This window comes from Molossus molossus, unplaced genomic scaffold (genome assembly GCF_014108415.1).
Source record: "Molossus molossus isolate mMolMol1 unplaced genomic scaffold, mMolMol1.p scaffold_m16_p_12, whole genome shotgun sequence".
Classification (NCBI taxonomy): Eukaryota; Metazoa; Chordata; class Mammalia; order Chiroptera; family Molossidae; genus Molossus; species Molossus molossus.
The window spans coordinates 71,224,241-71,436,453 of record NW_023425347.1 but is presented as its reverse complement, the minus strand read 5'-3'; the positions used below and the strand labels follow the sequence as shown (position 1 = coordinate 71,436,453).

The 212,213-nt window shown below is 43.0% G+C and overlaps 6 protein-coding genes, 1 long non-coding RNA gene, 2 other non-coding genes and 2 pseudogenes across 12 annotated transcripts; 4 read left to right on the top strand and 7 right to left on the bottom strand.

Annotated features, from left to right (window-relative positions):
* Nucleotides 1-270: 270 nt before the first annotated feature.
* On the top strand, nt 271-1,641 carry HPDL (4-hydroxyphenylpyruvate dioxygenase like). Its single transcript, XM_036256914.1, has one exon. The coding sequence runs from the start codon at nt 478-480 to the stop codon at nt 1,588-1,590; it is 1,113 nt and encodes a 370-aa protein (XP_036112807.1). The 5' UTR covers nt 271-477; the 3' UTR covers nt 1,591-1,641.
* Nucleotides 1,642-2,341: 700 nt separating this feature from the next.
* MUTYH (mutY DNA glycosylase) lies at nt 2,342-27,286 on the bottom strand. Of its 3 annotated transcripts, XM_036255285.1 has the most exons (18): nt 27,276-27,286; nt 19,206-19,209; nt 8,270-8,431; nt 7,147-7,267; nt 6,192-6,373; nt 6,066-6,105; nt 5,871-5,944; nt 5,691-5,732; nt 5,536-5,607; nt 5,344-5,457; nt 5,166-5,263; nt 4,939-5,083; nt 4,797-4,860; nt 4,424-4,615; nt 4,184-4,320; nt 3,948-4,100; nt 3,714-3,755; nt 2,342-2,537 (listed from the first exon to the last, which is right to left on the bottom strand). In XM_036255285.1, the coding sequence occupies exons 3-18, from the start codon at nt 8,273-8,275 to the stop codon at nt 2,406-2,408; spliced, it is 1,614 nt and encodes a 537-aa protein (XP_036111178.1). In that variant the 5' UTR covers nt 8,276-8,431; nt 19,206-19,209; nt 27,276-27,286; the 3' UTR covers nt 2,342-2,405. The 3 variants fall into 3 exon arrangements, with proteins under 3 accessions (XP_036111178.1, XP_036111177.1, XP_036111179.1); XM_036255284.1 differs by lacking the exons at nt 8,270-8,431; nt 19,206-19,209; nt 27,276-27,286 and adding an exon at nt 10,368-10,519; XM_036255286.1 differs by lacking the exons at nt 7,147-7,267; nt 8,270-8,431; nt 19,206-19,209; nt 27,276-27,286 and adding an exon at nt 6,687-6,703.
* On the top strand, nt 10,458-14,061 carry TOE1 (target of EGR1, exonuclease). The gene is made up of 8 exons (XM_036255289.1): nt 10,458-10,685; nt 11,400-11,542; nt 11,630-11,670; nt 11,823-11,919; nt 12,035-12,193; nt 12,461-12,720; nt 12,897-13,056; nt 13,138-14,061. The coding sequence occupies exons 1-8, from the start codon at nt 10,634-10,636 to the stop codon at nt 13,756-13,758; spliced, it is 1,533 nt and encodes a 510-aa protein (XP_036111182.1). The 5' UTR covers nt 10,458-10,633; the 3' UTR covers nt 13,759-14,061.
* Nucleotides 13,973-153,868, bottom strand: TESK2 (testis associated actin remodelling kinase 2). 2 transcript variants are annotated; one of them, XM_036255287.1, is made up of 16 exons: nt 153,822-153,868; nt 153,539-153,606; nt 153,171-153,237; nt 152,797-152,976; nt 152,377-152,495; nt 152,001-152,115; nt 119,622-119,932; nt 86,595-86,716; nt 57,915-57,963; nt 25,661-25,807; nt 17,678-17,760; nt 17,367-17,451; nt 17,038-17,121; nt 16,732-16,818; nt 15,903-16,020; nt 13,973-15,636 (listed from the first exon to the last, which is right to left on the bottom strand). In XM_036255287.1, the coding sequence occupies exons 7-16, from the start codon at nt 119,841-119,843 to the stop codon at nt 14,915-14,917; spliced, it is 1,719 nt and encodes a 572-aa protein (XP_036111180.1). In that variant the 5' UTR covers nt 119,844-119,932; nt 152,001-152,115; nt 152,377-152,495; nt 152,797-152,976; nt 153,171-153,237; nt 153,539-153,606; nt 153,822-153,868; the 3' UTR covers nt 13,973-14,914. The 2 variants fall into 2 exon arrangements, with proteins under 2 accessions (XP_036111180.1, XP_036111181.1); XM_036255288.1 differs by lacking the exons at nt 152,001-152,115; nt 152,377-152,495; nt 152,797-152,976; ... (1 more) ...; nt 153,539-153,606; nt 153,822-153,868 and adding an exon at nt 146,131-146,431.
* On the bottom strand, nt 19,995-20,110 carry LOC118627433 (annotated as a pseudogene).
* Nucleotides 42,921-43,027, bottom strand: LOC118627311. The gene has a single exon (XR_004959074.1). It is a non-coding gene; the product is annotated as a U6 spliceosomal RNA (small nuclear RNA).
* Nucleotides 104,809-105,132, bottom strand: LOC118626055 (annotated as a pseudogene).
* A 23-nt stretch (nt 153,869-153,891) lies between the features above and the next one.
* Nucleotides 153,892-154,683, bottom strand: LOC118626056. Its single transcript, XR_004958854.1, has 3 exons — nt 154,365-154,683; nt 154,174-154,254; nt 153,892-154,007 (listed from the first exon to the last, which is right to left on the bottom strand). It is a non-coding gene; the product is annotated as an uncharacterized LOC118626056 (long non-coding RNA).
* Nucleotides 154,684-155,929: 1,246 nt separating this feature from the next.
* Nucleotides 155,930-161,098, top strand: MMACHC (metabolism of cobalamin associated C). Its single transcript, XM_036256613.1, has 4 exons — nt 155,930-156,012; nt 159,084-159,278; nt 159,963-160,115; nt 160,566-161,098. Exons 1-4 carry the CDS (start codon nt 155,932-155,934, stop codon nt 160,980-160,982), a joined length of 846 nt encoding a protein of 281 aa, XP_036112506.1. The 5' UTR covers nt 155,930-155,931; the 3' UTR covers nt 160,983-161,098.
* A 1,779-nt stretch (nt 161,099-162,877) lies between these two features.
* Nucleotides 162,878-174,687, bottom strand: PRDX1 (peroxiredoxin 1). Its single transcript, XM_036255946.1, has 6 exons — nt 174,588-174,687; nt 171,779-171,895; nt 169,886-170,039; nt 169,405-169,527; nt 168,241-168,371; nt 162,878-163,230 (listed from the first exon to the last, which is right to left on the bottom strand). Exons 2-6 carry the CDS (start codon nt 171,882-171,884, stop codon nt 163,145-163,147), a joined length of 600 nt encoding a protein of 199 aa, XP_036111839.1. The 5' UTR covers nt 171,885-171,895; nt 174,588-174,687; the 3' UTR covers nt 162,878-163,144.
* A 21,120-nt stretch (nt 174,688-195,807) lies between these two features.
* Nucleotides 195,808-195,971, top strand: LOC118627381. The gene has a single exon (XR_004959127.1). It is a non-coding gene; the product is annotated as a U1 spliceosomal RNA (small nuclear RNA).
* The last annotated feature ends 16,242 nt before the right edge of the window (nt 195,972-212,213 follow it).

Below are 212,213 nucleotides of genomic sequence, written 5' to 3'. Positions count from 1 at the left end.
AATTTGGGCTCCTCCCCCGACCGATTCCCTTTGCTCTGAGGCTCCTGGCAGCAAGTGAAGGCAGCTATTGTGATTTCCGGAGGGAGGCCAAGGGAGGGATGACTAGGTAGAGGCTCTGGGAGCAGCAGCAGACACTCCAGCGATAGCCTCTGGGCGGAGAGCGGGAGTCGAGAGTCACTGGCCCCGCCCCTTCGCTCATGCTCAGCCCAGCACTGGCTCCGCGTGGTTTTCACCGCTCACCGCAGGCCTGGTAGTCCGGAGGCATCTCTAGGGTGGGGTGGTTCCGTAGAGAGAACTGCAAGCCCCCAAGTGGGTCAGTCTGTGACTTCTCACCGGAACGCGGGAGGAACGCGCTCTGTGGGCAAAATTGGACTCCACCAACTTCCGACGACAAGCTTGGGACAGAGTCCTGGAGTCCTGAACGACAAGTGAGTGGGCCCAAGAGAAGGACAGTCCAGGGTCACCAACCAGATCGCCATGGCCGTGGCCGCCCGCCGTCTGTGCCATATCGCCTTTCACGTGCCCACAGGGCAGCCCCTTGCCCAGGATCTGCAGCGCTTCTTCGGCTTCCAGCCCTTGGCGGTGCGGGAGGCAGACGGCTGGCGGCAGCTGGCCCTGCGCAGCGGCGATGCGGTCTTTTTGGTGAATGAGGGCACGGGCACCCGGGAGCCGCTCTACGGCGTGGACCCGCATCACGCCGTGCCCAGCGCCACCAACCTGTGCTTTGATGTGGCGGACGCGGGCGAAGCTGCCCGGGCGCTGGAGGCGCAGGGCTGCAGCGTGCTGGTATGCCCTGTTAGCGTGCAGGATGCACAGGGTGCCGCCACCTACACCGTGGTCAGCTCGCCAGCCGGCAACCTCAGCCTGACGCTGCTGGAGCGCACCGATTGCCACGGACCCTTCTTGCCCGGTTTCCGGCCCCTGTCCTCCAAAACTGGCCAGGGCTGGATCAGCCACGTGGACCATCTGACCCTGGCCTGCACCCGCGGCAGCTCCCCCACTATGATACGCTGGTTCCACGACTGTCTAGGTTTTCACCACCTGCCACTGAGCCCAGGTGAGGATCCGGAGCTGGGCCTCCAGGTGACAGCAGGGTCCGGGCAAGGGGGGCTGAGGCTCACTGCCCTGCAGACCGGGCCATGCAGTACTGTCCCCACTCTCGTGCTGGCCGAGTCCCTGCCCGGAGCCGCCAGTGGACAGGACCAGGTGGAGCAGTTCCTGGCCCACAACAGAGGGCCAGGCCTACAGCACGTAGGGCTGTACACTCCAAACATCATAGAAGCCACTGATGGGGTGACTATGGCTGGGGGCCGGCTCCTGACTCCCCCTAAGGCCTACTACCAGCAGCCAAGCAAGGAAAGTCAGATCCTAGCTGCAGGGCACGAGCCCAAGCGTCTGGCCCTACAGGGAATCCTGCTAGATGGTGATAGAGGCAAGTTTTTGCTTCAGGTCTTCACCAAGTCCCTCTTTGCAGAGGACACATTCTTCCTGGAGCTGATTCAAAGGCAGGGGGCTACAGGTTTTGGCCAGGGCAACATCCGGGCCCTGTGGCAGTCGGTGGAGCAAGCTGCCAGGGGTCAGGAAGCCTGAGGAAAGCCAGAGCTGACAGCCACCTGTCCTGGAGGTCTGGGAAGTCCAGCACAGGGCCTGGTGGAACCAGAGTAAAAGGCTTTGTCCCTAGGGGCCAGGTGTGGCCTCCATTTCGTCAGTACCTGCCAGAAGTTGAATCTCTCACTGGGGTCCAGAGGTCGGTTTGTTTTCAACTATAAAACGTTTCTTACATAGTCTATATCTTATATGGGAAATATTAAATGTAACTCCCTCAGGAAATAGAACATAACACTTTTGAAGACTTATGTCCTTCTCTGATCACATATTCCCTTCACCCACTCCCAATTTTAGGATTATTAACCCCTTGTTTTTCTGCATTATTTCACTACATATGTAATGTATCCCTAAATAAATGATTTGAGTAGGAATTTCGAACAGAACAAATCTTCCCCTGTGCTTCTCTTCCCCCTAGAGAGCAGCCACAGCAGGGGGTAGGGGCTAAGTCAGGACTGACCCAAACCACCTGCTCCAGAACTGACCAGAGACCTGGCATGAGGGTATGGGGTGTTAGCCACTGGCAGTGGCTTCTTGCAGCTGCCTTTTCCCTCTCTCCTAGGGGTCGAGGGAGGGCAGATTACTCTGGACAGAACAACCCCCCTTTATCTGCCCAGGGCTGGCTGGGAGCTCAGCCAGTAGAAGTCGGGACCAAACAGAACATGACCACTTTCTGGGACCCTCTTCAGAGGTGAAGAGGAAGGGGGCTAGGGAGAAGATGGAAGGTCTCCAAAACAACTATAAAAATAAGCACTTTATTGAACAACAGGATTCTCAAGAGGAGGGAGCTTCCAGAGGTGTCACTGGGCCACACTGTTGAGTTTAGATACATCAGTGGGGGAGTGGGGTCGAAAGAAACTATCCAGGACTTGCTGGCCTGGGCTGGGCTTTTTCCTGCTGGATGGAGTAGACACCTGGGATCTTTTGTGACTCTGTTCAGAAGCCAAAGAAGGCACTAAGGGAGCAGCAAAGAATATTCTCCTTTCACCTCTACCCCTCCTCCACTGATCTAGCTCAGACTCTAGCCTGAATGTAGTAAAGCTTCCAACCTATCTCCAGGATCTATCTCTTCCATCAACTCTCTAAAAGGCAGTCCAAGGTAATCTTTCTCAAATATAAATCTGACTCCTCTCTCCACCTAGAATGCTTCAGTGGCCTGGTGTTCACGGCTCTGCTACCTCCAGCTAAACCAACACTGTGTCAGAGTTCCTCACACAGTACAGACTGCATTGTGCCCACCATTACTTATACTACTCTTGAGCCTGGAGGAACATCCTTATTGCTGATTCCCTTCCCAATCCTGGAGAAAATTATTCATTTCTAGGACCCAGATCACCAGACACTTTTTTCAAGCAGCCTTTCCTTGATCCTTTCCTCCCAGACAGAACTAAGAACTCTCCACCTCATATCTCATAAAACCTAGTACAAACATTTCACACACCTGACACTCCTGTCTCCATTATTTGCTCTTGTCCCTTCTCCACCTGGACCCCAGAGCATAAGGTCTGAGGTCTGCCCTGGCCAGTGTGCTCAGTATACAGAGCATTGGCCTGCACACCAATGGGTCGCAGGTTCAATTCCCAGTCAAGGACACATACCTGGGTTGCAGGTTCGATCACCAGCCTCTGTCAAGTTGCATTTGGAAGGCAACCAATCATTGTGTCTCTCACATCAGTGTTTCCCTTTTTCCCCCTCCCTCCCTCCCTCCCTCTCTCTAGAAATCAATGGAAAAATACCCTCGGGTGAGGATTAACAAAAAAAAAGAACTATTCCTGCCAGGCAAGTGTGGCTCAGTGGATTGAGCATCATCCCATGGACTGAGAGGTCCTGGTTCAATTCCAGGTCAGGGCATGTGCCTGGGCTGCAGGCTCGATCCCAAGTGGAGTACGTGCAGGAGGCAGCCTCTCACATCGATGTTTCTTTCTCTCTCTAAAAAAAAATCAATAAAAACATATTAAAAACAAAAGACTATTCCTCTCCCCTTAGGGAAACTTGGAGCAGACAATGTTCACCCAAGTGTTACTTAACCAATGTGTCACATAACTCACTGAAAACCTGTGGATTCAGGCCTAGGGAGAGGGATGGCTGGGTGAGGGCCAAGGACTCACCTTGTAGGTCCCCGGCTGTTGGCCCTCATACACACGGAACACCTAGCCAAGAAGAGAGGGGGAGAGTGAAGGGCTGGCATCTTCTCCCAAAAAGCCAGAACCCTGTGTTCTGTCCTCAACTTCATGCCCTAGCACTTCTGTTTAATATGTGCCTTTTGCTGTTTTTTTCTATATACATAGTAATAGGTTCACGCAGAACACGTAGAAACACAAAAAAGACAACAAAGATAGTGCCTTTTTCATGGCGGTGGAGACAGCTGCAGTGTGAAACTCTTCCCGGGTCAGCCAACGAGCGCCAGGTGGTGTGACTGTCACAGGGACCTGCCCTTCCAGGGCTAGACCATATACTTGATAGGTCAGCTTGATGTGAGAGAAGGTGTGGACCACCTAGGGAAGGACCAAGGGGCTGAAACAGGCTTGTGGATGTGGCTGAAAAAGCCATCATTCCTGGCCCCTCACTGCTCATTCACCTGCCCAAAGTGCTGCAGGCGGGTGGCTGGGAGGGGCCCAGCCCAATTCTGCAGTTCCTGTAGCAGGGCCTTGCGCTGGTGCTCCCCTGAGGGATCCACAGTCACAGACGGGAACTCCCACAGTCCTGCCAGCAGACCTGAGACAGAGGTCAGTAGGTGTGAGTTAAGCCTTATCTGTTGACTCCTCCATTTCTCTCCTATCGCTCATGCTACTGCCCTCCACTCCCAGGATCCAGGTACCTGACTTGGGCCTCTGCACCAGCAGAATTCGGGCACCCCCAAGGGCCTTGGGCTGCTCCAGAACACAGGTGGCAGAGCACTCCTCCCTGGGGGGCCTACGGCTGGCCTTTCTGGGAAAGTTGGCCACTCCCAGAGTCTGGTCCCAGGGCTGTGTAGGAGGTGCACACAGCCGGCACTGTCCAGTGTTGAGAGCTGGGAACAGAGGTCCCCAAGCCCCACTCAGGCCAGGTGGGCTTAGGTGCCAAGCCCAGACAGCAGGCCTTGGCCCAGCTCTGCAGAATCTTACTCAGGTTGTAGGATGAACTGGAATGAGGCTTCCACAGGCAGCTCCTTGACAGTACAGGGAAGGGCTGGGGCTAGGACGGGAACTCACCACACTCCTCCACGTCAGGACTGCCTGGTAGGCTCTGTGAGGCTACAAGCTGCTCCCACTCTACCTGAGAGACAGAGGGAAGGATGTCATGGGGCAGGGGTCACTCCCTAGGACCCAAATGCCCCTTCCACAGATGGCTCACCCTCTGGCGTGCCCGGCACAGGCTCTGCACGGGGCATTGGCTGCAGAGCGGGTGCTGCGGGGTACACACTGTGGCCCCCAGCTCCATGGCTGCTTGGTTAAAGTCTCCTGGCCGGGCTGGGTCTACCAGCTGCTGGGCTAGGCTCCTATCAGAAGGGAACATTTCTGTGAGCCAAAGACCCTTTGGAGGCACACTTCCCAATATCCCGCATTACCCCCATATCCTACCAGAGCTGCTGGGAGACAAGGGTGCTGCTGGGATCAGCACCAATGCCTCGGACACGGCACAGCACCCGTATTACATTCCCATCCACCACACCGGTCACCTGATACAGAGGAGTCCATGAGTCAGCCTGGTCTGGGACAAAGTGGGCATGAACAAAATGGGGGTGGGCTACGGGCTCACCTGGCCAAAGGCAATGGAAGCAATGGCTCCAGCTGTGTACCGCCCCACGCCAGGTAGGAGCCGCTGCAAGGTCTCTGCGGTACCTGGCACATGGCCCCCTAGCTCCTCCACTACCTGAATGGAGTGGGAAAGGTTCGAAGTTAGGAGACACCTGAGGCCCTGCGGATCCCACCCTCCCTAACACCCCTTTACCTTCCGAGCTCCCTCCTGCAGCCGCCGGCCTCGAGAGTAGTACCCCAGGCCAGCCCAGAGCTGGTTCACTTCCTGTGGGTGAGGTCAGAGGTCAGAGAAATCAGCAGACAGCCCTCTGTTGTCCCCATTTCCCCCTCCCCTAGGGTGGGTCTCACCTCCAGGGAAGCACTGGCCAGATCCTGCAGTGTTGGCCACTTCTACAGCCCGAAGGTAGGCAAAATTAGATGAGGTCAAGGGTAAGGGAAGTAGAAGAAGCCTTCTTTACCCCCACCCCAAAACACAGGCGCTCAGCTGGGGTCTAGCCCATGACCCTCCCCTTCCTCCCCTGAAGTCACCTGCATCCATCTGGTATAATAGTCGATCACCGTGGCAACCTGGGTCTGCTGCAGCATGACCTCTGAGACCCACACTGGGGGAGAGGGGTTGGCATGAGGGTACAGCTGACCTGCCCTGCTCCTAGCCCCTGGTCCCCAGCCCCAGACCTGAAGGCGTACAGGCAAAGCAGCTCTGCTCTCAGGAGATGTACTCACCAGCATATGCCCGCCTGTCCAGGTCCACCTCACCCTCTGCCTGCCAATGCAATACCAGATGAGGAGTTAGTGTGGAGGGTGCTGGCGCTAGCCTCCCACCCCTGTCCCTGTCCCTCGCCAGCCTACCCGCCTTCTCCAGGGTAGGTCCCTCTTCTCTCTGTCGTACCAGCTCAGCAGGCTCTCCCGGAACACTGTGACCTCAGCTGTATCTCTGAATAGATGGTACGGGGAGACAGAGGCCTGCAATACCACCTCCTCCTGCTGCCTGGTCAGGCCTGCTGAGGCCTCAGGAAACTCCAGAGTTGTCCCTGCATAGGGTGTGCACCAGGGACCTGGGACACTGCAGCCTGGTTGCAGTCTGCTTCCACTTAGGGCTTCCCGCATCCCCAACCCCTTGCTTAAGCCTTGGACCTGGAGTCAGACCAGAATTCTCTAGCTGTGTGTAGCCTTAGCCAAGTTTCTAGCTTTAATTTTCCCAGAGTGGTACTGCTGGTTCATTTGTCTCTGGGTCATAATAAAAATCCAACAGTTTCAATCAAGTATAACATATATCTGCACAGAGCTTTCCCATTTACAAAATATTTTCAGGCTGAAAACCTCTTTTTTTTTTTAAATCCTCACCTGAGAACATTTTTGCATTTATCTTCAGATAGAGCGGGAGGGGGAAAGAGAGAGAGAGAAACATCGATGTGAGAGAGACACATTGAGTGGTTGCCACCCACACGACCCCAACCGGGGCCAGGGACAAACTGCAACCGAGATACGTGCCCTTAGCGGGACCCTCTGGTCCGGGGCCGATGCTCTAACCACTGAGCCAAACCAGCCAGGGCCTGATAACCTCTTTTGATCCCGTGAAAGCCACACGAGGAAGAAAACGCACAGACTATAGCTCCATGTCACTGGTAAGAAAGCAGCCACTAAGAGTAATTATCCCAGTCATACTGTAAAGTCAGAATTAGATCCTTAATTAGTCCCTTAATGCCTTTATATATACCATGCTCCCTTCCTAGCCTAAATCTGTCCCCTTTCATAGCCAATAAAACCAGCCTCTGAGTTTTTTTACCAGGTCCAAGCTCCTCACCATCAGGGAGAAAAGGCTTGGTCTGGCTGTTGCTAAGGCCATGTTTCTCCCTTCTCTCCTGGCTGGATGCCTGCTTCCTGCGACGACTTCCCACAGCTGCTCGTAGCTTCTTCATGATGGCCTAGAATACAAAGACCCAGCCAAAGTAGTCAGTCAAAATTAGGCTGAATATTGGGGCCCTAGAGGGAGTGGAGCCACCTCCCTCCCTATACCATTCATATAGCATGTCTAGCTTTTCTCAAGAATCCTCCAGATCCTCATGAGCTTGCTCTTGACTACTGAGGCTGACCAATAGGGCTGGGCTTCTCCAAATGGCCTCAGAGGGACCAGCATTAGGATAGTCCTGGAGACATACACAAAATAAGAGGCCAGGGCTGGGCTGGATCAAGGACCAAAGCCTCCTGTGTGGAAGCAGTTGTGTATCCCTAAAGCTTATCGTGACTATGTGTGTGAACAGAGGTTCTTGAGATGTGTCTAGAAGCATGGGGATGGGTAGGAAGTTTATTTGTTTAGAGATATAGCACATTAACAATGAAATGGTCTTTAACAGTCATCTAGTCCAAACCTTCATTCTATAGAAGAAACCAAGGATCAGAGAGGTGAAAAGATTTGCCAGAGAGCAGATGTCAAGTCAGGGGGTGGGGAGGAGAGACAAGCTATTTTTACTCCTAATCTTTTCCTGATCTAGAAAATCATAGCTAGCTGGCCATTAGAAACAAGAAAGTGCATTTGGCTGATCTTCACTGCTCCCTTACTGTTCTTGTAGCTGCCTTTTTTCTAATACCTACACGTAGCTAACAGTTAGTGAGTACTTACTATATGCCAGACCCTAAGTGCTTTACCAGATTGCTCAGTCTCCTGATGATTCCATGAGGTATGTTCTAGTATTACATCCATGTTAGTTACGAGGAAACTGAGGCTTATAGATTAAGCAACTTGCTCATTCAAACCCAAAAGGTTTGCTTCTAGAATGTACACTCTTGCACTCTGCTCTACTGCAGTCCCTGCTGAACCTCTGGGTCAAACTCTCTCCTCAAAGTTTTGACTTTATCACCTCATTTCATCGAAAGAACTTGCTTCCTTCTTGAGAAAAAAAAAAAAAAGAATAAATGTACAAACGTACCTCCATCTGCCCACTCCTTCTATGAAAGAATGATCCTTCTTCCTCAATTGTCTGAGCTCAGGCCTGCTCCTTCAATCCCCTCAAGACCCACTCTTCTTCCCTTCACAGCCAAACTTCCTTCACCAAACTCACTTACTTCCATAATTCATCCTACAATCCATTCTAAATAGAGTAAAGCAATCTTTTAAGACACGATCGTGTCACTTTCTTACTTAAAACCTTCAATAGCTTCCCATTAATTCACTGAACAAATATTTATGGAATGTCTACTATGTGCCAAGCAGTTTAGGTACTAGAATACTTCATTAAATAAAACATCAGCCCTGGCCAGTTTGGCTCAGCGGTTAGAGCGTCAGCCTGCGGTCCAGGTTTGGTTCCTGTTAAGGGTACATATCTCGGGTGCAGTCTGTCCCCGGTCCTGGTTGGGTCGTGCAGGAGGCGGCCACTCATTGTGTCCCTTTCACGTCGATGCTTCTCTCTCTCTCTCTTCCTCTCTCTCCCTCCCACTCTATCTGAACAAAAAATGGAGGAATGTCCTTGGGTGAGGATTAAAAAAAAGGAAAAAAAGAAAAAGAAAACATCAAAGGTTCCCGCCCTCCCAGGGTTTATATTCTAATGGGGCAGACAGTAAGTAATATACATAACTAAAGTATATGGGATATTAGGTGATAAATACTAGCATAATGAGAAAAGTAGAGCAGGTGAAAGGAATAAGAAATTGGGATGGGGTGGAAGTGGAATGTTGCAATTTTAAAGAACATGGCCATGGTGGGCCTTATTAAAGTGACCAATGACTTAAAGCAGTTGAAGAAGTTAGCCATGTGGATATCTGTGTAAAGGGCACACTAAGAAGGAGCTAGTGCAAAGGCCCTAAGGAGGGTACCTGCTGTGTTTGTAGAACAATAAGGAAACCAGTGTGGTTAAAACAGAATGAGGAGGGAATGGGGAGTAGGAAATAAGGTCAGAGAGCTAAAGAAGATGGGGGACACAGAATCACATAGTACCTCATAGGCCACTGGAGGACTTTGGCTGTCACACCCATTGTTCTTAGAAGCCAATCCTCTTAACATAAGACTTATAGGCTCCAAGGCCCCATCTGCCTCATCCCCTAGATCATTATGCTCCAGCCATGTGCGCCTGAAATAGATGCTTCAATCCACCAGGTGTCTGTACACCTTGAGGCCCCACCCAATCAATTTCCTCTGCTTGGCAGCTTTTCTCCTATGCTTTACCTAACATCTACTCATTCTTCAGGTCTTGACTTAAATGTTCAAATCAGGTCCACCCCCACCCAGTCTTAGTCTCTTGTATACTTCTCCATTGTTGCTCTTACACCAATTGCAATTTCACATTTATTTGTGATTCTCTGATCAGTGTACCTTCCCCAACTTTACTGTAAAGCTCCATGAAAGCAAGTATTGGGTCTCTTGTTTACTGTTGTAACCCCTGAGCTGAGCACAGTGCCAGGTAAATAGTACACAGTAAACACTTAATGGGATGAGAGTTTTCCTTTTTTTTTGAATAGGAGAAATCCAAACAATTCTGAATAATGATGAAAAGGGAGAGAGTAAGGTTGAAAATGAATTAGAAACAATGACTAACCAAGGAGAAAGGGGAGAGTCCTTGGTAGGTGGAAAGGATGGAAACTGGAGGTCTTGGGAAAGGGCTGGTCTCTCTGGTAGGGACACCTCCCTTACCGTAGCAGGAGTCATGTCCAATCACCCTCTTGATCACCTGTACCAACAAGTTGCTTACAATATGTCTCTTTCTCATCGTCCCTACTGGTGGAGCCTTAATTCAAGTCCTTATTACCACCTGCCTGTTTTATATTAAAAGCTTCCCTGCTGTAGGTCTCTCTAACCCCTCTGCAGTCTCGTGGAACGCGGTGAGCTCCATCCTCCCAGGGAACTTGACCTTTCCCAGAACATACATCTTTCCCCCACATTCCCGTCTTTGCCTAACTCCTACGGTTGCTTTAAGCTTAGCTCCGGCAGCGCCACCTCCTCTAGGGACACCCACCCCTACCCCGGAGCAGGGTCCCTGAAGACAGCATAAAGCTCAAGCCCACGTTCCCACCCCGCGGTACACAAAGAATTACCTCCCACGCTGTCCGCCGTCCCGCTTCAGGGGGCGTGGCTCCGGCCAATCGGGCGGCGAGCTGCACCGCGATAGCCAATAGGCTCCCAGAACGCTCGGAACCCACTCCTCCGCTCCAGGCCCGGGAGGTCTGAACGGAACTCCGACCCTTCAGCGACTTCCGGAGGCGAGGGCCTGCCCCAACCCGCGAACGCAGAAGTCGCGCCAGGAGACAAAGCGGAAGTCCCCCATACCAACAGTCTGTTCAGGCGAGGGACGCTCGGTGTCATGGCAGCCGACAGTGACGATGGCGCAGCCTCAGCTCCAGCGATCTCTGACGGTGAGTGGTTTTTCAGGGACCGCCTTAAAAGCCGTGCGTCCCAGTGGACCGGAAGGCCTCAGGCTCACAGTTCTAGAAACCGATCTCAAGTTTCAGGGGACTAGCTTCTTCCTTCTGAACCAGCTATGTGGAGACTACACGTCCCAGTGTGCACCACGGCTCGGGCTGCTAAAACCTGGAGTGTTAGGATAGTTGGGGGCATGTCGGGACATGTAGTCTGAAACTCATTGCTCTGTTATGTGGGACCGGTTGGGAGTTGTGGTCCAAAGGAAGTTGGGCGTATTGGGAGCCTAGGTGCGGGGCGTTATTTATCTCTGGGGCATCGCTATGCTCTGGGGCATACAGGCTACTGGCACTTGTGGCTGCTAGGGAACCATGAGAATAATAGTATGGAGCCGGATAGGATATTAGAGCTGAACTTCTTCAGCCGTAACAAATAGTTCCTGCAGGACATGGGAAAAAGGAACCTCACAGATCACCTGGTTCAAACTTCCTCTTATACAGATACTGATGCCGAGGGAGAAGTGATTTTCCCAAGGTCTCACATAGCAACTGGAAGACCCAGAATTCTCTCCCAAATTTAGGGCACCGTTTACTCCAAGACCTGTGTGTAGAGCATGCCGATACAATGCTTGATATTTCTTGCCATAACGGAAAACGCCCCCAAGCCACGGCCTAGCTTGATCTCTCTCCCCCCATCCTCCTCACTCCCAGGTGGTGTCAGCAAAAGCACAAAACCTGTGGAGGAGCTGGTAGTCCAGGTTCCAGTGGTGGATGTGCAAAGTGACAACTTTAAGGAGATGTGGCCATCCCTTCTGCTGGCCATAAAGACAGCTAACTTTGTGGCTGTGGACACGGTGAGGGTTGGGAAACCGGGAGGGCAGGTGGTTGTGAAAAGGCTGGTGTTGGGGACCTAACTCATCTCTCCCTTTACCCACCCATAGGAACTGAGTGGGCTTGGGGATAGAAAGAGTTTGCTGAACCAGTGAGTATAAGCCATGATCTCTTTAGTTCTGGCTTTGGCTGGGGGAAGTGGGGGCAGACCTTAACACTGGAGTGGAGATCACAGTCTTGGGTGGTTTGGGTCCTTTATGAGGCTAACTCCCAGCCACAGCCACCCCCAAACCCAACCCCAAGGTGCATCGAGGAACGTTATAAGGCCGTGTGTCATGCTGCCAGGACCCGTTCTATCCTCTCCCTGGGCCTTGCCTGCTTCAAGCAGCAGCCAGACAAGGTATGGGCTGATTTCACCCCCTTTCCAGGTTCCTGGCTAGGGGGAGGAGGAGTGTTGAAATCTGGGAAATATCATGTGTGAGGTTTTGATGAAGCAGACCCTCTTTCTCTCCCAGGGTGAACACTTATACCTGACCCAGGTGTTCAATCTGACCCTGCTCTGCATGGAAGAGTATGTCATAGAACCAAAGTCTGTGCAGTTCCTGGTACAGCATGGCTTCAACTTCAACAGACAGTATGCCCAGGGTATCCCATACCATAAAGGCAACGACAAGGTAGGCCTCCAGCCTTGAGACTGCCCCTTCTTTGACTTTATTTTCTTCCTACCCTAGGCTGGATGTGAGGGGAGGATCTGCTTCTCAGGGAGAATGGGGAATCACTAGTGACAGGGCTGAGGAAACAAGAGTAATACATGGGTGAATAGCATTGGGTTAGGCAGGGAGGGAGAGTTTTCCAGGTTGGGGAGCTTGGGATAAATATAATATAAAAGAGGCTCCCTAGGGGACTCTGTCCATCCTGATGACTCCTTTCTTTCCACCCAGGGTGATGAGAGCCAGAGCCAGTCGGTGAGAACACTCTTCTTGGAGCTAATCCGGGCCCGCCGGCCCCTGATACTGCACAATGGTCTCATAGACTTGGTGTTTCTGTACCAGAATTTCTATGCACACCTGCCTGAGAACTTGGGAACCTTCACTGCTGACCTATGTGAAATGTTCCCAGCTGGCATTTATGACACCAAATATGCTGCTGAGTTTCATGCCCGCTTTGTGGCCTCCTACCTAGAATATGCCTTCCGGAAATGGTGAGGGACTGGTTGAAGGAAAGGGGTGGTATAAACATGACTATTTCGTTCATTTAAGATACTGAGTGCCTGCCATGTGCCAGGCACTGTTTTAGGTGATGAGGACTCAGCAGTGAACAAAACAGTGGAGTGGAGTTTATATGCTAGTGGACCAATACCCTCTTATGATTTTACAGTGAGCGGGAAAACGGCAAGCAGCGGGCAGCTGGAAGCCCACACCTTATCTTGGAGTTCTGCAACTATCCCTCTAGCATGAGAGCCCACGTAGACTACCGCTGCTGTATGCCCCCTGCAACCCACCGTCCTCATTCCACCAGCGTCTGTGATAACTTCTCGGTGAGAGTACCCACCTATTTCCTGGGGGAGGGGAGGTTCTGATACCTGGAACTCTTCTTTAAGCCTCTTTCCTACCTCTAGGCCTATGGCTGGTGCCCCCTGGGATCACAGTGTCCTCAATCCCATGATATTGACCTTATCATTGACACTGATGAAGCTGCAATGAAGGACAAGCGGCGAAGGCGACGACGTAAGGAAAAACGACGGAGGGCTTTGTTGGCCCAGCCTGGGAAACAGACCTCTGGGGAAGCTGAGGATGGTCCTCCCACTAAGCAGGTCTGTGGGGATAGCCTCAAGGCTGAGGAAATTGAGCAGGAGGTGGCTGAGGATGAGACTAGCAACCAGCCTGGCTCTGAGCAGGGTCACAAAAATGACTTGGAGATGGGACTTAAAGCAATAAAGCCTGAAACAGCTGACACAGCTTCCTTAGAAGCACCAGGGAGTCAAGCCAGTACTAACCCAGTGCCTGCAGATGGATTGCATCGGGCTGGTTTTGATGCCTTTATGACAGGTTACATAATGGCCTATATGGGAGTGAGCCAAGGACCCCAGCCCTGTAGCTCTGAACCCTGGCTACCTGAATGCCACAACAAGGTATACCTGAGTGGCAAAGCTGTACCCCTCACGGTGGTCAAGAGCCAGTTCTCCCGTTCCTCCAAAGCCCACAACCAGAAGATGAAGCTGGCTTGGGGCAGCAGCTGACCTAACTTGTTTCACCTAGCACCCAGAACCCAAGAAGAGAAGCTGAGGGTGGAACAAAAGGGTCTGGGTCCCTCTAGCCTGTGAATGTCCTACTCTAAACTACTACAGAGTTGGGATGGGGAGGTTCCCGATAGAGATACTGCTGCATTGCTCCTGGACTTTCTTTACCCCAGAGGCCGAAGAACAAGTAAGTACAAGTAAGAAGGCTGATCAGCACCTGTAATAACCAACTTTATTTTTAAATCTGAGAATGTCTTGGGAAAGTTTTACCAAAAAAATCAGCAGAAACAAGTTATGAAAATAAAATGTTTGACCAGCTTCATCTTTGGTTATTTCTTATAGCGGTTCTATAAAGATAGACTGTTCCCATAGCTCCAGCCATAGCAGGAACGGAAGAAAAATCAGTCCATGTATAAACCGTTTAACCAATTGGGTGTATCACACGTTGACAAATACATAGAGCAGGCCCTAGGGCCTACAAAACCAGCCCCACTCCCAACCACAAGGTTGAAAGCTTTATAGGGCAGAACATTAAGACTCCTTCATAAATATGAAAATAGGTTAATCAACTGGAAAAGATCTTTGAATAGGTTAGCTAAGAGCCATGACCACCACGCTGCCTTGCCCTCCCCTTGCATAGAAATGTAGTGACGTGGTCTGACTGTGCAGTAAGTGCAAATAGCAATTATTCAAGTGTCTTAGACAAACTGGCAAGAAGCACCCCAGTCTTCAGGTCTGAGAAATAGTCATGCTCTTTATGGCCTGGTCAGCTCCAGGTTCCATCCAGTAGCTTATATGCCCCAGGAAAGGGTGAGAGACAGACCTGGGGTAATAACTGCCTGCCAGCTCAAACTAGAACTAGAAGTCCTCTGATCCTGTCTGCAGAAGTGGGGGTGGGGTGGGGGTGGGGGCTGGTGGGAGCCAGAGCTCCTTGCAGGATTTCAGACGCTTGGTATGAGCTGTTGGCCCTAACGAGGAAGGCTTCTCATTGCTGTCTCCCTTCTCACAGCTATGGGACATTGGGAATCCCAAAGTTGAGCCTGGCTTGGCCTAGCCTGTCTGTGGGCCCTAGGGAAGAGTCAAGGCTGTGCACCAAGGGGGCCCTGTGGCTTCAGCTGAAGGTCCATCCCCAAGGTAAAGTAGGGATTAACCCCTTTCACCCATCCTGCTCTCCCTGGGTTTTCAGGCCTATGCCTAAGACAGAGAAGGGGACTGGAGCCAAAACTCTTGGCCTTTCTTCTTCCACCTCCATCTCCTCAGAGGCACCTGCAAGGCGTGGACTGATCTCCTGAGGCCTGGGCCCAAAACCATTTTCTTCCTGGGAACTGGAGCAGTCCATGGCTTCATGGGCTGGAGCAGCTGGTAAGGCAGATGCTCGGAATGGTGGGATCTCTCTTACTTTGTACTTGTGACTACTGAGACGTGGTGGGGGCCCGTCAGACAGTGATTCTTCTCGGCCTACAAATGGACAGACCTCTTGATGCAAGAATTCTGGTGAACCAGGCAAGGAACGCCACCGCCGAGCAGGTGGAGCCAGGGGTTCCTGCCAATCAGCCACAGGCAAAGTTCCAGGCCCTGGTGCATCCAGGTCAAATACCAGGGAGATAACAGACTTGCTGGGCAGATCAAAGAACTTGATCTTGCCACCCTTGAGGTCCTGGCGAGCACTGAAAGGGTTGATTTTGGGGGTGCTGGCAGCACCACCTCGTGGCTGGTAGTAGGGGTCCAAGACATTCACTGTACGTGGGGGTTTACGGGAGAAGATGTCTGACTGGCTTCGAGACAGCCAGATAGTACGTCTTGGGCGTGGGGATTTGGGAGGTATCTTCTCATCTAGTGAGCTCAGTCGCTTCACCCTAGGTCCTTTCTCCAGGAGTCCTGAAAAAGAGTACATCAAGTCAGGGTTACTTTACTAGTCATAACAAATAGAAGCACTACACAAAGTATTTTTATTTGGGAAAACAAAGTAGGTACTGTTGTCCCCATTTCACCAGTGAGAAAACAGACTTGAAGGGAGGTGATATACCAAGTCACAACTCTTGGAGATCAGTACTTTTTCCATTGTCCCCCTGCCCCTCCACCTTTCTTTTGGATCCTGCAATCACAGCCCTAGAGGGGGAAACCCCACAACCCTAATCTCTTACCCTTCGCTGTGGGCTGCAGCTTCCTGTCCCTCTCCAGCTCTTCCTCCTGTAGGCGGCTCAGAATTTCCTCTAGGCTCTTCCCAATCTCCACAAAGGATGGGCGCAGTTTGGGGTCCATCTGTAGTCATCCACAGCAGCCATTAGCCCTGCCCGCCTACCTTCCACCCCAAGGATAGCATTTTAGTCTGTTTCTAGTATCTTTTAAGACTTAGATGTGCAGCTAAGAGACCTTTTCTGAAGGCTGCAGACCATGAGGATGATTCCCAGAGCTAAGGTCAGCGAAGATGCTATTGTCTAATACCCTCCCCTATCTCAGCACCCTTTTTGTGTCTTATCTCCTTGTTTGGCACAGAACCCACCAAAAGAGCATGTTCACATTGGTTTGTTCTATTCTTTCTTGAGTGCTGCTGCTAATGTGTTTCTCAAAGCTACCTAGACATAGCCCAGCTACTACTTGGTCATAACAGGTAGGTCCAGTCCCAGAGCTGCATAAAATGAAAGCTAAAAAGAGTCTTTCCCATCAACCTTAGGACCAGCTGGATCCACACCCACTCTAACTAAAACTTGACCAGAGCTCCACCAGCATCCAAAGCAAGGGGTAGTGGGTCTACCCTGCCGGCTGAAGATCAGATATTACAAAGCAATTTTTCTTTCCTTGGTCCAGGGCTCTTAAGAGTCTGGCAGGCCCCAGAGGAGGGGACATGGGCACTGTAATTCATCAGTGAAAATGAGGCCCCTTGTGAGGGTGATTATCAGCCTCTCCCTGCAGTTCTAACCAGGTGAATCCAGCTCCCCCTGACCAAAGCTGGGGGCGAGGGGAGACACTCACATTACAGCAGTTGAAGGTAAGCTGCAAAAAGGCTGGGGGACAGTCTCCCACCATGTGCTGGAAAGCGTCATAATCCAGCCCGAAGTTCTGTGAATGGATATAGTGGGGAGGGAACAGGGAACATGGATAGACAGGTCATTAATCCCTCCATCCATCCTGGCCTGCTCAGAAGGAGAGGCTGGGAATGTCCCCTGAGAAGTAGCCACAAAGACTAAGTTCCAGCAACTCTACTCCAAGAACAAGACAGTTCCACAGCCTTAAAAGCGGCCCCACCCCAGTTCACTGATCCCCATGCCTGAAGCTCACCTCTGTGCGGGGAAGATAGTCTGGATCAGCCTGGATGCGGGCGATGATCTCACAGAGGATGATACCATAAGAGAACACGTCCGCCTGGTAGGTAGTAAGACCTCAGTTTCCCTCTCAGGGGAGGGAAAGTTGAGGTTTCTGCCCCTCATGTCCACCCGCCCAGACCTGGGCCCTACTGCCCATATTTCATTCAATTCATTCACTGGGTAGCTGCCAGGTACCAGCCCCGCTCTTGGTTGTAGATCCTCACCCTGAACATAAAGGGTGATCCAGGACACTGCTAAGAGAGGATTCTAAGGAGAACTGAACCTTGGGGTCCCCAGTCTCACCTTCTCATTATAGGGCTCATCTCGGAGAACTTCAGGTGCCATCCAGAAGGGTGAGCCAACCACAGCCAACTTCTCACTCCCCATGCTGTGAGGGGAGGTTATATGGAAAATGAACTTACCACTGGCTGGTACAATGAGACATCTTAATATTGGTAATTCTTATCCCTCAAGGATGGGCACAGACTAGGACTGACCAAATTTAGGGAGATGAGGTTGAGCTGTGACCAAGTCCTGGCCTCTGGGGAGGAAGCTGGAGTTTTCCTTTTGCCTTTGTCCCATCTGTAACCCCAGCACCCATTAGGGCTACCCACCTGACATCAGGGATCTTCTCAGCCAGGCCAAAGTCAGCTACCACTGCAGAGTAACCATTTTCATCCCTCTTTATCAGGCAGTTCTATGGTTCCCAAAGAAGATAGTGCAGCTCAGAAGTGGGCACAAGGCAGCCATAAATTTACCATCCCTTCCTGTCACCTTGCTCCTTGAAGCCATACTCAGGCTGATCCCAGTGGTTGGACTTGGGGGCTCTGACAGCCACGTGATGAGTTAGGCCTGGATCTTGGGTGGCTGCCCTAGGTTTTATATCATGTTCTAAACACAAATATTTATCTTTGCTTTCTATGTGCTGGGCATGGTTCTAAGTGCAGAGATACCGCAATGAACAGAAACCCTTGTCTTCTTGGAGCTAACAATCTAGTGGAGGAAGACAGACTATCAGGCCCCTGGCCTCCTCCTTCTTTTCCTCAAAATGTAGAGACCAAAGGTCAGGCCTGACCTTGGCAAGAAATGTAAGCACAGAACAAGTAGCCAAGTCTATGCTAACTTTCGCTGCCCAGAGAATCACAAAGTCTATGATCTGCTCAGCTGGTACGGCTCAGTAGACTGAGCATCGTCCCATGGACTGAGAGGTCTGGGTGCGATTCCTGGTCAGGGCACATGAGGCAGCTGGTCAATGTTTCTATCTCTCTCTCCAATCCTCTCTCTCCAAAAAATCAATAAAAACATTTTTTAAAAAGTCTATGATCTGGCTCTAACCAAACTGGCCAACTCCCTACCCCTCTGCCCCTGGTGCCCTATGCACACGTCTCCATCCAAACCTGTCACAGACGTCCTCGTGAAGCTTACCAGGCCCTTCAAGCCTTTGCCTTTGCTTATACTGTTCCCTCCCATTTGGAATGCTCTCCCAATTCTCCTTTGCACCTCAGAAAATTTTATGGGTTTTAAGGCAAGCTACCTTTCCAGCCCTGTCCTCTCCAGCTCTCACCTTTATTTCTCTCTCATCTCAAGTCCTTTAACTCCTCCTCTATGCCACTTCCTCTTACAGTCTAGCAGGCTATCAGCTCCTCAGAAACAAGTTTTGGTTCTTCACAGTACTCAACTCATAAGAGAGGCTCAGGTCATGCTCAAATGCTACTGTCTCCAGAGAAAGGATGAACCCAAACAGCTTGTAAATAAATACAAAACAGCAATGAACTCTCCCAAAATAGCTGCATTCAAAATAGCCACACCACTCTGGCTCAGGAGGTACCTTGCTCTACCCCACTTGAGGCAGCAGAGAGTAGGGATTCTTGGCTCACAGGGACATTTCTGGGGCCAGCAAGGCCCTATCTGACCCAAACCAGCCTCCCTCCTCCTCACCAGCCTTGGCATCCAGTTGCCAAGGCACTGCCAAGTCACCTCCTGCTTACTCCACATCAGGTACAAATCAGTCCCTTACTCTGGCCTGGATGCAATCACACTATTCTCTTTTTCCCTAACTAAAATAAGCTTGTGATTTCATCACATCCTCTCCTACACTGGATCCCAGGTAGACATGCATCGTCTCTGGCTTTTAAGCATGACCATCCTTGTGCCTGTACTGGTGTTAGTCCTCCCATCAGTCCTGCTGGCTCAGCATCCCCAGCTCCTTCCTTGACTTTGAATGTCTTTGGGGCCCTAAGCCAGCTTGACTAATAGATGGCCAAAGCCCAGTCTTAGGGAACTGGCCTATGAATCAGTGGCAGCTCAGGTCTGTCACCTATTTTTCTCCCCTCCTCCTCCTGTTTCACTAACAACTCGGGCTCCTGTCTAAAGTCCTATTTACTATTTACTTTATAGCCCTCAGAAACAACCTTGTTAAATTCAGCTTGGAAGCAGCAAGTGAGGAACAGAGTATGGCCACAGTGCACTCCCTTGTAAAGCTGTTCAGTTTCTGCTCCATCTTCACATACATGGAGACCTGTTCATTCACTGCACCCATTCAGGAATGAGTGACTTTACCGTCTTCTCCGAGTAGCTGACAAATGGCTAAAGCAGGGGTGATCAGAGCCTTATAACATGGGGCAAGGTGGCATCTGCCTCCAATCTGCAGTGTAACCAGAGTCCCTCTTAAAGCTTCTCTATAGCCAATAACAAGGCATTAGAACCGAAGACAAAGATGGGATACTGAAAACCAAAAGAGTCCAACTTTAGGAGTCTGAATCTGAGGTAATAAGGAAAATGAGAAACCAAGACCAGAATTAGTCCCTGTTGGTTTTTCCAACAAACTCCTGAGACTGCCCTTCACAGGGTCCAGGCTAGAGAGGTTTATTTGGCAACACCTGCTGTTTTTACTTCTTTATCTCCCATTCATCCTTTTCTTTTTCCTTCTAAATTCACGACAGGTAATGTGCTAAAGTCTTAACAAGGTTTGTGGGAGGCACATCTCACACAAGAGCATGAACACCCAATGAATCTCCCATTCATTCTTTTTTTTTTTTTTCATTGATTTTAGAGAGAGAGGAAGGGAAATGGAGAGAAATAGAGACATCAATGAGAAAGAACATCGATTGGCCGCCTCCTGCATACCCCTCACTGCGGATCGATCCCACAATCTAGACATATGCCCTGACCTGGAATCGAACTGGCGACCTCTGGGTGCATTCATTGGTCAATACTCAACCACTGAGCCACACCCGGTTGGGCTCCCATTCATTCTTCACTGGCTTCTGCTGGAAGTATTATTATCATGGTGGATCCCAGTAAATTTCATGGCATTAAGTTTAATAGACAGAAATAGCGCTTACATACTTGATCTTTCTGCTGTTAACATTGCTGATTACCTCTGTCAGTGTTTTTAGGTATCATTCAGGAATTGTATTAGTACGAGGAATGCAGAGAATAATCAGTTGGGGTCCTGGAGCTAACAGATTAGCTATTAGAGGCTATCTATCCCTCTCCCACTCTATCTGAAAATAAATGGGGAAAAAATATCCTCCGGTGAGATTTAAAAAAAAAGAAAAAAAGAAACATTGATGAGAGAGAAACATCGATCAGCTGCCTCCTGCACACCCACTACTGGGGGTAGAGTCCAAAACCTGAGTGTGTGTCCTGACCCAGAATCAAACCAGCGAGCTTTTGGTACATGGGACAATGCTTAACCAACTGAGCCACACCAGCTGGGCTGGCTTCTTTTTTTCAAATATGGTTTTATTGATTTTAGGGAGAGAGGGAGAGAGAGAGAGAAACATTGATGTGAAAGAGAACATCAATTGGTTGCCTCCTGCATGCACCTTGACTGGGTCAAGCCCACAATCTGGGCATGTGCCCTGAACAGGAATTGAACCAGTGACCTTTCAGTGCACAGGATGACACTCTGCCAACTGAGCCAAAATGACCAGGGCTCTCCTGGTTTCTATGACAACTACAATTCTGGATTTCCTTCTCTATCTTTGGCTACTCTGCAGACTCCATTGCAGGCTCTTCATCACATGAGGATGATGCTCTCAGGGTTCTATCTTAGGCCTACAGCTCTTGTGCTCTTTTGTGGAGGCTAGTCCACATTTCTTTTCTAATTACCACTTTTGTGCTGATGACTCCAAAATGTATATCCTCAGCCCTGACCTTGATCCTCAAACTGTAGATTTAGACAGGCCATCTATTTCTGGCCATCTCCTGGGTTACTCATATTGAACTCCATACATGCAAACCTAAATTCAACATTTTCTCCCAAGAACTAAAAATCGAGCTATATTTTTTATGTCAGCTGGTACCACCATTTTCCATCCAGTTTGCTAAGCTAGAACCCTAGGATTTATCCTAGATTTTTACTTTCACTCCAACTAATTTTTGCTTCTAAATGTTTTTCAAATCAGTCCCTCCCTTTTCATCCTTACTACTATTGCCCCAGTTCAGGTCTTCTTCATTCCTCCCCTGAATATTGCAATACTCTTCTAACTGGTCTCTGTGGCTTGGTCCAGTCTTGATCTCCATAATCTATCTTCCTCATTCCTGCCAGCACGATCTTCATATCTAATGCAAATCTAACTGTGTTACTTCCCTATTTAAAAGCCAGCAATAGCCCTGGCCGGTTTGGCTCAGCGGTTAGAGCGTTGGCCCGCGGACCGGAGAGTCCCGGGTTCGGTTCCCGCTAAGGGCATGTACCTCGGTTGCAGTTTGTCCCCGGCCCTGGTTGGGGTCGTGTGGGTGGCAGCCACTCGATGTGTCTCTCACATCGATGTTTCTCTCTCTCTCTTCCTCTTTCTCCCTCCCTCTCTATCTGAATAAATGCAAAAATGTCCTCAGGTGAGGATAAAAAAAAAAAATAAAAAAAAAAATAAAAGCCAGCAATAGCCCAGCTGGTGTAGCTCAGTGGACTGAGTGTCATCCCATAGACGGAGAGGTCCCAGTTCAATTTCTGGTCAGGGCACATGCCTGGGTTGCGGGCTCCATCCCTGGTGGGGGGGTGTCTAGGAGGCAGTTAATTGATGTGTCTCTCTCACATCAACGTTTCTATCTCTCTAAAAAAATAAATAAAAACATATTTAAAAAATAAAATAATAAAAGCCAGTAATAACATATTGTATGATTCCCCTCATATGAAATGTCCAGAATAAGTAAATCCATAGAAACTAAAAATAGACTAGTGGTTGCCAAGGGCTGAGGGGAGAAGGGAATAGGATAAAGGGTTTTCTTTTAGGAGTAATGACAAGTTCTGGAATTAGATAGTGGTAATGACTGAATAAACTAAAAACCACTGAAATGTATACTTTTTTTTTTTGGTTAATCCTCACCTGAGGATATTTTTCCATTGATTTTAGATAGAGTGGAAGGGAGGAAGGTAGAGAAGAGAGAGAGAGAGAAACATTGATGAGAGAGAGACACATTATTTGGTTGACTGTAAACTACAAACTATAAACTTTAGGAAAGCAAGGCTATCTTAAGAGGAAAGAGGTCTAGAAAATATTTCCTAGCCCTTTGGCTAAGGGAAAGATTGCCTACTTCTGTCTGTGTGGTACCCTAGAAATTATAAAACATTTTTCACAAACACAATCCCAATGCTTCTTTAAAACAATACTTTCAGGTGGGCATATCTGAAATTTTTACATTTAAGATGAGAAAAGTGAAGCTTTCAACTATAAGTAATTTGTAAAAACCCAGGTCTCCTGATTCTAAAAGGTTCTACCTGATGATTTTGGACTCTCCAGAGGAACAGGCTGAAAAGCTTTCCACGGAGACAGCAAGGCCATTGCAGAAACAATGCATTTTTAAGATAGCAGCAGTACTGGGGCCCACAGAGATGGCAGCACTGTTTTGTGTAGGCAATACAATAAGACCCCTTCGTTTGGGATGCTACCTCCAATGTGGGTTAATCCAAGGGCATCTAGTGTAATGATTGCATTTCTCACTCAACTTGAACATGGCCCCAGACAGACTACAAAATATAAAGCTCAGTCCACTGGGAGGTTCTGAAGAATTACAAAATTAGACTTATCAGCTATCTCTGACAGACTTTCCACTGTTAAAAACAGTACTGCAGTTACCACTGACGTGTGAATCCTGCAAAGGCAATGTTACTTTCAGGAGGCACTCTGATAGGGAACTAGGGATCTTCTTTGCCTCTACTACAGGTTCAAGATCATTTGGAAAAAAAGGCACCTGCTTCTCTGTCCTGGTTTATCCACCTGGAACATGTTCTCAATACTACTTTAAATCCCTCCTATGAGCTCTGGTCTGAATAGTCCAGACTGATGATTCCTGTGAGGTCAAGGATAGAATCTATTTTACAGACTGGGAACTCCAAGGCCCCATAGAGTATTGAAGTCATTCGGAGGGATGTGACAAAACTGGGTCTGGGAGGCCCTGGCCAGGTAACTCAGTTGGTTAGAGTATTGTCCAGATACACCAAGGTTGTGGGTTTGATCTCCAGTCAGGACACATACAAGAAACAACCAATGGATGTATAAATTAGTGGAACAATAAATCAATCTCCTCTCTCTCTCCCTCAATTAAAAAAACAAAAACAAACAAACAAAAAAACTGGGTCTGGGACTCAATGTTAACTCTGGAACAGATGTTTTGGCCTCTGTACTATCAAGAGCATTTTCTGAAAAGGGGCCAGGAAGTCCCTACTCTGACAGGGTCTATGCTAGGTGTGAGACACAACACAATAAAACAAATAATATGAAGTTAACCTTCTATTGTACTTAAGGAAATCAAACTCACACCCAAGGTTGGCAATGAGGAGATAATCTGGAAACCTCAAAGCCCTACTCTATCCCTTTAGCCTTATTTCTCCATTGAGGCTTCTCATTATTATGGTCACTGTCACCACAATAGAGGTCTTCTGGGTGGGGCTGCTCTGGCCTAGGTGTGGACATACAACCTTCTTCCTAATCCCAGCAACACAGTTACAAAGAGGCTGAAACAGTCAGACAAAAGGTCAGAGATGAAGCCCTGGCCGGGTAGCTCAGTTGGTTAGAGTGTTGTCCAGTCCAGATACATCAAGGTTGCAGGCCCAAACTCCGGTCAGGGCACATGCAGCAAGCAACCAGTGAATGCATAAATAAGTGGAATAACAAATGGACATTTCTCTATCTCTAAAATCAATAAAAAATAAATAAAAAAGAGATAATGAAAGGGCAATGAACACAGAGTCTCTCCTACTGGATGATCTGGCTTGTAAAATTCCCCTGGTTTTCTTCAACCTGAGATTACCTAAAATGCACTTCCTAGCCTGTCTCCAGTTTGCAGTTATTATTATTATTTTTTAATCCTCACCGGAGAATATTTTTCCATTGATTTTTAGAGAGAGTGGAAGGGAGGGGAGTAAGGGGGGGCAGAGAGAAATATTGATGTGAGAGAGACTCACTGATTGGTTGCCTCCCACATGTGCCCTGACCAGGCCAGGGATTGAACCTGCAACCCAGGTACACACCCTTGACTAGGAATCAAACCCAAGACTTTTGGTGCATGGGCCAATGCTCTAACCACTGAGCCATGCCAGCCAGGGCCAACTCATGTCTTCTTGACCAATTCTTTGTTTTTCCTTCCAAATATTGTATGCCACACCTGAGAAGAAGAATTTTTAATACCACAGCTAAGAACTTGAACATTCATCTGAAGCTACCTATATGCTTGTTACATGCAGTTGTGCTCTAGGGGTTTAGTCATCCTCTGTGATAAGTTTTGTGGAAAATATTCATCATGACAAACTTCAGTCATATTCAACTACAGGCTCTGTTGCATCTCAAAAAGCCTGGCTGGGCCTGCATGATCTGCATGGCTAGTGGCATGTATGCAACTTCTTCTGTCCGTGGCTGGGTGGGGGAAAAAACCCTCCCTAGATGACATTAAATCGGCTCTTGGACAGAAGTCATTTTAGATGACTTATATACCCCACACCAATGATCAGACAGTATTGTTTATATAAGCCTTGTCCCAGTGGTATCCTGGGCCACTTGGCCCTGAGGTGCCTTCCTGTAGCATGGCCAACTTCCTCTAAAAGCAACTGTTTTCTAACCTGGTCACACAGCAACTTGGACAGCAAGAGAATACTACAGAGACCAGCTGACACAAAAGAAGAACTGGCAGAATGGCAGAAACTCAATCACACAGATAGAAAAATGGGTCATTACATTATGGCTCTCAAAACCTGAACTCAAGTGACTAAAAATCTCTCAACTCCTCCTCTCAGTTAAGAGCTACTTCCTGGAGGCCATGAGAGAGAACAGTAAGACACAGGCTCCCACATTGTCTTGACTGCCATCATCCTATTGGGCAAGAACCTCTTAACCCTCCTTATGCCATCTGCTCCTGCATAAAGTGTGATGGTTTTCAAGATATATGTGTTGCCTGGCTCAACACTGAAAGGTACCTGCTGTAAGCCGAGATGGATTTTCTAAGGACTAGCTATACAAAGGGTTAAGCTGTATCCTCTGTGATTCAATGTTAAATCTGTAAGAGAGCTCCATCATTAATGACTGGTTTCTTAACACAGCTTTCTTGGTAATGGAGGAAGGACAGTGTCTCCAAGAGTGGTATAAGAAAAGCTTTCGTACCTTAGATGTGAGGTCCCGATGGAAAATGCCTTTGAAGTGAAGGTAGCTGAGGCCCACTGCTATATCATAGGCCAGTTTCACCCTCACAGTCCAGGGCAAATGCAGGTTACTGTCTAGCAACTGTTCCAGGTTTCCAGAGTTGATATACTGCAAAACAGAAGGAAAACCCAGCTAGCATTTGTCAGAAATATTAGGCTCGTGGTTAAACCATTAGAAAGTAAACACTTAGCCCTGGCCGGTTTGGCTCAGCGGTTGGAGCATCGGCCTACAGTCTGGAGAGACCCGGGTTTGGTTCCTGCTAAAGGAACAGGGAACATACCTCAGGTGCAATTTGTCCCCCGCCCTGGTTGGGTCGTGTGGGTGGCAACCACTCGATGTGTCCCTTTCATGTCAGTGTTTCTCTCTCTCTCTCTCTCTCTCTCTCTCTCCCCCCCATTCTATCTGAACAAAATATCAAAAAATGTCCTCGGGTTAGGATAAAAAAAAAAGTTAAAAAAAAAAAAGAAAGTAAACACTTAGAAGACAGAGACTGTATGTTTTGTTTGTTGTTGTCGTTTAAGTGACTGAGCGCTTATTCTGCATCTGGACACTACAGTAGGTGCTACATACAAAGATATCTTCCTTTAAGGAGGTCACAATCTATTAAGGGATATGGGAAAATAATATCATTTGGTAAGTGCTAAAATATAGCTTTGTCCATGTACCACAGCACTATGCAGTGTAGAGAATAAAGTTACTAACTCAATCTGAACATGTCAGAGGAAATGTCACAAAGGAAATAGGAAGTCAAAAGAATAACATGGAGGAGCAGAAAAGAAGTCCACACAGAGGGAGTAGCATATGCAAAGATATAGGTTAAGTGCATGGTGCATACAGAAAACTAATGTACTCAATATGGCCAGGAGAGGCAGAGGAGGTTGATATGCTTTGCTAAGATACATAGGCTTTACCTTGTCTATAGGGAACAAAAGAAAAGCTTTTTAAGCAGAAGAGTAACATTTCATATTTGCTTTTTAAAGAAAAGGTTATTTTAGCAATGGTATGATAGATGGATCAGAGTGGAGAATATGGAGAAGGGAAATAGAATATTATTGCAATAATCCTGGTGAAAGAAGGGTGTTTGAGTTAAGGCAATTATGGAGGCAATGGAACAGAGCAAAATTCAAGATGTACTTAGAGCCCTGGCCAGTGTGGCTCAGTTGGTTGAGTGTCCTCCCATGCACCGAAAGGTTACTGATCCGATTCCCAGTCAGTACACATGCCGGACTTGCAGGTTTGATCACTGGTAGGGGGCGTGCAGGAGGCAGCTGCTGATTGATGGCTCCTGTTCACATCAATGTTTCTCCCTCTCCTTTCCTCTCTCTCTAAAAAAATCAATACAAACATTTATTTTTATTTATTTTTATTTTTTTTGGTGCATACCTCTTGCAGGAACCGAACCCAGGACTCTCTGGTCTGCAGACTGATGCTCCAACCACTGAGCCAAACCGGCCAGGGCACAAGTATTTTTTTAAACTTGATGCCTGCCTGGATATGGGGGATGAGGGCAATGAAAAGCTATAAATTGATCCCAAGCTACTGGTCTCTGGATGTCATTATTAAATATCCAGAATACAGGGAGAGAAGCAGGTTTTCAGAATAAGAAGCAATGTTAAAAGATAGGAGTTCTTGCCCTGGCCAGTTTTGCTCAGTGGTTAGAGCATCAGCCCACGGATCGGAGAGTCCTGGGTTTGGTTACCGCTAAGGGCACATACCTCGGTTGCAGTTTGTCCCTGGCCCCAGTTGGGGTCATGTGGGTGGCGACCACTTGATGTGTCTATCTCACATCGATGTTTCTCTCTCTTCCTCCCTCTCTCCCTTCCACTCAATCTCAAGATAAATGAAAAAAAAAAAAATAGTTCAGCTAGGACATACTGAGTTTAAAGGCTTGTGGGACAACCAAGGTTGAGATGTCCTATAAAGAGTTGTTTAAAGTTCAGGAACAAAGTCTGGACTAGAGACTAACATTTATGAGGCAATAACACTGAGCTAAAGTAGTCACTGAGGCCAAGGAATGTATGAAATTGCCCAGGGGTTAAAATGTTAACAGAGGTTAACATTTAAAGGGGCAGGCAGGAAAAGAAGAACCAAGCAAGAATGTCATCACAGAAGTCAAAGAGAATATTCCAAAGAAGGAAATACCAAAAGTATCAAATACTATAGATCAAGTAAGATGAGCATTAAAAATGTCCACCGAATTTGTAACTAGGAAGTCACTGGCAACCATAGCCAGAACACTTGCACTAAAGTGGTTAAAACCAGAGTAAGACCGAAGTGAGCCCTGGCTGGTTTTGCTCAGCGGTTAGAGCGTCGGCCCACGGACCAGAGAGTCCAGGTTCGGTTCCTGCTAAAGGCACGTACCTCGGTTGCAGTCTGTCCCTGGTCCTGGTTGGGACTGTGTGGGTGGCAACCAGTCGATGTGTCTCTCTCAACATCGATCTTTCTCTCTCTCTCTCTCTCTCTCTCTTCCTCCCTCTCTCCCTCCCGGTCTATTGGAAAAAATGTCCTTGGGTGAGGATAAAAAAAAAAAGACCAAAGTGAATTGAAGAGTGAGTAGGAGATAAAGTTATGAAGAAACTACATAAGATGTACTCTTAAAAGAAATTTGGCTATTCATCATTCCTACATACCCATGAAGGGCTGCTTTGCTTTTCATTTTTTAAAGAGCAAATAAGTATATTTATATACAGATGATAATAACAGCAGCTAATATTTATTTATATAGTGCTTACTTTGTGCCACTATTCTAAGAATTTAAAATTATCTCATTTAACCTGCACATAACCCTATGAGGTAAAGTGTGCTATTATCCTCCTTTTACAAAAGGCACTTATAGGTTAAGAAACTTTCTCAAGGCCCTGGCCAGTATTACTCAGTGGTTAGAGCACCACCTGTGCACAGAAGGGTTGCAGGTTAGATTCCTGCAAGTTCGATCCTCGGCCCCATTTGAGGCGCAAGTGTGAGGCAGCCAATCGATGTGTCTCTTTCCCATCAATGTTTCTCTCTTTCCCCTCTCTCTGAAAATCAATTGGAAAAATATCTTTGGGTGAAGATTAACAAAACAAAACAAAAAAAGAAACTTGCTTAAGGATACCTAATTATTAGAGAACAGAACCAGTGTTCAAACCCAAGCAGTCTGGCTCCAGTATCCATGCTCTTTACCACTGCATGACACTGAAGAGTTAGAGGCTGCAGCATCCAAGTCAGAGAGCCTCATGCAGTACAAGAGCTCAAAGTTTTGAATTTATGCAAACCTTACATGATGTAGTATTACCTCCTTCCTCCTTCCAAAGGAGAAAAAGGAGCAAATTCCTCCAAGCCTAAAATTAAGCTCTTAATACCTATTATGGGGGGGTATTATTGAATTTACAAAAGACTAGGGAATCTAATGAGGGAATAGGAGGGAATAGGAGGCAAGAGATCGGAATTTTAGTACAATTCTGCCTCTTAATAGTCATTTAACTTGGACAAATCAACTAATAAGGCTATCCTTCAGTTTTCCCACCTATAAAGTAGGTATGATCATCTATGACCCATATAACTCATAATATTATTATGAGAATCTAATAAAAATAGATGAAAATGCTTAGAAAAATTTTAAGTGCCACATAATCTGAGATTTTCTGATGTGTTAACATTAAGCACCAAAAGAACCAGTTGGGGGCAGCACAATGCAGCACTTCAGATTCTTGGATGAGGCGGATCAGGTTGGTTTGGCAAGAGAGAATGGCTAAAAATACTCCTCAGTTCTCAAAAGGAAAACCTGTCGATCTGCTTCATCCTGCTTGATAATCCATCTTTGGAAATCTCAAAATGAGGCATACTGATGGCATCAGCACAGTGCCTTCATTTCTTCACTCCAGTTGAATCTGTCCACAGATCACATTAGAAATGCTCATTTGCTAAAAAGAAACTTAACCTGCAAACTCCAAGCTACATGGGAGCAATAAAGCTGATAACCTAATCATCCAGACACATGTCTTTAGTTCTCAGAGTCAGAAAGATCTGAAGGGGTCCACTTTTTTGGCATGGTGACAATGTAACAAGGAAGGCCTGACTTTAGGAGCCACACTCAGGTTTCCCAACTGAGACCAGGCAGAAAAGACTGACGAAAAAGCTGCATGTGCACTATTATGTAGACCAGACTAAGCCAGGACTTTTCATTCTCCTTCAGAGAAACATGTTTATTCTGTTTAGCCATGTCTCTGAAGAAATCCACAGACCAAGCTAGAGGGTGGAGATCAGAAAAGAAAGGTGAGACAAAGTGAGAAATCACACTAGCTAGTAGGCTCTGAATTTTCCAGGCAAGATGGAAAAAGTACAAACTAGGACCAGAGAGGGAAACCAAATGAAGTTTATTGTTATGACCAGTCTCTCTTGCGGGCCTTTGGTGAAGACTTTGCTGGGGCTGTTAAGTCTCTGGGCCTTCAGAAACCACAATGTGTCAATGTCCCAAGACCTTTTGCATCTATGAGGAAAGGAAGTTTGAGTTCTGCCAACAAGGAAGATTACTAAGTTGCTACGCACTGTGTGCCCATTAGTTGGAACATTCACTTCCCCATAAGCAACTCCCAGTGCAGACTCAGCTGGTGTGTCCTGAGCAAATCCCTCTGCGGGAAGTAGAGGCAAGACCAAGTGCACAAGCACACTCAGCTTTCTGGGATGAGAATAACAGCTGCTTTGCTGTCTTTTTCTGCCAGACCACTCCCGTGGGCAGCCCTACAAAACACTCTAGGGCACTGGCAATAAATTTACATAACTTACCAGAGAAAAAAGTTTTTCCATTTTCCATTTCTAATTGTTGTTCTATTAAACTTTCAAATTCAGAAAACTATGATATTAAGCAATCAAATGTGCTTTAGATACTTCAATACCCTCAGTGACTGTTCCTCAACTTTACCTACATCAAAACCTGTCTCTTTTCTAATAAAATATATAACAGTTTCTGCTATTTCATTTGTGTTTGATACTAGATTTCATTAAAAGACTCTTTTCCTCGAAGGCACTCAATAGATAAATGTATGTTGGTGACTAAACGTTATATATGCAATAAATCATACGCCAACACCCTGAAAAATCACCAAAGGAACAGCAAGTGGCTACTCAGTTCTCCACTTAGGAATATCAATTCAGGTGATTTCTACATTTATTGAGCACTCCTCCCCTTCCTGCCACACCCATATGAGAATAAGAACATCAACATTATGTTCCCCAGTGACTGAAGAGTGCCTATCATGTAGTAAACCTGGGTATATAAAAATAACACTCAGATTATACTTTAAAGAAGTTCAGTGAAAGACACATAGGTAAGAAAATAATACCAATAGGCCTTTAGCAGAAGTAAATACTAGGGGTATGGAGTAGAAACCGACTCTGCCTGAGGAGTTTGGAAAGTTTCAGAGTGGAAGTAACATCTGAGTTGGATCCTAAAAGACAGGAGTTGTCTAGGCTGAGAGTATGGTTCTTTCCATATACCCCCTATAGGCTCTGATGGTATCAACTCAGGTACAGATAGACACATAAACATGTCCACACAGCATATTCTGTTGCAGCACTAGGCAATACCTACCACTCATGACACCCAGAGCTCCTATCCCCAATTCTTGCTGATTCCATTCAGCTGCAGAAGCCTCACTGGATCATAACCAGTAAGAAGAATAAGACAAAATGGTTGCTTTAAAAAAAAACAAAAAACACCTTTAATTATCGCCCTGGCGGGTTTTGCTCAGTGGTCAGAGTGTCGGCCTGCGGTCCAGAGAGACCCGGGTTCGGTTCCCGCTAAGGGCATGTACCTCGGTTGCAGTTTGTCCCCGGCCCTGGTTGGGTCGTGGGGGTGGCAGCCACTCGATGGGTCCCTTTCACGTCGATGTTTCTCTCTCTCTCTCCTTCCCGCTCTATCTGAACAAAAAAATGTCCTCGAGTGAAGATAAAAATAAAAAATAAAAAATAAATGAATAAATAAAAAACCTTTATTATCAATGTACTGGTATCTGCAACCAAACAAGCTTATCTCTGCACAGTGGTTCAAACCCATATTCTGAGAGGCTCTGAAGAAAATATCAACTGTAATGTTCCTTTTTGAAAAAGCGCTGACCGGACTGGAGCTGGAGCACTTACCCAAGGCAGATAAATGTGCTGCTAGTTAACTAGCAGATCTGTTGCCACCTAATCAGCAGGGTTGTCCTGAGGAAGATCCATCCACCAAACACTAAAAACCCACTATGTGAAAACACAAAAATAAGTGGGGCCACTCTCTGCTCTTAGTTCATAGTCTGGTAGAGGACATATAATCAACTAAGTTTTTTTTCAGAGGGCAACAATACGATCAGATATGCTACACAGAAATATCTTTCTAACAGTAATATAAAAACTGTATAGAAAGGTCTGGAATTGAGGCCTGGAGAATAATTAGGAGGTTTCTGGAATCATCCAGGTGGGAAGTAACAAAAGCAAGAATGGGAAGAAGGTTAATATCTGGAGACATCTTAGAGGTAGAATTGACAGGATGCGATGTTTCATCAAAGGCAGGTAATAATTAAAAGAGATAAGGTATACAAAGTATGTCCAGCACAGTGTTTACCTCATAGTACACAACTCATTCTCCCCGCTATCAATATCTTATCATAATTATTCCTCCCCTGGGTTACTCCATTAGCTTTCTAACTAGTCTTCTGGTCTCCTTTGTACATCTTGAATACACTTAGCCCTTATTCCCATCCTTTTCACATAATACAGCCAAGATAATCCCTCTGACATGCTAACTTGAAGCCACTCTCCTCTTCAAATTATTCAATAGCACCCTATTACTCTTAGGATAAAACCCACAATCAGCGTGGCAAACAAAGTCTTTCACTCCTGCTTATAAAGGTTTCATTCCCTGCTTACCTGCACATTTGCACACATTGCTGATTCCTTTATCTGGATTACCCTTCCCCCGCCTAGGCCTGGCTAATCACTCATTGTTGAGAATTCTTTTCCATTTCATGGATGCTCATATGCAGGGTTGGGAGTAGGGAAGACATTTTATGCAAAAGAAACACAAATATAAAGTGCAGAGATTAATAGTTATTTCTTTTTTATTTTTTTCTGCATAAAGTAGGGGAGAAGGGATGAAGGGAGTGTACTGTAACAGTCCACATGAGAGATGACCAAATGCCTGATTTAAAGTGCTATTTTAGGTATGAAAAAGTGGGCTAGAGTTAGAATATGCAGAGGTAGAATCTAAAGAATTTGGCAACTGAATGGTAGATATGAGAACTGGGGGTGGGGGGTGGGGGTGGCTGAAGGCAACTCAAGAGATTCCAAACTGAGGTGTTCAGAGAAGCAATGGGAAAAGATCCTGTAATTTTATGTGCCATCAGTAAGTCAGAAACCAGTGTCAATGCCAAACAGCCAAATCAGTGGCTTGTTGAACCTCTCTGTTCTTTGGATGGGCCCTCTACAGAAGGGGGCCTGGGCCCTGACCTACTTTTCACTGAAGCCCAACAATGCCATTGTGCTGGCTACTGTATGTTTGTTGGTCCACTCCGAACACAAAGGCTAGCAGACACCCCATCCTGCTGACTTGGTTTAAAGAATAATAGAAAGCTTTGTTACTGCCCTGGGTAATTCCAGGACAGGCATCCCAAGAGCACCCTGTGGGAGGCTTTTGCTCCAAAGGAGCCTCCTGTTCTCAGCTGGAGGTTCCAAGCCACTACAAGCATACATCTGTACATCTGCCCAGGCCCAAGTTTTTGATGGGTTCAGCCTCCACTCCAGGAGGTCCACAGGGCCTGTCTGACTGAGACAGTCAAGCAGTAATAAACTGACTCAAAGACAAAGAGAACCCAAAATGTGTTTCAGAATATTTAAATGTTTCACTCTCTCTGCTTTCATACTTCCCAGAATATTCTTTTTCTGGACAGTATGTTCAGCTACTGCCCAGAATACTCTTCTTCCCCTTCACAGCTTTGCTAACTCTTACTCATCCTTTCACCTAAACCCAGCCCGAGTCTCTTATTTTGGAAAGCATTTCCTAATACCCCAATTCCACACGTTGTGCCCCTTTGGTTCTCCGTGTGTATTTCTACTGTTGCTTATCACATTGAACTATAACCTTGATGGCAGAGACCAGGTGTCCCTCAACTTTGTAAGCCAGTAGAGTGAATAAATTGTTGAATGAACAAATGAACAATTAAGTACATTTAAATAAATAGAGGCAAGTTTTAACTTCCCTCTTACTGGAAGCCCTCCCAATTGAGTCTTTAATGTAATTTAAGATCAAAAAGAGAAATATGCTTTTTTCTGATAAATACCATGCAAAACAAATATTAATAATGCCTAGTATATGACAGATACTATGGTAGCATTGGATATAAAGTGTAATACTAAACAGTGTGTTTGGTCACTCATGATATGAAATTCTGAGAATCCTTTCACCAGCTTTATCAGCTGGATTCCTTCAAGTGATCAGAATCACATGGACTGAAAAAATATAACTGAGATCTTCTTTTGGAAATTACTGACAATATTTCTTTTATCAGCAGCTAAAAGCCAAGTAGAAGAGGATATAAAGATATCTTTCCTCACGTCCCTCACATTTCCCACAGATAGACCGTTACTACGAACCCATCCACCACCCTAAAGAACATAGGTTTGGCCCTGGCCGGTTTGGCTCAGCGGTTAGAGCGTCGGCCTGCAGTCCTGAGAGACCCGGGTTCGGTTACCGCTAAGGGCACGTACTTCGGTTGCAGTTTGTCCCCGGTCCTGGTCGGTTGTGCGGGTGGCAGCCACTCGATGTGTTCCTTTCACATCGATGTTTCTCTCTCTCTCTCTGTTCCTCTCTCTCCCTCCCACTCTACCTGAACAAAAAATGGAAAAATGTCCTCGGGTGAGGATAAAAAAAAAAGAACATAGGTTTGTTTAATGTACTTGAAGCAGTACAAGTGTTTTTCTATGCATGTAAGCTACTACAAACATTAAAACAATTGTTTACTCACAGATTCAAAAAAGTATGATTAAGCTTCCTCATAGATTTTTAACTCTTACATAAAACATCTCATAATCAAAATCAAATTTGTTTAAATAAACATTAAAAAGGTAAATCTGTAGCCCTGGCCAGTGTGCTTAGTGGTTAGAGCAATGACCCATGCACCAAAGGGTCACGGATTTGATTCCCAGTCAAGGACACGTACCTGGGTTGCAGGTTTGATCTTCAGCCCAGAGTGGGTCATGAGTGGGAAGCAACCAATCGATGTGTCTCTCTCACATCAATGTTTCTCTCTCTCTCTCTCTCTCTCTCTTCCCTTCCTCCTTGTCTAAAATCAATATTAATAAAAAAGTCTCACAGAACCAATGTATTAATAAATAATAATAAAAAAGCATTCTTTCCTCCAGCTTGCTACTCACATCTGCTACAACCCCACGCTCTCTAGACCCAGACAGGAACCTTTGACATTCACATGGTGATTAAGCTCAAAGTGAAGGGAGCTCAAAGCAATCTGCTAAGGAAGACAACGCACCCTGCTTCCTCACCAGATCTGAGGAGCAGGGGCTTAACAGTGAACAAAATAAAAGTGGAAACCAAAAGAGATTAAGTTCTAATTAAGGTGATTTATATCAAAGGAAACTCTGTCCTCAAATAAACCAATCATTTCTTCTACCTCTTCTGCCTATATCAGAACAGTGCTAGGCCTCTGGATAAAGAAGTACAAGTTAAAGGAGGCAAACTACAAGCTCAAATGATATCTTCTAGTGGCAAACAGTAGGCAGAGGGATAGAAAGGGAAAAAAGGTTTCAAATATTTTCAATTTGTTTTGTGGAAGACAGCTTCCCAGCCACCCAACAGTCACTCCAAGTGCAGACAGAAATCTCTGAAGGCTAAGGGTCAGATAGGCAACTAAATACCCAGAAATTCACAAAGATTACTTGGAGCTATCAAAGGAAGGGGTGGGAAAGAGGAACCAGCCAGTTCTACTTCTATTGCAGAGAAAAGATTTGAGCTCTGGTGTACAAATTAAATATATACATCTTCAAGGAAAAAGAGAGAGCCTCTGCCCTGGCCGGTTTGGCTCAGCGGTTAGAGCGTCCGCCTGCGGTCCGGAGAGACCCGGGTTCGGTTCCCGCTAAGGGCATGTACCTCGGTTGCAGTCTCTCCCCGGCCCTGGTTGGTCGTGCAGGTGGCAGCCACTCGATGTGTCCCTTTCACATCGATGTTTCCCTCTCTCTCTCTTCCTCTCTCTCCCTCCCACTCTGTCTGTACAAAAATGGAAAATTGTCCTCGGGTGAGGATAAAAAAAAAAAAAAAGAGAGAGAGAGCCTCTTCTTTTCCTTAGTTTCAGACCATCTCAAGTGTCAGAATGATGTATCCTCCCAAATGACAGAGTAAAGGAAAAAAATTAGATGGTTAATCTTGAGTGAAGTAAGTATAGATTTATTTTACCAACTTGTTCAAAATATCTTTCCTCTGTCAGCCACTGGGACTCTCTAGGAAGCATCTAATACTGGTTTAAGGCCAATTCAGTGCTATGGTTATTCTCTGCTCCTACATGCCCCCTACTGGAGATCAAGCCTGCAACCTGGGCATATCCACTGAGCCACACTGGCCGGGCACACCCTTTCCTTTATTATTGTAACACATCTCATAACATATCATTCTTCATTTATTTGAATGTTTCTTTTGTCTCTCTCCCTTACTGTATATCAGTTTTATGAAGACTGGGACCATTATCTGTTTTGTAGTAGGTTACTGAAGAGGTAGGGTTGGGCTTCTTCACACATTGCTTTTTCATCAAGCTTAGGGAAACTAAACTCCAAATTCTTAGATGTTGGGAGGCTGGAATGTTGGCTAGAGGGCACCACAGTTAAGGGTAGTTAGCTTGAGCCCGGCCAGTGTGGTTCAGTGGTTGAGCGTCGACCCATGCACCAAGAGGTCACTGGTTCTATTCCCAGTCAGGGCACATGCCCAGGTTATGGGCCAAATCCCCTTTGGGGGTTATGCAGGAATCGGCCAATCAATGTCCTCTCTCACGGATGTTTCTGTCTCCCTCTCTCCCTCTCCCTTCCTCTCTCTCTAAAATCAATAAAGATAAAAAAAAAAAAAAAAGGAATAACACACTGTTGCATCTTTAAGGCCCTTCTTTGGACAAGACCTTAAGCTCTGAAGACTGAGTTAGCTGATAGGAGCTGATTAATGGAGAGTGGAGAAGGGATTCCTATATGTAAGTTAGGAACATATAATGATTAGGGACAGTTTACTTAATTTATTTAACAAGTATTTATCGAGGGCCTGTTTTACCAGGCACTGTTATAAGTATTGCATTGCACCTGTTCTCAATGAATTCATTTCATGAAATTAATTGTATGTCAAAACCTTCTGAATTCATTTGGAAAGGGATTCAGAATTCAGTGCTATGGTTATTCTCTGCTCCTAATAATTGAGAAACATTTGTTACCATTTATAATCCCCCAAACCCTTCTGAGGATCATCATATCTAGATCTGCTGCTTTGCTTGAGTTGAGAATTGGTCCTGTGTGAGGCTCTGGCATCTGTGCTTTCTAAAAAGCTCCTAAATAATTCTGGTAAGTAACTAAGGTTATAAAACTACACTGCAATCAATGAGGGAATCACTGAAGGAATCACTGAAGGTTTTGAGCCAGAAAATGCCACAGATTTATTCAATCAACAAATGTGGTAAGCAGCTATCATTTGTCAGGCACGGTGCTAGGAACCAGTGGATATGAATATAAAAAAAAACAGTCAAGGAATTTATAATCTGCATAACAGATACAAAGAGTGAATTAAAATCAATAATAAATATTGTGACAAATACTACTGTATTATGGGAGCATACAGGAGACTTACCTAACTAATCTTGGGAGACTTTTTTTTTTTTTAATCTTCATCCAAGGACATTTTTCCATTTTTTATTCAGATAGAGTGGGAGGGAGAGAGAGAGAGAAACATAGATGTGAAAGGGACACATCAAGTGGCTGCTACCAGCACGACCCAAGCAGAGCCAGGGACAAACTGCAACCCAGGTACATGCCCTTAGCGGGAACCGAATCCGGGTCTCTTGGAACCGCAGGCCGATGCTCTAACCGCTGAGCAAAACCGGCCAGGGCTTGGGAGACTATTAAAGACTTCCCAGAGTAAGTGATATCTTACTAAGCCAGGTCCTAAAGGTTAAGTGGGACTTGGCTAAGTCAAAAGGAGATGGAGAGGTTGTGTTCTAGGCAGAGGGAAGAGCTGGTGTAGAGGCCCAAAGGCGGAAAGAGTTATGTCCTATTTGTAGAACTGAAAGAGGTTAAGTACAGCTAAAGTGCTCAGTTGAGACAGGAGCAAAGATCAGATGTTTTGACTTTACCCTGAGGGTAATGAGCAGTCATTAAAAGGGTTTATGCAGGAAGAAACAAAATTAAATTGTATTAAACATTGTGGTGTTGGTATAAAGACAGACAAATAGAACAATGGAGTGGAACAGAATGAATGGGAACTGAACAGAATAGAATTAGAATAGAATTAGAATAGAATAGAATAGAATAGAATAGAATAGAATAGAATAGAATAGAATAGAATAGAATAGAATAGAATAGAATACCCAGAAACAAACCCTTATGTATCAAAAGGGAAAAGTCAGTCTCTGTAACAAATAAGAAATACAAATCAAAACCAAAATGAGATATCACCTCACATCCATTAGGTTGACTACTATAAACACACACACAGAGAGAAATAACAAGTGTTGATGAGGATGTGAAGAAACTGAAACCCTTGTGCACTACTGATGGGATAGTAAAATGGTACAACTGCAACAGAGCACAGTACAGTAGTTCCTCAAAAATTAAAAACAGAACTACCATATCATCCAGCAATCCCACTTTGGGATGGATGGATATATATAAATTGAAAGCAGGGTTTGATGTATATCCATGTATATCCATGTATATCCATGTTCAACCCAATGTCCATCAACAGATGACTAGATAAGTAAAATGTGCTATAAAATTATTCAAGAAGAAAATCTTGTCACATGTTACAACATGAACAAACCTTTAGAACATTATGGAAAGTGAAAAAATCCAGTCACAGAAAGACAAATACGATTTGATTCCACTTCTCTAACTTACCTAGAGCTGTCAAAATCACAGAATAGAATAGTGGTCACCAGGGGCTAGAGGGAGGGGGAAATGGGGAGATTATATAATAGGTATAGAGTTTCAATTCTGCAAGATGAAAAAACTCTAGAGATCTGTTAATTGCACAATGTAAACACATTGAATACTATTAAACTGTATATTTAAAATAGCTAAGATGTTTTAAAAGTAGATATGTATTTTTAAAAGACCACTCTGGCTGGCAATATGGACAATATGGATTTAAGATGAGGAATAAGATGATAGGAAGACTAGTAAGAAGTTTGTGGCAAGAGATGATGATGACAGAAAGAAATGGTAAAAGATGAATAGATTCGAGATAGTAAGGAGGTAAAGTGGACAGGACATGGTGATGAGACAGGCTAGTAATCCGGGACAAGCAGAATAAACTGAAACAGATAGTTGAAACTGAAATAGATAGTTAAAAGGCCAAGCAGTTTATAACCATCTAGTAAATCGAAAAATCCTACCTTCCCTAACCAAGGACACTTAGAGTAAATGGTTTACACTTCTCCCCAACCAGAAGGTAAGTAGCTTGAATCACCCTACTCAGGGAGATAGATAGCAGAGATCCAGTTAGAGTCATTGCCGACCATACCCAAGGACAGATAGCTGAAACTGAAACAGATGAAGTTAAGGGAATAAAACTCAATTTGGCACATCAGCATAAAACTGATGAATATTCTATTGAGATCTCCCCAAGACCTTTCCTAAACCCCCAGCCTTTAAAACCCCTCCAAAATAGGTCCCCAGTCTCACTCTCCCTCCCAGGAGCACTCCTGCAGCTTTCCCGTTCCCTGCTCCTTCCCCCACAGGCATGCATCGGTCCCCATGAGACTTGCAACCAGGAGAGCAATGGGCAGCAGCAGCTCTCCTTGAGCCTGTCTGTCTCCAAGGCCCCCTTTTTCCTCTTTTTCCAGTGAGCCAAAGCCTATGCTCTCCTATTGCTTCTTCTATGCCCTTCCTGTGCCAGTGTCCCCAGCTTTAATAAACATACCCTCAAAGAAGGTCCCCTTTCCCACAGCAGTGATAATATATAAAAAACAGGATAGGTCAGTGTTAGGCCAGCGAGCACCCTGCCATAGGAGTGCCTCTGTAGATATGGTCTTTCATTGTTCACTGTCTATCTGGGACTGGTATGGGAATCTGACCCTTAGCAGTTTCCAATAAGCAACCACTATCTTGTTTGCCTGGTCTTGGTTCCTGTACATGCCCCAAAACACCCACCAAAAAAAAGCCCACCCAAAGCTCCTTTTTATTTTTAAATCCTCACCCGAGGATATTTTTCTATTTATCTTCAGATAAAGTGGGAAGGAGGTTGGGGGTGGGGAGAGAAACATCAATGTGAGAGAGACACATCAACTGGTTGCTTCCTGCACAACACCGACCAGGGCCGGGGATGAACCGCAACTGAGGTACATGCCCTTGACTGGAATCGAACTCATGACTCTTTGCTCCGCAGGGTGATTCTCTAACCGCTGAGCCATACCGGCCAAGGCCCAAAGCTCTTTATAAGCAGCAAGCCCCGGCTAGTTCAGAGCTGACACTATTTTGGACTCAGCCCACCCGCTTTACAGATGTCCTGAATAAAATTCTGTTCGTGCATCACTTTGGCCTCATGTGTTCCTCCCTCAGGGATCTAACAGTCAGGGTGAAGGAAAAGAGAACTATCATTTGTAGGAAGGCTAAGCATTGTACTAATACTTTTTTTGCAAGTTATTAATTACTCTCTTGACACAGTGTCTGCTTAATGAATTTGCTGAGTAGAAAACAGACACAAACAATTACAATAGGAAGGTGAAATGTGCTAAAATGAGAGTGCTAAGGTAAGATCCTTGTGATTCACTTTGAAAATCACTGATCTAAGAATGTACTGTCTAATCAAATAATGGTGACCATGAGTACAAGAAAAGACCAACATAAAGAGCAAGTAAATACACAAAGTACAGTACAGATACTGGTTATGTTATCAGATATAGGAAACCTGAATGTCCTTAAAAGTAGTAAAACTGTGTGAGAGGTATATTGGGAGACCACCCTCCTTTTTTTTTTTTAGAGAGAGAGAGGAAGGGAAAAGGAGAGCTAGAAATACTGATGAGAGAGAAACATCGATTGGCTGCCTCTTGCACACCCCTCACTGATGATCTAGCCTGAAACCCAGGCATGTGCCCTGGCTGGGAATCAAACCAGGACCTCTCAGTCCATGGGATTACGCTCATCAATCCACTGAGCCACACCAGCTGGGCGAGACCACTCTCCTTTTATTGTCCTACTTGCTACTAAATCCAAAGAAGAAACAGCTCTCAAGAGCCAGCACAGACCCAATTCCTGTGAATGACACTATTTTTCAAATTAAGAAAAATAATTTAAAAAAGAGTTGCCCTGGCTGGTGTGGCTCAGCGGTTAGAGTGTCGGCCTATAGTCCCGAGAGACCCAGGTTCGGTTCCTGCTAAGGGCATGTACCTTGGTTGCAGTTTGTCCCCAGCTCTGCAGGTGGCAGCCACTGGATGTGTCCCTTTCACATCGATGTTTCTCTCTCTCTCTCTTCCTCTCTCCCCCTCCCACTCTATCTGAACAAAAAATGGAAAAACATCCTCAGGTGAGGATAAAAAAAAAAAAAGTTCTACGAATTCAACTGCCATACTAGTTTCATAGTCATGGAGAGGATTAGGAGAAATCTGCCGCTTATCACTATCAACACTGTGAAAAAATTCATTAAATGGATGGCCAAAACAACTAATAACCTAAAAATAAAAAGCCTTTCAAAGTGAGAGGTAACATGCATTTATTTGAGATTTAAAAAAAAGAACAGATATTTGGTAAGTACTTAGTTAAGCAGAAGCCCTAATAATGTTCCAATTAGAAAATAAAGGCAAGGGTATTTATGAGAAAGGGAAGGGGAACAATGACATCAATATGAAAAAGGTTATTTCTATTGGTGCACACAAGCTAGCACTGGGATGCTAATTGTTAACAATGCTAATCTTCAATCCAGCAGCCATCAGTTGATAGTCATAATATCTGCTTTCCTGTTATCTCTGCAAACAGTTCTTCAGGACACAAGGTTGCTTTAGGCCCAGTCCAAAGGTTATTTTACCCTCTTTTAACATACCAAAGGCTTGAGGCATAAGAGGTCACAAGGCACTTCCTTTGGGATGGCAGCTCTGAAATGCAGCTCCAGCTCTGTGTGTGTGTGTGTGTGTGTGTGTGTGTGTGTGTGTGTGTGTGTGTTTACACAGCCTTGAAAGAGGCAGATGTCACTGTAGCTAACAGTTTAATTGCTGGAAGCTCAAGTATTGGGAAGCAGTATTCATTTATTCATCCACCAAACAATATTATGCCCTTATGTGCCAGTTATGAAGACTCAGCAGTAACAAAACAGCCAAGCCCAAAGAGCTTCAAGTCTAGTAAACACAATTATAGCCAGCCAGAATTTGATTCAAATCCCAGCTCCACTACTTAACTAAGAGACTTTAGATCATTTCTTTCTGACCTCTCAGATTTCTCATCTGTAAAACAGAAAAAATACCATCTACTTCATCGGACGGTGCAATAATTAAATAATATATGAGGGAGTAGGGAGTTTAGCAGGCTTTGGCATATAGAAAGCATTAGGGAAAAAAAACAACTTATTTTTAACTATTATTACTCAGGAAGTAATACAGCAGCTGAAAATGGCTCCTTCCAAGTAAATGAAATGTTACCTAGTGAAAAAACTGATAAACAGGATCTGAACAAGAAAGGTATCACTCAGTAGTCCTTGGAATGCCAATGCTCTATGAAGTTATCTCCACTTGGATGTCCAATAAATATTTCAAACTAAACCTGTTCAAAACTGATTGCTTGATCATCTCCCATCATGTACCTCCTACAGTCTTCCTCGTCTCTATTAACAGCAATGCTATCTTTCAGGTGTTCAGGCCCAAAATCTCAGAGTTATCCTTGACTTCTTTCATCTTCTTATACCCCACAGTGAATGCATCAGAAAAGCCTGTTTTCTCTATTTTCTAAATAGGTCCAGAACCACCAACTCCACTGTTACCACTCTGGTCCAAGTTACCTTTGTACATCTCTCATCTTTTTTTTTTTTAATATGGACCGCTTCACGAATTTGCCTGTCATCCTTGCGCAGGGGCCATGCTAATCTTCTCTGTATCGTTCCAATTTTAGTGTATGTGCTGCTGAAGCGAGCAGCATCTCTCATCTTTTTTTTTTTCTTTATTGATTTTAGAGAGAGAGGAAGGGACGGAGAGAGAGAGAGAAACGTCAATGAGAGAGAACATCAACTGGCCGCCTCCTGCATGCCCCTGAGTGGAGATTTGGCCCACAACCTGGGCATGTGCCCTGACTGGGAATCAAATGAGCAACCTCTTGGTGCATGGGTTGATGCTCAACCACTGAGCCACACCAGCCAGGCTATCTCTCATCTTTTTTTGCACAGTTTTTTGTTTGTTTGTTTGTTTTTTATCCTCACTTAAGGACATTTTTCCATTTTTTGTTCAGATAGAGTGGGAGGGAGGGAGAGAAGAGAGGGAGAGAAACATCGACGTGAAAGGAACACATCGAGTGGCTGCCACCCGCATGACCAACCAGGGCCGGGGACAAACTGCAACCGAGGTACGTGCCCTTAGTGGGAACTGAACCTGGGTCTCTCTGGACCACAGGCCGACACTCTAACTGCTGAGCCAAACTGGCCAGGGTTGCACAGTTTTTATTTACTGCACAGACTCTATTGAAATAGTCTCTTAACTAATCTTCTGGCTTTCACCCTTGTCTCCTTTTCAGTCTAATTCACCGTAGCCATGGTGATCCTATTAAAAGTTAAGTCACATCACATCATACTTCCACTCAAAAACCTCTAAAAACTTCATAGTTTTTAGTAAAACTATGAGTAAAAGCTGAAGTTCTTACAATGATCCATGAGACACTATGTAATCTGGCCTGTGTTTCCTCTCCGACCCCCATCTATGAACATTCTTTTATTCTCGCCAATGTAGCCACCTCACCCTCCTTGGAGATCTCTGACCACACCAGCCACATATCTTCCCCCATGTCTTTGTATTTGCTGTTCCCATTGCCTAGAACACTTTCCCCAGATATTCACACAGCTAGGTCCCTTATCTTCTTAATTTTTGCCCTTTCTATAAGACTTTCCCTGTCCACATATTTGAAATTGCAAACTCCACAACACTTGAAACTCCACAATACTTGATACTATATGTATGTATGTGTGTGTGTGTGTGTGTGTATGTGTATATATATATATATATATATTTTTTTTTTTTTTTTTTTTTTTCTTATTTACTCTAACTCCTCTGCCTACACCCTACTGATTACAATGTAAATTCCAAGATGGCAGACATTATTATTTGTTCACCATTATATTCTCAGTACCTGGAATAGTACTGGATACACTGTGTGTGGAGCCCAGTAAATGTTTTTTTAATAAATAAATGAGTCAGAAGTAAACTAGAAAGTCAGGGGAAAACTGCTTTAAGAATAAAGTAAACTAAATGAACTCTTCTATTATTTCTGGGTTAAACTGCCAACATCAAAAATTCTTGTTTCTCAAATGTCATAAGGAGTTACTTAAAATAAGAGCAGAAAACATGTACAATTTATTTAGAGTTTTTTTTTTTTTACTAAATGATCAAATCAAAAAACTAAAGCTACTTTTTCAAAAGTAAAGATGTCAACATATATTTATAGGACTACTTTTAGCTATTTTTACAAGTATAAATGAAATAAGCAAACCCCTAATTGTGAAAGGACTTGAATGTGGCATTCACACTATTTTTGACTTCTGGCTCTTTCCACTGGGGCTAATTCAGCTTTCTTTGAACTAGGTCTACACTAAACAATCAACTAAAAACACATCCTAAAATTATACAGTTGACCCTTAAACAATACGAGGGATATGGGAGCCAAATCTGTGCAGTTCAAAATCCATATGTAACTTTTTTTTAAGATATGTTTTTATTGATTTTTAAAGAGACAGAAACATCAATTGGCTATCTCCGGCACACCCCCTACCAGGGATCAAGCCGCAACTCAGGTATGTATCCCAACCAGGATATCAAACCGGTGACCTCTTGGTGCACAGGATGACACTCAACACACTGAGCCACACTGGCCAGGTCATATGTAACTTTTGACTCCCAAAAAACATAACTACTAGTAGCCTACTGTTGACTAGAAGCCTTATGGATAACAAACTGTTGATAAACAAATATATATATATATATTTCTTATCCTCACCCGAGGATATTTTTTTCATTTATCTTCAGATTGAGTGGAAGGGAGATAGAGAGAGGGAGAGAGACACATCGACTGGTTGCGTCCCGCACGACCCCAGCTAGGGCCAGGGATGAACCACAATCAAGGTACCTGCCCTTGACCGGAACTGAACCCAAGACTCATTGGTCTGAGGGCCGACACTCTTTTTTTTTTTTTTTATCCTCACCCGAGGACATTTTTCCATTTTTTACTCAGATAGAGCAGGAAGGAGAGAGAGGAAGAGAGAGAAACATCGATGTGAAAGGGACACATCGAGTGGCCGCCACCCACACGACCCAACCAGGGCCAGGGACAAACTGCAGCCAAGGTACGTGCCCTTAGCGGGAACCGAACCCGGGTCTCTGTGGACCGCAGGCTGACGCTCTAACCGCTGAGCCAAACCGGCCAGGGCCTGAGGGCCGACACTCTTAACTGCTGAGTCAAACTGGCCAGGGTGATTAACATGTATTCTATATGTTATACTGTATTCTTACTATAAAATAAGCTAGAGAAAATAAAACATTATTTAAAAATAAAAAAAGAAGGAAAAATATATTTTACAAATTTATTGAAAAAGCTCTGTATATAAGTAGACTCTCATAGTTCAAATCCATGTTGTTCAAGGGTGAGTTATACTATGGGCACAGCTATACAGGGTATTATTATAGGCCCTGTGTGATTGTAGGTCAGGAATTTGGGAGACTGAGCTTCATTAGAGAAACTGGGATTTGACAAAACTTGGAAAGGGGGAGTGAGAAGAGAAGTAAGAGCATTCTAGGTCGTGGAAGCCACATCTAAGCCCAGCATGTGTAGAAGTCGGCTAAAAGATCCACCGAACTAAAGGGAGGGATTCGCATTCTGAAATCAGATTAGAGAAAGTCTAGAATGTTAAACAGAAGATTTTTTAAAAATATGTTTTTATTGATTTTTAGATAGAGAAGAAGGGAAAGAGAGAGAGACAGAAATATTGATGAGAGAGAAACACTGATTGGCTGCCTCCTACATACCTCCTACTGGGGATCAAGCCCGAAACCTAGGCATGTGCCCTGATTGGGAATCAAACCAGTGACTTCTTGGTGCAAGGGATGACACGGAATTCACTAAGCCACACCGGCAAGGCAAATAAGTTTTTATTTTTTTATCCTCACCCGAGGACATTTTTCCATTTTTTGTTCAGATAGAGTGGGAGGGAGGGAGGGAGAGAGAGAGAGAGAGAGAGAAACATCAACGTGAAAAGGACAAATCGAGTGGCTGCCTCCAGCACAACTCAACCAGGGCCGGGGACAAACTGCAACAGAGGTACGTGCCCTTAGCAGGAACCAAACCCGGGTCTCTCTGGACTGCAGGCCAGCGCTCTAACCACTGAGAAAACCTGGCCAGGGCAAGGCAAAAAAGTTGTTGTTTTTTTTATCCTCACCCAAGGACATTTTTTTGTTTTTGTTCATATAGAGTGGGAGGGAGAGAGAGGAAGAGAGAGAGAGAGAGAGAGAGAGAGAGAGAAACATCGATGTGAAAGGGACACATCAAGTGGTTGCCACCCACATGACCCAACCAGGGCTGGGGACAAACTGCAACCGAGGTACATGCCCTTAGTGGGAACCGAACCCAGGTCTCTCTGGACCGCAGGCCAACGCTCTAACCACTGAACCAAATCGGCCAGGGCAAGGCAAATAAGTTTTTAAACAGAAGTATACATTATCGAATTTAAACAGAAGTAACATATCAAATAGAAGCAAAAAAGACTGGAGACAGGAAAACCAGCCACAAAGTATTTGTACGAATCCAGCCATGGAATAAGACTGTGGCATGAACAGAAAGAAAAAAAATAACCAGATAGCTATAAAAAAGAAAATATTAGGCCCTGGCCGGTATGGATCAGCAGAGAGTCGGCCCTTGGACCTAAGGGTCACAGGTTCGATTCCCAGTCAAGGGCACACCTGGGTTGCAGGTTTGATCCCCAGCCTTGACTCATGTCGATGTCTGTCTGTCTGTTTGTCTGTCTGTTTCTCTCTCTCTCTCTCTCCCCCTCCCTCCCTCCCACTCTATCTGAAAATCAATGGAAAAGTATCCTTGGGTGAAGATTAACAAAAACAAACAAACAAACAAAAAACATTAGGGTGGGATTGTGAAATGATTAAATTCAAGATACGAGAAAAAAATCAAAACTAACTTTCCTTTTTTTTATTAGGCTGAACAAAAATTCTAACAATAGAAAATGGTAAGATTGAAGAGTGACATAACCGAGCTAAGTTGTATTTGAAATAGTGGAAAACAGGAGATGACAGAAATAGAGAATATAAATTATAATGAATAACAACCATTAATATATAGGAGACCTGAGAGTTAACAGCATGGAATAACAACAGCTGAATATTAAAAAACAGTTTCGCTCTGGCTGGTCTGGCTCAGCCCATGGACCAAAGAGTTGCAAGTTAGATTCCCTTTCAAGGGCATGTACCTGGGTTGCAGGTTCGATCCCCAAGGTCATCTGGAAAGCAACCAATTGGTGTGTCTCTCACATCAATGTTTCTCCCCCTCCCCCCAATCTGGGAATCAATGGAAAAAATATCCTCAGATGAGGATTAAAAAAAAAAGTTTCTAAGGAAGGGCACAGTAAGAAATTTCTCATTATCACAGTCACTAAACACCGAGTTCATGAAAGACACTACAGTGGAATAAAAACAGTCTTTGAGATGTAAAATTTAATAATTTACCTTCCCTTGAATCAAAGCTGACCAATAAAATGCAGCTTAAGTGACATTATGGAACTTCCAAAGCTAGGTCACAAGAAGTCCTGCAGCTTCCACTTGGGTGGTTTGTACCTCTCATCAGTCATCGTCCCTCTAACACTATCCTGAAATCACCAAGCTGTGAGAAGCTCAAACCATATGGAGATGACCTAAAGAATGAGATAGCATGCAGTAAAAGAGAGGGACCCACAGTCAGAGAAAGACAAATACCATATGATCTCACTTATATGTGGAATCTAATGAACAAAATAAACTGACAATTGAAACAGAAGCATGGATATAGCAAACAGACTGATAGCTGTCAGAGGGGAGGGGGATGGGAGACTGGATGAAAGAAGGTGAAGGGATTAAGCAAAAAAACACATACACATAACACATAGACACAGACAACAGTGTGTGGTAGCCAGAAGGAAAGGGGGTTGGGAGTAGGTGGAGGTGGCAAAGGGAAGCAAAATGGGAACTGTATAAGAGACTTTGCTTGGAGCAGTGGGTGTATGATGCAGTGTACATTTATTGAGTTGAACACTTGAAATCTGTACCCCAATAAATTCAGTTTTTAAAAAAATAAAGAAAGAGAGGGGCTCAGGAGCACAGGCACCAGACATGTGAATGCAAGAGCCATCCTGGAAGTGGGTCCTCCTGCTCAGCTACCCCAGCTGACACAGGTGGATCAGATTCAGCAAAGCCCTTCCAAATTCCTGACCTATACACTCACAAGCAAAATAAAATGATTGCTTTAAGCCACCAAGTTTTAGGGTAGTTTGTTTTGCAGCAGTAGGTTGCAGCCTTCTTTTTTATCCTGATAAACCCAGAGCCTAGCAGAGCGCCTAGCCTACAGCAGATTCACTTAAAGTGGTATGTATAGTCAATCCCTTTCTTCCCTTGCAGATAGTTCACTTCTTTGTCATTTCCTCACCATTCCTTTTGGAAGTCCTGAGTCACAGAGACAGTCAATGTTAGTACCTTTGGTGTGTCCTCTTAATTGCCATGTGGTAGTAATAGCTTCCCCAAATCCACCCTATGCTTAAAAAGTAGATATGGCTATGCTGCCAAAGTTAACCCAAAACCAGGACGGTTTCACATCTGCCTCAAGGTATATAAATAAGGCCAGGAGGATACTCTGTACTGGGCCACAAAAAATCAAGAAAAGAAGCAGGCACAAGTAATGGCAATATCACAGCACACCAAGAAACTGGAATCGGGGTCTGGCTGCTCAATTTTATAAATAATGTATAAGTTTGGTCACTGAACCCACAGAGTTTCCTTTCATTGTAAGCTCTCTGATTATATAAGGCTTCTTACAGGTCTGACAAAAAACAACAACAACAACTCAGAAACAACACGTATCAACCCACATATGGAATTTCCAAAGTAACTATTCTTTATTAAAGAAAGAAGGTACAGAGTGAGGGTAGAAATGGTGAGTGAGAAAAGGATGAAAGCTATGTAAATAAAAATATTCTCTTCAGTCCCCTTGCAGGGTTGATCCATTCCCTCATGAGCCAAAAGCATTTCTTTCCATACCAAGTATATGCCAGACAGAGAAGACATTGCTGTAAAGAGGCTATATCATTTCACTAGGTCAAGCAATTGCTGTGTTTATACCTGGGTGGTTCTCAGTGGCACAGTAGGAAAAAAAAAAGTTTCTCCATGGCAGAAAAAGCAAGAGACCCCCAAAAATCCTACCTGCCAAGCAATTCTTTTGCTGACTCCTTTGATTCAAGTATTGTTACTTAAGACCCCTACCCCACAACCTTATACCCTACTCATTCTCCAAATTCCCAGTCTTCTAGGCACTGAGAGGATCTGCACAAAGAGGTTTCCCCAACTGTTTAATTACAAAGATATTTCCCTCTTTGTGCCTTTCTTAATAAACTTAAAAAGAATAGTGCTAGCCCGGCTGGTATGGCTCACTGGTTGAGCGTTGACCCATGTACCAAGAGTTTGCTGGTCTGATTCCTGGTCAGGGCACATGCACAGGTTGTGGGTTCAATCCCCATTGGAGGACACGCAGGAGGCATCCAATCGATGTTCTCTCTCATCGATGTTTCTATCTCTCTTTCCCTCTCCGTTCCTCTTTCTCTAAAATCAATAAAGAAAAAAAAAATTTTTTTTAAGGAATAGTGCTATGGCCTGGTCAGGTGGCTCAGTTGGTTGAAGCATCATCCCATACACCAAAAGGTTGTAGGTTCAATTCCTGGTCAGGCCACATACCTAGGTTGTGGGTTTGATCCCTGGTCAGGGCCCATATGGGAAGAAACCAATAGATGTTTCTCTCTCACATCATTGTTTCTATCTCTCTCTCTCTCCCTTCCTCTCACTAAAATAAAAATAGAAAAATCAGTAAGAAAACATATCCTTGGGTGAAAATTTAAAAAAAAATTTTTTTTTAAATCCTCACTTGAGGATATTGTTCCATTGATTTTTTTTTTTTTTTTTAATCCTCACCCGAGGACATTTTTCAACATTTTGTTGAGATAGAGTGGGAGGAAGAGAGAGAGAGAAACATCGATGTGAAAGGGACACATCGAGTGGCTGCCACCCACACGACCCAACCAGGGACAAACTGCAACCGAGGTACATGCCCTTAGCGGGAACCAAACCCGGGTCTCTCCGGACCACAGGCCGATGATCTAACCGCTGAGCCAAACCGGCCAGGGCTCCATTGATTTTTTGATAGAGTGGAAGGGAGGGAGGGAGAGAGAAAGAAACATCAACGTGAGAGAGAGACATCAATTGGTTGCCTCCCACATGACCCCGACCAGGGCCAGGGATTGAACCACAAGCAAGGTACGTGCCCTTGACTGGAATTGAACCCATGACTCTGGTCCTCGGGCCGACACTCTAACCGTGAGCCAAACTAGCCAGGGTTAAAAACAAATTAAAGAGGGGTGGGGGTAGATGGAGGTAGAAGAGGGCATAGAGGGGATAAATGCGTTGGGAAAAAATAAAACAAAAATAACAACACTAAAAAAAGAACAGCATTATGAGTTGACACATAATCTGTCCAAAAGTATCTTTCTCTTCTCTCTTTCTTTGACCCGCATCCTCCATCTTATATATGGAAGAGAAAACATATAGCATGTAAACTGGTGGAAGCTACTTTTTTATTATGAATGACAGTCAACCTTAGGATAAAGTTGACAATGTAAAGACAAAGCAGAGAGAGAAAGAAGTGGGGTCCCCAGATAACATCCATTTAACTGCTGAATCAAACCAACCCTTAACCTAAGAAACTGCTGCAATTACAGTTATTCTTGTTTAAGGCTATTTAACTATATTCTGTTACGTGCATCCAAACATATTCTAACATACCCAATAGCCAGAAAATATCTTTTCCAAATGTATATCTAGTTAGCAAGACTCAAATACACATTCTACATATTCAAGAACCTGTGCTTAGCACTGTGGGGAATACATAAATGAATTAAGGACAGCATGTTGCAATGGAAAGAATATAGCCAGGAAGTCAGATGAACCTGGATCCAAGTCCTCCTTAGGAGCAGTTATTTAATTTCTCTAAGCCTTAGTTTTCTCACCTATAAAATGGAGGAAATTGGACTCCATTTTGTGAGAATTGTGAGAATTATGCTAATATGCAAAAGCACCAAGTAATGCACTTTAACCAATAGTGAGTGTTTAATAATTGGTAATTATGATTTTTTTTTTTTTATCCTCACCTGAGGACATTTTCCCATTTTTTTGTTCAGGTAGAGTGAGAGGGAGAGAGAGGAACAGAGAGAGAGAGAGAAACATCGACGTGAAAGGGACACATCGAGTGGCCGCCACCCGCACGACCAACCAGGGCCGGGGACAAACTGCAACCGAGGTACACGCCCTTAGCAGGAACTGAACCCGGGTCTCTCAGGACCGCAGGTCGACGCTCCAACCGCTGAGCCAAACCGGCCAGGGCAATTATGATTTTTTTAAATGAGAGAAAGTCTTTACCCTCAAGTAGGGTACAAAAGACAAATAACTATGATTTAATAATTGGGATATTTATAGGGTATGGAAGAATGCAGCAATGATTCCAATTCTTCATCCCTTACTGAATCTATGCCCTTTGACATGTAGGCTCACAATGTGGACTCAGGCATGTGACTTGCTTTGTTCAATGGGATACTAGCCAAGCAAATTTGAAGATAAGCAGAATTATGGAAAGCACTTGTGCAAATGGCTGGCATACTTTTGCAATTCTGGTATCATCTTTAAAAGAACATGCCCAGGCTAGCCCACAAGTCCCAGAAGGAAAGATTATAAACAGCTGGAGCAAAGCTGCCCCAGCAAAGCCCAGCCCAGAGCAGACCACCACTGACCTGCTAATGCATGAGTGAGTCCAAGTGAGACCAGCAGATTGCCCAATTGGGCTCAGCTCAGCTCAGCTCAATCCTGCAGACTTATGAGAAATAAGTCTGTTGCTGTATGCTTTTGAGTTAGTTTTGTGGTTGGATGTTATAATAGCAACAGCTAACTGATATATTGGGTTATATTTTCTGTCTTTAAAAACCAAAGATTTCCGATCTGGCCAAGTAGTGATGTTTCTCTTGCTCTTTCTTCCTTCCTTCCTCTCTCTCTTAAAAAGAAAAAAAAAAATCAATAAATAAAATAGGTTTGATGTGGAGGCTAAACCATAACCAACAAAATAATTTCAAAATAAATAAATAAATAAATAAAAACCAAAGATTTCCACTTCCTCGATACTTGTGAAAGACAAGTTCTTCTGAGTCGAAGACATACTTAAGAATTCCTACTCAACACAATATGAATTCTTAATTCAACTAATTAAACTTAAAAAACAGTTCTGTCTGATCTTTTATCAAACTGAGTTCTCTTTAACAAATATGTGTTTGCTTAAAAACTCAGAAGTCTATCCTTACTACAGGCAGTTAAAAACAGCCTGGCTGGTGTGGCTCAGTGGTTGAGGGTCAACCTATGCACCAAGAGGTCGCCCATTCGATTCCTGGCCCAGGTTGTGGGCCAAATCCCCAGTGTGGGGCATGCAGAAGGTGGCCAATCGATGTTTCTCTCATTGATGTTTCTATCTCCTATCTTTCTATCCCTCTCCCTTTCTCTCTCTCTAAATTCAGTAAAGAAAAAATAAATAGCCCACTGGTGTGGCTCAGCAATTGAACATCAACCCACACACCAAGAGGTTGTCAGCTTGATTCCCGGTGAGGGCACATGCCTGGGTTGTGGGCCCGATCCCCAGTGGGGGACATGCAGGAGGCAGCCAATCGATGTTCTCTCTCATTGATGTTTCTATCTCTCTCTCTCAAATCAATAAAGATAAAAATACTTAAAAAAATAAATAAATAAATAGGCTGGCCAGTGTGGCTCAGTGGTTGAGCATCAGCCCATGCACCAAGAGGTCGCTGGTTTGATTCCCAGTCAGGGCACATGCCCGGGTTGTGGGCCCGACCCTACTCAGGGATATGCAGGAGATGGTCAATCCATGTTCTCTCTCATCAAAGTTTCTATCTCTTTCTCCCCCTCCCTTCTTCTCTTCTTAAAATCAATAAAGAAAAAAAAAAATTTAGAGAAAAAAATATATATATAAATAAATAAAACACACCTAAGTGTCTGACTGTTCCAAATGTAACTAATGTCTATAATTCCAATTAAGACTTGTAGAAATGATTCAAGCCCAGAGAGTCCAGATCACTACTGGATGTGGGAAATATTCCTCCTAATAATATCAATACTTTATAGGCATTAACAAAAGCTATGCCTGTCTACTGTAATTATTGACAAACCATTTTAAGAAATATAGGAATGGTGCCCAGTGTGGCTCAGTGGTTGAGCATCGACCCATGCATCAAGAGGTCACCGGTTTGATTCCCAGTCAGGGTACATGCCCAGGTTGGGGGTCCAATCCCCAGTGGGGGGCATGCAGGGGGCGGCCCATCGATGTTCTTTCTCTCTCTCTCTCTTTCTTTCTTTCTTTCTTTCTTTCTTTCTTTCTTTCTTTCTTTCTTTCTTTCTTTCTTCTTTCTTTCTTCTTTCTTTCTCTCTTTCTTTCTTCCCTTCTTTCTTTTTATAAACAGAGCTTTCATTTATTTATTTATTAAAGACAGTTCCTTTTTTTTTTTTTTTAATTTTTTTTCCTTTATAGATTTTAGAGAGGGAGAGATAGAAACATCGCTGAGAGAGAACATCAATTGCCACCTTCTGCATGCCCCCCACTGGGGATCGGGCCCACAGCCTGGGCATATGTCCTGACAGGGAATCAAACCGGTGACCTCTTGGTGCACGGGTCAACACTCAACCACTGAGCCACAATGGCCAGACTTTTTTTTTTTTTTATCCTCACCTGAGGACATTTTTCCATTTTTTGTTCAGGTAGAGTGGGAGGGAGAGAGAGGAACAGAGAGACAGAGAGAGAAACATTGATGTGAAAGGAACACATCGAGTGGCTGCCACCCACACGACAAACTGCAACCGAGGTACATGCCCTTAGCAGGAACCGAACCCGGGTCTCTCAGGACCACAGGCCGACGCTCTAACCGCTGAGCCAAATCGGCCAGGGCTATTTTTTTTATTATTATTTTTTTTTTATCCTCACCTGAGGACATTTTTGCATTTAGCTTCAGATAGAGTGGGAAGGAGAGAGGGAGGAAGAGAGAGAGCAACATCGATGTGAGAGAGACACATCGACTGGTTGCCACCCACACAACCCCAACCGGGGGCCGGGGACAAACTGCAACTGAGGTACATGCCCTTAGCAGGAACTGAACCTGGGTCTCTCTGGTCTGTGGGCTAATGCTCTAATTGCTGAGCCAAACTGGCCAGAGCTCATCAATGTTTCTATCTGTCTCTTCCTCTCCCTTCCTCTCTCTCTAAAATCAATAAAGAAAAAATAAATAAATAAATAAAAAGAAATAGTTACTAAATGTCATCCCAGTTCCAAGTGCTGTGCTAGAAGTTATTAGTAATTTACTTTTATGATCCTTAGTAAAATCAGTAACTGTGCTGCCAAGTCAAAATTATAAGGCAATTAAATATAAGAGTCCCCAGAGACCTATGTTGATCCCCTTCCAAAAATACCCAAGACCTTTGGGATAATTGGACTTCGTGACCATCAGCCTATTAATATCATAATAAAAAGTATTAACATCATAAGCTATATCAATATCTCATTAATGATACTAGAAATACACACTCTCTGACAAAGCACCCCTTGTATGTTGTATGTGCTATAAACAGGTTATAAAAAGCTCTCTGGCTGGCTTGCTCAGTGGTTAGAGCGTCGACCCGTGGATTAGAGAGGCTCAGGTTCAGTTACGTTAAGGGCACGTACCTCGGTTGCAGTTTGTCCCCAGGGTCACGTGGGTGGTAACCATTTCATGTGTCTCTCTCACATCAATGTTTCTCTCTCTCTCTCTTCCTCCCTCTCTTCCTCCCACTCTATCTCAAGATAAATGTCGTTGGGGTGAAGATAAACAAACAAACAAACAAACAAAACAAGTTAAAAAGCAAAAGAAAAGATTATTTAAATGCAACAGGGCCAAGGGAATGTTGTATTAAGATCATTCATTTCTGCCATTTCCATTATTACCCACTTCCAAATTCGCGACATGATCACAAATATTTTTTTTTCAACCCTCACCCGAGGATATTTTTCCATTTATTTTCAAATAAAGTAGGAGGGAGGAAGGGGTAGAGAGAGAGAGAAACATTGATGTGAAAGAGACACATTGACCGGTTGCCTCCCACACGACCCTGACCAAGGTTGGGGACCGAACAGCAACCCAGGTATGTGTCCTTCACGAGAATCAAACCCAAGACTCATTGGTCCATGAGCCAACGCTCTAACTACTGGGCAAACCGGCCAGGGCTTTGATCACAAATATTAAAAAATGTTCTTCTTTGTCAGCAAACCCAATATATAATCCCTTTCACTGAGCTCACATTTCAGAGAACAGTGATATAAGCAGGGAGTAACAAATACTTCTACAATTATTAATGTGTCAGAGTTCTGGGGGATAGAAGGCTGGAGAGAAGAAGACAGTTGTCTTTGAAGAATTTATAGACTCACTTGTGAGAAAAGAAATACACAGAAAATGTTTCTTGATCTGGGATGCTAGTTAAGGGTGTCTTTATTTATAAAAATTTAGTAAGCTGTATATTTTTCATATGTGCTTTTCTTCAAAAAAATTTTTTTTATTTTTATTTATTTATTTATTTTTATCCTTACCCAAGGACATTTTTCCTTGTTTTTTGTTCAGATAGAGTGGGAGGGAGGGAGAGGAAGAGAGAGAGAGAGAGAGAGAGAGAGAGAGAGAAAGAAACATCGACATGAAAGGGACACATTAAGTGGCTGCAACCCGCACAACCAACCAGGGCTGACAAACTGCAACCGAGGTACGTGCCCTTAGCAGGAACCGAACCCGGGTCTCTTGGGACCGCAGGCCGATGCTCTAACCGCTGAACCAAACTGGCCAGGGCCATAAAAAATTTTTAAAAATGTAATGACATTAACAACAGCATAGAATTAAGTACTAAATGAAAAATACTGATATTTCAAGGAGTTTAAGAGGGACTAGTCACTGTTAATAATAAAAGCTATAAGAGTTCAAATGTATTTAGCAATTACTATATACCAGGCATTGTGCTTAATAAGCATTTCACATTTCATCCTCACAGTATCCTTGTGAAGTCATCTTCATCTTAGCAGCAGCGGCATTTGCCACAATTAATTATTCTCTTTTCCTTGAAACTCCTTCTTCCTTTCCATTCTAGGTTTTCTTTCCTAGTTTTCTTCTTACCTCACTAGCCACTCCTTAATCTGCCCTTCTCCCAGACTTTTTTTTTTTTTTGGTTAATCCTCACCCGAGGACATTTTTCCATTTTTTGTTCAGATAGAGTGGGGGGAGGGGGAGAGAAACATCAACGTGAAAGGGACACATTGAGTGGCTACCACCCATACAACCCAACCAGGGCCAGGGACAAACTGCAACTGAGGTACGTACATGCCCTTAGCAGGAACCAAACCCGGGTCTCTCTGGACCGCAGGCTGACGCTCTAACCGCTGAGCCAAACTGGCCAGGGCAGAAACCAATATTCTTGCATATTCTGTTAATTCCTTCCTAAGTTTCTTCATTTTGCATTTTGGTACAAGGAGAAATTGGAATAATCTGGGGAACTTTTAATACATATGGCCGTTATGCAGACCTACTAAACCTAGAAGATTCTAGGAATCTGTGTTTCTAAGAAGTACCCAAGAAAATTCTTAAGCTGATAACTCAGTACCTGAATTTGGGAAACCTCTGTTCTAGAAAAGATTCTCTGGTCCTCAGAGGCTTAGTAATGACTATCACATATTTATCTCCCTAGAAGAGGCAAAAAATGAAATGAGAATGGGGATGTAAACTGATTCCAAGGAGTAATAAGACCAATCAGGAAACTACAGCAGTGACATTGGTATTCTAGATCAAGACAAGAAACATTTCTGGGTAGTCTGGGAATCTGTTGCCATGCCAGAGTCTGCAGCCAAGCAAAGCCATCCCTTAGCTTAGGAGGGGTCATCCAGGCAGCAAGAACCAATTTAATATTTGAGCACTCATACTGTCAGAGTATTTTTTTTTAATTAAATTTTTTGGTTAATTAATCCTTACCCGAGGATATATTTTCCATTGATTTTTAGAGAGAATGGAAGGGAGGGAGGGAGAGAGAGAAAGAAACAATGATGTGAGCGAGAGACATCAACTGGCTGCCTCTCACACACGCCCTGACCAGGATCAAATCTGCAACCGAGGTATGCACCCCTGACTGGGAATCGAACCTGTGACCCTTGGGTGCTCTGGCCAACTCTCCATCCACTAAGCCACATGAGCCAGGGCTTTACCAAGTAGTTTGAGGGAATCCAAGAGTAGTAAGAGATATGGCCATTGTCCTAGGCAACAGAAAAAAGCATTGTTAACCCTGCCATTTTTATATGAACACAAATGCATATACATTTTCCTTACATATGCAAGTAACAATCACTAAGGAAGCATAAATTGCTGAAACTAAGGCAAAGAAGTCACCTTCAGAACATTTATTGAAGTTTGTCTTACCTCTGTAAGTGCATGCAATTGTCCTTGATGTACACACACACCCATGAACCTATAAAACAAAAGTTTTTTTAAACAAATGAAAAGAACATAAATATAACTGCCATATAGAGAAACTAGTTTAGTTTTCTATGCATCAGAATCAACCTAATACCTGTGAAGTCCCCCTGGCTCCTGAACAACCTTATAGCCTCTCAAATTTTGATACCAGGCTGGTAAATTTCTAAGTTTACATGAAACATCTGGTTGTGGCAAGACCTAGTGGTAAAAAGCAATGGTGAACAAGGAAGGGGGTAAGCCTTAAAAATAGCATGATATAGCCCTGGATGGTGTTGCTCAGTGGTTAGAGTGTTGGCCCAAAAACCGAAGGGTCTTGGGTTTAATTACCAGCCAAGGGTATGTACCTGGGTTGCAAGTTCGATTCCAGGCCCAAGACAACCAATCGAAGTGAGAGAAACATTGATGTTTCTCCCCCCCACCCCACCCCCCTGCCCCATTCCCTGTACTCTCCTTTCCACTCTCTCCAAAAATCAATAGAAAAAATATCCTCGGGTGAAGATTAACAAAAAATAAAGTAATGGGTCTCCTAGAGGCTGAAAAGACCTGGTTTTGGTATGATGCACCCCTGCTTCCCCTCCCCCTACACTCATGGTCACTGTGACCAATCAGTCACAGAGGTATCAGACAGCACATTCAGGGAGTCACGGGCTTCATGTGACAGTTTTCTGTTTGCCTTTTTCCACACCCTCTTCTTACATCACCACATCAGAGTGGTGTTGCACAACTCTACTTCTATATGAAGCTTTTCTGACTGACCTCCTCAACCTCATTTCCTTTCCACTACCACCACCACATCCAAAAAGGTGTTACAGAGCCGGCAAGCTGAAACAGGCATTAGCTTTATATTGGAATAAAAGCTTGAGCAGAATTAATCATTCCAGTTGCTATAAATAGAATATACTTTAAAAGGGAAATATTACTCATCCTTAACAAGGAAGTGATATATGCCTACAAAAGCATTTAATATTAACAATAAGTTTTCACTAAAAATTTTATTGCCGTCTGGCCAGTGTGGCTCAGTGGTTGAGTGGCGATCCATGCGCCAAGAGGTCACCAGTTCGATTCCTGGTCAGTATACATGCCCAGGTTGTGGGCCCGATCCCCAGTGGGGGGCATGCAGGAGGCAGCCAGTCGATGTTCTCTCTCATCAATTTTTCTGTCTCTCTCTCCCTCTCCCTTCCTCTCTCTCTAAAATCAATAAAGAAAAATTTTTTTAAAAATTTATTGCTAATTATATCAAACTCTGTGGATAAAACCTCAAATCTTTTTTGGTATGAGACAAGACCTAAAAAAAAAATCACATCCTGAATGATTCCTATTCCCCACTACCACCACCCCAAATCATGTCAGCTAGAATTACTTTTCAAGAAGGAACTACTGTCTTTCTTTTTTTTTTTTTTTTTTTATCCTCACCCGAGGACATTTTTCTATTTTTTGTTCAGATAGAGTGGAGGAGAGAGAGAGAGAGAATCATCGACGTGAAAGGTACACATCGAGGGGCTGCCACCCGCATGACCAACTTGGGCCGGGAACAAACTGCAACCAGGCATGCGCCCTTAGCGGGAACCGAACAAACCCCAGTCTCTCCGGACCGCAGGCTGACGCTCTTAACTGCTGAGCCAAATTGGCCAGGGCAGAACCACTTTCTTAATGCATGTGCTTGAAAGCAGAGTGATTCTTCAACTTTGTTACTTTTAGTTTTATATTATACACATTCATGTTGAGAAATAGGGAGAGTTGCTTTTGTTTTTTAGATCAGTGCTCCATAAATTTTAATGTGGAAATGAATCACTTAAGAATCATGCAAATTGCAGACTCTGATTCTATGGGGGGGGTCTGAGAGTCAGAATCCCTACAAAGCTCCCAGGTGATGCTGATGTTGTTTGGTCCATGGACCATCCATTAAATAGCAAGGCTCAGTCTATACAAAAGACAGCTGATCTCTAATGTTGGTAAGACTATAATAGAAAACTCCCAACTCTGATACCATTAGTCAATTTGACTTTGACCAGAGACTTAATGTGCCTCAGTCTTTCCTATAGCATGATTTACCATTTCCCATAAAGGTCATTACCAGGCTTTTCCACACCTTCACCTTTTCTGAGGCCGTTTCCACTGGCTAGAATGCCCCCCCCCTTCCAAATAGAATCTACCAATCTCCAAAGCCCAGTTCAAATACTTCCTTTCCCATTAAACAAATTTGGCTCCCTTCTGAACTAACATGTTTCTGAACCATCAAGGCACTCCATCTACACCACTCTCCCATAGCATCATCATTTCCTACCTTTGACTATGTTTCATAACATGCCTTATATCTCCACTACTAACCACAAGCTTCTTTTTTTTTTAAAGATATATTATTAATTATTATTATTTTTTATCCTCACCCGAGGACATTTTTCCATTTTTTGTTCAAGTAGAGTGGGAGGGAGAGAGAGGAACAGAGAGAGAGAGAAACATCGATGTGAAAGGGACACATCGAGTGGCTGCCACCTGCCAGGGCCGGAGACAAACTGCAATCGAGGTATGTGCCCTTAGCGGGAACCAAACCTGGGTCTCTCTGGACCACAGGCCAATGCTCTAACCGCTGAGCCAAACTGACCAGGGCTTATTGATTTTTTTAGAGAGAGAGGGAGGGAGAGAGATGGAAACATCAATGTGAGAGAGATACATTGATCGGCTGCCTCCTGCAGGAACCCCACTGGGGATCCAGTTGGCAACTGGGCAAGTGCCTTGACCGGGAATTGAACTGGGGCCCCTCAATCCATGGGACAACACTCAATCCACTAAGCCACACCGGCCAGGCAGGACCATAAGCTTCTAAATAGCATTCTCTTGCTTAGCATATAATAGTATATAAACACTTGCTGGGTAAATTTAAAGCAACTCTGAGCACTCAAAAATTATTCAGTGCCTACTATGTGCCAGGCATTGGTAATGATTATAATAACAACTATCTCTTGCCCTGGCCGTTTTGGCTCAGCAGTTAGCATTGGCCCATGGAGCAAAGAGTCGAGGGTTTGACTCCAGTCAAGGGCACGTACTTCGGTTGTGGTTCTTCCCCAGCCCTGGTCAGTCGTGCGGGAGGCAACCAGTCAATGTGTCTCTCTCACATCGATGTCTCTCTCTCTTTCTCTCTCTCTCCTCCCCTCCCACTCTATCTGAAGATATTTTTAAAAATATCCTCGCCCTGGCTGGTTTAGCTCAGCAGTTAGAGCATCGGCCTGGGGTCCAGAGAGACCCGGGTTCGGTTCCCGCTAAGGGCATGTACCTCGATTGCAGTTTGTCCCCGGCCCTGGTTGGGTCGTGCGGGAGGCAGCCACTCGGTGTGTCCCTTTCACGTTGATGTTTCTCTCTCTCTCTCTCTTCCTCTCTCTCCTTCCCACTCTATCTGAACAAAAAATGGAAAAAAAAGTCCTCGAGTGAGGATAAAAAATAAAATAAAATAAAACATCCTCAGGTGAGGATTAAAAAAAAAACAACAACTATATCTTAAAGGGCACTTCTTATGCAAGCATTATTTTAAGCAGTTTACGTTACATTCATTTAATCCTCACACCAACCCAATGAAGTAGTACTTTTATTATCCCAATTATATTGATAAAGAAACTGGCTGGGTAGCTCAGTTGGTTGGAGCGTTGTCCCAACACACTAAGGTTCTGGGTTCCATATTCAGCCAGGGTACATACAAGAATCAACCAATGATTTTCTCTCTCTCTTTCTCTCTCTCCCTCTTTCTCTCTAAAATCAATAAATTAAAAAAAATTTTTTTTTAAGAAGAAACTGAGGCTCAGAAAAATTAAGTAACTCGCCCACAGTCATATAGCTAATAAGTGACAGAGTCAGAGTCAGAAGTCAAACCTGAACAATGGGTTCCAGTGTCTGTGCTCTTAATCACAGTGTTATATTACCTCTTCTTACAGTTATAAAAGGGATTTAAAAATGAACAAGACAATCCCTTTCCTTAAGAAGCTACTGTTAGTCAAAAACTTTGTGGCAGCTCATAGCTCCTGATCAAAGTCCCAATTCCTTAGCATATTATTCAAGAGTCTGAATGATCTGACTCAAGCCTTTCTTCCTTAGCTTCTATTACATCCACATGCATTCTCTACGGTTTAATTATATAATCTGCCACTCCTAATTATGTTCTGAATTCCAGTTGTTAAAATGAGTCCATTTGGAATTCCTTTTTCAAAGTTCTACCAATCCTTAAAAACTCAGTTCAAGAATATGTCCAAATAATAACAACAGAATCAAATATTTATATACCATTTTTTTCTTTGTTGATTTTAGAGAGAGAAATGAGGGAGAGAGATAAAAACATCAATAAGAGAGAACATTGATTGGCTGCCTCCTGCATGTCCCCGACTAGGGATCTGGCTTACAACCTGGGCATGTGCCTTGACTGGAAATCGAACCAGCAACCTCTTGGTGCATGGGTCAGTGCTCAACCACTGAGCCACAGTGGCTGGGCTATATACCATTTAGTATGCCAGGCACTGCCATGTATTAAGTCATTTAATCTTAAAATGGCCCTTTGAGGAAGGTTAGAATAATTCCTATCTCAGAGACATAATTTCAAGATATCCCTAATCTTTCTAATAAAAATTTTTTCTCTTCCCTCTACAATCATATCACTCCACATAAACCACTGTTGTAACACTTACCAGGCCTGCCTTCTACATCAAGTTTTATCTGTGTCTGTTTCTTCTACTAAATTAAAGGGTGCTTAATGGCAGGGATGTTATGTGTGGAAGAGAATGGCTACGGTTTTTTACTAAACTGCTTCCCTTTTCCTCCTGAAGGAGACTGTTTCCCTGAAGTAGACTACACGTCCTAGTAACAACTGGTGTTACAACTAGTAACACTGAGTTCTGGCCAGAGGTATAGGGGCAGAAGTGATTATGTCATTTCTAAGCCTGTTCCATAAAGACTCAACATTATTCTCCACACTTTATTCTTTCAGCAGATGCAGAAAATCCAGTGGAGGAATATGAGGCCCTGTCCTTTCTATTTTATTTTTTTTGTTAATCCTCACCCAAGGATATTTTTCCATTGATTTTTTTTTTTTTTAGAGAGAGTGGAAGGGAGGTAGGGAGGGAGAGAGAAAGAGAGAGAGACAGAGATATCAATCTGAGATGCATCCATTGGTTGCCTCCTGAACAACCCCAACCAGGGCAGGTCATAGAACCTTCAACTCAGGTGCATGCCCTTGACCAGAATTGAACCCTCGACCCTTCAGTCCACAGGACGATGCTCTAACCACTGAGCCAAACCAGCCAGAGCAGGCCCTGTCCTTTTTAAAAGAGAGATCCCCTTCCACCTCCACCCAACATGTGTTGGACTAGGACATGAATGAGACACAAGCTTTTAAGCTAACAAGAGTTTAAACTGTTTACTACAGTAGCTAGCCCACATGGATTAAATACACCATGTAGTTTTGTGTCTCTAAATCAGTGGTTCTCAACCTTTCTAATGCCGTGACCCTTTAATACAGTTCCTCATGTTGTATGTGGGCGTATCTGCATGTGGACAGACCTGCCTGGAGACGGATAGAGGAGAGTGTCTCGGTTCCTAAGACCATCGGAAATATGTGTTAGGTGAAAGGATCATGCAACCCCCAAAAGGGTCGTGACCCACAGGTTGAGAACCACTGCAAATGTATCTAAAACATTGCCTTGTTCATAGTTAGTGCTCAGTAAATATTTACTGAATTCAATTAAAAGTGAAAAGTCTTATTCCGGGGCAGGACCTTCCCTAGGCCCTGTTGTTAGTCAGCAGTCTCCAAAATGGTAAATGAGCAAGATTATCCATTAAAGTATGGGAAGAAAACCAGAATTTTTACAAATATTATTTTCATATAAAAAAGAAATTGAGTTTTACTAATATTTAATATGGATTACTACTAGCACCTCAGAATATGCTCAAAAATGTTTTCTAGAATGGGACACCATGGTAGGCAGAAGATGTCCAAAGATGTCCATGTCCTAATCCCCAGAACTTTGTGACTATGTTATGTTATATTACAAGGGAATGAATTAAAATTGCAGATGAAATTAAGGCTGCTAATCAGCTGACTAAATTTTTTTTCCTTTTCATTGAATTTATTGGGGTGACAATGGTTAATAAAATTCAAAATTTTACAGATTTCAGGTACACAATTTTATAACACATTATCTGTACACAATATTGTACATTCACCACCCTAAGTCAAGTCTCCATTCATCACTATTTATCTCCCCTATACTCTTTCACTTCCTCCCAACCCCGCCCCATGGCAATCACCACACTGTTGTCCATGTCCATGAGTTTTTTTTTCTTCTTTTTTTGTTCAATCCCTCCACCCGTCCCAACACAGTGCCAGCTGCCCCCTGCCCCACCCACCCAACAGATGTCAGCCTGCTCTCTAACTATAAGTCTGTCTCTATTTTGCTTGTAAGTTCATTTGTTCATTAGATTCGACATATGAGTGAAATTATATGGTACTTGTCTTTCTCTGACTGGCTTATTTCACTTAGCATAATGCTTTCCAGTTCCATCCATGGTGTCACAAAGGGTAAGATTTTCTTTTCTTTTTTTTTTTTATCCTCACCAGAGGACATTTTTTCGTTTTTTTGTTCAGATAGAGTGGGAGGGAAGGAGGGAGAGAGAGAGAGAGAGAGAGAGAAAGAGAAACATCGATGTGAAAGGGACACATCGAGTGGTTGCCACCCACATGACCCAACCAGGGCCAGGGACAAACTGCAACTGAAGTACATGCCCTTAGCGGAAACTGAACCCGGATCTCTCTGAACCTCAGGCCAACGCTCTAACCGCTGAGCAAAACCGGCCAGGGCTCTTATTTTTTATGGCCAAATAATATTCCATTGTGTAAATGTACCTCAGCTTTTTTATTCACTCATCTACTGACAGACACTTGGGCTGCTTCCAAATCTTGGCTATTGTAAATAACACTGCAATGAACATAAGAGTACGTACCTTCTTTCAAATTAGTGTTTCTGGTTTCTTCAGATAAATTTCCAGAAGTGGAATCACTGGGTCATAAGGCAGTTCCATTTTTAATTTTTGAGGTAACTACATACTGCTTTCCATAGTGGCTACACCAATCTGTCTTCCCAATAGAGCGTGAAGGTGCCCTTTTCTCAACATCCTTGCCAACACATGTTTGTTGATTTATTGACAATAGCCATTCTGACAGGTGTGAGGTGATAACATTGTGGTTATAATTTGCATTTCACTGATGATCAGTGACACTGAGTGTCTTTTTTGTTTGTTTGTTTTAGATAGAGTGGGGGTGGGGGGGGAGAGAAACATCAATGTGAGAGAGACACATCAATTGGTTGCGTCCTGCATGCCCAACCAGGGCCAGGGACCGAACCACAACTGAGGTACATGCCCTTGACTGGAATTGAACCCGACTCTTTGGTCCTCGGGCCAATCCTCTACCACTGAGCCAAACTGGCCAAGGCTACATTGAGTATCTTTTCATGTGTCTATTGGCCATCCGTATGTCATCTTTGGAGGTGTCTATTCAGGCCTTTTGCCCATTTTAATTGGATTATTTGGTATTTTGGGGGGGGGGTGTTCAGCTGACTTTAAAATAGGGAGATTATCCTGGATTATCAAGGTGGGTACAATGTAATCAAATGGTCTTTAAAGGTGGAATAGGGAAGCAGAAGAGTCCATGTCAGAGGGATACGATGCAAAAAAAACTGAGTCAGTCATTGTCAGCTTTGAAGATGGAAGAGGGCTATAAGCCAAGGAATGCAAGCAGCCATTAGAAGCTGAAAAAAAGTAAACAGATTCTTCCCTAGGGCCTCCAGACAGGAACACAGCCCTCCCAAACCTTGATTTTAGCCCAGTGAGACCCATGTCAGACTACTGATCTATAAAATTGTATAATAATTTTGTGTTGTTTTAAGCCAGTAGGTTGTGGTAATTTGATATGGAAGCAGCAGAAAACTAGTAATAGATATGTAATAAAACAATGTATGAGTCACTATCCTATGTCATAATATTCACAAATCTTGGATAGACTTTGGGCTTTGACACTTTCTAAACAAGCATAAGGAAAATAATATTATGTTTCTTGGTGGCATTTACATCCAGTCAAATATTTATTGAGCTTACAGTTTGTATAAAGATCAGAGCTAAACATTAAAGTTTAAATGCTGTCCCTCCTTAAAAGTTTATTACCTAGCCCTGGCCGGTTTGGCTCAGCGGTTAGAGCGTCGGCCTGCGGTCCAGAGAGACCCGGGTTCGGTTCCCGCTAAGGGCATGTACTTCAGTTGCAGTTTGTCCCTGGCCCTGGTTGGTCGTGCGGGTGGCAGCCACTCGATGTGTCCCTTCACATCGATGTTTCTCTCTCTCCCTCCCACTCTATCTGTACAAAAAATGGAAAAATATCCTCGGGTGAGGATTAAAAAAAAAAAAGTTTATTACCTAAACAAAAAAGTGAGGGAGAGGTATGACAGCAGTTTAAAACACATCTAGCACCCTGGCTGGTGTGGCTTAGTGGGTTGGATGCGATCCCTGTGCACCCAAGGGTTGCGGTTTGATTCCTGATCAGGGTATATGCCCAGGTTTTGAGCTCAACTCTCAGTTGGGGGTGTGCAGGAGGCAGCAGATCGATGTTTCCCTCTCATATTAATGTTTCTCTCTCTCTCTCTCTCTCCCTCTCCCACTCCAAAAAAAATTTAATAAAAATATATTTTTTTAAATAAATAAAACAACCTATTTTCATTCTGGGAAAAACAAAGCAAAACACTGACACTAGTATTAAACTTGGATCTCCTCGATACTATATAACATGACTGAGAAAGAGTCCTGTGGTCATTATACCAAAGCTGTCAAAAAAATTACTGCTTAATTGCTCACCTACAATATACCTGGAAACTGCTGGGTGTTTTATATATTTTACCCAAAATGAAGTTACGCCCATTTTATCATCTAGGAAAATGAGGTTCAGAGCATTTAAACAACTTCAAGCCCTGGCCAGTTTGGCTCAGCGGTTAGAGCGTCGGCCTGCGGTCCGGAGAGACCCAGGTTCGGTTCCCGCTAAGGGCGCGTACTTCGGTTGCAAATTTGTCCCCGGCCCTGGTTGGTCATGCGGGTGGCAGCCACTCGATGTGTCTCTTCACGTCGATGTTTCTCTCTCTCTCTCTCCCTCCCACTCTATCTGTACAAAAAATGGAAAAATATCCTCGGGTGAGGATAAAAAAATAAATAAATAAACAACTTCAAAAATGTTGGAGAGGGTACTAGAATCTGAATCTGTTTGGCTCCAAAATCCATGCTTTGTTCTCTGACAACAGATAGAGAAGAAAAAAGGCCAGTGGTTCAATAGTAACTTCATTTTTGAGTCATAAAAAAGAACTGCCTATCTGTAAGCCAATGAAACTCTAACTGGTTTGTTTTACAAGCCTTTCTACTGCCAACTTCAAGCAATAAGCACTATACATACATAGTGTAGGAGTTCTTTTGACTTGTACTGATTTTTCCAGAAAAAATGTCTGACTCCAAAGTCATGGTAAAAACAATTAAGAGGCCTGAAATAAACCTATAACAAAATATTAAAATATGGGCATGATTTTCATATTAATATGCTTCTAAAAGGCCTACATCTGAGACCTACTTATAATGGTTTCCTTTTCTTTGAAAAAGTATTTCCAGAAGTTGATATTTTTTTTTATCTGATTCCCTCCTATAATTTTGGAAGGAAAGGTACTATAACACCAGATTCCACTAAGCTTTAACATATGGCACTAAAAGAAAGTGCTTTGTATTTTACTCCCAAATGAAGCAAAGATACCATCACTCTTTTAGACTAGAAAAAAATTACCAATAACCAAAATGAGAATAGAGGGCAATGGCTCAGATCTCAAGTCCCAAAAGAGCCATGAATCTAGACCCATAAAGAAAGCAATAATATCCTTGGGTAAGGCTTGCTGCTGTTGAAATGTGTTTTAGAGATATTACGTCATGGAAAAGTGGTTGTGCTAGGTCCTAGATATGAGGGCTCATAAGGAAAACTCAGCTGCACAAACATTAACTACCTGAGCCTCACTAAACAGGTGACACTAAACAGAGCTGGTTCAGTCTGGCTTTCTCTTTTCTGTCCCTGGTTTTTATGGTCCAATTTTAAGACAGCTAAACATCGCTCAGCAATCACCTGATCATGTCAACAGCACTACACAAGAGGAGGACCAATCAAGCTTGTGGTCTAATTTTATTTTATTTTTTTAAATGAAACAATACAAAAATCTAACAAAATTAGATCTGCTTGTTTATAAATATTAAATCAGTTTAATAAATACAAAAAAGATTTCTGAGAGAAAAATATCCTCTATCTTGAATAACAACTAAAAGTAAACTGAGACTGAGTTCATTCTGTATTTTCTTTATTCACAGAAAATTTTAAACCTACCATGCAAGCAGCAAAATACCAAGACTCCTGACAAAAGCAGAACTATTAATATATATATGCAGTGACTTTAAAAAGTTCTATCCAGGAAGTTTAGAAGAGAACTAATATCCAGAAACTCTAGATTGTCTCCCCAAGCACTGAAAAAGCTTCCTCCTCCTTCCCATTTATCTTTTATTCTAAGATTACTCATAAACTCATACCAAAATAGCAAAATATAAACACAAAGTTCAATTTATGTGGGCACACTTCTGAAACATCATTCTCACAATGATTTATTTCTTCCCCCTCTCCCAAAGTGAGAGAAATGTAATGGGGAAAAAGAACAATTCAATCTAACAAATATGTATCAAGAAATTACCATGTACAAGGTTTGTGCTCTCCATAAATAAACAGAACACTTAAAAATATTGCCCTAGCCAGTTTGGTTCAGCAGTTGGAGCATCGGCCTGCGGTCCAGAGAGACCCGGGTTCGGTTCCCACTGAGGGCACGTACCTCAGTTGCAGTTTGTCCCAGGCCCCGGTTGGAGTTGTACAGGAGGCAGCCACTCAATGTGTCCCTTTCACGTCCATGTTTCTCTCTCTCTCTCTCTCTCTCTCTCTCTCTCTCCCCTTCTCTCTCTCTCCCATCCTCCCTCTCTATCTGAACAAAAATGGAAAAATGTCCTCCAGTGATAAAAAAAAAAAAAAAAAATTACTGCCTGTCACATATATTCTAAGTACAGTGCTATGCAAAGGGTTAAGATTAAGTGGGGGCTATAGAAAATAAACATGAGCCCTGGCCGGTTTGGCTCAGCGGTTAGAGCATTGGCCTGCATTCCCGAGAGACCTGGGTTCGGTTACCGCTAAGGGCCCGTACCTCGGTTGCAGTTTGTCCCCAGCCCTGGTTGGTCGTGCGGGTGGCAGCCACTCGATGTGTCTTTTCAGGTCGATGTTTCTCTCTCTCTCTCTGTCTCTCTCTCTCTCTGTCTCTCTCTCTCTTTCTCTCTTCCTCTCTCTCCCTCCCACTCTACCTGAACAAAAAATGGAAAAATGTCCTCGGGTGAGGATTAAAACAAACAAACAAAAAAAGAAAATAAATATAATGGTCCCTCATTCAAGGAGTTAAAAACGATGATAAATGATGAGTAACATTTCTTGTGCACTGAAAAGGTGTCAGACACTGTTCTAAGTACTTTACACAGATGTACTTCATTTAACCCTTATGAAAACATTATGTGGTAGGTACTATTATTATACCCATTTCACTTTTTTTTTTTAAAAAACAAAGAGAGATTAAATGGCTTGCCCAAGGTCACACAACTAGCAAATGACAGAGACAAGATAGAATCCTTAACTTAAGCTTTATGCTATATAGCCTCAATATGTGATACTTCAGATGATTACGATACTAACAATAAAAATAATAAAGTTAAGATTTAATGCCTTGCACTGTGATAAGTTCCTTATGTACATTCTCATTTAATTCTCCCATCAAGCTGATATGGAATTACTATTATTACTCTCTACTACACAGATGAGAATACTGAAATTATAGAGGTTACATAATTTGTCTAATGCCCCCAACTACTTAAGAGACACAACCATCTTGAACCTCTTGTCTGAATCCCACACTTGTTTATCCAACTGCCAACCTGGTATCTTCTGATCTCCTATCCCCAAAATCTGTCCCCTACACAAGTCTTATCCAGTATAGTTGCCAGCAATTCAATTCTCCCAGTTGTTTAAGTCAAAATTCTAAGAATCATCTTTGACTCCTCCTTCCCTTGTGCTAATATCCCACACCCAATCCATTAGGAAATCCCATTGCCTCTACGTTCAAAAATATCCAGAATCTGCTCTGGCCGGTTTGTATCGGCAGTTAGAGCATCAGCCCTTGGACCAAAAAGTCTCGAGTTTGATTCCGGTTAAGGGCACGTACATACCTCAGTTGTGGTTGGTCCCTGGCCCTGGTCAGGGTTGTGCAGGATGCAACTAGTCAATGTGTCCCTCTCACGTAAAAGTTTCTCTCCCTCTCCCTCCCTCCCACTCTATCTGAAGATAAATAGAAAAATATCTTCAGGTGAGGATTAAAAATAAATAAATAAATAATAAAATATCTAGAATCTAAAAAAAAAACAATAAAAACACGTTTTTTAAAAAAGGCACAAGAGAAGCAAAATTTTCAAAACCTTGCGCATTTCAAATTGCCTTTATTCTACCCTCATGCTGGGCTGGATAGTTTGGCTTGATATAGAATTCCAAGTAGGAAATAATTTTCTCTCAGAGAACACTGTTCCATTGGTCTAACTTCCAGAGCTGGTATTGAGAAGTTAACGGTTTTTAATCCTTTGTATGGTACCTTTGTTTGGGATTTTTCCCCCTCTGTTAGTGTTTAGAATCTTATTTTAATTATCCGTATTTTTTTTTTTTTATCCTCACCCGAGGACATTTTTCCATTTTCTACTCAGATAGAGCGGGAAGGAGAGAGGGGAAGAGAGAGAAATATCGATGTGAAAGGGACACATCGAGCGGCCGCCACCCACACAACCCAACCAGGGCTGGGGACAAACTGCAGCCAAGTTACATGCCCTTAGCGGGAACCGAACCCGGGTCTCTGTGGACCGCAGGCTGACGCTCTAACCGCTGAGCCAAACTGGCCAGGGCTAATTATCTGTATTTTAAAGTTTCATAAAAATATGCTCTGGGATGGGTCTTTTTCATTCATTGTGCTGGGTACTTAATACGCCCTTTCAACCTGGAAGTGCATGACCTTCAGTTCTAGAAAATGCTCTTGTATTAGTCAAAAATAGACTTCTTGGATTGATCATTTGATTTTCTTATCTTTTCTCTCTCATTTTCTGTCTTTGATTTTTCCCTATTGATGGATGGTTTAACTTTATCTGGACCTTCTAAATCAATTGGTTTTATTTATCATATTTTTTAATTTCCAAGAATCTTTGAGAATCTGTGCTTCTCATTATTATTTTATTTTATAGTTTACTATTCTTGTTTCATGGATGCAGTATCTTCTCTTTATCTCCTAGAAGAAAATAATTATAAGGTGTTTTGGTGGTTACTTTTTAAAGTTGGGGGTATTCAATTTCGCTAAATCTACCAAATTCCTGACAGGTGGTGAGGATGAGGGTGGGATGGAGATGATTCCTGCCTGCCTGTCTGAGAGCTGAGTGATAGATGAGGACTAGAAGTATCAAAGGCTTCACTATTCAGTATGCACTCTCTATTTCCCGCTTCTCAGTATAGCACTCCTTCCTTATCTTCTGTCATGTTAGATGCTTACCTAGGATGAAGTACTTCTGGTTGAATTTTTCTCCAAAATTAAAACTCATTGTAAATCATTATATCAGAGTAGATGAGAGTTAACTTATTAGTTGAAATGAATGGGGATGGTGACTTGCAGACCCAGTTTCTCCCTTAAAAGACTTTCCTTCTGGTGGTTGTTGTTAATCCTCACCAAGGGATATTTTTCTATTGATTTTTAGATTAAGTGGAAGGGAAGGAGCGGGAGAGATGAGGAGAAAGAGAGAGAAACATTCATCTGAGAGAGATACATCAATTGGTTGCCTCCCGCACAACCCTGACCAGGATCGAGGATCAAACCTGCAACTCAAGTACATGCCCTTTACCAGGAATCGAAACTGAGACCCTTCGGTCTGCGGGCCAACACTCTAAGCCCTGGGCCAAACTGGCCAAGGGCCCTTAAAATACTTTAATAGCCCTGGCCGATGTGGCTCAGTTGGTTGGAGCATCGCCCATACATGGAAGGTGGTGGGTTTGATTCCTGATCAGGGCACATACCCGGGTTGTGGGTTTGATTCCCAGTGCTTACAGGAGGCAACTGATCTATGTTTCTCTCTCAAATTTCTTTCTCTCATTCTCTCTCTCTCCTTACCTCCCTTCAAAATCAAATTTTTAAAAAGCATATCCTCAGGTGAATTAAAAATAAAAAAGACTTTTAATAGTCCTCCAGTTTTCACCCTAAGCCTGATACAATAGTGAACAAGATAAAGTTCTACCCTCAGGGAGCTCACCCTATAATGAAGGCTACAAACAATAAATAAACACATACGTGAACAAGATATTTTCAGAAATGATATAAGCTATGAAGACAAAGCAAAGGGAAGAGACAAATAATGACATGAATGGCTATTTTAGGCAGGCTAATCAACAAAAGTCTCTTTGAAGAGGGGATATCTCAGCAGAAGAATGCTATATGATTCTGGGATAAAGACATTATAGGAAAAGGAAAAAGTACAAAGATGCTAAAGTGGGAAAGAGCTTGGTGTGTTTGAGAAACAAAAATGCCAGTAAGGGAAGTTACAGGTACTCAATAAATGTTGGCCATTGTTTGTATTGAAAATCATCTTCACCCTGGCCGGTTTGGCTCAGCAGTTAGAGAGCCGGCCTACGTTCCAGAGAGACCTGGGTTCAGTTTCCGCTAAGGGTTGCAGTTTGTTCCTGGCCCTGGTTGGTCATGTGGGTGGCAGCCACTTGATGTGTCCCTTTCATGTCAATGTTTCTCTCTCTCTCTCTCCCTCCCACTCTATCTGAACAAAGAATGGGGGAAGAAAAAGTGTCCTCGGGTGAGGAAAAAAAAAAAATCATATTCTATTACATGTCAATTAAACTTCATTAAAAATATTTTTAAAAAATCATCTACTGCCCTGGTCGGTTTGGCTCAGCAGTTACAGCATCAGCCCACCGACCAGAGAGGCCTGGGTTCGGTTCCCACTAAGGGCATGTACTTTGGTTGTGGTTTGTCCCCGCCCCGGCTGGGGTCACGTGGGTGGTGACCACTCAATGTGTCTCTCTCACTTCAATGTTTCTCTCTCTCTCTTCCTCCCTCTCTATCTCAAGATAAATGCAAAAAATGTCCTCAGGTGAGATTAAAAAAAAATCATCTACTTTCTACTTCACTCCTCACAATGACATAAATATTACTGAAGCTTATTCCACATTTTATTTTACAAAATGTTTCTGGTTATATGAAATTAGAACTTACACTGAAGCCCTAAGTCATTAGACCTTCTACCTTGGAACAGAGAAGAGTAAAAATGTTAATCATGCTCATGTTATAAAATTTGTGTTGAGGTCTATAAGAGACTCTTTCACCGAGTTACTCACTAGGATTCCAATGATAAAACCAGAAAGATCTACTTTAATCCACCTTTCTTGCTTTGAGAAAGAGAGGAGGGAAGGGAAAGGGAGAAACATATCAATGGGCTTCTTCCTGCACAATCAAGCTGGTGACCCAGGCACATGCCCTGACCAGGAATGGAAACTGAAGACCTCTAGGTGTACGGGACAATGCTCAACAAACTGTACCACACAGGCCAGGACAATCCATCAGTTTTAAACACTTCCCATTTATTCTGAAACACATATACCTCTGAGATAATATATATATATATTTTTTTATTTTTTATTTATTTATTTTTTTTGTACAGACAGAGTGGGAGGGAGAGAGAGGAAGAGAGAGAGAGGGAAACATCGATGTGAAAGGGACACATCGAGTGGCTGCCACCCGCACGGCCAACCAGGGCCGGGGACAAACTGCAACCGAGGTACATGCCCTTAGCGGGAACCGAACCCGGGTCTCTCCGGACCGCAGGCGGACGCTCTAACCGCTGAGCCAAACCGGCCAGGGCAAAGAGATAATATATTTTTTAAACCTGATCTTTTAAAAATTATTCAACATTAACTTAATGTGATTTCTAACCACTGATCTGGTCCATTCCCCTAGTTAAAAAGGAGAAACCAAAGTCTAGAGGTCAAATGATTTGTCCAAGAGAACACAATTAATAAATCATGGAATTGTATTAAGCACATAAGAGAAATTAGTGGAAGAAAGGGTGGAAAAACAAATCATACTTTAATTGTGAGTCTAAAAAATTTTTGACTCAATTCTAAAATCAATGGAAATCACAAAAGTCTTTTAAGAAATAAATTTTACAAACAAAATAGAAACAGAAGCACAGATACACAGAACAGACTGATAGCTGGGACAGGCAGGGGGAAAAATGATGAAGAGATTAAACAACAACAACAACAACAAAATATATATATATAACACATAGACACAAACAACAGTTTGGTGATAGCCAGAGGGGAAGGGGGGTAGGAGAAGATGGAAGTGTACAAAGTGAGGATAAATGGGGACAGAAAGAGACTTGACTTTGGGTGGTGAGCACACGATGTAGTATCCAGATGATGTTTTGTTTTTAATCCTCACCTGAGGATATTTTTTCCCCATTTATCTTCAGACAGAGTGGGAGGGAGAGAGAGACAGACAGAGAAAGGAACATCGGTGTGAGAGAGACACATAGATTTGCTGCCACCCGCATGACCCCAACCGAGGCCAGGGACAAACTGCAACCAAGGTTATGTGCCCTTGGCCGGAATCAAACCCGGTACTCCCTGGTCCGCAGGCTGAAGCTCTAACCGCTGAGCAAAACCAGCCAGGGCACAGATGATGTTTTATTAAGTTGTACACTTGAAACCTGTATGGTTTTATTAACCATGTCACCCCAATAAAGTCAATAAAATAATAAATACATAAATAAATAATGTTAACCAAAAATAAATAAATTTAAAAAATAAAGCAGCCCTGGCCAATATTGCTCACTGGTTAGTGCTGGCCTGCGTACCAAAGGGTCATGGATTTGATTTCTGGTAAGGGCTCATACCGGGGTTGTTGGTTCAATCGCCACCAGGTCAGGGCACATTCAGGAGGCAATCAATTGATGTCTCTCTCTCACATCAATGTTTCTCTCTCTCTCCCTCCCTGCCTGCCTTCCATTCTCTCTAACAATCAATGGAAAAAAAATTCCTCAGGTAAGGATTAACAAAAAATATTAAAATAGCCCTGGCCAGTTTGGCTTAGCGGTTGAAGCATCAGCCCATGGACCAGAGAGTCCCAAGTTTGGTTCCCACTAAGGGCACGTACCTCGGTTGCCATTCATCCCTGGCCCCGGTTGGGGTCATGTGGGTGGCAGCCAGTCGATGTGTCTCTCTCACATCAAAGTTTCTCTCTCTCTCTTTTCCTCCTCTCTCCCTCCTGCTCTATCTGAAGATAAATGCAATAATGTCCTCAGGTGAGGATTTAAAAAGATAATAATAATATTAAAATAAAATAAAAATAAGACAGAGGCAGAACTCAGATGAACATCTTTATAGATTTAAAATACTGCCACCTAAGTACAACTACTCTCCCCTAGCCTGAGGCTTGGGCACCATAAAAGGAAATGTACACCATGTGCTCTGAGGCTGAAAAGTGGCCAATGCCCAACGTATTTCACTCACTTCCTATATTTCCTAAAACATGCTGTGGAATATTTTCTAGATCCTCTCCATACTGGAAATAAAATATCTAAATTTTAAAAAAAAGAAAGAAAGAGATTTCCGGTCAAAATGGCAGCATAGGTAAACGCGGTATCATGTCCTCCCACAACCACATCAAAGTTACAACTAAACTACAGAACAACCATCATCCAAAATTACCTGAAATCAAGCTGAATGAAAGTCCTACAACTACGAAATTAAAGAAGAAGCCACCCTGAGACTGGTAGGAGGGGCGGAGGCGCGACAGGATGGTCCCACACCCACGTGTGGCAGATAAAAATCAGGAGGGACACCTCGGCTGGGAAGGTCTTCCCTGAAGGCTGAGGGGTCTTCGTTCCACACCAGGCGCCCAGCTCACCTTTCCAGTACCAGGAGAGAAGTCCCCATCACTTCTGGCTGTAAAAACCAGCAGGAACTGAGGCTGAGGGAGGCTAAGGCTGCTAGAGCCCCAGGCAGCTCCTCTTAAAGGGCCCACACATGGACTTACTCACATTCGCACCCTCCAGGCTCCAGCGTTGGGGAAGCAGCTTGAAATGCACCAGAGACAAACGGGAAATAACTGAGTTGTTTGGCATTGGGGTGAGGGCTGGAGAGGCAGCGTTCCCCTGGACAGGTGTGCTGTCAGAGGCCTTTGTTCCTTTGGTGAGCCCTTCCCTGGGGCGGCAGACAGCCACCATATCTGGGACTCCAGCAACCTGGTTCACACTGTTTCTCTCTCCCTGGTGATTCCCTGAGGCCCTGCCCACCCAACTTTCAGGCCCACCCAAGCTGTTGCCAGTTGCTGTACCATAGGATTGGCCTATCCTGGACCCTACTTAAGTAAGGTTTTCCTAAATTCTTTCAATCAAGCAGCGTCTGGTCTCAGATAGCCCCATACCTCTCGTTAAGTGGCCCCACTAGAAGCAGCCAGACTTGGTTCACAACTTGGCTTTTCCTGGGCACCTCCAAGCCCAGCACAAGAAGCAGCCATCTGCAGATCACTTTGTAGCTTGTGCCAGGTGGCCCCAGGTAGAATATAGGCAGTAGCTGACCTGGCCCCAGAGCCAGCACACCCAGTGGACAGCTTCAGAACACTGTGAAGCACCACCACCCAACCACCTCCACAAGTGACACACTCAAGGAATGGACTCAGTGGGTACCAGAGCCCTGTTGAAGTAAGTCTTTCTCTGTGTGGTGGACCCCTACACAGCTGATCATCCAAGGTAGTCAGAGGTCAGTGGTCAGTGGGCACAGCCAGTCCTTACAGCTGATCAACCTGAGTAAAACCCTCTCATTGATGTGTCAACAGCAATCAAGACTCAATTACAACAGAAGGGTATACAGTCCACATGAGGGGTGCACCTTGAGGGCACAGCTGGGAGATCAGGAGGCTGTGCCACTGGACCCTACAAGACACCTATTACAACAGGCCACCCTAGGAAGCACAGGAGACATAGCAACTCTACCTAATACATAGAAACAAACACAGGGAAGCAGCCGAAATGAGAAGACAAAGAAACAGGACCCAAATGAAAGAAAAGAACAAAACTCCAGGAAAAGAACTAAGCGAAACGGAGGTAAGCAACCTAACAGATGCAGAGTTCAAAACACTGTTTATAAGGATGCTCAATGAACTTAGTGAGAACTTCAGTGAACTCAGTGAGGGCCTCAAGAGCATAAAAAAGGACCAGTCAGAAATGAAGGAGGCACTAACTGAAATAAAGAATAATTTACACAGATTCAAAAGTAGAGTAGGTAAAGCCAAGAAGCAAACCATCGATTTGGAATATAAGGAAGCAAAAAAACACAACAACACCCAATCAGAACAGCAAAAAGAAAAAAGAATAAAAAAAATGAGGATAGTGTAAGGAGCCTCTGGGACAACTTCAAACGTACCAATATTTACATCTTAGGGATGCCAGGAGAAGAGAGAGAACAGGAAATCAAAAACCTATTTGAAACAATAATGACAGAAAACTTCCCTAACTTGGTGAAGGAAACAGACATACAAGTCCAGGAAGCACAGAGAGTCCCAAACAAGATGAACCCCAAGAGGCCCACACCAAGACATATCATCATCAAAATGCAAAAGGTTCAAGACAAAGAGAGAATCTTAAAAGCAGCAAGAGAAAAGCAGTTAGTTACCTACAAGGGAGTTCCCATAAGACCGTCAGCTGATTTCTCAAAAGAAACTTTGCAGGCCAGAAGGGAGTGGCAAGAAATATTCAGAGTGATGAAAAGCAAGAACCTACAACCAAGATTACTCTATCCTGTAAAGCTGTCATTAGAATCGATGGCAATATAAAGTTTCCCAGACAAGAAAAAGCTAAAGGAGTTCATCACCACCAAACCATTATTATATGAAATGTTGAAGGGTCTTCTTAAAGAACAACAAACACATGAACAATAAAATGGCAATAAATACATATCTATTAACAATTGAATCTCAACAAAATGAACAAGCAGAACAGAAACATTCTCATAGAAACAGAGAACATTTTGTTGGTTGCCAGATGGGAGGGTGGTTAGGGGAATGGGTGAAAAAGGTGAAGGGATTAAGAAGTACAAACTGGTTGTCAGACTGACACACCTCAAAGGGAAGGGGAGTGGGGAGTGGGAAGAAATAAACCAAAGAACTTATATGCATATATGCATAACCAATAGACACAGACAACACTGTGGGGAAAGGCAGGAGGGGGGAGGGAGCAGGGAGGAGGGGATCAATAGGGAAAAAAGGAGGAACATCTGTAATCCATTCAACAATAAAGATAAGAGGGAGGAAGGGAGAGAGGGAGGGAGGGAGAAATTTTACAATTAAAGCTGTGTATCAGAAAGAGTAAAAGGTGTAGAGGGGAGAGATAGGGAAAATAACTCCAGGAAAAAGTGAAGAGGGCTAAACTGACAGATATATAAGGGAAGAAATAGATGCAAAAGACTTTAAAGATTTAGAATCAAGAGCTTAATTTCTGATTAGAAGCAAGAAATAAAAGGAATAACTAAAGATAATTTGGGGATTTTCAGAATGGGTAACTGAAAAGATAGCAATCTTTATAACTGAGATTAGGAAAATTCCCTGCCATATTCTCATAGTATTAGCTGATACTAGTCTATTTCCTAGATGTACAGTTTGCTTCCTAAGGAGACTGGCTGGAAGACAACAGCCCTCTACTTCTCTTCTATTCACCATGATATTATTACCAAGCATGGGGCTAGAATGAGTATGAGTAGTTCCAAATAAATATTTGGAAAATTGAAAGCATATTCTCCAGTTTAACAAAATGACAACCATATTGTTGCAAATGGATTTTTTTTTTTTTTCAAATTCTGCCATCTTTGGTCTGTGGAAATCCCTTCAACTTGGCTAAGTCCTTTAGACATAATCCTAGCAGTCTTTTTTTTTTTTTTTCCTCACCCGAGGACATTTTTCCATTTTTTGTTCAGGTAGAGTGGGAGGGAGAGAGAGGAACAGAGAGAGAGAGAGAAACATCGATGCGAAAGGAACACATCGAGTGGCTGCCACCCGCACCACCGACCAGGGCCGGGGACAAACTGCAACCGAGGTACGCGCCCTTAGCGGGAACCGAACCCGGGCCTCTCAGGACCGCAGGTCGACGCTCTAACCGCTGAGCCAAACCGGCCAGGGCGCAAATGGATTTTGATATGAAACAATTCTGAACAAAAGTCAGTAGATAGGAAAATAAATTCAGAATGTAGCCTTAAAAAAAGTAAGCATGAGAATGTGAATAAGGAGTCTAAAAGAAATATTAAATTTCTCATGGAGTAAAGAATAACAAAGAGGCTTGAGAACAAATGTTGGTACAGGTCCTCAGAAAGGCCATTGGGAGTGGAAGTGAGCAGGGCATAGAATTGGGTTACAGATCTTGAGCACAAGACTTCCTGGCATAAACAAACTTATTCACAAGAAGACCAAACAATCAGTCCCTACACTCAACAAAGTACTTTATTGTTCTTTTTTTTAACTGATAACTTAGAGCAACTGATGATAAAACAACCAATCTTAACTGGATCTATGTATTATGAAAATATATACACACAAATAAAATATATAAACCTAATGCTTTTATGACTTATCAGGCCCACTCTTTTCCTTCCAATTAGAAATCTTAGGAGGGAGAAAGATAAAAGGAAAAGAGGAAGTAGTGAGATTGGGGTCAAGAAAAAAGAGAAAAATAAAACTGTGAAAGTTCAGATCACTCATTCCTGCTGGACACAAAATAGCCGTGCCAGCAGAGGACCAAGGCATGCCCAGAGGAGTAGATGCCTTGCATCTGGCTGATCATGCAGATAGCCTTCTTTCTCAAGTAGGATTTTCCAAATCACAAATGTAGTGATTTCCAATTTATTCTGTTTCTAAACAGGAAACCCTTACTTCAAAACTCTTATACAGAAGTTCAATATAAAACAGATAAAAGTACAGCAGCTCTAGCTGGAAAAAGAGAAGGGAACTAAAAGCCTCATCTGCTCAGCAAGCTCCCTCCTTTGGTTGGCCCCGAGGAGGCATGTCTGCGAAAATCCTAAGGTTCAAAGAGATGGATTCTTCCCAATTTAAATCTAATAATCTCAATGTGATCCTCGACAGTTTTGCTCAGTGGTTAGAGCATCAGACCTTGGACGGAAGGGCTGCAGGTTGGATTCCGGTCAAGGGCATGTGCCTGGGTTGCAGGTTTCCCTAGCTCTGACCAGACCTGTGTAGGAGGCAACCAATCAATGTGTCTCTCTCAACATCAATGTTTCTCTCTCTCTCTCTCTCTCTCTCCCTCCCTCCTTTCCACTCTCTCTAAAAAATAAAAAATCAATGAAAAAAATCTAATCTCAATTTAAGGGAAAAGTTTGGTTTATACTTCTGCCTCAGTTTCTGCATCTATAAAAGAGCATTTACAGTATTTATAGCTTAAAAACAGACTATGAGACACACTAACAGTCACAAAAATGTTACATTATAAAAAATAAAGTATTAGTAAATTTCTAAGACAACTAGAAAGTTATTTAGAAAATAAAAATTCTAAGAATTTTGAGACTGAAACATAGTCATGCTTAGATGGATATTTAAGACATCCTAAGGAAGTATAATAAATGTTTCTACTGCTATGGTACTCCTCTGGGTAACAAAAGCCAAAAAGACTCTGCTTGCTTTAGGCTACTGGTAGAATTTATTTTCATTGTATTCAAAATACTCAATAAAAGTGAAGATACAAAGACATAAAAGATATAAACAATTAGAAGCTTCTTTTAAAAAGTAATCCAGCCCTGGCCAGTGTGGCTCAGTGGTTACAATGACAGCCTGCACACTGAAGGGTCCAGGGTTCAATTCCCAGTCAAGAGCATGTACCTGGGGTTGCAGGTTCCATCCCTGGCCCCAGTCAGGGTGCGGTCAGGGAGGCAACCAATATATGTGTCTCTCTCAAATTGATGTTTCTCTCTCTTTCTCTCCCTCCTTCCCCCCTTCCTCTCACTCTAAGAAAAAAAAAAAAAAATCAATGGAAAAAAATATCCTCAGTTTAGGATTAACAAAACAAACAAACACTTTTCCATTCCCAGAAATAACTACTATTCTTATATTTGTCACATAAATTAGTTTTGCCTCTTTTTGAACTTTGTGTAAATGAAATAATATATTCTCTCTCTCTCTCTCCTTTTTTTCCGTCTGGTTTTGCCCAATGTAATACTTCTGCAACTCATCGTGTTGTTGTATGTATCAGTTCATTTTTTTTTACTGCTGTGTACTTATCCACTGTATGACTATACTTCAGTTTGTTTCTTCTCCTTTTGACAGACATTTGGGTTGTTTCTAGTTTTTGGTTTTCAGCAATAAAGCTGCTTTGAACATTCAAAAAACAAACAAACAAACAAACAAACAAAAAAGAAGTAATCTATTCCCAGGCTTCAGTATATTTGAGACAGGTGACTTATGCAGAACAAAATGGCCATTAGAGTGCAAATCCACCATGGCTAACAATTAATTATAATTAATTTTCATGTATAATATACTTACTGTGAACTATAACGGACCCGTAGGTTACAGATCTATAGGTTTTCTATACATTATCTCATTTGTTGGTTTATTGTGAAGATCAAGATAGGGTTAACACTAGTTTTTATATATTAGAGAACTTAGCTGAGAACAGGAATATTACCTCCTGTAAGTTAAAAGGGAGGGTGTGTCATTCTTATGCAATGGAACCAAAAAAACGATAGGCTAAGAAATTAGATCAAGGAGACATCAGAATAGAAATGGTATTGCACCCTGGCCGGTTTGGCTCAGTGGTGGGAGCATCAGCCCACAGATCAAAGAGTCTGGGGTTTGATTCTGGTCAAGGGCACGTACCCGGGTTGCAGTTCGGTCCCTGGCCCTGGTCAGGGTTGTGTGGGAGGCAACCAGTCAATGTGTCTCTCATATTGATGTTTTTCCCTCTCTCTCTCCCACCCTCCCTCCCACGTTATCTGAAGATAAATGGAAAAATATCCTCAGGTCAGGATTTAAAAAAAAAGAAAGAAACAGTATCATTGGCCTCATCACACCACCATGTTTCTAGGCTAGAACACATATTTAGTGAAACAAGAGCAAAGATGTAGATGAACTCTAACCCAGTGTTGTCAAATACAGCAGCCACTAGATTCGTGTGGTAATTTAAATCAAATCAAATAAAAAAGTTAGTGCCTTGTTCACTCCAGCCATATTTCAATGCTCAATGCTCATCTGTGGCTATTTGACAGAGCGATAAAAAATATTTCCATCACTGCAGAAAGTTCTGTTCAACAATATTACTCAAGCAGAAAACCCTTGAATATATTAAAAACAGCAGCAGACACACAACAAATGTTTGGTGAGTGAATGAATGTTAAAAAACAGACAGGCTTCAATGGGCCATGTAAAGAACTAGCCACAGAAAAATAAACTTAATAACAGCTAACATTTACTGGGTACTTAACACAAGCCAGGTACTATTCTATGTGCTTTATATGTGCTAATGTAATTAATGCTCAATAACAACTCTATGAGGTATTTACTGTCATTACTCTCATTTTATAGATAGGAAAATTACAGATTGAAAAGGTTAAGTAATTTCCCCAAAATCCAGAATTTGAATCCAGGCAGCTTGATCTAGAATCTAAAGCCTTTATTTCTTTCTTTTTTTTTTTTATCCTCACCCGAGGACATTTTCTCATTTTTTTGTTCAGGTAGAGTGGGAGGGAGAGAGAGGAACAGAGAGAGAGAGAGAAACATCGACGTGAAAGGAACACATCGAGTGGCTGCCACCGCACGACCGACCAGGGCCGGGGACAAACTGCAACCGAGGTAAGCACCCTTAGCAGGAACTGAACCCGGGTCTCTCAGGACCGCAGGTCGACGTAAAGCCTTCATTTCTTACCGGCCGGTGTGGCTCATTGGATTGAGCATTGTTCCATAGACTGAGAGATTCTAGTCAGGGCACATGCCTGGGGGGTTTGGGGCTCATCCCCAGTAGGGGGCATATGTAGGAGGCATGTTTCTCTCTCACGTTGATGTTTCTCTCTCTCTCTCCCTTCCATTCTCTCTGAAAAATCAACAAAAATATATTTAAAAAATAAATAAATAAAGCCTTCATTTCTTTTTTTTCCTTTTCTTTCTTTTTTATAAATTCTCACCTGAGAATATTTTTTTAATTGACATTACAGAGAGAGAGAAAGGGAGAAGGACAGAGAGAGAGAGAGAGAGAGAGAGAGAGAGAGAAAGAGAGAGAGAGAGAGAGAGAGAGAGAAACATTGATCAGTTGCCTCCCATATGCATCTTGACCAGGAATCAAACCCACAACCTGAGCATGTGCCCTGACTGGAATCAAACCCACAGTCCTTTGGTGCACAGGATGACAATCCAACCAACTGAGCCACACCAGCCTAGGCTAGAGCCTTCATTCCCCCCACACACACACCCCACACACACCCCCGATAGAGCAGGAAGGAGAAAGGGAGGAAGAGAGAGAAACGTTGATGTGAGAGAGACACATCAAGTGACTGCCACCCACATGACCCCAACCAAGGCTGGGGACAAACTGCAACCGAGGTACATGCCCTTAGTGGGAACTGAACCCAGGACTCTCTGGTCCACAGGCCAATGCTCTAACCACTGAGCAAAACTGGCCAGGGTTAAAAATATTATTTTTATTTTATTTTATTTTATATCCTCACCCGAGGACATTTTTCCATTTTTGTTCAGATAGAGTGGGAGGGAGAGAAAGGAAGAGAGAGAGAGAGAGAAACATTGCCGTGAAGGGACACAACGAGTGGCTGCCACCCGCATGACCAACCAGGGCCGGGGACAAACTGCAACTGAGGCACACGCCCCCAGCGGGAACCAAACCCAGGTCTCTCTGTACCGCAGGCCAACGCTCCAACCGCTGAGCCAAACCGGCCAGGGCTAAAAATATTATTTTTTAAGCAAGATGAAAATATGATCAGTTTAAAAAGTCTTAAGCAGACTATCAAATCACACTCTCAAACATTGCAGAGGCCCCCTAACTGCTCTCTTGCCACCAGTCTCCCCAACACTAAACAACCATTTTGAGTTTGTCATCAGTTTCCCTCTGTCATGCTAGTCCTTGCTCAGGCTCCAATACACAGAGCATAAAATATAATCTTGGCTTTATGCAAAATATTTCTGAATAACTTGGCCTAATTCTACATTCCCACTTTTATCTACCAATACTATCCTATCAAATCCCCAGTTCTTCTAGAAGCATGGTAAAAGAGTCCAGGCCTCAAAGTCCCAGCCCTTAGCCAACACATAATCTCATGGCCTCAGTTCCTTCAATGGAGAATAGTTGTGAAGATTAAATCTTTAAATAGGTTAAACATCCATATACAACAGGCCTTCAGTAAGTGATGGTTTCTCATTACTGTTATTTTTAGCCAAATGGGTTTTTAATTCACTGACTCTTCAAAAAGTTTTGCACCTTTACCTCTGCTTTATTTATCAATATTTTGCCCTTTTCAGAGTTCCTTCCCTATCTTCTAAAATCCTATTAAAATTTAAGTTCTAGTTCTAGTAAACCTCCTCCAAGAAAGCTTCCCTGACTCTGCCAATAGCATTATGCAGTGGTTCTCAAATTTCCTAATGCCGTGACCCTTTAATACAGTTCCTCATGTTGTGGTGACCCCCAACCATAAAATTATTTCATTGCTACTTCATAACTATAATTTTGCTATTGTTATGAATCGCCATCGGAAATATGTTTTCCGATGGTCTTAGGCGACCCCTATGAGAGGGCCATTCAACCACCAAAGGGGTCCCGACCCACAGGTTGAGAACCACTGATTTAGAGTTTACCCAAGTGGTAGTGTCCTCACTGATCTTATTAGTTCTCTTTTCATGTATATAAGTCCTAGATCTCCAATTAGAGTGCCAATTCCTTGCTATGAGACATTCCATTTTATGTATACCTTTATACCTTTCTGATATCTGACATATCACCAGGCATATACTAGATGCTTATATAATGTGTTAATCTGATTTTTGGATTGGAAAGAAAGTCATCACAATAAAAATACTGGCTGAACATTTTTGTAGTAGACTAGGAAGCCAGTAAGTCTATATAAAGATAGAAAGTTTCAAGTAAGCAGTATAATCTAATTCCATAATTTATTACCACTGACCAAACATATAAATTATACTTAAGCTATCTGATCTATCACTAGCTCCAATATAAATATTAGCAAAAAATGACCCTAGGTAAATAGCACTTTTAACTTTTCAAAGTATCTTACACATAAGCCCTACTTAAATATATATTGACTTAAATTGTCTTATTTGGTTTTGTAGGGGTTCAGAACAAGTCACCCCAAGATCTGTGATATATAGATCTAAAGGCAACTTAGACCCTGCAGGCTCAAGAGAAACTTCTGCCTGCCCCCCCCCCCCAATTACCTAGAAGAATTTGAATTAGGGAACTTATCCATAATAAGAGGTTATCAGAGATAACCTTTTATGACTTATGTATATGGCAGGACAACTACTGATGACTGAACATCTGTTCTTATGCCCCTGCAATGACCTGAAGCCTCATGGTACCTTACCTCATCCTTAACCAAAATGTCATATACCAAAGTGTCATTGTCTTGTCTGTCTCTGAACCTCTTATGTATGTGGAGGAATATGACTCTCTCATATATATGGAGTTCCCATGAATATGTATGTAATTAAATTTAATTATTTTTCTCTTGTTAATCTGTCTCATGTAGATTTAATTATTAGACCAGCCAAAAGAATGTGGGAGGGTGAAGAAAAGTTTCTTCCTCCCCCAAAGTTCCATTTGGAAATATATTCACCTCACTAAAAATAAATAAATAAACATAATTAGAGTAAGGAAGATTCAGATACTAATTATTAGAAAGTGATGATTATATAACCTTGTTATAAATAAAAATAATTCTCCTTTAAAAAGGTAAACTATGTCACCTCAAATGAGTACTAAAAGTTAAGGATAGATAGCCTGGAGCATAACTTAATTTTTATTTTCATTCACTGATTTAATTACAATGCTTTACAAAGCAATTAAGAAAATTAAATAACTATATAAAGACTAAAATCTTTTCTCTTTGATAAATCACTCATTCAGCAGTGGGAAACAACTGTTCCAATGAGCTGCTAAGAGTAAAACAATCTGAGAGACAGAAGAAGTTGCTTTATTAAATACATTAATTACCAGAAAATTAAGTCTCAATAGGTAGAAAAAGACCGACAGCACAGCTAAACCCCAGCAAGATAGATTCAGCAGGAAATCCTGAATCCCTCTTTTTAGCGGTTAATGGTATTGTAACTAGCTTCCAATAATGTTTCAACTTTCCCACTGACCCCTAGTAAGGAAGACAAAAAAAGGCATTACCTAAGGATGTTGGGATGGGAGAGTCTATTCATAAGCTGCACTTCCTTCAGCATGTTTGCCCGGTTACTGCTCAACGTGTTCATCTTAAGAGCCATCACCTGACCAGAAACTCGGTGGCGCACCTAGAAAATAAAATAGAACAAGAAAAGAGGCTCAAGGACAGCAGGAATATATGCGGTCAAAGTCTCCACATGTAGAACATGCCAAGATGTTTTAGTGACAGTTTAGATAAAATAGACGTACATGATAGGGGACAATTTTATGTAAATTCTGTGATTATATTAGAATCTCAGTTCCACTGATGAAGATGAATTTATTCCACCCAAAACCAAAATTGTTTCACAGAAATTCCTTGAAATGACAATGGCCCAAAAGTTTAGTATATCTATTAATACATCACAGTTTATGTTAGCAGTCAAAAAATGTTTCAGAGTGGCTAGACAGAAAGGGGAGGAAGAAGGAAAACACTCAGAGCCCAGGAACTCTGGTCAGAAAAAATGAGGCAGAACATTAGCTGTCTCTCCCTTCTTCTAGATCACAGTGAGATTTGGAACCCAACTCTCTTCTTAGTACATCAATGACTCTGTTGTCATGTACCTCGTGACTGATAAAAGAGAACTAGCTTTCCTTTTCAGATCCTGCATGGATAAGTTAAATGAGACATTTATATAAAAGAACACACTGACAGTATTTTTCCAACTCTATTTACAGAAGATATCTGAGTTTTGATAAGAGCTCTCTCCTCTGAAAGTCACTCTTTTTTTTTCCATCATCTGGAAACTATCACTCTGAGTTTTTAACAAAATATCTGTTTTTAAGAATGTCTGATCTTAAAATAATGTGTGAAATTCAGGGATAAACAATCTGTGTTTCAAACTAATCAGAAAGAACCCTACTTACTTAAACAAGAGGACAAGATGATGATCATATTCATAACTCATTGTATTTTGTCTTTCGTCTGCACAAAATATTGTTCTAGTCCTCAAATTCTACTTATCTTTCAAGCTACACTCACATATCTTGCTGAAGCCTTCCTTGACTCTCTCTGGAAATTATTTCTGGTTTCTTTCTTTAAACAACTTCAGAACGATCTTCGTAACACCAGTATACCACTCATCACATAGTTCTGTATATAAATGTATGTATCTCCTCATTTGACGCATCTTGAGACCAGGAAGTATAATGTCATTTGTTCTTGTCTTACAGTACCTAGAAGGCCTGGCACATCATAAGGCTACAGTGAAAACAACAGCAACAATAGTTAAATGATACCTCTAATATTAATTTCTAAAGGCCAGTGAATCATTTCTTTTTTTTTTTCTCCTTTTCAATCCTCACCCGAGGACATTTTTCCATTTTTTGTTCAGATACAATGGGAGGAAGGGAGGGATGGAGGAAGGGAGGGAGGAGGGAGGGGGAGAGAGAGAGAGAGAGAGGGAGGGGGGGAGAGAGAGAGAGAGAGAGAGAGAGAGAGAGAGAGAGAGAGAGAGAAACATCGACGTGAAAGAGACACATCGAGTGGCTGCCACCCACAGGACCCACCAGGGCCAGGGACAAACTGCAACCGAGGTACGCGCCCTTAGCGGAAACCAAACCCGGGTCTCTCTGGACTGCAGGCTGATGTGCTAAGCCAAACCGGCCAGAGCCAGTAAATCATTTCTTTATGCAGGTGATTTCTTTGGGGTTGGGCAGCAGAGAAAAGAATGCTTTTACTTCTTTTTCTTTTTTTGGTGGCAGAGGTTGCGGAGAGAATGGAAACAGTAAAGTAGTATAAGATTTGGTCAAAATTTTCTGGATATTACCATCCAGAAAAGGACAAAAAATAAGCTAAATGGCTAGTCAGATAAGAAAGAGAATGAAGAATCAAATATAGACTCTAGCTGGGTGGCTCCGTTGACTGGAGTGTCATTCCATAGACCAAAACGGTTGAGGGTTCAATCCCTGGTCGGAGTACATATGAGAGGCAATGGACTGGTATTTCTCTCTCACATCAATGTTTCTCTTTCTCTCTCTCCCCCTTCCTTCCTCTATAAAATCAATAAAAACATACCCTCAGGTGAGGATTTAAAAAAATAAAATAATACAGTACGAGATATTTATATAGATGTTGACAGAATGAGAACTTAGGGAAAAACCATGGAACTTCAGTGAAATCTCAAAGGATTAATAGATTTGGATAGTTTAATTTTTTATTTTATTTTTTTTTATCCTCACCCGAGGACATTTTTCCATTTTTTGTACAGATAGAGTGGGAGGGAAAGAGAGGAAGAGAGAGAGAGAGAGCAACATCGACGTGAAAGGGACACATCGAGTGGCTGCTACCAGCACGACCAACCAGAGCCGGGGACAAACTGCAACCGAGGTACGTGCCCTTAGCGGGAACTGAACCTGGGTCTCTCCGGACCGCAGGCCGACGCTCTAACCGCTGAGCCAAACCGGCCAGGGCTGGATAGCTTAATTTTTTTAAGTACAGAACAGACTACAGGTGATAAAGGAAGAAAACAGTACCATCAAATATGAGGTATACAAAATATGGAGCACCTGCCTAAATGCTGGAAGATCTTTATTCCAAGTTATCAAAACCACAAAAATTAATTAGCCCTCAAATCTGCTTAATGCTCATAGTAAAAGGAAGGTATAGTTCTGCTTAAGTTTGTCTCTAAACATATATTAGTAAGAAAATTCCCAAGAGATTGATATCTTTTTTTTTTTTTTTTTATCCTCACCCGAGGACATTTTTCCATTTTTTGTTCAGGTAGAGTGGGAGGGAGAGAGAGGAACAGAGAGAGAGAGAGAGAAACATTGATGTGAAAGGAACACATCGAGTGGCTGCCACCCGCACAACCGACCAGGGCCGGGGACAAACTGCAACCGAGGTACGCGCCCTTAGCGGGAACCGAACCCGGGTGTCTCAGGACCGCAGGCCGACGCTCTAACCGCTGAACCAAACCGGCCAGGGCGAGATTGATATCTTTAAATATATTTTAGAGCCCAGCCAGTGTGGCTCAGTGGTTGAGCACTGACCCATGAACCAAGAGGTGGCTGGTTCGATTTCCGGTCAGGGCACATGCCCAAGTTGTGGGCCTAGTCCCCAGCGAGGGGCATGCAGGAGGCTGCCAGTGGCTGTTCTCTCTCATGGATGTTTCTGTCTCCCTCTCTCTTTCCCTTCCTCTCTCTCTAAAATCAATATGAAAAAAAATTTTTAATAAAAAAAATTAAATATATATATATTTACATTTAAGACATTTTTTTATTATCTTGTTCAGATAGAGTGGGATGGAGAAAGAGAGAGAGAAACATCAACGTGAAATGGACACATCGAGTGGAGTGGGAACCGAACCGGGGTCTCTCCAGACCGCAGGCTGGTGCTCTAACCACTGAGAAAAACCAGCCAGGGCTAAATATATTTTAGAATAAAGGTAAGACCTCAAAAAAGTAAAGGTAGAATTGCCATATGATCCAGCGATTTTACCTCTGATATATACACAAAACCCCTAACTCTAGCTTAAATTCTAACTCCATTTTACATAAAAACAAAGTCATCTTGCATGGTTTTATTATTTTTTATTTTTATTTTTTTAGTGAAAGTTTACTTAGAAAGTCCCAATAGTAGAAGTGAGCCAAAGAAGAAGGGAGCCAGCTGGGCTACATGAACTCAGAATACAAGTTACAGAGGCAAAAGAAGCACCCTTGAAGCTTAGGAGAAAGAAAGGCAAAAAGAATGTGCCTGGGGGATGGAGAGGGGGAAATGCATGGGTGTGCTTCAGACAGCATGTCTGGGGAAAGAAGGTGGGGAAAGGTGCCTGTGTGAGAGAGGGAGAGGGAGAGAGGCAGGTGGAGGGGGAGGGAGAAGGAGAGGAGAAGAGGGAGAGGGCTTGCATGGTTTTAATATATACTGAATTTTCTATACCAAATGCAACTACCTTGTAAATTGAGGAAAATTTGCTTTTTTGTTTGTTCAGAACATCATTAAGAACTGGTCAATAGCCTGGTCAGTGTGGCTCAGTGGCTGAGCATTAACCCATGCACCAGGACCTGGTCACCGGTTCGATCCCCGGTTCCATCCTCATTCAGGGCACGTGCCCAGATTGTAGGCCAGATCCCCAGTGGGGAGCATGCAGGAGGCAGTCAGTCGATGTTCTCTCTCATCGATGTTTCGGTCTCTCTCCCTCTCCCTTCCTCTCTCTCTCTAAAAATCAATAAAGGGGGAAAAAAAAGGAATTGGTCAACAGCCCGCCCAGTATGGCTCAGTGGTTGAACATCGACCCATGCACCAAGAGGTCACTGGTTCAATTCCCAGTCAGGGCACATGCCTGGGTTGCTGGCTTGATCCCCAGTGGAGGGCATGCAGGAGGCAGCCAATTGATGTTTCTCTCTCATCAATGTTTCTCTCTCTCTCTCCCTCTCCCTTCCTCTCTCTCTCTAAAAATCAATAAAAACATTAAAAAAAAAAAAAAAAGAATTGGTCAACATTTCAGAAAATTCAACAGCCAATGGAATCCAGCTCCTGGTATCTGAATACCAATTCAACACATATGTATCAGAATCCATTTATAGTTTTTATATTTATGGTGATTTAGCCTTTGTTTCAAAATATCAAGTATAAGTTAAAAGTTTACTTTTTCTCTGCCCACAAATACAGTTCTCAATGCACCTACTCTGCCAACTTTTCCCCTAATGAAACATTCCAGATTAAATGAACATTTTACAAAGAAACACTGATAAAGTTGACAAAGATATATCATACCTCCCTGTTTTCTCTCCCTCATCAATCTGTAATTTGTCTTGGCATACTATTCTTGTTCCAACTAAGTTTACAAATAAGTCTCGTAGGTTATTATACTTTTATTCTAATATTCACTGGTATCTCTAATCTTTAATTTTTTTTTCTTGCATGGAGTGGCTTCTGATTGTTTCCTCTTAAATCTAAAACTAGTATCTGACTACTTTATTATGTCTTCTGGAATGTTCAGGCCCCAAAATGTACATACTGAAATCTCTATTTTTACTAATTTAGTTTTCTTTTACTGTTATCATAGAGTTAGGGTATCATGGTGATGTTTTATACTTAGGAGCAACAGTAACCTTAATTGCCTATTAATTTGATTTCATGGTAGTTGAGTTGTATTTTTAAAAATTGTTCTAGCTTTTCATGAAGATGGCGCCAAAAGCAAAGGAAGCCCCTGTCCCTCCCAAAGCAGAAGTCAAAGCAAAGACTTTCAAGATCAAGAAAGCAAGCCTGAAAAGAGTCCACAGCCACAACATAAAAGATATACATATCACCTACTTTCCCATAGCCCAAAACACAGAGGCTCTGAAGGCAACCCAAATATCCCTGGAAAAGCACCCCCAACTGAAGCAAGCTTGAACACTCTGCCCTCTGACTACTGAGTCAGCCAAGAAAAAGATAGAAGACAACAATACATTTGTGGATGTCAAGGCCAACAAGCACAAGATCAAACAGGCTGTGAAGAAACTATGAAAATAACGTTGCCAAGGTCAAAACCTGATCAGGCCTAGTGGAGAAAAGAAGACATATATTCAACTGTCTTCTACGATGCTTTCGATATTACCAACAAAACTGGGGTCACCTAAACTGAGTCCAGCTGGCTAATTCTAAATATAAAGATTTTTTTCACCATAAAAAAATTGTTATATTAATAATATAGGTAACATAATACTAGGTTCTGCCGTATAACTGCTTTGTATATATTAACTCACTTAATCCTCAAAATAATTCTATGAGGTAGGTATTATTAATATACCCCATTTTACAGCTATGGAAACTGAGAAACAGAGGGATTAAATGACTTTCTCTAGCTCATACAGAGCCAGAATTTGAGCCTAGATTATGCAAAGGACATTGGGGTTAAGAACAACTGATATAAGGAAAAAACACTGTGTGCACACTACATTATAATTACTGTGTCAAGAAATAATAATCATGGTCTTATATGTTTCCAACAGTAAGCAGCCTTCTAAAAAGCCAGGACAAGCAGAATAGGGAAACTGAGACAGATAGTTCAACAGCCAATCAGTTTACAGTCACCTAATAAATCACAAAATCCTATTGTCTGTAACCAAGGACACTTAAGAGTAAATGGTTTACACTTCTCCCCAACTGGAGGGTAAACAGCTTAAATCACCCTACTCAGGGAGATAGATAACAAAAATCCAATTAGTGCCATTTGCAAACCACACCCAAGGACAGATGATGTTAAGGGGATAAATCTTATTTTCGCACATCAGCATAAAACTGATGAATATTCTATTCAGATCCTCCCCTAAGACCTCCCCTAAAACCCCAGCCTTTAAAAACCCTCAAAATGAAAGTCCCACTACTGACTCTCCCTCTTCCTAGAGCACTTCTCTACCTTTCCCTGCCCCCTCTTCTTCCCCCACAGGCATGTATCTCCTAATCTCTAAGGGACCCCAGAAGATTTGCAACCTGGGAGCAATGGGCAGCAGAAGCTATCCTGGGCTAACCCCCTGACCCTATCCCCAAGGACCCCTTTTCTCAGACTTTTTTTTTTTTTTTAATCCTCACCCGAGGTTATTTTTCCATTTTTTGTACAGATAGAGTGGGAGGAAGAGAGAGGAAGGGAGAAAGAGAGAGAAACATCGACGTGAAGGGACACATCGAGTGGCTGCCACCCGCACGACCAACCAGGGCCGGGGACAAACTGCAACTGAAGTACGTGCCCTTAGCGGGAACCGAACCCGGGTCTCTCCGGACCACAGGCCGACGCTCTAACCGCTGAGCCAAACTGGCCAGGGCTGACTTTTTTTTTTAAAGGATAGTTTAGCCCTGCCAGTTTGGTTCATCAGTTACAGCATCGGCCTGTGGACCACAGAGTCTCAGGTTCGGTTCCAGATAAGGGCACATACCTTGGTTACAGTTTGTCCTGGCCCCGGCTGGAGTCATGTGGGTGGCAACCAGTCGATGTGTCTCTCTCACATTAATGTTTCTCTCTCTCTCTCTTCTCCTCTCTCTCCCTCCTGCTCTATCTGAAGATAAATGCAAAAATGCCTTCGGGTGAGGATAAAAAAAAAGAATAAGTTATTGACTTTTAAAGAGAGAGGAATGGAAAGGGAGAGAGAGAAACATCGATGTGAGAGTGAAACATATTGGCTCCCTCCTACACGCCCCTTACAGGGGATCTAGGACCCGGAGCCCTGCCCAAATCTAACCAGCAACACTTCAGTGCACAGGTGATACTCAACCAACTGAGCCACACAGACCAGGGCTTATCTGACTCCTTAGTGAGCCAAAACAGCTCAGTCTAGGTTCATTTCTCCCCCTAGTCTCTCTCCTATTACTTCTTCTATCCTAGGCCCTTCCTTGTTTCACCGTCCCCAGCTTTTTTTTTTTTTTATCCTCACCCGAGGACATTTTTCCATTTTTTGTACAGATAGAGCGGGAGGGAGAGAGAGGAAGGGAGAGAGAGAGAAACATCGATGTGAAGGGACACATCAAGTGGCTGCCACCCGCACGACCAACCAGGGCCGGGGACAAACTGCAACCAAAGTACGTGCCCTTAGCGGGAACCGAACCCGGGTCTCTGCGGACCGCAGGCTGACGCTCTAACCGCTGAGCCAAACTGGCCAGGGCTCACCGTCCCCAGCTTTAATATGTCCTCTGAAAATCACCTGGATTTGTGTTGTGAAATCTTTCCTGCACAAAGTCAAGAATCCACACACTACCCACTGGCACTAGGCAGACCCCCTTTCTAGCAACAGTCATGTATCAAAAAAAGAACAAGGCAAATGACAAATCTGGAATCTTCATGGGATATTTGACCTACTTCTTAGAGAGTAAAAGCTCAAGCAGATAAGAAATGAATATGAATATCATACATATTAATAAAACTGACATACTTGATTTAATGCTGTCCCAACAAAGACAGGTGTTTGTTTTTTTTTCTCAAGTATACATGAACAAATTTACCAAAGTGCACAGGTACTACATCATAAATTAATTCTCAAAAAATTTCTGAAAAGGTTAGTAACATTTCAATGGGTAAAGGTAAAAGCTTGCAAAAGGTGAAAACCATGAAAAATGCGTTGCTTGCATGACCTTTGCTCAGCCTTCTGTTAAGTAAGGATTACTGATTATCCGCAAGACAATGAATCACCCAGCAGATACAAGATGTGATACCAGACCAGTCCAACTGCAAAGTGGACAATGAGCCAGGCAGAGTACCTCAGCAGAAAATGTCAAAAGCTAGGAGTATATAACCCACACTTCAACTGTTATTTGAGGCTGACCCCTCTACGGGCTCAGCCTGTCTGCACCCAGGCACATGCAATAAAATCATTTTGCTCTACATTGGCCTTGCATTGTGGATGTTATCTTCTGCAGACTCAGACCTTTTATTTCAAAGAATTAATGTGGTTCAAAAAACCACATACCTACCTTGGCCAGTTTGGCTCTGGGGTCAGAGCATCGGCCCAGGTTCAATTCTTAGCCTTGGTTGGGTGGTGCGGGAAGCAACCAATTGGTGTGTCTCTTTCACATCGATGTCTCTCTGTCTCTCTCTCTCTGTCCCTGTCTCTCCCTTCCACTCACTTTAAAAAAGAAATCAATATAAAAATACCCTTGGGTGAGGATTAACAAAAACAAAACAAAAAAACCCCACATTTCTAGACCACTATGAAATAAAATTAGAAATCAACAAAAAGATAATTAAAAACAAGAATAGTGGCCCGGCCAGTGTGGCTCAGTGGATTGAGCATTGTCCCATGGGACTGAGAGATCCAGGTTCAATTCCTGGTCAGGGCACATGCCCAGGTCTCAGGCTCGATCCCAAGTAGGGGCATGCAGAAGGCAACCAACTGATGTTTCTCTCTCTCTTCCTTCCTTTCTCTCTAAAAAAATCAATAAAAACACATTTTTTAAAAACATAGTGAACAATACTAATTATTTACCCAACATCTTAGATGGCAATGTTCTCAGTTAAAACATTCAATTTGGCAATATTCCTTGCAGCTAGGGTGCACCAGGTGACTGAGACCTAGTAAGAAGATTAAGCAGAAGTTGCTAGTGGGGATTCTGAGAATGCTACTGTTCTCCTAGTGAAATTGTCCTTTATCCTTCCCCCTTTTTATATACTGGAGCAAAGATGTGTATTGCTTGCATCAAAAGCAGCTATCTTGTAACCAAAAGGACAAAAGCCACACACTACAGACAGAGGAAGCTAGAAGACTGGATTGTTGATGACTTCCTCAAGCAGACAAGAATAGGAATTTCTCAAGATTTCTTAAGAAAAATTAATTTCTTATTTGGATAAGCCACTGTCTTCAGGTTTCTGTAACATACTGCTCAAGACAATTCTAACTGATTTACAAAAGATTAAAAAAATAAATGAGCTTGAGTTTAAAGATGCTAGAAAACAAGAAAGTATAATAAAGATAAAAACAAAAATTAATGAAATAGAAAACAAAGAAACTGTGGACAAATGGGGGCCACAAGCCCATCTGACAAGCTCAGTTTACAAGGGCCTGTGTGACAGCCTTGCAAACTCAAAGACCTAAAGTAACCACAAAGGATGGTCTGAAATTTAAGCTTTTTAACTAAAAGCAGTTTATGGCAGGTAGTCATGTCCTAGGCCAGCATCCTCCCTGACAAAAGTCAATTTTCACCTTAACTGAGCCTACTTGCCTTTTCTTTTTTCCCATCTAAGACAACACACCTTTGGAATACAAGGGAATTTACTTTTTTCCAGACCCTTCAGGACACATATTAAGCATCAGGGCCACAAACCACAAATTTCCTCATTATTATTATCATGTTAATTGTTGACTGCTAACTATCCCATACCCATAGGTGGAAAAAAAGTATGTGTCTATTCCTTTTATTTTTTATCCAATCCCAGAGATTTCCCTGCTTTTCGGTTTCCTGCCTCCCTAATCTATCACCAATGAATTTCATGTAACCCCCTTAGGCCTTCTCCTTTGATTGTAATGTATAAAGTAAGTGCAAAACTGCCATTCTCTGGAGCATTTTCTCAATTCATTAAGATATTGCTTCATGGCCACTGTTGTCAGTTTGGCTCAAATAAACCCATAAATATTCTTACAGGTTTGGACGTTTCTTAATATTGACAGGTTTGTACTGGTGCCCAGCATTATATTCCTTAGCATATTTTCACACATTTAGCAGCTACGTATTAAGCAACTTTGGGCTCTTGCTAAAGGCTCAACTTCAACAAATGCTGTGTTTTAAATACATTTCCTGTCTTCCAGCCTAAGCAAAGGGCTCTTGTAGGGCTGGATTTTATTTATTTCTCTATCCTTAGCATGTAGCTCTAAGTCCTACACCTAATGAGCATTAGCTAAATATCAGCTGAGTAAATAAATATATGATGAAGATAGCAAATAGTCCCAATGTTTACTACATGTTGAAGCAGAAGAATCAGCCAAGTACTATGAGATCACAAAGGGGAAGCAACCACCTCACTCTCCTCACTGAAAAATAATACACTCTAGAATCAGTTTTTTGTAATATTTCACATGACTTCACATATGTATCATTATCTACAGAAATACTTCTACATACTGAGTGAATCCAAGTTGTCCATACAACTTGTGTGCTTCCAGTTTTTTCTTTTCCAACTAGATTATCAATTAAAGGATCTTGGGAGATACTTCTCTATAGCAATAGGCACACAGTAAAATTTGCTACCTGATAAAGTATCCCTAGATGTCACCTAGTGCTGAGCTCAGCCCACAGACACATCTACAAAATTCTTTGCTAATTAGCAGCCCAACTTTCCACATCAGCTCTGGAAGAATTATTAAATGTACTGAATATGGCCAAAAGCTACAATCATACACCGTTGTGTGTGAACCTTAAGTATACATGTAATACAAATACACATTTCACAAACCCCAAAACACTGAACCTCCCCGTCAGAGTTCTCTCTCTCTCTCTGAAAACCCCTGTAACTCAAAGAGTTTGCAAAACCAGTTTAAAGCAACAAGAAAAACAATAGGAAATTTAGCAAGAAGCCATTTTGACAGACAATAAGGATATGCAACAAAGACTATTTCCAAGGCGCAGAGTTCTAAGAAGCATTGGACTGCTACCATCCTATTTCTGCCAGGCTTTTCAATGCTAACTCCTTGAAAAGGGGGGTGGGAGGTGAGGAGAGAAGTTGTTTTTCCTCTTGACCCTTTTTTTCTAAACTTCTAATAAGGTGTCAGCTCCTTGGAATTTGTGTTTGGTAGATGTGGCAGTTTCTCTGGTCTTTAGGAACCTATCTCTAGCTGCTGTTTGTCTCTTTTTTTCCTTCACACTCTCCCCAAATAAAAATACTTCTTAAGGCTCAATCCCTGCTGCTCTAGTCTTCTCGGTCCATAGTCTTTTTTTTTTTTTTTATCCTCACCCGAGGACATTTTTACATTTTTTGTTCAGATAGAGTGGGAGGGAGAGAGAGGAAGGGAGAGAGAGAGAGAAACATCGACGTGAAGGGACACATCGAGTGGCTGCCACCCGCACGACCAACCAGGGACGGGGACAAACTGCAACCGAGGTACGTGCCCTTAGGGGGAACCGAACCCGGGTCTCTCAGGACCGCAGGCCGACGCTCCAACCGCTGAGCCAAACCGGCCAGGGCTCGGTCCATACTCTTTCCATCACTGTTTCTGACATTGAAAACATTTTCCTGATGGTTAAAAATAAGCTCAGTTCTGGTCCTGGTCGGTTTGGCTTAGTGATTAGAGCGTCAGCCTTTGGAGTGAAGGATCTGAGGTTTGATTCCCAGTCAAGGGCACGTACCTGTGTTGCAGGTTCGATCCCCAGCCCCAGTCGGGAGTCATGTGGGAGACAACCAATCAATGTTTCTCACATCAATGTTTCTCTCTCCCTCCCTCCCTCCCTTCCATTCTATCTAAAAATCAATGGAAAAATATCCTTGGGTAAAGATTAACCAAACAAACCAACAAATATGCTCAGTTCCTACATAACACTGCTTTCATACCAGAGTAATACTGTACACTTAAGGGTTTTCTCTATATTTGTTCTTCCTTAATGCCATTCTTGATTTTGTTTTATTTATTTATTTATTTTTATCCTCACCCGAGGATATTTTTCCATTTTTTGTACAGATAGAGTGGGAGGGAGAGAGAGAGAGAAACATCGACGTGAAGGGACACATCGAGTGGCTGCCACCCGCACGACCAACCAGGGCCAGGACAAACTGCAACCGAAGTACGTGCCCTTAGCGGGAACCGAACCTGGGTCTCTCCGGACCGCAGGCTGACGCTCTAACCGCTGAGCCAAACCGGCCAGGGCCATTCTTGATTTTGAGGGTTACCTTAACTCTTTGACTACCTGGAGCAGTTGAATTCTGAAATGGCTGATTTCATATGAGGAGACAGACAAGCAGACAGACACACACATCTTGCTAATGGGTGTTTTGGAGATGGGGTGGTTCAAATTACTCCCAGAATTCACTATTTTGTTTCCTAAATGGCCTTGGTATATAAACTACATCTCAGTCAGAGCAAAAAAAACGGAAAACTAGTATGTCAGAAATGCCTAATAGATTCTCTCCTAAACCTCACCCTCAAAAAAATATGTACTACCTTACATCATCCTCACTGTCAAGTTCTTAGTCCTCTTACAAGAGCTTCCTTATACACTTCCAAGGCATACAGTTTAACTCTTTTCTGACACAGTTGTTATTAAAGCATGTAGGCATTAATTACATCTTGTTAGAAGAGGACCACCTGGTGTTGATGAAAACAATTTACAGTGAGGTCTCAAAGAAGCATAAAGAGACAAACACAACCATGAAGTAAAAACAATCTGAGAAAAATCCATGAGTATTTGTAGATTCAGGCTGCAACATGATCACATTTAAAAGATAAAAGTTTTGCCCGACAAGTATGGCTCAGTGGTTGAGTGTCAACCCATGCACCAAGAGGTCACCAGTTCGATTCCCAGTCAGGGCACATGCCCAGGTTGTGGGCCCGATCCCCAGTGGGGGTGTGCAGGAGGTGGCCAATTGATGCTCTCTCTCATCGATGTTTCTCTCTCTCTCCCTCTCCCTTCCTCTCTCTAATATCAATAAAGAAAAAAAAAATTTTTTTTTAAGAGAAAAGTTTTTGCCAGGCCATTGTGGCTCAGTGGTTGAGTGTTGACCCATGTACCAAGAGGTCACCGGTTCAAGTCCCAGTCAGGGCACATGTCCAGGTTGTGGGCCCAATCCCCAGTGGGGGGCATGCAGGAGGTGGCTAATCAATGTTCTTTCTCATAGATGTTTCTCTCTCTCTCCCTCTCCTTTCTTCTCTAAAATCAATACAGAAAAAAAAAATTTCAGAGAAAAGTTTCACTCTCGCAAATTTCACAAGTTACAGTTTAAAAGGCTAAAAAGTATAATCATTTGGGACACTAAGATCACTGCAGCAACACTAGCATTTTGAGACCCAGGATCTTACTTCTCAAAGCAGACAAGACTACAAGAGAACACAAAATCTTTATCTTCCTGAGCACAAAAATAAAACATCCCAGAACAAAATAACATTCATACTGAAATGTTCCCCTTAACTTTCTTTATACCAAACTGTTAATAATGCTACAGACTTAGAGTTTGCATGACAAGCTCCATGGCACTAAATAATAAATGTATAACTATGAATGTGAATAAATAAATGTTTCAGGACCAAGCAGATGGAAGATATCTGGCTCTTTTGGTTTATAAATTTACTATGTCTTTTAGCCTGGCATTTCCAGACATAGTGCTGTCAATTTAGGAAAATATTACGGGGGGGGGGGGGGGGGAATTTAAGCATATATCTTATATAACTAGTTATATACTTGCCACATAAACTGAATCAGGTTGAACTCTATAAGAAAAAATATATAGCCCTGGCTGTTTTGCCTCAGTGATTAGAGCGTCAGCCCTGGGACCAAAGGATCATGAGTTTGATTTCTGGTCAAGGGCAAGTACCTGGGTTGCAGGTTCAATCCCTGGCCCCAGTGGAGTCATGCAGGAGGCAACTAATCAATATGCCTCCCTCATATTGATGTTTTCTTTCTCTCTCTGTCTCTCTCTCTCTCCCTCCTTCCCTTCGACTTTATCTAAAAATCAATGGGAAAATATCCTAGGGTAAGGATTAACAATACAAAACAAAAAAGAAAGTATACACACACACATTTTGGGGATATCTCCCAAAAAAGTGAATAAAATTATCTATTTCTTTCTTATAAACTGGATCAAAATTAGATGTACTATTCCATTTATCAATTAGGTAGATAGGCCCTGGCTGGTATGGCTCAGTTGACTAGAGCATTATTGTCCATACATCAACAGGTGGTCAGTTCGAGCCCCGGTAAGGGAACATACCCAGGTTGCCAGTTTAATCTCCAATAGGGGCATGTGTGGAAGGCAACCAACCAATCAATGTTTCTCTCTCATATCAATGTCTCTCTCTCTCCCTTCCCATCTAGAAAAATTAATTAAAAAGTTTTTTTTTGTTTAATTAAATCACATCTGAAAAAGATGGCTTCCATAAGATTACAAAAGCTACTATTTGCTTGATGGACTAGGCATTATACAAGGTGCTCTATATATTTCATTTGATCCTTCCAACACTACAAGGCAGGCATCGTTATAAGGGTACAGTTAAAAGAACACAAACTTTGTGCTCTTAGGTTAAAATTTCATCAAGTCTCTCTCTTTCACTCACTAACACAGATACACACACACACACACACACACTGGTTCTCTTACCCCTCTTGCTACTCCTGTTAAGGCTTCTTTGTCAGCTCTTCCTTCCTCTATGCAACCCTTAAAATACTAAAGTTCCTTAATGTTTGTTTCCATGCCTTCCTTTATTGTCTATTTACAGTCTCTGTATAATCTCATTCATATCCATGGCTTTTGTTGCTTCATGTTATTGGTTCTTAAATTGACATCTCAAGGCCCGATCTGTCTTCTGAGCTCCGTATCTCTATACGTAACTGCTTATTGATCATTTCTAGGTATAGGTCTCATAAGCACCTCACACTCTAACCCAAATCTGAAATTATCAAACGTGTTCCTCCTTCAGGGTTCAAACATTCAGCGGCTAGTAACTGAAATCATATTTGATTCCTCCTTCCCCACACAAACACATCCAACCATTCACCAAATGCTACAGATAGTACCTTCTAAATATATCAATTTTTATAAGCATACTTAAGTTGATATATTAAAAAGCATGTCCAGCATTTCAAATCATTTCATTCCTCTCCATCCCCATTGCCATCACACACATTTCCGCTACAAGTCACCATTGCAAACTGAAACTATTCTTACCCTCTAATTAATTTGATAACCTGTAGTCAAAGTAATCTTTTTTTCCAGAAAATCTTATTATTATAATGCATATCAGAACACATTTTATCCTTGTTTAAAAGCGTTTTTTTTATTTATTTTATTTTTGTTACAAATGTTTCTCTTTTTTTATCCCATTGACACCCTCCTCCCCATCCCCCCCGCCCCATCCCCGACTTTGTTGTTCATGTCCACTGGTTATGCATACATGCATATAAGTTCTGTGGTTTATCTCTTCCTTCCCCCCACCACCCCCTCTTCTGAGGGTTGTCAGTCTGTACCCTACTTCCATGTTTCTGGGTCTACCCTATTCCTCAGACTGTTATGTTCATTATATTCCATAAATAAGTGAGATCATGTGGTATTTATCTTTTTCTGCTTGGCTTGTTTTGCTTAGGATAATACTTTCCAGGTCCCTCCATGTCATCTCAAAGGATAAGAGATCTTTCTTTCTTACAGATGCATAGTACTCCATTATGTATATGTACCACAGCTTTGTTATCCATTCGTCTACTAATGGACACTTGGGCTGTTTCCAGATCTCAGCTATTGTAAATAGTGCTGCTATGAACATGGGGGTACATATATTCTTTCTGATTGGTGATTCAGGCTTCTTAGGGTATATTCCTAGAAGTGGGATCACTGGGTCAAATGGAAGTTCAATTGTTAATTTTTTGAGGTAACACCATATTGTTTTCCATAGTGGCTGCATCAGTCTGCATTCCCACCAGCAGTGTACCAGAGTCCCCTTTTCTCCACACCCTCGCCAACACTTGTTGTTTGATGATTTGTTGATGGCGGCCATTCTGACAGGTGTGAGGTGATACCTCATTATTGTTTTAATTTGCATCTCTCTGATGATTAGTGATGTTGACCATTTCTTCATATGTCTCTTAGCCATTTGTATGTCCTGTTTGGAGAGATGTCTATTTAGTTCCTCTGCCCATTTTTTAATTGGGTTCTTTGTTTTCCTTTTGTTGAGTATGTGTGTTTTTTAAATAAAACAATTTCTGGCCCAGCCAGTGTGGCTCAGTGGATTGAGCATCCTCCTACGGACTGAGAGGTCTCAGTTCAATTCCCAGTCAGGGCACATGCCTGGGTTTTGGGCCCAATCCACAGTAGGGGGCACGCAAGAGGCAGCCAATCAATGTCTCTCTCTCACAGTGATGTCTGTCTCTCTCTCTCTCTCTCTCTCTCTTCCCTTCCCCTCTCTCAAAAAAAAAAAAAAAAGAAATCAATAAAAATATTTAAATAAATAAATAAATACATTTCTAGAATGATTATAAAACCAATCTTGTAAATACATTTCTGAAAGTATTATAGCCCTGGCCAGTTTTGCTCAAGTGGTTAGAGTGTCAGCCCTCAGACCAGGAAGTCTTGGGTTTGATTCCCAGTCAAGGGCACATAACTAGGTTGCAGGTTTGATCCCCAGCCCTGGTAGGGGTCATGCATAAGGCAACCAATTGATGTGTCTCTCTCACATCAGTGCTTCTGTCTCTCTCCCTCCCTGCCTTCCACTCTATCTAAAAAAAATAAAAAATAAAAGTATTAATATATATTCCCAAATATACAGTGTGGAAAAATAGAACTATGCTTTAAAACGAATGAATTTAGCTTTCCTTCTACACATATCTTTCTCAGAATATATAAAGTACCAGCTTTTCCATCTGTGTCTCTCTCTCTTTTTCTCTTCTTATAATCAGTATTAATAGTCTCTACTCATAATCAATAATTATGTAGGTAATGAAAGGGAACTTTGTGTTCAAAACTTTCTTTTTTTTTTTTTTTTTTTTATACTCACCCGAGGATATTTTTCCATTTTTTGTACAGATAGAGTGGGAGGGAGAGAGAGGAAGGGAGAGAGAGAGAAACATCGACGTGAAGGGACACATCGAGTGGCTGCCACCCGCACGACCAACCAGGGCCGGGGACAAACTGCAACCGAAGTACGTGCCCTTAGCGGGAACCGAACCCGGGTCTCTCCGGACCGCAGGCCGACGCTCTAACCGCTGAGCCAAACTGGCCAGGGCTGTGTTCAAAACTTTCTACCTCTACCATGATAATCTGTAGAATGATGATAAATTAATTGCAACCTAAAATACATGTTACCCAATAACAATTGAATCATTTTCTGAGGTCCTAAGACATTTATAATCCATAAACATAGTCCAAGTTTAACCAATAAAATTACCAAGTTGATTAATTTTTAAAATGTGTTCTACCTCTGAGGGTCACAATCTAAAGGAGCCCAAGTTCCTTCCAAAACCAAATGCTAGAATGAAAAAAAAATATATATATATATATTTTTTTTTAATCCTCACCTGAGGATATTTTTCCATGTTTTAAAATGTTTTCACACAGAGTGGAAGGGAGAGAGAGAAAGAAAAAGAAACATCGATGTGATAGAGACGCATCGTTTGGTTGCCTCCCATACGACCCCAACCAGGGATGGGGACCAAACCCCAACCAAGGTACCTGCTCTTGACTGGAATCAAACCCTCCACTCTTCGGTCTGTAACTGATGCTCTAACCACTGAACCAAGCCGGCCAGGGATGAAACAGATATTTTTACAGCTATACAAGTAAATAAGATTACTTGAGGTAAGAAAATTTTTTAGCCTTTTAATTGCTTCTTTACTAAAAAAGCTTCATTTTTTTTTTCTTTATTAAAATCAGAGAGAAAGAGGAAGAGAGAAAGAGAGATAGAAACATCGATGAGAGAGAACATCAATTGGCCGCATCCTGCACGCTCCACACTGAAGATCCGGCCTACAACCCGGGCATGTACCCTGACCAGGAATTAAACTGGCAACCTCTTGGTGCATGGGTCAATGCTCAACCACTGAGCCACACCGGCCACGCAAAGCTTCATTTTTTTAAAATTTAACTTTCTAGCTCTGGGCTTGTACCTTCAACACTTTTACAACGGTTTTCTGCTCCTCAATAAGGAAAGCTTACATTTGGCACACATGGATCCACCATAGGCCCTGCTGACATGTGTTTACGTTTTAGACAACCTCATTAGAACTTTAGGTCTCATGATGAGAACTCCACGAAGTCAGCCTGGACACAGGCCTCATGCAGACTTTGGTACTTTCCCAACTTCTTGGTATTAAAGGTAAATCAATTCTATTACCAGGGGTCCAGGACAGCCTAGTTTTGTTAGAGACTGTATTGTAGGACAGCCTCCAACAGTATTTCAAAATCTGGACCATTGTTAATGCCTGAAGTCATCATCCCCGGAAGAGCAAGACAAGACAATTTTTAAAAAATGTTTTCTCTTTCTTTTTTTTTTTTTTAATTGATTTTAGAGAGAGAGGAAGGGAGAGGGAGAGAGAGAGAGAAACATTGATGAGAGAGAACATCGATCGGCCGCCTCCTGCATGCCCCTCACCAGGTTGCGTGCCAATGACCTGGGCATGTGCCCTGACTGGGAATAGAACCGGTGACATGGGTTCATGTTACATGGGTCGATGCTCAACCACTGAGCCACACTGGCCAGGCAACATAAGACAATTTTTTGTGTGTGTGGTACATGCCCCTAGTGGGAACCCAACCCGGGACTCTCTGGTCCGCAGTTTGACGCTCAACCACTGAGCCAAATTGGCCAGGGCAACACAAGACAATTTTTTATAACTTTTGGTAAGGAATATGACAAATTATCTTAATTGTAATCATGGGGCTACTTGACCCACACGGTGTAAAATAAAGATCATGAGGACTTTGCTAACTGTAGTTTTTCATCCTTCATAAAGTATAGCCTAACAGTCTGTAAATTATCTAAAGTCAGGCTTCAGAACTAAATGAAGAATAGTGTAAATTGAACAGATAACATAACTAAGGTATATTTTAAATGATGAATCACCAGAAGGTCCTAAATTCTAAACAAACTTATTTTAAAGAACTACAAATAAGAAACAGCATAAATCCATATTTTTCAATGTAAAGTCATTCATCAACCAGTCTTTCTTTTGCTAAGGCAACTAAAAGTCCTTAAGTTATCTACATAATTTATATCTCCCACATCAGAAGTCAAATATTTCCTTTTATTGCGATGAATATACTTTTTATGTAACCTGACCTTTAAAGCTCTGTAATCATGTGTACTTTGTAATCAAAGATAAAAACTAACCATCACCTAGCTATGCACTATAGTTATTAGACCAGAGGTTGGTTAACTTTCTGTAAAGGGTTTAGATAGTATGTATCTTAGGCTTTGAGGCCCTACAGTCACTGTTACAACTACTCAAAAATCAACCACAGAACATATACTAACAAATGGGTGTGGATGTGTTCCAATAATACTTTATGTACAAAAACAAGTGGCAGCCCTGGCAAGTTTGGCTCAGCAGTTAGGGCATCAGCCCGCAGATCAAAGAATTGAGGGTTCAATTCTGGTCAAGGGCACGTACCTCAGTTGCAGTTCAGTCCCTGGCCCTAGTTAGGGGTCCTATGGGAGGCAACCGGTCAATGTGCCTCTCTCACACATCAAGGTTCCTCTCTCTCTCTCTCTCCCTCTCCCTCCCTCCCACTCTGTCTGAAGATAATGGGGAAAAAATATTCTCAGGTGAGGATTTAAAAAAAAACAAGTGGCGGTCTGGATTTAGTACAAGGGCTATAGTTTACCAAACCTTGTATCAGACTATTACATGTGAGAAGAAATACATAGACCTATTCCTCCTTTCCCAATGATAATGTTCTTACCATAATGTTAAGTAGTTACTTCCTAAAATACCACAAACTACAATTAACTAGCCTTCTCCTATATTGTAAGGGACATTCACAGTGGTATAATGCTAGACTCTATTACCTTAAATTAGGAACAAGAGCCAACTATGATAATCAGGTTCAGGATTGAGATTTGTACTATAAACATTGTACAGAAAGCCTGAGCCAAGAAATAAAAATAAAGCCTTTAAGTTCAGATCTAGAATCTATATGATCCCAGCAGAGGCAAATGTGAGACCACTGTTTTGGGACACATCATCCACAACCTAAAACACAAGAACTCTAAGGAAAAACATTTCCCACTAATGACAGGCTTTCAATAAAAAATGATAAATCACAGGAGAAATGAAAAACCATGAAAAATAACCAGCAGAGCAAATAGCAGCAGGATCCATACTCTTAAGAGTTGCAATATAATCTGAAAGGGATTCTAAACAAACAAAAGTATTTAATGTTCAAAACGTACTCATCTCTATGCAAGTATATTATAAAACCTATAAGAAATATTTTTCTAATAATTTACAAAATAAAATGTCAGAGAAAAATACTACATACTAATAAAAAAATGAAAAAAATAATAATTTACCAAAATTGACTCAGAAGAAATAAAATTCTAAATAAGCCAATTAGCCCTGGCCGGTTTGGCTCGTCAGCCTGCGGACCAGAGAGTCCTGGATTCGGTTCCCGCTAAGGGCACGTACCAAAATCAATAAATACATACATACATACATACATACATACATACATAAAGCCAATTATCCTAGAAGAACAGAAAAAGTTTTCAAGTAATTGACCAGGCATTTCATAAGGGAATTCTATAGATATTAAAGGAATAAATTATTCCAATATTATTTCAACTATTCCAAAGCATAGGGAGGAAAAAAAATCTTCCAAATTATTTTTATGAGGCAAACATAACATTGCTACCAAAACCTAACCATAAAAGCATGAAAGAGAAAACCACATACCACAGCATGGATGGCCCTTATGGGTATTATGTTAAATGAAATAAGCCAGTCAGAAAAAGACAAATACCATATGATTTCACTTATATGTGGAATCTAATTAATAAAATAAACTGACCAACAAAATAGAACCAGAGCCCTGGCTGGTTTGGCTCAGCAGTTAGAGTGTCGGCTTACGGACCAGAGAGAGGCCCAGGTTCAGTTCCCGCTAAGGGCACGTACCTCGGTTGCAGTTTGTCCCCGGCCCAGTTAGGGTCATGTGGGTGGCACCAGTCGATGTGTCTCTCGCATCAATGTTTCTCTCCCTCCCGCTCTATCTAAAGATAAGTGCAAAAATGTCCTCAAGTGAGGATTTAAAAAAAAAAAAAATAGAACCAGAGGCATGGATCCATGGAACAAACTGACAGAAGTCAGAATGGGGTATGGGAAGAGACTAGATGAAAGAAAGTGAAAGAATTAGCCAAAAAATATGTATGCATGCCCTGGCTGGTTTTGCTCAGGGGTTAGAACACCAAAGAGTCCTGGGTTAGATTCCGATTAAGGGCACATATCTCAGTTGCAGTTTGATCCCTGGCCCTGATCAGGGTCGTGTGGGAGGCAATCAATCAATGTGTCTCTCTCACATCGATGTTTCTTTCTCTTTCTCTTTCTCTCTCTCTCTCTCTCTCCCGCCTCCCTCCCATTCTATCTGAAAATCAATGGGAAAATATCCTCAGATGAGGAATAAAAAAAAATGAAAAAAAAGAATATATATGCATAACCTATAGACACAGACAATAGTGTAGTGATGGCCAGAGAAAAGGAGGAGCAGAGGGTGGGTGGAGGTTGGCAAATGGAGGAAAAATGGGGACATCTGTAATAGGGTCAAAAATAAAGTTAAAAAGAAAAGGAAAACCACACACCATTCTCACGAATATCAAGGCAAAAACACCCCAGCAAAAAGAAGTTAGCAGCATGTTAAAGACTAATACACCAGGAATGCAAGGATGGTTCAATATTACAATACCTACTGATATAATTTACTTTACTAAGAGATCAAAAAAGAAAAATACTTGTATCGCCATATGTATTCAAGTCTCCTAGAGAACTAAAACCAAAATGATATATACAAATAGAGATTTATTATAAGAAAATGGCTCATACAATTATGGATGCTGAGAGGTCCCAAGAGCTGCAGTTAGCAAACTGGAGACTCAGGAAGCCAAAGGTGAAGTTCCAGTCTGAGTCCAAAGGCCAGAGAACCAGGAGAGCCAGTGATATAAGTTCCAGTCCAAAAGTTGACAGGCTCAAGGCCCAAGAAGAGCCAATATTTCGGTTCCAAGCAAAAGGCAGGAGAAGACCAATGTCCCTTCTCAAACAATTAGGCAGAAGCTCCCTTTTTTTTTTTTAATCCTCACCCGAGGACATTTTTCCATTCTTTGTTCAGATAGAGTGGGAGGAAGAGAGAGGAACAGAGAGAAAGAGAAACACTGACGTGAAAGGGACGCATCCAGTGGCTGCCACCCACACGACCAACCAGGGCCAGGGACAAACCACAACTGAGGTATGCGCCCTTAGCGAGAACTGAACCCAGGTCTCTCTGGACAGCAGGCCAACGTTCTAACCGCTCAGCCAAACCAGTCAGGGCCAAAAGTTCCCTCTTAATCATAGGAGGGTCAGCCTCTTTGTTCTGTTTAGGCCTTCAAATGATCAGATGAGGGCAACCCACATTAAGGAGGCCAATATGCCCAGCTGGTGTGGCACAATGGATTGAGTGTTATACCATGGACTGACAGGTCCCAGTTCGATTCCCAGTCAGGGCACACGCCTGGGTTGTAGACTCAATCCCCAGTGGGGGGTGTTCAGAAGGCAGCTGAGGGAGGCTGAGGCTGCTGGAGCCCCAGGCAGTACCTCTTAAAGGGGCTGCATACAGACTTACTGGAACTTGCTCCCTCTGGGCTCCAGCACAGGGGAGGTAGCTTGAAAGACACCAGAGACATATATGGAAGAACTGTGCTGTTTTGCAATGGGGCAAGAGCTGGAGGGGCAGCTTTCTCTCAGACAGACATGCTGGTGGAGGCCCTTATTCCTTTGGTGAGCCCTTCCCCCATGCACCCAGCAGATGGGCGCCATATCTGGGACTCCAGCAACCTGGCTCACACTGTTTTGTTTTGTTTTTATCCTCACCCAAGGACATTTTTCCATTTTTTGTTCAGGTAGAGTGGGAGGGAGAGAGAGGAAGGGAGAGAGAGAGAGAAACATCGATGTGAAAGGAACACATCGAGTGGCTGCCACCCGCATGACCAACCAGGGCCGGGGACAAACTGCAACCGAGGTACATGCCCTTAGCGGGAACCGAACCCGGGTGTCTCTGGACCGCAGGCCGACGCTCTAACCGCTGAGCCAAACCCGCCAGGGCATGGCTCACACTGTTTGCCCCACCCTGGTGATTCCTGGAGACCCTGCCTGATCCAACTTTCAGGCTTAACTGCGCCAATGGCTTTACCATAGAAATGGCCTATCTTGTCTCATGCTTCAGATTTTCCTAAAATCTCTCTCAAACAAGCAGCACCTGACCTCAGTGATCCCCACCCCACTTGCTAAGTGGCCCCCAGCCTGGCACTAGCAGCAGCCAGCCTTGGTTCACAGCAGGGCCTCTCCTGGGCACCTGTAAGCCCAGCACAAGAAGCAGCCATCTGCAGATCACTTTGCAGCTTATGTCTGATGGCCCCAGGTAGAACACATGCAGTGGCTGCTCTTGGCCTGTGCATCCTGGGAGGCTCTAGAACTCAATGGCCAGCTTCAGACCACATCGAAGCACCACCACCCAACCACATTCACAAGCAACATACTCAAGAGGTGGACTCAGTGGGTACCAGAGTCTTGTTCTGTGGTGGCCTCTGCACAGCTGATCCTCCAAAGTGATTAGAGGGCAGTGCGCACAACCAGTCCTTGCAGCTGATCAGCCTGAGAAAATCGCACCCATTGATGTGTCAACAGTAATCAAGACTCATTTACAAAAGAAGGGTGCACAGCCTACACAAGGGGTTGTACCTTGAATGCCAAGCTGGGTGATCAGGGAGGCTGTGCCACTGGACCCTACAGAACACCTACTACAAAAGGTCACCTTACAAAGCTTAAGAGACATAGCAACTGTCCCTAATACATGGAAACAAACACAGGGAGGCAAACAAAATGAGGAGACAAACAAACATGTCCCAAATGAAAGAGCAGAACAAAACTCCAGGAAAAGAACTAAACAAAATGGAGATAGCAATCTAACAGATGTATTATAAGGATGCTCTAAGGAACCAGCACACTCATTATAAGGATGCTCAAGGAACCCAGTGAGGACCTCAAAAGCATAAAAAAGGACCAGTCAGAAATGAAGGATGTACTAACTGAAATAAAGAACAACTTACAGCCCTGGCCGGTTTGGCTCAGTAGTTAAAGCATCGGCCCATGGACCAAAGAGTCCCGGGTTCGGTTCCCACTAAGAGCATGTACCTTGGTTGCAGTTTGTCCGCGGCCCCGGTTGGGGTTGTGTGGGTGGCAACCAGTCAATGTGTCTCTTTTACATCGATGTTTCTTTCTCTCTCTCCCTGCCCCTCTCCCTCTTGCTCTATCTGAAGATAAATACAAAAAATGTCCTCAGGTAAGGATTAATAAATAAATAAATAAATACATACATACATAAAAATAACTTACAGGAAACCAACAGTAGAGTAGGTGAAGCCAAGAAGCAAACAAATTGGTTGTTAGACTGACGACCATCAGAGGGAAGTGGGGGTGCAAGAAGAGATAAATCAAAGAACTTGTATGCAAATACGCGTATCCAATGAACACAGAAAATAGTGTGGGGAAGGCAGGGGTGGGGTGGGAGTGTGGAGTAGGGGGTCAATGGGGAAAAAAGGAGGGACATCTGTATTATTTTCAACAATAAAGATAAATTTAAGAAAAACGTTGCTAATAACAAATGAACAGGCATCTAAAAACTGAATTCCAGCCCAGCCAGTGTGGCTCAGTGGATTGAGCGTCATCCCATGAACTGAAAAGTTGCTGGTTCAATTCCCAGTCAGGGCACATGCCCAGGTTGTGGGCTTGATCCCCAGTAGGGGGCATGCAGGAGGCAGCTGATCGATGTTTCTCACATCAATATTTCTCTCTCTCCCTTCCTCTCTCTCTAAAAAAATTCAATAAAAACATATTTCAAAAAAGTAAAATCATAAAAATACTTTTAAAATGGTAATTTTATTTATAATATAGGAGTACAGAGAACCTTTCTAAATAATAAAAGAAATATGTCAGAAATGAAAAGATTAAAACAGTAAACAACAAAATGAACTATTTCTGCATTACAAAAATTGTTACGCCTGGCCAGTTTGGCTCAGCGGTTAGAGCGTCGGCCTGCGGTCCGGAGAGACCCGGGTTCGGTTCCCGCTAAGGGCATGTACCTCGGTTGCAGTTTGTCCCCGGCCCTGGTTGGTCGTGCGGGTGGCAGCCACTCGATGTGTCCCTTCACGTCGATGTTTCTCTCTCTCTCTCCCTTCCTCTCTCTCCCTCCCACTCTATCTGTACACAAAAAAAAAAAAGGAAAAATATCCTCGGGTGAGGATAAAAAAACAAAAATTGTTACAAGTCAGTTTTTAAAATACTGCAAGTACCCTGGCCAGTTTGTTCAGTGGTTAGTGTCAGTCCATGGACCGAAGGGTTGAGGGTTCAATTCCAGGTCAAGGTCACATCCCTGGGTTGCAGGTTGGATCCCCAGCCTCATTCAGGGTTGTTGGGAAAGCAACTGATCAATGTTTCTCTCTCACATTGATGTTTGTCTCTCTCACATTGATGTTTGTCTCTCTCTCCCTCTCTCCCTCCCTCCCTCCCTTCCACTTTCTCTAAAAATCAATGGAAAAATATCCTTGGGTGAGGATTAACAAATAAAAGAAAGAAAAGGGAGAAAAAACAGAAGCAATATTTGAAGCAATAATTCAATAACTGAGAAATTCCCCAAATTAATGTTAGACACGAAACCACCTAGGCATATGAGGCTAGTTCAAGATCTGAAAATCAATTAATATAATCCATCACATGAACAGGCTAAAAAAAACAAAATCACATTATCATATCAACAGTACAGAAAGAGCATTTGACAAAATCCAATACTCATTCATGATAAAAAAGAAAACCTTTTTTTTTTTTTTTTAATTCTTACCCAAGGATATGTTTTTCATTGATTTGAGAGAGAGAGAGAGAGGAAGGGAGAGAAATACTAATTTTGTTGTTTTACTTATTTATGCATTCATTGGTTGATTTTACTTTTATTTTTATTTATTTTTTGTTATTTTTTCTTTATTGATTTTGAGAGAGAGAGGAAATGGAGAGGGAGAGAGAGATGGAAACATTGATAAGAGAGAACATCGATTGGCCACCTCCTGCATGTCCCTCACTGGGGGTCAAGGCCCACAACCTGGGCACATGCCCTGACCAAAAATCGAACCCGTGACCTCTTGGTGCATGGGTTGACGCTCAACCCTTGAGCCATACCAGCTGGTCTCATTGGTTGATTTTAAAATGTCTTGCCCTGGCCGGTTTGGTTCAGCGGTTAGAGCGTCGGCCTGCGGTCCTGAGAGACCCGGGTTCGGTTTCCGCTAAGGGCACGTACCTCGGTTGCAGGTTGTCCCCGGCCCTGGTCGGTTGTGTGGATGGCAGCCACTCGATGTGTTCTTTTCACGTCGATGTTTCTCTCTCTCTCTCTCTGTTCCTCTCTCTCCCTCCCACTCTACCTGAACAAAAAATGGAAAAATGTCCTCGGGTGAGGATAAAAAAAAATAAAAAATAAAAAAATAAAAAATAAAATGTCTTAACTAGGATGAGGGTCAAAGGGAAAAAAAATGCTTTAACCAATTTATTTCCAATACACCTTCCTTTTTTCAAAAGTATAACATGACAAAAAGCTATGCCTACCTAATCAAGTCTATAAGAAACCTCTAAGTAAAAATAATACATCTAAGTAATAAGAATTGTTACAGTTTAAATGGCAACAGGTGCATCTTATAATCAATTGTATCTTAAATTCAATGAAATATGTTATAAAAGCATTAGAAGAAACATAGTACAATATTTTCAAAACCGTGTAGTGGGAAGGCTCTCTTAGACAAAATATAAAATCCACAAGTTATAAATGAAAAGAATGACAGACCTAACTACATAAAACTAAAAAGACAAAAGACAAGCAGAGAGAAAATACCTGCAACACTGTAATAAAGAATTATTATCAGGACTATAAAGAACTATAAAATAATTAACACAATAATAATAAAAATACAGGTAAAATTATAAACATATTACATAAATGACCAACAAAAAAGGACTTCATTGATATTAGGAGCATACAAATTAAAATGAGTTAATAATTTTAGCACATAAGTTAAATTGATTTTTGACAGGGTGCCAAGACCATTCAATGGGGAAAGAACAGTCTTTTCAACAAATGGTGCTAGGATGCTAGGAAAACTATATACCCACATGCAAAAGAATGAAATTAGACCTTATACCATATAAAAAAAAATTAACTTACAGGGATCAAAGACCTAAATGTAACAGCTAAAACTAAAAAAACTCTTAGAACAAAACATTAAGGAAAATATTCATGATATTGAATTTGGCAATGATTTCTTGAATATGACACCATAAAGCACAGGTAACAAAAGAAAAAAATAGAAAGTTAAAAACTTGTGCCCTGGCCAGTTTGGCTCAGCGGTTAGAGCATTAGCCTGCGGTCCGGAAGACCCGGGTTCGGTTCCCGCTAAGGGCATGTAACTTGGTTGCAGTTTGTCCCCAGCCCTGGTTGGGTCGTGCGGGTGGCAACCACTCGATGTGACCCTTTCACGTCGATGTTTCTCTCTCTCTCTCTCCCTCCCACTCTATCTGAACAAAAAATGGAAAAATGTCCTCGGGTGAGGATTAAAAAAAAAAAAACTTGTGTGAATCAAAGGACACTATCAAAAGAGTGAAGACAGCCTATTGAATAGGAGAAAATATTTTCGAATCATATATCTGATAAGAGATATATATCCCTTATATACAAATAAAACCTAATTCAAAAATGGGCAAAGGACTTGGACAGATATTTCTCAGAAAAAGATACACAAAAGGCCAATAAACACATGAAAATTTGCTCATCACGCCCTGGCCGGTTTGGCTCAGCGGTTAGAGCATTGGCCTGCGGTCCTGAGAGACCCGGGTTCGGTTCCCGCTAAGGGCGCGTACCTCGGTTGCAGTTTGTCCCCGGCCCTGGTTGGGTCGTGCGGGTGGCAGCCACTCGATGTGTCCCTTTCACGTCGATGTTTCTCTCTCTCTCTATCCCTCCCACTCTATCTGAACAAAATATCAAAGAATGTCCTCGGCTGAGGATAAAAAAAAGAAGATTTGCTCATCACTAATCATTAGAGAACTATAAGTCAAAGCCACAATGAGATATCAGTTCACACCCTCCAGTATTGCTACTATTTTTTTTTTATCCTCACCTGAGGACATTTTTGCATCTTTATTTTCAGATAGAGTGGGAGGGAGAGAGGAAGAGAGAGAGAGAAACATTGATGTGAAAGAGACACATCGACTGGTTGCCATCCACACGACCCCAATTAGGGCCAGGGATAAACCGCAACCAAGGTACGTGCCTTTAGCGGGAACTGAACCTGGGACTCTCTGGTCTGCAGGCTGACGCTCAAACAGCTGAGCCAAACTAGCCAAGTGGTATTGCTACTATTAAAAGAAAAATTACAAATGTGAACGAGCCCTGACAAGTTTATCTCAGTGGTTAGAGTGTCAGCCTAAGTACCAAAGGGTTACAGGTTTGATTCCCGGTCAAGAGCCCACACCTGGTTTGGTAGAAAGGAGAACCAATGCCCAGCCCTGGTCAGGGTCATGAGGAAGGCAACCAATCAATGTGTGTCTCTCACATTATATTGATGTTTCTCCCTTTCTCTCCCTCCTTTTCACTCTATCTAAAAATCAATGGAAAAATATCCTCTGGTGAGGATAAAACACAATACAAAAAAACAAGTGTTGATGAGAATGTGGAGACATTGGAACTCTTGTGCATTGCTGGTAGCAAGGTAAAATAGTGCAGCCACTGTGGAAAATAGTGTGGTGGTCCCTTAAAAACTTAATCATAGACTAAGTGAAATAGGGCAGTCACAAAAAGACAAATACTACATGATTTCATTTATATAAGATATCCAGAGTAGTCAAACTCAGAAACAGAAAGTAGAATGGTTGTTGCCAGAATCTTGGGGAGGGGGGAAGAGGAGGAATTGTTGTTTAATGGGTATAGAGTTTCAGTTTTGCAAGATGAAAAAGTTCTAGAGATTGGTTACACAACAATGTGAATATACGTAACACTACTTATCTGTACACTTAAAAATGGTTAAGACAGTGCCTTGCCTGGTGTTGCTCAGTGGTTAGAGTGTCAGCCCTCACACTGAAGAGTTGTGGGTTCAATCCCTGGTCCCAGATGGGGTTAATGTGGGAGGCAACTATTAGATGTGTCTCTCTCACATCAGTGTTTCTTTCTCTTTCTCTCCTCCCCTTCCTCCACTCTCTCTAAAAATCAATGGAAAAAATATCCCTGGGTGAGGGTTAAAAAAAAAAAAAAAAAAGTTAAGACAGTAAATTTTATATTATGTATATTTTACCATTAAAAAAAATAATAAACACAGAATTACTATACAACACAAAATTCTACTTATAGGTAAATACTCAAAAGAATTGAAAGCAGGGATTCAAACAGATACTTGTACACCAAAATTCATAGTAGCATTATTCACAATAATAAAAAAGTGGAAACAACCCAAATGTCCATCAACAGATTAATGGATAACCAAAATGTAGTATATACATAGAATGGGTTATTATTCAGCCATAAAAAGGAATGAAATTCTGATATATGCTATAACACAGATGAAACTTGAGGATATTCTGCTAAGTAAAATAAGCCAGACACAAAAGGACAAATATTATATGATTCCACTAATAAGAGGTACCTAAAATAGGCAAATTCATAGAGACAGAAAGTAGAATAGAGTTAACAGGGGTTGGCAATAGGGACAAATAGCGAGTTATTGTTTAATGGATACAAAGTTTCTTTTTGGGATGATGGCATATATAAATGCATTTAATGCCACTAAACTGTACACCCAGTTAAAATGGCAAACTTATGTCATGTATATTTTACCACATTAAAAAGAGAGAGATAGAATAGAAGGAAAGGAAAAGGAAATGGTGAGTGGAGATAACTCTGAGGAGGTGTTTTGGTTCAAAAGAGAACAAGGCAGCCCTGGCTAGTTTTGTTCAGTGGTTAGAGCGTCAGCCTGTGGACCAGAGTGTCCTGGGTTCAGTTCCCGCTTAAGGGCACGTACTTAGGTTGCAGTTTGTCCCTGACCCCAGTTGGGGTTGTGTGGATGGCAACCAGTTTATATGTCTCTCTCACATCACTGTTTCTCTCTCTCTCCCCCTCTTTTCTCCCTCCTGCTGTATCTAAAGATGAATGCAAAAAATGTCCTAGGGTGAGAATTAAAAAAAGAGAGAGAGAGAGAGAACAAGTCATCCCAGCTGGTATGGCTCAGTTGTTGAGCGTCGACCCATGCACCAAGAGGTTTGATTCCCAGTCAGGGCACATGCCCAGGTTGTGGGCCCGATGCCCAGTGGGGAGCATGCAGGAGGTAGCTAATTGATCTTCTCTCTTCGGTGTTTCTATCTCTCTCCCTTTCCCTTTCTCTCTAAAATTAATAAAGGAAAAATATTTTTAAAAAAGAGGGAACAAGACATGAGGGAGTGTAAAGGGATGATTTTCTCCCTTTAAAGAAGATCTTTATAAGTGTGAGAAATAGTAAAATGTTTACATGCCGATGGAAATAATTTAACAGAGAGTGAAATATGTAGGAAAGGGGAGAATTTCTTAGGTAATGTCTTTGAGTAGGCACACGGAAATAGGATATACCAACAGATAGAAATGTGGTTTATATTGCAGCATCGATAGTTCATCCACAGTGACAGGCATAAAGGCCAAGTAAGTGGGTAGACATGTGGGTTAGTAGCCATATGCGGTGATGGGAGGCTGTAGAAGTTCTCTTCAGCTTGCTTCAGTTTTCTCAGTGTCTTAGGAAGCAAAATCATCACTGACAGTGAGCACTAGAGAAATTCTAGGAGTTGGGAGAAAAAAAGTATGAAATCTTCTGGGAGAGTACATAAACTTAGGGAAATATGATTGCTTGGGAGAACTAAAGGCTTACTTTTATTTTTTTTTAATATTTTTTCCTTTATTGACTTTAGAGAGAGAAAGAGAGATAGAAACATCGATGAGAGAGAACACTGATTGGCCGCCTCCTGCATGCCCCCCACTGGGGACCGGACCCACCACCCGGGCATGTGCCCTGACCAGGAATCGAACCAGCAACCTCTTGGTGCATGGGTCAACGCTCAACCACTGAGCCACACCGGCCGGGCAAGTAAGCAAAATGCCCGTCCGGTGTGGTTCAGTAGTTAGAGCAACAGCCCACAGACCAGAGAGACCTGGGTTGGGTTCCCGCTAAGGGCACGTAGCTTGGGTTGCAGTTTGTCCTCGCCCCGGGTGGGGTCGTGTTCTCTCTCTCTCTGCCTCCCTCTTTCCCTCCCGCTCTATCTTAAGATAAATGCAAAAATGTCCTTGGGTAAGGATTTAAAAAAAAAAGAAAGAAAAAAAAGTAAGCAAACTGCCCTGGCCGGTTTGGCTCAGTGGTTAGAGCATCAGCCTGCAGACAGAAGGGTTGCGGGTTCAATTCCATCAAGGGCACATGCCTGGGTTGCAGGTTTGATCCCTGGCCCCGATGGGAGTTATGCAAGAGGCAACTAATCCATGTGTCTCTCTCACATTGATGTTTCTCTCCCTCTCTCCCTTCTACTTAATCTAAAAATCAATGGAAAAATATCCTTGTGTAAGGATTAACAACAACAAAAAATAAAAAATAAAAGTAAGCAAATGCCCTGGCCAGTGTGGCTCAGTTGGTTGGAGCATCAGCCCATATACTGAAAGGCTGCGGGTTCAATTACCAATCAAGACCTATACCTAGGTTGCAGGTTCAATCCCAGTTGAGAATCCAGGTGGTGACTGATCAATGTTTCTCTCTCACATCAATGTGTTTCTCTCTCTCTCTCTCTCTTTTCCTTACTTTCTCTCTAAAATCAGTAAAAACATATCCTCAGGTGAGGATTTTAAATAAATAAATAAATAAATAAATAAATAAATAAATGTAAGCAAACAAACCCTGACCAGTGTGACCCAGCTGGTTAGGCGTTGCCCCATGCACCGAAAGCCTGCCAGTTTGATTCCTGGTCAGGACACCTGCCTGGGTTGTGGGCTTGATCCCCAGTAGAGGTGTGTGCATGCAGGAGGCAGCCAATCAATTTTTCGTCCTCAAATCAATACTTCTCTCTCTTTCTCCCTCTTTCCCTTCCTCTTGCTCTAAAAATCAATTTTAAAAAATCTTTAAATGTGAATTATAATGTATAATATGTATTTTTTTAAAGTAAGCACACAACAACTCTATGTGTGGATATGAATGCATGTGTGTGTGTATATATATATAGTCTTATATGTATATATAAATTTTTATATATGTATATAAGATTGTATATAATATATGCATAAGCAAAGAAAATGATCCACACTAAATTGTTAACAGTGCTTATAATTGTATATCTGCATATATATATGTACATGAGTAGGGGAGGGAGAAGTAGAATGACTCCTATATTATTTGGATTTTGAACAACATGTATTATTTTATAATTAAAATAATAAGATATGTCACAAATTAATAAATAGCTTGAGGGGACAGTTTAGAACACTGTTCGAGATCCACAGCACCTCCCTAGGCAGTGCCTATGTCCCAATTAATTAAACACAACTATCAATTCTGCAGTGAGGATGACCATCAAAAATTCAAAAAAAGATGACCATCAACAAGACAATATGGAAAAGCTGAGGCATCACTCACCTTGAACACTTCAGAGAAGAAGCCAGACCCTATTTTTTCACAGGTGAAGTCATCTAACCGTGTCAGTCTGGAAAAGGCACTTATAAGAGCTCGATATGAAGATGGCCAAACTCTTCCCACCTGGGTCATGTTCCCATCATTTCCTCCACCTCCTTCAAAATCTTCAAGACGCTCCACACGTGGAGGAAATCCTGCAATTGAATTCCGTTTGCTCCGATCCATAATCACAATAATCACTTTTTTCTTCTTTTAAGAAGGAACTCCACACATAATAAATTTTTGTTGAGTTTTACTTCTCTTCCAGTTTGACACTAAATAAGAAATCAAAAAGATACTTCATTAAAACTGTTAATAAATACATACAAACCAATGAACTATCAGTTTAAAAATATTTCTACCCTAACCGGTTTGGCTCAATGGTTGAAGCGCTGGCCCACCCTCCGAAGGGTTGCAGGTTTGATCCCCAGCCCCAGTGGGAGTCATACAGGAGGTGACCAATCAATGTGTTTCTCTCACAATGATATCTCTCTCTCTCCACCTCCCCCCTCCATCCCTCCCTTCCACTGTCTCTAAAAAAAAAAAAAAATCAATGGAAAAAATATCCTCGGGTGGTAATTAAAAAAAAAAATTTCCTTTCCTTCCTGATTTTCAGATCTAAAAAATACTTTATGAATTTACCTTCAAAAACACTGATATATTTAAAGCTCAGATATAGTTAGTTTTCAACATGAGTACAATACAATGAAGAACACATTACATTCTGAAAAACAAAGTAACGATACCTCTCATTTAATTAGCACCCACTATCTAGGAAACATAGCATAAAAGCCCAAAATATGTCCTATCATTTGATTCTCAAATAATCTATCATATAAGGATTATTATGTTCATTTCACAGAGCAATCAAGTAATCTTACAGTTCACTAAATGACAGACTGTCATTAACATTAAAATGCAAGACTGTTTTTCAAAAGCCTGTGCTCTTACCAATGCCCTGCATAGCCTCACACAATTTTCTTTTCATTTGAAAAATGAAAAGAAATATATAAAACAAAGATGACAAAGATTTTATACTATAAAATTACATAATTTTAAAAGAAGAAAACTATATCCAAAATCAACTTTAAATTCAGTGTCGATTGAACAGCACAGTCCAAAAGAAGTGACTATACAAGGATCCACCCTATCTGGTACATAAGTAAGAATAAAAACACAAGCCTACATTTTCTTTTAGCCTGTCTCTCCCTACATGTATTTTTTTCCATGAGAATGAATTTTAAGGGTCTTATACACAATACAACAGTGTGACTCTTCAATAAATGAAATGCGTTCATAAATGTGGTGAATACAAATTGTAAGGCGGCCATCCTTACAATATGACCCTGACTCCCTACCAATAGCCAGAAGTCGGTGCCACTCTACCCAACGTGAACCAATCACAGTTTTTTTCCCTAGCAATTGTAATTAAGATATTCCAGCCTCAGTCTGACTGCTTTCTAAAAAGGAAACCATGTCAACTCAGGAGTGTTGACCATAGCCATTTCGACCATGCAGCCTAGAAGGCAGAAAAAAGCCAAGAGACTGAGGCCAATTAGCCAAAAAAAAAAAAAAAAAAAAAAACAGACAAGAGAGAACTTGATTTCCCTATGTGCACTAGTCCCTGATTCCTGAGACCCAATTGCATCCTGGCCTAAGGCCCAATTGATCCTGGCTTAAAATAATTTTTCAATGAAGATATCTCAGTATCTTCAAAATGAAATTCTGTTTGCTTAAGCTGGTTTCACCACAGCTTTCACAGAAGGAAGAATGATCCAAGTTCCCAGAGAATGAACCACTAAGTACCACTATTGAACCTCTGCCAAAAAGTGGTAACAGATCACCAGATCAAAAATTTAGGATTATAAAACTAAAAAGTTTTTTAGTTTTACAACAAGTGGAGACCATAAAGTTTCAGTCATTCATTTTATACTTGAGGAAAGATAAGGCCAGAAAGTGGAAATAATTTGCCCATAAATATAAGCTATTTACTAGCAAAGCTAGACTTGGAACCAAGCGTAGTGCATTTCTTTTCTTTCTTTCTTTTTATTTTATATTTATTGATTTCAGAGAGAGAAAACATCAACCTGTTCTATCCATTCTTGCACTCACCAGTCACTCCCTGTAATGTGCCCTGACCTGGGATCAAACCCACAACCCTGGTGCATCCCGGACAATGTTCCAACCAACTGATCTCCTTGGCCAGGGTGGTAGTACATTTCTAAAAGTGTGTCTATTGCTCATCTGCTTCAAACATACCCAAGTTTCTTGTTTAAAACACAGATTCTTGGGTCTCAACCTTGACCTCCTGAATCAGAATCTCTTAGAGTGAGACCTGGAAAATTTACCAACCTCCCCAGTGATTCTTACGTACACTGAGAGTCAAAGATCCTCTACTGCAGGGAAGGGAAATATTAATAGCTTTTTTTAAAGGAATTTTATATGCAATTTCTCATTATTCCTCAAAATATACCACCAGAGTGTGATCACCATTTCACAGAAAAAGTAATGTAGGCTCAGGAGGTTAACTTGCCTAATGATATATAGCTGGTAGTAGAACCAGAATTGAAACCAAGGTCCATCCACCACCAAACCTCAAGCATTTCCCACATCATTATTACTTAGTTCAGTGCTTCATCACCATGAGAGTTGTAAAGGAGTTAAGCTAGTCATCCAGGTAGAAAGGAGAACCAAGACTTGAGTGCAGAGGAAGACCAAGCTAACTGTAATTTGGACAGAGATAGAAATGGAGGGAAAAAACCTTAACTTTAGAAAAGTAAAATACAAGACATCAAAGTTAAAATAATATATAAAACATAGTTGCTAAAGTAACTAAACAATTTGACAGGCTTGCCACTTATTAACTATTTTCATTTTTAAAAATAAATTTCACTTAGAATGAAATACATTGTTAACCTTCACAGAGACCTCAAGAATAGAATCTGGCCCTGGCTGGTACCAAACAGTTCAAGCATCAGCCCTTGAACTGAAGGGTTGTGGGTTTGATTCCCAATCAAGAGCATGTACCTAGGTTGCAGGTTTGATCCCCAGTCCAGGTCGAGGCACATGTGATAAACAACCAGTGTATGTGTCTCTCTCACATCAATGTTTTCTTTCTCTCTTTTTTTCTCTCCCTTCCTCCCTCTCTCACTTCGACTATCTAAAAACAACAACAAAAAAAAACTAATGGAAAAAATATCCTTAGGTGAGGATTAACAACAAGAGAAAAGTCTGCTCTGGGGTTGACAGATTGCATTCTCTATTATCTATAATAAGGCTTGGAAGGCAGAATTGTTCACTGTAGCTCAACAGGTTGTGTTTTTACATTCTCAGCTATGTGAGAGGAGGTAAGTAACTACTAAGTCCAACTGAGCTGGTTTAGGTGGAGTCTGAGTTTCACAATAGCACAAAAGATTGAAAATTTGGGTATTTTTATTTTGAAAAATAAATAGCTTTGTATCTTGGTTCACAGCACTTTTCGAGAGAGGGAGAGTATTTTTTAAAAGGTATATGCTTTAAAAAAAATGTCCTGGCCGGTTTGGCTCAGCGATTAAAGCATAGGCCCTCGGACCAAAGAGTCACGGGTTTGATTCCAGTCAGAGGCACGTACATCGGTTGCAGTTCATCTCTGGCCCTGATAGGGGTCATGCGGGAGGCAACCAGTCAATGTGTCCCTCTCTTGTCAATGTTTCTCTTTCTCTCTCTCCCTCTCTTTTCTTCTCTCTCCCTCCTTCCCACTCTATCTGAAGATAAATAAAAAAATATCCTTGCCCTGGCCGGTTTGGCTCAGCGGTTGGAGCGTTGGCCTGCGGTACAGAGAGACCCGGGTTCAGTTCCCGCTAAGGGCACGTACCTCGGTTGCAGTTTGTCCCCGGCCCTGATTGGTCATGTGGGTGGCAGCCACTCGATGTGTCCCTTCGCATCGATGTTTCTCTCTCTCTCTCTTCCTCTCTCTCCCTCCCGCTCTATCTGAACAAAAAGTGGAAAAATGTCCTCGGGTGAGGATAAAAAAAAAATATATCCTTGGGTGAGGATTTAAAAAAAAAAAGATATATACTTGTCCAGCCAATGTGTCTCACTGGATTGAGCATCATCCCATAGACTGAGAGGTCCCAGTTCGATTCCCAATCAGGGCACATGCCTGGGTTGCAGGTTCCATCCCTGGTAAAGGACATGCAGGAGGCAGTTGATCACTGTTTCTATCTTTCTCTCCCTTCCTCTCTCTCTCTATAAAAAAAATTAATAAATAATAACATATTTTTTAGAAAAAGGTATATGCTTGCCCAGCCAGTGGGGCTCAGTGGACTGAGCGTCATCGTATGGACCGTGAGAGGCATGCTGGAGACAGCCGATGGATGCTTCTCTCTCACATTGGTGTTTCTATCTCTCTCCCTTCCTTTCTCTAGAAAAATCAATAAAAACATTTTTTTTAAAAAAGGCATATGTTTGCAGAAACTTTTGCACATAAGCACAGGAGACTTGAATAAGGCTATCCATTTCATTTAAAAAAATGTTTTTTTCCTTTATTGATTTGAGAGAGAGAAGAAGTAAGAGGGAGAGAGAAATAGAAACATCGATGAGCGAGAACATCGATTGGCTGCCTCCCACATCCCCCTCACTGGAGATCGGACCCACAACCTGGGTATGTGTCCTGGCTGGCAATCAAACCTGCGACCTCTTGTTGCATGGGTCAATGTTCAACCAGAACCACACTGGCCGGACTATTCATTTCATTTTAGCATTGTGTATAATAAGGCAGAAAAGAAAACAACCCAAAGTTAGCCAGTAGGCACAATAGATAAATTGTGGCATATGTTTTCAATGAAATATACAGCATTTACAATGAATGAACTATATCTAGCAATGTGGGTGTATTTCAAAAGCATATTGAGAAGGGAGAAGCAGCAAGTTATACTTAGGTGTATCATTAAAATTCAAAAAATATGCAAGACCATAGCTACATTATAATATCATTTTAATATAAAATATATATTTTTAAACATAAAAATAATATATATTATAGAGAGGCAGGATAGCATATTGATTCAAAGTATAGCCTCCGCCAGTGGTTCTCAACCTTCCTAATGACACGACCCTTTAATACAGTTCTTCATGTTGTGGTGACCCCCAACCATAAAATTATTTTCGTTGCTACTTCATAACTGTAATTTTGATACTATTATGTTTTAGGCAACCCCTGTAAAAGAGTCATTCAACCCCCAAAGGGGTCACGACTCACAGGTTGAGAACCGCTGCTAGAGCAATCTGAGTTCCAATTCTTGCTCTCTATAGCTATATGAACTTGGTCAAGTTATTTAAAACCTCTCTACATCTCCAGTTTACAATCTGTAAAATGGAAATGGAAATAGTAACTACATTATAACATTTTATATGTATTAATTTATTTAATCCTTACAACAACCATAGGGTTACTGATTAAAAACAATGTACCGCCCTGGCCACTGCGGCTCAGTTGATTGGAACATTATCCCTCACAAAGAAAGGTCACAGGTTCCATTCCCAGTCAGGGCACATACTAGGTTGCAGGTTCAGTTTCCAAATGAGGCATGTTCAAGAGAGGCAACCAATCAATGTTTCTCTCTATCTCTCTCTCCCCCTTCCTCTCTCTAAAATGAATAAACATATTCTCAGGTGAGGATTAAAAAAAAAAACCTACAGCAAATGACACAAGATGATAACTTTGCTAATTGTTTTTTGCTATTATTTGTTAATTCTGGATAGTATTAATTTGTACTCTTTTATAGATTAAATTTTTTGAAATTAAAAAAAGTTTTAAGTTTTTTTTTAATCCTGACCTGAGGATATTTCTCCATTGCCATTTATTTATTTATTTTTAAACTTTTATTTATTTATTTTTTTATTTTTTTATCCTCACCTGAGGACGTTTTTTCATTTTTTGTTCAGACAGAGTGGGAGGGAGAGAGAGGAAGAGACAGAGAGAGAAACATCGACATAAAAGGGACACATCGGCCCTGGCCAGTTTGGCTCAGCGGTTAGAGCGTCAGCCTGCAGTCCGGAGAGACCCGGGTTCGGTTCCCGCTAAGGGCACATACTTCGGTTGCAGTTTGTCCCCGGCCCTGGTTGGTCGTGCGGGTGGCAGCCACTCGATGTGTCCCTTCACGTAGATGTTTCTCACTCTCTTTCCCTTCCTCTCTCTCCCTCCCACTCTATCTGTACAAAAAATGGAAAAAATATCCTCGGATGAGGATTAAAAAAAAAAAAAGGGACACATCGAGTGGTTGCCACCCATACGACCCAACCAGGGCTGGGGACAAACTGCAACCGAGGTATGTGTCCTTAGCGGGAACCGAACCTGGGTCTCTCCAGACAGCAGGCCAACGCTCTAACCGCTGAGCCAAACCGGCCAGGGCTATTTATTTGTCTTTTTATTTTTATTTTTTTTATCCTCACCTGAGGACATTTCTCCATTTTTTGTTCTGATAGAGTGGGAAGGGGGAGAGAGAGAGAGAGAGAGAGAGAGAGAGAGAGAGGGAAATATCGACACGAAAGGTACACATTTAGTGGCTGCCACCCATACACCCAACCAGGGCCGGGGACAAACTGCCACCAAGATACATGCCTTTAGTGAGAACCAAACCCGGGTCTCTCTAGACCGCAGGCCAACGCTCTAACCACTGATCCAAACCGGTCAGGGCTCCATTGCCTTTTAGATAGAGTGGAAGGGAACAAGGGAGAGAAACAGAGAGAAATATCGATGTGAGAAAGACACATTGACTGGATGCCTCCTACATGATCCCCACCGGGGCCAGGGATCAAACCTGCAACCCAGGTACATGCCCTTGACCAGGAATTGAACCTAAGACGCTTTGGTCGATGGGCCAAGGCTCTAACTGCCAAGCCAAATCAGCCAGGGCTTAACAGTTGTTGTTTTTTTGTTTTTTCTTTTTGTTTTTTTATTTACTCTTAGTTTTTCCTTTATTGATTTTAGAGAAAGAGAAAGTAAGAGGAAGAGAGAGGTAGAAACATCGATGAGAGAGTACATCGACTGGCCGCCTCCTGCATGCCCCATCACTGGGGATTGGGCCCACAACCTGGGCATGTGTCCTGACCGGGAATCGAACTGGCGACCTATTGGTGCAGGGGTCAACATTCAACCACTGAGCCAACCCAGCCAGACTTTTTGGTTTTGTTTTTAAGTCTATTGCCAATACAACAGCCATGCAGTATGCTTAGGCCAAGAAAATTAAAAACAATTTGGCAAATAAATAGCATCCCAATGTGCAAGCCAAGTCTCTAGATTCTCAAACTTTTATTCTGCAACAGTTCCATTATAGTACTGTTCCAAGAAATATTTACATATTAGGCTAAAAACCTAAAAGCCTTAAGTTTTTAACCTCAAGAGAGAATTTTTGGATACCCCAAGTCCACAAACTTTTTTTAAATACATTTTTATTGAGTTTTTAAAAATATTTTTTATGGATTTTTTTTTTTTTTTTTTTTTAGAGAGAGAGAGAGGAAGAGAGTGAGTGATAGAAAATTGATGTGAGAGCGAAACCTTGATCAGCTGCTTCCTGCACAGCCTCTACTAGGGATCAAGCCCACAACCCTGGCATGTGCCCTGACTGGGAATCGAACTGGGACCTCTCAGTCCATGGAACTCTCAGTCCACTGAGCCACACCGGCTGGTTCAATTCTACAAATTTAAAATGTGAAAGCACACATGACAAACAATGATTGATATTAGTTGTAGAGCCCCTATTACATGCTAAAATAATACTGATTACTAACTAGTTGAAATGAGTGGTATAAAGTGCAGTCCCCTCACTGGAGTAAGAGCATTATTTATTAATACACTTCAGAGAAGAGGTAAGCATGGGAAAACTTCAAACCATGCCTTCTGCTCCCTTGGCCAGCATATTAATAGACCACATTTTAAATGAAACCAACCAAGCTATAAACAATTTTCAATTTAATCTGATAAATTTTAATTAGTCATAAAAGGAAGCAATGGTGTGTGCATGAACAGTCTAAAACTACACCCTATTTTTAAATCTAAAAATGATCATATATATATATATATATATATATATATTTTTTTTTTTTTTATCCTCACCGAGGACATTTTTGCATTTATCTTCAGATAGACCAGGAGAGAAGGGGAGAAGAGAGAAACATCGATGTGAGGGAGACCCATCCAGTGGTTGTCACCCATACAACCCCAACTGGGGTGGGAACAAACTGCAACCGAAGAACATGCCCTTAGCAGTAACCAAACCCAGGACTCTCTGATCCGGGGGTCGATGCTCTAACCGCTGAGAAAAACTGGCCAGGGCTAAAAATGATCAGTTTTAAAATCAGAAAATACATTCATTGAAATGTGTGAGATTTATGATGTTTTCAGCCTCTCGATTACCTCTCTTGGTCTTATTTATAGAATATTTATTACTTAAAGTGCCCCTTGAAGTATAAATTTCAGGGTAAATAGAGACAGCTACAATTATTGTCACATTTAACAGAAAGATATAATGATTGAAAAAATTTCAGGTTTCACTCTAAAATAGGCTACCTGAGCCCAGGCCGGTTTAGCTCAGCAGTTAGAGCATTGGCCTGCGGACTGGAGAGTTCCGGGTTTGGTTCCCACTAAGCGCATATACCTCGGTTGCAGTTTGTCTTCCGTCCCAGTTGGGGTCGTGTGTGTGGCAGCCACTCGATGTGTCTCTCTCACGTCAATGTTTCTCTCTCTCTCTTCCTCCCTCTCTCCCTCCTGCTCTATCTAAAGATAAATGCAGAAATGTCCTCGGGTGAGGAAAATAAATAAATAAATAAATAAATAAATAAATAGGCAGGCTACCTGATTCAAGAGACTACACTTTGTTGATCAAGAATGATTCATTTTTGCCCCGGCCAGTTTGGCTCCACAGTTAGAGCGTCGGTGTGCGGACTAGAGAGTTGCGGGTTTGGTTCTGGCTAAGGGCACGTACCTCGATTGCAGTTTGGCCCCCTGCCCTGGTAAGGGTCGTGTGGATAGCAACCGCTCGATGTGTCTCTCTCACATCGATGTTTCTCTTTCTCTGTTTCCCCCTCTCTCCCTCTGCTCTATAAAAAAAGAAGAATGATTCATTTTAGCCCTGGCCAATTTGGCTCATCAGTTAGAGTGTTGGCCCACAGACCGAAGGGTCTCAGGTTCAATTCCTAGTCAAGGGCACATACCTGGGTTGTAGGTTTGATCTCCAGCCCTGGTTAGGATTGTGTGAGAGGCAATTAATCGATGTGAGAGGCATCTTTCTCACATCGATATTTCTCTCTTTCCCCTTCCCCTCCCTTCTACTCTACTTAAAAATACCCCCCCTTTTTTTTTTAATTAACTTTAGAGAGAGAGGTAGGGAGAGAAAGAGAAACATAGAAACATCGATGAGAAAGAACATCAATCAGCTACCTCCTGCATGCCCCCCATTGGGGATTGGGCCCACAACCTGGTATGTGATCTGGCCGGGAATTGAACTGGCGACCTCTTGGTGCATGGGCTGACACTCAACCACTGAGTCACACCGGCTGGACTAAGATTAGTACTGGTTTAAACAGACTGTCTAAAGAATGAATGCCAAGCTAACAGGGAAGATATGCCAATTTTAATAATTCCTTCTTTTCCATTCTAATGTATAATATTCATTGTTTCTAAAGTAGATAAACTTCACAATAGTGTAGCTGCAAATAAAATCCTGCAGTGCACTGAATAGCCATCAACCAACACTAGCAGGACATGGCAAAGTATTAGCCAGCAATCAAACATCTTCAATACCTATCCAAATATGAATCATGTACACAAAGTTGGTAATGAAGTTCCATAAAGTGAGTATAAAGGATTTCTGAGAACTCAGTGGACTTTTACCCATGTGTATTAAGAGTAGGAAAAAAATGCAAACATAATATCCTAATCATATTTTGTTTTCTATAATGATAACAAGTCCCTAATTAATTCAAAATAAAACAAGGATTTGTTATAGATAAGATACAGCCCAGAAAACTGGCCGTGTTCTACAATAAGAATACTAACAAGTATATTAGCTATGGGTATCAAAACCAACCACATGGCAAATCTACATGACAAGTCTGCTCAGCTGCTAATTCTTTCTATGGCCCAACATAGCAAATACAGATACATTTCAGGATGACTGCCTAATCTGAAATATAAGCAATACTGATGAACTTGCCATCCTGCTGTGAAATCATGAGTTGCAATTTCCATTCAAACCAAAGACAATCTAACATAAAATCTGACATCTTTATTTAATTAGCCACGAATATACACAATGGCATATATTAGTGACAGACAGATTAAGGCCAGTTCTTAAAACTGTATTAGCTTTTTTTTTTTTTAAACCATCGATCTGAGAGAGACACACTGACTGGTTGCCTCCCGCACAACCCCAACCAGGGCCAGGGACTGAACCTGAAACCCAGGTTTGTGCCCTTGACCAGGAATCGAACCCGAGACCACTGAGTCTGTGAGCTGATGCTCTCACTGCTCAGCCAAACAGGCCAGGGCTTAAAACTGTACTATCTTTTTTTTTCTTTATTGATTTTAGAGAGAGAGGGAGGGAGGGGCGAGAGAGATAGAAGCATCAATGAGAGAGAACATCAATTGGCCACCTCCTGCATGCCTCCCACTGGGGATCGGGCCCACAACCTGGGCACTGGGTCCACAACCTGGGCTTATGATCTGACAGGGAATCGAACCGGCGACCTCTTGGTGCATACGTCAATGCTCAAACACTGAGCCTCACCGGTCAGACAAAACTATATTATCTTTTATATAAACATCGTATTTGCTGTTATAACCACATCCACCAGGCCCTAAGTCATGACATAAAACAAACTATGTTGAAAGCTATAAAGGCATTTGGAAGTTAACTAGTCCAACCTTTTGGCCAATTCATAAATCCCCTCTATTAATGGAGTCAAATGTTAATTGCATTCCCCCTAGGTACAAGGCATTATGATAGGTGCTATATTTACTGAGCATTTACTATAACCCATACATTTTTCTAAATATTTTATATTTAATATTCATAAAAGCCCTATAAAATAAATACTATTACTACATGTTTTACAAATGTGAAAAAAAAGCATGAAGGAATTAGTTAACTTGTCCAAACTCTTTCAGCCAAGAAGTGGTAGAGCCAGAATTAAAATCTAGACACTGTACTCTTAATCACTATATTAATACAGTACTGCCTCTCTGGGTGAAGGATGTAGAAAATCGAATGAAAAATGACTCTGCCCTTTCAGGAGCTTAGTCTCACAGGGAAGACACATTATGTCTATGAGTACAATTCAGTGTGATAATTGCTAATGACAGATTAGAAGGAAGAAAGGCTTAATTAAGACACTGGCAGTAAGGACAAAGAAGTTGGGAAGTAGATAAGTGACTTTAAAAAGGTGAGTGAAATGATGTAGTAGGTACAAGAAGTACCTAGGATGACACCCAGTTTAACTAGAATGCTTCCCTTGTTTCTGGTTTGGGTGATTGGGAAAAATGACTAGGTAGTCACCAAAAGGAAAAGATTTGTGAAAAGATATAAATTCTTTGCTGATCTTCTGAGTTTGAGGTGCCTGAAGGAAAACCAAGTGACAACACATAGGAAACAGTTGGGAAACACCACACTAAAGCTTAGGAGAGAGGACCAGACTGCTGATGCAGACTTCAAAGCCATTAGCATTTACACATATTCTAAACAGTTTCCCAAAGTAGAGAATATGAGTAATAGATAATATTTACTGAATTGTTACTATGTGCCAAAGCCCAGTCTCCTTTATTGTGTCCTTAGGTGAGATCAGATAAGAGGCCAAGGGAGCCCTGGCCAGTTTGGCTCAGCGGTTAGAGCGTCGACCTGCGGTCCTGAGAGGCCCAGGTTTGGTTCCCGCTAAGGGCACGTACCTCGGTTGCAGTTTGTCCCCGGCCCAGGTCGGTTGTGCAGGTGGCAGCCGCTCGATGTGTCCCTTTCGCGTCGATGTTTCTCTTTCTCTCTCTGTTCCTCTCTCTCCCTCCCACTCTACCTGAACAAAAAAATGGGAAAATGTCCTCCGGTGAGGATAAAAAAAAAAAAAGAGGCCAAGGGAACATCAATATACACAGGACAAAAAAGAAACAACAGAAGTAAGAATAAACCAAAAGAAAGTATGTCACACAAACCAAAGGTAGAAACAACAAATATATCAAATGCCACTGGATTGGACACTACGGAGGTCAGAGACAGTTCAGCCTACCATACCACCACACTTACAACACAACAAAGAGCTCACTACATCCTCCAGCAGCCGTTCTATTATTGGAAAGTGTTTTGTTTTTTTCTTGTTTGTTTTTTTTAAATCCTCACCTGCATCTGAGAATATTTTTCCATTTATCTTCAGATTGGGGGGGGGGGGGCATCGAAGTGAGAGAGACATATTAATTGGTTGTCTCCCTCACAATCTTGACCAGGGCTGGGGACCAAAGAGCAACCGAGGTACATGCCCTTGACCTTGGAATCGAACACGAAACTCTTTGGTCTGCAGGCCAATGCTCTAACTGTTGAGCCAAACCGGCCAGGGCTATTATTGGAAAGTTTTGAATGTTACAAACCATTTTCTTTCCAAGGGAAGAAAAGCATAGAAAAAGCACAGTACTATGTTCCAACTCTGACTGAAGGAGAACTAAGAGTTATAACAACTAAATACAATAAGGATATTTGATTGGATCCTGATTTGAACAAATAGTTATAAAAGACAACTGGGGAGTCCTGGCCAGGTAGCTCCGTTGATTAGAGCAGCATCCCAATATGTCAAGATTGTGGGTTCAATCCCCAGTCAGGATACATATAAGAATCAAGCCCTGGTCGGTTTGGCTCAGCGGTTAGAGCGTCGGCCTGCGGTCCCGAGAGACCCGGGTTCGGTTTCCGCTAAGGGCATGTACCTTGGTTGCAGTTTGTCCCCGGCCCTGGTCGGTCATGCGGGTGGCAGCCACTCGATGTGTCCCTTTCACATCGATGTTTCTCTCTCTCTCTCTTCCTCTCTCTCCCTCCCACTCTACCTGAACAATAAATGTCCTCGGGTGAAGATAAAAAAAAAAAAAAGAATCAACCAATGAATTCATAAATAAGTAAAACAAGTCGATATTTCTCTCTCTCTCTTCCTAAAAAAATTAAAAAATCAATAAAAATTAAAAAAAAAAAAGACAACTGTGGAAATCTTTTTTTTTTTAATGGAATTTTTATTTTCTTTATTGATTTTTTAGAGAGAGAGGAAGAGAGAGGGAGCGAGAGAGATGAAAACATGGATGAGAGAGAACATCAACTGGCCACCTTCTGTATGCCCCCCACTGGGGATTGGGCCCACAACCTGGGCATATGCCCACCAAGAATCAACCTGGTGACCTCTTGGTGCATGGGTCACCATGTTTCCATCTCTCCCTCTCCCTTCATCTCTCTTAAAAAAAAATCAATAAAGAAAAAAAAATTTTTTTAAAGATTAATAACTCATATATGGGTGATGGGTAAATGGGTGTTGGTTACATTTTTCTCATAGTAATAACAAAAGCAAAAAAGGCTTCAGAAAAAAAGATGATGAACTTTTCTCAATAAAAATATTCATGGGGGAGCGGGGAGGAGGTTGTCAATAGGGGAGAAAAGGAGGGGCATCTATAATATTTTCAACAATAAAGAAAAAAATATCCAGCAGTCCTAGCCAGTGTGACTCAGGTATATGAGCATCGTCCCATGCACCAAAAGGTCACTGTTCAATTCCCGGTCAGTGCATGCGCCTGGGTTGTGGGCTCAATCCCCAGAAAGGAGTACGCAGGCAGCAGATCTCTCTCTCTCTTCCCCCCTTTCCCTGAAATTAATAAAAACATATTTTTAAAAAATATCTAGCAGCCCTGGCCAGTTTGGCCTAGCAGTTGGAGCGTCAGCCTGCGGACCAGAGTCCCAGGTTCAGTTTCCACTAGAGGCACAAACCAAAAAAGAAAAAAAAAATCTAGCAGATGAAGACAGCAAAGAGTTCACAAACACCGACACTAGAAATGGAAAAACCAACTGGTCTTATGTCATATAAATGAGTAGTTGTTGCTTAGAATAAAAATTTCTAATGAAGCAGCATATACATATTCAAAAAATTCTGCAAGTCAAACAGCTTAGATGGAAGAGCAGATGGCTAACTATGCTAGATAATTCAAAAAGGATATAGTGATGACAAAGATACTGATACTGAAATAGCATGTAAAGATGCATAAAATTTCATGAAATGAGAGCAGGAAAAAAAGCAATTTTTCTAAATAATATATTGTTATATATTATTTAAAATATGTGACTAAAACAGGACGAGATTTTTTTTTTTTATCCTCACCTGAGGATATTTTGCCATTTTTTGTACAGACAGAGTGGGAGGGAGAAAGAGGAAGGGAGAGAGAGAGAGAGAAACATTGACGTGAAGGGACACATCGAGTGGCTGCCACCCGCACGACCAACCAGGGCCGGGACAAACTGCAACCGAAGTACGTGCCCTTAGCGGGAACCGAACCTGGGTCTCTCCGGACCGCAGGCCGACGCTCTAACCACTGAGCCAAACTGGCCAGGGCAGGATGAGATTTTTAAAATTCTGATTCCAACTTAGTAGCTGAATAATTTTGAGCATGCTATTTAACTTCTCCCCTTATCTATAAAATAGAGATAAATATTAACTGTATCTTACTGTTATTATAAGAATTAAATGACAACATACTAAGGAACGAAAGAATAAAAAGTCATATATAAAGCACAAAACAGGGTGCCTGGCACACAGTAACCATTTAACAAATGAGTTCCTTTTCCTCTCTCTCCCCCACCCTACCCTTAATTCTATTTCTGGATGCTGTAAGTATACAACAAATTAAGTATGGATTTTTTCTTCTTTTAGGTTTCCCATGAAACATGGCACCAAGATCTCCCTGGTTACTGTCATCAAAGTTTAGCCTTAATTGCCCTCCAAACTGTCAAAGCCTCTCTAAAACACAATGACAGAAAATGTACACAATATTACATATATGATCTAACTAGGACAGAACTAAGTGGGGCCATTAGTTCCCATAATCTGGATACAAAAAACATAGTTTGTGACCTTCTAAGTACAAGTACACTAAATGTATCTTTAACTTTGCATGCTGAAACATGAAACTTGACACTAGATAAACTAATATTGGACCTCCTCAAATAAGCCTAGATACAAAGTACTAGGGGATATGAATTTTCAGGATATTTCTTTTTTCTTTTTTTTTTTATCCTCATCCGAGGACATTTTTCCATTTTTTTGTTCAGATAGAGCGGGAGGGAGAGAGGAAGAGAGAGAGAGAGAAACATCGACGTGAAAGGGACACATCGAGTGGCTGCCACCCGCACAACAAACCAGGGCCAGGGACAAACTGCAACCGAGGTACATGCCCTTAGCGGGATCCGAACCTGGGTCTTTCTGGACCGCAGGCCGACGCTCTAACCGCTGAGCCAAACCGGCCAGGGCCAGGATATTTCTTTTAATGAATTTTCCTATTTGATTTCAAGAAGATCTGAACATGATCACTAAGGTTGGATGGGCAACTTACCTCTTTTCTTATATAGTGAGTTAGAAGGCTATTTCAGAGAGTGTGGGAAAGAAAGAAATCAAGAGGAAAGAGGAAGTTAGGTTCCTGGAGTTAGGATAGGCTGCTCTGTAGTTTACATTACAAAGGTCAAAGAAGGAATCTGATAAAAGGGAAAACAAAATTATAACATAAACTTATCAAAAAGTAATCACCGCCCTGGCCAGTTTGGCTCAGAGGTTAGAGCATCAGCCTGCAGACCAGAGAGTCCCAGGTTCGGTTCCCGCTAAGGGCATGTACCTCGGTTGCAGTTTGTCCCCGGCCCTGGTTGGGTTGTGTGGGTGGCAGCCACTCAATGTGTTCCTTTCACATCGATGATTCTCTCTCTCACTCCCACTCTATCTGAACAAAAAATGAAAAAATGTCCTTGGGTGAGGATAAAATAAAAGTAATTACCAAAAACATTTCTCATTCAACCTTGTTTCTTTCTCAAATGTATTATTTTCACTAAAGGGAGTATTTTAAAGCTATTAAAAATGGCAGTTACTATAAGCACACAAAGATATATGCACAAGAATATTAACTTACATGTTGTTAGTAACAGGAAAAAAACTGGAAACAATCCAAAGGTCCATCAATAAGGATAGGTTAAATAAATTTTAGTACATCCATATAATTTAACATTATATAGTCATTAAAGGAGGTAAAATACATATACTAACATGGAAAGATGTCTAAATTTTACTGTTAAGTGACTATAGCAAGTTGCAAAATAGAATGTATAGTGTGATCTTTTTAATACAATAAGAGTAAACATTAGTATATGCTAAAAAATAACACAAAGGAATACATATAGTACTAAGTTATCATCTTGGTGGAGAAGGTGATTATATGAGACATGCATTTTTTATGGAATACATTTTCTGCACAATTGTTTTTTACAATGATAATGTATTGCTTTGTTTAAAAAAATGAAGATTAAGCCCTGGCCGGTTTGGCTCAGCGGTAAGAGCGTCAGCCTGCGGTCCAGAGAGACCTGGGTTCAGTTCCCGCTAAGGGCATGTACCTCGGTTACAGTTTGTCCCTGGCCCTGGTTGGGTCGTGCAGGTGGCAGCCACTCGATGTGTCCCTTTCACGTCAATGTTTCTCTCTCTCTCTCTCTCTCTCTCTCTCTCCCTCCCTCCCTCCCTCCCACTCTATCTGAACAAATGGAAAAATGTCCTCAGGTGAGGATTAAAAAAAAAAAAAATCAATGGAAAAATATCCTTGGGTGAGGATTAAAAAAAAAAAAGTCATTTTCACACAATGCCTAATTTAATGGGTCTTTAATTCATAAATATATTTATTTTCAAATTTTACTCCTATTTAAATACAATTGTCTTGCCCTGGCCAGTTTGGCTCAGCGGTTGAGCGTTGGTCTGCGGACCAGAGAGTCCTGGTTTTGGTTCCCACTAGGGGTACGTACCAAAAAAAATTAAAAATAAAAATAAATAAATAAATAAATACAATTGTCTTTGCCCAGCTAGTGTGGCTCAGTGGATTGAGCGTCATCCTATGGATTGAGAGGTCCTGGTTCGATTCCTGGTCAGGGCACATGCCCAGATTGTGGGCCCAATCCCCAGCAGGAGGTATGCAGGAGGCGGCCAACTGACATTCTCTCTCATTGATGTTTCTATTTCTCTTTCTCTCTCCTTTTCTCTCTCTCTAAAATCAATAAAGAAAGAAAAAATTTTTTTAAGTCTTCGATGACATTTGTTGCATATAAAATTCCTTAGCTTGGCATTCAAAGACTGCTCCATTAAAACTGGCCTAATCATTATCTCCCAGACTTAACCCACATGTCGAGTATAGCTTTCCCTCCTATCTCAGCTTAAGTGATGTTCACCTCATTCCAGTTGTACTCAATATCTTCTCGGTCTTCATATCATCTCCACTCTCATACCTTTTCCAATCTTTTCTCCAAGGTGAGTACACTTTTGAGAACCCTTCATATGTGATACTAAGGCTCTTTCTTTCTTTTTTAATATATTTTTATTGTTTTTTTAGATAGAGAGGAAGGGAAAGGGAGAGATAGAAGCATGGAGAGAAACATCAACTGACTGCTTCCTACATGCCCCATATTGGGGATCAAGCCTGCAACCTGGGCATGTGCCCTGACCAGGAATCAAACCAGCAACCTCTCGCTGAATGGAACAACACTCAATCCGCTGAGCCATACTGGCCAGGCCAAAGACTCTCTTTCTTATCTGGCCCCTACCCACATCTCCAGCCTTATCAATCTGTATTCCTTTACCCACAGATACAATCTACTTCAAACATAGAGAACTTGCAGAGGCTACTTATACTTCAATGTCTATGTATGTAATATTCTTTCTCTCTGAACTATTCTTTTTAAAATGTATTTTCCAATTACAGTTGACATATTAGTTTCAGGTATACAACATAGTAATTAGACATTTATATACTTTATTTTATTTTATTTTATTTTATTTTTTTTAATCCTCACCCGAGGACATTCTTCCATTCTTTGTACAGATAGAGTGGGAGGGAGAGAGAGAGAGAAACATCGACGTGAAGGGACACATCGAGTGGCTGCCACCCGCACGACCAACCAGGGCCGGGGACAAACTGCAACCGAAGTACGTGCCCTTAGCGGGAACCGAACCCGGGTCTCTCCAGACCGCAGGCCAACGCTCTAACCGCTGAGCTAAACCAGCCAGGGCCATTTATATACTTTATGAAGTGATCACCCTGGTTAAGTCTAGTAACCCATCTGGCACCATACTTGTATGTTCTTCCTGACCTCTTCTTTTTTTTTTTTTTTTTTTTTATATCCTCACCCAAGGACATTTTTCCACTTTTTGTTCAGGTAGAGTGGGAGGGAGAGAGAGGAACAGAGAGAGAGAGAGAGAGAGAAACATCGATGTGAAAGGAACACATCGAGTGGCTGCCACCCACACAACCGACCAGGGCTGGGGACAAACTGCAACCGAGGTACGTGCCCTTAGCGGGAACCGAACCCGGGTCTCTCAGGACCGCAGGCCGACGCTCTAACCGCTGAGCCAAACTGGCCAGGGCCTTCCTGACCTCTTCTACATGGTTCTCTTAGTAATCATCTCATGTGGGAAGTGTTCTCTGACCCTTCAGTCTCCTCCTTCTCTGCTTTGGTAATGCTTTGCACAAACACAATATTTTAAATGTTGCTTATCTGTCTCTTTTACTGGACTATGAGCTCCATGAGGGCTTAGACTCGAACTTACCTCCAAATGAAATGTTAACATACAAAGTTTAATACTACTATAGGAATAAAAATTTACAGTGGAGAAAAAAAGAAAATAAATAGGACATTGACATTTCATTCTTTCTATGTAAAAACATATTCATTGTTTAATTCATTCAGTCAACATTTATTTAGCACCTCCTAGGGGCCAGGCACTATGCCAAGCCCTAGCGAATTGGTTATGACAATAAAGACACATACACAAAAAGAATCTGAGAGGATATAATCCAAAATATTAAAATTGGCTATTAACTCTTAGAATCTTGGGAAGAATTGTAAAATTATATCTTCTCTTTTAAAATCATCTCTATTTCCTAATTCTTCCTTAATCAACATGCATTAATTTTATAATCACAAAAAATACATATATAAGGGGACCTCCCAAATTACAAATTTCTACCCATTAGTAGGAATACAATACTCAAATAATGTGCAAATTAGTGGACCATCGCTATTTTGAGAGCAAAACAATTTTTGAGAAATTTTGGTCAGATTCTAATAATACCTAATACAAAGAACAAGACTAAAATATGCAAAAACAATTCAATTTCCATAGTCCCTACTTTTGAAAAAGATCCCATGCAAATTGTCCAAGGAAAACATTGACCAAAAGATCAATACCACCTTTGTTTCCCACATTGAAGAAAGAAAATTATGTCATTTTATTACATTTAATGTAGAAGAAGAGATGACAGCCTCTATACAACTTGTTCAGAAGATAATTAATAAATAACACCATACTACATCTGTATAATGATTTACAGTTTATAGCTGACAAAGCACTTTGACCTTCACAATAATTCAGTTTTCTCACTCCTATTGGATAGATTAAAAAACTAAAGATTCAAATGAAGAAGGCCTTCTATTTATGACTCAAAAGCCAAAAGGTTTAAAGGAAAAGATTGAGAAGTTTGTCTACATAAAAATCTAAAAGTTCTGCATGGGAATGAAATAAAGAAGTCAGAAGACAATATCAAAATAGAAAAAATATTTGCAATACCACAGAAAAAAATTTCTTTTATGTATGATACTTATATATCACATATAAAGAGAACAAGACCTAGAAATCAATAGGAAAGAGACCTATGATACAACAGAAAAATAGGTAAAAAATGTAAACATAGTTTACAGAAAAGAAAAATGAGTGACTCAATCAATATAAAAAGATGGTTAACCTTAACATAATTTTTAAAAACTATTCTGAGGTATCATTTTTCTCCATCAGATTGGCAAAACTTCAAGTTTGATAACAGCAAAGCATAATATTAACAACACTGATCCTGAAATTAAAATTAAGTGCTTAGCCCTGGCCGGTGTGGCTCAGCGGTTGGAGCGTTGGCCTGCAGACCAGAGAGTCCTGGGTTTGGTTCCCACTAAGGGCATGTACCAACAACAACAACAACAAATTAAATGCTTTATTTTCATTTCTGCCACATTAGCTGTGTGATTTGGACAAGTCACTTAAATTCCCCATTCCTCAATTATTCATCTGAAAAATGGAGATTATAATAGTACTTATCTCAAAGGGATGTTATTAAGATTAAGTGAGGTTACGTATATAAATCACTTAGAATAGTATCTGGCACATAGTAAGTACCATATAAGTATTAGCTGTGATACAGCTAATGTTTTTGAGAGAGCAGGCATCCAATATACATCCCTCTGAATGTATATTGGAACAATCACTAAGGAAAACAATGTGGCAATATTTCTCATAGATAGATAGATAGATAGATACTTTGACCTAGAAACCCCACTTTCTGCAAATTTATCCCACAAATATCATTGCACACATGTAAATCAACATCTGTTCAAGGGTCTTCATTATAAAGTTGCTGATAATATCAAAAGACTGGAAGTAACACAAATGTCCAACAATAAGGAAATAGTTAAATTATGATACATCCATTAAACGGAATATTATGCAGGTGTTTTTTTTAAAAAAGCAGAAGCTCTCTATATACTGATCTGGAAAGGTTTCTAAGATATATTATGTGAAAAAGCATTATGGCCCTGGCTGGTTTTGCTCAGCGGTTAGAGCATTAGCCCACAGACCAGAGAGACCCAGGTTCAGTTCTCACTAAGGGCATGTGCCTCAGTTACAGTTTGTCCCCAGCCCCGCTTGGGGTTGTGTGGATGGCAACCAATCGATGTCTCTCTCTCATATCAATTTTTTTCTCTCTCTTCCTCCCTCTCTACATCCAGCTCTATCTAAAGATAAATGCAAAAATGTCCTTGGGTGAGGATGAAAAAAAAAAGGGCAGTATGGGGATGAGGGAGGGAGAAGGTGCAAGAAGAGTGGTGAACCATGGGTTAACTTTTGCATGAAAAGTGGAAAAAAAAAACAAAAAACATAATATGCAAGCATTTGCCTAAAGAAAGTCTAAAAGAATATAAAGACATTAGTAAAAATGGTTGGGAATGGCCATGGAACTAGGTAGATGGGGGCACTTTCACTTTTTACATAAAATATAAATATGAAAATATTTATTTAACCATTTGAATGTGCTACCTAGTCAAAGATTAATTACAAACAAAAACAAATCTAGCCCTGGCTGGTCTGGCTCAGCGGTTAGAGCACTGGCCTGAGGACTAAAGGGTCACAGCTTGATACCTGGCCTCAGTCAGGGAGGCAACCAGTCCATGTGTTTCTCTCCCCACCCTCCCTTCCTCTGTCTAAAAAGATGGATGAGCCCTGGCCAGTTTGGCTCAGCAGTTGAGTGTTGGCCTGTGGACCAGAGTCCTGGGTTCGGTTCCTGCTAGGGGCACATACCACAAAAAAAAAAAAAAAAGATCAATGGTAGGGAGGGCAGGATGGGGAGGAGGGTATGTAGGGGGTAAAAAGAAGAAACATCTGTAACAAAAATAAATCAATAAAAATTGAAAGAAAAATAAAAATAAAAAATCAATGGAAAAATATCCTCCAGTAAGGATTAACAAAAATACAAATAAAAAATAGAATAAATAAAGCTCACAGAGGCCCTGGCCAGTTTGGCTCAGCGGTTGAGCATTGGCCTGCGGACCAGAGAGTCCCGGGTTCAGTTCCTGCTAGGGGCACGTACCACACACACACACAAAAAATCATTCTTCATATGCCCTGGCCGGTTTTGCTCAGTGGTTAGAGCGTCAGCCTGCGGTCCAGAGAGACCCGGGTTCGGTTCCCGCTAAGGGCACGTACCTCAGTTGCAGTTAGTCCCTGGCCTGGGTTGGTAATGCGGGTAGCAGCCACTCAATGTGTCCCTTTCACGTCAATGTTTCTCTCTCTCTTCCTCTCTCTCCCTCCTACTCTATCTGAACAAAAAATGGGAAAAAAAAAGTCCTCGGGTGAGGATTTAAAAAAAAAAAAAAAAAGCTCACAGAGGATAAGAAATTTGCCTGCAATCATATAGCTAACAGGTGTTGATTATAGTTAGGATTTCCATTTCTTTTCCTTGTATGACTCTGCCTTTCTGAAATTTTCAGGAATGGAAGACTTGGAAATTATCACAAGTAGGCTTTTTTTCTGAAACAACCACTCCCTCTGAATGCTCAGCAAAAATAACACTAGTGAGACACACTAAAGTCATCTGCATATGATGACTTGGAAAAGAGTATAATACTTACTTATTGTTGGTCCAAAACATTCACTATCACCCACACTATACAATGTAATGATTGGGCTTTATTTACTGAAAGGAGACAAAATTCTCATAAAAGCCCTTAGCAGAAGTTTCAAATTCCAACACAACATTCATGTGGCAGAACAATACAGTGTACGACACTAAGAATGTGTCTATAAACACTTTCATGAAATGTATGACACTAAGAACATATCTATAAACACTTTCACATAAGGAAAAAGCATTAAAGCAAGTCAGCTTTCTACTCTAAATAAGACAGGAAATTAGTACATGTAAGTATATAATTTTCTGTTTACAATTAACATAAATACAAAATGTTATTGAGGATCCTTGGGTGTGAGTCCCTAGCCTAGCCTAACAAAACATACTTTTAAACAGAATTAAGCAGGCCCATCATATGCCAGATCACAAAGGATATGTGTTTGAGACCATCCCAAATATACATCTGTATAAAAGAATAATACATCCTAAATCCAGGGCACCAAGCATCTGAGAATCTTGACATTAATTCACATACAAACATCTGTACCACCTAATACTACTTTCTAACAAGTGCCAAAGAACCTCCAACTCTATTCCGAATCCCTCAATTCTGAGCAGCCCCACCTATAAGACCCATTATCTTCTCTGTTCCATTTCCTGCTATCATATTGGGTAACTATGACATTCATAATGATGGCATATTCAACATACCTTTAACCTCCCACTACTTCAATAAACTATACTTCCATTCCCCTTCAACAGCACTGAGACAGTTACACCCTGTTTTGTTTTTTTTTTGTTTTTTTTATCCTCACCCGAGGATATTTTTCCATTTTTTGTACAGGTAGAGTGGGAGGGAGAGAGAGGAAGGGAGAGAGAGTGAGAAACATCGACGTGAAGGGACACATCGAGTGGCTGCCACCCGCACGACCAACTAGGGCCGGGGACAAACTGCAACTGAAGTACGTGCCCTTAGCGGGAACCGAACCCGGGTCTCTCCGGACCGCAGTCCGACGCTCTAACCGCTGAGTCAAACTGGCCAGGGCAGTTACACCCTGTTTTTGTTTTTACTTTGAAATACTGAACTCTCAGCTTTCCCATTCTGTATCTCATAGAAAACCTTGTCTTCAACCACATTTCTGTTTGTGTTCTTATTCTCTAAATACACCAGCCCCTCTGAAGGTTTTAACTTCTTATAATCCCAGCTTGGAACCTCAGGGTCCATCATATCTCCCACACTACTGTTAGTGTCAAGTTACTCTACTTTTTTTTTTTTTCCTTGTAAATTCTAATTCTGGATTAACTCAACCATCTTTTTTTGCCCTACTGCTCTTAGGCTGCTGAATAAAGTGTAAAATCCATGCTACTGAGCCCTATTACAAATATATTATTTCTAATTTTAACTGGGCCCAAAATGTGGTCAGCAATCTTTTTGTTTTAACAACTTAATCCATTTCTCTTTCATTTTACATTGATCAAATACTCAAATCATAAACTCACCATAGTTCATTCTGTCCCCAGAGAAAATTGACTTCATAGATAACTGATCACATCAAGAAAATAAGACCATCTGTCAAATTCCCTCACCTTCTTTCCTTTCTATCACATCATTTTCCACCATGACTTCTATCCTTTGGGTGTCAAAGAATGAAATGCCCAACATATTTCCTCGGTAAATTTCCCATAAACTTACAAAGCTCTTTCACCCAAGCTAAAAAGAAAAATACACATGTGCCATAGTGGAAAGAAAACAGGTTTCAGAGCTAGACAGACCTTGTTCAAAATCTTGCCTGTGGTCTTCCCAACTGTAAGATGGGCACTGATTCCTAAGTCATAAGGTTGTTGTGATCTATAAAGCATCTTTATGGTAGCTAGTATATAACATAGTCTCAATAAAGATGTTTCACTACCATCAGCTCCCCTTCACAACCACACTTGTTGTATTTTTACTGGCTGCCTCCCATTTCCTCCTCAATCTACCATGATCTGACTACTTTTATTGCTATTATTATGCTATCTAAAGTGTCTTTCAGCCCTGGCCGGTTTGGCTCAGCAGTTAGAGCATCGGCCTGCGGTCCTGAGAGACCCGGGTTCGGTTCCCGCTAAGGGCGCGTACCTCGGTTGCAGTTTGTCCCCGGCCCTGGTCGGTTGTGCGGGTGGCAGCCACTCGATGTGTCCCTTTCACATCGATGTTTCTCTCTCTCTCTCTCTCTCTGTTCCTCTCTCTCCCTCCCACTCTACCTGAACAAAAAATGGAAAAATGTCCTTGGGTGAGGATAAAAATAAATAAATAAAGTGTCTTTCAAAGGAAACAAGTAATCTCCTAACTGCAAAATTCAGTGGTTTCTTCCTAATTCTCATTCTACTTGACTTCTGGAGCACCTGACAGTGATGGTTACCCGTGCTCTTCTTAAATTCTTTCTTCCTTTGGCTTCTATTATAATGCCATTCTGTTCTAGTTCTTGTCCCATTCATTTAAACTTTCTTTTTCGGTGTCTATTACCCTTCAAACAATAGTGTTCCTTGTGGTCTCCAACCCTTTTCTTCTCTTCTTTCAGTATTACCATCCATACTAAGGCTTCAAATATCATTCATATGTTCTCTGCCGATCCCTCAAATTTACATATTCAATTCTAACCTTTCTCCCAATTTTCAGAACAAAATTTCCAGCTACCCACAGTAGTAATATCTGAGAAACACCTCAAACTGAATTTGTCCAAAACCAAATTCATTACCTTCCCTCAAAATTGTTTATGTTCCGCCCTGGACAGTTTGGCTCAGCAGTTAGAGCATCAGCCCGCAGACCAGAGTCCCAGGTTCAGTTCCCACTAAGGGCATGTACCTCAGTTTCAGTTTGTCCCTGGCCCCAGGTTAGGGTCGTGTGGGTGGCAACCACTCATGTCTCTCTCACGTCGTTGTTTCTCTCTCTCTTCCTCCCCCTCTCCTTTCCTCTTCCTCCTACTCTATATGAAGATAAATGCAGAAATGTCCTTGGGTGAGGGTTAAAAAAAAAATTAAAAATTGTTTATGTTCCCCCACTTCAATTAACACTACCCATCCACCCCATCAGCCAAGTCAGAAACCTCCAGCTAATTGTCAGCTGTTTTGAAACCTCATAGAATTGCATGCCATTCTCCTAATTTTCCTACCATTATTCCAGTTTATTCCTTCTGACCTGGATTAGCACACTAGTCTCCTATCTACCTAGGCTTTCTGCCTCCACCCTGTCTTCACTTTCAATCCTTCCTCCACATTTTCATCAGAGATAATCATACCAAAGTCCTGCTTACAAAACCTGCAATGGCTCCCCATACCTATAGAATAAAGCCCAAACTTTTCAACATAGTTTTATCAGAGGTATAAGTGGAAAGGTTTTAAAATCAGACAAACCCGAGTTTCATTTCTAGCTAAATCTGAATACTGGCTTAGTCCAGTTTTCAAAGTGAAAGGGAAAAGGCAGACGAGGGAAAAGGAGGGATGCGGAGAAGAGGGATGACAGGGGAGAAAAGTGAGGGAGGCAGTAGTGTCTGAGGGGGAGGGAAGTATCTATCTTTCGAGGGTAGAAGTGGATGTTTTCGAGGGAAGAGTATGTTTGAAGGAGAGCACATTTTTGAGGAAAGAGGCTGTAACTGACAGGAGGAGGCTCTCCGTGTGGAGTTGGAGGTCTCAAAGAATTCTCTGAGGAAATGAAGGATTCCTGAGTCTCTGAAGTGAGGAAAGTCCCTGAGAGGAGTCAGGGAACAGGTCCATGATATGAAGGAATTTCTAATGGGTTCCAGGCCTCCGAGGTTGCGGGGGTGAGGGGGTTGGGTGGGGGTTGTCCCGGGACCTCGAGGGAAGTGAAACGGGAAGGCGAAGGGGTTGAGGAGTGTCCCCAACGGCTAAGAGGAGCACCTCTGGGAAGCGAGGAGGTCCTGTGGGTGTCAAGAGACGCAAGCGCCAATGCTCCGGAGCCGAAGCGGTGTATCAGCCGCGCGCGGGCCGAGGTGCCCCGGACCTGAGCCCCACGCGCTCTCTTGGCGTTACCTGAGGCGGGACTGAGCAGCCAGAGGGGTGCCTGCGCGAGCGGGAGGGGGAAGCGGCAGCAAAGAGGGAGCATAGTAGCCCTCACAACTCGGAGGCGGCAGCGGCTCTTAGCCTGCAGAGGCGGTGGGGGTCCCTCGCGCAGAAGCCGGCGATTCCGCGGAGCTAGCAGCGGCGGAGGACGAAGAGTCTACTGCCATGGCCCCGCAGTCAGGGCCGCTCCCCAAGCCTGTTGGCTGGGCCAGACGATCCGGCCTGCGAGCCAGAAAAGGCAGATGGAAGACCTGCTGGACTCCCCAACCGCCTGCGACTGAAACAACTACCCAGCCGGTCCGGGTTGGGGGCGGGGCTTCAACAGGCCACGCCCTTCTCCTCAAGCCCTCCCTCATAGCAGCCAATCAATAGCCAATCCTTAATCAACGACCTGGTGAAACTGCCCAATTAGGGTCAGGAATGCCACGTGGTATGAGGGTGGGCACAATGGACGTCCATAAAAGCCAATTAACAGACCTAGGCGCCAACTCTGGAGGACGAAGGGAACCAATAGGAAGGGAGTGGAGGTAAAAACACAAGAGGCCGTGTGCTGCAAAAGAGGAACCTAGGCGGAGGGAATACACCTGGTGGAATCCCCAGCCCCGGAGCCTCGCAGGAGGAGGGACAGTAAACACAAAATGGACCAATCAAAATTCCAAACATATAAGCGAATGGTAATTGACAAACCCAAAAGAAAAAGGATTCGACTGGCGGGGCTTTTGGGTTGGTGAAGGTATAGCTGAGTAAGACTGTTTAAGTAAGTCATGTGAACACAGAGTTCTTCCGGATTTCAGTATAGTGTGGGGGAAACTGTTACATAAACAATTACTGTGTTAACGACTTGAAATAGTAACGGCAGTGGGTAGGATTAAACAAAACGCTGAGGGACAAATTAATATAAGCTAAGAGATTAATTCTGATGAAGGCTTCGTGGAGGAGGTAAAACTTGAGTCGGCTTGAAAACAGAAGACTTTCAAAGAGCTGGGTAGATAATAAAATTATATTTAGCTGTTCAACAGCACACATTTCTTCATGCTTTCCATATGCCTGGACCTTGGGCACTCGTAATCTTAATGCCTGAGCAGATTGGAACAGGACTAGGGCTTCCAGGGCAAGAGCAGGCAAAGGAACAGTGGGAAATGGGCCTTCCTGCACCAGCATTCCCTGGGTTTAGAGATCCCCTTTCCTACATATTTAAACTTGTCTCTTAGACCTGCTGTTAAGGGTCTTGACAGATGAGTGGAATTTGAATATAGTATCCCTGGTTTCACTTTATGTTGTTTCAGTTACCTGTGGTCAACTGTGGTCTGAAAATATTAAATGAAAAATTCCAGAAATAAACAATTCATAATTTTAAATCGCAGCCATTCTGAATAGTGTGATGAAATCTCCTGTAGTCTCATTACATCCCACCTGGGATGTGAATCATCCCTTTGTCCTGCATTTCCATGCTGCTTATGATACCTACCTGCTGGCTAGTCACTTGGTAGCCATCTAGATGATCAGATCAACTGTCATAGTATCAATGATTGTGTTCAAGTAACCCTTAATAATGTCTAATTCACCTCATTTCATCTCTTCATATAGACATTTTACTATCTCACATCACAAAATGGGTGAGTACAGTACAATAAGATATCTTGAAAGACCATTCACATAACTTTAATTATAATATATTATCATAATTGTTCTATTTTATTAGTTGTTAATCTCTTAATGTGCCTAATTTATAAATTAAACTTTATTATAGGTATATATGTATAGAAAAAATATATAGTATATATAGGGTTTGGTAGTCTCCATGGTTTTAGGCATCCACTTGGTGTCTTGGAACATATTCCCCATGGATAACTACTGTAGTTAGGAGTATAGGTTGTGTGTATTCCTGGTAACAATAAAGTTTTTAGAAGATGTATGGTAGAAGATAAGAATGAATGGAAAGGTAAGAGGTTAGCCTGGCTGATGTGGCTCAGTGGTTGAGCATCAACCCATGTATCAAGAGGTCACTGGTTCCATTCCCAGTCAGAGTACATGCCCAGGTTGTGGGCCAAATCCCCAGTGGGGGGCATGCAGGAGGCGGCTAATTGATGTTCTTTCTCATCAATGTTTCTCTCTCTCTCTCTCCCCCTTCCTCTCTAAAAATCAATAAAAAACAAATTTAAAAAAAAAGAGGTTAAATGCAGGTTGGGCTTCAATGCCAAATTTGTCTTTTTTTTTTATCCTCACCCGAGGACATTCCCCCCCCCCCCATTTTTTGTTCAGATACAGTGGAAGGGAGAAAGAGGAAGAGAGAGAGAAAAACATCGACGTGAAAGGGACACATTGTGTGGCCGCCACTCGCACGACCAACCAAGGCCAGGGACAAACTGCAACCGAGGTGTGCGCCCTTAGTGGGAACCAAACCCAGGTCTCTCTGGATCACAGGCCGAACCGCCGAGCCAAACCAGCCAGGGCTGTCTTTTCTTCTTTTATGCTGTGTATAAAAGAAGAGAAGCCTTAACAGGACAGATTTTAGAAGACTAATTATTAGTTCACAGGATCTCTTAAGGGAGAAGAGAGCACCCTAGGCCAGTCCCCTAGGATACAGCCCAAAGTCATTTCTGTATTCTTCTTCTGGAAATAAGGCATGTACTGCCCCCTGGTGACAGTTCAAATACCATTGTTTCACAATGCTATTAAATGTTTCTGCTGCTAGAGATCTGGCACCCTTGCAAACCTGTCTCCCAGAGCCTGATACAAGGTAGCTGATAAATAAGTAGAGCACAGGTAGCAAGTAGAATTAACTAAATAATGCCATCATACCAGATGTACCACCTGACCAGTAAAAGATTTAAAAACCAGGGGTTCACCCTGGCTGGTTTGGCCCAACGTCAGCGGTTAGAGCGTCGGCCTGCAATCCAGAGACACCCAGGTTGGGTTCCCGCTAAGGGCACGTACCTCGGTTGCAGTTTGTCCCCAGCCCTGGTTGGTAGTGAGGGTGGTAGCCACTCGATGTGTCTCTTTCACATCGATGTTTCTCTCTCTCTCTCTCTTCCTCTCTCTCCCTCCCATTCTATCTGAACAAAAAAATGGAAAAATGTCCTCGGGTGAGGATAAAAACCAGGGGTTCCTTACAAATGGCTCATCAGGAAGATGAGCCTTGATGGGACTTTTAAAAAATTTTTTATCCTCACCTGAGGATATTTTTGCATTTATCTTCAGATACAGCGGGAGGAAGAAAGGAAGAGAGAGAAGCATCGACGTGAGACACATCGATTGTCCCTGCACAACCCCAACAAGGGCAGGGGACAAACTGCAACCGAGTTACATGCCCTTAGCGGGCCTGGAACCCGGGACTCCCCGGTCTGCGGGCTGATGCTCTAACCATTGAGCAACGGCCTGGGCGATGGGACATTTTTTTGTTTTGTTTTTTTGAACAGGTTCTGTTTGACCCAGGCCTGATCTCTACATTCCACTCTCAGCAGTCTCCCAGATGCTGAGGGGTAAAAACCAAGGACTGCCTTATTCAAGTGTCAAAAGGCCACTCTTCATGACATATCTGCTAGTTATGCCAGGGCACTGAATGCACCCCATAAAGGAAGTAGTTCCTGCCATCATCCGTTTTTTGTTGTTGTTCAGATAGAGTGGGAGGGAGAGAGAGGAAGAGAGAGAAACATCGACGTGAAAGGTACACATTGAGCAGCTGCCACCTGTACGACCCAACCAGGGCCAGGGACAAACTGCAACCGAGATACATGCCCTTAGCGGGAACCAAACCCAGGTCTCTCTGGACTGCAGGCCGACGCTCTAACCACTGAGCAAAACCTGCCAGGGCCTTGCCCATCAGCCTTTTATGATGCTTTTATTTCAGATAATTGTCTCCTCTTCCCGACTGTACTAAGCTAAAAGGTAAGACCTTTACATGAACCCACTGTACATCTTAGCTCAGGGTAAATATATACCAGAACTATTATGTATTATGTTCAATAAATATCCACTTGGTGCATGAATGGCATTATCTTTTGGCTATATTTAGCAGTGGAAGAGATCTCATGAGACCTCAGTGAGATGCTGTTGCTACTAAGGAAATCCTGGACTGCACTGTCTAGAATGCAAAATCCAGGTAAGGAGAAAATAATGTTTCCTTTAGTCTACTTAGGAAGATATATTTTCCAGAGAGCAACCAAGAGGTGGAAGGATCAAAACCAATAGCCACACAGCATTTTAAAAAATATAATAAGGCCCTGGCTGGTTTGCCTCAGCGATTAGAGTGTCCACCCGAGGACCAAAGAGTCGCAGGTTTGATTCTGGTCAAGGGCATGTACCTCGGTTGTAGTTCATCCCTGGCCCTGGTGGGGGTTGTGTGGGAGGCAACCAGTTGATGTGTCCCTCTCATATTAATGTTTCTTTCTCTCTCTCCCCCTCTCTTCCTCCCTCCCACTCTTTCTGAAGATAAATAGAAAAATATCCTCAGGTGAGGATTAAAAATATATATATATATTATAATATATTTATAAAATAGGAAATCTCCGAGTGCATCACTCTTAGTAAGCATAAGCACTGAATCATTAAATGTATTTCAGTTAATAAATATATACATTTGTATTTACTAAGCTATAATATAAACTGTTTCTTACCGGAGGTCACAGTAAAAAACAAAATCTGCGCCTGGCCAATATGGCTCAGTGGCTGAGTGTCAACCCATGCACCAAGAAGTCGCCAGTTCGGTTCCCAGTCAGGGCACACACCCAGGTTGTGGGTCAAATCCCCAGTGGGGGACATGCAAGAGGCGGCCAATCGATGTTCTCTTTCATAGATGTTTCTATCTCTCTCTCCCTCTCCCTTCCTCTCTCTCTAAAATCAATAAAGAAAAATACTTTTTTTTTTTTTTTTTTGTACAGATAGAGTGGGAGGGAGAGAGAGGAAGGGAGAGAGAGTGAGAAACATCGACGTGAAGGGACACATCGAGTGGCTGCCACCCGCACGACCAACCAGGGCCGGGGACAAACTGCAACTGAAGTAGGTGCCCTTAGCGGGAACCGAACCCGGGTCTCTCCGGACCGCAGGCCGACGCTCTAACCGCTGAGCCAAACCGGCCAGGGCGAAAAATACTTTTTAATAAATAAAATACATAAATTATTATTTCTTAAATCTGAAATCCACTGGATTAGAGGTAGAAAGACTGAAAGAAGAGAGCAGACTGCTACAGAAGTATAGGCTGGGCTGCTAAGGATGAGCAGGTGTGAAAGGGCTGGAGTGAGCCTCAAGAGCAGAAGATGGAGATAAGAGCCCACCAGAATGTTTCGCCCTCCTCTGCATCCCTACATTAATACTGCCTGAGAGCACTGTCCCACCTTATTCTACCTGCCAGAATGGGAGCTCCTCCACCTTCCTCCAAGTTCCACTGAGCACAGGATCTAAACTCAGAAGGTACAAATATAAATGTCTATGAAACTGGATTTCAGAGAGAGAGAGGTGGCAGAAAGCAGTCATGTTATAGAAGGAAGAAAAGGTACAGTTCAGTCTATCCGATGTAGGGTGCTGATTCACAAAAAACACATCAGGGAGGGTTAAACCATTTTACTGCAGTTGGTGGGCAGGTGGGCAGGCAGTGACAAGCCTCAGTAGGGAGGTCAGATACCAGCTAGATCAAGAGGATAGATGCAGGGAGCCCAAAAACAGGTCCTTGGAGGGGAAAGGGAGCAAAGAAGACTTTATCCTACTACTCTTACAAGTCCTTACAGGTCATTCAGCCCTGGCCAGTTTGGCTCAGTGGTTGAGCGTCAGCCTGTGGACCAGAGAGTCCCGGGTTCGGTTCCCACTAGGGGCATGTACCACCAAAAAAAAAAACAAGTCCTTACAGGTCATTCAGAAGTATCTTGGGGCCATTAAAGGACAGGTCCTTTTGCTCAAAGCTCTAGACCTGGAGCTGAAAGCGGATGGGTTCCAGGTTAGAAAGGGTGTTCTTCTGGAGATCTAAAAGGAGAGAAAGGAAAGACAGAACAAACCATCAGCCAACACTGTGATATACGGAACTAGGCCCTGGGCCTACCTAATGGGGAAGGATATACAGGCCTGACTTGGGATAAGTAGCAACAGAGGTTGATGGATTCACAAAGAAAAACGCAGAGACTCCATTCTATCTAGTGCCAAACAATTAAGCAGGTGGCATTCGAGCACCATTCAGATTCAACCTACCCCAGAACTAGATCCCTGCCCTTACCCTTCCATAGCTACCTTAAAAGTTCCCAGTTACTGTTACTGTCCTGACAACTGACTTCAGAGCTGATGAAGAAAAAAACATGGTGAAGGTGATGGCCAGGGGTAGCTTAGATTGGAGAACATGAATGAAAGTCCTAGAAAGAGAAACAAAATCAGAGGCAGAAATGGTGATGGTGGGTCAAGGGTACCCTTCCAACACAGAACTGTCCTCCTTCCTGAGGCCAGAACTCCCCATTTACCCTCCAAACATACACAGATACCTCAGTGACTCCATATCAAGTAATGCCCAGTAATGCCCTTATGGGCTGCGACCCAGATGTTCATACTGCTCCTATCAGTCCATGTAAAATATAGGATAGCTGTACTTTGGCCCCCAATGCCTGGCTTCTGTAAGACAAATCCCTTTCACTGTCACAGGCACCCACACCCCCTAACCTGAGGAGATCATGCTCCCACCGGGCATCTTGGACCTCTGTCCTGGTAGCCTCCTTGCCCTCCTGCCGCTCTGTAGCCGCTCCGACATCTTCCAGATTATGGTCCCAAGTAAAACCAAACTTCTCCCTCTCCAGGAGATACCCCCTCCTCATAATTGGCCTCTTCAGCACACCTGAAACCCTCAAATGGGAAAGAACAGTTTCTCATGGCCTGGAGCAGAGGGCTTGGGAAGAAGAGATCTGAAGGGAGGTGGAGTCATCACAGGGAAGAGAAAGAGATGGGGAAGAGAGAAAGTATCCAGCCTGCCTGAAGACAGGGAAAGGAAGGGGCCTAAATAAGGAGATATGAAGGGATAGATCCAATCCTGGTCCTACCTTCCAGCTGTGACCTGAGCTTGCCACCCCTCAGTCATCTGTTTCAGCATCAGTTCCTGATGCTGGGCTGCAGATGAGAGAAAATGTAAGAAGGCTGTTCTCCAACTTCTTTCCTTCCTCCTCCCTGCCTTATGCCCAGTCCGGTGCTGAAAACTGAGATAGAAGCATTCTGGTCTAGCTGATAGGAAACTTCCAAGCTGAATCGGGAGAGTAGACTCACACCTTTGGAGGCAAGACAAAATACTTGGCCAGACTACTGAGTAGCTCAAGCTGATAGAGCTATGGCCACTTACTGGCAGAGAGAACAAAAAGGCTTTCCAGAAAAGGGGACAGGTGGACCCATAGCCTCCCCTCAGTCTTTTACTTACTCAGCTGGTCCTGCAGCAACTTCAGTTCCTCCCTCAAAACTTCTGACTCCTCTCACAGCAGTTGCCTCCTGCAGGGTGGACAGCATTGTCATTCTAAAAAGCCAATCAAGGCCTTGGAGAGAAAGGGGACTGACAGGAGTGGGTGGGGAAAGGAAGGGGTGAGAGAGAGGTTGGGAGGGCAGAAATTAATAAATAAATAAATAGCCAATCAAGAAGCCAAGAGGAGGCTACCAGAGTACCTGGAGTTCAAAGGCCTAAAGGAGAGGTCTTGCCCATCACTTACTCATTCTGCAGCTCTTGGTGAAGGCCACTGGTAGCACTGCACTTTTGTGGCACTATTTGTATCTGGGTTTGGGTCTGCTCCTGCACCTGCTTCCAAGGCCCTGTAGTTCCCTTCTCAGCCCATCCAGGTGTTGCTCTAGGACAAGAACCTTCAGCTCTGGGCCCCTCTGCAGCAACCTGAGTGATGCTATAAGACAAGTTGGGGGTTTGGGGGTCAACCCCTCTCAGAGCTTCACACATGAGCCTAGAGACTCCACTTGTGAATCAAGACACAAACTCAACAACAAGTGTGCAACAAAATTGTCTGCACACATATGAGGTCCTGTGTATGAAGAAAAGAACTGGCCAGATACCTTCCAGGGAACAGATTTGGTACTTCTGCTGCTCTTACTCTTCCAACAGGCCTGCACAGCTTGCCTTAATGCCTCAGTCACCTACCCAGGCAGAAAACCACATGAGCTACTGTGTAAGGGACTTCCCCAACACCTGGTATCCTTGTCGCACACAAACACCACACATACACACGTAGGATTCCAAGCCTCACCTGAGCCTGGGATCTAAGAATAGTACCTTATCCCAGAGAGAAGATGTGCTATGGGCCTCAACCCAATTCAGTCTCTCTGGGACAATAGGAGTCTCTAGAGCCCAAGGCTGTTGAACTTGGGCTCTTGATTGGGGAAGCAAGTGATGAGGAGAAATCCAAGTCCCAGTCAGGTCTCCTGCTGAGTAAATAAGGAACAAGTGCAAGACTTGGGGGAGAGGGAGGCGCGGATTAAGAGGACACAGATGTTTGTTCAAGAAAGGATATAGTTGGCCCTGGTCGATTTTGCTCAGCGGTTAGAGTCAGCCTGCAGTCCAGAGAGGCCCGGGTTCGGGTTCCGCTAAGGGAACGTACCTGTACCTCGGTTGCAGTTTGTCCCTGGCCCTGGTTGGGTCGTGCAGGAGGCAGCCACTCAATGTGTCCCTTTCACGTCAATGTCTCTCTCTCTCTCTCTCTCTTCCTCTCTCTCCCTCCCACTCTGTCTGAACAAAAAAATGGGAAAATGTCCTGGTGGGGGAGAGAGAGAGAGAGAGAGAGAGAGAGAAAGAGAGAGAGAGAGAGAGAGAGAGAGAGAGAGAGAGAGAGGGAGAGGAAGGATATAGTTGGACACTTGGAAGGAATAGTGGATGGTACAGGCACTGGTAAAGAAAGATCCTGAAGGGGTAGAAAAAGGGACAATACTTACCAGCAGCAGAGACGCCAAGGTGATCCAACCGCTGCTACAAAAGAAACACGTGCATGTTCAATGAGATCTGTCAGAGTCCTTTAATCCACACTCCTAAACACCGGGCCTTACTTCCCGTACCTTAATCCTGGCCACATTTCTGTCAGTAGCACTGAGAAATGCGTCCCGCTGCTCAGACCAGCTCAGGCCTGCGGCAGGGGGTCTGTCTCCCTGGCGTCTTGTGCCCTTGCTCTCCCAGCAAGGGGCAACCGACGTACAGCCCAGGAAAGACCACAACGTCAGGTTAAAAGAAAGAATACTAAGGGTAGGGGTGCAATATCAGGCCAAAACTGCGCCTCTGGGACTAGTCAGGGAAGAGGCGTTCTTGGGGGACTGGGGGAAAACGAGGATACCCTGATATGCACATATCAGTAAGTAGTTTATGGTGCGAACCTTGGTCGAGACCTCCCCAGACACAGGATATAGGCGCCATCACGCTGATTCTATCCCAGCTACTACTGCCGCTGCAGAGTTCAAAACCTCCGGTAGGCCTGGAAAGTCTAACTTTGGACTGGCTGCCGCAGCGCCACTTGGGAAACTGAGTTCGTTTCCCGCAGAGACAACTCGCGATGGAGGCTACCGAACTACGTTTCCCTGGAGACAATACGTGTATGCACACCCTCACCGTGAAGCTTGCTGGAAAAACGAGTCTTCCTGATTCTGTAGTGGTTGTTTCCAAGGACCAAATGAACTACGTATCCCAGGATGCATGGCGCAGGGTCAACTGTGTCCCGCCACGGGTCCCACAAGTTCTTGGGAAATGGAGTCCAAGCTACCCTGAAAATCAACGGCCCAGGTTATCCGTGAGACTCCATTCCCCAGCAAGCTCAGCGTGTAGCGTGCAGTATGGAGCCGCAAGTCGCAGAGCTGAAGAAGAAGATTGAGGACACGTTGTGCCCTTTTGGCTTCGAGGTTTACCCCTTCCAGGTTGGTTTCTCTCTCCTGTAGTGCTAGGGTGAGGTATATGATTGGCCTCGGTGCTACCGGCGTAGGCTGGAAGCCTTCTGGTCCTTCCAGAGCTCCTCTGGTCCCGTGTCCATATGACCTACCCGGACAGAATGTAACCGGGGCTTGGAAGGGAGGAGCTGTCGCACGTCCGTCCTTTTACCCGCTATGCCAGACTAAGAGACACTATATGATCCAGTAACCTTGTGGTTCTGTCACTTACATAATCTACGGAAAGAAAGGCACCCTTGGGGTCAGAGTCACCTTGGAAGCTTCCTGATGGAGTTAGGAGAGGGCAAGTCCAGGAAGGTTTGCATAACTAGGATTTAGGTCATTTGAGAAGGGAAAGGCATTCCTGGTGTTGAACAAGCAAATAACTTGCTGGTTTGTTCCATCCACCAACAGAAGGATAATTCATAATGTTGTCAATCACCAGCACTGGGCTGGGTATAGAAACTACACCCGACTGACACACAAATCTGGCACCACAGCCTTCCCGTTTACATTAAGTCCATTTACTCCTTATCCAGTGCCCCCTCCACTGAGCTGTATACTTAGACACAAAGCTAAATCAGCTCAGCTGAACCCTTTGCCTGATGTTTAAGAGACAGCCCACTCACCCCTTCCACTGAGTGGCCCACAGCAGTGCTGGGAAAAAATATGGAGGAAGGAGTAGGTTGGGACTAGTTTGAGAGAGAACTTTCCAGAAAAAATGGAGTTGAGGTGTTTTTTGTTTTTTTGTTTTAATTCTCACCTGAGGACATTTTTTTTTTTTTTTTTCATTTTTTGTTTAGATAGAATGGGAGGGAGAGAGGGGAAGAAAGAGAGAGAAACATCGACGTGAAAAGTACCCATCAAGTGGCTGCCACCCGCACAACCCAACCGAGGCCAGGGATAAACTGCAACTGCGATACGTGACCTTAGCAGGAACCGAACCCGGGTCTCTCTGAGTTGAGTTTTATATGAAAAGATAGATTGGAAGAAAGGAGGGTTATATACATCCCAAATATGAGGAACAGCTTGAGTGAAGGAAGTGGTGGATAGCAGGTATGGGGGACAGTAAAGATGCCCATGTGGTAGATCAGGTGGACTTGGGTAGTTGAAGCTGTTGTACTGAAGCCCTGCTAGTCATTCTAGGCTCCTAGTTCACTCACCTCCCCATTGCCCCATCCAGTCAGCCACCAGGACCTGTCTCCTGAATTTCCCAAATCCATTTTCTTCCATCCAACACATCTATGCTCTGGTCCAGGCCATTTCTCATTTGAATTTACTGCAATAGCCTCCTTGCTGTCATTTTGCCTCCAATCCATCCTCCACACTGCAGCCAGATTGATCTTTCTAAAAACTGATCATGTCAGTTTACTCAAGTCTTCAGTAGCCCTGCATTATTACTAAATTAGACCCATCTTCCTTAATTGGTATCCTTTGTTTTTTTATCCTCACCCTAGGACATTTTTCCATTTTTTGTTCAGATAGGGTGGGAGGGAGAGAGAGAGAGAAACATCAGTGTGAAAAGGGCACATGGAGTGTCCGCCTCCCACACAGGGCCGGGGACAAACCGCAACCGAGGCACATGTCCCCAGCGGGAACCATTCTCTCTGGTCCATGGGCTGATGCTCTAACTGCTGAGCCAAACCGGCCAGGGTTTAATTGGTATTCTTGAATACCAGTCACAATCTCACTCACTCCTACTGATCTCTACAGCCTTCTCTCCCTCTGCTGACCCCTATAGATCCTTCATTTCTGTTTTTTGGGGATTTTTTTTGTTGTTTTTTTTGGTGTGTGCCCCTAGCAGGAACTGAACCCAGGACTCTCTGGTACACAGGCTGATGCTCCAACCGCTGAGCCAAACCGGCCATAAACCCTTCATTTCTATCAAACTAGACAATTTGTTATTCTCCAAATATGTACTGTGCTTTTGACCTCACTGTTTATGCTGTCACCTCCGTTTAGAATACACACCAGATTCTCCCTCTCCACATCAACCTGTCACCTTCCCTCCCAGTCTTTTTTTTAATCCTCACCCAAGCACATTTTTCCATTTTTTTTGTTCAGATAGAGTGAGAGGAAGAGAGAGAGAAAAACATCAACGTGAAAGGGACAGCTCTCGCATGACCCAACCAGGGCCAGGGACAAACTGCAACCGAGGTACGTGCCCTTCGCGGGAACCGAACCCAGGTCTCTCTGGATCGCAGGCCGATGCTCTAACCACTGAGAAAAACTGGCCAGGGCCCAAGAAGCCTTTTCTTTTTTTTCACATTATTTTTATTTTATTTTATTTTATTTTTTTATCCTCACCCGAGGATATTTTTCCATTTTTTGTACAGATAGAGTGGGAGGGAGAGAGAGGAAGGGAGAGAGCGAAACATCGATGTGAAGGGACACATCGAGTGGCTGCCACCCGCACGACCAACCAGGGCCGGGGACAAACTGCAACCGAAGTACGTGCCCTTAGCGGGAACCGAACCCGGGTCTCTCCGGACCGCAGGCCGACGCTCTAACTGCTGAGCCAAACTGGCCAGGGCCCAAGAAGCCTTTTCTAATTTTAGGGGACTTTCACCTGGCTCTGTCATTGCACCAATCACAGTTCAATCAATTTCTTTTTGTTCCTAGTTGTTCGTGAAATATCTGCCTCTCTATTCTAAACTCCCTGTCAAATTCAAGCAAGTATCCCCGTAAATACACATAACAGAGCATCAGTAGAAGTTCAGTGGTTGATTCCTGGCCGGTTTGGCCCAGTGGTTACAGCCTCGGGCCATGGATGAAAGAGTCACAGGTTCAATTCCTGGTCAAGGGCATGTACTTGAGTTGCAAGTTCAATCTCCAGCCCTGGTTGGGGTTGTGTGGGAGGCAACCAATTGATGTGTCTCATCGATATTTCTCTCTCCCTCCCTCCCTTCCACTCTATCTGAAAAGAATCAATGGAAATATATCCTCACGTGATTACCAAAAACAAAACAAAAAGGAAATGATTGAGTGAATGAGATGGAGGCTGGAGCAAGATATATGAGGCCTTGAATGCCAAGTTAAGGTATGAATTTTCTCTGTTCCAGGTGGCATGGTACAATGCACTCCTACCTCCAGTCTTCCACCTGCCCCTGCCAGGACCTACCCTGGCCTTCCTGGTACTCAGCACACCTGCTATGTTTGACCGGGCCCTCAAACCCTTCCTGCAGAGCTGCTGCCTCCAACCACTGACTGACCCTGTGGACCAATGTGTAGCCTACCACCTGGGCCGTGTTAGAGAGGTGAGCAATTTTCATATCCTCCCCTAGCTTCAAAATCTGCAACTGCTTCAAGCTCCTCCAAGCTCAATGCAGGATCTAGACCTCTCCATAGGGTTAAGAGTCACTTTCCAGGTAGGATGATATCCTAAAGCCAGCCTTGACATTGTGATCTCTCCCCATTCTGCCTTCTCAGTCCAGGTTTGGCCACCTTCCCCTAGCAGGCCCTCTAGGTCTGAAATCCATCTCACTCACCCTACACCAATGGGTGACTATATGAACCTGAGACTAGATTTCCTTTGACCTCCAAATGAAATAGAAATAAGCCCAATATCTCCAAGGCATCTCTCACCTGTCTTTGCCCTTGGAAGCTTTATGCTGTCTTGGGGCCTTTTGAGGACAAAATATTTCCCCACCACACACTCATATGTACATACTTACATACATTGAGTCTCCCATGTCTTCCTCCACACTGCAACTCTGGAGGGCAGAGTCAAGTTACCCCTCATAATGGAGGTTTCTGAACAAGACCTTCAAACATGGGCCCTCCTGGACAGAATATCATTTTCTTCACACTGGGACACCTCCCCCAGTTTCCCTTCAAACATAACTTCTAAGGACAGGACCTTGTTAATACAAATCAGGGATGTTTAAGGAAAGGTCAGGATTCCTCTTATGCTAAAGCCTCCATCTTGTCCTCCACCCCAGAGCCTCCCAGAGCTGCAGATGGAAGTTATCGCTGACTATGAGGTACACCCCAACCGGCGCCCCAAGATTCTGGCCCAGACGGCAGCACATGTGGCAGGGGCTGCTTACTACTACCAACGACACGATGTAGAGGCTGACCCCTGGGGGACCCAGGTCAGAGGACAAGTATGAATGACTAGACACTAAGAAAATAGTGAAGCCTCATTCTTCCTCTTCCCATGGGTAAAGGAGTTTGTACACAACCCAGGACAAAGGTATTCCCTGCCCAGGGGTCCAGCCCCATGTGCTTTCTGGTCCCACCTGGGGACAGGTCAGAGAACCTAGTCGGTAAAACCGTTACAGAATGGAGGGGACAGAGCAGTGATTAGATCAGTGGTGAGGCTTTGAAGTTGAGGCTCAGCTTAAGAAACCCTCATGGCTAGTGAGCTCATGAAAAGGGCTGTCCAGGTGAAATGAGGGAGCTCAGCTACAAGAGTGACAGAGGCTCACATGTGGAATCAGTATCCATTGAGAATAAGTGAATAAGCCTAGTTGCAGTGATAGTAGTTGAATTTGGTGCCACAATGATGTCTATGACCTTGCTTTTCTTTACCCTCTCCCCAGCATATATCAGGTGTGTGCATACATCCCCGATTTGGGGGCTGGTTTGCCATCCGAGGCGTAGTGCTGCTGCCAGGAATAGAGGTGCCACATCTGCTGCCCACTAAACCCCTCGACTGTGTACCAAGAAGAACTGACCGAATCGCTTTGCTTGAAAGCTTCAACTTTCATTGGCGTGACTGGGCTTACAGGGATGCTGTGATACCTGAGGAACGCTACTCAGAAGAACAGAAGGCCTACTTTTCCAGTCCACCTGCTCAACGCTTGGCCTTGTTGGGCTTGGCCCAACCCTCAGAGGAGCCTAGCTCTGCATCCCCTGAGCTTCTCTTTACCACACTCATACCTAAGCCCCAGAATCTCAGCAGAGTCAAGGGATGGCTAAGCCCCAAGGTCTCACCACCTGCATCCCCTGACCCTTGATACCCTCCTCCCTGTGGGATCCTTATTTATACCAATGGTACCTGCTAAGACTTGGCTTTGGCAAGGCAAGGTTTTATTTTGGGTAAAAGATAATTACTTTTGATAAAAGCATTATAGTAGAGATCTTCAATGAAGACAAGGTTCAGAGAAGTTTGATCAAGACAACAAGAAATTAAAGACCAAGAAATCAGTGTTAGTTAATATTTCTATAGAAAAAAAGACCAAGGCAGATACTGAATTCCCACTTGCCTTGGAATATGGAATCACTGCCTGTTACCATTGCTCTGCAGTGCTGGAAGATGCTACTTGTTACAAGGACAAAGGGGTCTTTATTACCTGTTAGCATTTCTCTACAGTGCTCCAAGATGCTATCTGATATGTACTTTTGATTCTTAAAGTTCTATCTTCTAAATAATGGTATAAATAAATAATGTCTCATAGTGTTGTGTGGACTGAATACACATAAAACATTTCTGAACAGAGCCTCGCACACAGTAAGAAGTGTTTGAGCCTCGCACACAGTAAGAAGTGTACCGGCTGTTCTTTTTGTTTTGTTTTGTTTTTCATCCTCACCTGAGGACATTTTTCCATTTTTTGTACAGATAGAGTGGGAGGGAGAGAGAGAGAGAGAGAAACATCGATGTGAAAGGGACACATCGAGTGACTGCCACCCGCACGACCAACCAGGGCCAGGGACAAACTGCAACCGAGGTACATGCCCTTAGCGGGAACCGAACCCGGGTCTCTCCGGACCACAGGCCGACGCTCTAACCACTGAGCCAAACCGGCCAGGGCGTATCACCTGTTCTTGAAGGCCCTGGGAATTCTGTACTGCTACTCACGTATCTTGCTGTCCGAATACTGGAGGGATAAGTAGGCTGGGGTAGCTGATAAAAGCTAGAACCCAAGGAAGGTGAGAGTGTTCAACCCTGTGCTTTTGATTCTGAAAGTTCTATCTTACAAATACCAGCCTTGTATTTGTCTTCCCTTTTCAGTTACAGAGTCTCTAATGCAAAGTTTACAGACTCAATAGCAGGTTTTCATCAGAAAAAGACAACCTTGTCCAGAGTGGGTGGCCCAGTTGGTTGGAGCATCATCCTATACACCACAAGGTTGAGGGTTTGATTCCCAGTCAGGGCACATACCTAGGCTGCAGGTTTGTTCCCCACTCAGGATGTACAGGGGCAACCAATCAATCTTTCTCACATTAATGACTCCATTCCACTCTCTCTGAAAATCAATAAAAATACATCCTTAGGTAGGGATTAAAAAAAAAAGTCAAGCCCTGGCCGGTTTGGCTCAGCGGTTAGAGCGTTGGCCTGCGGTCCGGAGAGACCAGGGTTCGGTTCCCGCTAAGAGCATGTACTTCGGTTGCAGCTTGTCCCCGGCCCTGGTTGGTCGTGCGGGTGGCAGCCACTCGATGTGTCCCTTTCGTGTCGATGTTTCTCTCTCTCTCTCTCTCTCCCTCCCACTCTGTCTGTACAAAAATTGGAAGAATGCCCTCAGGTGAGGATAAAAAAAAAAAAAGTCAATCCTCCTGGCTGGTTTGGCTCAGTGGTTAGAGTGTCAGCCCGCAGACCAAAGAATCACAGGTTCGATTCTGATCAAGGGCACGTACCTTGGTTGCAGTTTGGTCCCCGGCCCTAGTCGTGCGGGAGGCAACCAGTTGATGTGTCTCACTCACATTGATGTTTCTCTCTCCCACCACCCTAGGATAACATCAGAGAGGTCTTGCTCTTCTTTACAGAATGTTAGCATGTTTGTTCAGTTCCATTCTTCCATTCCCTGTGTCTACTTGCATTTCTCCTCTATGATTTCCTGATTCTGAAGCAGCTCTTCTCATTTTCCCATAAGGAAGGAAAGGAAAGAATAAATCAAAGACTAATGCCCCCTAAAATGAAGAAACAACAAGCTCTCAGTTAAAGTTTAATAGAAACTACTAAAGATCAAAGGTGATGTCCCACTACTGTACACATCAGTTGGCTTGCTCCATAAGTTCAGATTACTTCCTCCAGATGAAGAAAAGCTGACCTCCCAAAACCCTACATAAAAGGCCACACCTAAGCTAAGTCTAAGAGCTCATGTTTTAAGCATGACAATAGTAAAAGAGGTTTTGTTCTTAAGGCTGTACACTGCCTCATAACCCTATAATGGCCCAGTGCTCACTTCTGCTTAGAGAAATATTCTTTGCTCTTCTGGACATCCGGCTTGATGGTATCACTGCCAGGTTTCCAGCCAGCTGGGCACACTGCAAGAGAAAGTTACCATTATTTAATAATTTGCTCAGTGGTGAGTACCTATGGCCCAAAGGACCTGAAACACTCAAACACCAAGAAACCTAACCTACAGTGTAGGATCATTCAGCCTTTTACTGCAAGGCTAAAAATAAACATGCAACTTAATCTTCATCAGAGCCCTATTACTATTATACCTACTTGATTCATTCAGCACCTGAAATTCAATTTTAAATTAAGCAACAGCTTCAACCATGTGTTTTGTTCTGAGAATGTGTCTAAAGCATGTAAGACAAGACTCGTTAACAGTAGGTAGTAGGTAAATGCGTATTCATGTTTTCTATAATTGTATGTACGCTTCAAATACATCTTTTAAAAAATAAGCTTAGCCCTGGCCAGTTTGGCTCAGCGGTTAGAGCATTGGCCTGTGGTCTAGAGACCCAGGTTTGGTTCCCGCTAAGGGCACGTACCTCGGTTGCAGTTTGACCCTGGCCCTGGTTGGGTCGTGCAGGTGGCAACCACTTGATGTGTCCCTTTCACATCCATGTTTCTCTCTCTCTCTCTCTCCCTCCCACTCTATCTGAACAAAAAATGGAAAAATGTCCTCGGGCAAAGATAAAAAATAAATAAATAAATAAATAAGTTTAAATGCTCTTAAAAAAAAAAAAATGGTGCTGGGACAGCTGTACCTCCATAGTAAAAGAATGACACTAGAGCCCTGGCCGGTTTGGCTCAGCGGTTAGAGCGTCGGCCTGCGGTCCGGAGAGACCCGGGTTCGGTTCCCGCTAAGGGCACGTACTTCGGTTGCAGTTTGTCCCCGGTCCTGGTTGGTCGTGCGGGTGGCAGCCACTCGATGTGTCCCTTCACGTCGATGTTTCTCTCTCTCTCTTCCTTCCTCTCTCTCTCCCTCCCACTCTATCTGTACAAAAAAAAAAATGGAAAATATCCTCGGGTGAGGATAAAAAAAAAAAAGAATGACACTAGACCCCTAACTTACAGAAAAATAACTCAAAACAATAAATGACCACCCTGACCAAGTATCTCTGTTGGTTGCAGTGTCATCCCAACATGCCAAGGGTGCAGAGTCAATCCCCGGTCATGGAACACACAAAAATCAACCAATGAATTCAAAAATCAGTGGAAAGCAAATCACCTTTCTCTCCCTCTCTGATGGTCAACCTTTTTTTTTTAAATCCTCACCTGAGGACACTTTTGCCAACTGTGACAACATGAATGGAATTAGAGGGTATTATGCTAAATGAAATCAAGTAAGTCAGAGAAAGACAAATACCATTATGATTTCACTTGTATGTGAACAAAATAAACAAACGAACAAAACTGAAATATTCAGATACAGAGAACAGACTGGTGGTTGCCGAGGGGAGAGGGAATGGGGACTGGGTGAAAAGGGTGAAATGACTAAGAAGTACAAATTGCCTGGCCGGCGGGGCTCAGTATGACTCTAAAATCAATAAAGAAAAATATATATATATATATATATATATTTTCAAAACAGTCATGGGGATGTAAAGCATAGGAAATATAGTCAATAATATTGTAAAAACTGTGTATGGTGCCAGGTGGGTACTGGAAATATTGGGGGAACACTTTGTAAGTTATGAGATTATCTTACTACTATGCAGTACACCTGAAACTAATACAAAACAATATTGAATGTTAACCATAACTGAAAAAATATTTTTCAAAATGTGAAAGTCGCCCTGGCTGGGTAGCTCAGCTGATTAGAGTACTGTCCTGATATGCCAAGGTTGTGGGTTCAGTCCCTGTCAGGACACATACAAAAATCAACCAATGAATGCATGAATAAGTGGAACAACTAATTGATGTATCTTTCTCTCTCTCTACCTCCCTTCCTCTCTCTAAAATCAATAAGGAAAAAAAAAATTGGCTCCGGCCGGTGTGGCTCAGTGGATTGAGCATCGTCCCATGCACTGTTGAGGTCCCAGTTCAATTTCCAGTCAGGGCACATACCCAGGTTAGAGGCTCAATCCCTAGTTGGGGGTCGTGCAGGAGGTAGCTGATCAATGTTTTTCTTTTTTTGTCAGACTCAGCTGCCATTACTCTCCTGAAACCCCCATTTGATTGTTACACAATCACTGTCTTTAATGGCACCAAAGGGTTAAAACACAGGTCCTATTCATAAACAAGCTACAGAGAACAAAGAGCAGCATGAAAGCAAAGACCAGGCCACTGGCAGCCAAAAATTTGGCAGTGGGCTAACAGGACATCAAAAAGATTCTTTTGTCTAGGAAGACAACATAAAGCTTTAGAAGAACAACCCAAATACAATGACACAAAGACAGGAGGAATAATGAACCAGCATAGAGAGACCTTAACATCTTAGTCTCCTTGGCACTAAAGCCTCATGGCACTGAAGGCCATACCAATAAATCAGAAAGATCCACGCTTGGATGTTTCACTCAAATCCAAGTTTTGGTTTTTCAAAATTAATATGGAATCCAGCAGAATTGGTTGAGTACCACATAAACCAGCTTTCAAACACAGCTGGAAGTACCTGACTCTCCAAGGAGAAAATGACACCAATCATGGTAATCTCAGTATGAGAGAACTTCCCCAACATAGAAGAACCCAACACAAAAGGCCCCACACATCACTTTTCAACTTTTTATAATTACCTAAAAAAATGGCTTGGCATTTTTATTCTAATATTTTACTATGTATACTATGTACTGTGTTTAAGTATTGGTTTATTGGTCCTTAAAAACAGGATTGTATCAAAAATAAGGGGAAAAAACCAAACAGGAATGTAGAATATATAAATACAAATCATATCGCACACTTGAAACTGTTATGTCAATTAAATCTCAGGAAAAAACAGGAAGGTAGAGTTATCTGTCAAACAACACATGTGCCCTGGCCAGTTTGGCTCTGCGTTTAGAGCGTCTGCCTGCGGTCCAGAGGAACCCGGGTTTGGTTTCGACTAAGGGTACATACCTCGGTTGCAGTTTGTCCCCAGCCCTGGCTGGGTCATTCGGGTGGCAGCCACTCAATGTGTCCCTTTCATGTCGATGTTTCTCTCTCCCCCTCCCACTCTATCTGAACAAAATATCAAAAAGTGTCCTCGGGTGAGGATTAAAAAAACAACAACAAAAAACAGTCTAGCCTACATGCAAGGTCCTTTCCCAAAATCCAGTAAAGGGCTAATTTTGCCCACCCTCCTGTCTTTATGTTGAACCTCATCCCCCACCAGGGGGCAGTCTCAGTAACTGTCTGCTGCTTCAATCTACCCCCACAGGAACTTCTGCAAATGGTGCCTTCTGATATCAGTGCTCACAGACCCATCTTGGCCTTCCACTAGAGCCAAGTTTCATTTTTGGGTTCCCCAAACAGACGACACTAATCCAAACTAAAACTTCCATCTTCTTTAATCACAGTATCAGAATTGAATGCACCTTAGAAAGCTAGTTTGAAATATTTAACTTCTAGAAAAAATGAAATATAGTAAAAAAAAATTGTCCAAGTCCACCTGTGCACTTGATCCGTTGACAGTAGCACTTAATCACAACTATCTTGTTCTCAACTACATTAAGTTGGGGGTGGGGAGGTTCAAGGTCCTCTTCCCTGCATACCCAGCATGTGCAGACTCAGGAGCCGAGTCCTTAAAACAAACAGTTGGGATAAGGTTATTTCATTCCAGCAACAACTGCACTTGGTGGGGGTTGGGGGAGGGGTAAAAAGGCTACAGCCTTACAAATTTGAAAGCTGGGATCAAGTAGTTCACTACTTGCAATCAGAGTATTTAAGGAGAGAAGTACTAGTGCTGGAGCAATTAAAAAAAAAAAAAGGGCCTATACTCTTAGCAAATGCCAGATTAAAAATCTTAAATTGAATCTGCTCAGCCATGTTTAGATTTTACAATGTCAAACTCACACATGCATCTCTGATCCTGAAAATTCTAAATGAAGAACCTTGATATTTCATTTGAAATCCTCTAACTCTAACCTCTCCTCAAATATACATATATATATATATATATATGTTTTTTTAAAGTAGGCTTTTTTTTTTTTTATCCTCACCTGAGGACATTTTTCCATTTTTTGTTCAGGCAGAGTGGGAAGGAGAGAGAGGAACAGAGAGAGAGAAACATAGATGTGAAAGGGACATATCGAGTGGCTGCCACCCGCATGACCAACCAGGGCCGGGGACAAACTGCAACTGAGGTACGCGCCCTTAGCGGAAACCGAACCCAGGTCTCTCGGGACCGCAGGCCGATGCTCCAACCGCTGAACCAAACTGGCCAGTGCCAAATATATTTTTGAAAGACAGAAATGTATTAGCTGGATCTGCCTATTATTGTCTTTGGTTAAGTTGTCTTAGTCCTTTTATTTTCCAAATCTCAAAACCAGTCATATAGTACCTTTATTTTTTTAAAATCCCAATAAAAGAGCGCTGGTCAGTGTGGCGCTCGTTGGTCAAGTGTCATCCCATGCACCTACAGGTCACTGGCCTGATTCCAGGTCAGGGCACAAGCCAGGGTTTCAGGGTCAATCCCCAGCAGGGGGGTGTGCAGAAAGCAGCCAATGGATGTTTCTCTGTCCCCTTCTCCCTTCCTCTCTCTCTAAAATCAACAAAAACATACTGAAAACCAAAAACAAAACATTAAAACAAATACAGACTACAGGGATTAACTCTTCTCCCAATAAACACTTGTCAAGAAGGGCACACTTTCTCTCTAGATGTGATTCTCAACCTTTCATTTCACCCTTATACACCTATGAGATCCTCTTATACTTCTCTAATTAAATCTGCAGCAGTGAGTAATTCAAAATGAGCAGGGTGGAAGCTGGGAATATGCAGTTGGAATAAAAAGCCTTTATATTCTCCTCCCCCAGCTTTTCTAATACCCCACCCCCACAACCTACTATAATCCAGACTCCTCAATTTCTTGAAGAGACATAATCAACATTCCTCATTTGGTAGACTTTGTTCCTTTCCCACCTGACCACCACTGTGTTGTCTTGCCATCAAGTACAATGAATTACCTTCCCCATGTTTGTCAGTAAACTGGAAAGCCTGAACTAGTCTCAGAGTTTCATCCACAGAGCGGCCAACAGGAAGGTCGTTTACGGTGATCTGGCGGAGGATACCTTTATCATCAATGATAAAAAGGCCCCTGGAAAGAAAAGATTGAAGGTTTGAGGAAGAGGCAACACCGGTTTAAATACTGAGTTGTTAAGCAGTTGGTTAGAGCATTGTCCCAATATGCCAAGATTTCAGGTTTGATACCTGGTCAGGGCACATACAAGGAGCAACCAATAAATGTATAAATAAGTGGAACAACAAATCTCTATTTCTCTCTAAAATCAATCAGTAAATTTTCAAAAATTAAAAACTGGTTTGTTAGAATAAAGAAGCAATGGAGCCCTGGCCAATTTGGCTCAGAGTTAGAGCATCAGCCCGTGGACCAAAGGGTCTTGGGTCCAATTCCCAGTCAAGGACATGTTCCTGGGTTACATGTTTGAACCCTAACCGGGATCATTTGGGAGGCAACCAATAGATGTGTCGCTCACACTGATGTTTCTTCTCTCTCTCTTCCTCTCCCTCCCTCCCTCCCACTCTATCTAAAAATCAGTGGAGCCCTGGCCGGTTTGGCTCAGCAGTTAGAGGTTTAGCTGAGCTAGTTCAGCGGTTAGAGCGTCAGAGAGACCCAGGTTCGGTTCCCGCTTGGGATACGTACCTTGGTTGCAGTTTGTCCCCGGCCCTGGTTGGGTCATGCGGGTGGCAGCCATTCGATGTGTCCCTTTCACATCGATGTTCTCTCTCTCTTTTCTCTCTCTCTCCCACTCTACCTGAACAAAAAATGGAAAAAATGTCCTCGGGTGAGGATAAAAAAATAATAATAAAATAAAATATTTTTAAAAAGAAGTAAAGGAAATGAGGAAATGAGCTCAGACTTGTACAGGCCTTGCCCTTAATGAGAATGCCCCTGCATAAAGAATGAAATAAGACCATCATACTTTATACCTTAAATTTAATACAATGATGTATATCAATTATTTCTTAACAAAACTGATTTAAACTATGAAATGAGAAAGGAGTCTGTACAGATCAGGGCTTTACCTATCTCTGAATGAAAGGTCCTCAGCCAATCATATTGATCCTGATGAATGTCAGCCCCCCAACACCACCCCAGTGCAGGTATATACCTAAATGAGATGCCTTCATCAGCCTTTAAGACCCCATAGTCCTGAGCAATGGTGCGCTTGGGGTCTGATACCAAGGGAATGTTCATGGGTCCCAGTCCTCCTTGTTTCTTGGGTGTGTTGATCCTATAGCAAAAGGCACACATATAAATCACATTCGTTCAAACTCTTGTGTAGCAAACACATTAACTGTATCTATACCCTCCCCCTTTCCAACATTCCTAACCTCACTTCCCCCAAAACTTCAAACTTTTTCCAGCAGTAAAGTGAATGGCTAAGGACAGTTATTTAAGATCACCAGGGTATACTCAGCTGCAATCCAAGCTCCTTCTCCTCTGCTGCCAAGTAATAAGAAAGCAACAAGAGGAAGTCAGGGCCTTTATACTCCTTCCATGAAGAACCTTGAGAAAAATCTATTGCCAAAGCCTTCAAGTCCCAGTTCCTGCTTGAAAAGTCCACATGCCAAATGGACAAACAGATTTACCATGCCAGGTGACAGAAGTGAGAATCCACAGAAGCACCAATTACTTGGCAGTTGAGTTTCTTAAATTCTTCTGCCCTATCACTGAAAGCAATGATCTCCGTGGGGCACACAAAGGTAAAGTCAAGAGGGTAAAAGAAGAACACCACATATTTTCCTGGAAAAAAAATAAGAAAGAGCCCCAAGTTAACCTTTAAAACAGACATCCTTACTTTATACAGAATAGAAAACTAAATGGATATTCCTATGGGAAAAAAAAGCCTTTTTAAGTTGATGCCAGACATAATTGCTAGATGCCAAGATGCTCAAACACAGATGTTTCCTGGCAGCTACTTTCAGAACCTCTTGCAAAAGGACCTGGATGAAAAAAAAGCTCCCTTCAGTCCATGCTTTATTTTTCTGCCTCCATATTAGCTGCCAACTACAGATCAAACACTGTTCAGTCTAATTTCGATCTTTTCTGGGTAGTTAAAATTAGCACAGACGTGTTCTCCAAGGAACAAAAGCAAGAATGCAGTTATGTACTGGATAGCTCAATGCCAATGCTTACAATCAGTACCCAATAAAAAGCTGAAATGCTGAATTATCTGCTGCAGGGTAGTAAGAGACCAACAAGAGGAAATCCAAGCCGTTGTTGCACTTCTTTTACAATGAACCACAATAATGGAACAGGTAAGGTTTAAGTGATCACCTGAAGCATCACAAATATGTTCCTAACAAGCCTCATAAGAAAAATTTTATATGGCAAACATTCCAAAAATCCTAGTAGGAAACAGGACTTTCTGGTTGGAATTTTACTAAAATCACTCAGATTATAGGTTGAGAAGAACTTCCACTGGCCAGGTAGCCTCTCACACCTAATGAGCTGAACTATTAGAACAGTTCCAAATACTAACATACTTCTAGGCAGCAACAATGTTTGAGAGTCAAAAGAAGTTGTTCCTTTGACATTCACTTTGAAAATTAGAATCACTAGAAAATCCTTCAAGAACCTCTCCAGGGGTTTCCCTAAAAAGCACTTTGAAGCCTCAGCAGGTCAAGCCCTAGAAGGCAGAGAGCAGCCCTTCCTAAATGTCCTGCCCTTATCCTTGGGCCAGGGTCACCTCCCTATGATCCTACTTACCTTGTTTGCCAGAAGCTTCCCTTCATAGGGTCCCACTAACCTGCTATCATTCCAATCAACAAATGTGTTAGGAAACCTAATTACATATTCTACCTAAAGCTGACTACAGGAACTGATTACTACTCATCACTAAAAAAGTATATTTGACACGAGTTTGAGGTTTGCATTCAATTGTGCCAGAAGACCCAGCTCCTCCCAACTGTGAGGTAAAGGAGAGTCTTATTAGAACTTGACAAGTGTCTGCATGAAGCTTTACCAGAAAGGAGAGCTGTTCCAACAATGACATCAAATCTCCTCTGAGGGCAAGACAATCAAGGGAATTTGCCTACACCCTCTAACAATAAATACAGTAACTATGACGCATATTTCATAAACTGAATAAGCAGTGTCACAGCTCCAAATACAAGCTCTGAGACTATAAATTGTTGAAGACCTCTTACAGTGAAACAGAGACTGAGATAATAAGACTATCTCCAATAATACAATTGAGGAGTACTGACAAGATAACTGAGTTAATATATTAGTTCAGGCATAATGAAGCATGTGCTTTCTCCAGAATAGTCTGGACCTAGGATAACTACCGTTATAACTGTTGATAATCACCACTTCACTTCAATTTAAAGGCAACAGCCTACCACCCTAAACACCTTGATCTAGGAGACATAAATCATTTTACAGTCAAACATCCGGAGATACAAAAATTGAAGAAGTCATCCCTAGATAGCAAAATAGTTGCATTTCAATGAACCTAAATGAAATGCAACTACTCTTACCTTTGTAGTCAGATAGGCTGATATCTTTGAACTGACCATCTGGCATAACTGCTGTGGCTTTGAAGTTCGGAGCAGGGTGACCAATTTTAGCATGTCCTGAAGACATCTTGCTATTAGCTGGAAAAGATAAAAAAGGAAATAATTTTTTTTTTTTTTTTTAATCCTCACCTGAGGACACTTTTTGCATTCATAGAGCGAGAGGGAGAGAGGGAGGAAGAGAGAAAGAGAAACATCGATGTGAGAGAGACACATCGAGTGGTCGCCACCCACACAACCGCAACTGGGGCCGGGGACAAACTGCAACAGAGGTACGTCCCCTTAGCGAGAACCGAACCCGGGTCTCTCTAGACCGTGAGCCGATGCTTCAACCGCTGAGCCAAACCGGCCAGGGCAGGAAATAAGTTTTTAACAAGTCTTCTTTTCCTAGATAACCAGTACCCTTCATCAACTTAGACTGAGCTGTGGAACAATAAAGGATTTGTCTGGTGGCCCTGTGTACTTTTATATTAGTTAAGAAGCATAAGCTTGCCCTGGCCGGTTTGGCTCAGCGGTTAGAGCATAGGCCTACGGTCCAGAGAGACCTGGGTTCGGTCCCGCTAAGGGCACATACCTTGGTTGCAGTTTCTCCCCCACCCTGGTTGGGTCATGAGGGTGGTAACCACTCGATGTGTCCCTTTCACGTAGATGTTTCTCTCTCTCTCTCCCTCCTACTCTATCTGAACAAAATATGGGAAAAAAAAGTCCTCTGGTGAGGATAAAAAAAGAAGCATAAGCTTATCTTTCTAATTTTTGAAACAAAACCAGGTATCACACATCTCTGAATATCAGCTTTTGTTTTCATTTAAAAATAGCAATTCCTTTATAAATTGAAGTAACCTCTATTACTTTTTCTGAACCATCATTTGTGAAATGGCATTTTCCTCACACAAAAACAAAAGGGGGGGAGGGTTAGAAACTCAAACTCAAACCTAAACGCAAATGCACAATGCCCAGGTGCCCGACTCCTAAAATCGGGTAATGTTATCCTTTCCCTGGACTATGCTTCCATCTGTGTTCATGTGGGAAGCACACTTGATATTCTTCAGGCAGATTTTCCAAGAACACATACACTAAAGCCAATCCAACTTTGTAAGAGGCAAGACCTGGGTTCTGCTCATTTCAAAACTTTAGGTGTTGTGTTTATGCCCTATAAGTCCTTTCAAAAATGGTTTCTGGCCCTGGCCAGTTTGGCTCAGCGGTTAGAGCGTCGGCCTGCGGTCTGGAGAAACCCGGGTTCGGTTCCTGCTAAGGGCACGTACTTCGGTTGCAGTTTGTCCCCGGCCCTGGTTGGTCGTGCGGGTGGCAGCCACTCGATGTGTCCCTTTCACGTCGATGTTTCTCTCTCTCTCTCCCTCCCACTCTATCTGTACAAAAAATGGAAAAATATCCTCTGGTGAGGATTAAAAAAAAAAAAAAAAAAAAAAAAATGGTTTCTGAGCTCGGGGCCAAGATTTTGGGGCAATAAGTACAAGAATCAATTTATTGCTAAAAAGCAATGTTACACTGGATTCACCCAGGTCAATACCAAAGTATTAAGATTTAGATTTAGAGCCCTGGCCAGTTTGGCTCAGTGGTTAGAGTGTCGGCCTGCGGTCCGGAGAGACCAGGGTTCGGTTCCCGCAAAGGGCACGTGCTTCAGTTGCAGTTTGTCCCCGGCCCTGGTTGGTCGTGCGGGTGGCAGCCACTCGATGTGTCCCTTCACGTAGATATTTCTCACTCTCTTTCCCTTCCTCTCTCTCCCTCCCACTCTATCTGTACAAAAAATGGAAAAATATCCTCGGGGGAGGATTAAAAAAAAAAAAAAAGATTTCGATTTAGACCCAGTAAGCCATTGGTTTGAAAGCCCCAAGAAGCTAATTTTCAAGTACCAAAGGTTTGGGGTTCATACTACCACAACCCAATCGAAAGAAACGTTGTTGAGTACTGAGCATCTCAAACTTTTTACTACTTAATACCTTTAATAACCAAAAAAAAAAACAAAAAAACCAGTAAGGGACGTTGCAACTTGGCTACCAAATATAGGGTGTGGCCCTAATATAAATGGCCTCGTCCAAACCTGCTTTTCCAGGTGGCCCCCATGTCCACTAAAGCCTGACCAATCGGGTAAAGCCCGCTGGACTTTTAGCCTGGGTGGAACTCCTCAGATCTGCCCAATAACTTCCTGGCAAAATCACGCCCTCAAACCCCACTTAAGGTACCCCCCCTTTTGCCACTCCCCCCTAGCACTTCGGCACCAGCAAAAAAAGAAGGCTTCACCGAGGACATTTGGGATCACCACAAACCCCACTCTGCAGATAGAAAAATAAAGGCAGGAAGGGAATCTTAATATCCGAAGCTTCACAATTAGTAACGGCCCCGGGCCAGGTACAGCCTTTAAGCCTACCACAAGACAGAGGGGTGGCCTAAGGTCAGTTTCCGGGTCCATTCTAGAAGCTTCTCGAATCGTCCGGCAGGAGACCCATCGAGGGGACCCCCCCCACCACCACCACCAGCCGGTCCCACCAAGCCAATCAGCGCCCTCTGCTCGGGTTGCCGGGGAAAGACGAGATTCGAACTGATGTTAGACCTGGGGTTCACCCAGACCCCAGGACCCACAGGTGGGCCCACGTGAAGGTGCGCGAACCGCCGGACCACTGTTGGGCGGCAGGCCAAGCCCGGACGCCTCCCAAGCCACTGCACTCCCACGCGAGCCCCACGAGCCCCGGGGAGGAGGAGTAAGAAGTGACATGGAGCGCTTCGCTTGCAGAGGCCCCGCTGCCCACACACTCACCAGCACTGAAGCAAATATAGCAAGACCAGTAAATGAGGAAGACGACTCACGAAGCGCCCGCGCGCAATCGCTGCGTTGCCTTTATAGCCTGTAGGGCTCTCGCGAGAGTCAGAGCGGGTCGGGGGTGAGCGAGGGGGAGAAGGGAGAGGGGTCAGGTTGGAGCCCCGCCCAGATCCAACACACCCAGCCGGGATGACTCAGCGCTTTTAGTCCCTAGGGGGCGAGCTCAGGTGCCCAAAGTACCGATTCTCCATACCTGCCACCGACGGTTGGGGTCCGAAAGTGAGGCACACACTCTTGATCTTCTCCAAAACCTAGCGCCTCCATTATCCTGGATCTCTTCGGCAACCGGGGCGTAGAGGGGTGCACGCCTCGCCCTCAAAACCCAAACCAGGGAGGAAGTCCTCGCCGCTACCCCCTCAGAAAGACCTGTGAGCTATCTAACCAAGTATTCCACCCAGGTCCCCATATTCTCTGACTTTGTGCTGACCCTCAGGACCCCTCAGTGCTTAGCCTCCTTCACTGTTATAATTACAGGATTGCTGCTTTCCGTCTCCCATACTTCCTTTCCACTGTGCCTGGTGGGACTTTTGAAATCTGACCGTGTCACTCCTCTGATTTGTGGTTTAAAAAACTGGAGCAATTTCCTGAATTCAAGCTTCTCACTGCCATTTTATGTGTGGCCATCAGGCAAGAGTCCCAATCACTTAGCCTTACTTTTCTTACCTATAAAATGGGAATGTTCTCTCTCTCCCTCTCTCTCCTTCCCACTCTATCTGAACAAAACTGGAAAAATGTCCTCGGGTGAGGATAAGCGAAAAAAAATGAGAATACTATTAATTCTTTTTTGAGATCATCTATTTAGCAGGGTACTCGGTTCTTACTACACATTAGAAATGTTCGCTGTTATTACTATAACTCTTGTTTCTTTTTTTTATCCTCACCCGAGGACACTTTTTTGTTTTTTTGTTCAGATAGAGTGGGGGGGGGAGAGAGAGACAGAAACATCAACGTGAAAGGAACGCATCAAGTGGCTGCCTCCCACACAACCCAACCAGGTCTGGGGACAAACTGCAACCGAGGTACATGCCCTTAGCGGGAACCGAACCCCGGGTCTCTCTGGACCGCAGGCCAACACACACTAACCGCTGAGCCAAAGTGGCCAGGGCTCTTGCTTCTTTTTTGTTGTTTTTGTTTTTTGGTACGCGCTCCTAGCGGGAACCGAACCCGGCGGAAGCTCCAACTGCCAAACTGACCAGGGCGGGCTCTTGCTTCTTGATTGTAACACCCAGAACAGGGTGTAGCTGTTTCAAACCTTCAGGCATTTGCTCAGGCGTGAAGAAATGTTACCAGCACTGGGATTCTTGGGTTCCCTAAGATAGAAATATGGGGGAACCCCCAGAGAAATTTTCAGATTTTTATTAAGCTTATGCCAGAGCACAAGGTGCAGGGATGGGGAACCTTTTTTCTGCCAAGGGCCATTTGGATATTTATAACATCATTCCAGGGCCATACAAAATTATCCACTTAAGCCCTGGCCGGTTTGGTTCAGAGGTTAGAACGTTGACCTGCGGTCCAGAGAGACCCGGGTTCGGTTCCTGCTAAGGGCACATACCACAAAAATAAATAAATAAATAAAAGTTGAACACGTTTTTTTAAATTAGCCTTCTATCCCTGTCTGGTTTGGCTCAGCTGTTAGAGCATTGGCCTGCGGATCAGAGAGTCCCGGTTCGGTTCCCGCTAAGGGCACATACCTCAATTGTGGTTTGTCCCCAGCCCTGGTTGGGGTTGTGTGAGTGGTAACCAGTCAATGTGTCTCTCTCACATCGATATGTCTCTCTCTCTTCCCCCTTCTCTCCCTCCTGTTCTATCTGAAGATAAATGCAAAAATGTCCTCGGGTGAGGATTAAAACAAAAACTAGCCTTCTATATTTGGTCAGGCTAATTTGGTGAGGCATATGATGTTGCAGGCCTTCTAAGGTTTCCCACCTCTGGTAGACAAAAGGAAGGATCTCTGACCTGGTTAGGTGGTTGGCTCTGCTTGGCTGTTTTTATTTTATTTTATTTTTCAGTCCTCACCAAGGACATTTTTCCTTTATCTTCAAATAGAGTGGGAGGGAGGGAGAGAGAAAGAGGGAGGCAGAGAGAGAAACATTGATGTGAGAGGGAAACATCAACTGGTTGCCTCCCATACGACCCTGACCAGGGCCTAGGACGAACCACAGCCGAGGTACATGCCCTTGACCAGAATTAAACCCAAGATTCATTGGTCCGAGGGCTGACGCTCTAACTACTGAGCCAAACCAGCCACAGTGCTTGGCTGTTTTTATAAGCTGGGGACAAAGCAGACTTTTGTGAAAAGGGGAGCTTTGGGGGGGGGGGGGGCAGGCTTGTGGAATTTTGCTTATCAGTGTATGAGAAGCAAGACCTTAAAAGGGAGATAAGACATTTTTCCTAGGAAGAGGAGGGATAATTATATTCTTGTGGTGGGTTTGTGTGTGTGTGTGTGTGTGTGTGTGGTTTTGTTTTGGGTTTTTTTTTTTTCACCTTTTTGCATCCCAGGGATCCCCAAGAGGGGCAGCTCTGTGGTTTTTCTTATCCAGTGTCCTTGGGATACCCAGCCCAGGTCCCTGTGCTGTCTCAGAAACATAGTTGGCCTAGAGAAAACGTCATCAAAGACTCAGTTAAAGGAGACGGGGGGGGGGGGGGGGGGCAGGACTGAGAGGAGGGTGTCAATGGGGGAAAAAAGGAGAAACATCTGTAACAAAAATAAGTAAATAAATAAATTTTTTAAAAGCTAGAAGGGACCTTAAATTTAAAAAAAAAAGACTCAGGCCCTGGCCGGTTTGGCTCAGCGGTTAGAGCGTCGGCCTGCGGTCCAGAGAGACCCAGGTTCGGTTCCCGCTAAGGGCATGTACCTTGGTTGCAGTTTGTCCCCGGCCCTGGTTGGTCGTGCGGGTGGCGGCCACTCGATGTGTCCCTTTCGCATCGATGTTTCTCTCTCTCTCTCTCTCTCTCTCTTCCTATCACTCTATCCGAACAAAAAAATGGAAAAATGTCCTCGGGTGAGGATAAAAAAAAAATTTTAAAAAAAGACTCAGTTAAAGCATTACTTACTCTGAAGCTGTTCTTGACCTTGGTTCATCCCCAGAATTCCTCTGAAGCTGTTCTGAGTTTTGCTCATCCCCGGTGTCCATTATCCTTTCCTTTGTATCAAAACAATAGCCTGTATAATAACAACAAACATTAAGCTATTTTACTTGTTTATATGTCTGCCTCTCCTTGCTAGGCTGATTTTCTAGAGGGTAAAATTTGGATCACATCTATCTTTGGGCCCCTCAGAAAACAACAGAGCAGCTCTGGCCAGTTTGGCTCAGCAGTTGGAGCGTTGGACTGTGGACCAGAGAGTCCTGGGTTCGGTTCCCACTAGGGGTATATACCCAAAAAAGAAAAAAGAAAAAGAAAACAACAGAGCACCTGATGTTAAAATAGGAGCATTTGCCTTGGCCAGTTTGACTCAGTGGTTAGAGCATTGGCTCAGGGACGGAATGGTCGAGGGTTCAATTCCAGGTCAAAAGTGTGTACCTGGGTTGCAGGTTCAATCCCCTGCCCCGAGGGCATCCTGTGTTAAGAGTCATGCAGGCCCTGGCCAGTTTGGCTCAGCGGTTGGAGCGATGGCCTGCAGACTAGAGAGTCTGGGGTTCGCTTCCTGATAGGGGCACGTACAAAAAAAAAAAAGAGTCAAGCGGGAGGCAACTGATCCATGTGTCTCTCTCACATCAATGTTTCTCTCTCCCTCCCTCCCTTCCATATTATCTAAAAATCAATGGAGCCCAGCCAGTGTGGTTCAGTGGTTGAGCATCGACCCATGCACCAAGAGGTCTCGGGTTCGATTCCCGGTCAGGGCACATGCTCAGGTTGTGGGCTCTGTCCCCAGTGGGGGGCATGAAGGAGGTGGCCAGTCGATGTTCTCTCTCATTGATGTTTTCTTTTTTTTTTTTCATCCTCACCTGAGGACACTTTTGCATTTATGTTCAGATAGAGCAGGAGGGAGACAGGGAAGAAGAGAGGGAGAAAAACATCGACATGAGAAAGACACATCGAGTGGCCGCCACCCACACAACCCAACGAGGGCTGGGGACAAACTGCAACCGAGGTACGTGCCCTTAATGGGAACTGAACCCAGGACTCTCCGGTCCGCAGGCCGACCGGCCAGGGCTCTCATCGATGTTTTCATCTCTCTCTCCCTCAACCTTCCTCTTTCTCTAAAATCAATAAAGAACCCTGGCCGGTTTGGCTCAGCGGTTAGAGCGTTGGCCTGCGGTCTGGAGAGACCTGGGTTTGGTTCCCGTTAAGGGCACATACCTCGGTTGCAATTTGTCCCCGGCCCTGATTGGGTCGTGTGGGTGGCGACCACTCGATGTGTCCCTTTCACATCGATGTTTCTCTCTCTCTCTCTCTCCCCCTCCCACTCTATCTGAACAAAATATCAAAAAATGTCCTCGAGTGAGGATAGAAAAAAAAATTTTTTAAATAAATAAATAAAATCAATAAAGAAAAAAAAAATTAAAAATCAATGGAGCCCTGACCGGTTTGGCTCAGCAGTTAGAGCGTCGGCCCGTGGACCAGAGAGTCCCGGGTTCAGTTCCTGCTAAGGGCATGTATCTCAGTTTCGGTTTGTCCCCGGCCCCAGTTGGGGTCGTGTGGGTGGCGACCACTCGATGTGTCTTTCTCACATCGATGCTTCTCTCTCTCTCTCTCCCTCCCTGTCTCCCTCCCGCTGTATCTGAAGATAAATGCAAAAAAATGTCCTTGGGTGAGGAATTTTTTTAAAAAAATTTTTTTTTAAATCAACAGAAAAATATCCTCACGCTAGGATTAACAAAAAAATATTTTTAAAATACAAATAAATAAAATAGGAGCATTTAATAAATAGTGTTATGTTCCCCTTTTCTGCTCCTACCCCCTACAATCCTACAAATTTCTTTAGACCTTATAGCAGGATAGGAAATGGGGAAGTGCTGTGTCATGCTGACTGAACATCTCAAATTCCTTTTTGGTATTTATCATCCTACCTTGCAACAGTAGTGATTATTATTATTTATTATTTTTTTTTATCCTCGCCCAAGGATATTTTCTATTTATCTTCAAATAGAGTTAGGAGAGAGACAGACATAGACAGACACAGAGACATCAATGTGAGAGAGACACATCAGTTGGTTGCCTCCTGCAAGACCCCAACCAGGGCTAGGACCGAACTGCAACCGAGGTATGTGCCCTTGACTGGAATCGAACCCAAGGCTCTTTGGTCGTCCAACCAACGCTCTAACTGCTGAGCTAAACCAGCCAAAGCAGTAGTGATTATTTTATTTGTTTTTCTATCCCTGCCTGAGGCTGAATAGTTATTTGGCATTATTCATTTTCTTCTTGAGGAGGCAGGGGAGACATAGATTTTAGAGCTTAACAGAGGATGATTAATGGTATAGGCAGATTAAACTAACAATACATTGACCTACTTCAAAAGAAAATTACCATTTCCCTGGCCGGTTTTGCTCAGTGGTTAGAGCATTGGCCCACAGACCAGAGAGACCTGTGTTCAGTTCCCGTTGAGGGCATCTACCTCAGTTGCAGTGTGTCCCTGGCTCCAGCTGGGGTCGTGTGAGTGGCAACCACTTGGTATTTCTCTCTCACATTGATATTTCTCTCTCTCTCTTCCTCCCTATCTCCCACTCTATCTGAAGATAAATGCAAAAATATCCTCGGGTAAGAATTAAAAAACACAAAACAAAATGAAAAAAATTACCATTTATTATATCTCCCATTTGCCATGGCCTGGACTAGGAACTTGAGCTTGTCTCATTTAAGAACCAAAAGAGCCCAGCTGGTGTCCCTCAGTGGTTGATTGTCCACTGAGGCACCAGGAGGTCTCGGGTTCGATTCCTGGTCAGGGCACATGCCCAGGTTGTGGGCCTAGTCCCCAGTGGGAGGCATGCAGGAGGCAGCCAATCAATGTTCTCTCTCATCGATGATTCTATCTCTCTCTCCTTTTCCCTTCCTTTCCCTCTAAAATCAATAAAGAAAAAAAAGAACCAAAAGAGTTATCCTGGCCCAGGGAAATAGTAATAACCTATCCCATGGGAATATAAAAAAATGAAATAGCAAAACAGAGTTCTGAAAAGAGAAGAAATCTGTTGAATATTTGTTGTTTAATTAAATGATTGTGGAGTCTCTTTCCTCAGAGAATAGTAACTTCAGAAATGAGGGCAGAGGGACTTTTTCCCTTTATCCTTCTATAGGACTTCTATATTTTTACATATATGCCGTTGTTTGTTTTTTCTTAATATTTTTGCTTTATTAATTTTAGGGAGAGAGGAAGGGAGAGGGAGAGAGAGATAGAAATATCCATGAGAGAGAACATGGATTGGCTGCCTCCTGCATGCCCCACACTGGGGATTGGGCCCACAAACTGGGCATGTGCCCTGACCGGGAATCAAACTGGTAACCTCTTGGTGCATGGGTGGATGCTCAACCACTAAGCCACAATGGCCTGGTGTTTTTTTGTTTTTGTTTTTTTTATCCTCACCCAAGGATATTTTTCCATTTATCTTCTGATAGAGTGGGAGGGAGGGAGAGAGAGAAAGAAAGAGAGAGACACATCAACCAGCTGCCTCCCACATGACCCCAACCAGGGCCAGGAATGAACCGCAACCGAGGTACAAGCCCTTGACTGGAATCAAACCTGTGACTCATTGGTCTGTGGACTGACACTCTAACTGCTGAGCCAAACTGGCCAGGGCCAAATATACCATTGTTTTATCTTCATTTATTCAACAGCAGTCTCAGAAGGATTTTAGTTCTTTTATTTACCTTTGCAGTACCAGAACCTGAAGAAACCAATTGAGAGGCTACAGCAATAGTCCAGACAAGAGAATTCTCTGGACTGTAATATAACCTTGGCAGCAGGATGGGAAGAAGGAAAGAAAGAGTATTTCTATAGTTCTACAGGATTCATTGGATTTAGGGTAAGAGGAAAGAGGAAGTTCAGTCTAACTTCTTGGTTTCTTATTCTTGGTGACGGAGGGATGTCATTAACCAGTGATAATGGGAAACACTAGAGGAGAAGAAGGTTTGAGGTTAAAAATAATGACAAATATTTATTGAATAGTATGTGTTTTATAGTTGAGGCATCTGATACCCAAAGAATTTAAGTACATTGTCCCAGATCACAGCTAATGGGTGTTGGAGCCAGTTGCCCTCTCAGGCAGCAGAGCCATCTGTTGTATAATATGCTAATGTGATATTATAGAGACTCTAATGAATGTGAATGGTGCCCCATGGAGTGGAGTTGTGCCTTACAGTGGTATGGCTAAACTGTATACTGACTTCTCTCTCTCTCTCTTTTTAATCCTTACCCAAGGAGGTTTATGCATTTATCTTCAAGTAGAGCAGGAGGGAGAGAGGGAGGAAGAGAGAGAGAGAAACATCAATGTGAGAGAGACACATCAACTGGTTGCCACCCACACGACCCCAACAGGGGCCGGGGACAAAACGAAACTGAGATACATGCCCTTAGCAGGAACCGAACCCGGGCCTCTCTGGATAGCAGGCTGCCGCTCTAACCGCTGAGCCAAACCAGCCAGGGCATGAATTATATTTTTTGACATCTTTCATAATATCAAGGATACTTGAAACGGGGGGAAATGAAATCCCTAAGAAAGTGGAAATAGGTAAGTTAAGACCAGAACCTCAGATAATTTCTATGCGGGTAGGAGAGAGGATAAAAGCAATTAAAGACAACTCAAAAAGAACAGCATTTTCTGGGTGAGGGGTCACTCATAAAGATGGAGTGTTTCTACCATGAATAATTTCCTTTGGTCACCACCATCAGTATAGAAGTTTATTGCACCTAGGAAAGGGTAACAAGAAATAAAAAAAAAAGGAGTCCTGGCCGGTTTGGCTCAGCAGTTAGAGCGTCAGCCTGCGATCCGGAGAAGCCCAGGTTCGGTTCCCGTAAGGGCACGTACCTCGGTTGCAGTTTGTCCCCGGCCCTGGTTGGTCGTGCGGGTGGCAGTCACTCGATGTGTCCCTTTCATATCAATATTTCTCTCTCTTTCTCTTTTCTTCTCTCTCCCTCCCACTCTACCTGAACAAAAAATGGAAAAATGTCCTTGAGTGAGGATAAAAAAAAAAAAAAAAAAATGAATCGCACTGTCCAGTTTGCTCATTGGTCAGAGCGCCGGCCTGTGGATCAATGACTCATGGGTTCGATTCCAGTCAAGGCACATACCATGGTTGTGGTTCGTCCTCGGCCCTGGTGGAGTCATGCACAGGACAACCAGTCTATGTGGCTGTATTACATCGATGTTTCTCTCTGTCCCTCTCTCTCCCTCTTCCCATTCTATCTGATGGTAAATGGAAAAGTATCCTTGGGTGAGGAATAAAAATAAATAAAATAAATAATAAATAATAAAACATAATAAAAAATAAAAACCAAAAAGGAATGAGTTAAGATATCAAGAAATCAATTAGTAGATATACATAACTGCCAACTGAAAATTTTACTTAGTACATTTTCTCTAAAATCCTTTAAATTAAAAAAAATCTATTGTAACTTCTAGTTGCTAAGGGCTTTATGTGGAGCTTTGTTAGATCAGGGAAGCTACTAAGAAAATGCTTGCATGAATTACATTTTGTTCTGTTTCTTAGAAGTGAGATCCTTAAATCTTTTTCTTGGCCCAATTCAAAAAAGTATAACTCTCTGCTGGGTAAGGCACTGGTTCCTACCCCAGTTCTTCAGAGGATTTAGCTCCCTCCGTCTATTATCTTTATTTTATTTTTTTCCTTTAATTTTTTTTTTCTATATTGATTTTAGAGAGAGAGGAAGGGAAAGGAAGAAAGAGATGGAAACATTGATGAGAGAGAACATCAATTGACCGCCTCCTGCATGCTTCCCACTGGGGGTCAGACCCACAACCTGGGCATATGTCCTGACAAGGAATCAAACTGGCGATCTCTTGGTACATGGATTGACGCTCATACACTGAGCCACACTGGCCAGACATCTGTCTATTATCTTTAAAGTAATGTTTTCAGCCCTGGCCGGTTTGGCTCAGCGGTTAGAGCGTTGGCCTGCGGTCTGCAGAGACCGAAAAATATCGAAAAATGTCCTCGGGTGAGGATAAAAATAAATAAATAAATAAATAAAGTAATGTTTTCACATTGAGATTAGCATAAGGTACTTTGTGAAAGGAAAAATATTCTTGAAGACCCTCCAATTGGTTTGATTTATTAACTTTAATTTTTGTTGTTGTTGTTGTTGTTCAGATAGAGTGGGAGGGAGAGAGAGGAAGAGAGAGAGAAACATCGACATGAAAAGGACACATCGAGTGGCTGCCACCCTCATGACCCAACCAGGGCTGGGGACAAACTGCAACCAAGGTACATGCCCTTAGCGGGACTGAACCCGGGTCTCTAGGGACAACAGGCTGACACTGCAACCACTGAGCCAAACCGGCCAGGGCTATTAACTTTTTTTTTTTTTTTTTTTTTTTTTTTTTTAATCCTCACCCGAGGACATTTTTCCATTTTTTTGTTCAGGTAGAGTGGGAGGGAGAGAGAGGAACAGAGAGAGAGAGAGAAACATCGATGTGAAAGGAACACATCGAGTGGCCGCCACCCGCACAACCGACCAGGGCCGGGGACAAACCGCAACCGAGGTATGCGCCCTTAGCGGGAACCGAACCCAGGTCTCTCAGGACCGCAGGTCGACGCTCTAACCGCTGAGCCAAACCGGCCAGGGCCAGGGCTATTAACTTTAATTTAATTTTATTATTATTATTTTCTTATCCTCACCCGAGGACATTTTTCCATTTTTGTTCAGATAGAATGGGAGGGAGAGGAAGAGAGAGAGAGAGAGAGAAACATTGATGTGAAAGGGACACATCAAATGGCTGCCACCCGCACAACCAACCAGGGCTGGGGACAAACTGCAACCGAGGTACATGCCTTAGCAGGAACCAAACCTGGGTCTCTCTGGACCGCAGGCCAATGCTCTAACTGCTGAGCCAAACCAGCCAAGGCTAACTTTAATTTTAAAGTATTTATCTTTTTAATATTTTTAATTTATTTTTTAGGGAGAGAGAGATAGAAGCATCGATATGAGAAACATCAATCGTTGCCTCCAGCATGCCCCACACTGGGGATTGAGACCACAACCCTGGCACTTTCTCTGACTGGGAATGGAACTAGGACCTCTCAGTCCGTGGGACAAGGCTCAATCCACTTAGCCACACTGGCAGGGCAAGTATTTCATTTCTTTTTCATTCAGACTATTTAATATTTTAATAAGTTACCCCATATGCAGAATTGAAAATAATTTGAATCACTGTTTTATGAAAATGTTTCCTCAGTTAATTACTAGTAATCTTGATGCTGATGAAGTATTGTAAGGTGAAATATACAAGATGAGTTTCCTGCCCTGGCTGGTTTTGCTCAATGATTAGAGCATCAGCCCGGGTACCAAAGAGTCCCGGGTTTGATTCCAGCCAAGTACCTCGGTTATGGTTTGGTCCCCAGCCCAGTCAGGGTTGTTTGGGAAGCAACCAATAGCTGTGTCTCATGTCTCTCTCACGTCGATGTTTCTCTCTCTCTCTATATATATATATATCCTTCCCACTCTATCTGAAGATGAATGGAAAATATCCTCTGGTGAGGATTTTTTTGAAAAAGCCCTGACCAATTTGACTCAGCGATAGAGCGTCGGCCCCTGGACCAATGAGTCGTGGGTTTGATCCTGGCCAAGGGCACGTACCTCGGTTGCAGTTTGTCCCCAGCCCTGGTCGGGGTCGTGCAGAGGCAACTAGTCGATGTGTTCTCACATTGATGTTTCTCTCTTTCTCCTTTTCTCGCCCTCCCACTCTATCTGAAGATAAATAGAAAAATATCCTCGGGTGATGATAAATAAATAAATAAATAAATAAATAAATAAATAAATAAATAAATTTTAAAGATGAGTTTCCTATAAATAATATCTTCCATGAACATGAATGTAGTCCTAATGCTATAGTGCATCTTCTTCTGAGTTCTTCATACCTATATTGTCTCTGCCCTTTAATAGTGATTTAATTCTCCTACCACTTTCTCTATTCAAGTTAGGATGAAACCTTTGTTAGTACAGTGTTCTTTGACATCATCTAGCCTTCACTTAACAAAGCAGTACTTACAACACTGCACTGATTTGCTGTGGTAGACAGTTAGCTGACTCATCAACAGCCATTTCCCCTCTTCATAGCTAACTAGATACAACAGGTAAGGCAATTTAATATGAGTATAAAACAGAAGTCCTAGAACAGTGATCGTTTTACCATTAGGACTTGCTAACCGCAGCCTGCCATATACTTATAAACCATTAGAGTTAAACCTGTAAACCATTAAAATTAAACCTATAAACCATTAAAGCTAAATGCTTTCATCCAGATAATTCAGAATATGTTCATGTTAATTTTTTTAAATTATCACTGAAAGGCAAGATTACATTTCACAGTTCTCAGAGAACACTTGAATCCTAAATTTACAAAAATTCAATTTATAAAATTATATTTGGGACACAACAGATACCAATTTGAGAAATACTATTACCAAGGATGATACAGTTGTTAGAGTTTAATACAGCTGCAAATAACAGATTAAACTCAAACAACGAGCTTAACCAAGTAGGGGATTACTTTTTCCCATTTAACAAGCAGTCAGTCCAAGGCTGGTATGTTGATTCCAAGCTTCTGTCAGTAATTCACACTTCTTATAACTCTGTTCCCAAATCCCGAGCATATGTAGCTTTTATTCTTAAATGATTAACTTATAGCCCTGGCTGGTTTGCTCAATGGTTGGAGCGTCGGCCTGCAGTCCAGAGAGACCTGGGGTTGGTTCCCGCTAAGGGCACATACCTCGGTTGCAGTTTGTCCCCGGCCTTGGTTGGTTGTGCAGGTGGCAGCCACTCCATGTGTACCCTTCACGTCGATGTTTCTCTCTCTCTCTCTCTTCCTCTCTGTCCCTCCCACTCTACCTGGAGAAAAAATGGAAAAATGTCCTCGGGTGAGGATAAAAAAAAGATTAACTTATAGTCATAAAATGTCTGTTCTACTTACAAATTTATACCTATAGTCCAGGCAGGAAACACTTCGTTTGCATATCATATGCCAGAACCATGTCACATGGCTTCTCCTAGCTATAAGGGAGGTTGGAAATTATTTATATTAGTTAGGCATATTATCACTCCCAACAAAATTAAGATTCTGTTAGGAAGGGAGGAGGATATCAGATAGACAACTAGTGTGATTAACCTAGATGGAATTTGAAAAGAGAAATTTAGGATTCTGTTCTCATATAAGCATGTTAAGAGACTCTACTTGTTTTGTTTTTCCTACAATTGCTAGGTGGCAGTTTGTTTTATTAAAATTGCCTTGTATTGCCTGACCAGTGTGGCTCAGTGGTTGAGCACCGACCCATGCACCAAGAGGCCACTGGTTTGATTCCAGGTCAGGGCCAATGCCCAGGTTGTGGGCCCAGTCCCCAGTGAGGGGCATGCAGGAGGCAGCCAATGAACATTCTCTTTCATCCATGTTTCTATCTCTCTTCCCCTCTCCCCCTCTCTCTTTCTCTAAAATCAATAAAGGAAAAAAAAAGTTTAAAAATAAATAAATAAAATCGCCTTGTATTTATAATAAGGGCCTCTCTGTTGCACAACTTTAAGGGTTATATACACATTATATTCTATGTGAACAGTATCCTTGTAATTGAGTAACAGCAACCCTATTTGTAGTAATGTTTTTGGTATTTTAGACCTTTTATGAAATTATATAACTCTTGATTACTGCACAATTAAATATTTACTTATGAACTATGACCTCTTCAACAAATATAGAGCCCTCGACCCTCAGAGTTAGAAGGAACCACACTTAACTAATTTAACAATTAAGTTCCCACTATGTGCCATGTACTATCCTAGGCCCTGCCCTTTGTACCCTGCATTGAACATGGAGCTTTACATCCAACCTTCTACTCATTACAAGAATCCCTTCTTTAAAAGACCTAATAGTCTCTAGGCCTTGTCTTGAACACTTCAGTGATAACCCTTTTCTGTCTGAATCACCTTCCTCCAGGTGTTCATATTGGGCTGTTCATGACCACTAAAAGTGGGCAGCTATTCAGCTGTATAAAACTATGATATTAGCCCTGAACAGGTAGCTCAGTTGGTTAGAGTGGCATCCCAATACACCAAGGTTTCAGTTTGATCCCTCATCAGGGCAGCACATACTAGAATCAACCAATTAATTTAAAATATGCTGTTTTTTACTTTTTTTTAAGAGAGAGAGGAAGGGAGAGCTAGAAACATCAATGTGAGAGAGATACATCAATGGGCTGCCTTCTGCATGCCCTCCACTGAGGATCAAGCCTATATCCTGGGCATGTGCTCTGACTGGGAATCGAACCAGGACCTCTCAGTCAATGGGACCACGCTCAACTCACTGAGCCACACCAGCCAGGCAATAAACTATTCTTTAGAAAAAATTGTTGGCCCTGGCTGGTTTGACTCAGCAGTTAGAGCATCGGCACATGGATCAAAGGGTTGCAGGTTCAATTCCCAGTCAAGGGCATATACCTGGGTTGCAAGTTCAATCCCCAGCCTGGTCGAGGTGGTGCAAGAGGCAGCGAGTCAATGTATTTTTATCACATCAATGTTTCTCTCTCTCTCCCCCCTTCCTTCTCCTCCATTCTATCTTTAAAAAAAGAAAAAGAAAAATGTTGATTTTACTTCAACATATTATTTGAGTACATCGAAAAATAAATATATTTAGGCCCTGGCCAGGTAGTTCAATTGGTTGCAGGTTCAATCCCTGGTCAGGGCACATACAAGAAGCAACCAATGGGCCCTGGCCAGTTTGGCTCAGTGGTTAGAGCGTCGGCCTGCGGTCCAGAGAGACCCGGGTTCGGTTCCTGCTAGGGGCATGTACCTCGGTTGCAGTTTGTCCCTGGCCCTGGTTGGGTCGTGCGGGTGGCAGTCACTCGATGTGTCCCTTTCATGTCGATGTTTCTCTCTCTCTCTCTCTCCCTCCCACTCTACCTGAACAAAATATTGAAAAATGTCCTCGGGTGAGGATTAAAAAAATAAAAAAGAAGCAACCAATGGAAGCATAAATAAGTGGAACAACAAATCAATGTTTCTCTTTTTCTCTCTCAAACCAATAAAAAGAAAAAAAAAGAGCCCGGCTGATGTGACTCACTGGTTGAGTGTCGACTCATGCACCAAGAGGTCACCGGTTCAATTCCTGGTCAGGGCACATGCCCAGGTTGTGGGCCCAATCCCCAGTGGGGGGCATGCAGAAGGTGGCCAATTGGTGTTCTCTCTCATCAATGTTTCTATCTCTTTCTCCCTCTCTTTCTAAAATCAATAAAGAAAAAAAGAAAGAAAGAAATGTATTTAACATAGCTTTTTACCTGATCATTATTTGAAATTACTTCCACTCATATTTATGCTTTTATTTTTATAAATCTAGCATCCCAATTTCTACAATTTTGATCAAACTTCTACCTTAAATTCAAATATGATTTGGTATCTGTTATTCCTCTGTCATTGTCCTATTTTATACTGAGCTGCTGTTCAAAATTAAATGAGGCATTCATTTAGGGTATTGAACTCCTGATTTTAGGCTCAAGTTTATATTCTCCCACATCTAATTAGAAACATATCAAAGTGTTGATTTCTCTTCTTTTATAAAAAAATATGGTCGGTTTGGCTCAGCAGTTGGAGCATTGGCCTGCGGACCAGAGAGTCCCGGCTTCGGTTCCCACTAGGGGCACATACCAAAAAATATATATATATATTATTTTTTCTTTATTGATTTTAGGGAGAGAGGAATTGAGAGGGAGGGAGAGATAGAAATATCGATAAGAGAGAACATTGATTGGCCACCTCCAGCATGCCCCTACTGGGGATCAAGCCCACAGCCTGGGCAGGTGCCCTGACCAGGAATCAAACCAGCAACCTCTTGGTGCATGGGTTGATGCTCAACTACTGAGCCACACTGGCCGGGTTGATTTCTCTTCTTTTACTCCATCTTCCTTCCCCTCGAATTTTAGGAGAGCTGGAACGAATGCACAGATACAATCCAGACCAGAGAAGTAAAAGGAAAGTGCCCAAAGTGGATCAACCATAGCATAGTTATAAGCTATACTAGCAGGGGACTTGCAGTCTACGTTTATAGAATTAAAGTTGTTTTTTACCTTTAGACACCTGATGCCTCAGGGACGAATGCTCAAATTCCTCCCCCCAGCCAAATTCTTAAAAACATAAGGATTTATGCCCTGGCTGGTTTGGCTTAGTGGTTAGAGCGTTGGCCCGTGGACCGGAGAGACCTGGGTTCAGTTCCCACTAAGGACATGTACCTCGGTTACAGTTTGTCCCAGCCCCAACTGGGGTTGTGTGGGTGGCAGCCAGTAGATGTATCTCTCACATCAATGTTTCTTTCTCTCTCTCTTCCTTCCTCTCTCCCTCCCGCTTTATCTGAAGATAAATACAAAAATAAATAAATAAATAAATAAATAAGGATTTATCAGTTATTTCCCAACCTCACTTCTATGAACATTTTTTTTTAATCCTCACCCGAGGACATTTTTCCATTTTTTTTGTTCAGATAGAGTGGGAAGGAGAAAGAGAGAGAGAAACATCAACATGAAAGGGACACATGGAGTGGCTGCCACCTGCACGAGCAACCAAGGCCGAGGACAAATTGCAACTAAGGTACATGCCCTTAGCGGGAACCGAACCTGGGTCTCTCTGGACTGCAGGCCGACACTCTAACCACTGAGCAAAACCAGCCAGGGCTCTATGAACATTTTGAGTCTGATAATTCTTGGGGAGGGGCCTGTACTGTGCACAATAGGATGTTTAACAATATCCTGCCTTCTAGATGCCAGATGCACCCACACATACACTGCCAAGTGTCCCCTGGGGACAAAATTACCACAGGTTGAGAACTTTTGAGTATGGGAAAGTCAAATAAATGACTTGAGAACTCCTAGCCTATCTAACCTTCTGGTCCATTTATCCTGGCTGGTAGGGTCTTCTCCGCCTGGAAGCAGGAAGGGAAAATTCTTTAATTCTTTCATAATTCATACTTTACTTCTAGACATTTTGGCCAAAACTTCCAGAAAAGAGTGCCTTGCTTGTCAGAAGCACAGCAATTCAACCAAATTTCGAGAGTGATGATGTTGGAATTAAAAACACTCACACCCGTTGTAAAACTCTCTGGTTTCTTCTTCTGAGGGTTACTCTAATACTGATAGATGGGAGCGAAAGGGAGACAAAGGACAAAAGGCTCTGAGAAAGCATACAGATGGAAAGGAGAGCTTTTAAACCACACCTCTAGTCACAAGCTGAGAACCTGTCTTTTATGGTGCCCTTAGTCATAAAGCCTTGGCTCTCTGCAAGCCATAGTTCTGCAGCTAGAGGCTTCTCTACATTTTCCCCTTTCACCTTCCCCAGAGGAATATCAGGGCTGAAAAGTAGACCATAATTGGAAAACTCTGACCAGGGTGGAATAGGAGCCAGGGCCATCCCATATGGTGGTACAGTTTGGGCACCTGACCTGAGAGCCTAGTCGTAGTCTGGCAACCTGCCCCTAACCGGCTCATCATGTATAGTTTGCCAAGTCAGAATAAAAGTTGGCCCTTCCTAATTCTGAAGTAACAGAATAAAAAAACTCTGCACATATTATAAACCAGAAGATTTTTCTCCTCTAAGTTTTCTCTTCTTCAACTGTTTAATAATTTTTAAAAATATCTTATTTATTTATTTTAGAGGGAGAAAGAGAAAGTCGTTGATTTGTTGTTCCACTTATGTATGCATTCACTGGTTGGTTCTTGTATGTGCCCTGGCCAGGGATCAAACCTGCAACCTTAGTGTATCAGGACAATGCTCTAACTGAACTACCTAGCCAGGGCTCTTCTTCAACTGTTGAAATAGCTCCATTTCCACAACTGTTCTTTATGTGATATGATTTCCAAACCCCTTGCTGATATCTCTCCCATAGCATTTAGCTTAGCAAAGTGTTCAGCATAATCTTCCTTATCTTGACACATAGGCCCTCCATGATCTGACACCTTGTCTTTCTTCCCTCACATACACCTTATGCTGCTCTAACAATTCAGCACTGTGTGAAATCCCTGGGTGTATCATGAGACTACAGATCTCCCACATCTTTTTTTTTTTTTCTTTATTAATTTGAGAGAGAGAGGAAGTGAGAGGGAGAGAAAGATGGAAATATCAATAAGAGAGAACATCAATTGGCTGTCCCTTGGCCAACAACCTGGGCATGTGCCCTGACCGAGAATAGAACCGGTGACCTCTTGGTGCACGGGTAGACATTCAACCACTGAGCCTCCCTGGCCGGGCCAGATCTCCCACGTCTTATTCACTTATACTTTTTTGCCTAACGCCTGATTGTCTCTCAAAACTGGGCTCAAGTGTCACCATTCTGGAATACCTTTCCTAACACCTTCCCCATTCCCAATCTTATTTACACTAGTCCTTCCTCTGTATTTCCACTATACCATGTGCTTACTTCTATCAATGATAGCACTTATCACATCATTCTGTAATTACTGATTCTTTTTCTATCTCCTAGAAGAACACTGATCTTAATAGATCAAGGCGCCCTGGCCGGTTTGGCTCAGCAGTTAGAGCGTCGGCCTGCGGTCCAGAGAGACCTGGGTTCGGTTCCCGCTAAGGGCATGTACCTCGGTTGCAGTTTGTCCCCGGCCCTGGTTGGGTTGTGCGGGTGGCAACCATTCGATGTTTCCCTTTCACGTTGATGTTTCTCTCTCTCTCTCCCCCTCCCACTCTATCTGAACAAAATATGGAAAAATGTCCTCGGGTGAGGATAAAAAAAAAAGATAGATCAAGGCTTTGGTAGTAGTAAGTACCTCATAGCATTGAAGAGAAAATAGATTGAGAACAAGTGCATTAGACTGTACATTACTTAGGGGCAGGGCCACACCTTCACCTCTGAATCTCCAGTGTCCAGCACTTGGCCTGAAAGCAGTTTGGTGCTCAACGAATATGAAATAAATGCATGAATGTGTCAGGCATTGCTCTCAGGGGGCTAGCCACACATTTGGTGATCATATTTTTTTCCCTAGCCCAAGGATATGTTTTATTGATTTTTAGAGAGGAATGGAAAGAGAGAGAGAGAGAAACATTGATTGGTTAAGTCTGTATGCGCCCTGACAGGGATCAAACCCTCAACCTTCTGGTGCACAGGATGACACTCCAACCAACTGAGCCACCCAGCCAGGGCTGATTATATTTTTGAGTGTCATGAGGATGCAAAGGGGAACCACTTGGAGCCAGGAGTATGATGCAATCCAGCCCTCATCCTGTTCACTTGTATCGGTTCAGTCACAGGTAGGTGTGCAAATCCTTTATTTATATCAGGAGCAGAGAAAGTACTAAACAGATATTTGCTGAATTAATCAATGTCTCAATTTCCCCACTTTCAAGAATTGAGGTTCCTGCTGACTTCCACCATATGCTAACAAGAAGATTAAATATAAATATAAAAAAACAGCCCTCCCATCTGGCCAGTGTGGCTCAATGGTTGAGCATTGACCCATGCACCAGGAAGTCACTGGCTCAATTCCCCGTCGGGACACATGCCCAGGTTGTGGGCCTGATCCCCAGTGGGGAGCATGCAGGGAACAGCCAGTCGATGTTCACTCTCATTGATGTTTCTGTGTCTCTCCCCTCTCACTTCCTCTCTCTCTAAAACCAATAAAGGGGGAATGAAAGAATGCTCAGCTCCAGGGTTGAGCTCAGCTTTTAAATTATTTAAAAAACAAACAAAAACAGCCCTCCCTTAGTTTACATTCTGTGTTCCCTAGGGGTAGAGAGCATTATGGGTCAGCTCCATTAAAACAGAGCCAACCACAGCCACTCTGGTGTGTATGATGACCTGGAATTGCCAACTGAAGGGGGCTTTAATTATATGTCACTAATCTGGGCCTGAAAATCATACTGTGACTTCTGTCCTCCTCCTTTCTGGAAACAAACAAACAAAAAACAAACAAAAACTGTAGGCTTTTTAAAAAAAATACTACTCACCTGAGGATGTGCTTAGAGAAAGCAAGGGGGAAAGAGAGAGAGAGAGAGAGATCAGTTGCCTCCCATATATACCCTACCAGGGATTGAACCTGAAACTTAGGTATGTGGCCTAACCAGAAATCAAACCTGCAACCTTTTGGTGTAAGGGATGGTGCTCCAACTAAAGGTGCCACCAGGCCAGGGCCACATGTTTTTGATCAGTAAGTGTTATAAACTGGATTTACTACTTTAGTTCCAAGAGTATTTCTAGACAGGGCCTGGCCAGGGAATTCCAGAGCTCTGATTTGCTCCTAATGGCCATTTAAGTAGTAATAGCTTGGTCTATCTAACGTTCAGATCCTGAAATATTTCACATAATAAAGAAACTATTTGCTTCCTAGAATCTCCATGGAAGCCCAGTCTTATGTGAAGCTTAATCAATGTTTATGAAGAGCCTACTATTATTTTATTTCTGGGGACTCTAAAATCTCATGATCTTCTTTTTCTTCAGAAATGGACTCAAATATCTCTCCTCTAGTAGAACATGATCAAGACAAGTTTGTCAATATTTGGTCTATGACTGAAAGGGCAGCCTTATGGCAAAGGTTTGTCTTCTAGATTCCCTAGTAAAAGGAAATCAGATTCCCAAAGCTCAGCACTAACAGAACTCAGAGAAGTCACCTTCTTACCCTAATGAAGTGGGAAGGGCACCAGTACCTACACAAGACTTTAACCCTCACCCACATTCTGCCCAAAGAAGGAAATCCAGGTTCCATTGCAGGGATCTGGCTCTTGGGCTCTGTAATGGTTGTAGAAGCTGGAGAAGAAATCTCTACTCCTACCTGGAACTCATGGCCAGCCTCCTCCCACAGGTTCCACAAACTTGAACCAGGGGCAGGAACTGGCACCCTGGCCTTCTGAAACCCTGGGACTTTGATCTTTGAAGCTGAATTAGCTGAACAAGCTAATACGAAACCTGCTTTTGGTATACTTTATTATTTTTTGTTGTTGTTTTTCCCACTTAGGAAGCTATCATGGACATTTTCCCACTACAACCCTTATACATCTACTTTATCCTTGTGACTGCATAGTTTTTATTATAAGGATGAGGATGCACAATAATTTATTTTGCCAATTCCCTTCTTATGAACATTTGGGTAAATTTTCTCTCCTGTAAACAACCCAGTAAGTATCTTTGTCACATTTCTATTATTTCCTTTGGCTAACTACCTTAAAATTTCTGAATCAGAAGGGATACACACTTAAAATTTTAGTATATATTACCAAATTATCCTATAAAAATTATATACTATAGGTGGCTCTCACTGTGGAGCACTTCCAGGCTTTTCTCCACCTCCTTCCTCCTCTCCCTTCCCCCACCCTCTTTCTCCAATCCCCGCCTCTAGGCCTGTTTTTCTTCTCTCTTTCTTCTAAACTACAAGGGTCCTTCTTTTGCCTCTGCAACTTTCTTCCCGAGCCCAATTTCTTTTAACTCTGTGATTTTCTAAATAAACTTCCTCTTACAGTTTGGAAAAAAACCCACAAAACCCGATATGTACTATACTATTTGTAGTCCCATCAACAGTGTATAAGTAGATCCCTTTTTCATACTGTCCCCAACATTGGAGCTTGATATTTTTAATTTTATCAATCTAATGGGAACAGTAATTTATATTTCTTTCATTATTAGTATATTTGAATAGCCTTTTAATAGCCATTTTTCTTTTCTTGAGAAGTACCTGTTAAGAACTTTACCTATTTTTTATCAAAATATTTGTCTTTTTCTTATTGATTTTGTAACAGCTCTTTACCAAGTAAAATTTGAACTCTTCAACCATTAAATATTGCAGTCTTGCCCTGGCCAGTTTGGTTTGACTCAGTGGTTAGGGTGTCAGCCCTAGGACCAAAGAGTCTCGAATTGAATTTCCCTTAAAGGGCATGTACCTCAGCTGAGGGTTCAATCCCCAGCACCGGTCAAGGTTGTGCAGGAGGCAACCAATCCATATGTCTCTTTCACATCGATGGTTCTCTCTCTCTCCCACCCTCTCTCCCACTCTATCTAAAAAAAAAACAAAACAACAATGTTTACTTACCTGGCAGGGGAGATACCATGATCACAAAGATGGTTTCCCCAGGGCCAGGCTTATCCATTGCACTTCGGATGTGCTGACCCCTGTGATTTCCCCAAATGTGGAAAACACAACTGCATAATTTGTGGTAGTGGGGGACTGCATTCGTGCTCTCACCTAAAAAAAAAAAAAGGAAAAATATCCTCTGGTGAGGATTAAAAAAAAATATTTCAGTCTTTTCCTATTTTGTCATTTGTTTTTTGTCGTTTGTTTTTAAGTCTTACTTATGCTGACTTTAGGTAGTGAAAACTGTCAATATTTTCCTTTATAATTTGGTTGCAAAGTTAAGAAAGGCCTTTTTGCCCTGGCTGGGTAATCCATTGGTTAGAGCATCATCCTTATACTGTATCCCAGAGTTGCAGATTCAATCCCCAGACAGAGCACATACAAGAATCAATCAATGAATGCATAAATAAGTGGAACAACAAATCGATCTCTCTCTCTTAAATCAATAAGGCTGAGTGTTACACTGTCATCCTTTGAACACTGGACTATGCATGCTGCCCCAGATGGTCTGTGGCCTTGTCCTCCGGTGCTCCAGAGAGGATGGCTTTGGCCCAGAGAGGACAGGAACTGAATACCTCTGCAGGATGAACTTGACTGTTTCTAGTCTAGGCCTCATTGCTCTGGGGTCCCTGCCACTTCTTTTTTTTTTTTTAAATCCTCACCCGAGGATATTTTTCCATTTTTTGTACAGATAGAGTGGGAGGGAGAGAGAGGAAGGGAGAGAGAGAGAGAAACATCGACGTGAAGGGACACATCGAGTGGCTGCCACCCGCACGACCAACCAGGGCCGGGGACAAACTGCAACCGAGGTACGTGCCCTTAGCGGGAACCGAACCCGGGTCTCTCCGGACCGCAGGCCGACGCTCTAACCGCTGAGCCAAACCAGCCAGGGCTCCCTGCCACTTCTGTATGTTCACATCCATCTGGGCAGGGAACAGCAGCAAGCAGGTTGTGCCACAAGCAATGCACCAGGTCTGCCTCAGCTTCTGGCTGGGCAGGCAAAAGTGTGAGCAGTTTGTGGGACAACACTTGGTGCAGCTGCTGAGCCTGATGTCCAGGGGTTGGGATGCTCACATCACCTGCCAAGCCCTGGGCACAGGTATGTGTGTGACCAGATTCAGTCCTCTCCAGTGTGTCCAGGACCCCCACTTCTGATGAGAAGTCAAAGCTGTGCCAGGTGAGTCCAGGCCCCCAACTGGAGGGAGGGAGAAAGGTAGGTCCTGCACCCATCAGGAGAGGGGCCCTTTGCTCCCCAAACAGGAAGAGGCAGCACTACTGCTGGCTGCTCCATTTTCCTCCTCACAGGCCACAGCTCAAGTCTCCTGAGGTCCCCTCACAGCTCACCCTCTGGATTCCCTGATCTTCAGTATTTGATGCATTCATACCAAGGCCAACCTTTCCTGAAACTCAAGGGAAATCAGACTTTGGTCCCCAAATATTTTGACAGGAACTCCACCATTGCCTACCCTCCCTTCTGTGACACCTTTTCCTCTCTCTGACTGTCATCATTTAAGTCAGAGGTAGCACCTTAGGATGGAGGGATGGGTCATATGCAGCCTCTGTGACCAGGTGCCATGGGGCAGGAAAGTGACCCTGAGAAGGATGGACACACATCATTGGACTTGAAGTCCCCCAAGAACAAACTCGGTTTACTTCACAATTCTTCTCAGAGCCAGCCCCTACACAATGGTCATTTATTAATTTCTTCACTCAATTTTTATTTATTTATTTATTTATTCTTAAAAATGTTTTTATTGATTTTTTAGACAGTGAGGAATGGAGAGAGAGAGAAACATCAATCAGCTGCTTCCTGCACATCCCCCTGCTGGGGATTGAGCCCACAACCTGAACACGTGCCCTAACCAGGAATCAAACCAGGGCTTCTCAGTCCATGGGACAAGGCTCAATCCACTGAGCCCACTGGCTGAGCATTTCTTTTTTTTAATTTTTTTTAATTTTTTTTTAATCCTCACCCGAGGATATTTTTCCATTTTTTGTACAGATAGAGTGGGAGGGAGAGAGAGGAAGGGAGAGAGAGAGAGAAACATCAACGTGAAGGGACACATCGAGTGGCTGCCACCCGCACGACCAACCAGGGCCGGGGACAAACTGCAACCGAAGTACGTGCCCTTAGCGGGAACCGAACCCGGGTCTCTCCGGACCGCAGGCCGATGCTCTAACCGCTGAGCCAAACTGGCCAGGGCTGGCTGAGCATTTCTTTACTCACTTTTTTATTTTATTTTATTTTTTATCCTCACCCGAGGACATTTTCCCATTTTTTGTTCAGATAGAGTGGAAGGGGGGCGGGGAGAGAGAGAGAGACAGAGAGGAGAGGTAGAGAGAGAAACATCGACGTGAAAGGGACACATCGAGTGGTTGCCACCTGCACGACCCAACCAGGGCCAGGGACAAACTGCAACCGAGGTACGTGCCCTTAGCGGGAACCGAACCCAGGTCTCTCTGGACCACAGGTCAACGCTCTAACCACTGAGCAAAACTGGCCAGGGTGTTTTACTCACTTTTTAGAAATGTAATGAGTGTCCTACCCTGGCTGGAGTGGCTCAGTTGATTGGGCATTATACTGTGCACTCACTGAAGTGTTGCTAGTTTAATTCCAGTTGGGCATATGCCTGGGTTGCAGACTCAATCCACATTAGGGGATGTGCAGGAGGCAGCTGATTGATGTTTCCCTCTTACATCAATGGTTTTCTTTCTCCTTCTCCCTTCTACTCTCTCTCTAAAAATCAATTAAAATATTTAAAAAATGGCACTGGCTAGTTTGGCTCAGTGGTTAGATTGTTGGTCTGCGGCCCAAAGGGACCCGGGTTCAGTTCCCACTAACGGCATGTACCTTGGTTGTAGTTTGTCCCTGGTCCTGGTTGGGTCATACGGGTGGCAGCCACTCGATGTGTCCCTTTCACGTCAATGTTTCTCTCTCTCTCTCTTCCTTTCTTTCCCTCCAACTCTATCTGAACAAAAAAATGGAAAAATGTTCTTGGGTAAGGATTAAAATATATATATATATATATATATATATATATATATATATATATATATATTTAAAATGTAGTGAGTACCATGTAGCCAGGCCACATTCTAGGGGAATATCTAGAACTATGAATAAAACAGTGAGCCCTGCCTGGCCAGTTTGGCTCAGCAGTTAGAGTGTCGACCTGTGGTCCAGAGAGTCCTGGGTTCGGTTCCTGCTAAGGGCATGTACCTCGGTTGAGGTTTGTCCCCGGCCCTGGTTGGTCGTGCGGGTGGCAGCCACTCGAAGTGTCCCTTTCACATCGGTGTTTCTCTCTCTCTCTTTTCCTCTCCCTCCCACTCTATCTGAACAAAAAAAAAAAAAAAAAAGGAAAAATGTCCTTGGGTGAAAAACAAAACAAAACAGTGAGCCCTGCCGGCTGGTGTGGCTCAGTTGGGTTGAGCTTGGACCCATGCACCAAGAGATTGCCAGTTCGATTCCCGGTCAGGGCACATGCCCAGGTTGTGGGCCAAATCCCTAGTGGGGGGAATGCAGGAGACAGTCGATTGATGTTTTGTTTTGTTTTTTATTGATTTTAGAGAGACAGGAAGGGAGAGGGAGAGAGAGAGAAAAACATCGATGAGAGAGAACATCGATTGGCTGCCTCCTGCTTGCCCTCCACTGGGAATTTGGCCCACAACCTGGGCATGTGTCCCAATCGAGAATCGAACTGGCGACCTCTTGGTGCATAGGTTGATGCTCAACCACTGAGCCACACCAACCGGACTTTTTTACAATTCTTTTGCTAACACTTTCACAAAATTCAAAATTCAGAAGAATAAAACACGAGAATATAAAGTGTCATAAAAGATAGACACAAATCTTTAAGTTAAAAAAAAAAATCAGGTAATCTCTGGTGTAATCAAGAACTCAAGCATGATGGAAGGTGATTGGGCAAACTTTCAAATTTGAAATGTTCTGCAGTTAAGATGTAAAAAGGGGTTTTCTTTTGATCTTTTCCTAAGGTGAACTTCCAACTTTTCTTTGAAATTCCATGTTGATTTGATTTCTGCTATGATTTATCTCCTCAGAGTTCAGTTGGTGTTGTGTATGCCAAGGATCAGTTCCTATGCAATGCAACACCTGTAACAATGCTAACAAAGTCCTATTTCCTTGTGCTAGAAATATTAATTAATGAATTAATTAAATTAAAAAATTTTTTTATCCTCACCCAAGGACATTTTTTGCATCTATCTTCAGACAGAGCGGGAGGGAGAGAGGGAAGAAGAGAGAGAGAGACACATCAAGTGGTTGCCACCCACATGACCCCAGTCAGGGCTGGGACAAAATGCAACAGAGGTGCATGCCCTTAGCAGGAACCGAACCTCGGTCTCTCTGGTTCGTGGGCCAAAGATCTAACCGCTGAACCAAACCAACCAGAGCTCAGGCTCTTTATTAACTGGCCTCATCCTACCTCTCCAGTTTCATCTCCCACTTTTCTCCCAGGAACTCTATGCTCCCTTCTTATCAACTACATATAGTTCCTAGAATGTAACATCCTGCGTGCTTCATCCCACCACAGCTTGGGACATGTTAGTTCCTCTGCTCAGACTACCTTTCCCAGCTACCTTTAAATCCCTAACCAACAACTGTTCATTCTTCGAGAAAGTTCCTTGCATATGGTAGGTAGCTTTAAATGTTTGTCAGTTGAATGAATAAATCAATCACTTCTACCCACTTTTAGCACAGAGTGGCCTCTGTGGGTAATGTGCAATGGAAGGATGTAAAAAATTGGGAAGTAAAGTACACAGGAGACATCCACACTGCTACATGACTTAATCTGTCTGCTTCCTGCTGTCGTTCTGCCTTGCCCTGCCAGCCCTGCCCATATCACTCCATCCTCTTCCCCTCCCTTTTTCAGCCCCAGACTAATGGTTTCACCTGGCTGTAATCTCATTTCCACCACTTTACTGCAGCATTGATCTGTGTGGCTGATTCCTGCCCTGATATAACTACAGTTTCTTTTTTAAAACATTTTTAGAGAGATAGAAACATCCATGTGAGAGAGAAACCTCAATCAGCTGCCTCTTGCACATCTCCCACTGGGGACCAAACTCCAAACCTGGGCATGTGCCCTGACCGGGAAACGAAACAGGATGTCTCAGTCCATAGAACAACACTCAATCCACTGAACCACACCGGCCAGGCTAATTACAGTTTCTATACCAACACCTGGAATGCTACATAAATGTGTGTGTGTTGCCCTGGCCGGTTTGGCTCAGCGGTTGGAGTGTCAGCCTGTGGACCAGAGAGTCCCGGGTTCGGTTTCTGCTAGGGGCACGTACCAAAAAAAAAAAAGAAAAAGCAATGTCTTTGCCCTGGCCGGTTTGGCTCAGCGGTTAGAGCGTCGGCCTGTGGTCCACAGAGACCCGGGTTCGGTTCCTGCTAAGGGCACGTACCTCAGTTGCAGTTTGTCCCCGGCCCTGGTTGGGTCGTGTAGGTGGCAGCCACTCGATGTGTCCCTTTCACGTCGATGTTTCTCTCTCTCTCCCTCCCACTCTATCTGAACAAAGTATCAAAAAATGAGAATAAAAAAGAAAAAAGAAAGCAATCCTTCAGCAGAGTCCTCCATTCAGAGGTCCAACCAGCTCTCTTGGATCTGAGTTTCAGCAGCTTTACTGGGTGGGAAGGGTTCTTCTCCCCTAGCCTAGTTTGCAACAATTTATTATTCTGAATACAGATAATAATCACTACCATTCACAAAGTCCTGCTATGTATTGCCAGGCACTTTACATTCATTGTTTCATTTAATCTGTTGACCTTAAAAAAGACAAAGGGCCAGTTATTTTACCAGCAAAATGTGTTTATTCTGAAGTAGTGAAGGAATTTCAACTGAGGGCAGGCAAACTATGGTGGAATCATAGGCCAGTCCCAAGAACAAAGGAGAGGGATTTACTTTTATAAAGGGAAAGAGGAAGTTGGGAGGGGCTGTTTTGGAAGAGTTCAGGGTGGTGATGGATTCTCTCTGGCTGAGTGTAACAGTTTCTCATTGGCTGGGCTATAATCAAAAGCCCAAACCTGAAGGCAACAAGCTAAAGAAGTTTAGGTGAAGATTGCCAAAAGTGGAGTTGTTTTCCTGGGGAGAAATTCTTCCCTCCTCCTGCTGTGGTGTGTTCTCCTGTTTGGGGTATGGGTGGCAGTGTGTGAGAACTCCCCCTGTAGGATTTATTGCCTCCATTTTAAATTAAGTTTGTTTCCTTAATTTATTTTTACCAAATCCCAAAACATCTCAGCAATGTTGGTGTTAAAATCTCTATTTCATAGATAAGGAAATTTGCCCAAGGTCACATAGCTACTAAGGGGCACAGCAAGGATTTAAACACAATTGTATCTAAACAACTATCCTGGTTGATTCAAAACCAATCTAATTGGGCTGCCTCCAGTTTGGAGATTCAGGGTTGTGAGATTCCCACTTCCCCAGCCTGACAATCTAGGTACTCTATAACTACTATCCAACTTTTTAATTTATTTTTATTGTTTTAGAGAGAGGAAGGGATAAAGAGACAGAAACATCATGTGAGAGAAACATCCATCTGCTGCCTCCTGCATGCCCCCTACTGGGCATTGAGCCCGCAATCTGGGCATGTGCCCTGACTGGGAATCAACTGGGGACCTCTTGGTGCATGGATTGACACTCAACCACTGAGCCACACCGGCCGGGCTCATTTCTTGAATTCTAAAGTCCAACTTCCGTTAGTCCAGTCCTAGAAGAGGGGTAGCTGGGAATTCAGCAACACTAGAAAGTAGGGCCAGTGTCCAAAGTTTCCCTTCCATGGTGAAGCTCAGTTCAGTGTAGCATCAGGCATCAGGCTAGATTTGTAAAGGACAAACACATGACCTTACCCCCTGGATTTTAAGGGAATGGCAAGAACTAGCTGCTAATAGATAACCACTGCATTGTATAGATAACCACTGCTTTGTGTACACCGAAACTGATTGTTCCCTCAGGCATAACAGCTAAATGCAAACATCTGCTTCTGTATGTACTTTCTTGCTCACATACCCTTAACCCAAATTCCTCAACAGGGGCTAAGACAACTATATAAGCAACCCACCCCCTGAGCTTGGGGCTGCTCTCTCCTCTGTGTAGGATGGGACAGTCGCCGCGCAGCTAATAAAGCTCTCTTAATTGAACCCAGTTTAGAGTCTGAGTCTGGTCTGTCTCGTTGGTCCACAACAGACTCAGTCTATCAGTGCATTGTGTGGAGCCCATATGGCCGTAGACCATGTGGGCAAATGCAGGGGAACGCTCCCTCTGCAGCAGGAGAACCAGGAACCCAGTGTGCAAAAGAGCCAAGAGGCAGAGAGCTCAATTCCTTTGTTTAGGAGCTTATATATCTCAGATTTTGTGCCCTTGCAGTGGCCATGCCTTTTCTGGCCAATTATCTGTTTCCAGATGTGATTGACAGGTAAGCATCTTCCCAAGTCACCTACATCTTACTGGGCATGAGTCTAAACTGCCTCTGTCCACTGTCTTCCCCCATGGATTAGTGGGAAAAAGACCTGGGGTGTTAATTGCAGCTTCCTGGCAAAGTTGTATAAACGTCATACCTATATTATCTAGTCTCCCCTTTTGCTCCTTTCCTGTTAAATAATAACCAGGTTATTATAACTGTATCACTATGAATCACTTTCCAAACACCCTTGGTCTATTACAGAAATATTTTTTAAATCTATTTTTCCCACATTCACAGGAATCATTGTGCTGATGTGAGAAGCATCCAAACCTGTAAGAATTTTATTATTATTATTTTTTTTGGTATGTGCCCCTAGCAGGAACAGAACCCGGGACTCTCTGGTCTGCAGGCCAACACTCCAACCACTGAGCCAAACCGGCCAGGGCCAAAACTGTAAGAATTTTTTATGAGTTTATTTGAGTCAAACTGACAACAATTTCCATAAAGCAAAATCTCCAAAGGTTGAGAAAATACTATGGAAAATGGCAGTTTTACCACGTATTATACATAAGAATGAAAGGGGAAGCCATAAGGAGGATTACATGAAATTTATTGGTGATCAATTAGGGAGGTGGGAGAAAGCAAAATGGGGAAATCTCCTGGATTGGATAAAAAGTAAAAGGAATAGACACATATTTCTTTTACATTTGTGGGTATAAAATAGTTAACAGCCACAATTAACATAATAATAACAACAATGAGGGGATTTGTGGTCTCTGCTCTGGTGTGGTGGTTGTGCTATGAGGGGGTCTAGAAAACAGGAAATTACTTTGATATTTCAAGGGCAGGAAGAAAAGAAATACATAGATGATAAGTATCTTAGTTGGGGTCGTCCCTCTAAAGTCAGACTCTGAGACAAGAGTTGGGTAGGTCAATTATTTGGAATATTATTCCAGGAATCAGAAGGAAGGGAGTGGGGAAATGAGAATGAAAAGGGGAAAATGCCAATATGTTAACTGGTTAATACTATGGGCAACTGGGGTTAATCCACCCAGGGAATCCTCTGAAAAACTATGAAAACCAAACCTCAGAATTGTCCCAGTGGAAGCTGGGGAGGCTGGGGCATTTGCCCAAAGATCTCTGCCCCTCCTTTTTTTGAGGATTTCCCCTGGAGACCTTGATTCTCTCACCCTTCCAGATTGCAGCTACACATAGCCAAGCAGCCTACTAAGGAGAAGAAAAAGTCTTGGGGCAGCAAAGTCCCTTTATTGCCCTGATTTGCTTATGAGTCCTCTGGTCCTGAAGCTTGGTTTCTTGCTCAGACAGCCCAACCTTGCAGGAAGTATCAGCAAGTAAAACACTGGGATAGTCCAGAGACCAACTCAGAGTCTTGAGAAGAAGGCATTTCCTCATCTCTCTGACTTGATCTCATTCCTCTTCAATACTAGAAATTCTGTCATGTGCTGAAATGCTCAATAAGACAGGGCTGAGAACTTGTCTCTACTGATCCTAAGGACGGGCATGCACTTCTCCTTCCTAGGAGACCCCCTCACTTTCCAGCTCTATCTGTTTCAGCCTCTTCCCCTTGCTTCCCAAAAGGCTCTGTGCTGGCACTTCTGGGTCTGCATTCCACTTGTTCTACATTAGCCCCTCTGGACTGCGAACCTTGAAGCCAGAAAACAAGGCTGGTCCATTCTGTGTCCTAGCAAAAGGACTGGGTGCTCTGGTCTGAATGTTTGTGTATCCCCCAAATTCACTGAAATCCTAATGCCCAATATGATGGTATTAGTACATAGGGCCTTTGGGAGGTGCTTAAATCATAAAGGTGGAACTGTCATGAATGGTATTAGTGCCTTATAATAGAGTTCCAGAGAGATAATTTGTCCCTTCTGCCATGTGAGGATACAATAAGTCTGTAACCTGGAAGAGGGCCCTTACCCAATCATACTGGTACCCTGATTTTGGACTTCCAGCCTTCAGAAGTGTAAGCAATAGATTTCTGCTGTTTATAAACCACCCAGTCTGTGGTATTTTGTTATAGCAGCCTGAATGCTCTAAACTACTGAGCATTAGTAAATGCTCAGTAAATATCAGTCAAAAGCATGATTCCCACCCTGGCCGGTTTGTCTCAGCAGCTGGAGCATTGGCCTGCGGACCAGAGAGTCCCAGGTTTGGTTCCCGCTAGGGGCACATACCAAAAAAAAAAAAAAAAAAAAGCGTGATTCCCTTCATTATTCTCTCCTCTTTCTTATCTGTAGTCTCTTCCACTGGACTCTTCCCCTTCGTACATGTTCAGTTCAAATTTCCCACATAGTGAAAAACATTTCCTCCATCTGCCTTTCTATCAAGCCACTAACCCATCATTTTCCTTTAAAAAAAACAACAAAAATTTTTTTTCTTTATTGATTTTAGAGAAAGAGGACGGGGAAGGAGAGAGAGATAGAAACATCAATAAGCAAGAGCATCAATGGCTACCTCCTGCATGCCCCCCACTGTGGATTTGGCCCACAACCTGGGCATGTGCCCTGATCAGGAATGAAACCAGCGACCACTTGGTGCATGGGTCATTGTTCAACCACTGAGCCACACTGGCCCGGCCATTTTCCTATTTTTAAAATTTATTTATTGATTTTGGAGAGAGATAGGAAGGGAGAGAAAAAACATTCATTTGTTGTTCCACTTATGCATTAATTGGTTGATTCATATATGTACCTTGACCAGGGATCAAACCTGCAACTTTAGTGTATTGAGACAATGCTCTAACCAACTGAACTACCTGGCCAAGGCCCCATCACTTTCCTTTTTACAATATTCTTGAGAATTCTGCTCTCTGGTTCTCCAAATCTTCATCTCCTCTACTAAATCTAGGTCATCTTCCTCAGGAATAACCATTTCATTAAGCCAGCTCTCCCCAAGTTCACCAATTATTACCAGAAAAGGGACCTGGCCCTGAGAAGTCTGCCTAGGGCCTGCCCATAGTATGTAGGTTCTGCACTTCTTTGTGCAGGAAAGATTTCACAAAATGAGTCCAGGTGATTTTTAGAGGATGTTTATTAAAGTTGGGGACAGTGCAACAAGGAAGGGCCTAGGATAGAAGAAGCAGCAGGAGAGAGACTAGGCAAGGAATTAAGCCTAGTCTGGGCTGCTTTGGCTCACTAAGTCAGAGAGCCCTGGCCAGTGTAATTCAATTGGTAGAGTGTCCTTCCATGTACCCAAGAGATTGCAGAATTCAATTACCGGTCAGGGCACATGCCCAGATTGCACGTTTAATTCGCAGCAGGGTGCTTGCAGGAGGCAGCCAATTGATGTTTTGTTCTCACATCGATATTTCTCTTTCTCCCTCTCCCTTCCTCTCTCTAAAAATTAATAAAAACATATATATATATTTTTTTAATCCTCACCCGAAGATATTTTTCCATTTAACTTCAGAGTGGGGGAGAAAGAGAGAGAGAGAAACATCAACGTGAGAGAGAGAGAGACACATCGTGATTAGTTGCCTCCCACACAATCCCGACCAGGGCCGGAGACCAAACTGAGGTACATGCCCCTGACTGGATTTGAACCTCGACTCTTTGTACTGCTGAGCCAAACTGGCCAGGGCAATAAAAACATATTAAAAAAAAAAATCTACCAACAGCCCTGGCCATTTTGGCTCAGTGATAGAGCATTGGCCCATAGATCAAAGAGTCATGGGTTCAATTCTGGCCAAGGGCAAGCATCTTGGTTGCAGTTTGCCCCGGCCCTGGTTGAGGTTGTGCGGGAGGCATCCAGTCGATGTGTCCCTATCACGTCAATATTTCTCTCCCTCTCCCTTGCTCTCCCTCCCACTCTGTCTGTAGATAAATAGAAAAGTATCCTCAGTCGAGGATTAAAAAACAAAAATCACCCCTGGCCGGTTTGGCTCAGTGCTTGGAACATCAGCCTGCGGATCAGAGAGTCCTGGGTTCGGTTCCCACTAGGGGCATATACCAAAAAACAAAAATACAAAAACAAAATCAACCAATGAATACATAAATAAGTGGAACAACAACTTGATTTTTTGTTCTCTCTAAAAAAAATCAATCAGTAAAAATAAATACATAGCCCTGGCCGGTTTGGCTCAGCGGTTAGAGTGTCGGCCAGTGGACTAATGAGTCTCAGGTTCAATTGCGGTCAAGGGCATGTACCTCGGTTTCGGTCCGTCCCCGGCCCTGGTTGGGTCATGCGGAAGGCAACCAGTTGATGTATCTCTCTCACATCAATGGTTCTCTCTCTTTCCCTCCCTCCAACTCTATCTGATAATAAATAGAAAAATATCTTCTGGTGAGAATTAAAAAATAAATTAAAAATAATAATAAATAAATAAATAAATAAAATGGTAGTGTTCTTATTTGTCTTTTTTTTTTTTTTATCCTCACCCAAGGACATTTTTTGATATTTTGTTCAGATAGAGTGGGAGGGAGAGAGAGAGAGAGAGAAACATCGACGTGAAAGGGACACATTGAGTAGTTGCCACCCGCACAACCCAACCAGGGCCGGGGACAAACTGCAACTGACGTACGTGCCCTTAGCGGGAACCGAACCAGGGTCTCTGGGGACCGCAGGCCGACGCTCCAATCACTGAGCCAAACTGGCCAGGGCATTATTTGTCTTAGATAACCTAATATTATACTCACTTTTGGCTCTTTGTGTGTGTGTGTGTGTGTGTGTGTGTGTATCCCATCTTTTTTATCATCCTCTCTCTCCACTTATTATAGAGGTAATATAGTTTTGTATCACAAAGAGCTCAGGGCAAAGGTTACATGCTAAGGCTTTAATGGCTTCAATAACTAACTCTCAGGGAAACAAAATATATAGTTATATCCACCATCCTCTCATATACTCAAGCTGAAAGAGTCATTCTGACTCTTCCCTTCATTTTTTTTCTCTCTCTCTCTTTATCTCCCACATCTAGTGGATCACCAAGTGCTGCTAATTCTGCTCCTAAATATTTCTAAAATGTGTCCTCTCTAATTTATAATGAGAGTGTTAGATGCTGTCCTAGGACAGACCCTTATCCTCTTACCTGGATGACTGCCTCCTAACAAATGTCCGTTTCCTCTTTGCATCTTTACCAATCACTCCCTTCACTACCACCAGAATGACCTTTATAAAATCCATATCTGATCATGGCATAATCCTGCTTAGACCTTTTCCCTGTTTTCCTCAGGATAAACTCTCAGCCTTTTGGCTTAACACACAGAGCCAAACTTAATGTCTTAGACTTCATCTCTTACACTTTACCCATAGGGACACTGATCTAGAGTTATAAAAAAACCACTTGTCAGCCCTGGCCACTTTTGCTCAGCGGTTAGAGCATCAGCCTGCGGTCCAGAGAGACCTGGGTTCGGTTCCCGCTAAGGGCATGTACCTCAGATGCAGTTTGAACCCGGCCCTGGTTCCTGGTTGGTCGTGCGGGTGGCAGCCACTCGATGTGTCCCTTTCACGTCAATGTTTCTTTCTCTCTCTCTCTCTCTCTCTCTCTCTCTCTCTCCCCCTCCCTCCCTCCCTCTCCCTTTCCCTCTCTCTCCCTCCCACTCTATCTGAACAAAAAAATGGAATGTCCTCAGGTGAGGATAAAAAAACCAAACCAAACCAAAACAAAACAAAAAAACACTTGTCAGTCCCTTAAACAATCTTCTTTTCTTACCTCTGAACTTTTTTTTTTTTCTGAGAAAAGCTAACACTGAGAAAATGTTTTAATTGGATGGACTTAGAGGGTATTATGCTAAATGAAATAAATCAGTCAGAGAAAGACAAATACCGTATGATTCCACTTATATATGGAACTTAAAGTACAAAATAAATGAACAGGCAAAATAGAAACAGACTCATAGACACAGAGAATAGGCTGATGGTTGCCAGAGAGGAGATGGGTTCAGGAACTGGGTGAAAAAGGTAAAGAAATTAAGAAGTACAAATTGGTGCCCTGGCAGATTTGGCTCAGCAGTTAGAGCTTTGGCCCAAGGACCAAAGGGCCTTGGATTTGATTCCTGGTCAAAGGCACATACCTCAGTTGTGGGTTCAATCCTCAGAGTTATGCAACAGATTGATGTTTCTCTCTCACATTGGGCTCTCTTTCTCTACCTCTCTCCCCCTTCCTCTCTCTGTAAAGTAAAAAAAAACATGTCTTTGGGTAAGGATTAAAAAAAAAGTATGAATTGGCAGTTACAAAATAGTCATGGGGAAGTAAAATACAGTATAGGGAATATAGTCAATAATATTTTATTTTATTTTTTAAATAATTTTTATTTATTGATTTTAGAGAGAGAAGAAGGGAGAGGGGAGAGATAGAGACATCGAAGAGAAAGAACATCGACTGGCCGCTTCCTGCATGCCCCTCACTGGGGATTGGGGCCCACAACTTGGGCATGTGCCCTGTCTGGGAATTGAACCGGTGACCTATTGGTGCATGGGTCAACGCTCAACCACTGAGTCACACCGGCCGGCAGTCAATAATATTTTAAGCCCTGGCCGGTTTGGCTCAGCGGTTGGAGCGTCGGCCTGCGGTACAGAGAGACCTGGGTTCGGTTCCCGCTAAGGGCACGTACTTCGGTTGCAGTTTGTCCCCGGCCCTGGTTGGTCGTGCGGGTGGCAGCCACCCGATGTGTCCCTTTACGTCGATGTTTCTCTCTCTCTCTCTTCCTCTCTCTCCCTCCCGCTCTATCTGAACAAAAAATGGAAGAATGTCCTCGGGTAAGGATACAAAATAAAATAAAATAAATAATAATAATAATATTTTAATAACTATGTATAGTGCTACGTGGGTCTTGGAAATATCAGGGGAAACACTTTGTAAAGTATATAATTATCTAACCATTATGTTGTATACGCAAAACTGATACAAAATATTGAATGTAAACTGTAATTGAAAAATAATATTAAGCCCTGGCCGGTTTGGCTCAGCGGTTAGAGCATCAGCCTGTGGTCCACAGAGACCCGGGTTCGGTTCCCGCTAAGGGCACGTACCTTGGCTGCAGTTTGTCCCCGGCCCTGGTTGGGTCGTGTGGGTGGCGGCCACTCGATGTGTCCCTTTCACATCGATGTTTCTCTCTCTTCCTCTCTCTCTTTCCCGCTCTATCTGAGTAAAAAATGGAAAAATGTCCTCGGGTGAGGATAAAAAAAAAAAAAAAACAATAAAAAAAAAAAAAAAGAAAAATAATATTAAAACAAAACATTTAATTAATTAATTTTTTAATCCTCACCAAAGGACTTTTTTCCTTTTTTGTTCAGATAGAGTGGGAGGGAGAGAGAGCAAGAGAGGGAGAGAGAAACATTGACGCAAAAGGGACACATCAAGTGGCTGCCTCCCGCACAACTCTAACCAGGGCCGGGGACGAATCCCAACTGAGGTACATGCCCTTGAACAGAATCGAACCCACGACTCATTGGTTCGTGGGCCAATGCTCTAATTGCGGGAACCGAACCCGGGTCTCTCCGGACCGCAGGCCGACGCTCCAACCGCTGAGCCAAACCGGCCAGGGCAAAATAAAACATTTTAATTAAACTATAAAAAGAATGGTTATGTCCGGCTGGTGTGGCTCAGTGGTTGAGCGTCAACCCATGCACCAAGAGGTCGCTGGTTCAATTCCCAGTCAGGACACATGCCCAGGTTGTGGGCCCATTTCCCAGTGGGGACCATGCAGGAGGCAGCCAATCGATGTTTTCTCTCATTGATGTTTCTTTTTTTTTAAATTCTCACCCGAGGGCATTTCTTTCATTTATCTTTAGATACAGTGGAAGGGAAGGAAGGGGGGGAGAGAGAGAGAAATATCAATGTGAGAGAGACACATCAACTGGTTGCCTCCCACACGACCCCGACCACGGCCAGGGATGAATGGTAAGGAGGTGTGTGCCCTTAGCAAGAACCAAACCCGTGACTCTCTGGTCTGCAGGCGACACTCTAACCGCTGAGCCAAACTGGCCAGGGCTCTCATTAATGTTTCTTTTTATTATTAAAATTTTTGTTCTTTTTATTTGTGTAGTTTTGTGTATATATATATATTTTAATTTATTTTTGTTACAGATGTTTCTCCTTTTTCCCCATTGACACCCTCCTCCCCATCACCCCCAATTTTTTTTCTTTATTGATTTTAGAGAGAGAGGAAGGGATAGGGAGAGAGAGAAACATCGATGAGAGAGAACATTGATTGACTGCTTCTTGCATGATCCCTACTGGGGATCGGGCCCACAACCTGGGCATGTGCCCTGAGCAGGAATCTAACCAGCAGCCTCTTGGTGCATTGGGTCGGTGCTCAGCCTCTGAGCCACACTGGCTGGTCATGTACTTCGAACTTTTAAGAAGTCAGACTCTGCAGAAAAAAAGATGGAGGGAGTCTCATCAGACCATGCAGAAGATGGTGGGAGGATGGGATATACAGCATGTGTCTCTAAATGATAAGTCTGCTAGGCTAGTATGAGTTTGAGGCATGCTAAAATTTGACTACATAAGCTGGAATCTGAGTATCTTTATGGAGACAGATAGTGTGAAATGATGGACATTTGGTCCATCAGGACACTATCTGATTGAGACAATAGGGAATAATCTGGTGTGGGGGAGAGAAGAGTGTCATTAGAGGAGTGTTAGGATTTACACAAGCAATATAATTCCTAATGGCCATTTGGCAAGTCTCCCCACCCCAGGAGAACAAAGACCAAACTTCCCACCACAGGAGAACTGGCCGGACGAGAAATGCCACTAAACACCAGGACCCAAAAAAGCACCCAATCGCACATCTGCATTCCCGTAGACCCAAATCCCTGCCCAAACCCACCAAACAAGACCCCAAAACCCACTGACTGACAAAAGCTTCTCGCCAGTGGATGCACATAAGAATGAAACTCCAGCTTCAAGGGGCTGCCATCATAGACCAAATAGCCCATGGCTCGGTGATGTGTAACCCTACACCCCCT

Coding starts and splice junctions, on each gene's coding strand:
- MMACHC (XM_036256613.1), top strand. CDS start 155,932: ATGGAGCCGCAAGTCGCAGAGCTGAAGAAGAAGATTGAGGACACGTTG. Junction 156,013..159,083: donor TCGAGGTTTACCCCTTCCAG/GTTGGTTTCTCT, acceptor TCTCTGTTCCAG/GTGGCATGGTACAATGCACT. Junction 160,116..160,565: donor CTGACCCCTGGGGGACCCAG/GTCAGAGGACAA, acceptor CCCTCTCCCCAG/CATATATCAGGTGTGTGCAT.
- PRDX1 (XM_036255946.1), bottom strand. CDS start 171,884: ATGTCTTCAGGACATGCTAAAATTGGTCACCCTGCTCCGAACTTCAAA. Junction 168,372..169,404: donor GATGAAGGCATCTCATTTAG/GTATATACCTGC, acceptor TTTTCTTTCCAG/GGGCCTTTTTATCATTGATG. Junction 163,231..168,240: donor TACTGACAAACATGGGGAAG/GTAATTCATTGT, acceptor TTTCTCTTGCAG/TGTGCCCAGCTGGCTGGAAA.
- MUTYH (XM_036255285.1), bottom strand. Junction 5,608..5,690: donor TGGCCAGTGCTTCCCTGGAG/GTGAGACCCACC, acceptor CCTCACCCACAG/GAAGTGAACCAGCTCTGGGC. Junction 4,101..4,183: donor GCCTGCAGCACTTTGGGCAG/GTGAATGAGCAG, acceptor GTCCTTCCCTAG/GTGGTCCACACCTTCTCTCA.
- TOE1 (XM_036255289.1), top strand. CDS start 10,634: ATGGCAGCCGACAGTGACGATGGCGCAGCCTCAGCTCCAGCGATCTCT. Junction 11,920..12,034: donor TCAAGCAGCAGCCAGACAAG/GTATGGGCTGAT, acceptor TTTCTCTCCCAG/GGTGAACACTTATACCTGAC. Junction 12,194..12,460: donor ACCATAAAGGCAACGACAAG/GTAGGCCTCCAG, acceptor CTTTCCACCCAG/GGTGATGAGAGCCAGAGCCA.
- HPDL (XM_036256914.1), top strand. CDS start 478: ATGGCCGTGGCCGCCCGCCGTCTGTGCCATATCGCCTTTCACGTGCCC.
- TESK2 (XM_036255287.1), bottom strand. CDS start 119,843: ATGGATCGGAGCAAACGGAATTCAATTGCAGGATTTCCTCCACGTGTG. Junction 25,808..57,914: donor AATTGCATGCACTTACAGAG/GTAAGACAAACT, acceptor TCTGTTTTGCAG/TATATCAACTCTGGAAACCT. Junction 16,021..16,731: donor TTACCTTCAACTGCTGTAAT/GTGAGTGTCTCC, acceptor GGATGACTACAG/ATGGACCCCAAACTGCGCCC.